At 44.2% G+C, this 212500-nt stretch overlaps 4 protein-coding genes across 7 annotated transcripts; 2 read left to right on the top strand and 2 right to left on the bottom strand.

Annotated features, from left to right (window-relative positions):
• Positions 1-31794: 31794 nt before the first annotated feature.
• On the bottom strand, positions 31795-75709 carry LOC308165766 (serine/threonine-protein kinase DCLK1-like; the record flags this gene model as incomplete). Its single annotated transcript, XM_080539920.1, has 15 exons — positions 31795-32016; positions 32504-32617; positions 34079-34159; positions 34561-34657; positions 36787-36864; positions 37621-37754; positions 43338-43484; positions 44381-44500; positions 44991-45160; positions 45288-45375; positions 56099-56193; positions 56850-56963; positions 57096-57195; positions 73956-74299; positions 75349-75709. 15 exons carry the CDS (start codon positions 75707-75709, stop codon positions 31795-31797), a joined length of 2265 nt encoding a protein of 754 aa, XP_080396046.1.
• A 4823-nt stretch (positions 75710-80532) lies between these two features.
• On the bottom strand, positions 80533-151929 carry heatr5b (HEAT repeat containing 5B). Of its 3 annotated transcripts, none has more exons than XM_080531648.1 (35): positions 151730-151929; positions 151051-151262; positions 150126-150234; positions 149475-149624; positions 148733-148904; positions 148122-148279; positions 147342-147591; positions 145106-145261; positions 140010-140260; positions 139413-139524; positions 137012-137164; positions 133629-133728; positions 118727-118836; positions 118088-118251; positions 117473-117648; positions 116911-117016; positions 116347-116537; positions 115296-115455; positions 114595-114784; positions 113088-113257; positions 112403-112550; positions 111605-111784; positions 110744-111001; positions 109798-109979; positions 108368-108436; positions 107412-107591; positions 106727-106967; positions 98315-98560; positions 94469-94596; positions 93523-93667; positions 92749-93015; positions 92223-92447; positions 91600-91751; positions 88154-88367; positions 80533-82387 (listed from the first exon to the last, which is right to left on the bottom strand). In XM_080531648.1, exons 1-35 carry the CDS (start codon positions 151853-151855, stop codon positions 82083-82085), a joined length of 6156 nt encoding a protein of 2051 aa, XP_080387774.1. In that variant the 5' UTR covers positions 151856-151929; the 3' UTR covers positions 80533-82082. The 3 variants fall into 3 exon arrangements, with proteins under 3 accessions (XP_080387774.1, XP_080387776.1, XP_080387775.1); XM_080531650.1 differs by having other exon boundaries at positions 91600-91741; positions 92219-92447; positions 93526-93667; XM_080531649.1 differs by having other exon boundaries at positions 93526-93667.
• Positions 151930-153411: 1482 nt separating this feature from the next.
• On the top strand, positions 153412-157146 carry gpatch11 (G patch domain containing 11). Of its 2 annotated transcripts, none has more exons than XM_080550593.1 (8): positions 153412-153540; positions 154336-154562; positions 154653-154694; positions 154811-154931; positions 155059-155149; positions 155317-155469; positions 156616-156697; positions 156804-157146. In XM_080550593.1, the coding sequence occupies exons 1-8, from the start codon at positions 153491-153493 to the stop codon at positions 156860-156862; spliced, it is 825 nt and encodes a 274-aa protein (XP_080406719.1). In that variant the 5' UTR covers positions 153412-153490; the 3' UTR covers positions 156863-157146. The 2 variants fall into 2 exon arrangements, with proteins under 2 accessions (XP_080406719.1, XP_080406720.1); XM_080550594.1 differs by having other exon boundaries at positions 153503-153540; positions 154341-154562.
• Positions 157147-159108: 1962 nt separating this feature from the next.
• Positions 159109-175558, top strand: eif2ak2 (eukaryotic translation initiation factor 2-alpha kinase 2). Its single transcript, XM_080526472.1, has 19 exons — positions 159109-159222; positions 160715-160847; positions 161197-161357; positions 161448-161571; positions 161968-162035; positions 162153-162308; positions 162543-162675; positions 163163-163221; positions 163587-163680; positions 163873-163910; positions 164272-164314; positions 164406-164488; positions 164885-165004; positions 172442-172570; positions 172854-173052; positions 173521-173664; positions 173892-173993; positions 174996-175058; positions 175165-175558. The coding sequence occupies exons 1-19, from the start codon at positions 159113-159115 to the stop codon at positions 175264-175266; spliced, it is 2061 nt and encodes a 686-aa protein (XP_080382598.1). The 5' UTR covers positions 159109-159112; the 3' UTR covers positions 175267-175558.
• The last annotated feature ends 36942 nt before the right edge of the window (positions 175559-212500 follow it).

The raw sequence follows: 212500 nt of genomic DNA, 5'->3' as shown, positions 1-212500 counted from the left end.
CTGCGAACCGAAGTGGGAGACCCCTGGCTAGCCCTGGCTAGCACCGAGAGAGCCTTCAGACCAAGACGCTAATGAACACAGCTGCTTTCCTGTCGGACGACGAAAGGGGAAGGGAAGAAAATGTGTTTCCAAAAATAATGACGATAATAAGGTCAGAGTTTTTTCGACCGTGTTTGTTTTCTGCCCACAGGATTGTGGGATTGTGTTTTTTCTGCCCCTGCAGTTGCCCTCTCTAGGGTATAATAGTTCTATTCAGCTTGACAGTAACCGAAAATATATATATCATCGATAGTGTTCGTGGAAATCTGTTTGGTGGACCTCCAGAGCTCTCATCGTACGCTGCAGGTCACGAACCAGCCTTGGCTCTGACTATGGAGCAGGTGTGTGTGTGTGTGTGTGTGTGTGTGTGTGTGTGTGTGTGTGTGTGTATTTCTGAGTGTGTGTGTGTGTGTGTGTGAGTGAGAGAGCGTGTGGGTGTGGGTATTTCTGAGTGTGTGTGTGTCTGTGTGTGTGTGTGTGTGTGTGTGTGTGAGAGAGAGAGAGAGTATGCCTGACAGATCTTCTCAGTGATACGTTGTCTCGTTATGTAACTGTCTGTTGCCAGGTCTCAGAGGAGCTCCTGGGTGCTTCTCCCCAGAGCTGCCCCGTCACCTGCCCAGAGAGACGGACACTCTGATTGGTTAGTGGGAGACAGACCCAGAGACCAGCCTCATTCATAAAGAGAAGGCTTGGCTAGAATCCCAAAGTAATGCCTTGTGATAACACTAGAACAGCCATGGGTGGGGTCATTTGACCATGTGAGTAAAGACAATTTTATCTTTACACTCGACCAAATTTCAGGACCCTCCTTTCATGACTTTTCCTAGATATGTGCGTTCGACCACCCAGTATCCTTACAAAATCACACCAGGATAAGCTGGTTTAAAGCTCTTTTGCAGTTTTTCTGTGTAGGAGTCAGGGTAATTTCCAAGACGCGCCAACTAGGGGTCTTTGTGTGTAAGTAGCAGCTTACCATTCTAAAGACTATGGCCATTTGACCCCCTCTTATAGTAGGTACAATAAACACAGCTGTTCTAGTGTTAAGTGTATGACTAAATCATATAGACTACTTATGTCTCTATGGACGACTTATGTCTCTACTTATGCTTCTGGTCCCTATATGAATTATTTTTGATTGTATGTTTGACAGCCAATAACTCTGGGGAGAACAAGAGACAAATAACAGAGCTTGTTGGACCAGAGCATCCCCCAGATCAACACACACTGTGTTTGTGGTGACGGCAGACAATCGTGTGGTGGGTTCTGGGACAAAAGCTTCCTTGTGTTCTCCACTGAGACAGCTACAGTACACACGCTCTGCACCGCCGTAGAGCCGTTGAATCAGCTCACCATGAAGATTAATGCACCTTTCTCCTCTGGGAGTTTTAGAAATGTAATTGCTCATCTGCCTGTGACAGTTTGCAGTTGTTTTTAGTGTTTTTTCCGCCCACTACTCTGTACTATATATAATGGTAAATGGACTGCACTTATATAGCGCCTTTATCCAAAGCGCTTTACAACGGCCTCTCATTCACCCGTTCACATACACATTCACACACCAATGGCGGCAAGCTACCATGCAAGGCGCCGGCCGGTCCGCTCACTGGGAGCAATTTGGGGTTCAGTGTCTTGCCCAAGGACACCTCGACATGTGGCCAGCCGGGGCTCAAACCGCCGATCTGCCAACCAACCTTGCGATTGTTAGGCGGCAGCTCTACCTCCTGCGCCACAGCCGCCTGCCCCTTATATATGTCTTTTTATTTTGTTACGTGTTATGTTTACTGTTTAAACAGATTCTTTGATTTATCAAGGTTTATTGTTAACTGTTGAATAACTTTGTTGAATAATCTGTACGTCCCGACGACATTGGAAATGAGGGTGACCTCAACTGTCCTTTCAGGAATAAATAACGGTTTGAAGTGAAATTAAATGAAATTAAATGAATAGGAGACTCAGAGCTCGATAGTTGTCCCTGCTCATGCTCTCTCTCATGTAGACCAACACTACCATGACCAAATAGATTAAAGCTTTTTTAAATGTATTGACCTTATACTGTGGGCATTTATCATCATTTCTAGCTCCGTTTGATTTTGCATTATTGTACCATATACTGTACAGCAGGCCACAGAAGTAAGTAAGTAAGTAAAGCTTTATTTATATAGCACCTTTCATACAAGAAATGCAGCTCAAAGTGCTTTACAACAGGACTAAGAACATGAAGTGAATATAATAAAACATAGCATAGAATGAATATAAAAGCAGGGGAAAACAGTAAAAGAAAAGGTAACGATAAAATAAAATAAATAGAAAAAGAGAAACAAAATACAACCTCTGCCTTAACACTTAGTAACCGCTATCCATCTTCTCATCAGCAGAATACCTTTCCCTATCCCTCTCATTTCCCTACCTTACACAGTCTTTCTGTACTTCTCACTGGCTTTCAAGTTCAAACATGGCTGACCTTGCACCAAGATCCAGTATCAACATTGCAGTTTCTTTCTTTTGCACTTACTCAAACCTTCTGACAACGTACAATCACCTCTTTCTCATCGATCCGGCAGTGTCAGATCACAGTATTTTAACCAACTGGATTTGTAGCCTAACTGTCGTCTGTCTCTAGACACAGCAGCGTAAAATCCCAGTCAACTGGATCTGTAGCCCAACTTGGCTTTGTGGTACCAATGTTATCCCCCCACAGTCTGTGGAGTTAAAGACCATGTGCATTACTGTGTAGAAATATAAGAAATAAATAGATAAAACATTTAGAGTGCAGCAGCTGGCAAATGAGCAGTAGGCAGGTGCAGATGAGCTAGTTAAAGGAGTGCAATAGCTGGCAAATGAGCAGTGGGCAGGTGCAGATAAGCTAGTTGAAGGCTATATTGAAGAAGTGCGTTTTTAGCTTTCTTTTAAAAATATTTAGTGAGCTGGCTTCCCTGATCTCTAAAGGTAATGTGTTCCAAAGCTTTGGGGCATAGTTGGCAAAGGCTGCGCTCCCGATCTTCTTCTGACTGTTGCTGGGAACCTCTAATAAACCTGCGATAGATGATCTTAGTGTTCTTGAGCCACAGAAGCGAACTAAATGTATCCATCACATGCTAATCATTTAGCAACAGTCAATCACGGGGACACATGTTGTGATTAGTTTGATTGGGGTTTAGTTGAGGAGGGTCGTCATAGAGACATGTCTGGGCGGCTGTAGAGGCGGCTGCGGCTCAGGAGGTAGAGCCGGCGTCTAATGATCGCAATGTTGGCAGATCAGCGGTTCGAGCCCCGGCTGGCCACATGTCGAGGTGTCCTTGGGCAAGACACTGAACCCCAAATTGCTCCCAGTGAGCCGGCCGGTGCCTTGCATGGTAGCTTGCCTACCTCGCCATTGGTGTGTGAATGTGTGTGTGAACGGGTGAATGAGAGGCCGTTGTAAAGCGCTTTGGAATAAGGCGCTATATAAGTGCAGTCCATTTACCATTTTTGTCTGTGTGCCCCTGCCTCTCTCTCTCCCCCGGCCCCGTAGGCCAGCTGACCCAGATAGCGTCGGGCCACGGGGATGTGGTGGCGTGTCTGGTCCGGTCAGAGTCTTGCTGTTGCATCGTATCTGGATCAGGAGAACCACCAGAGCCACCCTGATGCTGTGGTTCTGGAGCGGACCGCACCATGTCATAGAAGACGACCACAACAACAGTGAGTGACAGTGTACTCATGCACCGCGCGTGTACACACTCGCACGGCACAGACACACACACACACACACTCACACACTTGCAGAGGCACAGAGACACACACACACACACACACTCGCAGAGACACAGAGACACACATACACACCAGTGTTTCCTCTATATGCATTTATTGGTGGCGGGCCGCCACGAATGAATTTCCTCCGCCACCAAATGATTCAGACAGTCCACTTTGATTCAGGCTGCGCAGAAAGGCAGCGAGTTATTATGACCAGAGAACAGAAAAAAAGCATGTGTCCCTGAACGCTCCGCCAATCACTGTGAGTAAACGGACTCTGAGAATGTCCTCACGTCACATTTTACTGTAATACCCTATGGGCCGGTTTCACAGACAAGGCTTAAGCCTAGTCCTGGACTAAATCACACTTTCAATGTAAAATCTCCATTGAAGATGCTTTTTAGTCCAGGATTAGGCTTAAGCCTTGTCTGTGAAACTGGCCCTATATGTTGGTTGAAGTGCAACATCTCAGCTTTCAGGGACAGTTGGATTTTTTTCGATAGCACAAAACGTTTAGAAATTACGGTAATTACAATGTCGGGTGCGGATTTGTGCCGGCGGTACATTCGGCGCAGAAGTGTACCAGATAAATAATAACCATTTGCTTACGTAATTTTTCGTTTGTTTACATAGTCTGAAACTACAGATGGTAAGCTTTCAAATGATGCGTCATACATTGAAATCGGAAAAAAAATGAAGACGACACGAGTATTTGAATGTTTGTTTGTATCATGTTTTGCTCAAGAATGGTGACTGCTAAACGCTGCTAGCGGCTAACGTTTCGTTCTAAAACGAAAGTATTGTAAAGTCCCCACTTGGACAGTGGTTGAAATAATGACAGATAGCTTCTCTCATGTAATCTGTGGGTTAAAAAAACGTATAAATCGTATAAAAAAACGATTCTTATGTGCCGTCACTTTAGCAACGACACAGTATTGTCAAGGGGAAAAGAAGGGGAGACGATTTTTTTATTGACAACGGAATTACATGCTGGAAAAACATGCAGCTAAAATTCAGGGAACATTTGGACAATAAGAGACACACAGGGGAAGTACGGGAAAACAGGGCTCATGTGGGTGTCATCAAAGGTAAGAGTTTGTTTTCTTTAACTCAGCTGATACTCAGCTGTTTACCGAATGCTCCATCTGACTGTGATTTTACTTCTGTAATGTGGTGGGTTGACATAATTCACGCACGGAACTATAGGTTGAGAGTATTGTTCCGTCCGCAGTTGAGTGCGTAGTACCCAAGTTGTTTAGACTGTTCTATTTACTGCTTGAGTGTGTTGTTGACAATCGTTCATGTCCTTCATTAAACATTTAGCTTTGTCATTTGATACGCCGCCTACGACTACCATCTCTCTGCACTACAGTAAACAGTTAATCAGTAACGTTAGCCGCTTTTGTGCTCATGTAGGCCTACTTCGTATTATATTATAGCTGATGATCTTTGTGTGTGTGTATGTGACTGTCAGTCACAAGTTTATATTCTGTATATTCTTTTTTTTTTTTTGGGCCATCCTCTAGTTTTGGCTGAAATTAGGTCGTTGTTTTGAGCTGCGCGCGCGGTCAGGGCTATCCGCCACCAATGTAAAAATTCCTGGAGGAAACACTGCGACACACTTGCACAGTCACACACACACACACACACACACACACACACACACACACACACTCGCAAAGGCACAGAGACACACACACACACACTCGCACAGGCACAGAGACGCACACACATGCTCACACAGGCACAGAGACACACACACACACACACACACACACACACACACACACACACATGCTCGCACAGGCACAGAAACACACACACACACACACACACACACACACACACACACACACACACACTGAACGGTAACAGTAAGGCCTGTGGTACTAACCTATAAAAGACACAGGCAGCCAGTAGCTTTGCCCTCTGTCCAAGGGCATAGAAGGAATCTATTTTTAAGTTCTCAAATTGCACCAATTAATTATAGTCCCTCATCAGTGAAATCCCACCATCTAAAAGGTAGATGAGGTACATATGATTTTTTTCCCCTGGAATTATATTGAAAGCAACTGTCTTTTGATCCACGGTTGAAGAAAACCTAGGTTCCATTCTTGAAATAAAAAAAAATATTTGGAAAGACGGGGTGGATAATTTATCTGCACCGAGGCTGTGATGTATTAGCGGGATGCCGTGTGTTGTTCTGTGTGTTGCTTTCATGTGAAGGCTTCCAGATGTCTCGCCGTTCAATATGGCGAACCTGCAGCGCTGCTCATTTAGTTCCTCATTCTCACTGATTATCTGGGTTCCAAACTATTTATTTCAGGGTACGTTGGGGAGAGAGGGAGGAAGGGAGAGAGGGGGGGGGAGAGAGAGAGTTCCTCATTCTCACTGATTATCTGGGTTCCAAACTATTTATTTCAGGGTACGTAAGGGAGAGAGGGAGGGAGGGAGGGAGAGAGAGAGTTCCTCATTCTCACTGATTATCTGGGTTCCAAACTATTTATTTCAGGGTACGTAAGGGAGAGAGGGAGGGAGGGAGGGAGGGAGAGAGAGAGTTCCTAATTCTCACTTATTATCTGGGTTCCAAACTATTTATTTCAGGGTACGTAGGGGAGAGAGGGAGGGAGGGGGAGAGAGGGGGAGGGAGAGGGGGAGAGAGAGTTCCTCATTCTCACTGATTATCTGGGTTCCAAACTATTTATTTCAGGGTACGTAGGGGAGAGAGGGAGGGAGGGAAGGAGAGAGAGAGGGGGGGGAGACAGACAGAGAGAGAGAGAGAGAGAGAGAGTTCCTCATTCTCACTGATTATCTGGGTTCCAAACTATTTATTTCAGGGTACGTAGGGGAGAGAGGGGGAGGGGGAGAGAGGGGTGGAGATAGAGAGAGAGAGAGTTCCTCATTCTCACTGATTATCTGGGTTCCAAACTATTTATTTCAGGGTACGTGGGGAGAGGGGGAGAGAGAGGGAGGAAGGGAGGGAGGGAGGGAGAGAGAGGGGGGGGAGAGAGAGAGAGAGGGGGAGGGAGGGAAGTAGAGGGGCGGGAGAGAGATAATTTAGTGTATTGAGTGTATTGGATGATCCTGTGTTTCAAACTATTTATTTCAGGGTACGTGGGGGAGGGAGAGAGAGAGAGGGAGAGAGAGAGAGAGAGAGAGAGAGAGAGAGAGAGAGAGAGAGAGAGAGAGAGAGAGAGAGAGTGGAGAGAGAGAGAGAGAGAGAGAGAGAGAGAGAGAGAGAGAGAGAGAGAGAGAGAGAGAGAGAGAGAGAGAGAGAGAGAGAGTGTATTGAGTGTATTGGATGATGCTGTGTTTCAAGTCTCACATTTTAGGAGCACTGGTTTAGGTGTGAGTGTTTTTTCTAATTAACTTCACTGTGTCTCAGACAGTTCATTAATGATTTCAGCTTGGTTGGTTCCAATTAGCACAGGGGGTAGGAGCTCTGTGTGTTTCTGCTGGAGGAGAAAACGCAACTCCTCAGATATTCCCACTGATGATGGTGCTTACAATGCACCACAAACAAAGGGAGGTTACACCCATAGAGATATCGTGACGTTAGAATTATAAGGTTCTATCTCCATTTTTGTCAAAATTCTATCTCCATTTTTGTCAAAATAAATTGACAAAATTGGATAAATTGTTTTAAGTTCTCCCAAGAGGTCATTCTGGCTTAAAACATCTTCTTGATGCAATTATGTATATGGCAAGCTCCCCTGTATGTTTTGGACTGGTTCTAATAACCCTCATAAAACCCAGAGAACAGTATAGCCATTATAATAATAATAATAACTTTTATTTTTATAGGACTTTTCCTGCAAATGTTGCAGCTCAAAGTGCTCCAATCATTACATAATCATAATTTAATTGTTTAGTCATTTAACACTAGGAAAGCCGTGAGGTGTCATCGGGCACCAGTGAGTACAAAAAAAATTCTACCATTGCACTCGATCAAATGTCAAGGCCCTCCTTTCATGACTTTTCCTAGATATGTGCGTTCTACCACCCAGCATCTTTACATTTTCAAAATCGAGTTAAAGCGATTTTGCAGTATTTCTGTGTGTGCCTGTGTATTTGCCTTGGGATTCGGCTGCCATCTTTTTCTCCAAGGCTGCAATTCTCTTTTATATCAGCAGAGGTAGCAAGGGGGCACACACTGTGCTCAACCTTCAGGCTTCAGTGCTGAATTAGATACAGTGGATAAAACTGATATTTGTAACATAATGTGTTTATATATAGGCTATAGTAATATAGCAATAGTGATACATAAGATATGTATATGTACAGACAGTTATGAAAATGATCAACTGTACAGTATGTCTCCCAATCCCTTCAGATTTGTTGGAGCTGAGGGTTTTTTTTCACAGCGGGTTTACCCAAGTTCCATGCAATAGTGATAAGATATTATGATATGTGTAGCCTATGTACAGTTATGAATGATACACTGCACAGTATGTACCTATCAAGTTGTGTGGTGTATGCATAGCTACTGCAGCAAAGTAATTGGAGTAACCTACGTTTGATTATGCCTGTACTCATCAACGAATATTATATAACGAACGGATATTTATAATATTGTATATAATGTTTTTTTTGTATATAATGTTATTGTATAATGTTTTTTTCTGAGTGGGGCAGTCCCACTCATAGTTTTCATGTTATTGGACTGATATAGTGAAGACAGACAGGAAAGTAAGGAGATGAAGGGCCGACATATGTGTGCACGACCACGGTGCTAGACCACTGGACCACGTTAGGCCACCAGTATATTGATAATTGATAATAAGATATTGAGGGTAATCTTATTCTCTAATTGTTTCTTGATCGTTTCCCATCAGCAAACAATAGCTGCCAATTCATGAGGGAGCCAAGCGGGTTTCAAAGCTGCCAAGCAGGTTTCAAAGCTTACAAGCTTACAGCAGTCGATTGTCTGCTGATGTTACGGCCGGCGTGAAGTTCACGACAAATAAACAGACTTTGTGAAGCTCATAACTATGATAACACAATATTGCAATATTTATTACTAAACAATAGACAATTCATGAGGGAGCCAAGCGGGTTTCAAAGCTGCCAAGCAGGTTTCAAAGCTTACAAGCTTACAGCAGTCGATTGTCTGCTGATGTTACGGCCGGCGTGAAGTTCACGACAAATAAACAGACTTTGTGAAGCTCATAACTATGATAACACAATATTGCAATATTTATTACTATTATTTTTGTATAATAATAATCAACCATCATTCGTTAGTAATGAAAACTCCCGCAGTCCCGATCAATCTCCTCTCCACTTTACACATTACATAACCAAGATCTCTTTTGACATCACAACAATGTCAACACAATCACAACAGAATCTTATTTTATCCAACCAGGTTTTATATTTTGATTATGACATCATGTCTTTCAACATTGTCACACTTTTCATTACACACATTAGCGGCATCAAAAATGATGGGCTGGGCGTGCGAGGGAGCGTGCTTATTCTGGCAGATTGTGAAATATTAAAACCAATAACATTCTGAATGATTCATCATTCTGTACTCTTTCTCTCCTTTCTTTCATGTATTTTCTTTCAGCTCTTTTCACTAATATAGGTGAAACTAACTATAACAGGTTGCGGCAGATGCAGGTACGCGCTCCTGTGAGATCATTCAACTTTCAAGTTTATTTGTCATTATACCAAATACAATTATATAATGTAATCAAAATAAAAAGAATGAACATATTCAGCCATTCCATATAATCACATGTAACAACCCCTGTGAGCAGTTGCAGGGGCTGACAGGCTGATGTTACCGGCGAAGTTCACGACAAATAAACAGACTTTATCACTGTGAAGCTCATAACTATGATAACACAATATTGCAATATTTATTACTATTGTTTTTCCCTGCTTCTCTGCGCATAGGAACTTTATGCATTTTTAGAGGTAGTGATCTTGTCATTTTCTCTTCTTGTGCGACATCGCCATCCAGTGATCTTTGTGCGTCAGTACACACTCCCCCATTGTGAAGAGTGGTCGTGTAATTCGACACCTCGTCGCGCTTAAAGTAGGTGAAAAAACGTCACGCCTCTAGTGTTAAAGGCAATATTAAAAAGATGGGTGTTTAGTCTTGACTTGAACATATGTGCTGAGGTTGCATCCCTAATGTAAACTGTCAGTGCATTCCACAATCTGGGTGCATAAAATGAGAATGCAGCCTCACCAAACCTCTTCTTTTGTACATGTGGTACACAGAGAAAACCAGCGTCAGAGGACCTGAGAGCTCTATTGGGCTGATATTCTAGCAAAAGGTCTTTCAGATATTCTGGTGCTGTGCCAGTGAGAGCTTTATAAACAAGTAGAAGGATCTTGAAATGTATTCTGAACTTAACAGGAAGCCAGTGTGGAGTCTCTAAAGTAGGAGTTATATGAGCTTGTCTGCTTGTTTTGGTTAAAACTATCATTATAGTAAAGTATAGTAAGTATAATCATCAGAGGGATCTTTTAAGATAAGCCTCACTCTGGTTATTCCGTGCCTATTCTACCTTCCACAATGACAGCTAAAGGTTGTGTGATTATGCAGCGGCCCTCTACATCCCCTGTCTCCCTGCCAGCAGATAAATTGATTTCACCTGCACCCCCTGTACTATATGTGTCCTAAACGTGTGATAATTAAAGCTCAATCCTGCCCTTGCCGCTCAACCCTGGCTTCTCACCCCAGGGGGGGCTAAGGGGGGCTAGCTCCTAGGGATCCCTGGGGTGTAAGGGGATGGTGGGGATGTTGGGGGGGGGGGGTGGCTCGGTGTGTGGGGCTGATTGAATCTTTTGTGGTGGTGTACTGTAGGTGAGCTACACTAGGCCTCCCCAGGTCCCTCCGGAGGCCTTCTCTCTGACATGTGTCCTATCAAGGCTCGTCACCGCTGGGCCGTGCGACTGACAGGCCTGCCCAGGAGCCTGGTCTCTCTGGTCCCTGACGAGCCCCTGAGCCACCATCGATCACTGAGCCGCCCAGGTCACTGCCTGGGCGGGGAGCAGCCCAGACCCTGGAGAGAGAGCGAGCAGGGAGGAAGAAGAGGGGTAGAGGCAGGGATCTGGCACCTGTCCATAGGACACCCATCAAGGTGTTGTGGGTCGCGGCAGATGTGACAGAGAACCTTGGAAGGTTCTTCCACCACCCCAGGAGGGAGCTGGGTGCTGGGTGTGTGAGCTGGTGACTGGAGGGTTGCTGGCGTCGTGTCTGTCTAAGGTGCTGCCGTTGTGTCCGTGAGCAAGGCACTTAACACTAGAACAGCCGTGGGTGGTGGTCGTTTGACCCTGTGAGTAAAAACATGTTTTATATCTTTGCACTCGATCAAATTTCAGGACCCTCCTTTCATGACTTTTCCTAGATATGTGCGTTCTACCAACCAGTATCCTGACATTTTCCAAATCACATCAGGATAAGCTAGTATAAAGCTATTTTGGCAGTTTTTCTGTGTAGGAGAGGCAGGCTAATTTACCAGACGCGCCAGCTAGTGGTCTTTGCGTGTAAGAAGCAGCTTCCCATTCTAAAGACTATGGTCATTTGACCCCCGAGGCGGCTTATATAGTAGGTACAATAGACACGGCTAGTCTAGTATTAATCCCTAACTGCTCCAGGGGCGCCAAAGATGGCTGACCACCCTCTGTCCAGGGCACTGAGCTGAGCTGGGGTTGGGGGGACTAGCTGTCTGCTCTGTGGAATTACTAGGTAGGCACTCTCTTGAGCTCTGGGTTTGACTGTGTATGCATAGGAAATATCAATTATTTAAAGTTTCCCCCTAGTTAAATGATTAACCCCCCCCTGTGACTGTTTGCATGGTATTGATCTGTCTGTAATGGTGATTCAGCTGGTGTTGATTCTACTGATTACGTTCATTATACTCAAGGGTTTATTCATTCCCTGTTTCTCTGCTTGTGTTATTGTGTGACATTTGTAGAATTGACTCAACAATACCCAATACTGTTAATCCTCATGATCAATTAATTAATATAGTTTTCATTAACACTAGAACAGCCATGGGTGGGGTCATTTGACCAGATGAGTAAAAAGATGTTAATACCTTTGCACTCGATCAAATTTCAGGACCCTCCTTTCATGACTTTTCCTAGGTATGTGCGTTCTACCACCCAGTATCCTTATATTTTCCAAAAAAATCACATCAGAATAAGCTAGTATGAAGCAGATTTGATTGCAGTTTTTCGGTGTAGGAGGCAGGCTAATTTACAAGACGCGCCAACTAGTGGTCTTTGTGTGTAAGTAGCAGCTTCCCATGGTAAAGTCTATAGCCATTTAACCCCCCGAGGCGGCTCTAATAGTAGGTAAAAACGGCACGGCTGTTCTAGTGTTAAACCAAGTGTTTGAATGATACTAGTGTTTTACATGAGTATGTATACATAGGTTTATGTTTTACATTTATAACAACGCACCAGACCCTGACATGGTGCTGCCAGTGTTGTAGTGGTGTGTTTGTCAGCTGGCGGAGCAGAGAGGCTGGTTCCAGGTGCAGCGGACCTCCCTCGCTAACCTCTCCCCCGGCCGTCATCAATCTCACACCACACACTGGAGGGACGCAACTGGCTTTTCTGTCACCGCTGGGAAGCCCAACATTTACATGACAATTAAAAGGGACCTCGCTGCCAGCAGATGTGTGTCACACCCAACAATACGTCTGCATTTCATGTTTTCATCACCAAATTAAGGTTGTGGGACGTGGGCATTTTCAAAAAATGTCTGTGTAGAAATTTGGATAAAAAAAAAAAAAAAGCTAGTTTGTCTACAGTTGAAGTTAACCAGTGAAAAAATATTAACAAATATTTTCTGGCCTTGTTAGTACTGTTTGTAAAAAAAAGACTGTTTGAAAAAAATAACTGTTTGAAAAAAATGACTGTTTAAAAAATGACTGTTTGAAAGAAATTACAGTTTAAAAAAAAAAAACTTTGCTTTGGTTAGATTCCATGTGTCTGGTGTGTGTTTTAGGTGACTAGCCTCTAACCCTGCGCCAGGGGGCTGTGTTGACTGGCCGTGACCGTGAGGTGGTGTGTGTGTGTGTGTGTCCGTCTGTGCTGAGCTGGGCCTGCTCATCAGTGGAGCCAAAGGTCAGTGTTGTTCCTGTCTCGCTGCCCTGCCGCCCTGCCAGACCCCTGAGAGAAGACCACTGTCCTGGGACACTTCTGCCCTCTCTGCCCCTCCTTCACAACGGCTGGACCATAGGCGGACACAAGCCCTGTTCTCCAAACGGGCGGCTGTGGTTCAGGAGGTAGAGTCTGTGGCTCAGGAGGTAGAGGCTGGTGGAGGTAGAGGCAGAGGCTGTGGCTCAGGAGGTAGAGGCTGTGGTTCAGGAGGTAGAGGCATAGGCTGTGGCTCAGGAGGTAGAGGCTGGTGGAGGTAGAGGCTGTGGCTCAGGAGGTAGAGGCTGTGGTTCAGGAGGTAGAGGCAGAGGCTGTGGCTCAGGAGGTAGAGGCTGTGGTTCAGGAGGTAGAGGCTGTGGCTTAGGAGGTAGAGGCTGGTGGAGGTAGAGGCTGTGGTTCAGGAGGTAGAGGCTAGTGGAGGTAGAGGCTGTGGCGCAGGAGGTAGAGGCTGTGGCTGGTGGAGGTAGAGGCTGTGGCGCAGGAGGTAGAGGCGGCGTCTAATGATCGCAAGGTCCGCAGATCGGCGGTTCGATCCCCGGCTGGCCACACGTCGAAGTGTCCGTGGGAAAATTCCTTTACAGTATGTGTTACTTGAAAATCAACATGCCAACATATCTCTTGGACATGTCTATCATATAGTGGTTCTTCTTGAAACAGACCGCTGTCGGTATGATCAGAATGGATGTTATTGCGGTGGTATGTGAGTTGCCTGAGTCACATTCAGTCATCCCACTCCAATTATGTTTCAGTGTGGAAAGGAATGTGATTTGACATTCTTGAAATACTAAGTACATTTTTAAAAAAAGGTTTGAAGAAAAAATCAGTAGTAAAAGTACAGGTCTACTTACTGACTTACTCAGGTGTGTTTACTGTGTCTGCATACTAGTCCAGTCAATCTAACTCAAAAAAAGGCCCAACCCAGGAGAAATTGCAATAGTAATATTTCATAGTTTTTATTGTTCCTAATACCCTCCTGCATCATATACTAAAAGTCTTAATTAATTAATTTATTGGATCATACTTTTTTCAAGGTCAAAAGAGGTTAAACAATGTTTTAGAGTGACGCCATCTGGGTAAAATGGTGTTAATATTGGAGGGCCTATGTATACCTATCCAACATATTTGGTGTCTTTTCCTATGTTTTGGGGGTCAATCTTTCCAATAAAACACTTTTTCAGAGGATATTCTTAAGTCTTATACCTGTATTAGGGGTACAACTACCCCAACACCCACTTATTTGCCAAATGTGACGCCAGACAATGTTTTCATCAATCAGTTGCCAACATACACTTTCAGTTTTTTACATATTCTGAAAATACAGATTGTAAGCTTTCAAATGATGTGTCACACATTGAAATCGGACAGAAATTGAAGACGACACGAGTATTTGAATGTTGGTGCACCTCAAACACAGAATGGGAGAAAAGTCACTGATGAAACCACAACAAACGCTGCTAACAGTGTTACATCGCTACGAACGTCTAACTGCATTTTTATAAGATCCCAACATACTGAGAGAACATCAACATGCTAAAAACACATTACTACATATTTATGAAAATACATTTTAAAACTTAAAGTTGCGTGTTATGAGAAAAAAAAACGAAACCAAATATTGTTGACACTATAAGTTTCACTCTCATTTTCTGCGACTGGTTTAGCGCTAGACTGGCTTTCATCACAAATGTTCCTCATCATGTGTCACGCCCCCCCCCCCCCCCCCCATCCTGTGAATACAATATATAACACACAACTTGATGCATCATTGATTAATGAAGTGAATGACGTAATTTCAATACAATTACACAATGAAAACACCACTCCCAGCCTGTCATTGGTAAGTAGTTCAAACAAAGATGTTAGACATTTCTTTAATTCTACCACTCAATACAATAAAACACATTTATAATTGTCATCAATCGTCATTTTTGCTGCATTGAATTACAGGTTACTCTTCGCTAGCGGTTAGCTGACGTTTGCTAGCTAGCCACAGTGTGTGTACAGCTGTCACTGGTAAGTAGCCTAGTTCAAACAAAGGATTAGACATTTCTTTAATTCTACCACTCAATACAATAAAACACATTAGTAGTAGCTGAGAAACTTGAGGTACGTGGACTCACACCTGGGCACTTCATACAATATGTTGCTGATAATGCTGACCATAATATCCGAACAATTGATGGCCATGGAATGTTCCATGGCATGGGAATTATTGCATGCATCACCCCCAAAATTGAACAAGCTTCCATCATTCCACGTATCAAGGTGACAGCAAAGGACCTAACAGATGTCGGACGCATTAACATTGTTCCATATGTACAGAAGTCTGGGGGCCTCAAGAATCTTACCTACAGGGAATGTGAAGAGCACTCTGAAGACGATAGAGAGACGCCTGCTGATAGACTCTGGAAGCTGTCCTTGCTGCTCGGCAAATGCTCAAGGCCTGGATGGTCCGGGATGATGAAAATGCTCAACACTGGAGATCAGCCTGGTCAGTCGTCAGTCATCTTCCTACCCATGATTGACATGGATCCAGGAGATCTGACTTGCATTCATTCCACTCTGCAGTTCGTTCATGATCACGCAGCTCGCTACCAGGTCACTCCAATTCTAACCTTTGATCAACCACTATGGTGGAAAGCGATGACAATTATTGAAAGTGAAGCACCTGGCAGTCCATTGAAATCTATCGTTCTCCGACTTGGTGGGTTCCATGTGCTCATGAGTTTCCTTGGCGCAGTTGGCCATTTGATGTCAGGCTCTGGCTTGGAAGAAATCCTTGAATTAGTGTACACACCAAATACGGTGCCCAAAATGCTCGAAGGAAAAGCAGTTGCCAGGGCCATACGAGGTCATTTCCTGGTTGATGGAGCACTGAACACCCTACTGGAAGCGAAAACTTTTCATGTCAAACTGCCTGTCCCAATCAAAGCAAACTATGCTGTGGACTCAGAGGATGTGTCAGAGTTGACTCAAGATGGTACTGTTGGTGATGACAGTGAGGAAACAGTTTCTGATCAGCCAGATGGAGAATCCACAGACCATGCCAAAGTACCAGAAGAACTAGCAGAAGCCTCAGATCTGTATGACAGTGTTATGGCTGCCACTGCAACCAGGACAAATGCAAGTGCACTACTCCAGATCATAGCTCAGCGTTTGGAGGCAGAGAAGAGAACCATGGTAGATGACCGGACAGCAGCACTCTGGCTACAGTACATGGAGATGATCGACCTAGTCCGTGCATTCATTGGATCGGAGAGAACTGGAAATTGGGATCAGCACCTTGATACCCTGACAGACATGATGCCATTCATGGCTGCCTCCGGACATAACTTGTATGTAAAATCATTGACCATATACCTCCAGAAAATGCGCCAACTAGAAGACACACATCCCCAAGTTTACAAACGATTTCAGGAAGATGGTCTGCAAGTTGTTCGTAGATCAAATGAATACTGGGCCGGACTATCCCCCGACCTTGTAATAGAGCAAGCCCTCATGCGAAGTATGAAATCAACCGGAGGACTGACACGGGGAAGGGGTGTGTCTGAAACACAACGTTTGGTGTGGGTTCTTTCCAACCCTGCAACATCTGAAATCAACAATGCCATGAAAGAAGTGACAGGGGTAAACTATGAAACTAGTGAACAGCACAAGGACCTTTCTGCATCAAGACAGGCATGAGACAACGCTGACACTATCAAAATACTTCAATTGTTGGAGTCACAAAATCCGTTTGCCGGGTATGAACACCTTCAGCACCTAATCACTGGTGTGACAGCCCATAATGCGGTGAATGTGGACCATTCAAAAGAAGTTGGTAGAAGGGTCTTAAAGGACATGGTAGGGAAAAAGGTGACAGAATATACCTTCAAGAGGAAAGCACATGCAGTCACCATGGATTCCAAATCCACAGTCAAACTGAACAAAGAAGAAGTTGTCCATATTGATTCGCAGCTCTTGTTTCAGAGACTAGTGATTGCTGGGACACAGGCAGACAAGTTAGCTGAAGCCTTCAAGTATGAACTCTGCGGGTATCCACCTGCGCTCTTCGAAACGAAAACAGTGTTTCTCCCAGCGAACAAACCCCAAATTGCAAAAGCAATATGGAACGCAGTCCCTCATGATGATGTGCCAGAAAGAGACATTCTGTACGTTTTAGATGGAGGGGCCCTTCTCCACCGACTACCCTGGGAGATAGGAAAAACATATGGAGCAATAGTGGAAACGTACATAGGTTATGTTCGAAAACATTATGGGCAATCAGTGGTGATTGTGTTTGATGGGTACAGCAACCAGCCATCTACAAAGGATGGTGCCCATAAAAGGAGGAACACAAACACTGGCCGGAAGGTTTAATTCCCGTCAACCATGTCACTGAGGTTGAAAAAACAGGAATTTCTGTCAAACAAGGAGAACAAACAACGTTTCATAAACCTGTTGGGGGAGGGACTAACACTTGCAGGGTTTGACATTCACAATGCTCAGGGAGACGCCGATGTGCTCATAGTTCAAACTGCAGTGACAGCAGCATTGAAACATCGAACTGTCCTTGTTGGAGACAACACCGACCTCCTCATTCTTCTGTTACACCATTATCAGCAAGGAGAACTGTACTTCATGTCTGAGCCCAAGAAGTCGTCTTCATCAAGTTACAGGTTTTTGAACATTGGGCAAGCAAGAGATGTGTTGGGTGAAGATGTTAGCAACAACATCTTATTCGCGCATGCCATGCTTGGCTGTGATACAACATCCAGACTCTTTGGGGTTGGGAAAGGGGTATCTCTGGGTCTGGTTAGAGAAAGCGACTCATTCAGAGTACAGGCCAGCATTTTTCAGAAACAATCTGCTACCAAGGATGACATTGCTGCTGCAGGGGAAAGGGCAATGATACTAATCTACAAAGGAGCAGAAATGGATTCTCTCAATGACCTCAGGCTGAAAAGTTTTTATACTAAAGTGACTGACAGCAAAACGGCTATCCACCCTCGCAACTTGCCGCCAACATCGTCGTCTGCCATGCTTCACAGCTTCAGAGTGTACCATCAGGTTCAGGAATGGATGGGAAACTCGCTACCACCAGAGGAATGGGGCTGGAGGATCCAAGACTCATGCCTCATTCCCATCCATTCTGACCAGGACCCTGCTCCTCAATACTTGTTGGAGCTTGTGCGCTGTAATTGCAAGTCAGGTTGTGGCACTATGCGCTGCAAATGCCGTCGTCAAGGACTTGATTGCTCTGTAGCCTGTTCAGAATGCAGAGGTGTATGCGCGAATATGTCGGCACAACATTGGGATGAGGACATGGAGTGAAGGTTACATGTAGGCCTACAGTAAAGGCATATTTCAAGCTTGGTCTAATTTTTTAAATATTGTATTTATAAAGTTTTAATAGGTTTATAGGTTTATGTGGTTTATTTCTCATTGAAGTGTTTAATCTGTATATGATATGCAACATGGTTTTCATAGAAAAACATTAACATTTCTCTATGTTCCGAAATGTCAATGATAATAAATGTGTTATAAACTAATTTGATTGACTTTGTTTGAATACAATAAAATAAAAATATAATTGTGGGTAATGGCCGTTTTCTCAAAAATTGTTTTTTCTCATACTCTGAGCCAGAAATCTCCACTTCAGTAGCACTTACATACACCAAACTTTCCAGTTGTATTCCTATCTACATTCCGAGTTCTGCTATAGAGGGGTTTGTTAATATATCATTCATAGCCTGATTTATGTAACATTTACTCCTAAAAACATGGCAAAGCTTACTTTTTATGGCTGTTGACAGCATTTTCAGATTTATGGAGTGATAAAAAGAGTTATCCAAATTCCCTGTTATAGAGGACCTTGACTCTAATATGACAACAAGATGAAACAAGAATTTTTTACCTGGCTTTATCCAATGTTCAGATTTCTGATTTTGAATGTTATGCAAATTAGCACATATTTCATTAGATAATGCCTAATTTGCATATTTAAACATAATATTTCAGAAAACTTGTAATACAAAAAATAGTAGTCTTAATGTAAGTGATTAACTGGGGAAGTTTCATGGTGATATCTATTAGTTAAATTTTTTATCCTATTAACTGGCTGTGTTGCGCCTGGCACAAAAACCCACATTTTCGACCCCTGAATTTACCTTGATCCAATAAATATTAAGACTAAGACTTTTAATATGTTATTTGGTTGTCCCTAGGGATCACAAAAAAACTTGAATGATTACTATTGCAATTTCCCCTGGGTTAAACCACAGATTGACTGGACTATACAGAGAGGCCCTGTCTGCTCTGGACGACACCATCACAGGACACCTGCTGAGGGCCTTTGAGGGCCCAGACATTTGTGACACGTTCTAATGCTTTGGTCCTCATATCGGCAACCAATCAAAATGTTCTGACTTTTCTTTCGAAACACAGAACTACGTTTCAACTCGTTCAACACAAACTCGCTAGTCAAGCCAAAATACTGCAACACAACGGATTGGGCTTGGAATGGATTGGATTGGAATTCTTTGGTCCTCATGTAGGGATCAAATGTAATGATAAGACTTTTCTTTCGAAAAAATGTGAATACATTTCCGCGTAGTTGAAAATCAATGACACATCGCTAGTCGACTAACACAGCTTGTTTTGTGAGCCTGCTAACAATGTAAAGTAGTGTTATAGTTAACTGGGTAGCAACTCACCGAATCCATTGCGTTGTTGCAGTATTTTGGGCTTGACAAGTGAGTTTCTGTTGTGATTCTCAAGTTGAAACAGTTCCGTGTTTCGAAAGAAAAGTCTGAACATTTTGATCGGTTGCCGACATGCGGACCGAATGATCAGACTGTGTCACATATCACTGGGTGGTGGTGTGAGCATGTAGGTTATGGTGGAAGAGCCCACTGTCATGGTTGTCAGTGCACATTTTGGGGAAATGGAGCATTCAGTGAGCTTTTGTTTTTCTTTAAATAGAATATGTGGTTGCCATGGAGACAACAATGTTGCAGAGGAAAGGTTCTTGAAAGCACACACACGCCTTGGAGCGATGATACACAACAGCGCTACACAACTGTGGCGTTTCACACACACACACACACACCTAAACACACACACACACACACACGGTGCTTTGCTCTGTAAGTTGTCTGTGCTCGCCTGCAGCCGACAGCAGAAGGGAGAGAGAGAGTAATGGAGGCAGCACAGTGGTAGTGGTTGTCTCACGCTCGACAAGGGCTGATGATGTCATGTGTCATGTGACCCTAAACGCCAGGGGAGGTTAACAGACCTAAACACTCAGGCTCCACTTCACACCCACACACCCTCTCTCTCACCCACACACCCTCTCTCTCACCCACACTCCCTCTCTCTCTCACCCACACACCCTCTCTCTCACCCACACTCCCTCTCTCTCTCACCCACACTCCCTCTCTCTCTCACCCACACACCCTCTCTCTCACCCACACTCCCTCTCTCACTCACCCACACTCCCTCTCTCTCACCCACACACCCTCTCTCTCTCATCCACACACCGTCTCTCTCACCCACACACCGTCTCTCTCCCTCACCCACACTCCCTCTCTCTCTCACTCACTCACCCACCCTCTCTCTCCCTCACCCACACTCCCTCTCTCTCTCACTCACCCACACACCCTCTCTCTCTCTCTCTCCCACCCACACGCCCTCTCTCACCTACATTCCCTCTCTCACTCACCTACACTCCCTCTCTCTCTCACCCACACGCCCTCTCTCACACACCCACACGCCCTCTCTCTCTCACCCACACGCCCTCTCTCACTCACCCACCCTCTCTCTCTCACCCACACGCCCTCTCTCACACACCCTCACTCACTCTCTCACCCACACACCCTCTCTCTCTCACCCACACTCCCTCTCTCACTCACCCACACACCAGCTCTTACTCACCCAAGCAGTGGGTCTATCTCAGCCCCAGCCCCAGCCCCAGTCCCAGTCCCAGTCCCAGTCCCCCCCCACACACCACACATTAGCTCGACTGCTGCCCCATTAAGACACTCATGACTCATATCCACCAGCTCTGCCCAAGACACCCAGGCCCGGCGCAGGGCAGACAAGAGATTCAATTGACAACAATGAGAGCCTTTCACTAAGTTTTCCAGTTAAGTCAGAGAGCATTTCCGTCTTCAGACGGGTCACAGGCATTAAATTACCTCCTGATGATTTCTAACCCTGAAAAATTCTAATAAACTATATTTCGTGCCTTTTTCGCCAAGAATCGAATCGGTTTAATCGCTTTCGAAACGGTAAATCACATAGATACAAACATTTACCCAGAGCCCCTTGATTCAGTTAGGGTTGGGAGATTATTTCTCGTTACGAGTTGAATTGAGGTAACAACACACACACACACACACACACCAGGGCGACCCGTGTTAGCTAGCATCCCTGTAAAGAGGAGTGCGTTGCCCCGGCTCTGTTCATTGTCCCTGAGAGGAGCCCTGCGGGTGTAGTAGTATAGGACGACCCTGTGAAATCAGCTGCTTTTCTTCCCCACCAGCGGGCCCTCGGACACAGGGGCCTGCAGATGGACACAGGGGGACTCAATGGTCCACTTCAGCTGTCAGACGGGCTTCGGCAATTTACTGTCACAGCCACTTATGACCTTCCGTTCTGCTTCCTTCTACACTTAGGCTCCTTTTAATAATCCGCTCTTACGACGCAAGGAAAGTGCTTCACACCAGTACGCACCACACATAGGCCTTCATTCATGGGTTTGGCTAGGGCCATGCAGGCGCACACACACACATAGACGTCGAGACACACTCAGACACACACAGACACACACACACACACACACACACACACAGACACACACAGACACACACACCCTGATTGTTTTAGAGTACGGTATGGGAAATAGTGTAACTCTATAAAAATAGACTCTATAATCGAATTTATAATTTAACTCTCTAATTTAATGAAATTACTAATGAAATACGATGGTAATAATGTGCTTGTACATGTACACTTGTACACTTGACTATGTTCTTTCAGTCAGTGTTCACGTTAGTGTGTGTTCCTCTGTGTTCCTCTGTCTTCCTCTGTTCCCAGGACTGTTCACGGGCGTCTGGGAAATGTGTGGTGGTCGACATGGATCTCAACTGGTAGCACTACGAGACCAGTACCAGAACAGAGTCAGACACTGAGCTGTGGTGGGCCGCTCCAATAGGGACGTTCTCAGCCTATGTGTGACAGCAGCTGGTGAAACCAGGAACAAGTCTGAAAAATGTAAATACATTTCAGCGTTGTTGAAAATCAATGACGAACTCGTTGGTCAAGCCAAAACAATTGCAACACAATGGATTGGGTGAGTAATCCCCCCCACTGCTACCTAGTTAACTATAACACTACTTGACATTGTTAGCAGCTTCACAAAACAAGCTGTGTTAGTCGACTAGCGATGTGTCATTGATTTTTTTTTTTCACAACAATGCTGAAATGTATTTACATTTTTCAAAAATAAAAGTCAGAACCGTATATCGGCTGTCGACTTGTTCCCCCGGTTTCACCAGCTGCTGTCACATACAGTAACATTCATACTACAGGGATTCTACTAGGTCACCAGGGACAGAGGAGGAGAAAGACAAAATGATCAGACCGAGAAGCGACAGAGGAAGGCGGAAGTGAAAAGAGGAGTGGGTGGGCTTGACGTGAGCGTCGGGCCTCTTTGTGGTGAGACGTCCATGTTGTCATGCTACTGCTGATAGCATCGATGTGTCTGACTTCTCCCTGGTCTTACAGTATGTCACGCCTGAGCCCCCCCGCTGGAGCAAGCAGCCGTCCAGGTCAGTCAAGCAGACGCTGTCCTCATCTCCTCAGTAGAGACAGAGTTGACCTCCCCAGGAGAGACAGAGTCGATCTCCCCAGAAGAGACAGAGAAGATCTTAACGTGAGTATCTAAGGCCTGGAGGGAGTCAGAGGGTTAAAGTACAGTTTCGATTCAGTTAAAAGCTGTTCGGAAAAGACGGAATGTAAGGTTTTATCAACTGTTGGTCATATTACAAACTGGAATATGAAACATATAAACAAACACAACCTACCGTTAATAACATTTATACAACATTTGGACGCCGGATACACATCTTAGTTGTGACCCTTTTCTAGGAAAAAAACTATGTAAAAACTGTACATAAAGAAGATGTAGTGTTTCTTTATTGGAAGGGATCATTAATGTTCAGAAGTGACAAAAGAAACTGTTACATAAGCGTAATCTAATCCATTTATTGTTAGAGGTCAGTAAGATGCTTATAGTTCAATGTAGGCAAGGATTTTTAATTACTTTTAACTGTACAGACATTTAAATAAGACTGAGTGAATTAGTGCAACAGATGTCAAACAATAAAATAACATATTTTTGGTAGATTTTGTACTGTTCCACATCAGTGTACATATGAGGACTGGACTATGAGCAGATGATAGGAGTGTCATTTCCAAAGACATAAAATACTTTGACACTTACATTGTCATGGAATGGAATGGAATGGACTTTATTTGTCATTGCTACAGTACAGGTACCAAACAACGAAATTTAGGAACTGTATTCATGTACTGTATTTGGCAGAGCTAAGTCATTGGAAATCTTTGCATAGTAGATCCATGGACCAGAAACATGTAATAGTGATAGTGAAGGAACAATAATACATTATTTAGTTTCTGGTGCATGGTTATACTGTCCAATGTATCTGAGATCGTTTTAGCACTGGATTCATCAGTCATCATTGTTTGTATTTCCAGCCTATGAATATGAGAGGAAACCAGTGTAATACTTATTGTGTATAACCACTCGATGGTACGCAATAGCATGAATTTATAACCTGTGAGGAAACAAGATGAATGGGTCTATAAACGTGTGGGAGAGGCATCTAGCTATTTTAAACAATTAAAAACAAACAAAATCCTAAAGTTAAACAGGTTATTATGGTCATACATAACTGATTGTCAGCTATTTTAGATATTATGGAAATATAATAACCATGTTTTAATGCAAAGATGTATTAAGTGCCACAAATGTGCTTGAGTTGATAGGGAAAAAATAAATGAAATATGCAAAGACTTTGGGAAATATGCAAAGACTTTGGGATAATATCCCAAATATTATTTGCAGACCTCATCCCTCATTGACCAGCTCACAGTAGAACAGTGTCTGTAGCATGCTAGGAGCTAGCGTAGACGTGCTTTGGAGCTTCACATTTGACTCTACTTTTTGATTACCGATTTGAATCAATGCGACTTTGACACGTTCACATTCATATTTTTGAATTGTTGACGGACATTGTTGGCTGAGGACGATTTAGCGAAATAAATGCATTTTCATTATGTTGACATTTGGCCATGCATTTTGATTGAAGGTAATATATTTTGTTGACAAACATAATATGTTTTTTAAGTTAACGTTATTTACTGTTGGTTACAGGTTTGCAACTTCAGAGGCAGGGTTTACTTTAAGTCCTAGTTTGAAGCTTTTTAACATTAGGTTATACCAATATAAAAGCTAATTGCTAAGTGTAAAAGAAATAATATAAAATAAAATAAAAAAACAAGTTGTATTTATAATAGAAATGTACAAATAAGCTTCCCTTTTGGTGAGTCCTTCTATCTAGAAACAATGACAAAAAGCAAAAGTAAATAATATATCGCCTGTAAATATTCATTTTAATGTGCTTGATTATATCCCTTCAAAATAACCCATGTACGTAAACTGTACTTTAACTGGGTAGAACATTTGGAAAATGTGTAAATTAGTCCACTCAGGTCAGGATGGTGGAGTCCTATCTTATGGTCTGTATAAACAAGCTTATACTGCCCTCTACTGGCCCTTTCATTCAGATATTATTTCAGTACTGAAGTAGAAAGAAATTACTCGCTTACAGGAAATACTTTATTCACAGGTTTGGCCTGTGGCTGAGTACAGCACTGTTGGATAATCTCTATAACAACGACAATTCACTGAATAAATGATTCACAAAATCAGATCAGGAAATGTGCTACTGGTAATCAATGCCATTTTTTATTGGTTTCATGTTTCCTTTCTTAAGAGATATTGTGCATCAATAAATATCTAACAGCAACTCACAGGACTTGTGCTTCCACACGACACAGTCTTTGTCATTCTTCCACAACAGAAACGGACCACAGAAGCACCTCAGTGTCTATTCACTCAAGAATTTGGTTAAAATGTATTTTGGACAATCACATTAAATAGAATGATGCTTTTTCCTCTATTTCTATGCAACAAAAAAAAGAAAGGAAGAAAAGCCTATTGTCCCAGAGGAGGCAAACGCATTCCATACAGCAAAGTAGCGACATGCTTTTTTTCTCTTTTTTTTCTTTTTGGTTCACTCACTAAGAACAGCAAACTCAATGAGATATCAGTTCCTTAAGCATGTGTCTGAAAGCCCTCTTAGCGAGTACATGGATAGGGTGGGAAAGTTACACATTTCTAGAATACATATTCACATTATGTGTTCTCGCGTCTGTTGCAGTATGCAAATGATTTACTTGCAGCTACAGGTTTGCATTGACAGGACAGAGCATAAATGCAGTGATAAAATAAAAAACAAATGGCGAAAAATAGTGACATATACAGTATATACATATAATATATATATATACTATATATATATATATATACAGTATATCTCAAAAGTGAGTACACCCTTTAGATTTGTGCAAATATTCTGTTATATCCTTTCAGGGGATAACATTATCCTACTGAAACTTAAAGTAGTCAGTGTGCTGCTTGAATAACAGTATAGATTTATTGTCCTTTGAAAATTACTCAGTACACAGCTGTTAATGTCTAAACAGCTGGCAACAAAAGTGAGTACACCCCATAGTGAACATGTCCTAATTGTGCCCAATGATGTTGTTTTCCCGCCCTGGTGTCATGTGACTCGTTAGTGTTACAAGGATTCAGGTGTAAATGATAAGCAGGGCTGTTAAATTTGGTGTTTTGGGCACAATTCTCTCTGAATGCTGGACAACATGGCACCTCATGGCAAGGAACTCTCTGAGCGGCTGAAAAAAATGATTATTGCGCTTCACAAAGATGGCCTTGGCTATAAGAAGATTGCCAACACCCTGAAAATGAGTTGCAGCACAGTGGCTAAGATCATACAGCGGTTTTCCAGGACAGGTTCCACTCGGAACAGGCCTCGCCAGGGTCGACCAAAGAAGTTGAGTCCACGTGCTCAGCGTCATATCCAGAGGTTGGTTTCCAAAAATAGACGTGCGAGTGCTTCCAGCATTGCTGCAGAGGTTGCAGAAGTGGGATGTCAGCCTGTCAGTGCCCAGACCATACGCCGCACACTGCATCAAATCGGTTTGTATGGCCATCGCCCCAGACAGAAGCCTCTTCTGAAACCGATGCATAAGAAAGCCCGCAAACAGTTTGCTGAAGACAATGAATCCAAGAACATGAGTTACTGGAACCATGTCCTGTGGTCTGATGAGACCAAAATAAACCTGTTTGGGTCAGATGGTGTCCGGCGTGTGTGGCGGCACCCTGGTGAGGAGTACCAAGACAAATGTGTTTTGCCTACAGTCAAGCATGGTGGTGGCAGCATCATGGTCTGGGGCTGCATGAGTTTTGCCGGCACTGGGGAGCTGCATTTCATTGAGGGACACATGAATTCCAATATATACTGTGACATCCTGCAGCAGAGCATGATCCCCTCTCTTCGGAAACTGGGCCGTAGGGCAGTTTTCCAACATGATAATGACCCTAAACACACCTCCAAGATGACAACGGCCTTGCTGAAGAAGCTGAAGGTTAAGGTGATGGACTGGCCAAGTATGTCTCCAGACCTAAACCCAATTGAGCACATGTGGGGCATCCTCAAGAGGAAGGTGGAGGAGTGCAAGGTGTCCAACATCCGTGGGCTCCGTGATGTCGTCATGGAGGAGTGGAAGAAGATTCCAGAAGCAACCTGTGCAGCTCTGGTGAATTCCATGCCCAGGAGGGTTAAAGCAGTGCTAGATAACAATGGTGGTCACACAAAATATTGACACTTTGGGCACAATTTAGACATGTTCACTATGGGGTGTACTCACTTTTGTTGCCAGCTGTTTAGACATTAACAGCTGTGTACTGAGTAATTTTCAATGGACAATAAATCTATACTGTTATTCAAGCAGCACACTGACTACTTTAAGTTATATCAAAGTTTCATTAAGATAGTGTTATCCCGAGCCCCGCGGTGGCGCAGCGGTCTAAGCATTAGCCTCTAGTGCAAGCTGCCCACCGGGGACTGGGATCGAATCCCGGTCTCGCCAGACCCGGATATGGCCGGGGCTCACAGGGAGCGGCATATTGAGCGGCCGCTCCCAAGGGGGGTATAGGACTATTTCCGGACAAGGATCCGTCGCGCAACACCGGTGCCGGAATAACGGTGTCGGGCTCGAGAAGCCAGACAGCTAGTCTGCCTGGCTATCTCCTCTGGGGCTGCCGGCCACGGGGTCGTGCGGCGGATCCTACGCAATAGGCAGGGGATAATTGGATGCTAGGTTGGGTACAATTGGATACTAAATTGGGTGAAAAAAGGGATAAAATCAGATTTTTATTTTATTTTTTTAAAGAAGATAGTGTTATCCCCTGAAAGGATATATGCAGAATAGAATATTTGCAAAAATCTAAAGGGTGTACTCACTTTTGAGATATACTGTATATAGGACAAAGACCAGCACAATTCATTTAGATAGCATACAGTACACATGCAGGTTACAACATCTGATGGAGGGCCTGGAGAACCAGTCATTCAACTGTTGACAGTTGATCAACTGGTCAGAATACAAACTGTTCCAGTAGACCGTACATATTTATATACAGTATATATATATATACAGTATATATATATATATATATACACAGTATATATATATATATATATATATATATATATATATATATATATATATATATATATATATATATATATATATATATATATATATATATATATATATATATATATACACACACACACACACACACACACACACTCACACTCACACTCACACTCACTCACCCACTCACCGGCCACTTAATTAGGCACACCTTGGGTTGGACCCCATCTTCTGCCTTATTTTTTTTTTATTGTAGCACTGAGATTTCCTATGTAAAGTGCTTTTATAAATAAAATGTATTATTATTATTATTAATACTTCATGGCAGAGATTCAACAAGGTTCTGGAAACATTCACAAAAGAAAATAAGTGAAAAAGAAAAAGAAAAATGTTTTTGCTTCATTTTTTCCCCCTTAGAATGATAGTATGATATAGTATGATATATTGCATAACAAAAGGGTTAGGGTTACCCTATCCTAGGTTTCCCTTTATATCCTAGTGTTACGTCCGTCGTGTGTGGTTCTGTGTGTGTTTTGTTTGTTTCCTGTGTTTCACCCAGGTGATTGTCCTTCCTCCTGCCATCGCCATGGTGACGGCCTGATTGGGCACACCTGTGCTCAATCCTCAATCAAGGGTGGAGGATAAAAGGCTGGGAGAGATACTTCTATGGTGCCAGTGGGCCAGATGACAACTCCTGAGTTGATTTTGTGTTGGTTTTGTTTGGATACAGCTGTAGTTTTGTAGGTTGTTGTTTGTTAATCTTATGTTTGTAGCCAGTTAGTCTTATTTGTATTTGATCGGTTAGTTAGGGTTACCACTAGGCCAGTTAATTAATTGACTTTATCCTTTATTATTGTACATCAGATTTTCACTTAAAGGTGTTTGTGTTACTATTTTACAATACATCTTGTTTATTTGATATTCTCCCCCCGCTTTTATCTAATTGTTACACCCCATATCCCTAGGTTTCTCTCCATATCCTAGGTTTCCCCTTTCTATCCTAGGTTTCCCTATCCTAGGTTTCCCTTTATATCCTAGGTTTCTCTCTACATCCTAGGTTTCCCTTTCTATCCTAGGTTTCCCTCTATAGCCCAGGGTTCTCTTTCTATCCTAGGTTTCTCTCTATAGCCTAGGTTTCTAATTTTATCCTAGGTTTCTAATTTTATCCTAGGTTTCCCTTTCTATCGTAGGTTTCCCTTTCTATCCAAGGTTTCTCTCTATATCCTAGGTTTCCCTTTCTATCCTAGGTTTCTCTCTATATCCTAGGTTTCTCTTTCTATCGTAGGTTTCCCTCTATATCCTAGGTATCCCTCTATATCCTAGGTTTCTCTTTCTATCCTAGGTTTCCCTTTATATATATATATATTTTTTTCCCCTTAGAATGATAGTATGGTATAGTATGATATATTATTATCATTCTAAGCAAAAAAAAGAAAAGAAAAAAAAAGTATATAGTATACTATGTTCTTTTTTAAATTTATTTTTGCTTTATGTATATGTATATGATATATAGAAAAAGAAATGAAGCAAAAAAAATGAAAAAAAGAACATCCTTTTTTTCCCCCTTGGAATGATAGTATGGTAGTAAGTAAAAAAAAAATACATGTTCTTTTTTCCCTTTTTTCCTTCCTTTTTTCCCCTTTATATCATACTAAGGGGAAAAATTATAATTTAAGTGAAAAAAAAGAAGAACGATGTAGTCATACTATATACTATGTTGGTTTTTTTGTGACGCTTACTATATTACATCATAATATATCATACTATACTATGTTTGGTTAAACGATAGACAACCCTTAACCGCAAACCATCTTTGTGAACCAGCATGATTGATGCTATGAATTAGGCTCAGCGAAAACCAGCAAATGTTCAGCTTTTGGATAACACACTCAAGACGAGGCCTAACTGGAACATGCTAGGTGACATAGCCGCACTCAGTTGAACGTATCTTGAGCCCTATCTTCGTTGCAAGTGGGATCAATTGTTACCAAGGTAGTGGTTTATACTCTTAATACCATTACTGAAACTTCTTAAACCAGGAATTTACCTAAATATTTAGCTGCTAACATGGTAAGTTCCAAGTGACCTACAGAGACATTGTACAACAACTTCAATGGAAATAGTTGTAGTTATTTGTGCAGGATTTGTCTTTTCATGCCTATTGCCCACCAACACTGAATACATTCGATTTGAGATTTGATTTAGCTGTCTTCTTTCAACAGATTAGCTCACTTAAAAATGTGTCAGTTACATTTTTGAGAGATTAGATCATCAGTTCAAAGTATATTCTACTCATTACTTCGACGTTTATTCTCATGTATCGCATTTTCATCAGTCGACTCCTGATAAGTGCAAACTCCCAATTCAATAAAATTCTTTTGAAGTGCTCCTGATAACAGCATCCTCAAGTTTAGTTCACACAGTCGAGACAATGCAGAGCCATTTAGCAGGGCTTCACTGCGTCAGTCAGTGTCCTGCATTACACTAAATGTCTTCCTAAAATGGGATGGAGAGACATGCAGCAACCTATAAAAGCCTTATAGAAACCTTGTGCCTTTTCTATCACCAGACATAATCAAACTGTCTCAAGTATGTGAGAATCCCTTTGTTACCTCATAAAACAAGTGATCACAATCTACTGACCTACTGTATACATTCTCAATGTAGGTAACAATCATTTTTAAAATATACTTTTCCTATGATTGATGGGTCTTTGTGCTGCTACCAACGTAAGAAGGAGATCTTCACTCACCAGCAACGTGAGGAATGTTAAACGGTGCTCATTGGGCATGTATACCTAATTGCACTTGATCCATCTGTGACCAGACAAGTCTATGTACTTGCAACCTTCAGTGTATCAACCACGGTATTGACATTCAACTAAAAACAATGCCAAATTTTGACAATGACAAAAAAAGGCCATGAACATGACTGTACAGTATCAACAGTAATCATTTCATTAACAATATATATAAATATGTAAAACAGCGTGCAGTTTCACTGGCACAGAATCATAGAACATCTGTTATGGTATAGCAGCGTCATACCTGGACAGCTTTACATTTTCATTCTCTGGTCCTCTGTTAAGTGTTTTGTTCAGTATATCTACACCAGCACCGATAACTGACGAATAGCTAGACCCAATGCAGAACTGTGACCCAAACTCTATTCCAAGACAAGCCTTACATCTGAGGTGGGTTCATATGGGTTGATACTGAATAGTTTATGTTAGAATTAAGGTTGACGTTGATGTCAATACCTTGAAAATGGAAGTATATATTTCCATAGAACGAATTGGATATTACTGAACATAAGTGTGGCTATGTGCAGTTTTGCCAGATGGGATTGTTTTCCAGCCTAACCACAGTCGTCTAAAAGCCGCCCAGTGTGATACTGGCTTATGTGACTTCATACAGACATCCATACAAAAACACATAAAAGGCCCTTTTTCAGGGCACACACGAGGTACCATCATGTTAAATGGAAGAGTTTGATCTGTAGGTCTCTGTCACTGCTATACCTGGCCAGGTATATATGCCAATTCCACTCCAAGGTTTTAGTTTTTGCATGTTGTTTCTCTAAAGAAACCCATAAAGTGACTTGTGTTTGCAGGTCGGCTGATCGGCAGAAAGCTCCTTCCTGCCACACACCAGCAGAGGGCACTAACAGTAACTAACTAACTAAATCTCTTGCTCTGAACACAGCTCGACGGCTGTGGTGAGGTGTCTAGAAAACACTCAGGGATAGAGATTCTCCACATCAGCGTACTCTAACCAAGTATTAACAGGGTCAGAGTAGAACCTTTCTATAACATATTATTGGCTTAAACGACAAAGCTTTGTACTGTACTGTAACCCCACAACCATAATGAAAACTTAAGTGATTAAGTAAGCAGGCATCCTGACTGGCTTGATTACAAGGACCTGTTCTATCGTTCTTCCCCCCCCCCCTTCACTGAGTATAGTACAGTACCTCCCCCAGGACTGTAGGGGGCGCTGCACTGTTGGGCTGTGGTTGGTGCTTTTAGAACGGGGAGGTGGGCGAGCGTACGGTGTCAGCGGAGCAGGGGGAGAGGTCCTCCGACTCGGAGGTGAAGTCAGCGGGGGAGAGGTGGGGGAGGGGGTTGGCGTGGTGGGCGGTGCTGGGGGGGAAGCTGCGTTGCGGGGAGCGGGGGGGCGCGGGCCTCACGTCCGGGTGGCGTTGTCTTCGTCTGAGTACTTGCCTCTCTTTGTCGAGAGCGGTGGTCTGCGAGAGGGGGGCGACACGTGGGAGACAACAGCAACTGGTTAGCTCACCCGCAGGATTTTGGGAAATTGTCAAAAATGTCCAAAAACTGCAACACTAATATACAGTATAAACCTGTTCAAAGAAGTAGAAAAATTCACAGATTTGGGGTTTGAAACAAAGGACAGCAAAGCTAACGGGATCCTCCCTGACAACAGTGCTAACAGTCTGTCTTAAAGAGAGGAAGAGGAGGAGAGAGAGGTAAAGGTCAGAGCACACAGAGAGCACACCTGGCAGGAGGAAGAGGATGGGTGGACTAATGATGATGAAACCTTCAGGGAGGTGGGGGGGGAGTTGACATGAGAGCAGGGCCACCGGGACACGGAGCAGCTCAACTGAAGTAAGAGAAGTCAAGAAAGAAAGAAAGCCAATAGAGCCAAGATTTTGGCTTGACTATGACTTCCCACAAAGTCTCCATAAGAGAGTGTGTATGTGCATAGATCCTTACTGTAATAATAGACACCCCGGCGGTGGTGCTGCTCAGTTTGGGTCCAGTGTTGAAGTGCTTCTTGATCTTCCCCGCCACCGACAGTTGGTGCTCATTCTCTGCCAGGCCGTCATCCTGGAACAACAACAAGGATAGCAGGGCTGTTCAATACTCTTTAGTTTAGTTTAGTTTATTTATCACACATGAAACGGTGCAAGGAGGGAACGAAGCCCAGAAGGCTTGTACATAGTTCCACTCCTGTCAATAGCTAGGTTTCAATATAACATAAAGAACACTTAACACATGTAAATAAGATAAAAGAAACCACAAACAAAATCATATCCATGGGGCAAAATGGTGCACCAAAACATTTTTACGGAAAAGACACAAGGATACATAGTTTGCTCGGAAAACATCAAGAAAAGAAAAACAGAAATAATAAGGAAAAAAAAATCATGGAAAGGAAAAAAAGTTGTGAAGAATTTAGAAGAAAAGAAAGAAAAGAAAACCATTCTATTACTAAGAATATTAACACAGGACCAACATGAAATGAACGGCTGGCTCTCTGAAAAAAACTCACTGGCTCTCTTCCCCTTTACTGTGATAGAAACTGTGTGAACTGTATAATACGTATTGACCGGCCATCGGTCTAGTTTCAAGTATTATGTTAAGTTTTCTCACAGTTCTGTGGAAAACTCTCCCACAAGACAACATTGGAGAGTACAGCTTCACTGGCGGACCAGTATTGAGCAGCTGTTCAGACAGAGAGACGATGTTCTGCTCATTATATCGTAGACTCTCAAGAGTCGTATCGCTCGGGGCTGGGCGGTGTGTTCACGGGAGTAGTACTGAGGAGAGCTGCAACTCTCATTCTTTGTGTGTTCAGCTGATGCATCTTGGGATTAAGTGATTGTAACTTCAGTCAGGGTTTTGGGAACTCAAACGGACGCAGATGTTCTTTTCTTCTAAGAATCTTAGTTTCATCAACTGCAGTACAAGGTGCTTGCAATGCTTTACGTTACATTTTTGGGATTTAGCAGACGCCTTATTCCAAAGAGACTTACAATCGATACATTTGACTTAGCAAGTGAATCATCAATTCCCCAGTCGTAGCAGGGAGAGTAATCTAGCTCAGGCCATTGGCAGTGGTCGTGATGGAACACTTTTTTTTAATAGACTGGAAAAACAGTACAAGGGGGGAAGTAGACATTTTAGGAGACACAGTATAGGGGGAAGAAGGTGTCTCAGGAGACGCAGTATAGGGGGAAGCAGGTGTCTCAGGAGACACAGTATAGGGGGAAGCAGGTGTCTCAGGAGACACAGTATAGAGGGGAGGGAGGTGTCTCAGGAGACACAGTATAGGGGGAGAGGGAGGTGTCTCAGGAGACACAGTCTAGGGGGAAGCAGGTGTCTCAGGAGACACAGTATAGGGGGGAAGCAGGTGTCTCAGGAGACACAGTATAGGGAGAGGCAGGTGTCTCAGGAGACACAGTATAGGGGGAAGCAGGTGTCTCAGGAGACACAGTATAGGGGGGAGGGAGGTGTCTCAGGAGACACAGTATAGGGGGAAGCAGGTGTCTCAGGTGTGTGACTTACGTTGACCCAGGGGTGGTCCAGCACCTGCAGAGCTGCGTACCTCTGATCCACCTCCACCTGCAGCATCCCGGAGATCAGGCCCTGCAGAGACAGAGATTAACACTAGAACAGCCGTGCCTTTTTTACCTACTGTAAGATCCATCTGGGGTCGTCTTTACAATTGGAAGCTGCTACTTACACACAACGACCACTAGTTTGGCCGCCTTGTAAATTAGCCTGCTTCCTACACAGAAAAACTGCTAAATAGCTTTATACTAGCTTATCCTGATGTGATTCTGAAAATGTAAGGATACTGGGTGGTAGAACGCACATATCTAGGAAAAGTCATGAAAGGAGGGTCCTGAAATTTGAGAGTGTAAAGATATGTTTTACTCACATGGTCAAATGACCCCACCCATGACTATTCTAGTGTTAACTGTGATGAGCCTGTCAGAAATAAGTCTTAGTTTAGAGTTTAGAATTAGACAAGCCCTCTCACAAACCTTAGCAGTGTCTGACACATTGTCCCAGTATGGTGAAGGGAAGTCTAGCTGTCCCGTCAGAATCTGGTCAAACAGTACCTCTGGATCTTCACTTCTGCTGTATAAACAGATGAGGAAAAAAGTATTTAATTGACTAGAATTATTGAAAAATGATCTGTATAATGCTATGGTTCAGTAGCACTATAACTGGGCATGTTAACATCTGCCAAAATTGTGTTGAATGTTGAAAAGCTGCTGGCGGAAAAGCTGAACTCCTTCTACGCCCGGTTCGACGAGGGGCGAACGGAGGTAACCACAACACAAACACCACTCTCTCCAGCTCTCAGCAGCCTCACCCTCACAGAGCATGAAGTGAGACGCGTGCTGAAGGCGGTGGACCCCAGGAAAGCCTCGGGGCCGGATGGCGTCCTGGGACGGGTGCTGAGGGACTGCGCCGACCAGCTGGCCGGGGTATTCACCAACATCTTCAACCAGTCCCTGTCCCAGGCCACCATCCCACCCTGCCTGAAAACCTCAACTATCATCCCAGTCCCGAAGAAAAGCACGGTGAGCTGCCTAAACGACTACCGCCCGGTGGCACTCACACCAATCATCATGAAGTGCTTCGAGAAACTAGTCCGGGCCCACATACTCACACGCCTCCCGCCCAACCTGGATCCATACCAGTTCGCCTACAGAGCCCACAGGTCCACAGAGGACGCCATCGCGACGACTCTCCACGCCACTCTATCCCACCTGGAGAGGGGAAACAGCTACGCGAGACTGCTCTTTGTGGACTTCAGCTCCGCCTTCAACACCATCCTTCCAGACAGGCTAGTGACCAAACTACTAGACCTGGGTCTATCACACTCTATATGTGCATGGATCAAGGACTTCCTGACCGACCGCCCCCAGAGGGTGCGGGTGGGCCCCCACACCTCCACAGTCCTCAGACTCAGCACTGGGTCCCCCCAGGGCTGCGTGCTAAGCCCCATCCTCTACAACCTCTACACCTACGACTTCACCCCCGTCCACCCCAGCAACTCCATCGTAAAGTTTGCAGACGACACCACCGTGGTGGGATGCATCTCGGGGGGGGGGGCGAGGCGGCATACAGGGATGAGGTAGAGCAACTGAGCAAGCTGTGCAAGGTTAACAACCTGCTGCTGAACAAGTCAAAGACCCAGGAAATCATCGTAGACTTCAGGAGGAAAAAGTCCGAGATCCAGCCCCTGCTCATCGACGGAGAGAGCGTGGAGAGAGTCTCAACCCTCCGATTCCTGGGGGTGCACATGCAGGATGACCTGACCTGGAAGGACAACACAAAAGCCACCATCAAGAAGGCACAACAGCGGCTATACATCCTGAGAGTCCTCAGGAAGGAACACAGCAAGCAGGAGATACTGGTGACCTTCTACCGCGGCGCAGTGGAGAGCATCCTCACCTACGGCATCTGCAACTGGTTCTCCAGCTGCACAACCGCGGAGAGAAATGCGCTACAGAGAGTCGTGAGAACAGCCCAGAAGATCACCGGCGCCCCCCTCCCCTCTCTGGAAGAGCTGTACAACACACGCTGTCTCAGGAAGGCCTCCAAGACCTCCAGGGACCCAACCCACCCTGGGTACGAACACTTTACCCGGCTGCCCTCGAAAAGGCGGTTCAGGACCATGGCCGCAAGGACAAACAGACTGAAGAACAGCTTCTACCCCAGGGCCGTCCAGGCCCTGAACACAGCAAAGACCTAGGTTCTGGGCCCTGGACAGTCTGGACGGATTGATGGCAGCTGCTGGACTGAAAAAATCAGGTGTAGTGCTGAGGCACAAATATGTACATTTCAAGCCTGCAAACTGCGACACTTTAAATAAATGTGCAATAACACTATGTGCAATATGACAACCCTAGTCGTCTATCTGTACAGTATAGTATAGTGGATAGTGTACATAGCCTTTATTTATGTAAACCAGCTCCTTCCCTTCTTGTGTTTTTTTTTTAAGTGTTTTTTTAAAGTTTTTTTTTCTTTCCTAACACCAGGGGAGCCACCCCTCCTAAATGTCGTTGTTTGGTACCTGTACTGTAGCAATGACAATAAAGACCATTCATTCATTCATTCATTCATTCATTCAAATTCCAGAGAATTTACATTAATTTCAGTGGGACGTAATTACTTTGAGTGACCACAAGAGGGAGATTTTAATAGAGTAAAAACGTGGATATTTTAGGTTAAAATAAGACACACATAATACATACCCACGGAAGGGAGGGAAGCCACACAGCAGTATGTAGGTGATGACGCCCGCCGCCCAGATGTCGACCTTCAGGCCGTAGCTGTCATGGAGGAGGACAAACATAAGGAGGGGAGACAGTGGACCTTAACCCCATCTGGGCTGACGCTCGGTCCAGCTAATGATGTTAGCAGGACATCCATGCAGCAGGCTTTCAAATGAGCTGAATTATCTTATTTTTAACTCCTATTTTTTATGTGAGCATCACAATTGTATTCACTAAATTATTTAATTTTTGGGGACGCTTTTACCGTACTTTCCGGACTATAAGTTGCTCCGGAGTATAAGTCGCACCAGTAAAAAATGTGTCATGAAGAAAAAAAAACATATAAGTTGCACTGGACTACACGCCGCATTTATTTAGAAATGTATTTCAAAAAATCCAAGACCAAGAACAGACATTTAATCTGGAAAAGCAAGTTATTCAACTACACAATAGCACACAGAACAACAGGCTGAATAGGTGTCCGGTATGTTAACATAGCACAACAGTTATTCAGCTACACAATAGCATAAAGAACATACCTGGGCGGCTGAATAGGCTAAATTAACATAACAAGCCAGCTAGTCCAACAAGCAAGTTACCAGTAAACAAGTTCACCAAGCTCCCGTTAATGTTTCAGTTAATTTCTTCAGTGGTACAGGAGCAGCATATAGTTGTCACAAGCCCAGAGCGCCCTCTCGCGGCTGTAGACGGTAATGTAAAACTATGAAAAAAAGTGTGACTTATACCGGTAGTCCGGAAAATACGGTAGTGGTGTTTTTTTCAACTCCCTTAAAGTGAGTGGCTCTGACTCACCCGGTCTCAGCGATGATCTCTGGGGCTACGTAGGTGGGGGTCCCACACACGGTAAAGAGGGGTCCGTCCACCAGCGTGGCCAAGCCGAAGTCCCCCAGCTTCAGGGACTTGCTGCTGTCCTGGTGCTCATAGACCTGAGGTACACAACGCAGAGCAGGACAGGAGAAGTGAAAAGCTAGGCACGGACACATTTCTACACACATTACTGTGTTGTAGTGTTCTTTAAGTAAGCCATGCACAATATAAATTCCACTAGAAGACACAAGAGATGAGTGTTAGGACTAGGGATCCACGATGCACTAGGGATGCACCAACCAATACCGATAACCGATGTTTACCCGCTTCTCGTGGCCGATAACCGATATGAGAACAGATATAATTTCACAGTTGATAACCTGTAGTTCATGCACACCTGAAGGTAAGAAAGGCTATGTAGTGAGCAAAGATTGATGATTTAATATTCCATAGTGATCTCACCAAATCTAACTTACATCACTATTGTTAACACAACAAAGAGAACACTTCTGACTCTTCAAACGTTCATTTATTTCAAAAAAGGAAATACATTTCAACATTGTTGAAAATCACATCACACTCGCTAGTCAAGCCAAACTATTGCAATGCATGGATTGGGTGAGTAGAGTAATCCCCACTGCTACCTAGTTAACTATAACACTACTTTACATTGTTACCTAGTTAACTAGAACACTACTTTACATTGTTAGCACGCTCACAAAACAAGCTGTGTTAGTTGACTAGCGATGTGTCATTCATTTTCAACAACGCTTAGCTCGCGCTTTTATTTTGAAATCGCGAAAACGAAAACAGAAGTCAATGTCGCAATGAGCCTCTCCTTGTTGTTCAGAGAACAGATGCCAAACTACCGACATGTTTGCTGTAATAATATGATTTGGCAGTAGAAAGCCATCAGTCAATAGCTCGTCTCATTCACAGAACATCATGGGTTGCCTGCACTGTTTGATTGCGTATTTTAGAGCAGACTACAGAGATGGTGAACATTAGCACTAGCTAACATTGGCTATCGATTTACCTTAGCTTACCGTTACGGAAATATTTCCGGCTTCATATTATCGGCTCTATATCGGCTAAAATGTAATAAAACCGATAAATATTTAATAACATTAATTTCCCAATATCGGCGCCGATAATATTGTGCATCCCTAGTTAGGACACAATAAGGGTTAAAGCTGCAGCATAGAGACTGAATGTGGAGCAACAACAACAACAACAACAACATGGCTCTTGAGCCTGAGGGAGGGGTTGCATGACATCTGCAGTGTAGTGAAAACTGCCTATTTTTGAGTTCCAGTTCACACAGTGATATATATGATATTGGAAGCACTAGTCAGGTTTGTTATATAATTTCGTGGGAATTTTGGGGGGATTTGCTAATCTATACATTTTTGGAAAGGGCATTGTATGAGGAATCAGAAAATATATGTTTCCATTTGCACAGATGTCTGAAAGGCGGCCATCTTGGCATTTACAAAATGGCCGCCATAATACACACGTTTTGTAATATCTTGGCTTCTAAATAAGCTAGAACATTGATTTTAACTGCTAAACCTACATTTTCAGGGTCAAGGAATCCAATGGTTGTAGTTACAAAGCTTTTTTTTTTTTTTTTTTTTATATCATCACATAAAAATGTGTAACTTATACTTTAAGAAATTGTAGTTTTTCTATTACTTCCATACGTGAGTCCACAGACCACAGTATGATCATGACAACCTCCTGCATTAGATAGTCTCGATGTTATGATTTAAACTTTTGTTGGCTTTTTGGGGGGATTTGCTAATCTATAAATTTTTGGATGTTATGGCAACAGCCAGCAACCAGTAAGGCAGGTAAATCTTTAGCCTAATGGCATATTTAATGATCTTCTTTCGGCGTATGGGTAGTTGTTTTCCTCTCCACTCCACCAGACTCGGGGCCGAGGGGCTACCTTTTACCACCCCAAGACCTGGTTGAGGGGCTCACCCGGGCTATATTTCTGGACACCCCTCCAGAAGCCACGTCATCGTCTCGTCATCTAGTACCGACAGACCATGCATCCCGTTGGGTGGGTGGTACACCGGACAATCCAGGATAACATGGTCTGCGGTTTGGTCCTCTGCGCCACACTCGCACGACGCATTTGGGGCCAAGCCCCATCTGTGCATTGATGAGCGGAAACGCCCGACGCCGGTCCGGAGACGATTGAGCCTCACCCAGGATAGCCTTGGCAAGTCCATGCCGAGGGGCTCAGGGCCGGCGACTGGGATGTGGTCGCGGAGTTTGGAGGTGTTTGCCTCCCACTCCGGGCGCCACATATAATCCGCCCATCCTGCCGCACTGATGTTAAGATCTCTGCATTGCTGCCTGAGATCCTGTGCGGCAGGCACAAATGGGTGTCTCGACTTGAGACGCCGGGAGGGCTCCGCTGTTATAGTGAGCCTATCGTGGAGCAGATGGTTATTAAGCTCCACGGCCCGGCAGGCGAGACGTGCTGTGGCTCCCATGCGGCGGAGGCCTGCGGGCTGGATGCCTGCTAGGATGGGAAGGTTGTCCACGGGGGTAGGATGCAGGCACAAACCGCAAGGCTTCGTTTATAGGCGAGTCGATGAGGCGGGTGTGGGCACTGCGACACCATACTGGGGCGCAGTATTAACTAGTTGAATAAACGAGGCCTAGGCCTGCCGTGCGCAAGGTCTTTACGCCGGCGCCCCAGCCTGAGCCAACCAGTCGCCTCATCAACGCCACACGAGCTGTTAACTTCTTGCGCAGTGACTCGAGGTGCCGGCGAAACGTGAGCGTCCTGTCCAATGTCACGCCGAGATAGATTGGCTCAGCGGAACATGGCAGGGGAGTTCCATCTAGGTATACTCTAAGCTCACATTTAGCCTCCCTGTTGTTAAGGTGGAAGGCAGCCGACACCGTCTTTGCCTCGCTAAGCTTCAATCTCCATTTCCGGAAGTATGCCACTAGTGTCTGCATGTCCTGGCTCAGAATCCCCTCCACAGACTGCCAATTTCCAGCAGAGTACACCACTGCGAGGTCGTCTGCGTAGGCGTACTTCCGCGAGAGTGTGTTGGGCAGGTCATAGGTGTAGATATTATAGAGGAGGGGGGCCAGGACCGATCCCTGAGGGACGCCGTTCTTAAGGCGTCGAAGCCTGCTTAGCTGTCCGCAACCGGTGGTAAGGGTAAAGCTGCGGTTACGGATGAGCTCCATGATCATTCTGACCATGTGCCTGTCCGGCAGCAGGCGGAGCAGCTTGCAGGTGAGGCCGCGATGCCATACAGTATAGTAGGCAGCCGTCAGGTCTATAAAGACGGCCTCGTCTCGAGGATGAAGGGGATGCATAACAGAGAGATGGGACGGTAACTCTTAGGGTCCCCTTCAGGCTTATTCGGTTTAGGGATCGCAAAACTAGGGCTCTTCGCCAGATTTTGGGGATCTTGAGTTGGCACAAACAGGAAGTGAGGAACGCTCTCAGCCAGGACTTCAAGGCGGGTGCGGCATGGAGAATAAGCTCCGTATATCATATTTAATGATAAAAATAGGGAATTAAACAAAATAAATTAATGGGAGGAATGTGGGGAGTGTATGGTGTGCTGGTTGTTCTGTTTGTGGGATGTGTATTTACTCTATGTGTAATGACAGGCGGGTTGTGTCTCTTGACTATGTATAAGCGTTTATGCTATGTGTGATGTGATATGTGAATGGCGAGTCCAATGCGTGCCAATGTGAGCTGGGCTGTTAGATTAGTTCATCATCATCACTTTCGTGCGTCACAGTGTTGGGCATTTGTATTAAAATAACTAGTAGTGATAAATCATGTACTATGTGCTCATTTAAATAATATGTGACTGAGGTCAGTTGAGAACAATAGGAAGGTTACGCAAAGCCAAAAGAGAGGTTCTGTTTTTGAGCGACAAGAAGACAAGCTCCTGACTAAAATAAAGTTTTATGATTCAAACCGCCTGTAAATTACTTATTTTTACCTATGTGCTAACAACCATTTTATACCTGCTGTTATGATATTCAAATTTTCTGTACTGATTTTATACTTTCATAACTAATGATTAATGATAAGTCTATTCTTCTATACTATATTTTAACTTAAATCCTAACATCCTAAAAACATAACTGTGTGCATATGCTTACCTGTTTCTTAAATACATAGCTGTGTGTGCATATGTAATTAACGAGCCCCAGACAGGGGGTGTGACTGCAGAGGGACACAGAGGGAGGCCAGAAGAAGAAGATAACACACAGTACACTCTCGCACCCACACAGAGAGGAGTTGAAGGCCACATAACTAACTAAAACACTTGCTCACAGCTGCAACAGATTTTATGCTGACAATTAAAAAACTACCAGATAGGGGGGGAGGGACAGCCCAGCCCCAAATGTTAAATAAAATGTATAAAGACTATGTACCAAGGCTAAACGGGGTTCTTGTTTGGTGAAGCTTCTGCAGTTAACCTGTTGACGGCTAGCTGATACTGGCCTGCGGGGGTGAAACTAGATGGGACCACTATTCCATGGAAATGAACTATTATTGCTTGCTGATGTGCTTGAATAAATATTATCTTAATGAACAGTTCAGTAGTGGTGCCTAATATTTGATTGGATCATTTTATCTTAAGAAGTGATATCAAGGACGTCTCGTTGAGATTAAACAAACTCGCTTGTAAGTGACGACTCAATTAAATAGATTCTGGAGAAGTTGATCGCCTTACAACGGCTTGGGAATCGTCATCGTTCTGGCACTGGCTGCTGCACTGACACATGTCGGTACAGGCTAAGTTCTTAGCTCTGCATGAACATCTGACAGAAGAACAGTCAGTTTTGCATTTGCATTGTACCATCTCAATGATGGACTTTGGGGCTGGGAGGACGTCTGTGGTTGTTGGTTTAAGCATGCCATCCTCATGTTTGGAGTACCAATTTGGCAGGGGATCCAATTAGCCTATGGATCCTGCAGAGCAATGGCTGCCTGTGCCCATATACTTTTTTTTGGAAGAAGAAGAAGAATACAAAAAAATGCTTTGTAACTACAACCATTGGATTCCTTGACCCTGAAAATGTAGGTTTAGCAGTTAAAATCAATGTTCTAGCTTATTTAGAAGCCAAGATATTACAAAACGTGTGTATTATGGCGGCCATTTCGTAAATTCCAAGATGGCCGCCTTCCAGACATCTGTGCAAATGGAAACATATATTTTCTGATTCCCCATACAATGCCCTTTCCAAAAATGTATAGATTAGCAAATCCCCAAAAAATTCCCACGAAAGTTTAAATTGAAACATAGTGAAACTGACTACACAATCAACTAGCATTTCGTTAGCCTCATAGCATAATTGCCTACGTCATGCTTCACTTGTGGTCAGCCCAGCCATCTTTGTATGTAGTGTGAAAAATGCCAAATTGCCATGTCAAAGAGATGCCACCTATAAAAGAACAGTGTAACAGTAAAACCTATAAACTGAGGTAGATGATGACTTAACAACAGCTGTCCTAACTGTATTCAGACCTCACCCAAAGCCCTGCTCTCCTGTTGAAGCCTCCCCTCATCCATTGGGTGTTTCAATTAGAGGTGAAGGTTGTGGGATTTCTCTTTTATAGCATAACAATATCAGTGATTTTAGAGCACTGCAATATATCAACAAAGGTTAGTGAACATTACTGCACACACACAGCCTCTCACCAGCAGGTTCTCGGGTTTGATGTCCCTGTGGACGATGTTGAGGCCGTGCAGGTACTTGATGGCACAGACCAGGTTGTAGAGCATCCCGCTGGCGTCACGCTCGGTGTATTTACTTGAGGAGGTGATGGCGTCAAAGAGGTCGCCCCCCTGTGGACAAAGACAGACATCACACACACACATCTTAACACTAGAACAGCCGTGTCTATTTTACCTACTATTAGCGCCTTTACAATGGGAAGCTACTTACACAAAAAGACCACTAGTTGGCACGTCTTGTAAATTAGCCTGCCTCCTACAGAGAAAAAATAGCAAAATAGCTTTATACTAGCTTATCCTGATGTGATTTTGAAAATGTAAGGATACTGGGTGGTAGAACGCACATATCTAGGAAAAGTCATGAATGGAGGGTCCTGAAATTTGATCGAGTGCAAAGATATACAAAAAATGTTTTACTCACATGGTCAAATGACCCCAACCATGGCCATTCTAGTGTTAATGACCCCACCCATGGCTGTTCTAGTGTTAATGACCCCACCCATGGCTGTTCTAGTGTTAATGACCCCACCCATGGCCGTTCTAGTGTTAATGACCCCACCCATGGCTGTTCTAGTGTTAATGACCCCACCCATGGCTGTTCTAGTGTTAATGACCCCACCCATGGCCGTTCTAGTTTTAATGACCCCACCCATGGCTGTTCTAGTGTTAATGACCCCACCCATGGCCGTTCTAGTGTTAATGACCCCACCCATGGCTGTTCTAGTGTTAATGACCCCACCCATGGCTGTTCTAGTGTTAATGACCCCACCCATGGCCGTTCTAGTGTTAATGACCCCACCCATGGCTGTTCTAGTGTTAATGACCCCACCCATGGCTGTTCTAGTGTTAAATCTGTCTTATTTGGAATTCATTGCACAGGTTAATGTGCCTGCATAATAAGAGAGCTGCTGCAATCTCAAAAGTTTTAGGTGGGGGTTAAAATGTTAATTTGGAAAAATGGGACTGTTTGGTTGATTGCTTGTCAAGGGATGCTAAGGGGGCGGTACCTTGACTAGCTCCATGACCAGGTACGTGTCAGTGTACGTGTCCATTTCCTCAATCAGCAGAACAATGTTTGGGTGTTTCACACGGCGGAGGATGGACACTTCATTCTGGATCACGTGCTCCTTCAAAAAAGAAAGGACAAGTCAAGTTTAAAGGCCCCCCAAAAAGATAACTGAACAGTCATTTTAGAGCGGCATGAGAGGAATATAAGGAAAGTAATTTCTTTAGCTGTGTAGTTTTGTTGAGTTAATTCCAATGTCTGGTTTTAAAGTTCATGTGAATAGCTGCAATGGAAATATGTTGAATTAAAACATTGTTGATGTGTTGAATACTTGTTTCCGCCACTGTATCCTATTTTATTTTATTTTTTAACTGGCTTATAACATACTTTTCAAGCAACACTAGGGAACTGTAAAGGGATGGGTAGAATTTGTATGTATCGACAAGGTGTTGCTTAATGATTTATGACATACCTCATTCAAATGGCTAGTACTAAGTGAGAGCTTTAACACACACATTAACATTAGTAGGACACAGATATATTTGACCATTACAAAGGCCAGAGATGGAAGCTGTGGGCGTAACAATAGCCCTGTGTCGGAGCGTCCTCACCTTCCCCCTGCATCTGCCTTTGTTGATGACCTTCAGGGCGTACTCCCTCCCGGTCGCCCTCTCCACACACTCTCTGACCACCGCAAAGTGTCCGTCCCCTAAGGTCCTCCCCACTTTGTATCTCTCCGCTATGGATGGAGGGACTGTGGGGTACTCGTCCATCAGCTCAGCTGGAAAATAACCCCCAGAAAAACACAGGACTTAGGACTTGGCAGATAGTTCTCTCTCTCCATTCTCCCAACTATAGGTGTAGAAATAAATCTAGTGTCATGTTTCCTTGTGTGTCTCCTCCCTCACCTTCGCTGCCGGCCCCGTCCTGCTCATCCATGGAGCTGCAGACCTTGGTGGAGGCCAGAGAGAGAGAGGAGCCGTTGTGTTGAGAACCCTGGAAGAAGAAAGAGATGGGGAGAATTTTTTTGCCCATTTTTAGCAGACGCTTTTAATCCAAAGCGATTTACTTACTCAAGGGCACACTAGTGGTGGTGTTTCAGGTGGGATTTGAACTCACAACCTCCGATCACCAGTCCAACTAACTTCCCACTACACCACCACTACCCCTGGAGAGAATTTTACTACGATCCGTTTCCGTCCTATTATATTTGGCAGAGATTTCTGGTTAATGTTTACTTCGTAGCAAAACACATCTAATGTTGATAATCTGACTCTGATTAATTATCGCTGAGTCTGTGCTTATTAGGACAACAAGGTCAGGTTGAATAGAATAAATCATGAGGCTTTATTATAAATGTAGACATATCTAGTACAAGGCAAATACCTAATAGAGAAAAGTTACATTCTAGTATAGAGAATAGAGAGAGAGAGAGAGATTTGATCTTCCAATGTTTTGGTATTTTTCATCTGAAAATGTCTGACAAATGTTGTTTTTCCATTGATGAGATGAAATAAAGATCAAAGCACAGGTGGGTATACCTGCTGGGCATTGCTGCCTGTCGCACCTCCGACGGTGCCAGTGGGCTGACTGCAGGGTCGTCAGCCGGGAGCCACCCTTCACTGATGTTTCGCTCCTTTAATCCCGGAACATCTCAAGGTGGTGGAGCAGTGACAGGGACGTCTCCCTGCCACTCCCTGTAGCCAGCCCTAGGATCCTCCTTTCCCCCACGCCTTGTCCTTTCTTCTGAGCCAGAGCCAGAAGCTCCCTTGTTCAGCCTCCTCCGCCAGGTCTTTGAGCGCCTTTCTCAGCTTGGATCCTGTGATCCCCAGCGACCTCAGGAGCCGCTGTGTAGATGTTCCTGTATAGCCTCTGCACCCAACTTCCACAGGATAGGTGACTGCCCTCCACCCTGCTTGCGAGCACGCAGCTGCCAAGTCTGTGTACTTTTCCTTCTTTCTCTCGAAGGCAGCCTCCATCCCCTCTTCCCATGGAACGGTCAGCTCCGCCATGATGACTGGCCTCATCGGGGTAGACCAGAGTACGACATCTGGCCGAAGGGAGGTTGATGTGATCGCGTGTGGGAACTTCAGCTGTCGATCGAGGTCAGCTCTCATGTTCCACTCTCCTCCAGGAGACAGGAGGGACCACTGCTTCGTGCTGCTGCCCTGACTTTTTCCCCCTTGCCGGACAAACTGGATCCGCTGCTGTGATGTGACTGGGCTGCTCTTGTTTGATTCCAGTCTGCGTGCTTCCAGAATTTCCGCTAGTTTGCGCAGCACCCGGTCGTGCCGCCATCTGTACCGACCCTGCGTCAGTCCCGCCTTGCATCCAGAGAGGATGTGTCGCAAGTTTGGGTTGTTGGCGTTGCAGAGTTGGCAGGTCTCCTCTGTGCCGTACCAGAGGTGCAGGTTCCGGGAACTGGGAAGGGTGTCGTAGGTGGCCCTGATCGAGAAGCTCAACCTTGCTTGGGGCAGCCTCCACATATCCTTCCATGTGATGGCTCTGTTGATCACAGCCTCCCACGTTGTCCACCTTCCTTGCTGTTGTTGGCCCACGGCTCAGATTTTGTAGCACTCCTCTTTGATCTTTACGACTTCGGAGATCACTAGATCTTTCCTTTCCTTCCTCGTTGCCTTGGACCACATCTTGGGTGCTGATCCCCATCCAAACCCAGTCCTGCCTGGCTGCAGCACCCCGACGATCTCCTGGTGTTTCAAGTGATTGATGGCCTGGTCAACTGCCTGCGTGGCATCCCACTTGCGTCCTGTGCGAACCTGGGCCTTGCTGTGTTGGACAAACGGGTCGGGTGAGTCTCTCAGCTCGAACACGAGTCTCACCTTCTCCTGTTTATAGCCCAGGCTGATGGATTTCAGTTGGAGCTTCAGTGTGGTTCTTCCAAACAGCGCTGTATTAGTGAGGCAGCGGGGAAGGCCCAGCCACTTGCGGATGTAGTTGTTGGCTTTTGCGTCCAACTTCAGCACTGTTGTTAAAGTGATGTCACACAACTTCAGGGGCCACATGAGACGTTGGTATAAGGTGAACTGGTAACACCACACCTTGAATTTTCCTGGCAGGAGGCTTTGGTCGATCTTCTTCAGGCCGTCCAAGAGCTGGGAAGTGACAGAAGAAGCCATGTGCTTGTCAGAAAGGTCAGCCGTGTAGAGCCTTCCGAGGCTTCGCACAGGATGGTCCACTAGCAGCGGGATCTTCTCGCCATCCACTGAGAAAGAGATGTTGTCATTCCGGACTCCTTTCCTGATTGAGAGACTGCGGGACTTAGTTGGTTTTATCCTCATCCGGGCCCATGTTAGGAGCTCCTCAAACCTCTTCAGAAGTCTCGCTGTGCACGCTGCTGTCTGAAGGAGTGTGGTGACATCATCCATATAGCTCCGTAGGGCTGGGAGTCGCAGACCTGACTGGGATCTGACTCCTCGGACCATCAGTCTTCCGCCGATTAGGATGATCTCAAACGCTGCTGTGAAAAGGATGGGGGAGATCGAACAACCCATCGCTATCCCTTTCTCCAGCCGGTGCCAACACGTTGAGAACTCCTGGGTTGTGTAGCATACATGGAAGTTGTTAAAGTAGGTTGCTAGTAGGCTCTGGATGCACGGTGGTATGTGGAAGAATTTGAGGGCAAAGTGGATGAGCTGGTGGGGAACAGACCCATATGCATTTGCAAGGTCCAGCCAAACGACGTGCAGGTCTGATTTGCTCCGCTTCGCTGTCTGGATCTGTTCCCAGATCATAGCCGAGTGCTCCACGCAGCCAGGAAATCCTGGGACCAGGGGCGCCGCTAGGGGGTGGTAAATTAGGACGATTCTAAGGGCCCAGCACTGACAGGGGCCCATGAGAATCTTTAAAAAAATATATATATATTATATTTATAAATAATATTATTATTATTATCATAAGGACGTTAATGTAGCCGAATTCAAATTATAATTCTATGTATTAAAAGAAGTCACAAAAGAAACAAACTGGAGTTTTGTTTCTCTATGTTTAACAAAATTAAGCCTTATTATTTACCCCTCTATTTATTCACTGCATGGTTCAGTCCACCGCGCGCGAGCTGCTAGACTATAGGAACGTTACCGCGAATATTCTGACCAGGTTTCCATGACCAACACGTCCTGCTGTAGTATGTGTGTGGGACAGATGGAGGACAGCCAGATTGGAAATGCATCAAATGTGCGTGTGCGTACGTGGACGATGTCGTGAAAGGCAAAGCCAAAGTCAGGGTTTCAAAAGAGAAAAGTAAAAAAAATCACTAAAAACAGTGGTTTAGTGATCTAATCACTGCGTGGATGATCTAGTTAGCTCGCTATAGCTAATTAACATTAACTTCAAGTATAGTTAACTTACAGTGCACTGTCAGTATAATTTCAGTTAAATGTATGAGATGAGTGCAATTTTGGTCCAATAGGTTATTAGAGCTCAGTGAATTTGTATCCAGCAGCTATGCACTCTTGCTATTATAGCTAGCTAGCTAGTATAATGTTACATGCTAATGACATCATGCACAGATGCACCTCCCAGTTGAAGGAGAAGGTGGTAAGCAGTAGGAGTTTGGGGTTAACAAACATATTTTGAATATTTTAATGTATGCCGCATTACCATGCAAGCATTGAATACAACTTTAGCTAATATTCATATTTAGTTAATAGTTCTTCCAGTAATTGCAATAACATTGACCACTGGCATCTTAATAATATTGTTAGCTAGCTAGATAACATTGAAGTTAGCTAATCTGGTGTAATGTATGTATTATTATGTTAATACTATTATAGGACATCTTATGAATGATGTACCTATGGATACTCCATGCCAGGGCCCTCTTAAAGCAATGCAGCCAGAGAGGAGAGCAGAGGTGGGGGGGTAGTGGTGGTCTAGTAGTGGATAGTGAGTTGGACTTGTGATCGGAAGGTTGCGAGTTCAAATCCCGCCTGAAACCTCACCACTACTAGTGTGCCCTTGAGTAAGGCACTTAGCCTTCAGTTACTCCAGGGGGAACGTCCCTGTAATTCGTAATTGTTTGGATTAAAAGCGTCTGCTAAATGGCAAAATTAATTAAAATTAAAAAAGAAGAAGAAGAAGAAGAGCAAGAACAGGACAATGACAGCCGCACAGCAAGTTGGCTTCATCACTAGATTTCAAGGATCTTATTAAAGATTTTGCTACTAAGAAGGCCCAGCGTTTAGCTTTGATTTGATTTGATCTCTTTACTCCTATCTTGAATCGTTGTGCATTAGGCTAGATATAGTTTTTAGCTCTCCAGGTATACTATTCCACAGTACTGCCGCAGTGTAAAAATAAAAATCTTCCCATTTCACTATTCAATTTCGCTGGCACCATGTCTGTGTTGCTCCCTCTTGTATAAGACACTTTTGTCTTTGTGTGAAACAAGCAATGCTGAGTCAGTAAATATCTCTGTGCTGTAATTCTTCATTGATCTAATCCTGACAGTATTATGGCCAACTGATCTTTACAAGATCAACATTTATTTAGACACAATACCACCCCATTAAAATTATATTTTTTACTTTTTGTGTGATTTATACTTTTATAATTGGGTTCCAATCTTCATTTAATTATACTTTTGTCCTTGTGTTGTTCAAGTCTTAATTTAATAAGTTAAAGAATGTTGAGATTTCTTTGCTGAATTGTTGATTCCTGTATTTTTAAATTACATTTACAAAAGATGTCCATCATTGGATTTATTGCAGTGCATCAATAGTTCATCAACTTCAACTGAATGAATGAATGAATGAATGAATGAATGGTCTTTATTGTCATTGATATAGTACAGGTACCAAACAACGAAATTTGGGAGGGGGGGCTCCCCTGGTGATAGGATAAAAAAAAAAAAAAAAAAAAAAGAAGGGAAAAGAGCTGGTTTACATAAATAAAGGCTATGTACACTATCCACTATACTATACTATACAAATAAAACACTGTGCTGTACTCTATGCCAGTGGTTCCCAACCGGGGGTACGCGGACCCCTAGGGGTACGTGAGGGGATTGCAGGGGGTACGTGGAAAGATTTGGAATTATAATTTATTTCCCTTTCCAAAAAAATTATTAAATATAGTCGTTTCATAAACCTGTTGTTAAACTGGTACGATGCAACTTAAGTTCCTCCCCGACAGGTGATGACTGTAACACAAGTGGTAGTCACGTCACATTTAAATCACGTTCACGATAATTTTCGCGCGATAGTCAGCTAGGCCTGTCAGTATACCGCAAAGATGGACAGATGGTTAAAACGACCAGCTACAGTAACGGTCAGATCAGAGGCAGATCAGACGGTTGGATCAGAAAAAAGAAGAAAAAAAAAGGACCCCGCTATTATTTGGAAACATGTTTTGTGGGGATTTACATGTACATCGGCTGATCCACCACAGCCACAGTGCTTTTTCTGCGGCGAAGTCATGGCTAATAATTCAATGAAGCCATCCCATTTACAGCGGCACCAAACACCTAGCAACTGTTGGTAAAACTGACGACTTTTTCAAGCGAAAACTGTCAGAGTTCAAGTCAAGTCAGGCTACACTGAAGAAAGCGGCAAGTGTGTCAAGCAAAGCACTGGAGGCGTCCTATGCTGTTTCATTACTAGTGGCTAAGTAAAAAAAAAAAACATTCAATCGCCGAAGATCTGATTTTGCCTGCCGCTATGATTTTGGCTAAAACTATGCTGGACAACAAAGCAGCTGACGCGCTCAAGTTGGTACCGTCCGTCTCCCGTCGGATTGATGATATGTCCATAAATATTGTCGGACAAGTGGTGGATAAAATGAAGCAAGCAGGTCAGTTCGCTTTGCAATTAGATGAAATGACCGACGTTAGTGGGGAGGCTCAGCTGCTGGCTGTTGTGCGTTATAAAGAAGAGTCGGACATAAATTAGCATATCTTGTTTTGCAAGACGCTGCCAGGAAAGACAACTGGCGAGGGAATATTTCTGATTATTGACAGCTTCTTCAAAGACAACGATCTGGAGTGGAAATGCTGCAGTCACATCTGTATCGATGGAGCGGCAGCAATGACGGGTAAGGTGCGTGGGCTGCTTGGGCGTGTGATGAAGGTGAACCCCCAAATTAAGTGGATATACTGTATTATTCACCGGGAGGCACTCGCCAGCAAAAAGATGAGCCCCGAGTTAAGTGCAGTTATGGACGACGCAGTTAAGGTGATTAACTTCATTCAGTCCCGGCCAATGAACCACAGACTGTTTCAAACTCTTTGTCATGGCAGCGGGTCAGAGCATGAGCAGCTACTGCTTCACACAGACGTTCGCTGGCTGTCTCGTGGCAAAACGCTGCTGCGGCTCTATGAATTGCGCATCGAGGTGTTTGCTTTCCTGACAGAAAACGACCACCCTCTTGCAGCCCTGTTTGAGGATGCAGTGTGGGTTGCGCAGCTGGCATATCTTGCTGATGTCTTCACTAAGCTGAATGAGCTCAACCTTTCACTTCAGGGTAAGTACTCACACATCCTTAACATGTATGACAAAGTGAATGGATTTATAAAGAAGGTTAAATTATGGGAGAGGAAATGTAAGGATGGAGATGTGAGCTGTTTCCCACTGCTTGATGGCCATCTCGCCACCACTGATGCTGACAGAGGTCCTGTGGTGAAAATAGTTAAAGCACATCTGTCCAAACTTGACACTGACTTCAACCAGTACTTTCATGACATTGAAACAAAGTCAGAAAAACTGGACTGGGTGATGAACCCATTCAGAGTGAATGACAGGAGCAGCAGCAGCCTTCCTGCAAGCCTGCAGGAAAATCTGATGGACATGTCCTCTGATCGTGGGTTGAAGATGGCACATGCTGACAAGTCATTGACAGAGTTTTGGTGTGATGTTGAAAAGGAATATCCAGTGCTGGGAAAGTGTGCATTGAATGAACTTTTGCCTTTTGGATCTACATATATGTGTGAAGTGACCTTCTCAGCTTTGACCCACATCAAAACCAAGCCAAGGAACAGACTGAGTGTGGAGAGCAGCCTGGTGACTGCTGTTGCCACACTGCCTCCAGAACTGTCAAAGCTTATGAAAGAGAAGCAACCTCAAGTGTCTCATTAAAGCTCAACTAATGAAAAAAAGAATTGCAACTGCTACTGGGTGAGTCAGAATATTTTTCACAATGGTGTAAATATCTATGTATTAAAGGGGAGTGGTTCAAATGATTTTCATTAATAATCAGTAGAGTTAGATAAGAAGTTTAAGTGTGTGTGTGTGTGTGTGTGTGTGTGTGTGTGTGTGTGTGTGTGTGTGTGTGTGTGTGTGGATGGTTGGGGGTGTGGGTGGCTGTATTGCAAGTGCAACTGACACTTGTGATGATATTCTGGTTCAATTAGCTCTCGTCCCTGAGAGGGAATTTGTGATAATCATAATGTCTTGAATGTGTTCTCTCTCTCTCTATGTGTGTGTGTGTGTGTGTGTGTGTGTGTGTGATAAGTTTTATCCTGTCTCATCTTGTCTGTTTCCTCTCCCCATCAGTCAATACTCTGGGATGAGAAAAGGATGACATCACTGCACCTCAGACAGAAGCCAAAGAGGAGCAGGAGAAAGGGAAAAGAAACAGATATCAAATCAAATTCATTATTATTTATATTCTATTTTCAGTGAGTGTGTGGGCATGTAGGTGTACACTGTTTTTTTTCCTGATTGAAGTGGTAACAATTAACCATTGAGGTGGCCAGGTGGCACATGTATTGGCCAATTAGCTCATGTAGTCTAATTTTGAATGGCAATGTTTTGAAATGGCAAACATGTGACTTTATGTCAGATTGTTGTGTGCAGAAAACTGTGTTCAGTGCATTTAAAAAGTGCCATTTTGAATAGCAAAATGTGTGTAAAGCAGAAAATGTGTTTAGAGTTTTGGAGACATGAGAAGAGGTTTTGCTCTCTGTGTGTCAGTAATAAATGTTATATTTGCAAGTTAGAGTTTAATTGAAATTTTTGGGAAATAATCAACACGCATGAGTGAGGGGGTACTTCTGGCATGGCAAAACAGCTCAAGGGGTACACAAGACAAAAAAGGTTGGGAACCACTGCTCTATGCTATGCTATACCTATTCTAACATTTCCTATTCTCTGAACCTTATGTACCCTAGGGTTGTCATATTGCACATAGTGTTATTGCACATTCATTTAAAGTGTCGCAGTTTGCAGGTTTGAAATGTACACAGTTGTTTCAGTATTACACTTGATTTCAATCTAGTAGCTGCCATCAATTTGTCTAGATTGTCCAGGGCCTAGATAGAACCTAGGTCTTTGCTGTGTTCAGGGCCTGAATGGCCCTGGGGTAGAAGCTGAGCTTCAGTCTGTTTGTCCTTGCGAACATGGTCCTGAACCGCCTGTTCGAGGGCAGCCGAGCAAAGTGTTCGTACCCAGGGTGGGATGGGTCTCTGGAGATCTTGGAGGCCTTCCTGAGGCAGCGTGTGTTGTACAGCTCTTTCGTTCTAAACTGGGTTTAGGTTGATGGGTGGTTTAGGTGGGGGGGCCCAAAATGATATTCTGTCATGGGGCCCAGAATCTCTAGCGGCGCCCCTGCCTGGGACGCCTGCCTTCTGACAGCTGGTGTCGATGTAATTGTTTGCCAGGAGGTAGCTGGTCATGCGCTTTGCCATCACTGAGAAGAAAATCTTCCCCTCCACATTCAACAAGGCTATGCCTCTGAATTGGCTGATGTTATGGGAGTCTTTCTCTTTCGGGATGAAGGTAGTGACTGCTCTGCTCCATGCTGAAGGGATGGATTCTGTTTTCCAGGCAATGCCCATTAGTCTCCACAAAAGCTTCAGGGTCATTGGGCAGTTCTTGTATACCCTATAGGAGACGCCATTTGGTCCGGGTGCAGATGCAGCTCTCGCATGCTCCACCACCTGCTTGACTTCAGACCATCTGGGGGGAGTGGTGTCAAACTGAGAAGAGGGCTCGGGTGGGAGCGGTACGTGCCCTGGGGAACCAAGGGGACTCTCCTTTTGGGTGTCACTGAGCTGGTCCTTGATGTGTTCCTCCAGCTCCTGCTCGGTGGTCTGCAGCTTCCCCGATTTCGTCTCCTCAATCTTCCCTTGCCTTCCTCATAGATGATATGGCCGAAGATGTTTAGCTTGGACGTTGTGCTGCCTCTTAGACTGTTCTGGAGGGTGGTATGTAAGCTTTCGTCGAAGCTTCTCCATGAATCCTTGTCGCTGGCCTTTGGCCACTTGATCTTGGGTTTCCGGTCTGGCTTCTCTGGGGTTTCTTTGGTGGATTCTCTACCTGACGTTCTGCTCTGATGCTCCTGTTGTGGGTCGTGCAGATGTGGTTGCAAATCCTGCTGGGGAGGCTGTTCTTGCTCTCTCTCACTGGATGCAATGGTGGGATCAGTAGCACTGTGGTGCTCAACCTGGCTCTGATTCCTCCTTGTCTTGTCTTGTCTCTTGTCTTGCATCTGGTAGCTGCCGCCGCATTTTGTCCTCCCCTGGTGGATCCGCAGGCCCAAGTAGGTTGTTACTTTGGACCACCCACAGCTGCATTTTCTCAGGATCCTTTGATCGTTAGTCGTTGCCGTTCCAGTCGTTACCGTGTTATCTGTCCTGATTGGTCCATCTTCCATCCCGCCTCTCGGTGGACCGCCGGGTTGTTTTTTCCTTATTCTGCTTGTAGTTAGTTTGGGGAGTCCCTGTAGCAAGGCTACAAGGACGTGTTTAAAGGGTAACTAGCCCCGCCACCCCCGGTGCAGTCTTTCCTGCCGCCAGCCAGACTTCCCTGGCAGCCCACCAGTCTTTCCTGGATGCCAACTGCTCTTTTCTCAGTAGTCACTGGCAAGCCAGATTAGATAGATGAAAGCACAGGTGGGTATACCTGCTGGGCATTGCTGCCTGTCGCACCTCCGACGGTGCCAGTGGGCTGACTGCAGGGTCGTCAGCCGGGAGCCACCCTTCACTGATGTTTCGCTCCTTTAATCCCGGAACATCTCAAGGTGGTGGAGCAGTGACAGGGACGTCTCCCTGCCACTCCCTGCAGCCAGCCCTAGGATCCTCCTTTCCCTCCTTTCCCCCAAATAAACATTCAGTGACAGAGATTGGCGAATACAGAATATAAATAAATGATAAACCCAGTTTTGTTTACATAAAGCCTGCGTTTATGTGTCAGTTATTCGACACCACACCATCTCTCTTTAAACAGACAAGACAGTTTGTCACAGTCAATTAATGTGACTGGCACTGTATTTAGTTACATTACCCACAGCTTAAAGGTGTCCCACTTGAGAAAACAAAAAGTCTGTTTCTATGGTTATGGTTTAAGCAAGAAATACTAATTATAGTTAATAGACACTGGAGAAACAGTGCGGAAAGTGGGGAAGTAGAAATCTTAGGAGACACAGGGGGAAGCAGGTGTCTCAGGAAGCACAGTGCTGGGGGGTAGTAGATGTCTCAGGAGGCACAGTGCTGGGGGGTAGTAGATGTCTCAGGAGGCACAGTGCTGGGGGGTAGTAGATGTCTCAGGAGACACAGTGCTGGGGGGTAGTAGATGTCTCAGGAGGCACAGTGCTGGGGGGTAGTAGATGTCTCAGGAGACACAGTGCTGGGGGGTAGTAGATGTCTCAGTGTTGGGGGGTAGTAGATGACACAGTGCTGGGGGGTAGTAGATTACAATGCTGGGGGGTAGTAGCTGTCTGTGTGCTTACATTCTAACAGGTCTAGAGGCTGTTGTATTGTTCTTACCCTGCGTCGTCTGAGGCTGGCTGGGCTGGTGGGGGAGGGGCTAGGGGACTTCCCTGACCGAGGAGTGGACAGCTGACTGCCTGCAGTCCCATTGGCTGAACAAAACAAGAGACAATAAGCGAGAGAGAGAGAGAGAGAGAGAGAGAGAGAGAGAGAGAGAGAGAGAGAGAGAGAGAGAGAGAGAGAGAGAGAGAGAGAGAGAGAGAGAGAGAGAGAGAGAGAGAGAGAGAGAGAGAGAGAGAGAGAGAGAGAGAGAGAGAGAGAGAGGGGTTCAAATGATATATGGTTTTGTTGTTTTCACTCATTTCATAATACTACGGAAAGGATAATATCCTATAATTACACACTGGCTAATAAGATAAGTTATTCACACTGGATAATAAGGATAATATCATAATAACACACTGTCAACTCTAATAATTTTCTACCATTTTTTCAGTAACACTTTACAGTAAAGCCTTTAATTACATTTGTAAAGGGCTTACATGGTTTATTTAAGCATTTGTGGCACATTCTATTGCTTTGGTCCTCATGTCGGGATCCGATGTAATGATCAGACTGTTCTTTAGAAAGATGTGAATACATTTCCACGTTGTTGAAAATCAATGACACATCGCTAGTCAACTAACACAGCTTGTTTTGTGAGCCTGCTAACAATGTAAAGTAGTGTTGCAGTTAACTAGGTAGCAGTGGGTATGCAGTGCTCATACAGAGGATGTCTACAGACACCTGCACACCCAGGCAGCCTTACCTGAGCCAGTGGAGGCGGGGGACTTGCTCCTGCGGGACGGCCCCCCCCGGGGGGAGCTGAGCCCCTGCATGGGGGAGATGCGACCGTAGGAGGTGGACTTCACCACTCTGCACTCTGGAGGGAATTATTGGTTAATACAAAAATATGTTTTCATAGACCTCCATGTTAAAACTTATCATTATTCATGATCATTTAATTAACCAAAGAATGTCACAGAAAACAGTGAACGTTCATTGAGTCTCTCACCACTTTCATCCAACAGGAAGTCATCCTGGTAGCGGAACTTCTCTGGTCCACAGGCGATGAAGATGTCATCTTCACCAAAGAAGTCCTGCAGGCTTGTCACCTGAAACCAAGATGGAGAGAGACCTGTCAGTCAAACAACACAACCTCAGTATTCAGCTTGTTTTCATGCATCAAACATCCTGTGGAAGAACGTTGACTTCAGCACGTCCAACTCTTGATATTCCAATTATTTAATAATTCCAATAATTTTTTCTTCACTTATTATAAGGGGGGCTTGCTTCAGCATGTCTTACTATTGTCCTTCAACATACACTGAACAGAAATATAATAATAAATATAAATATAACACTTTGTTTTTGCTCCAATTTTGGAGTTGAAAAACCAAAGACCAAAGACCTTTTCTATGTACACAAAAGGCCTATTTCTCTCAAATTGTGTTCACAAAATTGTTTAAATCTGTCTTAGTGTGCACTTCTCCTTTGCCGAGATAATCCATCCACCTGACAGATGTGGCATATCCAGATGCTGATTAGACAGTGTGATTATTGCACAGATGTGCCTTAGGCTGGTCACAATAAAAGGCCACTCTAAAATGTGCAGGTTAATCACACAGCACAATGCCACAGATGTCGCAAGTTTTGAGGGGGTGTGCAATTGGCAGGAATGTCCACCAGAGTTGTTGCCGGTGAATTTAATGTTTCATTTCTCTACCATAAGCCGTCTCCAAAGTCGTTTCCGAGAATTTAAATTGGAAACGACTTTGGAGACAGCTTATGGTAGAGAAATAAACATTCAATTGCAGGCAGCTGGTTTGGTCTGTGCTCTGCATGATACTACTATAAATTAAAGTTGGAGGACAGTTCATGTTAGGACCACACACACTCAAAACAACACAGAATAATGTCCTAGTGGCCTGTCTTGTCTAACTGGATAGAGATTGAGAAATATAGGTAACAGGGACACATTTGCAGAAAGCACTATGCCTATGTCTCATAATTTCTCTGATTGCCAATAGTCATTTAGGCTCAGCTGAAAGGCTGGGCTTGCTGTGGTGTTGTGAGGTTAGAGGGGTGAAAGCACCCAAGTTGAAATGGTAAAGTGAAGTTAAAATACCCCCATTCCACACTGTAGAATTGCTAGCTTTTCCATAGCTGGTTTGCATCAGGTATTTGAGGAGGCTGTCACAAGCTCTACTTGCAACAAGTTGAACACAATGTAATTATCCAGATAATGGTTTCAACACAATTTATTTTAATCTTGCATGGAATTTAATTCTGAAACTTAACATTTTTATAAAATACTTCACTTTGACCTCCCTTGTGAACTCCTATGAGCATACGTTTGAACCACAGTACTTTGTGCTCAACACTAGAACAGCTGTGCCTTTTTACCTACTAAAAGAACCGCCCCTCTTTAAAATGCTAACCTGCTATTTACACAAAACGACCACTAGTTGGCCGCTTGTAAATTAGCCTGCTTCCTACACAGAAAAACTGCAAAATAGCTTTATACTAGCTTATCCTGAAGTGATATTGAAAATGTAAGGATACTGGGTGGTAGAACGCACATATCTAGGAAAAGTCATGAAAGGAGGGTCCTGAAATTTGATCGAGTGCAAAGATATAACATTTTTATACAAACAGGGTCAAATGACCCCACCCATGGCTGTTCTAGTGTTAAATGTAAGGTTAGGCTGGGTTGGTGTAGTTCAGAGGTTCCCAAACTTTTTCAATCAGGCCCCCCTTGGGTAATTGGAAATATTTTCGAGCCCCCCCTAACCCGGTCCCCACCTAGATTGATATAATTAATTGTATAAAGTTGTAAAAACATTACATTTTCTCTTCTAATAATAACAAGACACATAATATCCAACTATAGTTTTATATTTTATTATGGGTTGAAAAGGAACATAAGTGCTTGGCAAATGATCCTGTGCCACTGAAATATTCAACATATCAACATTAACTAATTTCTACTGCATCACTATTCTTACTCCTCACATTCCTATCACAATTACGATCAATGACTTGTGTGTGCTTGCTTTGCCTTGCAAATCTTCTCAAAGCGGTGTTTTGAGACTGCCACTCTCAGTTCATTCTCAATGTTCAACTTCGACCTGTATTTGCTTTTGATAGCAGCAACAGCAGAAAAGCCTCTCACACAGGTACGATGTTGCAAAAGGCAGCAGTATTTCCACAGCTTTCTGTCCAATGAGAGGGTAGTCCTTCACCACTCCAATCCAAAACCCAGCCAAAGTCGTGGATGTGAACTGCAGCCTCATGGTTGACTCTGAAGTCATGTCGATGTACTGTTCCTCTTCCGCAGTGCTGAACATGGCAGGTGGTGGTGCAACAAATGGATCTCTAATCCAGTCGTATTTGGCACTGTCATCCACAGAGAAGTATTTCTGGAAGCTTTGTTTCAGGGCTGAGATGTGCTCTCTCATACATGGAACCACTGTGCTCTGCAGCCCATTGGTCTCGATGAATGCCTTCAGATTCCCAAATGAGTCGATGACCCCCTGTTCAAGTCTCCTGCCCCACATGTCCTGTTTCCGTGTGAAAGATTGTATCCTGTCTGCCAGATGTGGAAGGTGTGTGTTGTTGCCCTGCAACTGTAGATTCAATTCATTGAGCTTCTCAAACATGTCGCTTAGGTAGGCCAATTTCATGAGGAAGTCTTCATCATTAAACTTGCTGGCAAGTTCGTTCCCTTCCTCCTCCAAGAAGATTCGGATCTCATCTTTCAGCGATAGCACCCTGGACAGCACCTTTCCGCGAGAGAGCCAACGCGACTCGCTGTGAAATAGCACGGCTGTGTGCTCGGAGCCCATCTCCTCGCACAAAGCGGAAAAAATGCGAGCTTTCAGTGGTCTTGTTTTTATGTAATTGACGGTGGTGATAACATCAGACAAAACGTCATTCAACTCTGGACTCAGCTGCTTTGACGCGAGTGCCTCCCTGTGTATTACGCAGTGAGTCCACACTGCTTTCGGTGCAACGCGCTTGATGAGCGTCTGGAGCCCTCCCCGTTTTCCTGCCATGGCCTGGGCACCGTCGGTGCATATCCCCACACAGTCCTCCCATTTCAGATCGGCTTCACTCAGGTATTTGTCTATGATTTTGAACAGTTCATCAGCTGTTGCTCTGTTTGGGACATAGTTGCAAAATAGCAAATCCTCGCTCAAACCCTCCGCATCAATGTATCTGACATACGCTATTAACAGACAGTCCTTGTTACTATCTGTGGCCTCGTCTACCTGGAGCGCAAAGCGTTGGTCTTTTATTTTCTCAACAAGCTGCTCTTTCATGTCTTCTGAGATGTCATTGATGCGTCTCGCAATAGTGTTGTTTGACAGGGGGATAGATTTGAGTTTTGGGGCTGTTGCCTCGTCTATCATATGTGAAACCATATCTATCGCAGCAGGGAGTATTAACTCCTCAGCGATGGTGTGTGGTTTTTTAGACTGGGCGATACGATATGCCACTTTGTAGGAGGCAAGTTGAGCATTAGACGTAACAGATGCTGTTTTAACGAAACGGCTCTGCTGACCACGGTATTCTTGGAGTTTTCTCTTGAAGAAATCGAGGGGCTTCTTCACATCAGTCGGGTGTGTGGTCTCCAAGTGACGTTTCAACTTGCTAGGCTTCATGCTATCTGCCGCTAAAGTTTTGAGACAGAGGACACACAGTGGTCGTTCCTCCGCACCGACCACATTAGACGTGAAGCCCAGGGAGAGGTATGTATCATCATACTTTCTTGACTTTGGCTTTGGGACGTTTGTCATGGGCTCCTTCGCTTTTCGTTTAGCTTCTGGCTCTTTCATAAACTTATCCATTGTTGTTGTTGCTGCTAGATAGCTGGAATGATGGGGAGGGAGAGCGCGCGTCAATGACGTGAATGGAGCCCCCCCTGGGCTCGCGCCCCCTCGCTGCCTCTTTGTTACAGTTTATGGCCTGCGCTCCATTCAGGTTCTAATTTTTATTATAAAATCATCCAACACCCCTGATGGTAACCTTAAGCAAGCAGTGTTTGTTTACAGCTCTTGTGTGTGCATTTTTTTCCCCTCCCATATTATTTCTGCGCCCCCCTGCAGTACCCCCGCGCCCCACAGTTTGGGAAACACCGGTGTAGTTGGTTCTGCTGCAGTACCTATCTCTGCCACTGAGTGGCAGTATGGTTTCATTAAACCAAGGATACGATGAAAAGACTTCCTCACAGATAAATCCCTCCCGCCTCTCCTGAGACTGGGAGAGGCCCAGACAGCAGTGGTGCAGCTGAGCGGAGCCGTAACATCCGCAGATCTCCCTGAGACGGCTCATCTCCGCGGAAGCAGGATGATAAATAAATGATGTAGTCCTGACCTTCACTACTTTAAAAAAGGCTTAATTGCTGCGCTTAAGTGTGGCGCGTTGGGAGGGATAATGAAGCTCCTGCCGTGTCATATCCTGTCGAGAGGAAAGGAGGGAGAGAGAGAGGGAGAGAGAGGGAAGGAGGGAGAGAGGGAAGGGCTCAGAGAGGGAGAGAGGGAAGGGAGGGAGAGAGAGAGAGGGAGAGAGAGAGGGAAGGGCTGAGAGAGGGAGAGAGGGAGGGAGGGAAGGGCTCAGAGAGGGAGGGAGGGAAGGGATGGAGAGGGAGAGAGGGAAGGGCTCAGAGAGGGAGGGAGGGAAGGGAGAGGAGAGGAGAGAGGAAAGGGAGGGAGAGAGAGGGAAGGGTTCAGAGAGGGAGAGAGGGAAGGGCAGGGAGGGGAGAGAGGGAAGGACTGAGAGAGGGAAGGGCTGAGAGAGGGAGAGAGGGAAGGGATGGAGAGGGAGAGAGGGACGGGGAGAGAGGGAGAGAGGGAAGGGGGGGAGGGAGAGAGGGAAGGGGGGAGAGAGGGAGAGAGGGAGAGAGGGAGAGAGGGAAGGGAGAGAGGGAAGGGAGAGGAGAGAGGGAGAGAGGGAGAGAGGGAAAGAGTCAGAGAGGGAGAGAGGGAAGGGCTCAGAGAGAGGGAGAAAGGGAAGGGAGAGGAGAGGGAGAGAGAAGGGAGAGGAGAGGAGAGAGGGAGAGAGCTTCAGGAGCACACAGGAACTGACTCTGTTATTGAACAACAGCTAGCGTGGTGGTGTGCAGTGGAGGCTCCTCCATAGAGGTGGAGGAGGCCTGGCCTCCCCAATAATTTGAGAGAAGAGAGAGAGATTTAAAAAAGCAATAATTATATATATATAATAATAATTAATAATTTATAATAATATAAATTATTATTTAACAAAAAACATATATTTTTTAAAAATATTAATATTATTTCCGTTTTGTTCATAAATCTGAATTTTTCCATGGCTAAAACCCATTATTGCTATTGTAAAGCACCTACAGGCCAGAATCCCTATCCGTTTGTATTGAGGGAGGCCAGGCCTCCCCAGGAAAGTGGTTTCTCTTAGAAGTCAATGTAATGCAATTTTTTTCATGGCAATATGTGATTGGCCAAATCACTGAAAATGGGTGGGCAGCATTGAGTCCAGGGCTGAAAGATTTACATTTTGTTCGTCCAATCACATGAAGCCATTTTGAGAATTCGCCAGTCACTTCAGTCAAAGAAACACTTGCCATAGTGGCTACCTGTCAACTTGTCCTTTGCAGGACACGTCTAGAACACCCATGGCTATTATCCCTGAAAATAATAGCTCATTTGGCCAAATACTTTTGCTTAAAATGACCTCGGAAGTCGGCGAGATTCTGGCGCGATTTATACATCGAATAGGTAGACAACATTTAGGATTTATTGAACAGTTTTATTTTTTATGTAGTCGATTTCGAGGAGGCCAATTTTTTCCCGCTTGCTCGCTTCACTCGCGATGGAATGTTCCCTGTTCTTCTTATCTGTCTTTGTGCTGGCCAAAGGCAGCAACACTATTTGGAGTGTAAGCTACAATCAGAAAGTTCTGATTGATGGAATTCATTGTGCAGAGCTTAGCCTATGTGCCTGCCTGAAGAAATGACATTGCTGTAAGTCTATGAGCCTGCCTGATAATTAAGTTGAGAAATGACATTTGGATGTAATATAAATGCCCAGTGAACATGTGTAAAAGGCAGGAATTTGATAATTATGTGGTTAAAAAACAATTTTGTTTAGCCTAAATGTTTCATTCTTCTTCTTCTTCTACAGCTTCAACATGTAATCATCAATTTAATCAAGTTTAGCATATAAAAAAGATAAGTAACAGTTTCTTTATCAAATGTAGTTTTATTCAATATATTTAATATAAATATATTTTAAAAAAAGTTTAGTTAATTATCAGGCAGGCTCATAGACTTACAGCAATGTCATTTCTTCAGAGATAAGAAGAACAGGGAACATTCCATCGCAAGTGAAGCGAGCAAGCGGAAAAAATTGGCCTCCTCAATTCTGGAAGTCACCAGCCTCCACTGGTGGTGTGGTATCACTACAGCAACGCAGACAACATCTAACACCACAGAGATGCACCATTCTGACGTCTACTACATTATTAATGGAGCAATGTCTCTCTCCAATAAAACCTGTGCATAAGATGGAGGTGGATATGAATGGACGGTCCTACCGCCCATCACACCGTATGGCATTCACTATTCCAAAGCGCTTTACAACGGCCTCTCATTCACCCATTCTCACACACATTCACACACCAATGGCGACAAGCTACCATGCAAGGTGCCGGCCGCGCTCATTGGGAGCAATTTGGGGTTCAGTGTCCTGCCCAAGGACACTTCGACATGTGGCCAGCCGGGGGCTCGAACCACCGATCTGCCAACCTTGCGATCATTAGACGCCGGCTCTAACTCCTGAACCACAGCCACCCCGAGTATGGTCATGTATCTAAAAACCTAGGTTTGATAGAGCCTGTGTGTCAGCAACATGTCCCAGAGAGTTGTACACTTCAACTGGTTAGAGCACTAGATTCATATGGGGGCTTTATTGTCTAAGGGCTAGTTTAGAGATTTTGGAATCTAAAACGAATTCATTCCATCAGGTGTCTTCCAACGGCAGCTCTTATGCCTTAGGGCTACTCTAACAAACAAAAGGTTTAACACTAGAACAGCCGTGCCTATTTTACCTACTATAAGAGTCAAATTACCGTAGTCTTTACAATGGGAAGCTGCTACTTACACACAACGACCACTAGTTGGAACGTCTTGTAAATTAGCCTGCCTCCTACACAGAAAAAACTGTGAAATATCTTTCTATTAGCTTATCCTGGTGTGATTTTGAAAATGTAAGGATACTGGGTGGTAGAACGCACATATCTAGGAAAAGTCATGTGCAAAGGTATAGAAAGAAATGTTACTCGTTTGGTCAAATGACCCCATCCATGGCTGTTCTAGTGTTAATCCAGTTGTTAAGTCTGACGTCAAAAGTGACGTTTAGCCATTTCCGGGTCCAAACCAGAAATTCCCCGCACCAGAGTACCAGTGAACTACAGCGGTAGAATGACAGTTTAATCGTTTTTTAGACTCGGATCTATTCATACAACAAGGGACACAGCACTTTCCCGTTTTCTCCATATTGTCAGGGTATTTGAACCTCGGAAAAGCGCTATATAAATATAATTTATTATTATTATTATTTTGGCATTTCGAAGACAGCGCCTCAGCCAACTTTGGACCCGGAAACACGTCACGACTTAACAACCGAATAGGAGGTGACCCAGCACATGAGCTAATCTGGAGGAGTCATCACAGGTCATTGTGATGTCATCTTATTTGCATCATAAGATTCTTAAATAAACAATGGAGATTGGTGGAGGGCTGCAAGTCAGATCCCCCACCCCCCGACACACACACACACACACACACACACACACACACACACACACACACACACACACACACACACACACACACACACACACACACACACACACATACTGAGTGTGAAGGAAAGAGGCCACACAACCATCACCAAGGAGACCAGACAGAATCCCAGCTGTTTTTAGACAATGAAAAGGACAGGAGTGGCTCTGGGATTTAATCCTTTGTTGTAGACACAGGATTCCATTTCTCATTCTATATTAATTTGGTTCAAAGTATGTAATATTTTCAGAAAATAACTTTCTCATATTGTTAGCTTCATAGCATAATTGCCTACGTCATGCTTCACTTGTGGTCAGCCGAGCCATCTTTGTATATAGTGTCAAAAGTGCCTATGTCAAAGAGATGACTTGGGCAGATAGTGATTTTGGAATGTAACAAGCATTCTGATAGGCTAATGTCATAGAGGCAATAATGCCCAGTGAACCAGCAGTGTTAGGAGAGTAGAGTTAGGCAGATATCTAAATTTGGCCAAAATATGACTTCGGCAATTATGCTACGAGGCTAACGATATTTAAAAGGCTGGTCTGAGGTCTCTAATGGTATCATGCAGGTGATCATGATCACGTGATAAGGGACAGACAAGTCCTGGTGAGAGGGCAGGCATGACAGTGAATAGAAGCAGACTCTATCCTACCTGCTCTGTACTGATCTCTTATCTCTGCTAGCTCAGTGACACAGCAGCACTAACAAGTGCCCCCCCACACACCCCCACACACCCCCACCATCCCAGTGGTTCAGGGCAGCCTGGCGCATATATCGATCTATGCAAGGTTTTCTGTGGTTAACGCAGGCATTAAGTATTCCATCTCAAACACAGTCCGGGACACAAGGAATAGGACAACAGAGATATCTGAGACCGTGTCTAGAATTCACACGCTGAGATATATAAAAGGCAACCTTTGGTTTGGAGCCCCGTAGATCTGGATATGGATGAAGTGAGCCGTCTGTGGTGATGAACCTCTGGCTTTATGCGTATGAACAAGCCGCTTGTTCACGAACAATTAAATCGTACTTGCAACATCCTGAAAAGAGAAAGGCCCATTGTCTCTCAGCTTTACTGTCGTTAATTATGGAGAGTTTGGCAAGCTGCCGTCTCACCAGGAAATGTCCATATCACTGACGATGCACTGTTTTTAGGATGTGAGCATACTTCAGCATACTTTACTTTAGAATGAAATTAATTGAAGAAAAGACCAGTAAGCATCCTCAAAGGATGCAGGCCAAATAGCAAAATTACAGTACATAACTTTTTTACATGGGGTGGCTGTGGCGCTGTGGCACAGGAGGTAGAGCCGGCGTCTAATGATCACAAGGTTGACAGATTGGCGGTTCGAGCCCTGGCCCAGGCTCTGAACCCCAAATTGCTCCCAGTGAGCGGGGCCGGCGCCTTGCATGGTAGCTTGCCACCATTGGTGTGTGAATGTGTGTGTGAATGGAGAGGCCATTGGAGAGGCCATTGTAAAACGCTTTGGAATAAGGTGCTATAATATAAGGCACTTATATTATAAGTCAGTCCATTTACATGTGGACGCTCACAAACAGTGTACCACACATGGGGAAAAGCATTTATTTCACTACTAGGCATATAGTCCTATTGAACAAATCACATTTAAATATAATTGTATATAATATAATAATGTTGTAGAACATTGATGCCGGATTTCATAATCATAATCATGCTAACTTAGTAATCATACTCAAACAACTATGGATGTAATATGTTGTAAACGTGTAAAATAAGACAATATAGCATATGTGAATCTCATTAAACCCTGTCATGATGCTGTGTCACAGCAGGCTGTTACATAACTCCAGCTGGATTCTCAGAAATGAATGATGACCGGCTTTAAAAGTGCAAGTCAGCACAGTGCACAGACAGGCAGCTCCATTAAGACACACCTACATCTGAAACACAGCTTTACTGTGGAGTCAGTGACAAGAGCATCTACTCACCACACAGCTCACACTACTCATACCATCCCAGTAGTCTTGCCTGTAAATGTTAATAAAATGGTAAATGGACTGCACTTAGCTCCTTTATCCAAAGAGCTTTACAACGGCCTCTCATTCACCCATTCACACACACATTCACACACCAGTGGCGGCAAGCTACCATGCAAGGCGCCGGCCCACTCACTGGGAGCAATTTGGGGTAGGGCTGCAACTAACGATTATTTTGATAATCGATTAATCTGCAGATTATTTTTTCGATTCATCAATTAATCGGATACAAATGAAAAAGAAAAAAAAACAGATTTCTTTTGCAAATTTTATTTTATGTTTTCTAAATCGGCCAGGCCTATACATATACATGTGCAAAATGAATAAGTATTAATAAAAAATAATAAATAATATAAATAAAAAAGACTTTGCTACATCAAATAGGTTTAACAACAGGCCATGGACTATGGCGGTAGATTGTTTCAATAAAGTAATTGAACTGTAGCTCAATACATGCATTGTTTTAGGTAATAACTTTGCTTAATGTAAAGGTCAGTAACCCAAAGTGCAATATAGGCTACAGACAAGACACTAATGTTTTTATATAACAGATATGCTCCAAAACAATGCAATGTGTCCTCTCACTCCATACAATAGGCTAGGCTACAGTCAGTGCCTCACTGGTAGCTTGGTAGGCTACCACTAGCTAGCCTTTAGCTTATCACCGTGCTCTACCACTGATGTTAGCCAGCTAGCTAAATACACTTGTCATGCAATATTGAATTCATGAATGCGAGCAAACACTCACTGGCTATCGCATTACATTACAGTCATTTAGCTGACGCTTCGCCAGAACTCACAAGTGCATCTCCTTTTAAGGTGTTCTCGCATCACCGTTGTGCTCCCGTGCCATGCAAGATCGGTTTTGCATAGGTTGCACCATTTTTTAGTAGCTTTTAATGTGAAGTGCTCCCATACCGTGGACGATTTTGGTTGAGTCGTTTTCTCCGCCTCCGCCATGATCCAGACTGTATCCAGAGACTATTTTAAGTTAGACAGAGTAATTATGAACTCAGAGGAATATGTATGTTTATGAAAACAAAGATTAGAACAAATGCAAAACAAAGATGTATAACAGTTAAAGGAGTTAATTTATGGAATACTTTTGAAAAGGAAATGAAAATGTGTAGTACACTAAAAGGATTTTGAAAATTATTTAAAAATAAGATGATTAACAAGTATAAAACAGAGGTTTAAATATAGTTTTTGTTTGGTATTTTTTGAACTTTTTGTTGACATGCGTAAGTGAAATTTTGTTTATAAAAGTTTCAATGTTTTGATTATGCATTCATGGGGGGACATGCATACATGTAACAAGGGTAGGCGCAATAAGCCACGGCTTCAGCCTACACCTTTTTGGTCCTGGTGTTATGAATTGTGACTGTGTAAAAAACATTTATATCTGTATTGTAAATTGTATAGGGGACCAAAATAAACATTCTCAATCAATCATTTAAATGTAGCCGCCGCGCCGGTGTAGGTACCGGATTTTCCCACTTTTCCGGTTCCGGTCATAGGTCCTGCCCTTTCCGGCCATAGGCAGCGCTATGATTCGCTATGATTCGCGATGCCTACACCGGCTCAGCAAGACAGCGTGGCGTGCGTCAACAGGAAGTAGGTTTGTTATGGAACAAGACCCGACGAATCGATAATGGAATTCGTCGCCAACGAATTTCATTATCGATTTTTATCGATTTCAACGATTCGTTGTTGCAGCCCTAATTTGGGGTTCAGTGTCTTGCCCAAGGACACTTCGACATGTGGCCAGCCGGGGTTCGAACCGCAGATCTGCCAACCTTGCGATCATTAGACACCGGCTCTACCCCCTGCACTACAGCAATTGTAGACAAATACATTATACTCATAACAATACTAACACCAAATACATAGAGTACAATCTGGGTTATGGCAGTAATGTGTTGAGGTACCCATGGAGAGGTGAAAGAGGAGACTGAGCAGGTCCCCTCAGCAGAAGGGTACAGTGGGAGGCCATTGAGAAGCCATGCTCTCCTCTCCATCCTCTCTCCTCTCTATCCATGCTCTCCTCTCCATCCTCTCCATCCTCTCTCCTCTCTATCCATGCTCTCCTCTCCATCCTCTCTATCCATCCTCTCTATCCATGCTCTCCTCTCTATCCATCCTCTCCTCTCCATCCTCTCTACCCTCTCTCCTCTCTATAGTCTGTTCTCTCTATCATCTCTCCTCTCTCTCCTCTACCCTCTCTACACTCTACCCTCTCTCTCCTCTCTATAGTCTGTTCTTTCTTTTCTTCTCTTTATCTTTATTCTCCCATGTCTCTGGGTTTCACTCTCTTTCTTCTCAAAGATGGCTATCAGAATATCCCATCATACCACAGTGGACAGAGCAGAGGCTCACAGCGCTCTGCATAATGTAATGGGACAGTGAAGCATTTTTTAATCTTTTGGCTCCAAAAAAGTTTGGATTTGAAGTTTTGGATTTTAAATCACATTAGGTTAAAGTAGTGACTCTCAAGAGTATTTGGGGACACATTGCTTTCACCATTTGGAAATGACAGTCCTGCTATTTCAGGGCACCAAAAGTAATGGGACAATTGGCTTGACAGGTGTTTCTGGTAAGTCAGTGTTGGTAAGTGTGTTTCGAAATGGCAAAAGTCACAAAATGATTGGATCTCACAGGTGTAGCTGCTGCTCTCTGACAAAGCACAATGAATCCTACCCAGACACCTCTCTCTGAATGAGACATCTAATATCTAGAAAACTAATGTGTTGTTTACCAGACCCAGCAGTGACAGCGGTATTCAAATGTCACATCTGGAAGTTGTGTAAGGCCCCTGCTATCATGTACTGAAGGATGTCCTGAGTCTTATGTTGATGCTGAATGTTGTCTAGACACATTGACTCATTACACTAGCAGGCAGGGGTTAGCAGTGTGTGTAATACAATTACCCTGCCACATCTGTCACAGTGGGAATGGGATTGCCGCGGGCAAAGTCTCCATTCAGACCTCCTCAATCATGCAGATGCTCTCAGCTCATCGCCTCTGTACCATGCAAGGCCAGAGGATCACAGCCATGTCCACGCCTCCTCTCCTTACAGGACCTGCTGCTGTCTGAATGATGTCTCTCTATCATTCCACATCAGACAGGCCAACACCCTCCCAACATTTAAACAGGCCCTCAAAACCCACCTCTTCAAGCTCGCCTTCACCAGTTAACCCTCTCCCCCTCCCCTTCCCATGTGTCCCCAGAACTACCTTAATTAGGCCCCTTTCTTTTATTTCTATTTTGTTTCTTTTTATTATTACTACTCGATATTTTCAGTTTGTAAAGCGTCTTTGAGTGTCTAGAAAAGCGCTATATAAGTTTATTATTATTATTCTCCGGTGCCATTACTGTATGCTCTATACTGTTACTTACTGTATGCACACACTGGCACGTATGGCAACTACCCTTTGAGATTCCAACGAGATTCTGAAAAGCATCATATTGGTGTTGTGGCACATAATACCCTGAAGCCTACCCTGCAGAAGTCCCTAGATGGGTGCTACACCAGAATGCTGTGTGCAGTACTTAACATCGACAAGAGTGAACATATTACCAACAATATGGCTCAGCATGGATGAGCCACAGACACACCTGCCCACAGCAGAATGGATGAACCACAGACACACCTGCCACTCAGCAGCTGGTGACAGGCCACAGACAGGCCAAAAACTAAATCACTTCAGTCAAATTGCATTGCCAAGCACAGTACATCCTAGCACTTATAGGAAAGTATACTGGGCCACTAAATAACCTACCTTCAAAAACGAGATAAGAATAAGCACCTGTAAGCGCATGACTGACAAATTCCTCTGAGTACTATATGATAGTAATTAAAGGATAATTCATGAATACAATATGGTATTGACACATTATTAATTATAATATTATAATTCAATTATAATATAATTTGACAGTCACTTTTAACATGACTACATTTACTCTCCAAGTGTGTTGAAAGTACTTCAGATAATCTCATTATAAGTATACTTAAATATGAATTAAGAGGTCAATTTTACAAGTATACTTAAGCCTACATAATTACAATTTCAGTATATTAAATACAACTTTAGTACAATTTAAGATGGGTCATTTTAATATCAATTTAGTGTACTAATATACTTTAGTGTGTGTTTCGCTTCTCTGATCTGAGTCCCTAAGTGGCTATAAACACCTAAGTACCCTTACAGCTCCATATGCATAATTCACAAACTAAATTGTATTGTAATCCCAATGTCTGAGTGTGATAGATTATGTAAATGATTCAGTGATGTTTCAATAAACGACTACCTCTTCATTTATTGATTGACAGAAAGTGCCCTGTAACAGTTTACTGCCCTGTCTTAACAGTAATGGGACTGAGACAAGCTGTACTGCAACCAGGGTTGCCAGATGGGGTGGGTTCCCGCCGAATGGGCTACTTTTGATCACACTGGGTCTTTAAAAAAAAGCATTTAGGTTGGATAAATAGCATTTATTATTATTATTATTAGTAGTAGTAGTAGTAGTAGTAGTAGTAGTAGTAGTAGTAGTAGTAGTAGTAGTAGTAGTAGTAGTAGTAGTAGTAGTAGTAGTATTATTATTATTATTATTATTATAGGGTTGGGCTGGATAAATAGCATTTAGGCAGTATCAAAATGTCAGTGCCTGAAAGTTACAAAATGTATTAAGTTAAAACACACACACCCTAGTAGCAACATACAATGTGCAGGTTCTTTTTATTTTACAGTAACAGACAAACAGTTTAAAGGCAGGAGATGGGCACCTGCCCAATAGTAATTTGCGGTTTTCTGACAATACAGGTTTTGGGCTGGTGGTTTTTGGTGTTTTTTTTACTGTGGTTAGGCTGGAAATTGTCAATCCCATCTGGCAACCCTGACTGAAACAATGAGGCTTTACAAATTGTGATGTCACTACCGCACACCTCCGCCGCAGAGGCTGTTGCTAAGCAACCAGCTCAGGCAAGCAGATCACCATAGAAACCGTTGAGGGGGGAAAAAAAAGAAAACAAAAAAAGACAAATAATCGCAAATCCTTGATAATAATTATAATAATAGTACTAAGGAGCGTATATTTTGAAAAAAAATACTATTATTATTATATTCATATATAGAAAATGTTGAAAGCATGAACCCAGTCATTCAACACCCTGTCAGGTTAACCAACAGTGTGTTGTGACTCGTATTCCTGAAGAGACATTTTAAAGTTACGTGTTTGAAATTGTTTTGGGGTTTTATTTCCCCATTTTTGCAGATGTGTACACAGTACTGGATATAACAACAACCCAGGATATTCCTGTCAGCATTAGAATGTAATGCTTTATTCCTACACCCCCCAAATACAGAAAACATTACAACACTGAATTTATAATCCAGACATAAACAAATTAAGGTCTTTAAATAGTCATAGTTCTAGATATAACACTCCTCCCAATTCTACTTTTGGTGTTTTTACTTCTCCTATTTATAGCACCTGCATCTCATTTGAATGTGTTTGTCATACATCATATGATTTCCAATGTATTATTATTTGTTTATTCGTCAGGGACCAGGGATGTAGCCTACAACACGTAATTGAACAAGATGTAGCTAGAAAGCTAAATCAAATAATATTGCCAATGTATTTCCTAAACGTAATAAAATCCGGTACATAATCACCATATCATCTTGATATCCATTAGTCAATTAATAGCCCTGCATCCCATTCCTCTCACCCACCCAGAGCCCCTGACAGAAGACAGTTTTGTCTACAATTAATGCTTTTTCTGATGTGTTGTCAGTCACTCTCACAACCGACTTGTCTCTCAGTCGCTGGGTGAGTGGTGCTGATGTGTGTTGTTGACAAAATAAGAGTGTCTCTGTTTCGGGCTCTGTGGCGCTGGACCTCACAGGGCCATGAGGGCTGAGAGGGTGTGGGTGTGGGCCACAGAGAGGGCTGAGGGGGTGTGGTGATGTCACAGAGAGGGCTGAGGGGGTGTGGTGATGTCATAGAGAGGGCTGAGTGAATGTGGGGGGCTGAGGGGGTGTGGTGATGTCATAGAGAGGGCTGAGTGAATGTGGGGGGCTGAGGGGGTGTGGTGATGTCACAGAGAGGGCTGAGGGGGTGTGGTGATGTCATAGAGAGGGCTGAGTGAATGTGGGGGGCTGAGGGGGTGTGGTGATGTCATAGAGAGGGCTGAGTGAATGTGGGGGGCTGAGGGGGTGTGGTGATGTCACAGAGAGGGCTGAGGGGGTGTGGTGATGTCACAGAGAGGGCTGAGGGGGTGTGGGGGTGGAAGGAGAGGATCTGGAGTAGGCTGGGTGACACTGTTCCAGCGTCCTAAACAGCACATCACTACTGCTGACAGTCTAGGCCTGATGAGAGACGCAAAGGCTGTGCTCCCCTCCTCTCCCCCCTACTGCCATCCATCCATTATAAGTGGTTTGGAACAGATGTCCTGGGTAATAATGCTTTCGTTTGGAATAGGCAGTTGAGTTAGAAGGATACAACACCAGGGGGGGGTGTTCTGTATGTCTCCCAAATATACTAGAAAGGGCAAAAATACATTAAAAAAAATGTTATTGCAGTTATTTTTACTTATGGTAAAGCTTGCAGCTTGCTTGTAGCTCTGTGTACTTTCGTAATGCTGGCCTTGATAACTCAATGGGCAGTGTTACTTCACCGTGGTGTACAGGAACAACAACTAATTAAACTGTCCCATCCATCACCAACATCAATGCATGAAAAAAGCACTGTAGATAAAGGGAAGCGTATGTATGTATCGGGGAGAGATTAAGGGGGAAAATCAAGTAAATAGCTCAACAGAGGGTTGCCACACCTTCTGAAACATCAAATTCAAGCACCTTTCAAGGACTTTCAAGCACCTTTCAAGGACTCTCAAGGACCCATGTCTATTTTCAAAAACGTTTAAGACCTTGATTTCTTTTTCTCAAATTCACAAACTTTCAAGGATTTCAAGGACCCATGGGAACCCTGTCAACAGCACATGGAATGGTCATTTGGCCACCTACCATCTTCCCGTCAACAGTGTAGAGCCTCTTGACTACCCCAGAGTCCAGTTTGATGGCGTCTGTGATGTCAGTCAGGACCTGATCAAAGGAGTGGGCGGTCTTCTTGTTGAGCAAGATGCGTACAGCCTTGCGAGGCTTGACCCCACTGCGAATGATGGTCACCAGTTTAGGCCGGATGAAGTCCTTATCCAGTGTTTCTAGGGAGCCGGCCTGAGCACTGCAGAGGGACGAGGGAGCTCGGGCAGACGCACCGGTCCTCACTCCAACCGACCAGTTAGGGTTTATGTTCTTGGTGTAGTCCAGCTTCTTGTAGGGTTCTATGGACCCGCATACATAGCTTTCTCCTGTAGGTAATGTAGAAGAAACAGATACTTTTGTCAAACCAAAATCGCTGGATACAGCAATTGCATACTTTTCTATGAGTTATGGAACAGTTTTCCAGCAGGATGTATTCAAGTGAGTGTAGTAAGCAAAAATAAGCTGCAGCTGGTCTGCAGAAGACCCATCTCTTCAGGCTACACCTTAACTGCTCCTCCTGAGACATCTACTACCCCCCTGCACTGTCTCCAGAGACGCCTGCTCCCCCCCACCCCCCCCATACTGCTTCTCCTGAAACATCTACTACCTCCCTGCACTGTGTCTCCAGAGACGCTTGCTTCCCCCCCCTATACTGTTTCTCCTGAGATTTCTACTACACCCCTTGCACTGTTTCTCCAGTGTCTACGAATAAAATAAAACCTTTCTTCTTCTCGCATGACGACTGCCAATGGCCGCTGGCCTGAGCTAGATTGCTTTTCCTGCTACGACTGGTGGATTGATGATTCACTTACTTACTTGTAAGTCGCTTTGGAATAAGGCATCTGCTAAACAGCAAAAATGTAAAACGTAAATGTATATATTTAACCGACAGCAAACACTGGACAAACCATGCACAACGGACAGGCCTACAGGAAAAGGCCAACTGTACTCTTGTCTGTTCTAAACAGCTGTCTGTTTGAATTTTCAAGAAGAATGAAATAGAACACGTATTCAATACTTCACCTACGGTAAAGTACTGACTGATCAGCAGGATTCGACCCCTGCTAGGTCTCTCATGTGATAGACCAAAGCATTGGTGACGGAAGCCACAGACATGAACTGTTTTGATGTGTTTCTAATGTGCAGCCCTGTCTCTGTGTCTGTTTGTGTTTTATGTGGTGCTAGTTGACTTCTGGCTTCTTGTGTTGATTGTTCTGTTTGGTGAGTCGAAGATAATTTTCCACCTTGGTGGACAATAAAGTTATATTCAATTCAATTCATCTACCATTACGGCCAGAGGACATCCTCAAATAATCCTGTGTCCAGAAGACCGGTCCATCCAGGTCCATTCTGGCACGACCCATTTGCTGCTTACCTTCCACCAGCTGATCCATGCTGGTGATCTTCTGTGTCCCGTCGATGGAGTAAATGGTCCGGACTCCCTGGGGCAAGTTGACATTGTCGGACAGAGACCTAGTGAGGTCGGCCAGGAGGGCGTCTATGGACCTGAATCTATCCTGGGAGATAGCGTATACGATCCCTTTGAAGTGGCGGTCTCCGTTGCGGTAGAAGCTGACCTTCTTGGCTTTCTTCTCTGAGCTCAGGGCCTGGAGGGTCCGGGTCCGGTAGAGGCTACAGTGGGCGCTGTGAGTGGGACTGGGGAGGCCGTTCGCCCGAGAGCTCCCGCGGTTATACCGCTGAGCCTTGTCCCGCTCGTCGAAGTGTTCGAGTCCCATGACTGTGAAGTGATGCTCCATGGCTGTGGATTGACAAACCCAGACACAGTCAGAGATGGACACAGTCACAGAGAGACACAGTCACAGAGATACAGTCACAGAGATACAGTCACAGAGAGACACAGTCACAGAGAGACACAGTCACAGAGAGATGCAGTCACATAGATACAGTCACAGATAGACAGTCAAACCCAGACACAATCAAAGACACAGTCAAACCTAGACAGTCACAGGTAGACACAGTCACACCTAGACACAGTCACAGAGAGATAGTCACAGAGAGACAGTCACAGATAGAAACAGTCACAGATAGACACAGTCACAGATAGACACAGTCACAGATAGACAGTCAAACCCAGACACAGTCAAAGACACAAAGATAGACACAGTCAAACCTAGACAGTCACAGGTAGACACAGTCACACCTAGACACAGTCAAACACTAGACACAGTCACAGATAGACACAGTCAAAGAGACACAGTCAAACCCAGACACAGTCACAGATAGACACAGTCACAGAGAGATACAGTCACAGAGAGACAGTCACAGATAGACACAGTCACAGATAGACACAGTCACAGATAGACAGTCAAACCCAGACACAGTCAAAGACACAAAGATAGACACAGTCAAACCTAGACAGTCACAGGTAGACACAGTCACACCTAGACACAGTCAAACACTAGACACAGTCACAGATAGACACACAGATAGACACAGTCAAACACTAGACACAGTCACAGTCAAAGATAGATACAGTCACAGTCAAAGATAGATACAGTCATAGATAGACACAGTCACAGATAGATACAGTCATAGATAGACACAGTCACAGATAGACACAGTCACAGATAGATACAGTCACAGATATAGACAGTCACAGATAGACACAGTCACAGATAGACACAGTCAAATATAGACACAGTCACAGATAGACACAGTCAAAGAGACACAGTCAAACCCAGACAGAGTCACAGATAGACACAGTCAAAGACAGACACAGTCACAGTTAGACACAGCCACAGATAGACACAGTCAAACCTAGACACAGTCAAACCCCATAGACACAGTCACAGATAGACACAGTCAAACCTAGACACAGTCAAGGTGCACATTTACAATGAGAACATAATAAATATACAAAATAAACCAGAAAAGCCATTTACGCAGTCTCCCTTTCCTCTGGCATGCTGTCGGACAGAGTATCACACATGTTGAATAATAAACTGGTTCCAAATCTTAATAAAAAATATCGTCTCTTATTTCTGACAGAGTCAACCTGCACCTTTTACAAGACAGCACACACCCTAATTGCATGCTGTCGGAGAAATGAATCACATTCACAACTATAATAAGCTGCCGTTTACCCGTGTCGACACCGATGATTATAGCTTATTAATATATAACAATATAATAGGCATGGGTTTATTATCTAAAGAGAAATATTTACAGATATCATAGAGCATTTAGGCTACACCATATCGAACAACACCTAGGCCTGTCAGAACTATTCAAGTATGTTTAGCGATGGTACAACCGTACCTGTTAATTGATGTCAGATTCAGGGAAACGCGTCAATGTTTTCAAGCAATTGCATAAGCCTCCATCAACGTTTTATATGTCTGTGCTGATGTGTCTCGAGCCTTTGGAGAACCATGCGTCCCTTTGTCGCCAGCGCCTGTGAGCAGCATGCACAGAGGAGGAGGGAGGAGAGGCTGAGATGCAGCTGGTGTCTTCCCCTCGGCAGTGATTTACAGAGAGAGAGAGGGAAGAGGGGGGGGGAGGGGAAGGGGGAGAGAGAGGGAGGGGGGGGAGAGAGAGGGAGGGGGGAGAGAGAGAAAGGGAGAGAGAGGAAGGAAAGGGGAGAGAGGGAGAGAGAGAGAGAAGGGAAGGGAGAGAGAGAGAGAGGAAGGGGGGGGGGAAGAAGAGGGGGGGAGAGAGAGAGAGGAAGGTGGGGGGGAAGGGGGAGAGAGGGGGAGTGGGGGAGGGGAAGGGGGGTGAGAGAGAGAGAAAGGGGGCGTGATAAAGGGGGAGAGAGAGGAAGGAAAGGGGAGAGAGGGAGAGAGATGGGAAGGGAGAGAGGAAGAGAGGGAGAGAGAGAGGAAGGGGGGGAGAGGGAAAGAGAGAGAGGAAGGGAGAGAGAAAGAGAGGAAGGGGGGGAGAGAGAGAGAGAGAGAGAGAGAGAGAGAGAGGGGGGGGGGGAAGGGGGAGAGAGAGGACTATTGTCGTTGTCTTGTGCGTCCCTTATTCACATCAGGACCATCGGAGCACGTTTGAACCCCCTCGGATCCTCAGTTGCGCTCCTCCTTGCAAGACGCACAACGTTGTACAGAAAATCTGCATCCGCACACTCAAATCTGTGCAAAAAACGTAGTTTACTGCGAGCTTTCGGTTATTGACCTTCTTCAGACATAAAGCAGTGACAAGTGAATGCAGTGGTGTAGAGGGTTCAAACAACATCACTTGATTAGCCAATGCACACCTGTGCCAGATATTTCACCTAGTGGCTAGGCATCAAGGGAATTGTAGTCCTAGATTTAGTGGACTACAAAAACACATACACAAGTGTTCATAAGACAAGAAACACCAAAATACATAAAAATATTTACAATATATATATACATAGCAGAACAAAAACGATAGGCCCTACATGCTACAACATGCCGACATCAGGCAGTAGTTATCATATACAAGTCAAAGACCCAGGAATTCATCGTAGACTTCAGGAGGAAAAAGTCAGAGATCCAGCCCCTGCTCATCGACGGAGAGAGCGTGGAGAGAGTCTCAACCCTCCGATTCCTGGGACATCACATGCGGGATGACCTGACCTGGAAGGACAACACAAAAGGCACCATCAAGAGGGCACAACAGCGGCTATACACCCTGAGATGCCTCAGGAAAGAACACAACAAGCAGGAGATACTGGTGGCCTTCTACCGCGGCGCAGTGGAGAGCATCCTCACCTACGGCATCTGCAACTGGTTCTACAGCTGCACAACAGCGGAGAGAAATGCGCTACAGAGAGTCGTGAGAACAGCACAGAAGATCACCGGCGCCCCCCTCCCCTCTCTGGAAGAGCTGTACAACACACGCTGTCTCGGGAAGGCCTCCAAGATCTCCAGGGACCCGACCCACCCTGGGCACGTACACTTTATCAGGCTGCCCTCGAAAAGGAGGTACAGGACCCCGGCCGCTAAGACAAACAGACTGAAGAACTGCTTCTACCACAGGGCCGTCAAGGCCCTGAACACAGCAAAGACCTAAGTTCTGGGCCCAGGACAGTCTGGACGGATTGTATGGCAGCTGCTGGACTGAAAAAATCAGGTGTAGTGCTGAGGCACAAACATGTACATTTCAAGCCTGCAAACTGTGACACTTTAAATAACGTGAAAAAATACTATTGTGCAATATGACAACCCTAGTTGACTATCTGTGCAGTATAGTACAGTGGATTGTGTACATAGCCTTTATTTATGTAAACCAGCTCCTTACCTTCTTGTGATTTTATTCTTTTTCTAAAAGTTTTTTTTTTTTTCCTTTCCTAACACCAGGGGAGCCACCCCTCCTAAATTTCGTTGTTTGGTACCTGTACTGTAGCAATGACAATAAAGTCCATTCATTCATTCATTCATTCATAGCATTGAACATAATAGTGTCTAAGTAATTTATTCATTCATAGCACTCGTGTCGAAATCCTCATTCAAACCTAGGGGTTATAGACTTTGTACTGACACACAACGTTGAAATAAGACTCAAATGTGTGGCTGACAAACACCGACTATCAAACCTTTTTGATAATGACATTTATGCTACAGGTTTGTTTAACAACTTCAAGGTTTAAAATCCGAGTTAATGTTATTGGAGACAACACCTGACAAGCTATATTTTTTTGTTGATAAACGTGTCTACGGTTATTTGGTTATTTAGTAGTTTTTTAATAAAGTGCTACATGACTCCCTCGTGTCTCGCCGACAGTCATTATTTAGTAAATGCAACGTTTTTTGGTAAACATAAAATGCTTTCATGTTTGTTCGAGTGGCACTGCCTTAAATACAAATCAACACTTTGTCAAATAACTTGTCGTTCCAAATGTCTTTATGATTTTACATCTAATCATTATGTTTATCATAATGTTTACACACTCCAATACATGTGTAACTGTAGTTACAGTATATGTATAATGTATGTTAGTTAGTGTGAGCGCTGCCATCGCTAAATCTAAGAGGACTGACCTGAAAAACAAGCGCAGAGCTCCAAATATCTTTCTTTTTTAACTTGATTTCAAGTGAGTTATAAAAAACTTTTGTCTCAAGCTTTTCACACCATTCTATTTGTTAATAATAATAATAATAATAATACATTATTAATATAGCGCTTTTCTAGACACTCAAAGACGCTTTACAAACTGAAAAGATCAAGTAGTAATGATAACAAGAAACAAAAGGTAAATAGAAGAAAGTATAGGGGCCTAATTAAGGTAGTGCTGGGGACACATGGGAAGGGGAGGGGGAGAGGGTTAACTGGTGAAGGCAAGGTTGAAGAGGTGGGTTTTGAGGGCCTGTTTAAATGTTGGGAGGGTGTTGGCCTGTCTGATGTGGTTGGGGAGGGCGTTCCAGAGGGACGGGGCTGCGGCTGAAAATGCCCTATCACATCAGGTCTGGAGCTTGGTGTTCCTGGTGGTCTTGAGGGTGGTTTGGTCGTCAGACCTGAGTCAACGGGAGGGGATGTGGAGGGGGACGAGGTCGGCAAGGTAGGAGGGGGCCAGATTGTTGATGGCTTTGTAAGTGGTGAGTAGGATTTTGAATTGGATAAATTCATTCAAATTCACATTTATTGACATGATATCATCTTCAACATGACAGTGACATTATCCATTACATATGTGACTCAAGTAAATGGTTAAAATCATTACCGTCTCTGAACAGCTCTGATCTCTCATTTGATCTCTGTGCAGATAAGCATGAAAAAGAAAATACATTCTCTAAACTCAGAAACACATGGGGCAGATAAGTGAAAAAGTGACCAACAGATAAGTGAAAAAGTGACCAACAGTACACATCAACAGGTGGAAAAACTAACATTTATTTGTTTTATTTCCTCCTTTGCTAAGATGATTGGATGTCAGGTTCTTGTTATATAGAATGTGAATAACTCTTAACCTGGTGAAAACAAGAGAATAGGTAACCCATGTGAATGCTATAATTTCTTACATTATCTTCCTTTCAAAAGTCAAGTTATCATCAACTACACACTGTGGTGGCATGGAGCAACATGAACTATCAAACTAACCTAGTAGCAGTAAATCAATTCAAACCAGAACCAAAAATTCCATTATCTAAACAAATCACTATCTTACCAAGGTTTTCTCATGCAATAATCAAACTATTAAAGAGTCTGGGAAGTCTACATAATGGTTCCATTTGTTTTGTGTCAAAGTTGAGTATCATGTCGTTAGCCTCATAGCATAATTGCCTAAGTCATGCTTCACTTGTGGTCAGCCGAGCCATCTTTGTATGTGGTGTCAAAAATTCCTAAAGGCCAATGCACACGGCCCCGATTTTGTCGCACCGCCGAATTCAATTCCATTGTTTTGAATGAGACGATGCACACGGCGTGCGATGCGATTTTGTCGGACGACAACATTCGATTCTCCATTCATACCGACTCACTTCGCACGCCGATTTTGTCGCACGACAATCACTATCTGCCAAAGAGATGACTTGGGCAGATAGTGATTTTGGAATGTAAACAAGCATTCTGATAAGCTGATGTCATAGAGGCAATAATGCACAGTGAATCAGCAGTGTTAGGAGAGTAGAGTTAGGCAGATTTGGCCAAAATATGACTTAGGCAATTATGCTATGAGACTAACGATCTTAAACATCCAAACAAATGTTATCCCCCCCAAAAACGTGTGATTGAATCCTGGCAGAGAAGTGGGCAGCCATGCTTGTGTTGATGATGTCATAATAAGGTTGGAATGAGGTTGCACGTTGGAACCTCAGAATGGAATGATGATCAGGGACAAAACAATGAACACAAAGAAATTCATACTTAAAAACCCATCTGAAGTTTGTCCCTTTACATATTAATTGTCTCGAGCTCTAAAACAATACATTCAAATGACATCAACAGTACTCTACAGAGAATCTTGAAAGTCAACATTAAAAAGACTCTCTTGAATGATATTTACATAACTGTTTTCCTTAAGAAAAACTCTGTAGAGAACTCATATCTCAACTGGGAACTCAAGTGGTGAGTCCCCAGAATAAATAACAACATTCGATAGACAGACATAATTGACATCAGGTTAAAAACCACAAACAAATACTGAATCGAGATGAGAAAAAAATATTCATATTTCTGTAGCTTCTAGAAGAAGCTAGTCTTTAGTTTAATGGTGGGCGCTGCTTGTACAGTGGGTTGGGCCTTAGCTGCTGCTTTGGCCTTGTTGCTGGCCTGATTGGCTCGTATGGCCGACTCAAGGCAGGTCTTCAGCTCAGGGGCTGCTCCAATCACAGTCTTGAAGGCCGCTGGGTACAGGGGCCCGATACGCATCAGGTTCTGCAGGGCGAAGTCGTGCAGCCCTTTAGAGGCCGGGGGCGCGAAGGCGAAGGCGTTCTCGTCCAGCAGGTAGGAGATCAGAGTAGGGACCAGGAGAGCCAGCAGCTGCACCCCTGGTTAACATGGAGAAAGAGAGAGGGTGAAAGATGTTTAGGTTGGATATAATGCTTTCCATTTTTGCAGTGCTGGAAGTTTTTTTTGCAAGAGCTAGCTAAAATGGAGGGACAGCAAGAAGCGTGCAAGGTTGCCAGATGGGATTGACAATTTCCAGCCCAACAACAACTAAAAACCGCAGAATCCACCAAAAACCACCCCAACACTTATATACCACCTAAATGCTTTTTTCCCATCCAGTGTGTATACGTGTGAGAAAGCAGTTAGCTGAGCTGAAATCCGACCTCCTGAGATTCAACAGGAGGTTGAAACAGGAGCTAAGCTCTCATATTATGAGGAATTGTGCACTTTTTGAAGAAAGCATGACATTTCTACCATAGTTAGTACATACCATAAGGTTTATTTTCAGATGTGGAGGGAAGTCAGATTTGACCCCAGAGGCCCGGGAGAGGTCAAATATTCAAGATGGCCGCCAGGCCCTGTGTCTAATGTTCAAACACGCTTAATTTTGGAACCAAACAGAGTAGAAAAACACTTTAGGTGTCCTTTCCAACTAAGTTAAGGATGCCTATTCATTTGGTGATACTTTTGAGATTGCCAGAATTCAAGAAAATGCATTTAGTTCAAGGTCAAGGTAAAACTTTACCTCAGAAAACACAATTAGTTCCTAACTGTAACATGCAAAGACATTGAATTTGATTATAGCCGGGAATGAGTTTGCTAGCTAGCTATGGCAGCACTGATCAAAATAATTCTGCTAGATAAACTAGTGTAGGTCTGTTATTAGTCTTTTTATTACTGGTTTCAAAGCAAGTTTCAGAATAAGAGTCATGGTACCGAAATGTTGTAGTAAATACATTTTTTGATTGGACAACACTTGTCACGCAAACACTTCCAAAGAACAAGTTGCCACTGTTCAGTAGGCCACCTGTCAAGATAAGGTCAAAAGACAAGGGACAACTTGCAGTACTGAAGAGTGACTGTGGTCTCTTTTCAAGGCTGTACATCTCCTGTCAAACATGAGATGGAGACATCCAACATTTCTTCTCCCATGAAAACCAGGCAGCCCCACCAGCTCTGTCAACTGGAGGAAAACTTTGGGGTTAAAGCAGATCTACTTCGCTGCCTGGAGTCAGATCTGCTCGAAGACAAGAGTGTGCCTGTGGCTGATGCAGTAATTCTCGATGGTGCAGCTGTGGTTCAAATGCTAAATCCTAGCACATCAAGAACATTTCAAGAGTATGGAGAAACAGTGTTTGCACCATACATCTCTGCTCAACTTCAGAAAAACACCCAAGTCAACCTTGTCTGGGATGTATACCTACCTGCCAGCCTGAAAGCCTCGTCCAGACAGAAGAGGGGAAAGGGCAGCAGGAAAAGGGTGGCTCCTCCTACTGTGATGCCTAAGAACTGGATGGACTTCCTTCGATGCAATGAGAACAAAACCGAGTTGTTTTCTTTCCTGTCACGCAAAGCTGTTCATCTACCTCTAGCACAGGGCAAGGAACTGTATGCAACAGATGGAACTGGAGTCTTCTGCTCTCCTGCGGAGTCATGCTTGGCCTGCCTTGCCCCATGTTCGCTAGACGAGTGTGACACTCGTCTACTTCTGCATGTGGCAGATGCTGTGCAGAAAGGTTGTAAGAAGGTGACCATACGTACCGTTGATACTGATGTGGTGGTACTGGCTGTGGCTTCATTCAGCAAAATAGCTCCTGATGAGCTGTGGTTTGCCTTTGGTGTCGGGTCAAGCTTACGGTACATAGCTGTCAGGCATGAAAACAGGTCGGGGTGAAAAAGGTGAGAAGGATACGAGACCCGGATCCTGCTAGGGCAGTCGGAGACTGAGAGCCAAAAAAGATTATTGGGGTACCAGAAAGAGACACATCATACATGCGGGCTCACAAAAGCACTCCTTCTCACTCTCCCTCACTCACACACACACTCCAATAGGCTACGAGACCAGTGGTGTCATTTCAGCAAAAGCCACGATATGGCATGGTACCAAATGGGGGGGGTAGAGGTGGATTTTTTTTCTCCAAATCAGTTATGCAATAGTTTTAGTGAGTTGTTTCTGTACAAAAACGAAAATATGAATATATATATAATTATTAAATATGTATAATTAAGTGCAAATAAAGTATCTTTACATGTTCACATGTAAACATACACATACAGTATGTTGTATAAGAAACTAGACTGACAACTTCTCATGAAATGCGCAACAGCGCAGCTTTAATATAAGCTAGTACAGTGTTTCCCAAACTGTGGGGCGTGGGGGGTAGTGCAGGGGGGGCGCGAAAAATAATTATATATATATATAATATATATATATAGATTTGATGACGCCCTTAGTCTGTGTACTACGGTAGCAGTCGCACTGTTATTCTGTTCTTGTATGAAGGTACGTGCTAATGTGACGTCACTACGTTGACTGTCGAGTCTGTTGTCAGTCTGTGAATAAACTTACCGGAGACATGCAGAAGAGAATACCGAGTCTGCTTTACTTATTGTTCATACGCGATTCATGTGCACCCAAGCTCAACACATATATACCATATATCTGCCATATATCATACTTCCGTTATATATCAAAAAATATGATGATAAATACATATAAAACGGAGGTATGATATATATGGCAGTCTCACGCGCCTGTCACGTCTCCAGTACAGTAGAACTTCGCATCCTTTGACACATATGACGGGATGTAAGGATCTTGTAACTTCGCAAACAATGGCAAAATTGAAATAGTTTACTCTATGTTCAACTGCCGCGGCGAAGTTACAGATGCTTACATCCCGTCATATGTATCAAAGGATGCGAAGTTCTAATGTACTGGAGACGTGACAGGCGCGTGAGACTGCCATATACAGTATGTGCCGTTTTATATGTATTTATCATCATATTTATATCATCAAGGATCTTGACGGGATGTAAGGATCTTGTAACTTCGCAAACAATGGCAGAATTGAAATAGTTTACTCTATGTTCAACTGCCGCGGCGTTGCCTTTAATATACAAATATTGTATGACCCTCAGCCTGCTCACACGGCGCGGCTCCACGGTTCCTTGGTGGAAAGGCATTTTTAACGAACTCCCAGCGAAATCAAAACACGAAAACCTTCTGTCACTACCTTTTCCAGTTGAACATAGAGTAAACTATTTAAATTTTGCCATTGTTTGCAATGTTACAAGATCCTTATATGTATCAAATGATGCAACGTTCTAATGTAGCTACTGGAGACGTGACAGGCGCCTGAGACTGCCATATATCTGCCATATATCATACCTCAGTTTTATATGTATTCATCATCATATTTTTCGGGCATTTAGCTCATTAAACGGCGAAAATCACTGGCGGACCTGGGTTGCGATTCCATTTAATTTACAGGGAACTATGTGTGAAAGGGGCTAACAGCTTGCAAAATAGGCTGACAACGCTAACGTTAGTAGTTATCTGTACTGTATCTGTACTGCACTAACAGTAATGTTAGTACCAAATGTTAGTAGGCCTACCAAAGTTAGCCATCTATCGTTAGCTAGCAATTTGTATTTTGTTAACGTTACATTCTTATCTCAGTATTTGCGACTTCAGTCCTTGTCTTCTCTCAGCATACAAAAACCGCGGCTGACGTTCTGTCACCAATTTCTTCACCAAGGAGTTTCACGCGCACATTACAGTTTCAGCCCTTCACGCCTGCGCACCTGTTCGCTACGTTGCTTCGCTTTTCTGTAGCCCTGGTAGGGCCATCAACGGCCCATCAAAATCTTATCGTTCGAACGTTCAACGTGCGTTCCAGACTAATGGGCCGCTCCGAATGAGCTGTTCACCAAATGGTTGCCACAATGAATCCTACACAGTGCCAGACTCTAACAGTCTTTCACGATTTCACTGGGTGTGACACTGTCTCTGCATTCGCTGGCCGAGGAAAGAAGACTGCCTGGGAGACTTGGAAGTCTTTCCCAGAGGTCAATGATGCTTTCCATGAACTCCTGTGCATGCCAAGTGAGGTCAGTGAAGAATCAAAGTTACTGCTAAAACGATTTGTGGTGCTGATGACCGAACCAGTGAGAGCACGGAGGTGAATGATGCCAGGAAACAGCTCTTCACACAGAAGTCCAGAACTTTAGAGAACATTCCTCCAACCCAGGCAGCCCTCAAAGAGCACTTCAAGCGCACTTGCTACCAGGCCAACTGTTGGAACCAGGTACTGGTCCTGGATCCAGAGATGCCAGAGCCATCTGACTGGGGCTGGACAAAGGAAAGAACTGGGTGGCAGCCGCTCTGGACCACTCTCCCTGAAGCATCAAAATCGTGCCATGAATTAATCCGCTGTCGCTGTGAGACAGGGTGCACTGGATGGTGCAAGTGTGCCAAAGTTGCACTTAAGTGCACTGATCTGTGCTTTTGTTCCCCTCATGTCTTCCCTTATATCACCTTATGTCTTCCCTTGTCTTTATATCCCCTCGTGTCCTCCCTTATATCCACTCATGTCCTCCCTTATATCCCCTTGTGTCCTCCCTTATATCCCCTCATGTCCTCCCTTATATCCCCTTGTGTCCTCCCTTATATCCCCTCATGTCCTCCCTTATATCCCCTTTTGTCCTCCCTTATATCCCCTCATGTCCTCCCTTATATCCCCTCATGTCCTCCCTTATATCCCCTCGTGTCCTCCCTTATATCCCCTTGTGTCCTCCCTTATATCCCCTCATGTCCTCCCTTATATCCCCTCATGTTCTCCCTTATATCCCCTCATGTCCTCCCTTATATCCCCTTGTGTCCTCCCTTATATCCCCTCATGTCCTCCCTTATATCCCCTCATGTCCTCCCTTATATCCCCTCATGTCCTCCCTTATATCCCCTTGTGTCCTCCCTTATATCCCCTCATGTCCTCCCTTATATCCCCTCATGTCCTCCCTTATATCCCCTCATGTCTTCCCTTATATCCCCTCATGTCTTCCCTTGTCTTTCGTCGGTTTGTCGTTAGTTTGTTAGTTGTGTGTACTTTGAGTTCTGTGTACAATTTTGTTTTGGAAATTAAGCACCTTTTTGCATCCTTTGCCTGCCTATGTCTGCATAGTGTGTACTACTCCTCTACACTAACTAATAGTGTCAAAATGGAAGCAAAGTTTAATGTAATCATGTCATTTCAATGTAATTTGACCTTGACTTTGACCTAATTGCATTTTCTTGAATTCTGGCAATCTCAAAAGTATCACCAAATGAATGGGCATCCCTAACTTAGTTGGAAAGGACACCTAAAGTGTTTTTCTACTCTGTTTGGTTCCAAAATTAAGCGTGTTTTTGACCCCTCCCGGGCCTCTGGGGTCAAATCTGACTTCCCTCCACATCTGAAAATAAACCTTATGGTATGTACTAACTATGGTAGAAATGTCATGCTTTCTTCAAAAAGTGCACAATGATTGTGCTAAGCCGCTCTACTATAAGGTAGAAATGACAGATGTACAATAACAATATATTTTTTGTTGTTGTTGTTGTTTTTTTTGGAGCCATGATGTTTTTTGTAATGAACTTATGTGACTGACAGGTCCCAGTGTGAGTGTGAGTGTGAGTGTGAGTGTGTGTGTGTGTGTGTGTGAGAGTGTGTGAGTGTGTGAGTGTGTGAGTGTGTGAGTGTGTGAGTGTGTGAGTGTGTGTGTGTGTGTGTGTGTGTGTGTGTGTGTGTGTGTGTGTGTGTGTGTGTGTGTGTGTGTGTGTGAGTGTGAGTGTTAGTGTGACTGACAGGTCCCGGTCCACTTACGGTTCTGCTCCTCTCCCATGCCCACCAGGGTCTCCAGAACCCTGATGCCCTCCTGGACCGCCTGCAGCTCGGCAGTGCTGCCCGGGCGGTTGCGCTCCACGGCCTTCAGCTTCTCCACCATGAGCGGGGCCAGGGCGTGGATGTAGGGGGTGGACAGGGCCCGGCTGGAGTGCTGGAACACCGAGAGCAGCAGCTGGTAACACCGGGCCTGGACCTGCAGTGAAGAAACAAACACACCTTATTATTTATTATTTCTTTATGTTCTGAGTGGGGCAGTCCCACTCATATTTATTGGACAGATATAGTGAAGACAGACAGGAAAGTAAGGAGAAGAAGGGAGAGAGAGGAGGGCATGTCAGCAGGGCATGGGGCCGGATTCGAACCCATGCCGACATGGGCATAATGTGTGCACTGTAGACCACGGTGCTAGACCACTGGACCACTCCAGGCCACAACACACCTTGTTACTATGGACGGTTTGTGTTGGTCTAGTGCAGCGGGTCCCAACATTTTTGGACTCAAGGATCCACTTAAAAATCTCAAAAGTATTCATGGGCCCACACAGCCATTTTTACGCACGCGTACACATTTTTTTTGGTGTCTCATCATTATTCTCTTATTCTTATTGGATATTTCATATGCATCATCGTAATCATATATCATATATTAGGGAGTTAGGTCACGTGACAGAATGTGGACGCTAGGAATAATTCTACAAAAATAACATGCTACTACAATATCAAATGCACTTTTGTGGCATTTCTATGACAATATATTGTTACATTTCAACATAAAAATATACCTCTATGTGTTTTTTAAAGTGTTGTATTATTTTGTCAATGTCCGTTTTAATAATCATAAGTTATGAGATCATGTTTGCAGGGACAGACCCGTAGAACGCTCGGTTTCGTGAGATTTCACTTTTTAATGCTCGCCGCAAAACCTAGTGTGGCCAAATATCTTTCTTTCGCAAACTGCAGTAATAAAAACTGGACTGGAGTCAAGTGAGTTTTCCTTGGCAAGACTCATCCCGACCTCCACAAGTGTGTTGTGAAAGCAGACAACGAATATTGACTGAAATACAAGGTAAGAACCATTTTACTTCGATATTATGACAGGATTTCTTACAGATATGTATTCACAACATAGCTAGATAGAAACTGCAAGTTCTAAGCTAAATTTTGATATACAGGTTGTTGGTGGTTGATCCAGATCCGTGATGCGATCCGGGTTTTCTTTTATGGTGATAGCCACCGCAGCGTGAAACAGCAGCGGGCTTTCAGTGGAGCAACGCGGCAGCAGCTGGTGTACCGATGTTTTACCTTTGCCTGCTTGTGGCTCTGTCAGTATGTGAAGCGCATTGAGTCACATCTTGTGAGAAATGAGCTATATAAATAAAACTTGATTTGATTTGATACAATGTCTGGAATCTAATTTCTTTCATTTGACATTGGTTTAGTCATAATATAAAAAAATGTCTATAGTACAGCTAAGGGCTAAGCCTATTGAGTGTTAGCTGTCCTTTGATCATATATCATCTTTGATTATAACTCATTGTTTATTAAATAAATAAATAAATAGTTAGCCTACATGAAAATGGGTTTTTCATAACTCAGCATGGTCACAATACTGATTCGCCTATTATAGAAATAGTTGTCATAATATGGATTTTAAATCACAATTATCACAATCACATATTGTGTCAAGAGACACAAGTCAAAGACAAGTCAAAGACCCAGGAAATCATCGTAGACTTCAGGAGGAAAAAGTCCGAGATCCAGCCCCTGCTCATCGACGGAGAGAGCGTGGAGAGAGTCTCAACCCTCCGATTCCTGGGGGTGCACATGCAGGATGACCTGTCCTGGAAGGACAACACAAAAGCCACCATCAAGAAGGCACAACAGCGGCTATACATGCGGAACACAGCAAGCAGGAGATACTGGTGACCTTCTACCGCGGCGCAGTGGAGAGCATCCTCACCTACGGCATCTGCAACTGGTTCTCCAGCTGCACAACCGCGGAGAGAAATGCGCTACAGAGAGTCGTGAGAACAGCCCAGAAGATCACCGGCGCCCCCCTCCCCTCTCTGGAAGAGCTGTACAACACACGCTGTCTCAGGAAGGCCTCCAAGATCTCCAGGGACCCAACCCACCCTGGGTACGAACACTTTACCCGGCTGCCCTCGAAAAGGCGGTTCAGGACCATGGCCGCAAGGACAAACAGACTGAAGAACAGCTTCTACCCCAGGGCCATCCAGGCCCTGAACACAGCAAAGACCTAGGTTCTGGGCCCTGGACAGTCTGGACGGATTGATGGCAGCTGCTGGACTGAAAAAATCAGGTGTAGTGCTGAGGCACAAATATGTACATTTCAAGCCTGCAAACTGCGACACTTTAAATAAATGTGCAATAACACTATGTGCAATATGACAACCCTAGTTGTCTATCTGTACAGTATAGTATAGTGGATAGTGTACATAGCCTTTATTTATGTAAACCAGCTCCTTCCCTTGTGTTTTTTTAAAGTTTTTTTTTTCTTTCCTAACACCAGGGGAGCCACCCCTCCTAAATTTCGTTGTTTGGTACCTGTACTATAGCAATGACAATAAAGACCATTCATTCATTCATTCATTCATTCATACTAAAAAATCATGTTCAACACAAAGGGAGCAATGTTACTTATACTATAATAGTATACTATAATAAGTTACCACTTTATTTTAAGTGATTGGGGTATATGGAGCTGTTAAAACGGTTTTTAATCAAGATTTCCCCACAGATCTGCGTAAATTAACATGTACATTTGCATATTATTCATTTAATTAGCATACTATTTTCATATTTATTTATTTTAAATGTCATGCATAGTAGTTTCTATCATCCCTGAAAATGTCATTACAGTGTGACCAACCTATCTTAAGCTATGAAGTAAAGTATGTAAAATATAGTGATAAAAAGGTCCATTTGGTGCCATTCCGGAAGACAGGTGTCCATTGTTAGGTGCGCGACCTTTTTGACCCTGTCTCGGTTAGCAAAAATGGGTTGTATCTCAGCAACCGTATGTCCTATCTTCATAAAACAAAGTGCTCTGTGCTTCTGAGAGTATGCTCTAGAACAATGTATATCAATTGTACCAGCAAAAGCAATCTTTAAAATTGGTACCTAACACCCTACATATATTATATGCATCATCATACAACCATCATACATACAGTGGGCCTAGTAGTATCACACTGATGATACATTTGTTAAAGGTTTTAAAGAAAAAAATACAGTACCATGAATGATTCTTTTTTTCCATTAAAACGTTTTTGTAAATTATATATTTTTTGCCCATGATTTGGCAGCCCACTTGCAGTACCCTCACAGCCCACCAGAGGGCAGCAGCCCATAGGTTAGGAATCTCTGGTCTAGAGAGTAGGGTTTTCCAGCTCTTTGCCTGCTTACCCAGGGGTCAGGGGAGTTGAGGGCGTTCCTGAAGCGGTCCAGACAGCCCTTCTGCAGCATGGTGACGCCCGCCACCTCGGCGCTGGCCGACAGCAGGAACAGGGTGACGGCCGTCAGCATGCTGACCTCGTCCAGGTTGGGTCTGGACTCATCTGCAGAGACACAACACACCAGCCCGGTGGTAAACGCTCCCTCAGATAGTCTAATAAAGAAGCCTGTTCTCATGGTGCTTGAACACAGACCAATGAAAAAACATGTTTACATTTGTGTGTGTGCCTGTGAACAGTGTCATTTTGTGTGTGTGTGTGTGTGTGTGTGTGTGTGTGTGTGTGTGTGTGTGTGTGTGTGTGTGTGTGTGTTATTAGGAATAGCTAGAGCACAGGTAAAGCACAGGTGAGGACCTCAGGGAACTGAGGGCTGGAGTGTGTCAAGGTTTAGGGTATTATTTTTTTTTTATATATATATATATATATATATATATATATATATACATAGAAATTAGGATAAAATAAAAAAAAAGGAAAGGTGACATTTCGTTCATTTCGTGAGGAGGGGGGGGTTCACACTGGGTATAACAGGTGTCTGGCTAGAGGAGTGTATACCAGTGTGTACTGTGTACTGACCTGGTTGGGAGTACTCCAACACAGACGCCAGGCTGCTCCTGACCAGGCCCGTCCAGAGTGTGTGTGTCTGCGGGGCGCGGGCCAGTGGGGAGGTTATGAGGGTCTTGATGCCCTGCAGGGCGGCGGAGGCGGGGAGGGGGAGGGCGTTGTCGGGGGTCTTCAGGGCCGTCTCCCTCAGCACGCCTGTGATCAGGAACAGCACGGTGGGCAGGATGGTCATACTGCCTGGGGACGAACACAGAGGGACAACAAAGGACATGTTAGAGAACGTTTTTATCCTTTCATACAAATGGTAAATGGAGTGACTTATATAGCGCCTTATTCCAAAGCGCTTTACAACGGCCTCTCATTCACCCATTCACACACCCATTCACACACCAATGGCGACAAGCTACCATGCAAGGCGCCGGAGCAATTTGGGGTTAAGTGTCTTGCCCAAGGACACCTCGACATGTGGCCAGCCGGGGTTCGAGTGTGTGTGTGTGTGTGTGTGTGTGTGTGTGAGTGTGTGTGTGTGTGTGTGTACCTGCGGGTGAGCAGAGGGAGGGCAGCGAGGCCAGTATAGACACGGTGTGTGCCACCAGGCGGGTGCTCTCCGGGGTCAGGCTGTGGGCCTGGGGGGGCCGGGGGGGCAGTAGGCTGGGGGACTGGTTCACCCGGGTGTTGAGCTGGGGGAGGTGGCGCACCAGGATGAACACCAGCAGCTCCAGGGCAGCGAACACCAGGGACTTCCCTGGGAGGAGCTCCCCCGTGTCCCCCCCCTCTCCCAGGGTCTCTCCTCCCTCCTCTTTACCTGGGGAGGGGGGGGGGGGGGGGGGGTCAGGTGAGGTGGACATGATTAAAAGGGTGAGGATAGGATAATTGAAACAATAACGTACTTTGATGAGGTATCTATGAGCCCGGTAATGTTCGAGGCAAACCACAGTAACAGAATGAAGGTATAACTGTGCAGGGTTCCACATTAACGGTTGCCCGATTGCCGGGGGCAAGTAAAAACATTCGCCGGGTTTGTTTACGCGACAGCGGCGACGCTGCAGGATCCTGGATCTGGGTATCGGTGTGCAGGTAGAACAACGGACGGCGCAGGCGCCAGACCAGCCTCGATGATCGTGGAGTGAAGATATAATTAAAGCGTACGCGCTGATCGACAAGACAGGTGGACAGGCGCGTCGTTGCTGACGAGTAAACAAACCCGGCGAATGTTTTTAGTTGCCCCCGGCAATCTGGCAACCGTTAATGTCGAACCCTGTCTCTCCATCCTAATGAGTGTGAGTGTGATAGAAGTATCTGGTGTTCTGACCACGGCTGCTCTTCTGGTGCTGCAGGTGGTCCTGGGCAGCTCTGATGGTCTCCTGCACCACCGCAGTCACCTGCAGCTGCACCACCGCAGGGTCCCGCGTCAGCAGCAGCCTGTGCAGCACGTTCAGCAGCTCCACACCCAACAACTACAACACATGCACATGCACGCGCGCGCACGCACGCACGCACGCACGCACGCACGCACGCACGCACGCACGCACGCACGCACGCACGCACGCACGCACGCACGCACGCACGCACGCACGCACGCACGCACGCACGCACGCACGCACGCACGCACGCACGCACGCACGCACGCACGCACGCACGCACGCACGCACGCACGCACGCACACACACACACACACACACACACACACACACACACACACACACACACACACACACACACACACACACACACACACACACACACACACACACACACACACACACACACACACACACACACACACACACACACACACACACACACACACACACACACACACACACACACACACACACACACACACACACACACACGCACACACACACACACACACACACCACTGATGAAAGCCTTAAAACAACTACGGTACAACACACCCTCCCCCCTAATAAAACCCTTAAAACAACTACAACACACACACACCCCTGATAAAACCCTTAAAACAACTACAACACACACACACACCTCTGATGAAACCGTTAACACTAGAACAGCCATGAGTGGGGTCATTAACACTAGAACAGCCATGGGTGGGGTCATTTGACCCTGTGAGTAAAAACAAATGTTATATCTTTGCACACAATAACATTTCAGGACCCTCCTTTCATGACCTAGATATGTGCGTTCTACCACCCAGTATCCTTACATTTTCAAAATCACATCAGGATAAGCTAGCATAAAGCTATTTTGCAGTTTTCTGTTCATATCTCCTTTACCTGGTCCTCTGCGATGTGTGTCCTGGCGCAGGGTGAGTCCAGCAGTGTGCACAGAGCCTGCAGGCAGGACATCACGTGTTCAATGGGCTCCTCTGGTCTGGGGAAGCACAGGAACTCAATACTGACACCTAGGAAACACACAGTCACACACAACACATTCAGAAACACTCCTCTCCAAGTAGGGTTGACTCAGAAAATAATAAAATCTCCTTAAAAAGGAAGAATGCATTGTTAATTGTGACATGTTCTAATGCTTTAGTCCTCATGTAATGATCTGACTTTTCTTTCGAAAATAAATTTCTGCGTTGTTGAAAATCAACGACACGTCGCTAGTCAACTAACACAGCTTATTTAGTGACCCTGCTAACAATGTAAAGTAGTGTTCTAGTTAACTAGGTAGCAGTGGGGGGATTACTCACCCAATCCATTGCGTTGCAGCATTTTGGCTTGAGTGATTGTGATTCTCAACAACGTTTCAAAAGAAAAGTCCGAACATTTTGATTGGTTGCAAATATGCGGACCGAAAGACTAGAACGTGTCACGATTATCATTCGGGTTAACTGTAATTAAGGACATGTCGGTCATTTGGTCAAGGGACTGTGTGTGTGTGTGTTTTACTGCTGAATCTCAACAACTGCACCACTCCAACGTCCATTCCAGCCATCCAAAAACTTGGACTTCTACGCCGACCCCGCTACATTCACAGAAGCTCACGCCGAAAGTTTGTCTATTACCAGCCTGGCAACTTCATTACATCTATCTGGTCAACGGAGCGCACTGTCGCACGTCTGCCGTGTCATCGGAACACCGTCGCACCTGAAACTAGTAGCACACCGCTACACACCAAGCAGGACAGAAAACATGGAGTGGATTTCAGTCTGCTTCGGACTCTACAGAGATTTATCACCTCATCCAATGTTAAAATTGAACTCTTTAATGCACAATCTATCAACAATAAATCCTCCTTCATACAAGATCACATCATGGAAAAAGGATTAGACATCATGTGCCTTACCGAAACTTGGCACCAGCCTGAGGTTTATTCCGCTCTAAATGAAGCCTGTCCTCCTGGTTACAGCTATTTGGAGAAAGCTCGCAGTACTGGTCGCGGTGGTGGCCTTGCTGTTATACACCGACAGGAACTGGAGCTGTCCCCCGTCCCTCTGCCCACACAGTCCTCATTCGAGTGCCTTGCATTTAAATGTAAGCCCCCTTTCCCCATGTCCATACTCCTCATTTACCGGCCCCCCAAAGCTAACTCAGCATTCATCTCAGAGATGCACGACCTTCTCTCTACACTTTGCTCAACCTCTACAAACATCATAATCATTGGAGATATGAACATTCATGTTGACACCCCCTCCTGTCACCCTGCAGCTGAGTTCCTTCAACTTTTGGATTGCCTCAACCTCCGACAGCATGTTGATGTCCCCACTCACTCTAGGGGACACACACTCGACCTGGTCATCACAAACTCCGCCCCCATTACCAACCTACAGGTCTACGATCTGGGTGTGTCTGACCACAAGACCATCTCAATAGAACTGTTGTTCCCCTCCCCCCACACCAAGCCTAAGCGGCAAATCCACTTCAGGAACCTTAAAAACATCAATCCAGACGCCCTGACCCTGGACCTCCAACATCTCTCCTCTGGCTCTGATAATCTCCCTTCAGTCACTGAGTCAGTGGACTTCTACAACCAGTCCCTGCGCAGTCTCCTGGACCTCCACGCCCCTCTTAAATCCCGAACAGTGTCCTTCTCGCACTCAGCCCCCTGGTACACCTGCGAACTGCGGAAGATGAAGACGGCTGGGCGTGTCCTTGAGCGGCGTCTCAAGGCCTCGGGACTGACTGTTCATAAACAGGCCTACAGAGAACATCAAAAGGCCTACGCTAAATCCCTCAGAGATGCTCGCTCACAGTTCTACTCTAACATCATCAAGAATAGCCCTGGCAACTCTAAGCAACTCTTCACCACCATAAATCACCTTCTCAAGTCACAAACTCTCTCACACTCAGAAGCCACAGAGGAGAGGTGCAACAACTTCATCACTTTTTTCAGAACAAAAGTTGACAACATCCGCTCTCTCCTCTCCAGCTCTGTCGTCCTAAATGTCCCGACTGCCGACCCACAGCCTGGGATTGCCCAACCTCTCTCCTGTTTTTCGGCCATCACACAGCGAGAGGTTGAGGACATCATTAGGACGATGAAGCCTTCCACCTGCGCCCTGGACCCCTTCCCCACAGCCCTGGTGAAGTCCAATCTCTCCGCAATAAGTCCTCTCATCACCAAGATCATCAACCACTCCCTCCAGACCGGCCATGTCCCATCTGCGCTGAAAACTGCTGTCATCAGACCACTTCTCAAGAAACCCACCTTAGACCCAGAAGTCCTCGCCAACCACAGGCCCATCTCCAACCTCCTTTTATCCAAGGTACTAGAGAGAGTAGTTGCTGCTAAACTTAAGGATCACCTAAATCAAAACCACCTCCTTGAGTTTTTTCAGTCCGGCTTCCGCCCTGGCCACAGCACGGAAACGGCTCTGGTCAGGGTCACCAACGACCTCCTGATGACAGCAGATACTGGCTCCCCATCCCTCCTCATTCTCCTGGATTTAACAGCAGCTTTTGACACCGTGGACCACAACATCCTCCTTCACCGTCTGCACTCCACCATTGGCCTCTCTGACACAGTCCACAACTGGTTCACCTCATACCTCACTGGCAGAACTGAGCACGTCACCCTGGGAAAGGCGAAATCCCACACCCACAATGTCACCTGCGGTGTCCCCCAAGGCTCGGTGCTGGGCCCCACCCTGTTCACACTATACATGCGCCCCCTTGGCTGTGTCATCCGCAGGCATGGAATGTCATTTCATTGCTATGCGGATGACACACAGCTCTACCTCAGAGTCAACCCCACCTCCTCTGCACCCCTGCCACTATCCACACTAACCACCTGCCTGGAGGAGATAGAGGCGTGGATGAAGCTCAACTTCCTACAACTCAACAGCTCCAAGACTGAAGCCATCCTAGTCGGCACACCACACCAGGTCCGGTCATCCACCATCACCAGCATCACCTTCTCTGGCCAGAACATTCCCCTCTCCTCATCTGTTACCAACCTGGGCATAAAATGGACCCTCACCTCACCTACGAGACCCACATCAAACATATATCCAAAACAGCTTTTTTTCACTTAAGGAACATTGCCAAACTCCGTCCTGCACTCATTCTGGCAGATGCAGAGAAGCTCGTCCACGCCTTTGTCTCCTCCAGACTGGACTACTGCAACGCACTCCTCATCGGGATTCCTAGCAGCTGCCTCCAGAAACTTCAATACATCCAGAACAGCGCTGCTAGGATCCTGATGAGGGTGCGCAAATATGATCACATCACCCCCATCCTCAAATCACTTCACTGGCTCCCCGTCTCCCTCAGAATTGAATTCAAGGTCTCCCTCCTCACCCACCAGTGCATCCATGGAACTGCCCCCCCCTACCTCAAGGAACTCCTCCATACCCCTCAGACCTCCTCACGCACCCTCCGTTCTACTGCCACCAACCTCCTCAAGACCCCCAGGACCAAGCTCCGCACGATGGGAGATCGGGCCTTCTGCTCGGCTGCTCCCAGGCTGTGGAATGCTCTCCCTGACCACCTAAGGGCACCACAGTCTGTGGATGCTTTTAAACGAGGCCTTAAAACCCACCTTTTTAATAGAGCCTTTTTTTAGCCTTTTAATTGAATGTTTTTTGCTTTATCTTACTGTGTTGTAGCACTCTGAGATTTTATATGTAAAGTGCTTTTATAAATAAAATGTATTATTATTATTATTATTATTATTACCCAACATCAGGTGCATCCTGTCCTTGCCCAGCTCCTCCAGGTTCTTGGTGGGCCCGGGGGTTCCCTGGGGGTAGACGGTGGCGCCGGGGACCCGGGGGTGGATGGGGAGGGCCTCTTCTGACCCCTCGCTGGCCCCGAACCCCGTGCTGCTGAGCCACAGAGAGACGGCGTGCAGGACGGGAGCCCAGGAGACGCGGTAGTGGAGACGTGCCGTGTCGATGGTCTCTGGGGTGTAGAAGGCCCCTCCTGCAACACACAGAAATGGTAAATGGTAAATGGACTGCACTTATATAGCGCCTTTTTTTCTGCTCCAAAGCGCTTTACAACGGCCTCTCATTCACCCATTCACACACACATTCACACACCAATGGCGGCAAGCTGCCATGCAAGGCATCGGCCCGCTCACTGGGAGCAATTTTGGGGTTCAGTGTCTTGCCCAAGGACACTTCGACATGTGGCCAGCTGGGGCTCGAACCGCCGATCTGCCAACCTTGTGATCATTAGGCGGCGACTCTACGTCCTGCACCACAGGAGGTAGAGCACCACAGCCGAAAACAGTCGTTATTTTGAGACAGCCTAAAGACAGCAGCTAGACATATCTACATGATGTTTTCTACAAGAGAGAAATGGAGTCAAATAGTTATAATAGAACATGCTTTGACTCTCTCTTTCTGCTGTATTTCCCCAAAGCCCAGTTCATTGTTGCATGAATTAAAGCAGAAGTAGATATTGTAGATAATCTAATAATAATAACTTGGATTTATATAGCGCCCAAGACCCAAGGACGCTTTACAATTATATAGCGCCCAAAACCCAAAGGACGCTTTACAATTCTACAGAAAATGGTCAGACAGACAAAACAGAAAACAAACAAAACAAAACAGAAACAGTGACTAGCATTTTCATTACCAAATTCTGGGCAAATTCTAGATGTGATTTTTTTATTCCTATACATCCCTAGATTATGTTTTGATATGATAGACCTTTTGGTTTGGCAGCTTATTAGTGGTTATCACCTCTTAAAGGTATGGAGTGCTTTTCTTAAAAACCGGAGTTTTGACAGAAAAAGTCCCCTGCCATATATTGCTCCCCTTCGTATGATTCGCGCGTAGCTGTGCTGTGGTTGTGATAGAGACATGAGCCCTTTCATGTTCTTTATGCGCCTGAGTCTCCTAAACACGTAGAGACCAACCCCGAGTCGATCAAAGCTTCCTGCGCTGAGCTATGGTAACTTTCCCGCACCTACCCCCTACCGGTGAATGCCTAATCTTTGCGGTTTTCCGGAGGTATTGTGCGGTATGCGGTATTGTGCGGTTCAGGAGACCCAGGCGCATAAAGGACATCTGGCTCATGTCTCTATCACAAGCACAGCCCGAGCTACGTGCGACTCACGCGAAGGGGAGCAGAATAGGGCAGGGGATTTTTTGATGGGTAAAACATTTTACCTAATAGATATCACCATGAAACTTCCCCAGTTGATTACTTACATTGAGACAATATTTTTTTGTATTACAAGTTTTCAGAAATGTTCTGTTTAAATATGCAAATGATGTATTATCTACTTAAAATATGAGTAAATGTGCATATCTTTAAAGAACATTTGGACCACAGATTGGATAAAGACGGTAATTAATTACTATACACCCCTAGATTATTATTTGATGTGATAGACCTTGTTGGACCTTGTTGTTGGTAGTTTAATACCTTATCCCCTCTTAAAGTATGGACTGCTGTCATTTAAAATGTGTGTTAGCCTACGTTCTGTACGGGAGTGGACCCGAATGCAGGACACTGAGGCGGAGGCAGATGAACAGTTACATTTATTTAGCCCACAAGGCAGTGAAAGCTGTAGGTGTATGGAGTCCGGTGGTAGGTGTGGTCCAAAATTGGGAGATGTTTTCTGATTTCTGCCGCCCTCAACAAAGTTCTCCATGAGTCCAGGTTTTGGGGTGACACCAGGTTTGAGTTGGAGTCATGATCAGAGCAGTGGATGATGCTGTCCATGATCAGAGCAGTGGATGATGCTGTCCATGATCAGAGCAGTGGATGATGCTGTCCATGATCGGAGCAGTGGATGATGCTGTCCATGATCAGAGCAGTGGATGATGCTGTCCATCATCAGAGCAGTGGATGATGCTGTCCATCATCAGAGCAGTGGATGATGCTGTCCATGCCGCTTTCTTGGCAGGTTGCTGCTGCATTCACCTGAAGTTGGATCCATCATTAGACTTACACTTACTGCTGATGATGTGGGTCTCTGAAATAGAGCAATACATCTATTTTGACATTAAATTACCAACCTTATTCTAAACAAAAATATTGTCAGGGTGCAGTAATTGGGGCAGATCTCATTACAACTTAGAGGGGCTACAAACAAGGAATCTTCTGTAAATTTAATGTAAATTAAGTTACATTAATATTACTACAATATAAAACCATGTCTCAAGCCTGGGTAGACAACAGGCTACTTTGCTAGTTTAGCTAGCTAACTAAAGTGTTATTAACTATAAATAATAATGCATTTTATTTGTATTGCACTTTTCATTCAAAAGAATCTCAGAGTGCTACAGAGTAAAAAAAACAAAAACATAATAAGTTAAAAACATAGTAAAAAAACACAAAATAAATCACAAGAATGAACACAGTTCAACAGTCAAAGGCCTGTCTTAAAAGAGTCCAGGCTCTGTACTGCCCTTAGCTGGCTAGGAAGGCTGTTCCACAGGCTCTGTACTGCCCTTAGCTGGCTAGGAAGGCTATTCCACAGGCTCTGTACTGCCCGTAGCTGGCTAGGAAGGCTGTTCCACAGGCTCTGTACTGCCCTTAGCTGGCTAGGAAGGCTGTTGCACAGGCTCTGTACTGCCCTTAGCTGGCTAGGAAGGCTGTTCCACAGGCTCTGTACTGCCCTTAGCTGGCTAGGAAGGCTGTTCCACAGGCTCTGTACTGCCCTTAGCTGGCTAGGAAGGCTGTTCCACAGGCTCTGTACTGCCCTTAGCTGGCTAGGAAGGCTGTTCCACAGGCTCTGTACTGCCCTTAGCTGGCTAGGAAGGCTGTTCCACAGGCACGGCGCAGCCGAACAGAAGGCTCGGTCCCCCATGGTGCGGAGCCTGGTAATGGGGACCTGGAGGAGCAAACTGTTTGAAGACCTGAGGGTGCGGGTGGAGGTTTGTGGAGTGATGAGTTATTGTAGATAGGGAGGTGCGTGTCCGTTGATGCATTTGTGGGTGAGAAGAAGGACTTTGTAGTCAACCCTGAATGAGACAGGGAGCCAGTGTAGTGAGTGTAGAACGGGGGTTATGTGCTTGTATTTGTGGACTCTCATCAGGATCCTGGCAGCGCTGTTCTGGATGTATGGCAGCTTCTGTATGCTTTTGCCAGGAATTCCGATGAAGAGCGGATTGCAGTAGTCAAAGGCATGGACAAGTTCTCTGCATCTGACAGGGTTAGAGTGGGACGGAGTTTGGAAATATTTCTGAGATGATAGAAGGAGGTTTTGCACAGGTGTTTTATATGGTCACTGAAGGTCAGGTGAGGGTCAAACCTAACCCCCAGATTTGAGACTGAGGAGGAGAAGGGGATGACTTGACCCTCGAAGGTGAGCTGTGATATGGGCGAAGACTGAACCTGGTGTGGGGTGCCAACAAGAAGAGCTTCGGATTTGTTACTGTTTAACTGAAGGAAGTTGTTGTTCATGTCCATGCCTTTATCTCCTCAAGACAGGTGGTGAGACATGACATGGCTGCAGAGGGGCTTGGGGCAGTTTTAATGTAGAGCTGTGTGGCATCAGCATAACAATGGAAAGACATCCCATATCTGGTGATGACACGACCGAGGGGGAGCATGTAGGTGATGAAGAGGATGGGGCCGAGAACCGACCCCTGTGGAACACCACAGGTAACAGGGAGAAGTCTGGACTTGCATCCTCCCAGTGAGACGTATTCAGTCCTGCCAGAGAGATAGGACTGAAACCACTTCAGTGCAGAGTCTGAGAGTCCAATGGTGGTGTGGAGGCGCTCTAGGAGGATAGTGTGATCCACCATGTCAAATGCTGCTGTCAGGTCCAGGAGGATGTCATCAGCAGTTCATTCGTCACCCTTAGCATAGCCGTTTCTGTACTGTGGGCTGAGCGAAAGCCTGACTGAAATCTTTCAAACAGGTTGTTGTGTTTGAGGTGATCCTGGAGTTGGGAAGCAACTTCCTTCACTAGCACCTTGGACAGGAAGGCAAGGTTGGTGTATGACTTGAGCAGAGCGGTGGGAATGGGGTCCAGGGCGCAAGTGCATGATTTCATTCCTCTAAGGATTTCCATAATGTGGCTCTGTTGAACCTCTGTGAAACAAACTCCCAGGCCAGGGGTTGGTAGCAGAGGGAGACAGAGAGGAAGAGCTGGGCATCAGAGAGCGAATGTTGTTGACCTTGGATCTGAAAAAGTCAATGAAGCTGTTACATCGCTGCTCTGTAGCCTCAGTAGTGGGAGATGGTTGTGGCTTCAGGAGATGATTTATGGTGGAAAAAACTAGCTAGCTAGTTATAATAATAACTTGCATTTATATAGCACCTTTCAGGGAACCCAAGGTCGCTTAGTTATCTAACCAGCTATACATTACCACTAACTCTAAACTAGCTTGCTAGCTAAAGTTACCTGAGGTAACTTACCTCTAAATATGGATCTGGCTGGGGCCAGATTAGTTAATTTAATTGAGGAGGTAAGCACACACTTTATTTGTTTTAAGCACTTTCTTTTAGATTTTTATTCTGGAAAACTATGTAAATTAATGCATATTTTAAGTAGATAATGTATAATTTGTATATTTAAACATACAAATTCAGAAAACAATAAATGTACCCATCCATGGGTTTGACCTTTCATCTGACTCCGCCTCAGTGTCCTGCATTCGGGTCCACAAGTCCCCTGCCATATTTTGCTCCCCTTCGCGTCAGTCGCGCATAGCTCGGGCTGTGGTTGTGATAGAGACATGAGCCAGGTGATCAAAGCGACAACCCCGAGTCGATCAAAGCTTCCTACGCTGAGCTATGGTAACTTTCCCGCACCTACCGCACAATACCTCCGGAAAATTGCAAAAATTAGGCATTCACCGGTAGGGGGTAGGTGCGGTAAAGTTACCATAGCTCAGCGCAGGAAGCTTTGATCGACTCAGGGTTGGTCTCTTGTTAGGGTTGAATGATGTTTTCATAATGTTATAATGTTGTGGATGTTTTGAAGAGGACACTCTTTTGTCCTTTGTCCTGTTCTGTGAATTCCGTAGGTTCAACCTTGTGCTTTTTGCTGTGCACAAACTTACAAGCTCAAAACCTTATCTTCTGTCCCAGCTAGGCCTCCCCTTCCTGACATTGTGTTGTCCGAGGGGCCCGGTCGTAAATCTGATTTTGCTAAAACACTGTTTTGTTCATCAAACGCCTCCCCCTACCCATGTGTGTTCTTAGCAATGTGGGCTTCCTCACGAGGCTGGCTCCCCCTGTACATGTGTGTCTTTCTGTGTTTGAGAATAAAATTACTGGCTCAGGAGAGGAAAAGATCAGTTTGAATGCGGGGTCTCTCCGGGAGACCTCGGGATTCACTCTCCTTGCAAGAAAATAAGAATCATGATGAGTCCGGGCCTCTTTGTTGTTTGAAGTCTACTACGGTCTGTTTGAACTAGCGATGGGTTAGCATGACCTGCTTTACAACCAGGCTGAATATTTAACCCTATTAGAACCGAACATCTCTACGTGTTTAGGAGACTCAGGCGCATAAAGAACATGAAAGGGCTCATGTCTCTATCACAACCACAGCACAGCTGGGCGCGAATCATACGAAGGGGAGCAATATATGGCAGGGGACTTTTTTAGGCAAAACTCCGGTTTTGAAAAAAAGCACTCCGTACCTTTAAGAGGTGATAACCACTAATAAGCTGCCAAACCAAAAGGTCTATCATATCAAAACATAATCTAGGGATGTATAGGAATAAAAAAATCACATCTAGAATTTGGTAATGAAATGTTCAATTTGGGGGTTTGGCCCAAGGACTATATGTGTGGCGGCCTGGGAAAACCCTTCACATGGTGGCATTTTGACATTTTCATTTTTTATATTTCCATAAATTAGAAGTTCTCAGCTATTCATAACTGGTTGAATGACTGAGATAGCCCTTTATTTTAAAAAGTTATGAGCATTTTAATGTATCATGTCAAAAAAAGTGAAAGGTGAGAAATGCTGCCCCCATGCTGCCCCCGACCCCTTTCTCCTCCGGGTCGGGGGAGGAGCCTATGCAGATCGGCCGGTCTCGTTTGTCTGCTTGTGATGCGGTGTTAGTCTGCTCGCCTCGTCGGTATGCGAGGGACAGATCCATTTGTGTGTCTTCTAGTTAAGATTTTATTACTTTATGCTTATTGTGAGCATCAGTAAACTGGCAATAACACAGGTGGAAGTATCGTCTCTCCTTTCGCTCATGTGTGCGTGCGTTGCTTAACTGAGAATGAGACACGTTCAACGTGACGTTGTTTCGCTAGCAAACTACCCACCACAAAAACATAAAAATAAGTACTTTCTCTTTTGTTTTCTTAAAATGTTTATTCACCATAATGTAGTATGGAGTTCAAAGTACTAGAATACCACATAATATCAAAATCGCCGAAATAGGACATTTCCATCTATTTTTGCTCTTTGCCACAAACGAACGCCAGCGACATCCGACGGGTTTTCCCACATATACATATAGTATCTACTAGGGGTGGGCATCAATGATCGACGATCGATAATTGATCGATAAGGATCTTGGTCGATCACAAAATATTTTGCTCGATAATCGTTAATATTTTTTATATTTTTTAATAATAATAATAATGGAAATTAGTTTGTCCACGTGTCACCAGATTGCGTTCGTCTCTCACCCCTGAACATGTTAACATGATCATCTTTCTGAACAAGAACCAGTAGGCCTGCCGCCTACAGTCTCTCGCTGGAGTTTAAATTTAAGTTAAGCTGGACGCTCTTAAGGACACTAACGTTTTCAGTCATCCTCCTATTTGTGAGTAACTGTTTTTTTACTGCTCCTATGGTGAGTTACTTATTTTCTATATTTTTATTTATAACGTAAAATGTGTTTTTAAGTTAAACAATTTAGGCTACTCACTGCCTTGTTTAAGAGGATTGTTATCTGACTGTAGTGTCTAGTTTGAATGTGAATGAATGAATGTGTGCAATAGCAACACAAATAAAGTTTTTCCCGAAGGAAAAAAAAAAACGTACAGATTAAAGCTTATCGATTAATCGATAATTGATCGTTAATTCTTGCGATTACCGAAAAAGAAATTTTGATCGTTTGCCCAGCCCTAGTATCTACTAGGGTGTAACGGATCACCTAACTCACGGATCGGATCGTGTCACGGTTTTTGAGTCACGGATCGGATAATTTTTCAGATCAACACAAAACATTTTAGCTTTTTATAAAAACTGTTTTTTCCTTGAATTCTGTAAAAACACCACTTTTACTATGTGACAAAAACCAACAACATTCAAGATGTCAAAACTGGTAATATATATATAACATATATAATATATATATAATTCTACACTCAAACATTACATAATTATACTGAAATACACTCAATTTAAATGATAGGAGAGAGGGAGGAGGCGCCTGGTTGCAGCAGTGAGTCACTGGGCTCTTTAAAGCAGATGAATAAACATGTTTTATGCCACTTTTAACAAAATAATAAAGTGAACCCTTATTTTGAACATGGTATGAAAAAAATGCATTACATTATCAGAAGTTGTCGAGCTACCTTTTTCGTGCCTCCCGTCATAGTTGACAGAGAAGCCAAAGTGCTCCCATACATGGGATTTAAATGACGAGGGACGCATTTCGAGTTCTTCTCCGCCGAACAACGTAACTAGCACTCGCCATGATACACTTGGGCCGCGTTCGTAAATTCGCTTTGAGAGCGCCGGAGCGCACACTGGGTCCGACGTCATAAAGGGACCAAGTAATTTGATTGGACAAGAGGCGTTCCTTGAACGCTGATCAGATTCCAGAGCGGATTTACGAACGCAGCCTTGTTGTGGATTCCCAGCTTCACGTGTAGTGAGCAAACAACGGATTCTTTTTCTTTCGCATTATCAACCTATCATTGCGCTTTAGAGTAAAACAAAGCCCGCAACTGTCGCGTCTATCTTTTCATGGCAACTCTACATTGTGATTTACAAGAGATATTAACTAATATTAAGTAATATTATTACTTGTTAACATTTTGCAATTGATCCACGGTACACATGTGTGCCGAACCATGGAGGGCGATCCGTACGGATCACGGATTATCCAGCCCTAGTATCTACACACTCATTAGTAGAAAGGCTATGGATCTGGTTAGGTTTAGTGTGGTGTGTGTAGGTTAGGTTTAGTTTAGAGTGTGTACCGTCGGGGGGCAGTTGGCTGGAGAACTCGGGGGGCAGCGTGAGCAGGGCGTAGTCCTGGAGGACCGCCAGCCACAGGCGGCTGAGGGAGGGCAGCTCCGGCTGCACCAGGGTGATCAGGCTGTCTGGAGGGAGGATGTCTGCCCCCACCTCCTCCTCCTCCTCCTCTTCCTCCCCACTCCACACAGGCTGGGGCGGCTTGGACTCCGCCTCTTTCTTTATCTTCATGGCCACGACGTACACCTGAGGGAGAGAGAGAGAGAGAGAGAGAGAGAGAGAGAGAGAGAGAGAGAGAGAGAGAGGGGGGTGGGGGGGGTCCCATGTCAGCTCTGTGTCTCAGTGAAAGATAGAACTGTAAAACAACAACATTCCTGAGACATCTACTATCCCCCCAGCACTGCGTCTCCTGAGACATTTCCCCTATACTGTGTCCCCTAAGACTTCTACTGCCCCCCTTGTACTGTTTCTCTGTTCTCCAGGGTCCCCGAAAAAAAAAAAATATATATATAATTATTTTTTCCTTCTATCACGGAGACTGCCAATGGCCCCTGGCCTGAGCTAGATTACTCTTCCTGCTACGACTGGTGGATTGATGATTCACTTGCTTAGTCAAATGTAAGGCGTCTGCTAAATACCAAAAAATTAAATGTAAAATGGATGATTAGGTGGTGTCTCTCCGACCCTCACCTCAGCCCAGGCCTTGAGCACGGCCAGCTTCTCCATAGTGGTGGCGCTCTCGCTGTACAGCTGGCTGGACGAGCCCTTTCCCGTCTGCAGCTTGTCCAGAGAGGAGACCAGCAGGTTGTGGACGCGACGCAGGTCGTTCAGGTCGCTGACCACACCGCTGCCAATCCACGTGCTGCACACCTGAGAGGTCACAGAGAGGTCAAAGGTCAGGGGGGTACTGCACACCTACACACCGAGAGGCCACAGGTCAGGGTGGAATAAGGTCTTGTCTGTCTGCACAGCCCTAGCACTTCACGATACGACCAAGACCTCAAAGCAGCATTAAGGCCTTAAGGGCATTTTTCTAGCTCGGGGGTTATTTCATCTCCAAACACTATCTTGGAAACGGGGGGAGAGAGAGTCAAAGAGTACCATGGTAAATGGACTGCTATCTTAGTGCCAGGCACAAGGACGACTAGAATGGTTTGCAAAATGACCTATGACCTCCTCCCGAGGTGGATTTGTTGCAGTAGAATATTTGTCAGGGTTCCCACACCTTCTGAAACATCAAATTCAAGCACTTTTCAAGGACTTTCAAGACTCAATTGACTCAAATGTAAGGACCCAACAAGGCATAGTTTGAGACAGATCTAGATGAGAATTTATATAATAGGAACTATCTGCTCACAGACAATAATTAAAAAGAGAGGCTTTTGAATGTAGAGGCTTGAACACTAGCAGAGCAAAACAATATATTGTGAAATATGTGTAAAGTTACTGTGTTAAGTTAAGCAATCCAGAGACTTATCTACTATAATTATGTAAAAAAGAAATGTTATATATAGATTTTTTTAGAGAGAGAGAGAGGGAGGGGGGGGGAATTCAAGCACTTTCAATGACCCATGTCTATTTCCAAAAACTTTTAAGGATTTCAATGACCCGTGGGAACCCTGATTTGTGGTTATGGTGAGCCTTACCTGGCACGCCTTGGCTGTGATGTCAGAAGGCGTGTCTGGTGAGAACGCTGGTCTAAGGGCGGCCCCCACCTGCATATGGATGAAATATTATTTGTTATTAACTGGAAGAATAATAACTGAAAATACTTTTTGTTGTATGTGCCACCGGGATGATTAAATGTCTCTAATTATTGATTGATAGATTGATTGAAAACTTTATTAGAAGATTTGCCGAAGTAGGTACATGAGAGTACATATTACATACAAGGTCAACTAACAGGATAAAAACCCAAGAAAGCCACTGGCTTATTTCAATTGGGGTCCTTGATTCTCAATTCATCGTTACATGTAAGACCGACAAAACAAAATAGTACTATCTACAAGATAATACAGACAAATAACTATTACTATCTACAAGATAAAAATACATCCATCATGGGAAGAACAATACAACAAAACATCAGGTATGTACAGCGGGTAGGACAGGTGGGGACATACACCACGGGTGGGGGCGGGGGACAAAACACAAAGTATGTACAGTGGGTAGTTCGGGTCTTTTAATCTGATTTTTGATTTAGAGGGTCCAGTTACGGACTGCAGCCTCCTGTAAATGTTTTTTGAGAGTGGTTTTGAAGGTGGGCAGTGTTTTGCACTCCTTTAAGATTATAGGAAGGGCGTTCCACATTTTTACTGCATAGTTCGCAAACGAGTTTAACCCCTTGTTTGTGGTGCAACGCGGTTGAACGTGGTTCGTGGAGCTTCCTCTGGTGTTGTATGTGTGGACGTTGTTCACTTTTTGGAAGTATGTTGACAGGTACTTGGGTGTCTTTGTGGTGTAGCGTATCTTGAAGACCAGGCCCAGTGCAAGCTGCTGCACTCTGTCAACTACTCGTAGCCAATCAAGGCTCAAAAAATGAGCAGCGGTTAGATGTGTCCTAGGGTTGAGGCCTAGCAGAAGCCTAACCAGTTTGTTTTGGGCTGTCTGGAGTCTTGTTTTATGGGCCTTTGTGGTTCTATAGTACCATGATGTTACGGCATAGTCGAAGTGACATTGAATGAGAGCTCCTTCTACTGCAGAAGATACAGAGTCAAAGATGGACAGAATGCAAATTGTGTTGCATTCAGGAGAACATTTGTGACACAGTCTGATCATTAAATGAGCTATGTTAACCAGCTATTGTTACCGCCCATTACCTGCCTGTGTGAAGGTGTGAAAAAGTAAGAATACTTTGAAGGGCATTTTTCTCAGGATAGTGATTTCAGGGTTAACAACTTTCAAATACTCATGTCGTCTTAATTTTTTTCCCGATTTCTATGTATGACACATCATTTGAAAGCTTACAATCTGTAGTTTAAGCATATGTAAAAAAACAGAAAAATTACTTTGCCTACTTGTTGATCATTCCACCACATCGTGTCACATTTGTGGTGTTTGTGTTTGACAGACTCACGTTGGCCTGGTACTGTTCCAGGATCACATGACCAGGGAACTCAGGCTCCGGCACGGCGGCGAACTTCTTGATGATGTCCTCCAGGGCCTGCAGGCCGGCCATGCGCAGCTGGTTGCTGTGGTCCGTGGCGGCCATGAAGGCCATGCGGATCAGGTCAGACAGGTGCAGCACCAACAGGTCGCCTGACAGGGACGGGAGGGAGGGAGGGAGGGAGAGAAGAGGATGATGAGGAAATATATAGAAAGGGAAATGCAAGAACAAAAGAGAGTCGGTGGGGGATCGATCAACGTTTAAGTAGGCACTTCCTGTCAATTCGGAATAAATAAAATCAAAGCGAGAGGTTTAGTTTGAATTAAGTTCCAGTTGAAGTATGTGTGTCAAGTGATTGAATGCAGAGCTGCCATCAACTCGTTACTAATTTGGCGGAATCCTGACTCAGCTCTCTGACTCTGTGGCCTGCTGAATGTTGACAAACACACTAGTGTCTCTCTAGCTTCCTCTGTCTCGTTAGGGTGAACAACCCTCAGATTCCCCATGTTCTCTTATTACATAAAAACAGCACAATTAAAAAACACAGCAGAGGTTGTAAACGTACCACTAACTCACAGTAAGAGAAGAAGGAAATACGGTTGACGATGAACAAAAGTTTCCAACATCAAACCAATTCCCAGGTACCTTTGGGGTTCTTGGCTAGGGTAGTTCACGCCGGGTACCTTTGGTGTTCTTGGCTAGGGTAGTTCACACCCAGGTACCTTTGGGGTTCTTGGCTAGGGTAGTTCACACCCAGGTACCTTTGGGGTTCTTGGCTAGGGTAGTTCACACCCAGGTACCTTTGGGGTTCTTGGCTAGGGTAGTTCACACCCAGGTACCTTTGGGGTTCTTGGCTAGGGTAGTTCACACCCAGGTACCTTTGGGGTTCTTGGCTAGGGTAGTTCACGCCGGGTACCTTTGGGGTTCTTGGCCTTGGCGGTGCGGGCGGCCGCCAGGTTGAAGTGCGTCTTGTCGGCGTTCTCACACAGCTGGATGATGCGGCAGAGGCAGTCGGCGGCGAACACCCGGGTCACCCAGCGGGGCGCCACGGAGGGCTTGGCCTTGTCGTCCTCGCCCAGCGCCGTGAACATGATGTCATCGTCCATCTCGTCCTTCTTCTCTGAGTCCTCGTCGTCTTTCCCCACGTTCACCGTCGTCACGGCTCCTCCCACCTCTGGAACCAGGAGAGAGAGAGAACACTGAACACACTGAACACTCCTGAACACTCCTGAACACACCTGAACACACCTGGACACACCCCAAAAAAATCGATTTCCCGAGTCTGAATCGATCTAATGAGCGATTATCGATTCATAAATCCCGAGATCGATCTTTCATGTCTTTTTTTTCTTCTTTTTTTTTTTTTGAACACACCTGTACACACACTGAACACACCTGAACACACCTGAACACACCTGGACACACACTGAACACACACTGAACACACACTGAACTGTTTGGAACATAATACATAGTGTAGTGGATTTCAGTTATTGTGCAACAAGTTATTGGCACTGTCCACAGGCAGACTGAATTGTTAGATACGCCACAGCCATTGGCACATCTCTTACAGGAATGGAAGGCCTTCTTTAGTGCTTGATTTCCCAGAATGTAGAGAGACAGACTTCAATTCTAGACACGCCATGTAGTGGTCTTTGTGTGTAAGTAGTAGCTTCCCATTCTAAAGACTGTGATCATTTGACCCCCGGGTCGGCTCTTATAGTAGGTAAAATAGACACGGCTGTTCTAGTGTTACTGAAGGTGCAGATCAGGTCACCTGTAGTAGCAGCCAGCACATCCTTGCAGAGCTTCAGCCAATGGGAGAGCTTCTCCACGGCCAGGGAGGACAGCATGTGGCCCAGCGTATCGTGGATATCGGAGCAGAGCTTCCTGTCCGTCTCCCGGTCCAGCATGCCGAACAGAACCCCCTCCAGACCCGTCTCTGTGATGTTCAGTTCTGAAGACAGGGGAGGAAAAGTCATCGAAAGGCATCACTTCGTTATCTATCAAATCAAATTTTATTTGTATAGCGCATTTCTCACAAAATGTGACCCAATGCGCTTCACAAAGAGAAAAGAAGATAAAGCAACAACTAAGATGGACATTTAAAAGCCGAGATTGAAGTAGGTTTTGAGGTCTCGCTTAAATGTTTCCAGAGTTTTGGACGATCTCAGGCTCTCAGGTTAGGGTGTTCCATAGTCTGAGAGCATAATATACTGAAAGCTGTCTCTCCATATCTCTTGGTCCTGGCTTCTGGGACCGTCAGGAGATCAGTGCCAGTGGACCTCAGGGGTCTACCTGGTGTGTATCTTACAAGCATGTCCATAATGTATTTGTGAAGCCGTTTGGTACCTGTACTGTACTGTAATGTAATGTTTGGTACCTGTACTGTAGCAATGACAATAAAGACCATTCATTCATTCATTCATTCATTCATTCATTCATTCATTCATTCATTTGGGTGCAAGCAAGGCAGTGGAGTGAGTTATAGACTAGTAAAATAATTTTGTTTATGAGGTCTATGAGGTCTTGACGGTGGCCTGGTCCAGTCTGAGGGTCCAGGGCTGGTACTCACTGATGGTGTTGTGGTCCTTGTGGTCCCCGGCCTTGCGGGCCAGGCTCATGGCCTTCTCACACACCTCGGCAGCCTCCCTCTGGGCCAGCTGCCTCAGACACGCCACCGCAGCACGACGCAGCAGCAGGTGGGAGCTGCACAGGTGCACCTGAGGACCACGCAACACACGTCAGGCAACGCCATAGATACACACACATATATACGGTACATGTGGGAATACGGTACATGTGGGAAAAATAGGGTTAGGGTTAGGTGCTACGTCGACTTAGTACATGCTGGCATGTCTAACCCTAACCCTAAGCCTACCCCTACCCCCTAACCTTAACCGTAGCACCCTAGCACCTAACCCTAACCCTATTTTTCCCACATGTACCGTATTCCCAAATGTACCGTAACATCTATATATAGGGTTCTTACACAGAGGCAGGGCACCAGGCTGGCCAGGTTAACATATGTAGTATAGTATATATGTAGTATGTAGTGTATATATATATATATGTAGTATGTAGTATGTAGTATAAAGCAGTAGTCTTACACAGAGGCAGGGCACCAGGCTGGCCAGGTTGACAGTAGTAGTATGTAGTATATATATATATATATATATATATATATATATATATATATATATATATATATATATATATATATATATATATATATATGTAGTGTGTAGTAGGGTTCTTACACAGAGGCAGGGCACCAGGCTGGCCAGGTTGACGTGTCGGGGGGCGAACATGTGCAGCTGCTGCAGACAGGAGATGGCGGCCGCCTGCACCAGAGAGTCTGAGTGGTCCTGCATGATGGCACAGCCCACCAGACATGACGAGCGGATGGTCGAGATGGTGGCTCCGTTCCCTGTTAACAGACAGACAGACAAAAAATGTACACTGATTTTATGGTTTAAGAACTTTTTAACAGACAGACCACAGCAGGTGGAGGTAAACGGCTTCACATCCAGCAAGATGATTTTAAACACAGGCCTCCCCCAAGGCTGCGTCTCATCCCCCCAATTCTTCGCTGTCTACACCAACCACATCACCTGCAGCACAGAAGGGATGGTGCTGCTGAAATATGCAGACGACATGGCCTTGGTGGCCCACCTGACTGGGGCCGATGCCCTGGCCAAGTACCACCAGGCAGCAGAAGACCTTGCCCTGGTGTTCCAGCAAAGCTCCCTGGAGCTCAACACCAGCAAAACTAAGGAGCTGTGCTTTGGGAACAGGGAAAAGGCAGACTGTCTCCACCTCTTCTAACCCCTCAGCATCAACGGCCAGCTGGTTGAACAGGTACAGTCCTTCAAGTACCTGGGGACAGAGATTGACATCTCTCCGTCCTTCTCCCAGCATACTGACTCAATCTACAAAAAGGCCCAGCAGCGCCTCCACCTGCTGAGGAAGCTCAGGGCTTTTAACGTCAGCAAGGACATTTTAACCCTGGTTTACAAATCACTCATTGAATCCATTCTCACCTTCAATAACACATCCTGGTACAACTCCCTCACTGTCAAATACAAAACCAAACTCTCCCGTATAGTCAATCAGGCAAGTAAAATCATCGGCTCACCTCAATCTCCCCTGTCTGAAATCTACAACAGGCACTAGATTTTATAAACACTGTTATATCTGTTTTTATTGTATGTATGTGACCTATGTGTGTTTTTAATGTGGATACCGTATTCATGAACTGCACAAAGCCTGTCAAAGGAGAATTTCTGTCACTCTGTGACAGACAATAAAGCAATCTTGAATCTTGAATCTTGAATCTTAAATTAAACATTTACACTCGCTGCCACCTGCTGGGGACTGTGTGGACCTGCAGGGTAGAGGTCTGTGTGGGACTGAAATCTCAGTCCCTAGCCTGGCCAAAGCCCGTGGCATTCAGGCCCGGTCCTACTCGATGAGCTAAGCGTTTACCACAGCCCGAGCCCTACCCGGGCCCGAAGACTAAAAGAGCCTCACGCTGTGATGACACACAGTCGCTCGCACGCACGCGCGTGCGTGCGAGCGACTGTGTGTCATCACGCACACACGCACGCGGCCCAAAAACCCTATCTACGGCAAATATAATCGTCCCAAGCCCCGGCCCTAATCTGTTCATGGCGTGGGAGTCTTGCAGACCTCTACTGCACGGTGATGCAGATCAACCGTTATAGAGACGACAGTTTGAAGCCAAAAACACGGTGGTGACATTACCCTGCAGCTCTGGTCCCACGGTGGTGATGAGGGCCCCCAGGCAGCGGCCCAGACACTGGTGCACCTCGGTGTGGGAGGGGGGCACGGTGAGCAGCAGGGTCAGCACCAGGGACAGGGTGGGCTCCACGTAGCCCCGGTACATGGGCCCGCTGGAGTCTACGATCAGGGCTAGGGAGTGCAGGGCCCACGTCTGACAAGAGAGGAGAGTGAGTAAGTAAGTAAAGCTTTATTTATATAGCACCTTTCATACAAGAAATACAGCAACAGGGATAAAAATATAAAGTGAATAAACATATAGAAGCAAAAAATTAATATAAAAGCAGGGGAAGTAGATAAAACTGTAAAAAGAAGGTAAAGATAAAATACAATAAAAGAAGAGAAACAAATGTAAGAAGTAAATAGATAAAACATTTATTAACAGTCTTAGAACCACACTTGTGTGGGGGGATTATCCTCTAAACCAAAATGTAGGTTCCACTGCCTTAATAAAATGCTTAAGGACTTTGTACCACTGAGTCCCTTGCCTTGAAAATATTCAAGACTTGAAGAAAATATTTAAGACTTGACTTTATGAAAACATTTAAGACTTGACTTTATGAAACACACAAACTCAAACACACAAGAGCCTAATATGTACAAACAATTACTGAAGTTTAAGTATTCAACAGTTTGCTGTAGCTGACGGTGAGTGACGGACTAACCTGGACCTCGTGGGAGGTTCCGTCCTGGGCGAGGGCCAGTAGGATGCTGACGCTGGTCTTCAGGTGCTGGCCGGAGCCGATGCCGCCCACGTAGCGGTGCAGACAACCCAGGGCCAGGGAGTGGCCCGTCCTGGACACCACGTCACGGGCCGACTTCAGCCTGGAGGAGACGGAGGGCTGCTTTAACAACCAGACTCAGGCCACTTCTATCAATGTCTTTTTTCCATTACAGGGATGCAAACTGGTGATGGCCCAAAAAGGTGCCACAATTTTATTTTGAGGTAAAAACGGCTAAAAGGTGACAAGTTTGCACCCCCGCATTAACTATTGTCTTATTGAATGTTTATCTATTTACTTCTTATATTTGCTTTTATTCATTGTCATTTTTATTTTCTTACTATGCTCCTCTTGCTGTAGTATTTTAATAATGTATGTAAAGCACTTTGAATTGCCCCTGTTGTATGAAATATGCTATACAAATACACTTGCCTTGCCTTGCCAGAAGAAAAACATTCAGAATTCAGAAGGCCAGAATAATAATGGAAGTTTGACAGATCATGTGAGATAAGTGACAAGAGTGTGAAAATACACAACAATCATAATTGTGACTAAAAATTGTAAGAAAGAAAACAGACAGAGGTGTGTGTGTGTGGCCGTACTTGTCAAAGCTGTGCTGGGCCATAAGGTGAAATGTGTGTGTGTGTGTGTGTGTGTGTGTGCGCGTGTGTGCGTGTGTGTATGTGTGTGTGTGTGTGTGTGTGTGTGTGTGTGTGGTCGTACTTGCCAAAGCTGTACTGGGCCATAAGGTGAAATGTGTGTGTGTGTGTGTGTGTGTGTGTGTGTGTGTGTGTGTGTGTGTGTGTGTGCGTGTGTGTGTATGTGTGTGTGTGTGTGTGAGTGCGTGTGCACGTGTGTGTGGTCGTACTTGTCGAAGCTGTACTGGGCCATAGGGTGAAGTGTGTGTGTGTGTGTGTGTGTGTGTGTGTGGTCGTACTTGTCGAAGCTGTACTGGGCCATAGGGTGAAGTGTGTGTGTGTGTGTGTGGTCGTACTTGTCGAAGCTGTACTGGGCCATCCTGGCGATGAAGGTGGCCTCCCCCACCACCTGGGCCATCCTCCCCAGGGCCTCCCCCGCCGCGCAGCGCAGGATGGGGTTGGGGTTGTCCAGCGCGCCCATCACCAGGGCCAGGGCCGACTTACGCACCTCCTCAGGACCCAGGGTGCTTTTGTTCTCCGCCAGACCCTACGCAGGACACAAAGGTGTCAGGTTCAGGGTTGCCAGAAGGGATGGACAATTTCCAGCCTAACCACAGTCTAAAAACCTCTAAATCCACCAAAAACCCGCCCCATCTGGCAACCCTGGTCAGGCTACTTTCATCCAAATACAATAGTCTCACGTTGATCGAATCGATCGAATCCAGGAGGACCAGTAAGAGAGCAGGAAAGATCATGGCTGATGCCTCCCACCCCGGTCACCACCTCTTCCAAAGTCTCCCGTCTGGAAAAAGGTTCTAGCCAAGACCAAAACCTCACGCCACCTGAACAGTTTCTTCCCCATGGCAGTGGGCCTCACAAACAAGCCCCCCACAGTAGTATCACAAACGTTTGGGTCTCACCTTGAGGGCGCTCAGTACCGCTGTGAAGATGTTCAGCTGGACCGCCTGCTGACGGACCCCCTTGGCCTGCTTTATACACTCAGCAAAGTGGTCCAGCATCTGCAGCCTGGTTACACACAGTCATTAGTCAGTGTCACTGTCAGGTGTAATGGTAAATGGTAAATGGACTGACTTATATAGCGCCTTATTCCAGAGCGCTTTACAACGGCCTCTCATTCACCCATTCACACACACATTCACACACCAGTGGGGGGAAGCTACCATGCAAGGCGCCGGCCCGCTCACTGGGAGCAATTTGCGGTTAAGTGTCTTGCCTAAGGACATCTCGACATGTGGCCAGCCGGGGCTCGAACCACCGATCTGCCAACCTTGCGATCATTAGACGGCAGCTCTACCTCTTGCGCCACAGCCGCCCCCAGGTGTCAAGTGTTGCTCATTTCCCCCACTCCATTCCAAAACATTCACATTCTCTATTTCAAGTATACTGTAACACTATAAAAGCTACGGTTCAACTGAATGGACATTATTCTGACTGACGTAAGTAGATAATTAGACTTCCCACCTGTGTTTGAAGGAGACGTGGGGGAACACCACACCAAACAGAGCCACGGAGGCGTCGATGACGCTCACGCCCAGAGGGAGGGGCCCAGGGATGGCCTCCCCCACCGGGACACGCAGGTAGATGGAGGAGGGGTCGTGCTCCAGAGCCCCACTGCCTGACGCGCTGTTGGGCTGCAGCTGCACAGGAAACATGACGACAATCACACCAAGAGCAGCATCGTCAGCAACAATGGGAGATTTAGGTGATTTTAGATTTGAAAATCATATACAAATTTGTTTTTAATATTTTCAAGACAGTAATAATACACAGTCTCTGTGTATTGATGGGTAGAAACTGTGTCTCCTGAGACACCTGCTTCCCACTATACTGTGTCTCCTAAGAGTTCTACTAGCCCCCTTGTACTGTTTCTCCAGTGTCCCAAAAAAAAATCATTAAAAAAACGTTCTTTCTTCTTCTATCACGGAGACTGCCAATGGCCCCTGGCCTGAGCTGGATTACTCTTCCTGCTACGACTGGTGGACTGATGATTCACTTGCTTAGTCAAATGTAAGTCGCTTTGGAATAAGGCGTCTGCTAAATGCCAAAAATGTAAATGTAAAATGTAAAAATGGTTACCTGGTCCTCTATGGACTTGTGGTCGGTCTCTTGCAGCCAGGAGCCCATGAGCACGCTGTCGTCATAGTGACAGAGGGAGCGCAGCAGGGAGGTGGTGGTGTTGGCAGAGTTGTCTGTCAGAGTGAACTCTGCTACCAGCTCCCTGAGGAGGGCGTTGAAGCTGCCTGGAGGGGAGAGGGCAGGAGAACAGCACTCAGACACCACCCATGGCTACATTATAAGATTGTACTTTATTCAGACAGAACAAACTCTCTTTTTCTTTGTCTGTGATGAGCAGCAAATGACTATAGGGCCATAGTGGGAGAAGGTGAGCGAATGTCAGCAACTGTCCAATTCATATTGCACCGCCCATAACATGTCAAGCTACAGTATTAACTGGTCATTATTACACATTCCCATAATGCAAAGCATCAGGATAACAGATCAACAGCTTGGGGTCTAGTTACATGGCAAGGCAAGTTTATTTGTATAGCACATTTCATACAACAGGGGCAATTCAAAGTGCTTTACATATAGCATGAAAAAATACAGAAAAAGAAGGATAGTAAGGCAAAAAAATAAATAAAAATGGACAGTTTATACATACATGTCATGTCAGTTTAATGAGCGTTGACCTGCTGGGGGTAAACAGGAGCGTACCTTCGTATGTCTTGGGGGGCAGGAGGGCCAGGATGTCATACAGCCTCAGCCTCACCATGGCAGCGCTGGCCTTCAGGTGAGCACCGTGCACCTTGATGACCGCCGGGATGCTGGAGACAAACAACACGGTAACAACACGTTAACAACACGGTAACTGGACTTCCGGTATGACGACGGACTAGGGTAGACGTGTGGAGAGAGGCTCTGAGCGCATTTCATTATATTTTTTTGCAAATATCGCAAGCTGATCGAATTTGGGATAGCATATAGTGTGGTAGATGTCGGGCAAGCAAAGGGCATCACAAATGGGGAAAATTTCCCAGAAAAAAACCATCCCTGAGTGTTGGAGCCAAAAAAGCTTTATATTATTATTTATGAAAAGCCACTTGAATGGTATTTTGAAAGTGGTACTTTGGCCGATAAAGACTTTTATTTTGAAAATGGGTGTCGCCCAATCTAAGGACATAATTGATATAAGGAAGTGATCTCTCCTTGCTTGGGCCTTGCTTGGGCTTGATGAGTCCTGACACGTGAGGGTGCGACACAGTTTTTCAACCATCACGATAAACCACCACCACCACATTAGAAAAGATGTATTGTTTTGTTTGTTACAAGTTTTGTTTGATACAAGTTTTTGTTTGACAACTTTGTTTGATAACTTTGCTTTTGAATTCCGATCGGGGATAGGCCCGACCCAGAAGTGACACACATACAAACAAACATTGACACACGCGTACATACCACACCACACCAACATATATTACTTTTGTTTGTTACATTTATTTGGACTTTGGATTTCAAGACCACTTCAATTCATGGAAAGGTCCAGAGTCTTTGTTGCAAACGGAGGAACTACAAACAGCAGGTGCGTTGGAACCAACACCCACTCATGCCAGGACGATGGCTAATTTGATCAATTTGATAGACATGATAGCCATCACACTGAGCCTACTGAGACCACGGGGCTAGCTGAAGCCGAGGACGCTAATAAGCTAATGGCGGGACAGCTACATGATGGGGTCATGGCGCTCTCCCTCTCAGCGCTGCAGTCCGAACTTGCGAAAAACCGGGAGGCTATTTTGGCGGAGATTCAGACCTCGCTCTCGCCTATAGCCGCATCGCTGGAGGCGGTGCGTAGCAGGCTGGATGCCTATGAACCCCGCATCAACGAAATCGAGGGTTGCCTCTCGGATCACAGCGACAGGCTGGGACACCTCGAGAGGCAGGTGGATGGGATGCAGCGGGTCAACAAGGAGCTGATGGAGAGAGCAGAGGATCTCGAGAACAGATCCCGCCGCAATAATTTGAGGATCATTGGGCTACCAGAGGGGTGTGAGGGGCGAGCAACTACTACCTTCATGTCACGGCTGTTTGTCGATGTGCCACAGGATGGCTCGTTTACCGATCCACCCGAGCTGGACAGAGCCCACAGATCCCTGAGGGCTAAGCCGGCGGAGGGGGAGCGACCCAGACCCGTCATCGTGCGTTTCCTACGCTTCCAACAGAAGGAGCAAGTCCTCGCGATTGCAAGGAAAAAAGGTCAGCTAATGTTTCAGGGGACTAAGATTTTCATTTTTACGGATCTTAGCAGTGCGCTCGCCAAACAATGAGCCACATTTAACTCTGTCAAGTCCAAACTACACCAGAAGGGCATCAAGTTCGCCCTCCGCTATCCCGCTGTGCTTTGTGTCACTCACCAACAAGTGGCCTATAAATTCAACGATGCGAAGGAGGCAGAATGCTTCTTCAATCAACGCCTGACCAGCGATGCCTAACTGTGGCTAAATAACCGAACGAGGTATGGACCCCGACAGTATTGAAACTGTATTTATCTAACCTGTTGCGAACACTCTTTTATCTGGGTTACATCGCACAGTGTTTATGATTTCACGTTGGTTTCATGTTTATCATTTTCAAAAGTCATGCCAGATTCTGGCTCCCATTTCACTGATCTTTACGTGGTTATCATTTGGCACGAAAGTTAACAGATGATCCTGTTTTGATTAATGTGTTGTGCGCTGTCGTAGAGGGACATGCAAATATTATGCTTTTACTAATGTGCCATGCACTTGGCATACATGTTAAAGACACGTTAATGTTTTGTCTTTGACTAACGTACTATATATTGAAGTGACATGCACATGTTTTGTTTTGATTAGTGTACAGCTCAGTGTCCGGCGGTGACACGCACAACTCTTGACAAATGTAGTGTTCTCTTAAAGGGACCTGCACGTATTTTGGTTTGACTAGTGTACACACGCACGCATGCGTATATACTGTACAGGGCTCGACAGTGCGACTGTTTTGGTCGCATTTGCGAGTGAATATATTTCTGTGCGACTTGGAAATACATTCAATCGCACCAGTGCGACTAACTGCTGAACTACTGTCATGCGCAGTCAAACCTATGTGTATAAGCGATGAGGGAATGAAAACAGTGAACAGAAACGCGTGTCGCAGAAATGCTTCACGCGAGTCCTATATGCGCTTAAAATGCGCATAATGGGTATATGGGATACAGCTCTCATAGTTCGTAGCGCTGTGTTTTGTTAGCCGCTAGCTGCTAGCAGCGGTTGCTTCCGGTTTCATTACAAAGAGGTTAACCCTATATGTGCCTGATGTCTAACATTCAAATGACTCTAACTTCATCTTTTTTCGGATTTCAATGTATGACACATCATTTGAAAGTTTATGATCCGTAGTTCCAATCCACAACACGTCACATTTGAAAGTGTTTATGTAATTTTTTTACATTTGAAAGTGTTTTGTTTATATATATTTATATTATACAATTTACCAGTCATATTCTGGAATGTGTCTAAATGTTAAAGTTCCATAAGTATAAGCAAAATAAAGTAACAGTTTGTAAATAAATAGTAGCATTTGAAACAAAAACAAAAACGAACCGTGAACCGTGACCCAAAAACCGAGGTTCATACCGAACCGTGGGCCAACTGAAATTAAGATTCTTACTTCCCCTTTACATTGTGTGAGTCTCCATTTTTATTACGGCCAAGAGCCGGTTATGATAATTTTGATATGTTATGATTATGATAATTTGTTGTCGTTGTTGACGAAAATTGCGCAATTTTCATTGTGCTACTGAAATTCTTGGTGTGCTACTACATTTTTCAACATGGTAGCACAGTGCTACCTGGGGAAAAGGTAAGCGTCAAGCCCTGCTGTATGTCTTAAAGTGACATGCACATATTTGGTTTTGACTAAGGTACACACACACACACGTCTTAAAAGAACTTGCAAATACCCTGGTTTGACTAATCCACAATACATTGTCTTAAAGGGACATGCACATATTTAGTTTTGACTTAGGTACACATACACACACGTCTTAACACGTACGCCACACACACACACACACATGTCTTGAAGGGGCATGCACATACTTTGGTTTGACTACTGTACTGTAATGTGCCATGCACTGTATGTATAGATGTTTCTCTCATTTTAACTTTTTTCTTTTTTTTCTTTTCTTTTTTACATTTTTATTATAATTTTCAAAAGTCATGCCAGATTCTGGCTCCTATTTCATTTATCTTTACGTGGTTATCATTTGGCACGAAAGTTAACAGATGATCCTGTTTTGATTAATGTGTTGTGCGCTGTCGTAGAGGGACATGCAAATATTATGCTTTTACTAATGTGCCATGCACTTGGTATACATGTTAAAGACACGTTAATGTTTTGTTTTTGACTAACGTACTATATATTGAAGTGACATGCACATGTTTTGTTTTGATTAGTGTACAGCTCAGTGTCCGGCGGTAACACGCACAACTCTTGACAAATGTAGTGTTCTCTTAAAGGGACCTGCACGTAATTTGGTTTGACTAGTGTACACACGCACGCATGCGTATATATGTCTTAAAGTGACACGCACATATTTGGTTTTGACTAAGGTACACACACACATACACACACATGTCTTAAAGGAACTTGCAAATACCCTGGTTTGACTAATCCACAATACATTGTCTTAAAGAGATATGAACATATTTAGTTTTGACTTTGGTACACATACACACACGTCTTAACACGTACGCCACACACACTTACACATGTCTTGAAGGGGCATGCACATACTTTGGTTTGACTACTGTACTGTAATGTGCCATGCACTGTATGTATAGATGTTTCTCTCATTTTAACTTTATTTTATTTAATTTATTTGTTTACATTTTTATTATTACTGTAAAGTACAATCGGTATAACTCTGTGGTCTCATGTGAGTACAAATATTTGATAGACCTACTAGTCCGATCCAACCAGTTAAATGTATCCTACTACTTGCTAAATGGTTAGAGCAAGGGTTTGTGTTACTGTAGTTCCCAGTAGTTCATGATTGTAACCTTAAGCTTGTTAATTTGAATGCTCTTAGACTCTCTCCACCGTTAGGAGACAGAAGAGTAGAGCGCCTAGTTATGTTTTTCCTGAAGTCAAGGAGTATACACCTGCAGTTCACTCCGATTGGGGGAGTGGATATAGGGGGGAGGATGGGTGGGGGGGTGGGCAAGGAAGTGGGTGGGGGCCCCATCTTTTTGTTGCTGTTGTTTTTGTTGTGTTCTCTTTATTATTATTTTCTCTCTTTCTTCTTCTTTCTCTCTTTTCCCCCTCTTTTCCTTTTCTCCTCAATTGCTTGGGTACAAGTACGTTGGGGTCTATTCCATATGTCAGGTTTAAACAACTGTTTATCATATGTGTCACAATATGATGTAAACAGTGTAGTGTAATCTAGCAACAAAATAGGCTTGTTTGTCATGCTTGTAGCTCAAATAACACGAGCATCACACTTGGGTGTAGGGCTGGGTTCAAAAAATCGATTTCCCGATTCTGAATCGATCTTCATTAAAATGAGCGATTATCGATTCATAAATCCCGAGATCGACCTTTTTTTTTTTTTTGCTTGCAGCTTCAACCCGCAACGAGATCTCGTGGCCAGATCTCGCGCTACAATAATTTATCATATCTCACGCAACGTGAGGTCTCAACACTAAAATCTAAAAACATGGCGATGGCAGGGACACTCAAGTCACCACCAGGCTTAAAGTCAGATGTCTGGGTGCATTTTGGATTTAAAAAATGTGACGTTAGAGATGAGCTGGACAAAAGCAAAGTCATATGTAAATAAAAAGTACATTCATGTACCGTATTTTCCGGACTATAAGTCGCACCCGAGTATAAGTCGCAGCAGGCCAAAAATGGGTCATGAAGAGGAAAAAACCACATATAAGTCGCACTGGACTATAAGTCGCATGGTTCAAGGGAACGGGCTTGGCGGAATCAGCGGGGAAAGAAGACCCTGTTGAGCTTGACTCTAGTCTGGCACTGTGAAGAGACATGAGAGGATTTGTAAGCCCAGGAAGGACATAATTCACGTTAAAACTTCTGAAAGGTTAGAAATACTTAAATTATCGAGTGTAAAGCCAGGGCTAGCTAGCGCGTTGCTAACGAAGGTTAGCAAAATGGCGTCGCGGGAGCAAGCAAACAGGATGGAACAGCCTCTGAAAGGTAATAAATGACTTTAATATCGTGTATAACGTTCATAATAGCGTGTATAACGTTCATAATATAGTGCTTAATGTCCACATTGTCGAGTGTAACGACTATTTATCGTGTATAAGGCCATGACAAAGATAGCTTGGTGAAAAACGGAAGTAGTTAGGATGAAGGGCGGCCTACAAACAATGCAACATTGAACAGCCTCTGAAAGGTAATAAATGACTTTAATATCGTGTATAACGTTCATAATATCGTGTATAAGGTCCATAATATCATGTTTAATGTCCACATTGTCGTGTTTAATGTCCACATTGTCGAGTATAATGGCTATTCTATCGCGTATGTGGCGCTAGCGGAAGTAGCAAAATAGCCTCGCGGGGGTAACTTAGCAACATAGAACAGTCTCTGGAAGGAATAAATGACTTTAATATCGTTTATAACGTCCATAACATTGTGTATAAGGTCCATAACATCATGTTTAATGTCCACATTGTCGTGTTTAATGTCCACATTGTCAAGTATAATGGCTATTCTATCGTGTATGAGGCGCTAGCGGAAGTTACTCCTTGGTTCATGTCAGTCAGAGATTACCGTATGTCAGTTCATGTCAGTCAGAGATTATGAATTATTGATATATAAGTCGCACCTGACTATAAGTCGCAGGACCAGCCAAAGTATGAAAAAAACCGCGACTTATAGTCCGGAAAATACGGTAACTGCTTTGGAGTCAATTCATTGATGTGTTTAACAATGCTACATGTTATAGGGTTCCTTGAAACATTTATAGCATTAGTTCGGAGAATCTCTTTCATATTCAAGCAAAAAATGTATATTGTAACTAGATGGAATCGGAATCGAATCGAATCGAATCGAATCGTGAATCGAATCGAATCGGGAGCTGTGAATCGGAATCGAATCGTTTTGGGAAATCAGTGGCGATACCCAGCCCTACTTGGGTGTGATTGGCTGTTGAGCTCTCGGGGGAGGGACAAAGGAAGCCGTGTTTGTTTTGAGAATGTGTTCTGCTTAGAATGAACACTGTTTAGAATGAACACTGTTGTGTTTAGCTCATCAATTGTTCAGTAATGACTGAAGGCACAAAGAAAGTCCCCAAGAAATGAAACTTTACTAGGACAACATACGGATTTCACGGGATCAACATACCACATGTAAGTAGCCTACAGTCCTTTGTTTGTTTGTGTTGGGCTAGCCGCGGTAGCTAGCGAACATTAGCTAGTACGTATTGCCTTTTAAAGACTTTCTAAAACAATCGCATAGTTAGTAGCACATTATGCTGTTCTTATAAGTTGTGTTGTTGCTACTGTGTACAGTTAGTTAACTGTTTGTCTTTTGTTACTTGGGTTGGGCTAGCCGTGTTAGCTAGCTAGCATTAGCTAGTAAGTTGTGTGGTATTGCGTAATACTTTCTAAAACAATCGCATAGCACATGTTCTTATAGGTGGTGTTGTTGATACCGTGTACAGCTAGCTAACTGTGTTTATTTTTGTGTTTCAGCTTTGATGTCAAGCCCCCCGGATCTGGCCAGACAGAAGTATCTTTTTGATCAGAGAATTCTGTTCAGATGAGGCAAAAGACACCACATGCCCACCAGACTCCACAGCACATTTACTTTAATTCATTACTTACTTTACTTATTTACTTGTGATTATTGTGATGATGGTATTGTTGTGATTATGTACCTTGCTGCAAAGCTAATGTTGAAGAACCACAGCCAAAGAGTTGTATTATTGTGTACTGTAAAATAAATTCTGATTCTGATTCAATACTTTTTTCTTTCATTAAAAGAATAATAGTTACAACAACCATAAAGCCTCCATAATGATAAGCTGGCTAATTAGCTTAGGTAATACCTTGCTAGGTAATAATGTTAGCTGTAGCTATCTGACCCAGTGAGTAACACTGACATATGTGACGCGATCTGGTGGAATGATCAAGGAGGGGGCAAAGTCATTTTTCTGTTTTTTACATATGCTTAAACTACAGATTGTAAGCTTTCAAATGATGTGTCATACATAGACATCGGGAAAAAATGTAAGACAACATGAGTATTTGAAACTTGTTAACCCTGAAAACTAAATCCTGAGGAAACGGCCTTCAAAGATTTCGTACTTTTTCACACCTTCACACAGGCAGGTAATGGGCGGTAACAATAGCTGGTCAACCCCACCCCCAACCACTCCCCCTCTAGATTGACAGCTATCAGCTGTCAATACTGGTCACTGGGTCAGACAGCTATAGTTATACAGCTATAACATTATTACCTAGCAAGGTATTACCTAAGCTAATTACCCAGCTTATTATTATTTATGGTTGTTGTAACTGTTATTGTTAGTCTTTTAATGATACAAAAAGTCTTCAATCAGAATCTGAATTTATTTTACAGTACACAAGAATACAAATATTTCGCTTTGGTTCTTCAACAAGGTACATAGTCACAATAATAAGTAATAAAGTGATAAGTATAAGTGATGGTAGTCACACTACAGCAGAACAACTACAGATGTTAGTCACTGGGTCAGATAGACTTTTCAAAGAGAACTTTACAGTACTTAGCTAGATATTGCTAACATTATCACCTAGCAATGTTATTACTGTAGCTAATTAGCCAGCTTATTATTATGGAGGCATTAAGAGTAATTTGCTGATGTCTTGTGCTGGAAATAGTGTAGTGCTCAGTAGTCAATGTCCAGCCTTATAGTGCAACATACAACAGACTATACACAGGTAAGCATGCAAGGTCCTCAGGTATAACACACACCATGTCCTCAGGTATAACACACACCATGTCCCTCCTCAGGTATAACACACACCATGTCCTCAGGTATAACATACACCATGTCCTCAGGTATAACACACACCATGGGTCTGTCTGGTTTCACTGCTGCTGTCACATCTTCGACAGAACAGTCAGTGTCTAATCCGTGTGTGTGTGTGTGTGTGTGTGTGTGTGTGTGTGTGTGTGTGTGTGTGTGTGTGTGTGTGTGTGTGTGTGTGTGTGTGTGTGTGTGTGTGTGTGTGTGTGTGTGTGTGTGTGTGTGTGTGTGTGTGTGTGTGTGTGTGTGTGTGTGTGTGTGTGTGTGTGTGTGTGTGTGTGTGTGTGTGTGTGTGTGTGTGTGTGTGTGTGTGTGTGTGTGTGTGTGTGTGTGTGTGTGTGTGTGTGTGTGTGTGTGTGTGTGTGTGTGTGTGTGTGTGTGTGTGTGTGTGTGTGTGTGTGTGTGTGTGTGTGTGTGTGTGTGTGTGTGTGTGTGTGTGTGTGTGTGTGTGTGTGTGTGTGTGTGTGTGTGTGTGTGTGTGTGTGTGTGTGTGTGTGTGTGTGTGTGTGTGTGTGTGTGTGTGTGTGTGTGTGTGTGTGTGTGTGTGTGTGTGTGTGTGTGTGTGTGTGTGTGTGTGTGTGTGTGTGTGTGTGTGTGTGTGTGTGTGTGTGTGTGTGTGTGTGTGTGTGTGTGTGTGTGTGTGTGTGTGTGTGTGTGTGTGTGTGTGTGTGTGTGTGTGTGTGTGTGTGTGTGTGTGTAGCTCCTCTGCCGGAGCGCACCATTCTAAACATCTAAGCGCACACCCGTCGTAACTGCCGCCGTAAATGCAGTAAAGTGCAGAATGATATTGTGGCGATTACTTTGGACAATGTGTCGGGTTTCAACAATCAAAGTTGCCTTCAAACATGCACTCCAAAGTGGAAGAGTCTACCGCCAGCAATGGCGTCCCTCCGACCCAACCCCAGAACACCTGTTGGGCAGCAGGGAGACTCGAGAGGACTTCTCTGACTGGGTGCAGCCCCTGAACGAGCAACAGTGGTCGGACTTCCAAGTCCAGGAGAGAGCTTACCGGAGCAGTTTGGCAGACCGGAGCCGCCATGCTGACACCTACGTTTCATCGGGAGATCCGAGAAGCTGGCTCCGTCTCATTTCCCTCTTGAATGGAATATTCTTCGGGAACGGCGTGTTTGCACCTGAGAACCACTGTGGACACCCGCTCGGCTTCCCCCTCCTGAGTATTGATCAACCCACTTTTGTGCGAATAACATCCTGTGTGTGGCAGAACTGGTTGTTGGCTCAGCATTACGTAACAAACTGTTTCCAGCATGTCAAATGTGTGTGTGTATGTGTGTGTGTGTGTGTGTGTGTGTATATATCTGTGGAGAGAGACAGGTACTCTGTGTTTAAAGAGCTGAGAGGAGAGAGACAGGTAGAGAGACAGGTAGAGACAGGTATTGTAACACTGTGGAGAGAGACAGGTACTATAACACTGTGGAGAGAGACAGGTACTATAACACTGTGGAGAGAGACAGGTCTGGTGGTGTGGAGGGCATCAAAGCTGCAACAAAAGGAAGATAGTACATTAAAATATTGCCTACAGTTACTGGCACTCCATGTTCATAAAATACTACCATACCATGTTCATAAAATAGCTAGCCTAATACATGACAATGATAATTACCTAGTCACTAGGCTAGTATTCAGAGTAGTGTTAGCGGCTAGCGGCTATCTCGTTCATAACAAACAAAGGAACACATGTTTTTAAACTTTTAACATTTCTGTAATCTATTACACTTGACATGTTACAGTATTCCAGTATTACACACTGAACATGAGTCTTACAACTTTTACAACGTAGACATACTAACCGTACTTTCAACTTAGACAGACATTTCCGAGCTACAATGCTAGAATGCTAACAACAATGGAACCAGCCAGGAACAATGTGCTTTCAGTTAGTTGCTAGTGGGTAATAATAAAGAAATGTCTAAATACACGAACACACTGGTTTCAACTAGTAACTACCTTAACTAACAAATTCGCTATGTACATAAATAGATCTGGCTCATAATAGATCTTACCTTACGAGTCTTAGTGGAGTAAACAAACCAGCGCGCTGCTTCTCTGCTCTTCTCAAAGCAGCACTCTACTTCCTGACTCTTCGCGTAACCAAATCGATCGGCCAATGAGAAACAACCTGGATCCAGTTCCTCCCCTCCCACAAGGCAGAATCTCCCGGGAGAAATCCGGTGAAAAATAAGCTTATTTTGTTGACTAAGTACACGTATTTAACTATCGTAAAACTGCTCGAAAAAATAACGAGTGGGTAGTTCAAAACCTTAACTTGTGTCTGGTGAAAAAAAAACGAAATCAGATTATTATTATTTTTTTTTGCAAAAACGCACATTTTAAGCCTTTGCACTTTGCGCCCGTTTCGCAGTTCGATGACGTCATGTCACATATTGACAGCTGAGTGGTTGAGGGTGGGGTTAACCAGACAGTGTTACCGCCCATTACCTGGCTGTGTGAAGGTGAGAAAAAAACAACATCTTTGAAAGGCATTTTCTCTGCTTAGTGATTTCAGGTGTAGCAACTTTCAAATACTCATGTCGTCTTCAATTTGTTTCCAATTTCAATGTATGATGCATCATTTGAAAGCTTACAATCTGTAGTTTAAGCACATGTAAAAAACAGAAAAATGATTTCGCCTACAGGTAGCCCTTTTCATTGGCAGTTGTCTATGGCTAGCAATAATGTAAGTAAGGGCACGGGACGTGCAGTTCAAATGATTTCCTGGAACGTGGGGGGGGTCAATGGGCCTGTAAAAAGAGCAAGGATATTTTCCCACCTAAAAGACCTTAAAGCTGACATTATTTTCCTACAAGAGACTCATTTACGCACTATTGATCATCAACGATTAAGCCGACCTTGGATAAGCTCAATCTTTCACTCAAAGTGTAATACTAGAACAAGAGGAGCAGCGATATTGATTAAGAAAAATATTCCTTTTAAACATGATGAAGTTATCTGTGATAGTAATGGGCGCTATGTAATTGTGGTAGGCATCCTGTGTCAGAAGCCAGTGGTGTTAGTAAATGTATATGCCCCTAACTATGATGATGACGATTTCATGAAGAAACTCCTTTCTTCAATACCCAAATTACACTCTCATTCTTTGATACTTGGTGGTGATATAAATACTGTAATAAACCCCATCTTGGATAAATCAAACCCCAAAACCACAAGCCCCTCTAAAGTGGCTCAGACGTTATCACAATTTATGAACCAATATGGCTATATTGACCTTTGGCGATCTCTACACCCAACAGATAAACATTTTTCCTTTTTCTCGCATGTCCATAAGTCTTATTCTCGCATAGATTATTTTTTTTTTATAGATAAAGCGCTTCTCCCTTCGGTAGCCTCTACTGAATACCTGGCAAGGGTGAACTCAGATCACTCTCCTTTAACCTTGGAATTTGATATCAAGTCCCAACCCAAAGAATTCCGTCCTTGGAGATTTGACTCCACACTTTTATCAGACTCAAATTTTTGCACCTGTATTACTCAATCTATAGAGGTGTTCCTAGAAACCAACCAAACCGACGATGTTAGCCCCAGTTTGCTCTGGGAGACTCTTAAGGCAGTCCTTAGAGGCAGGATCATTTCTTACTCAGCACATACTAACAAGACAAGGAAAGAACGAAAACAAGAGCTGCTCTTCTGATCTTGATGAACGTTATGCATTGGCTCCGACTGCAGAATTGTACAAAGAAAAAATTGACATGTTTTATCAACAAAAGAAGCAGAGAAACTATTACTCAGAACACGTGCCACACTATATGAACACAGAGAGAAGGCAGGGCGTCTCCTTGCACATCAACTGAAGGGTAGGTTAACCTCGCAGCAAATTCCTCAAATAGAAAACGCCTTAGGTCAAATAACTACTGACCCTTCTGGGATCAATGACACCATCAAGTCCTTTTACTCCCAACTCTATGAATCAGAATCACCAAGTAACGACACTGTAGTGCAACATTTCTTTTCAAATAAACATTTACCAAACCTATCAACTGAGAATAGAAACGACCTGGAGTCTCCACTAAGTATATCTGAGATAACCAAAGCCATTACACTAATGCACAGCGGAAAGTCTCCAGGGCCCGATGGCTTCTCTGTAGAATTTTTCAAAAAATGTTCAAAGCTACTCGCTCCTCTCTTGTTGGAGATGTTTAAGGAATCTCTGCAACAAGGCACATTGCCACTCTCAAACAAGCTTCCATATCTCTAATACCTAAAGCAGGAAAAAACCCAGATATATGCTCATCATACCGCCCCATATCCCTCCTGAATGTGGATCTTAAAATACTTGCCAAAGCTTTAGCATGCAGACTTGAAACTGTTCTACCCAGTGTCATATCAGAGGACCAAACAGGGTTCATCAAAAATCGTCACTCTTTTACAAATGTGCGACGGCTTCTTAATATAATCTTTTCTCCAACCTCAATGACTGTTCCAGAAGGTGTCATCTCCTTAGATGCCGAAAAGGCCTTTGATCGGGTAGAATGGGACTATTTATTCTTTACCCTAAAATAAATTGGCTTCGGAGAACACTTTATTTAAATATTTAGGAATCAACATCTCTCAAAGTATATCATTACTAGTCAAAAACAATTTCTCTGCACTAACAACAAAAGTCAAAGAAGATCTGCAAAAGTGGAATAGCTTACAGCTAACACTCGTAGGGAGAACGCAGTGTATCAAAATGAATATTGTTCCACGATATTTGTACCTATTTCAATGTTTGCCTCTTTTCCTCCCCAAATCCTTCTTCCGTAACATTGATGGTGTATTGTCATCCTTTATATGGGGCAATAAAACTCCAAGGCTTCAAAAACCCTTATTACAGAGGAGCAGATCGGAGGGCGGGTTGGGTTTACCAAATTTGCAATGTTACTATTGGGCAGCCAATATGCACAAAATTATACACTGGGCCTTCTAGCCCGAAACTCAGTGGTGCCAAATGGAATCACATTCATGCTATTCTTCCTCCCTAAAAGCTTTGGTATGCCATGCCAAAAGACTGAAGCCCAAGCAACACACAAATAATCCGATAGTCATATCTACTTTGAGGATCTGGCAACAAATCAAACAGCACCTTGGCTGGAATACGCTTCCCCTTAATACCCCAATATGCAATAATGAGCTGTTCAAACCTGCTAGGATCGATGGCAGATTCTCTCTTTGGGACAGACAAGGTCTTAGCACGATCAGCAATCTCTACAAGGATGGCATATTCTCCAGCTTCGCTCAGCTGTGTACTGCCTTCAACCTACAGCAATCGGACCTATTCAGGTACTTTCAAATTCGGCACTTCGTTAAGTCAAATACATCCTCATTTCCGGATGCTCCTCCCTCTTCGGGAATTGACAAACTCTCACCTGTGGCAAAAATGACACGGCAACACATTTCACTCTTATATGACCTCCTAGCCCCGGATACACCCCCGGCTCTGATGAGGATTAAGACAGAATGGGAATCAGAACTTGGCATTACCATATCTGATGACCAGTGGACTGAGGCATTGAGGGAAATAAAATCTTGTTCATCCTGTGCACAATTCCAACTAATACAATTCAAAATAGTTCATAGAGCACACTACAGTAAATCTAGACTCGCCAAGATATACCCGAATGTAGTAGACACATGTGATAGGTGCTCCCAGTCTCCTTGTAACCTCACTCATACTGTATGTTCTGGTCGTGCCCGAAGCTGGAGGAGTACTGGAAATCTTATTTCAAAGTAATTTCGGAAGTGCTGGGACATGTAATAGAACCGTCCCCACAGATTGCTATATTTGGTATACCTGAAGAAGGCAAAAGAATGTCAGTAAAGCAAGCAAATGTGATCTCATTTACCTCTCTGATAGCCCGTCGGAGAATACTTCTACTATGGAAGAGCACGCCACCCCCATCACCAACTTCATGGCTACGCGATACAATGTCTCTTTTGGAATTAGAAAAAATCAAGTTCTCTATACGGGGTTCGACAGACAGGTTTTATAGTCACTGGCGGCCCCTTCTCACTTATGTTAAGAATCTGACCTCCCTTTCCCCAGAATGATTATTTCCATATTGCATTGCAGTGAAAAAACCACACTTGCTGTTGAATAGCCAGGTTGTTATGCAGAGCAATGATCTATAAGACCCTAAAGTAATACTTCCCCTTGCTTCTATCTCTTTCCTTTCTGCATCTACCATTCTCTCTCTCTTTCTTTTCTTTCTTTTCATTATTTTATTTTATTTTTATTTTTATTTTTATTTTATTTTGTTGTTGGCTGTGAATTTGATATTCAATATTTGTGAATATTGATTTGTGAGGACTGCCAAAATGCCAATAAAATATGTTTACAAAAAAATAAAATAAAAAAAACACGGTAACTATCCTTGTCTGTTACCGTACTTCACAAAATGTAGTCATTTTTTTTATCATCGTCGTGCCTAACCACCCCGCTAGCTGTGCCGATATCCACGATATACCACGGCTTCTCCTTCCATAACGCTTAATTAATTACCAGTAACGTTATCTCCTTAATTTCTAACTCATACTCACTGAGACATCATAGTCATGGCACACTCGATAGGGGTCATCAGCCTCCGGATCACGTCCTCTGTCAGCAGCTCAGGACAGTGGGCCACGAAGCTACGCATCGCTGGGAGAGAGGGGAGATTATCACGTGATCAGGGGTCGTAGTAACAAAAAGTAGTATCTTGTGAGTGTGAGTGTGTGAGTGTGTGTGTGTGTGCGTGTGTGTGTGCGTGTGTGCGTGTGTGAGTGAGAGTGAGCGTGATTGTGCGTCAGGGTTTCCGTTAGAAAAAAAGTGTCCGGGAAGATTTCGATTTACCGGACAAACGTGAGATATTCCGGTCATCATATTAAAATATAATATAGCTGTTTGTCGCGGTGATTACTGTTGTGTAGCCTATATATGCCATTTAATGTCTATTTCTCATCCGATACGATTAGATGCGAGTAGGGGTGTAACGGATCACGGAAATTCCGTGATCCGTTCGGATCGCCCTCCACGGTTCGGAACGCATGTGTACCGCGGATCAATTGCAAAATGTTAACAAGTAATAATATTACTTAATATCTTACTTAATATCTCTTGTAAATCACAATGTAGAGTTGCCATGAAAAGATAGACGCGACAGTTGCGGGCTTTGTTGTACTCTAAAGCGCAATGATAGGTTGATAATGCGAAAGAAAAAGAATCCGTTGTTTGCTCACTACACGTGAAGCTGGAAATCCACAACAACAAGGCTGCGTTCGTAAATCCGCTCTGGAATCTGATCAGCGTTCAAGGAACGCCTCTTGTCCAATCAAAGTACTTGGTCCCTTTATGACGTCGGACCCAGTGTGCGCTCCGGCGCTCTCAAAGCGAATTTACGAACGCGGCCCAAGTGTGTCATGTTACGTTGTTCGGCGGAGAAGAACTCGAAATGCCTCCTCGTCATTTAAATCCCATGTATTGGAGCACTTTGGCTTCTCTGTCAACTATGACGGGAGGCACGAAAAAGGTAGCTCGACAACTTCTGATAATGTAGGCATTTTTTTCATACCATGTTCAAAATAAGGGTTCACTTTATTATTTAGTTAAAAGTGGCATAAAACATGTTTATTCATCTGCTTTAAAGAGCCCAGTGACTCACTGCTGCAACCAGGCGCCTCCTCCCTCTCTCCTATCATTTAAATTGAGTGTATTTCAGTATAATTATGTAATGTTTGAGTGTAGAATATGTTATATATATATATTATATATGTATATATATGTATATATATATATATATATATATATTACCAGTTTTGACATCTTGAATGTTGTTGGTTTTTGTCACATAGTAAAAGTGGTGTTTTTACAGAATTCAAGGAAAAAGCAGTTTTTATAAAAACAAAAATGTTTTGTGTTGATCCGAAAAATGATCCGATCCGTGACTCAAAAACCGTGACACGATCCGATCCGTGAGTTAGGTGATCCGTTACACCCCTAGATGCGAGCTATATAATATATAATAATATAACATGATTCGCATGCGCGCTATGCCCAGCTGAACGCTGCTGGCTGAGTGCTTGTAAAAGGAGTACACAGAAGCAGTTGTGCGCTTGTAGGCTCCTACCTGGTCAACAGCCTTTGCAGCATCTAGCGCGGCCAGCGCAACTCGGTGGGCACCACAGTGCAACTGAATGGAAAACGCACTCTGTTTCTTCAGAAGAGCACCAACTCCAGCACGCTTCCCCATCATTACACTGGCCCCATCCGAGCCCAGGCCAATGACGCGGGACAGCTCCACACCTCCACCACTTTGTCAAATATACACTGTGCGGTCCCGGAGTGCACATCATAATTGCCCAGAAAACATGTCTCAACTCTTCCTTTTATTTCCAACTTCACGTATATAATCAGCTTCTTGTCCACGGTGATATTTACTGTCTCATCAATGATAATTCCAATGAAGTCACTCCCCTTTAGCTTTTCATCCAGCTGATCCATCACAACGTCTTCCAGTGCCCTTTCCATGTCATCAACGGAGTCGCTGTGGCGGTAAATGCCCTCACTCAAGACAAAATCTGGAGCCTTAACTGCTTTCAGTAGCTCAGTCAGTCCCACATACTGATGACATGCGATGCCATTTTTTGCCATGTGAAATGCAACTTGTAGCTGAGAGTGCAGCTTATTGTTAGCCGTTGCATTAGCCTGCTCACAGTGGCCTTTCATAGCGGTTTGCTGTTGCCTCAAACTGACCGCCGATATGTGCTCACTGCACCGACTGTGATCAGTGAGAGCCGACATTCTCATATTTGTTGCTCCTCTCGTGAATCTGTTATTCCTCCCCGATTTTTCGCACGGTGAGCAGAAAAATGTTCCTTCCTCATCTAAACGCAGCCAGGGGAAATGTTCTTTCCATTCAACTCTGAACCCTCGAGACTTCTTGACTGGAGGAGCCACTACCTCCATCTCTTCAGTCAGACTTCTCCTCAGACTCATTGTTGCTTGGTTTCATGAAGTCATTGTTAAGCTTACTTTGTCTTGCCATGTTTACATTAATTTAATCGCTCGCTATGGTGCACTTTGAGCTGCAACGTTTGCGTATTATTATGGTGGCCGGGTTGGCAGGGTTGCCAGATGGGCCGGGTTATCGCCGAATGGGCTACTGGGTTTAGCGGTAATAGACTGGTTAGGCTGTAATCCCATCTGGCATTAATCCCATGTGGCATCTGACTATTACCGCTGTTTCGCATAGGCTAGCCTACACATTAGGAGTCATCATCATGCCGGCGTCAAATCATATCATAATAAAAGAAATATATAGCCTATATATTCGTCTTTTTTAAAATAGAAGGAATCAGAATGTGAACTTTAGCGAATTGTATTCAAATTGTGCTTAGAGGGAATTATTTTCACCGGACATTATGACCGACGAGTTTTAAATTTGTCGGACTTCAACAAATTTTACCGGACAAAGACTGGTAATTACCGGTTAACGGAAACCCTGGTGTGAATGAATGAATGGTCTTTATTGTCATTGCAACAGTACAGGTACCAAACAACGAAATTTAGGAGGGGTGGCTCCCCTGGTGTTAGGAAAAAAAAAAAAAAAAACTTTTAAAAAAAACACAAGAAGGGAAGGAGCTGGTTTACATAAATAAAGGCTATGTACACTATCCACTATACTATACTGTACAGATAGACGACTGGGTGTGCGTGTGAGTGTGAGTGAGCGTGATTGTGAGTGAGTGTGTGTGAGTGTGCGTGAGTGTGTATGAGTGAGTGTGCGTGTGTATGAGTGAGTGTGCGTGTGCGTGAGTGTGCGTGTGAGTGTGCGTGCGTGTGTGTGAGAATGTGCATGTGAATGAGTGTGAGTGAGTGTGAGTGTGAGTGTGAGTGAGTGTGTGTGTGTGAGTGTGTGTGCGTGTGTGTGTGTGTGAGTCTTTACCACAGAGCGCCCCAGCGCGTCCCTCCAGGGTGACCTGCCAGGTGAAGGAGTCTCCCCGGGCCTTCTCTGCCTCCAGCTCCTTCTGGGACCGCGGGAACACGTTCCTCCACAGCAGCAGCATCTTAGGCAGGTGGTACCTCACCAGGGACGGGCCTGGGCCCAAACACAACAGGACACAATGACAGTCCAGTCATTTTTAGAGCAGAGTATTCTTTTTTTTTGGGGGGGGGGGGTATTTTTCTGAGTGGGGCAATCCCACTCATATTTTTCATTTTATTGGACAGGCATAGTGAAGACAGACAGGAAAGTAAGGAGAGGAAGGGAGAGAGAGAGAGGGCATGTCAGCAGGGCATGGGCCGGACTCCAGTGTTTCCTCTACATGCATTTATTGGTGGCGGGCCGCCACGATGGAATTTCCTCCGCCACGAATTGATTCAGTCACACAAAAAAAATAATAAAAAAAAAATAAATATACATTTTAGCTGATTAAAATATATCTGATCCTAGATCAGCGCTATAATGGATGTTGACTAAAAGTGCACCTAAATCCACGCCCATCTCTCTCTAACCGCTGATCCAAAATCAGATTAATGACATTCAGTTGACGACGTGACACAAGGGCTCCTGATTGGTCTAAATGTGAACTGTGGTATTATTGTTATTGTGTACAGGCCACCGTAGTGACATCCGGGGGGTATTCCATCAACATCGCTAAAGGGAAAATCCAGGTTTAGTCTGATAAATCTCGCGAGAGTTCTTACAAATATCCAGGCATATTCTGATAGGTCTCGCGAGAGTTATCAAAAATAAGCCAGGATTTTCCTTTAGCGACGTTGATGGAATACCCCCCAGGTCAGGTGGGCAGGTTACGACGAGACAACAAGAGACCGGTATTGTAGAGCTTACAGAGCGAGTTAAAATAAAGACACTTACATTGAAATACAGAAGGACTCACGTGTATGTTTAATAGAATAACACGACATGGTGTCAGAAGTCCTGTAAGTGAGTGTTAAGAGTTAGATCGGCCGACAAGTGTCATTTGAGCTCGTGACGGTGAGAAGGGAGAAGAAAAGATGGATGCTAATGCTAACGCGGGAGCAGCTGCAGTCCAGAGAACGGCGCCAGTTTCAAGTGCTACGTTAGCAGACATTTGCAAGTCAAAAAACGATTCTTATGTGCCGTCACTTTAGCAACGACACAGTATTGTCAAGGGAAAAGAAGGGGAGACGATTTTTTTATTGACAACGGAATTACATGCTGGAAAAACATGCAGCTAAAATTCAGGGAACATTTGGACAATAAGAGACACACGGGAGAAGTACGGGAAAACAGGGCTCATGTGGGTCTCATCAAAGGTAAGAGTTTGTTTTCTTTAACTCAGCTGATACTCAGCTGTTTACCGAATGCTCCATCTGACTGTGATTTTACTTCTGTAATGTGGTGGGTTGACATAATTCACGCACGGAACTATAGGTTGAGACTATTGTTCCGTCCGTAGTACCCAAGTTGTTTAGACTGTTCTATTTACTGCTTGAGTGTGTTGTTGACAATCGTTCATGTCCTTCATTAAACGTTTAGCTTTGTCATTTGATACGCCGCCTACGACTACCATCTCTCTGCACTACAGTAAACAGTTAATCAGTAACGTTAGCCGCTTTTGTGCTCATGTAGGCCTACTTCGTATTATATTATAGCTGATGATCTTTGTGTGTGTATGTGACTGTCAGTCACAAGTTTATATTCTGTATATTCATTTTTTCTTTTTTTTGGCCATCCTCTAGTTTTGGCTGTGATTAGAAAAAAAAAAAGAAAAAAAAACGTTGTTTTGAGCGCGCGGTCACGCCCACCTGCCACCATTGTAACAATTCCTGGAGGAAACACTGGACTCCATTAAAGGTTTAATCAAACCATTTCGATACATCATCAATGTATTTGGCTAATTTCAGTCTCTGAATCTCATGGATAGTCCATGATTCGAACCCATGCCGACATGGGCATATGTGTGCACTGTTGACCGCGGTGCTAGACCACTGGACCACCAGAGCAGAGTATTCTATAGGGAAGTACTGACAAATGTAGACCGGAGGTAAATAGTGAAAATACCATAGAAATTATAATCCCTTTTATATATATTATAATAGTTAAAACAGCACCGCACATCCGTGATCAGACTTAGCTGAGGTGCTGGAACTGAAGAGTATCAATAGAGTGCAAAATAACAGCATCCGCACACTCAAACACTGTGCAAAAAAACGTTGTTTATTGCGAGCTTTCGGTCAGACCTTCTTCAGGCACCTGTCTATGACCTAAAGCTCGCAATAAACAATGTTTTTTTGAGTGTGCGGCTGCTGTTATTTTGCACAGGACGGAGGTAAATGAAAGGCCTGCGGGGGTGACTCACCCAGAGTCATCAGAGCTCCCAGTAGCAGCCAGCCAGCCTGGGTGCGCTGGAGGGACAGACGGCTGTTCTGGGCGGCGGTGCGGAGGAGGTCCTCGGCTATGCTCACCACCAGCTACGGCAGAGGAACCAGAGACATGATTAATTGAAAGTGATTAATCAAAAGTGATGAATCGAAAGTGATCCCATAAGGGTGCAGTCGTGTTCCTTTTTTCAACAAGCTCCATCTCTCTACCATGTAGGCTACTGTGTCTTGCCGAATCCGGTGTGGACTTTTACCGCTCGAAAGCTGACTTGATGTAGGCTACTGTACTTGGTCAACTGTAAATCAATGTGTGCGGGGTGTCCTCTGATAGGATAGCTACTGTTCTATCTCGCTGCATGCACATACATCCATTGGAAATGTGTTTGATGGATGCAAACAATAGGAGGAACATGAAAATTAACTGAAACATACATTTTAAAAACATGGTTAAGAGAAAAAAACGGGATCAAATAATTGCCATTAGACGATTATTTCATAATGCGGACTAAAGCATTAGTACGTGTCACAAACGACAGTTGACTTCTCGTAACCATGCCGACCCTTCGGGTACAGACCTTGCCCTTGGAGTGTGGGATGCCCAGGGGGCACTGGTGCACCCCCCCCAGCAGGGCGGCCATGGCGAAGCTGTACCCGCTGACGGCCTCAGGGGAGCTCTTCAGGCTGTTGATGCGCTCGGCGCAGCGCTCCAGCAGGGGGGTCAGCTGATAGGGCAGCGCCACGGCAACGCAGCGCAGGCACCAGGCGGCCGCCAGGCGCGCAGCCATGCTGGGGTGCAGCAGCACCGACGTCACCGTCTCCAGGAGGCCTGAGGAGTCAGGGGCGGGACAGAGAGACAGTTACACACTCCAGTTACCCTATTGTTAGCCTCATAGTTACACCGAGGGTGTGTGTGTGTGTGTGGGGGGGGGGGGGGGGGGGGGGGGGGGCTGGCGTAACAGAGTAACAGTTACACACTTGAGTTACCGTATGATGTGTATTTGAAGAGGGTGGGTGTGTGTCCATCTCTTCAGGCTACACCTTAATTGCTCCTCCTGAGACATCTACTACCCCCCAGCACTGCGTCTCCTGAGACATCTACTACCCCCCAGCACTGCGTCTCCTGAGACACCTGCTTCCCCCTATACTGTGACTCCTAAGACTTCTACTGTTTCTCCAGTGTCTATAAAAAAAGAAATATATAATATACAGTACAGGCCAAAAGTTTGGACACACCTTCTCATTCAATGCGTTTCCTTTATTTTCATGACTATTTGGTACATTGTAGATTCTCACTGAAGGCATCAAAACTATGAATGAACACATAGGAATTATGTATTTAACAATAAAGTGTGAAATAACTCTAAATATGTCTTATATTTTAGATTCCTCAAAGTAGCCACCCTTTGCTTTTTTGTTGTTAATAAAATATATAATAATATTTAATATAATGTGTTAATAATAATAATATGTTTTCAGTTATTTCACACTTTTTTGTTAAGTACATAATTCCTATGTGTTCATTCATAGTTTTGGGGCCCTATTATGCACTTCTTAACTTGCCGTATTAAGTTTTAATTAAGACGCACCGCCAGGTTAAGACCTACCTACCCTTATTATGCGCTTCATACGCGCTACTGCTATTATGCAGGTGTCGATAGGCGCCCACACATAAGACGTAAAACTCCCGTGCATATATTGCTCATTGTGGGAGTGTTCATATGTTAATGAAGTGCACTAGGCGCCCCTGCTATTATGCGATCTGACTTTGCTCCTATCGCTAAGAAGTGGTTTGAAAAGTTCTTACGTTTAGACTTCATGCACGTTTTGAAACACGAGCGCGCCTCCGCGGTTTGCGCATGCATGTGGGCACACATGAACACGCACGTGGCTCCACGGCAAGACGTCAATTACGGTCACAGTATAAATGCTTTATTTCAGAAGGGAGAGGCAGAGAAGCGCGCTGACCTCCTTCTTAGGACTTCCATAATAGCATAGCGCTAATGACTCAACGCAGCCGGTTCTTAAAGGGAATGGCACCTGGCACGCTGATTGGGTTGATTGAGAAGACGCCCAAAACACACCCATGACTAATTTCTTTGCTTAGCGCCGGCTTTTAGGCGCCCACTGCAGCACGCATAATAGCAAAGTGGCCTTGACCACGCCTCCACGTCTTAAGTTTAGATCTACCGCCTCGTCTTATTGATGAAGTGCATAATAGGGCCCTTGATGCCTTCAGTGAGAATCTACAATGTAAATAGTCATGTGACTAAAGTGTGAAATAACTCTAAATATGTCTTATATTTTAGATTCCTCAAAGTAGCCACCCTTTGCTTTTTTGTTGTTAATAAAATATATAATAATAATAATATTAAATATAATATGTGTTAATAATAATATGTTATTATATATATATATATGTAATATTATTCTTATATATTTGGAGGGATCTAAAATATAAGACATATTTAGAGTTATTTCACACTTTTTTGTTAAGTACATCATTCCACATGTGTTCATTCATAGTTTTGATGCCTTCAGTGAGAATCTACAATGTAAATAGTCATGAAAATAAAGGAAACACATTGAATGAGAAGGTGTGTCCAAACTTTTGGCCTGTACTGTATATATTATTTTTTTATCACGAAGACTGCCAATGGCCCCCGGCCTGAGCTAGATTACTCTTCCTGCTACGACTGGTGAACTGATGATTCACTTGCTTAGTCAAATGTATCGATTGTAAGTCGCTTTGGAATAAGGCATCTGCTAAATGCCAAAAATGTAAATGTAAATGTGTGTGTGTGTGTGTGTGTGTGTGTGTTACCTATGGAGGGCTCCGGGATGAGTGTGTGTGTGAGTGTGTATGTGTGTGTGGTACCTATGGAGGGCTCCTGTATGAGTGTGTGTGTGTGTGTGTGTGTGTGTGTGTGTGTATATATATGTGTGTATGTGTGTGTGGTACCTATAGAGGGCTCCTGGACGAGTGTGTGTGTGTGTGTGTGTGTCTGTGTGTGTGTGTGTGTGGTACCTATGGAGGGCTCCTGGATGAGTGTGTGTGTGTGTGTGTGTGTGTGTGTGTGTGTGTGTGTGTATATATATATATATACGTATATATGTGTGTGTGTGTGTGTGTGCAGTGTTTCCTCTACATGCATTTATTGGTGGCGGGCCGCCACAAATGAATTTCCTCCGCCACGAATTGATTCAGTCCACAAAAAAAAAAAAAAAAAAAAAACATTTTAGCTGATTAAAATATATCTGATCATAGATCAGCGCTATAATGGATGTTGACTAAAAGTGCACCTAAATCCACGCCCATCTCTCTCTAACCGCTGATCCAAAATCAGATTAATGACATTCAGTTGACGACGTGACACAAGGGCTCCTGATTGGTCTAAATGTGAACTGTGGTATTATTGTTATTGTGTACAGGCCACCGTAGTGACATCAGGGGGGTATTCCATCAACATCGCTAAAGGGAAAATCCAGGTTTAGTCTGATAAATCTCGCGAGAGTTCTTAAAAATATCCAGGCATATTCTGATAGGTCTCGCGAGAGTTATCAAAAATAAGCCAGGATTTTCCTTTAGCGACGTTGATGGAATACCCCCCAGGTCAGGTGGGCAGGTTACGACGAGACAACAAGAGACCGGTATTGTAGAGCTTACAGAGCGAGTTAAAATAAAGACACTTACATTGAAATACAGAAGGACTCACGTGTATGTTTAATAGAATAACACGACATGGTGTCAGAAGTCCTGTAAGTGAGTGTTAAGAGTTAGATCGGCCGACAAGTGTCATTTGAGCTCGTGACGGTGAGAAGGGAGAAGAAAAGATGGATGCTAACGTGGGAGCAGCTGCAGTCCAGAGAACGGCGCCAGTTTCAAGTGCTACGTTAGCAGACATTAGCAAGTCAAAAAACGATTCTTATGTGCCGTCACTTTAGCAACGACACAGTATTGTCAAGGGGAAAAGAAGGGGAGACGATTTTTTTATTGACAACGGAATATTACATGCTGGAAAAACATGCAGCTAAAATTCAGGGAACATTTGGACAATAAGAGACACACGGGAGAAGTACGGGAAAACAGGGCTCATGTGGGTCTCATCAAAGGTAAGAGTTTGTTTTCTTTAACTCAGCTGATACTCAGCTGTTTACCGAATGCTCCATCTGACTGTGATTTTACTTCTGTAATGTGGTGGGTTGACATAATTCACGCACGGAACTATAGGTTGAGAGTATTGTTCCGTCCGCAGTTGATTGCGTAGTACCCAAGTTGTTTAGACTGTTCTATTTACTGCTTGAGTGTGTTGTTGACAATCGTTCATGTCCTTCATTAAACGTTTAGCTTTGTCATTTGATACGCCGCCTACGACTACCATCTCTCTGCACTACAGTAAACAGTTAATCAGTAACGTTAGCCGCTTTTGTGCTCATGTAGGCCTACTTCGTATTATATTATAGCTGATGATCTTTGTGTGTGTGTATGTGACTGTCAGTCACAAGTTTATATTCTGTATATTCATATAATTTTTTTGGGCCATCCTCTAGTTTTGGCTGTGTTTTGAGCGCGCGTTTCATGCGCGTGCACGCGAAAAAAATCGCGCGCCCTTCGACTCCCCTCACGAAAACAATCGGAAAGTATCGGAACTCGTACTTTCATTCCGCGTATCGCGTATCGCATGGTTATCACGCCGCCACGTGAAAATTCAGTCCCGAACGACTCGTCGCTAAAAGGGACACGTTTCTTTTCTCTGAAGCTTTCAAACGTTCAGACGTTTGTTTTACAGCTTCATTATCGCACCTAGACCCCTGACCCAGGGAATATGGTTGGGAATTCTATTAGAAAAAAAAGACTTTGTTGCACAATCAAAATAATGAGCTATTTAAAGTGATAGCCTACAACATCCTCTACCATGGTTGAAATTGAGGACAGTGATAACAGCAGTCAAGAGAGCAGTGATGATGATGATTAAGCTTGTAGCATAAATAAATGCTTAGGCTGTAACTTTTTGTTGAAAAGTTGATTTCAGTGTTTACAGAACAGAGCAGTGCTTAAAGAGATGTCAGTTGATTTCATTGTGTTTAAAGAACAGACATTCAGTTAGTGCTTAAAGAGATGTCAGTTGATTTCATTGTGTTTAAAGAACATACATTCAGTTAGTGCTAAAGAGATGTCAGTTGATTTCATTGTGTTTAAAGAACATACATTCAGTTAGTGCTAAAGAGATGTCAGTTGATTTCATTGTGTTTAAAGAACAGACATTCAGTTAGTGCTTAAAGAGATGTCAGTTGATTTCATTGTGTTTAAAGGAGTCTGACAGACTTTCATGCTTAAAGAGCAGTCATTTGATTTTGCATTTGTTTCTTTTGTTCTGCACACAATACTTTGTTCGTTCATCTTTATTTATGAATAAATGTCGTTTTGCTAATATAAGTTATCCATGTATCTGTTTAATGTAAATGTAAATGTAAAATGTATCCCTTTTTTATCCATCCAGTGGGACGGGTCGTGACTCGCGAGCTCGGGGAGCACCAAGCAGCATCCCTAGGTGCTCCTCTGAGCACTGGCCCCAAAAAGTTATGTGCACCCCTGTATATATATATATATGTGTGTGTGTGTGTATATATATATATATGTGTGTGTGTGTGTGTGTGTGTGTGTGTGTGGTACCTATGGAGGGCTCCTGGATGAGTGGTGATGCCGTGGCGCTGAGGCTCTGCACCAGGCTGCCCAGCTCCTTCAGGGCGCAGACCATCACATGCTGGCTGGCCGACACGTCTGCTGCCCCCGCCTTGTTCTCCCCGCTGGTGTCGTTCACCACCGCCTCTGTGGAGGGGGGGGGGGGGGGGGGGGGGGTGGAGGGAGGGAGAGGGGAGAGGGAGGGGGAGGGAGAGAGAGAGAGAGGGAGGGAGAGGGAGGGAGGGGGAGGAAGAGAGAGGGAGGGGGGGAGAGAGAGAGAGAGGGAGAGAGAGAAAGGGAGAGAGAGGGAGGGGGGGAGAGAGAGAGAGAGAGAGAAAGAGAGATGGGAGGGTTTTCTTTTAGTCAAAAGAAAACTGACCCGAGTAGGTATTACCACACCACAGACAAATGAAACGTTTTTTTTTTGTGTGTGTGTGTATTTGGCCGTTTTTATTCGGGGTACTAGGCTATACTAGACCACTGGTAAACATTGTAACCACTCTACTGCGTGCGCAGGATATTAGCGGCATTATGTCTTTGTTTTTTTATGAATTTAAGTGTTCAGAAGTAGAAATTCATGAGGATTAATACCAGAATTAATTGGATTTTTCATTGTTAAAGGTTGGGGGTTTTTGCGTTTAAGATATTAAGTGATTTCTTGCCGATGATCCATGGCTGTCTTTGTGAAAAATCGATTAATCGTTCATACCGCCCACTGATTAATCGACCATGAAAACTATGCACATCCCTAATAGGATGGTTACATGAAACTTTGGCTCACATTGACCCAGGACTATGATTGTTTACCCCTGTCAAATGTGCTGTTGTCCAAACACACAGGAGTGGTCAGTAAACCTGGACCTGCGCCCCAGACAGTGACAGAGCCGCAGTGCTCTCAGCCTCACACCCAGAGCTCTGAGGGTTTATTTACAGCAAAACCAATAACATTTACACAGCCCTCATCAATCACTGGCTGTACAACAGCTACAGGACGTAATCTATAACAGCATTGGATAAATATGAAAGTGTCGAGTGAGCGAACTCTTTCTAGAGTGCAAAAGAGGCTAATCAGAGGACATTTTGACAGCGCTACAAAACTACTTTCTCTGATGACCTGAGAGACTCATTTAGAACTGAACTGGACACTAGGGAAAGGTATAGAGGGTTATATAGTTGGCCATTGGTAAACTAAAAATCCTCAGAGCTCAACAGGAAGCAATGATTTCAAAGGTTTGTTTAAACAGAAAGAGAGCAGAAAAGTAGTGCGGACCCACAGTTTCCCCGTTACGACTTCAGAGGTTTCAAAGCAAATGACAGAGTAAGAATCTTAGAAAAAGTTATTTTAAAGAAAATGTACTGATGAAAGTTACAAAACGTAACTGATGAGGTATAATGGGATGGGGAAATCAAGGAGTAAATGAATACAAATTACGGTGCAGAAGCGAGGATGCAAATTCAATGAATTAAAGGAAAGGTTTGGTACAAAATGACGCCTTTAGCATTCTTTAGCAACCTCACAGAGGTACAAAAAAACGGCTTCTGCTGAGAGTGAGTTAACTAAGCAAGCAAACCATCTCAGCCATCATAGAGCAGATGTTAACAGTGTTATCTGGTAAGTATCTGGTAAACAGTAAGCGTTTTTAAGAGTATAGGGTACATGCAATGGTTACTGTACAGCACAGCATATCTGAACCAATGTAATATCTGCAGAACAGTGTGTTTATTAATACTGTGCCTCCCATTAATAAATAAAAGCTGATGATCAAACAGTGACCAAATAGTTGAGCATGCTCGGAGCGTTAGTGTTAGTGACAGTTGAGCGAGCAAAGCAAAAATCCACACAAGCAGCAAGCAAACCACTCCAAAATAGAAAAAAACACAAAAAAACACAAGGGAGGGAGGGAGGGGGAGAGAGGGAGAGGGAGGGAGGGAGGAGAGAGAGAGAGGTAGAGGGGAGGGAGGGAAGGAGGGAGGGGGAGAGAGAGAGAGAGGTAGAGGGGAGGGAGGGAAGGAGGGAGGGGGAGAGAGAGAGAGGTAGAGGGGAGGGAGGGAAGGAGAGGGAGAGGGAGAGGGCGGGAAGGAGAGGGGAGGGAGAGAGAGAGAGAGAGGGAAATAAAAAAAATAAAAAATAAAAATACAAAATAATGAGGGAAATAATAAGGTGGTGAGTACTTACTCTGCAACGCTCTGAACCGTGATATTTCCCCCCCATCTACTTGCTCCTTACCCACAGCCCTCATCTGCTTGCTGATGGCCTGGCAGATCTCCTTGCCGGCGGCTATCTGGGCCTTCTCCCCCAGCAGCCCCCCCAGCGTGGCCCGCAGCATGAAGGACACGCAGCGCCGGGAGTACACGGCCTCCACGTGGGTCTGCGTGGCCCGCGGGTGGGACACCAGGTCCAGGACGTGAGACAGGAACGTGGCGAAGTTGCGCTCCAGCCACTGGCCGCCCAGCGTGGTCACAAACACCACGTACGCCTGAGGGAAGGGAGGGGAGAGAGAGAGAGAGAGAGAGAGAGAGAGAGAGAGAGAGAGAGAGAGAGAGAGAGAGAGAGAGAGAGAGAGACAGAGACAGAGAAAGAGACAGAGACAGAGAGAGACAGAGAGAGACAGAGAGAGACAGAGACAGAGACAGAGACAGAGAGACAGAGAGAGAGAGAGGGGGGCATCGACAGGGTTACTACATCATCACTGGTACGCCCTTAGAAACCGTTATCAATGGTAAATGGACTGACTTATATAGTCGCCTTATTCCAAAGCTCTTTACAACGGCCTCTCATTCACACATTCACACACCAATGGCGTCAAGCTACCATGCAAGGCACCGGCCCGCTTACTGGGAGCAATTTGGGGTTCAGTGTCTTGCCCAAGGACACTTCGACATGTGGCCAGCCGGAGTTTTTAACCGCCGATCTGCCGACCTTGCGATTATTTGACGCGGGCTCTACCTCCTGCGCCACAGCCGCCCCCATTATCACGTATTAAACATTCCAACATGGTTCCCTCACCTGTGTGACGCCCACCCGCACCTCCCTGCTGACGGAGCCGCCCCCCTTCAGCATCTCGCCCCCGCTCTTCAGGAAGCCGGACCCCCCGCGGAGGAACCCTGTGGCCATCAGCTCCAGAACCTCCTCCAGGGTGGCCCGCTTCACGTTCTGACGCATCACTGCAGCACAGCACACAGGCAGGGTTAAGACAGGGGGAAGGGGGCTTCAGATCCCCCACAGACACACGCACGATGAGAGACAATGACAGAATACAGTAGAGTGTGTTAGGCACGAAATGAAAAAGCAGAGTCGATACTAACGCGTCGCTCATTATTATTATTATGATTATTATGATTATTATTATTAATCCTTTATTTAACCAGGGTAGTCATATTGAGACAGTAGCCTCTTTTTCAAATGAGCCCTGGCCAAGAAAAGCAGCACATACAGTATAAAAACATACAATAACAACAAACAAGCAACAGAAGCAGTGAGCAGACACAGGCTATAAAAAGATAACCTAAGCACATTCGCATGTATAATTCAAAGTCTCCTGTAACACACAGTTTCAAATCATATAGACAAACGATATAACACACGAAAACACAACAATCTGACCCCTGACCCCTGACCTGCTGCTTGTTTGGGCATCAGGGCCGTGGCCATGACGGTGCCCAGCAGCTTGGACACGGCCACGCGCACCCCGTAGTTGGAGCCCTCCAGGGCCTTGAAGCACAGCGTGGCCAGGCTCTCCAGCTCCGTGGTCCACATGAACACCGCCTCGTTCTGCAGCTCCAGCAGACACTGGTCACACAGAGAGAGAGAGAGAGAGAGAGAGAGAGAGAGAGAGAGAGAGAGAGAGAGAGAGAGAGAGAGAGAGAGAGAGAGAGAGAGAGAGACACAGACAGAACAGTGTACCTTACTAGTGGTGCTATTAACACTAGAACAGCCATAACAGTGTGCCTTACTAATAAATGGACTGACTTGTATAGCGCCTTATTCCAAAGCGCTTTACAACGGCCTCTCATTCACCAATTCACACACACACACACACACACACACATTCACACACACATTCACACACCAATGGCGGCAAGCTACCATGCAAGGCGCCGGCCCTGCAATTGGGGTTAAGTGTCTTGCCCAAGGACACCTCGACATGTGGCCAGCCGGGGCTCAAACCGCCGATCTGCCGACCTTGCGATCATTAGACACCGGCTCTACCTCCTGCACCACCCCCCCATATTAGTGAGCCTATTAAAATACAACTATACAGTATGAGATCGTAACATTGTCGTAAAACAAACAACATACTCGTACAGAGTTGATTGTCGGTTCCTCACAATAGACTCCCACACACACACGGTCACTAACCTTGGCCACGGCACAGCGCACCGCCATGGACCTGTCTGTGAGGAGGGAGCGGGCGTTCTTGTAGATGTCCCTGTGGCAGGAGGCGGCGGCCCCCCCCAGCCCACCCAGCACCTTCTGCAGGCTGAGGAGGATCTCCCCGCGGCCCTGGGACTGGAACCACAAACACAGGGGGATCAGTGTGTCATCCACAAGCTCAGAAGTCTGTATGGATCACTACAATAACTATTGCCTCTACCACTACCATTTAAACATGTGCAACCAGTCAAAAGTTTATGTTTTGACCAACAGTGGCTATGCATTCATCTTGGATACCGGTGCACTCCCTTGGTAGGATAACATGATGAAATGCTCCTTGGTAGGAGTAGAACATGATGAAATGCTCCTTGGTAGGAGTGTAACATGATGAAATGCTCCTTGGTAGGAGTGTAACATGATGAAATGCTCCTTGGTAGGAGTAGAACATGATGAAATGCTCCTTGGTAGGAGTAGAACATGATGAAATGCTCCTTGGTAGGAGTGTAACATGAGGAAATGCTCCTTGGTAGGAGTGTAACATGATGAAATGCTCCTTGGTAGGAGGATAACATGATGAAATACTCCTTGGTAGGAGTAGAACATGATGAAGTGCTGCTGAAGACACCAGGCCCGTACCTCTGCGCTCTTCAAGGCCTTCAGGAGGTTGTTAATGGTGTCGGGGAAGGAGCTGCCCAGCATCCTGCCCATCTTCTCATAGAATGCCCCGACACAGGCGACTGCAGCCCTGCAACCAGAGAGCCATGGGTGTGAGAGCAGCTCAGAACAAACATTACATATCGTTATGCCTCATAGCATAATTGCCTAAGTCATATTTTGGCCAAATTGAGATATCTGCCTAACTCTACTCTCCTAACACTGCTGATTCACTGTGCATTATTGCCTCTATGCAGTCAACCTATCAGAATGCTTGTTACATTCCAAAATCACTATCTGCCCAAGTCATCTCTTTGACAGAGGCATTCTTGACAACACATACAAAGATGGCTCGGCTGACCACAAGTGAAGCTTGACGATATACAGTATGGCAGAACATAAACATGAATCACTCTGTTATTAAATGTTTTTGTTATTTTCTTCTAATAATTCTCTCTAACATGTAGGTTATGTTTCAGGTCATTTGAGCAGTAATGGTGAAATCCATCAGGCATAATGAAATATCCTCATCTACTGTATATACCGTAGTCAATCATCTGAAATATATTTTTTTAAACCGTAAAGGTTTAAATGATGTGTCAGATGCATTCTGCATGCACAGATGTGATTGTATCTACCAGGGACAAAGTTAGGAGGTAGAGCTGCCATAAAACAAACACATTAGGCCAAATCCACCCACACAAACCTCTTAATCCCTCTTTTAAACTACAAATTGTATTCTGCACAAACAAAGAGGATACAATGTATCTCAAATATGTGCATGTGAATTCGATTTCCATGTTCAATCAATTAATACATATTATGTGTGTGTATATACTGTATATATATATATATATATACACACACATATTATACACGCATACATATATTTTGATTTAGAGCTCACAGTTTTGTGGGTAGGTAAGCAGGTGTGTCATCCTTGCTTTTGATGATGTCGTTGCACTTGTCCAGAGTCTGGAAGACAGTGAAGGTGTCGCCGATGCTGTAGAGGGTGGCCAGGTTCTTAGCCAGCAGCTTCCTGGTGGGGGGGCCGGGGGCGCTGCTGATCAGCCCTGTCAGCTGCTCCACCAACTTCTTCTGCTTCTCCTTCACATCAATCTGTCACACAAACAACAACAAGTCACCAACCCAACATTCTAACCCAACACTCTAACCCAACACTCTTCACCAACCTGAAGAAGACATGTTAAATACAGACATTTAGGACAGACTAAGATGAAGAAAAACAAAATGGTACCCTAAATGGACTGACTTATATAGCACCTTATTATTCCAAAGCGCTTTACAACGGCCTCTCATTCACCCATTCACACACACATTCACACACCGATGGCGGCAAGCTGCCATGCAAGGCGCCGGCCCCGCTCATTCGGAGCAATTTGGGGTTCAGTGTCTTGCCCAAGGACACTTTCACATGTAGCCAGCCGGAGCTCGAACCGCCGATCTGCCAACCTCGCGATCATTAGACGCCGGCTCTACCTCCTGCTCCACAGCCTCCCCAAGATAGCAATAAATGTGTTTGTGTGTGTGTGTGTCAATTAATAGTGTGCCTTCAAGAGAGTCACCTTATTGGCTGCCACAAGAACTTTGTCCAGGAAGCGGAGCCACTCGAAGATGAAGACGGGCCGCTTGGCCTCAGTGATCTGGGCCAGGGCTTCCTCGTTGAGCAGCAGACTGTGAGCCAGCTCCATGGTGGGAAGGAGACTCAACCAGCAGCCAACACCAGTCTTGAATCTGGGGGTTCCTCTTAACACAGCTTCACCAGTCTAACAGCTAAAGGACATGGAACATACATACATGTCATACACGGATTCAGTTTCTTCTCATCCATGCATTTATATGAAATCTATGCCACCATCATGATTTAAGTTGATAGGCGGCCACATATTCTTCATGTCAATAGCAGCAGAATCATTTTGTTCCACAGACACTTCCGCAGGACAGCAGATGAATCAAATGACATGCCCTACTATGCATGTGCCCTAACTAATTACAGTTTTCGTCGCCACATTGAATGCCAAGTACCCAACACATAGGCCTGTAGTAGCTGTCTCATACTCATAACCCGGTGTGTACCCTCATATATTCATGCAAACGCCTAGCTAGGCGGCTAGTAGCTCAATGATATACATAGGGTGCGTTCGTAAATTCGCTCTGAGAGCGCCGGTGCGCACACTGGGTTCAACGTCACAAAGGGACCAAGTAATTTGATTGGACAAGAGGCATTCCATGAGTGCTGATCAGATTGAAAGAGCATGTTTACGAACGCTCCCATAAAGAAGATTGGAAGAGCATAGCTAACGTTAGCTTGGCACCAGTATCGTATAACGTCTAAAATAATAAACGATACAAACGTCTTACATTGAACCATAACTACCTCAAACATTTAATTACAACTTCCAACCTATGTTGTAAGGTAATATGATCAACAAATAATAAAATGTTGACCCGTCCTACCTGTCTGTGCCGCTTGGATGAATGACGTTTCATTTACAACGACTACATACGGACCTGTGTTCAGGGTTGCCAGATGGGATTGATATTCTCCAGCCTAACCAAAGTCTAAAAACCACTAAATCCACCAAAAACCACCAGCCCAAAACCTATACACCGCTAATTACTATTGGGCAGGTGCCCATATATTGCCTTTAAATTACTAAAAAATAATTAAATTATGATTATATAATGATTAAAGCACGTTGAGCTGCAACGTTTGCAGGAAAAGCGCTATACAAATAAAAGTTGTTATTATTATCTCCTGCCCCTAAACGGTATGTCTGTTGACAATGATGTTTGTAAAACATAAAACATAAAATAATAAAACCTGCACATTGTATGTAGCTACTAGGGTGTGTGTTTTAACTTCAGGCACTGACATTTTAATACCGCCTAAATGCTATTTATCCAGCCCAACCACCCAAATGCTTTTTTTCCAGCCCACCAGTGTGATCAAACCTGTGATCAAACCCATTCGGTGGGAACCCGCCCCATCTGGCAACCCTGAACGTCACCACCTGTCATCACAACGGCCGCGCCCCATTAAATTAATGATATGTAATGTGTTAATATATTATCAAACATTTGCATTTGATTAAAAATATGATCGTACTATATATTTTATTCTTATTATATTATTGCTTTTTTAAATCTAAGAACTACCTTTTTAGAAACATTAATCAGTTCGTGCCAGGAACTAACGCGATCGGAAGAGGTGACTACCCGAGACATATAGCAAACGGACCAAAACATTAGAAAGGTTCCGTCGTATTGTTTTTAACAGGCGCACTAGCAGTCATTTGTCTTCTGTTTAGTTGTACACGTCCAGAATGTCTGGTGATGAAGAGGACTACATGTCTGATGCCTTTCTTAATAAAATGTAAGCTTTTACAGTTACCTAGTAGATGATAGCAGAGCAGCAGCGTTGTTTTGACTGATGAATGATGCATGCCAGTCTGTCCACAGTGTTACAAGACCGCAGCCAACACATTGTTTTGCCTAGAAAATGGCCTTTACTTCTCACACATGCGATTGTGATGTCAATACAAGACCAAACAATGTTTTTGTTATTTTTGTATAATCAGCCAAGAATAGGCGATGTACGATCACGATGTAATGCGTTTGTAAATACTAAGACCACTGTAATGACAAAAAGAATGTTTGGCACACACATCGATTCGCAGGTTGTCTCTGAAGTTCGTTGTCTCTTAAGTTCGTTGGCCAAATCATGTGCTAGTGCCACCAATTGAAAAAGTGGGGAAAAGCTTAGTCTGGAGCCCTGAAGCTGGCTACTGTCAATGGTACCAACATGGTTTTAAGGCTTTTTCCCAGCCCAATAGGAACACCTTATTCCACTAATCAGTTACTTCAGTGTGTTGATACTGGGCTAGGACAAAAGGCTGCACACTCCATGGATCTCTCCCCCCCACATAGCCTACTTGAATAACACAGGGCTAGTACTAGTGGAGTATTGTTGACAGCCTCTGTCACATTTAGGTAGCTGTGTAACTAAAGTGCGATAACGTGACATTCAGATTCCACATTTCTATCTGCCTCCTCCTAAACATCTCGTCACATAATAAATAGTACAGTAATTGTGAGATTTATCTTAATTGCAGTTGTGTAGTTGTGTTCCATAAACCGTTGTACAACTCTTTTTTAATGTCTCTGGCAGACCAGACGTGAAGCCTGGTATAAGGATGGTGAAACGGGTGAAAGAAGCCATGAGAAAGGAGGTACTACACAAGGAGAAAAATCTTAAGAATCGCCAGAAGACCCTCAAGGAGCAAGAGCAGGAGAGCCGAGAAGCAGTTATGCATAACTCCATCAGCCATGAGAACAAGGGATTTGCACTTTTACAGAAGATGGGTTACAAGGCTGGACAAGGCCTTGGAAAGGCGGGTGAGTCGTCTCAAGAGACGGAGTTGATATGATGTGCTGGTCTTTTTATATTTCATAGGTATTTATTGTCATCTTCATTACCTTATACAGGTGCAGGAAGAGTTGAACCTATTCCACTGAATATCAAAACAGGTGGGTGTGTGTGTGCATCTCAAGTATCTCTTTGAAGAAACATGCTATTATTACCTTATCTCTCAAACGGTTATTCCCATGGTTGTTAACAGTCTGGTATTGTATGTGTTATTCAGATCGAGGGGGCATCGGAATGGAAGAAGTCAAGAAAAGGAAAGCGGTCGAGGAACTTGAACATCGTCGCCTGAAGGTCCGGGCCAAACAACAGAACGAGAAACAGTCGCTAGAGAATTTTAGGTAAAGTGTAGCAGCAAAACAATAGATCTCACAAAGTGAGTTTTTTTTGTGTAGTAGTTCAATATATAAACAAGTTGTGTATTTTATTTGTGTTTCATTTGATGCATTTATGTGTTGTTTATTTCAGGACCAGGGTGAGGACAGAAAGGGAGGAGAGGAAGACTGAGGGAGACCTGAGGAGGAGTGAGAGAGCCTGTGAGCAGCTCGACAGTCAGAAGGTTAGAGAACAGACATACTAACTGTGTGGCCTTAAAACACATTCATTTAATCATTAAAATCATAAAGTCATTTAATCGATCTTTATCATCCAACATCAACCCGAAAGACACACAGAATTGTATTACGTCATATATTCCAATACTGAATCTCATTATTTCAACTACAGGGCATCACTGTTCCCAGGGAGGACTGGTACTGGCCTAAAGCGGATGCTGATGAGGAGGAGGATATTAACAAAGAGGAGAATAATGATGATGATAAGGAGGAGGAGGAGGAAGAGGAGGAGGATGAGGAGGAGGATGAGACAGTCAAATTAACTGTTAGTATGTTTCATTTAAATGTTGGAAAAGAGAAGTTAGATTTGTATGAACCAGTTGAATCAGTGTTTCCTCTATATGCAGAATGAATTTTCTCCGCCACTAATTAATTCAGTTATTATGACCGGAGAACAGAAAAAATGCAGATTGAAGCTAGATTTAGGCCGCCTCCAGACCTACATTTCGTTACGATTTAGTGTGTAGTAAGTTACAAAATGTTACAATGTTGCAATTAACCTCGTCCTTTGTGACTGAGACTGAATCGCTCTCAACAGGCGCGCGGCGCGAGGCGACGCGCTTGCAAAACAGTTTTGTGATTGGTCCGAATTTCGTGGGACATTTGGATTTCAGGAAATCCCTCTCCTCACTCTCTCTCTTAGCCCGTCGCCCGTCCCTTTAATCCCGTATCCTAATCGAAAATGCAACATCATCAGCGACGACTGTGGGTTATTGCATTTACTGCTGTTCTCTGGTTCATGTTCTTATACCAGGGCTCAGTATAGAGTATTTTAGATGAACATTCGTAATATAGTCTGATGTTCATGGTCAACTAAATCAGCCTATTTTGTGAAACAAATAATGTTCCCGCTAATGGGCTAACCGAGCAGCCTCGCACCTAACGCTAGCTTCGAACTATTCATAGCAATATGCGCGGGGCAAAAATAATCTATTGCCTCTAAAATCATCACGAACAGAACGGCGGAGGTACGGGTAAGCAGGGCTCATGTTCTGTCATCAAAGGTAAGAGTTTGTTTTCTTTAACTCAGCTGATGCATTACCTTGCTGTTGGTTGTTTACCGAATGCTCCATCTGACTGTCACACTAATTTTACTTGTGTAAACAGTAACGTTAGCCGGTTTTTACGTCTTTGTTTAGAGCGCCAGTGCGCGTTTTATGCGCGTGCACGCGGGAAAAAATGTACGCGGGTTCCGCGCGCATAAACTGAACACACCGCCACTAATGTGAAAAATCCTAGAGGAAACACTGGTTGAATCTAATCTCAGATTCATCTTAATTTGTGATACAGAGCAGGTATCATTACGAATTTCTTTGATATTCAGATTAATACACGGTGCTTGAGTTTATCTTTAGAATTGGAACATGTTTATAATACAGATTACTTCACCTTGTTTTGTTTTGATCTCTAGTCATTGGACAAGCTGCAAATTCTGACATCATATTTAAGAGGCGTGCATTTTTACTGCATATGGTGCGGAACCACTTACAATGGTAAGAATGTTAACCACTTTTAACATTGATGCTACTCAATGGACTACTTGTTCCAGTTGTAATTGTCTCTGTTACTCTTTGTATCCACTGTCTTTGTCTCCTACAGATGAGGAGGACTTGTGTTCAAATTGCCCAGGGGATACAGCAGTCGACCATGACGACTGAGCATTGCAAAATAATCATTAGAGAAGACTGCCATCATGCAAGCTGACATGATGAAAACATGGAAGCATTTATAACTAGTCATGTAATAATTAGAATGGAAACCATGTTGTATGCACAGTATTTTGTTTGGTGCGTGTATTATTTATCGTTTTGACAAGATAAAAGAGTTTCTCTTTCTTACCAATTATGCTACACATTTTTATGTTGAAAAAATACTGCCTCTTTCATAATTGGAAAGCAATTAATTAAAGTGTTCTTTTTAAAATCTGGACATGTTTTTGTATGGATGATATAAACATGTCAGTGATCTGTTATGTTTTTTTTCTTATTATTTGCTTATTAATAAAAAGGATGGTCACTTACAGTTTGGTAAAAGGTCACCAGAGGTCTGGGAAAAGGTCTTCTGGACAGATAAGATGCATATTGTCTTGTGGAAAGTTTGGAGAAAAAATGATCTGCCCAAGATTTACAGCATACCCCTTCTGTGAAACATGATGGTTGGGGTGTTAATGATAGGACATGTATAGCTAACTTAACTTAATTGATAATGAAACTGCTAATGGCAGAAGTCACATTATTAATTGCATTGTATTCTGAAGTGTACAGAAACATATTGTCTGTCATCTTGTCAAGTACAAGCAAATGCCTCCACTCCAAATTCATTGGATGGTGCTTCCTCATACAGTAAGACAATGGCCCAAAACATACTGCCATAGCAACTAGGGAGTTTTTCAGGGCCAAAAGTGTTCACCTAAAAGGCTGACTTGTTCCTATAGCAACACAGCTCTTAAGGCTGACTCGTTCCCATAGCAACACAAGTCACATTAACACTCTTAAGTCAAGCCAGGCAGGGGGGAAGGTGGCTAACTTTCTAACCTCAAAATAAGTGTCTTAATTTGTATGCAACAGGCAGTCTTAATTGGTACCTATATTCACTGGTCTATCCTGAGAATATAAAACTAGTCTAAGGTTTAGACCAGTCTTAATCTATGTTTATTCAACTGGCCTCTGGTCAGATTGTCCCTTTAAGAAAGGGTGGGAGGGACGCTTGCTTATTGCGTGAGCTATGACATATCCTGAGAGTCCTCAGGAAAGTCCACATCGGACAGGAGATGCTGGTGACCTTCTACCGCTGCGCAGTGGAGAGCATCCTCACCTACTGCATCTGCATCTGGTTCTCCAGCTGCACAGCCGCAGAGAGGAATGCGCTACAGAGAGTCGTGAGATCGGCCCAGAAGATCACCGGCGCCCCCCTCCCCTCTCTGGAAGAGCTGTACAACACACGCTGCCTCAGGAAGGCCTCCAAGATCTCCAGAGACCCATCCCACCCTGGGTACGAACACTTTGCTCGGCTGCCCTCGAACAGGCGGTTCAAGACCATGTTCGCAAGGACAAACAGACTGAAGCTCAGCTTCTACCCAGGGCCATTGAACACAGCAAAGACCTAGGTTCTAGGCCCTGGACAATCTAGACAAATTGATGGCAGCTACTAGATTGAAATCAAGTGTAATACTGAAACACAACTGTGTACATTTCAAACCTGCAAACTGCGACACTTTAAATGAATGTACACTATATGCAATATGACAACCCTAGGGTACATAAGGTTCAGAGAATAGGAAATGTTAGAATAGGTATAGCATAGCATAGAGTACAGCACAGTGTTTTATTTGTATAGTATAGTATAGTGGATAGTGTACATAGCCTTTATGTATGTAAACCAGCTCTTTTCCCTTCTTGTTTTTAGTTGGGTTTTTTCTAGCACCAGGGGAGCCCCCCCTCCCAAATTTCGTTGTTTGGTACCTGTACTATATCAATGACAATAAAGACCATTCATTCATTCATTCATATCACAGTGGTTGGGGAAACTGAAACTTATCAACGGGTGCGTTCGTAAATTCGCTGTGGAATCTGATCAGCACTCATGGAATGCCTCTTGTCCAATCAAATTACTTGGTTCCTTTATGACGTTGAACCCGGTGTGCGCTCCGGCGCTCTCAGAGCGAATTTATGAACGCAACCAACATGTGACAGAAACAGGAAAACGAAAGTAGCTTCTTCGGCATGACTTGACCACCGAATCGTAAGTATTCACGCTGCTCCCTCACCGACATTTTCCTGCGTACATACTGTAAGAATGTATTGATGGAATGCCACATTTTCCTGCGTACATACTGTAAGAATGTATTGATGGAATGGCGTTTTAATTCCCTGTTTTTATCTACAGATTTGGCCGTTTATTTATTTCCAATGGAGTCTTCTGTTAACTACATCGCAAAACTATACGAATATGCACAAAGTTCACGTTCAGAAGTCAAGTTCGAGGACGTTTGTACAGATGGTCCGGATCATATTAAAACGTATAACTGAGGCGGTGTGTGTGTGTGTGTGTGTGTGTGTGTGTGTGTGTGTGTGTGTGTGTGTGTGTGTGTGTGTGTGTGTGTGTGTGTGTGTGTGTGTGTGTGTGTGTGTCTGTGTCTGTGTCTGTGTCTGTGTGTATCAGTGGCGGCTGGCCTTATAGCATATAAAGTCATCTATAGCCAATTTATCCGCTTGTTAAGTCGTGACGTGTTTCCGGGTCCAACGTTGGCTGAGGCGCTGTCTTCGAAATGCAGAAATAATAATAATAATTAATTATATTTATATAGCGCTTTTCCGAGGCTCAAATACCCTGACAATATGGAGAAAACGGGAAAGTGCTGTGTCCCTTGTTGTATGAATAGATCCGAGTCTAAAAAATGATTAAACTGTCATTCTACCGCTGTAGTTCACAGGTATTCTGGTGCGGGGAATTTCTGGTTTGGACTCGGAAATGGCTAAACATCACTTTTGACGTCAGACTTAACAAGCGGATAGAGGGCGCCGCCCCCACCTTCCAACGCAGCCCCACTTCCTAGTTGCTACTTGTAAAATATTTTTTTTAAATAAACATTGTTTATTCATAAAATGCGGCTGATATTCTGTCGGCGCCTATCAGCATTCATTAAAAAATCCTCCAATACAATAAACATTTTATCTGTGTGTGTGTAAAATTCACTGTGAAAATACATAGGGGAGGACTCCGGGACGCCGGCCGAATGGCAGTCTATGGCAGTCCAAATACTTTTGGCTTACACGTGAGCTGTAGCAGCGCTCCAATTGGCTGTCTCCTATTTCTCGGTCCGAGCATGCGCAGATTATAGGCTTACCTAGGCTGCAGCCTAGGGCCACTACCACTAGGGGTAGTAAAAAATAAAAAAATGCGTGAGACTTGAGAGCCCTGAATATCCGGTTGTTAAGTCAGACGTCAAACATGACGTTTTGCAATTTCCGGGTCTAAACCAGAAATTCTCCCCACCAGAATACCAGTGTACTACAGCGGTAGAATGACAGTTTAATCGTTTTTTAGACTCGGATCTATCAACAAGGGACACAGCACTTTCCCGTTTTCCCCATATTGTCAGGGTATTTGAGCCTCGGAAAAGCGCTATATAAATATTATTAATTATTATTATTATTGCGGCATTTCGAATTATATATTAAAATAATTAAGTTATATATATATTCTCATGCTAAAATCGACTGTAAATCCAGATTTTAAAGTTAATTAATTTAATTAATTAATTTAATTTTTTAATTTAATTTTGCCATTTAGCAGACGCTTTTATCCAAAGCGACTTACAATTACGAATTAATTGATACGTAATTGTAATTGATCAATTACGACTATAAAGTTGATATTCTTCCCCGTGGAGCATGCCCCCATAACCTGTGCCCCACCCAAAAATGTTATCACCAGCCGCCACTGGTGTGTATGTGTGTCCACATTTGATCTATAAAGTGTTCAGCATGTATTTACCGTTTTATTCCCAGCTTCACCCTCAGAGCTGTGGTGAATGGCCAGGCACACCCCAATGGAATTGGCAAGAACAAAAAGGAAGCCAAACAAAACGCCGCAAAACATGCTGTGAATGGCATAATGAATATTAAAGAGCGAAAGGATTTGGTAAGCAAGGCTGATTTCTTTATTTGATGGCTGTTTGTCTAATACACTGATGGTAGCCTAGAATACTAACTACTTTATGTTCAAGGCATCAGAGTGTGTGATGTGTATTATAGAAGAGTAGAGAAATACATCATATGATTTGATGATAATAATAATAATAATAATAATAATAATAATAACAGTTATCTGTATAGCACTTTTCCTGCAAATGTTACAGCTCAAAGTGCTTTAAACATTATATAATCATCATTTAATTATTACCGGTAAGTCATTTAAAGACACTATTAAAAAGATGGGTTTTTAGTCTTGACTTTAACATATTTTGATGACCTGGATAATGTTTCAACAGACAATTTTGACAAGTGAACATGTCAATCGTCCTCCACCTCCATCACCGCCGAGATTCACTCAAGCTAACTTTGTGTGTTGGCTCAACGAACACAGTCATAAGAACAGGGTGACGATAACGGCTTCTGAGAATACACAAATGGGACCGAACAATACTACCCAGTGAGCCTCCAAATGATACTCACTTCATTTCTGTTGTAAAGTTACAAATGGCTCACAATCACAAACAACTGTTTTTGAATTCTCTGTTAGGTGCTGTAGGTATGTTGTGAATGATGTAGCATACCCAGAGGCCTACGGGAAAAATAAAAAAGAGGCAAAGGAGGAAGCGGCAAAGCTTGTCTATCTAGAGCTTCATCAAGGTCAAACTACAGAGGTAAGGGATACTGCATTATATTTATTTGTATCATTATTTATATCCTCATATCATACTTCCCCGCTATCTATATACCCCCCTGTGAATAGGCCATATAGTGTATATAGCCTAAGCATATAAGTTTACATAGATAGATACATTCTCAGATTCCTACCGATCACTTATCCCCCTATTTATATCCCCCCTATTTATGTCTCATTCTTGTTTTTTATTATCTTAGGACTGTGTTTGTTTGTTAGCACCTAGGGCTTGCATTTTAAATTCCGTTGTACCTGTTACAATGACAATAAAGATTGTTCATTCATTCATATCCATGATGGTACACACACTATATAAAACAGATGAACGGATGATGTCAGAGAACTTGTAAAATCATTGTGTCATGTAATTTTCAAGCCTGGAGATGAAATCCGCAATGGTGCTGCAGCTAAGGAAGAGTTGAGTCAAAATGTCACAGCCCTCTGGTATGTCAAACATATTCATTTTTATTATTATTTCATCATGACATCTGCAGTGTAACCAAGTTAGTAGCTGCCTGTATTTACAGTAGTCGATAGTGATTTTATATTTTTCCCTCCTAGTGAGAAAGTTGAACACTTGAACATGAACACCAAACCAGAACAACACAGATTTACAGAGGCAAACTTTATAGGCATCCTCAACCATTACTGTCAAAAAACCAGACAGTTCCTTGACTTCAAACTAGTGGAACGGCATGGGCCATCACACAACCCTCAGTAAGTGTGTTACTACACTTTATGTGATGAGAAACAATAATAATAATAATAATAATAATAATAATAATAATAATAATACATTAGACTCACTCTAACACTTCACAAACTGAAAAGATCGAGTAGTAATAAAATAAAGTTTAAAAAGTAACGAAATAAATAAATAAAAGAAAGTACAATTAGAGGGAATCCATATTGTAATGTAAGTTAGCAAGAACATGGTCATTTTGTCCACAGATTTCTGTATAAAGTCGTTGTTGGTAACAGAGAATACCCAGGAAGTGAGGGTAAAACAGCTAAGGAGGGCAAGCAGATTGCAGCCCAGCTGGCCTGGTCTGCTCTTCAAGAACAGTCAGACTGGAACAGTCAGGTATTAACTATTATCTACCCCAGTCTTTTCTAACAAGCATATGATATGATATGATATGATATGTCCATACCTGACGTTAGAATTATAAGGTTCTATCTCCATTTTTTTTTACATAATCTGATCCATTAGGTGTTTATTAATGCCTGTCTGGTGTTATTTTTAAAACGTTTACATTTTTTTGTTAGTAATTAATAAAATACAAAGGTTCCATCTCACAAAACATAATGGAATGTAAAAGCTTTGACGCTCAATATCTCTGAACTACCCTAAACGGAGATAGAACCGTATAATTCTAAGCTCACGCATAATGACTTATAAGACTTATATCTTTATAAACATTCGTACATTCATTCACACATTCATTGTGCAAGAAAAATCATGTTTTTACACTGTTCTTACTATATCTACTTGATTGAATTGAGGCCATAGTTTCTAATGTTTCTTTTCCACCTAAACTCAGAGATTAAGCAGATAATGTGGTCTGCAGGTGTCTTGCAGGTCAACGGTTTCTGAAGATGGAGCCTCCTCCCTACCCTCAAGTTCATGGTAGGGTATGATACAACACTGCTGTAGTACAGAGTCAGGTTCATGGTAGGGTATGATACAACACTGCTGTAGTATGAGTCAGGTTCATGGTAGGGTATGATACAACACTGCTGTAGTATGAGTCAGGTTCATGGTAGGGTATGATACAACACTGCTGTAGTATGAGTCAGGTTCATGGTAGGGTATGATACAACACTGCTGTAGTATGAGTCAGGTTCATGGTAGGGTATGATACAACACCGCTGTAGTATGAGTCAGGTTCATGGTAGGGTATGATACAACACTGCTATAGCTATAGTAAAGCCAGGGTGAAAACTTTGAAAGCTCTGAACTGATTGACTTCCTCCCTCTTAACTCTTTCTCAGCGAGTCCCATGTTACAACATGGTCACAAAGTACCGTTCCAACTACAAGTGACTCTGTTATGTTAACTGATTCATCTAATGTGAGCTTCCCTAAGGTAATTATTATTCTATCTTTGTAATCTTATCATCTTTGTAACAGCAGTTGTGTTATATGAACTCTGAATTAGTAGTTGATTGATTAACATGTTTGTTAACATGAAAACATTTAAGTTATGTGAGATATTCTTCCAAAAGAATACTGTATGGGCCCAAACGACGGTTGTATGTTTTGTTGTTGTTCCTATAAGCCCGAGCCCAGTCCTGGGGACGTGAAGCCTAGAAGGAAGTAAGTACTCAAGGTTCTTGCAATTTACATTTTACATTAACCTGTTAAAGATGCTGTATAATTAGCCTAAAACGCCTATCCAAGGTATACCCAAAGTAAATAGTTATAGTGAAACTTTGGCTATAGTGAAACTGTGAACTGAAACTGAAAAGGATTTGTGGAAGATGATGCATGTTCGACACGTAATTTTAAATCCAGTCCAGGAATCCGTGTAACGCATGACTACCTACGTAAACATAAGAAGCGTGTACAGGGCAAGACAATTTGCATGAGCGCAATAGTGCTAGGATCCTTAACAGGCTACACATGTACCGGTATATTTAAATAAACTATGTTAATATCTATAAATTTCTGTCTTAAGAATTGCAGCTAATTTCCAAATGGCGCCAAACAACAGCAAAGAGGTAATGGTAATAATGCTTTATTAATCTCTGAGAAGTATTTGGATGAGAATATCCTTGTAATTCATTCCATTTTCTTTTGTTTTTCTCTAAGGATGGTGTCATTCCTGATTTAAAAAACAAGAATTTAGGAGGGTTGTCGATTGAAAGGGTATCCAATCCATCTGTCGTTTCAAGGTATGTTATCACTAGGTGTAAATCATCTAGGTGTAATTGCAGTATACAGAGTGGATTGTCCGACAAAGACACCTAGACTTAGATTTAGTAATCTAAAAATTAATTAGACCCCTATACTTTATTTTATTTATTTTTAGTTTCTTTTTATTATTACTACTCAATCTGTTCAGTTTGTAAAGCGTCTTTGAGTGTCTAGAAAAGCGCTATATAAGTCTAATGTATTATTATTATTATTATTATTATTATTATTATTATTATTATGAACACTTTCGTTTAACAATGACAACCAGGATGATGCCATTTAATTGTCAATGCTGATACAATATCAAAGAAAATATCATTGCTTGTGGTAAAGTTTGGCAATGTTGGTGGATATGACTTATGTTTTTTCCTTAGATTTTCATCAGAATTTCACTCAATAGTGCCTATTGGCAAAGGAGGATTTGGCCATGTTTACAAGGCAATACGAAAACTTGAGCAAAAGTATTTTGCTGTGAAGATAGTGCGAAGCAAAGAGTAAGTAACTGATGTTTTATTGAGTACAGAGCTACACATTATGTTAAGTTATGCACGTTGTGTAATGAAGTAATAATTTACCTTGTATTGTGTAGTGTATTGCAGTGTTTTTCAACCTTTTTTGTGCCACGGCACATTTCTTACCTTGAAAAAATCCTCATCTCAATCTCAAATGTTACAAAATGATACATAGTAGCCTATCATATACTTAACATTATAAGAACTTGTCGTTATACTCACTCAGTGCGAAGCCTGGCCCTGTATGTTGGCCATGTATGCGAGCCTTGCGCACAATTTGTCACTTGCAAGCAGCTTTGCGTCATCACACTTCTCATCAGTTAAAAGGTTTTCAGCTCCTCCCGTAACTCAAATACGCGGGCCGGCACTTTTCCGCGGGACAATCATCGGACCGCCGTATGGAGCAATAACGTCTTATGCTCCACTCCCATCTCTTCACATAATGCTGCAAATAAGCGGCTTTTCAGAGGTCTTGTATTTACAAAGTTTACCATACGAACAACAGCATTCAACACATCAGATATCTCCGCTGGGAAGTCTCGGCAACATAGCTGCTGCTCCATCAGTGCAGACACTTACGCTCCGTGCACACCAGGGACCGTGACCCACCGTTCTGGCGCAACCTGGTAGGATGGGCTTGACGTACTTCAACGTGCGATGCAGATGCAAAGCTCTACTTGTGTTGCTAGCGAAGTTTCCCACAGAAGTGGGGAAAAAAACGTCAGATAAGACTTGATACATAACTATGAGGTGAAGAAGCACTACATGGTGCTGTCACGGGGGCAATAGGAAAGATAGACACTGATTGATCTAGCTCAGGGGTCGGCAACCTATGGCACGCGTGCCAGCAGTGGCACGCGACAGCTTAAACAGTGGCACGCGACAGGTAATCAATACGTTTTTTTTAAAATGTTGGCCGCGTTCGTAAATTCGCGCACACTGGGTTCAATGTCACAATGGGACCAAGTAGGATCAGGCCCGTGAATGAGTTCTCTCTTGCCCGCGGGATGATATTTAATTACTATTAAAACCGGCCCGCAGTATTATGTGCCCGCAGCACCATAATACTACAAGTCCCAAGATGCATTGGCACGTACCGAGTGCCCGCGAGCGAGCGCGACCCCGCGTCTTCTCTTCACTTCAGTACTCGTCATGAGCAGCAGCAGCACAGTCACAGTGGAGGCCGAAACATCGCCGTCAATTCCCGAGTGTTCCCGAGTGTTCCCGAGTACAGTTTGCTGACAAACTCGGCATACTTGCTGCCGAATTCAGGCGGAGATTTTCCGACTTTGAAGCCCAAAAAAGCAGGCTTCAACTGCTCAGCAATCCATTTGCAGTTGACGTGGAAAGTGCACCAGCAAATCTCCAAATGGCGCTGATTGAGCTCCAGTGTAATGACACATTGAAGGCAAAATATGAGTCCGTGGCGCTGCTGAGTTTGCTCGTTTCATCCCCGACACAATGCCTGAGCTGCGCACCCAAGTTGCTCGCACGCCGTCTATGTTTGGCAGCACATACGTGTGTGAACTACTGTTTTCGTTGATGAAACTAAACAAAACATCACATAGGAGTCGTCTTAGTGATGAACATCTGAACTCAATCCTGAGGATTTCCTCAGCTCAGAGCCTGACCCCAAACATTAATGAACTTGTACTCAAGATGAGACACCAAGTATCGGGCTCAGCCTCAGACAAGTGAGCAGAAAGGACTTGGACTTGATATTTCTTTGAAGGGAATTATTATTATTTTCTCCAGTTGAATGGACCCAGGGACATGTTGCCTAAGAAATTAATGCAACTGTTTTGCACTTTTGCAAGTTTGCACTAACTTTTCTAATTTTATTATAGAAGACAGTCATTGGTGAGGATCGGAGCAGCACACTGATTTGTTTTTAATGCATGCTGTTTCATTTTTGCATTTATCTTGCCATTGAGCTTTGAATGAAAATTACATTTAGCTGTTTACCTGTAAAAAAAAAAAAAAAAAAAACGTTTTCAATTTATTACTGAAAGAGTCTTGAGAAAATATTGCAACTGATTTTATTTATGTTTTACTTAATTTAATGTAATGATTAATGTTAAGTGCAATATAGGCTGTGTTATTGGTATTGGTTCAATATGTGCAATAATTGCGAGTTTTAATAAACATTGAACCAGCCCGGCCCTCCACTTGTACCATTTTAAAATGTTGGCCCTATGTGTATTTGACTTTGACATGACTGGACTAGAGGCAGTCTCGGGGACGCTCCGGCGCTCTCAGGGCGAATTTACGAATGCAGCCCTAGTCTCATCCACTCCACGAGAGCCGTATTCTGGCGCCAATTTTCAAAGTAAAATTCTGAATTCGATTCGATACGAGTATCAATATAACTCAAGTCGTTCAAGGATGAAGCAGACAAGGCCGAATCAATAAGACGTGCTGTGTCAAGGTATGGGAAGCAGGCCAGCACCTTTAAAGCATTTGCCACTGCTAAAAATCACGCAACTGAAGCAAGCTTTCGCATTGCTCATTGCATTGCGAAATGTGGAAAGCCATTCACTGATGGAGAATATATTAAGGAGGCTTTCCTCTGTAGCTCAGATGTTTTGTTTGAAGGCTTATCAAACAAAGACACAATAAAATCAAGAATAAAAGACATCCCAGTGTCAGACAGAAGTGTGGAACGAAGAATAGGAGAAATGGCAGAAAACGTGAAAGCGCAGCAGACCGCTGGTTTGAAAGATGCGACGGTGTTTAGCCTCGCACTTGATGAGAGCGTAGATGTGAATGACATGCCACGTCTGGCTGTCATAGCAAGATACTGTGATTCTGCTGTAAGGGAGGAGCTCTGCTGCCTAAAACCAATGCCAGAAACAACAAAAGGTGAGGACATCGCTAAAGTTCTTATCGAGCATTTTGTGGAGCGAGGGATTGACATTAGCAGGATTTTTGTAGTGACAACAGATGGTGCCCCTGCCATGGTCGGGAAACAGAGGGGAGCGGTTGCATTAATTGTGTGCAACTTAAAGTGACCAAGTACCACCCCCAGATAATGGAGTTGAGCAAAGGAAAACAGGGCCAGGGATCACGACATTGATTGTTAGGACTGTTTACATGGCTTTGCATACATAGCTCTTTGCAACCCAAAAAATATATATGTTTGTTGTGGTTGGAATAAAAGAATAAAATGTAAGTAACAACCAAATAATTATATAAATATAAATTATAATTCATACAAGTAAGACCCTTGTATAATCACCCTCCAGTTAGGCCTACTTATTAAAATGATAACCATAGGGAGCGCAGTTAGCAACTTTGGTAGAAATTGAGCGCTCCAATTTGCTTAAAGTTGTGCTACGCATCACAAAGTTTAGTTGTCTTAGATGTTATGTTGGTAATTTTGTTCAAGTTTCAGTTAGTTGACTGTTAGGCCTGTTTATTTAGCATACATGGCTTTGCATACATAGCTCTTTGCTGAAAATTGTTGTTCATGTTGTGGAATAAAATTGCAGATCTGTTGGTCTGTTTGGTTTGGTTTGATGTCGAGTCATAATTAATGTTGATATTGTGGTTGGCACACTGACTAACAAGAAAATTAAAAAATGGCACTTCATATCAAAAAGGTTGCCTACCCCTGATCTAGCTTTTCAAAATCTTTGGAATAACTAACCCAGTCGCTCAGAACAGCAATGGCTAAAGTAGGCTAACTAACTTACAACAACAGACTACAGTGTTGGGCTGGCAGCACCTCCTCTCTCCCTAGAAGGCTAGGGTTAGGCTAGGCTAAAAGAAGCTACTTGTTATAATACAGATACAGATCTATTCTAGTATAGTACATGATAGTAGCCTTTAGCTACGGCGCTAGTTGTTGTGCTAAGTTGATTGATTGACTGTGTTCGCGAATGCTATGCTATGGTATGCTATCATGTGCTGTACTCGTTTTCACTGAATACATCGCGATTTCTTTCAAAGAAGGTAGCAGGTGTGTATGTCCATGTCAAGGAGAAGGTACGATTTGTATGACAGTAGTGTGATTAGGACATAAGTTAAGGATATGAGTGTAGTTGTACTTTAGCCTGTGGAGATGATAGCATTAGCTCCACACGGATTTAACATGAACAGTAGTACATCACAAGATACTTTATGCATATATAAACGGGTTATTTTGATAAACTGGACACATTTTGTGAATATATATGGTTACTTTCTCGCCTGAAAACATATAAAAACGTCATAAAATGACATATTAACACTTGTAGAGCCAAATTACAGATTGTAGCCAATGGCGGCCAAAATTGAGGATTTTACATCTGAGGCGAAAGCTCTGGGCAAGAAACTACTTCCGGTTTACTTCCGGTTGTTTTAACGGATCCAACGCAACGCAAAAGCTGAAGTTTTTTGACTGATTAGCGCACCCTGACGCTTCATGCACACCAGGGACCGTGACCCACCGTTCTGGCGCAACCTGGTGGGATGGGCTTGACGTACGTCACGTGCGATGCAGACGCAACAACACAGCGGTAATATGTCCGGAGGAGATAGCAAAGATGGCGCCGTTAGCATCACAAACACTATGCCATACAAGTTAGCATCAGAGGTAGACTAATATCCTCAACTTATGTCCTAATCACACTACTGTCATACAAGTCGTACCTTCTCCTTGACATGGACATAAACACCTGCTACCTTCTTTGAAAGAAATCGCGATTTATTCAGTGAAAACTAGTACACCATTCAGATAGCATAACAATAGCATAGCATTCGCGGACACAGTCAGTATGTTAACATCAGATATATAAACGGGTTATTCTGATAAACTGGACACATTTTGTGAATATATATGGTTACTTTCTCGCCTGAAAACATATAAAAACTTCATAAAATGACATATTAACACTTGTAGAGCCAAATTAAAGATTTTCGTCAATGGCGGATTTTACATCTGAGGCGAAAGCTCTGGTCAAGAAACTACTTCCGGTTTACTTCTGGTTGTTTTGACGGATCCAACGCAACGCAAAAGCTGAAATATTTTGACTGATTACCGCACCCTGACGGACAAGAAACGCAATGCAGAGCAACGCAACGGATCAACGCAACTGCCCCATTGAGATGAATGACTTCCGGTGCAACGCAATGACCTGGTGTGCATGCAGCTATACTCTGATGTGATCTGAAATATTTCCTCCCCTGTTGTTTTTTTTATGCAATGTCTTGCAAAAAATACATTTTGTGTGATTGTGTCTCCATCCACAAAGCGTGCATTGGCCAAGAGTTGAGCCAAGACTCAAGTTGCAAAGCAAACTGCCCACTGCCACGTATCTTCTTCAAAACAACACTTTCGATGTCTGCAGACATGTCAGCAATGCGTCTGGCAATCGTCTTAATCGAGAGGGGAACTTTGGCAATTTCTTTAATGACATCAGAGCTAAGCATCGTGTTCACATTGGCTTTGCAGTCCAGTAATATGAATGTCTCTTAGGGTGTGTTCTCACTAGAACATTTGCTTCACTTGGAATCAGAGTTTTTGATAAAATTTGCTTTGCTCTGCGTCGTTTAGAGCTGTGAGAACGTGCATTCGCAAGTTGCCTGTTTCTGTAGTCTGTGTCCTTGTTTTGGAGTGACGGGTGTTTTGTTTGCAGATTGTGTTTAAGCTTGCTAGGGACCATGGCATCGTTTGATAGCTGTCCACCACAAAGCACAATGGAGTCGGTGCAGCAGGATCTTTCTTCAAATATTTATCCATCTTTGTTGTTAGCAGTGTCACATAAAAATCAACAACGTCAGATTAAGCTATTAATCGCGCTACCGCCACCTACAGGCCTACCACCTATGCGCAACCATACGAGAGCTGTATGATTTTTTTTTTTTTTTTTGCGCCTTCATTTTTCTGGACCAATTAAGTGGAATTTGATCATTTCACACGGCACATCTGATGATCTCTCACGGCAGCACACTGGTTGAAAAACACTGGTGTATTGAGTGTAAGCGCATTGAGTCACATTTTGTGAGAAATTCGCTATACAAATAAAACTTGATTTGATTTGATTTGTATTAGGGCTGGGACGACGCGTCAACGTAATCGACTACGTCAATACGTAGACTTGCGTAATGTGCGTCGGTGCGTCGCAAATAAACAACATGGCTGCGACCAGTGGAAACATGGAGGAGGCTACTAGCTAATGTTACACAAGCAATGTAGCTCCCCACAGTTTGTATGTCTTGTCTTCTGGTGTTAGTAACGTTAGCTATGTAGCTGGCTAGCTACGGTAGCCTATTGTCATTGTGGTGATCGCACCTACGTTATCTAGCTCGTAGCTCGCATGCTACGTTAGCATCAATTTAGCTAATCATAACATAGCAGCATTTCTAACTGCAATAGCGGCACTGCGCCGACGTGGTGGCGGGGGCGCTGTTTTGCAAATAAGTAAGCTTTCGTTTTTGCTAGTGAAATAGCTGATTGTATGTTGACTGCTCAAGGAGAATACATATTTGAAAGTACAGAATGCCTGAGAGCCTTATATTGCATTATATGATATTACATTTTGAATGGTCATCCGGTGCCTGAATATTGTGTTTTCCTTTACATAAATAATGACATTTCCACCATAAATTGATGCAGAAAGGGCACAAATTGGTGCATATCAATTCACCAGAATGCAAGAAATTAAGTGTTTGATGTTTAAGGACCCCCAGACAGCCCTGCTTCATGGGCCCCCCCGATGTCAAACACCACTGGTACCACCTCCGCCTCATTTTGAGCCAGGAAAAACCCTGATGGCCATGTTGGCATTCAAGTTGGCTAAACATAGCAGTGAGTCTGCCCTGTGTCTGGGGCTGTTTGACAGAGGCAGTTACAGTAGTAGTAGTAGTAGTAGTAGTAGTAGTAGTAGTAGTAGTAGTAGTAGTAGTAGTAGTAGTAGTAGTAGTAGTAGTAGTAGTAGCAGGTCGCCGAATTAAAGGTGTCTGTGTTTAATTGCAGGCCCACAGACAGCCCCCATACATCAGCTGATCATTTAAAGGGGCGGCCGTCTGAGTAATGTGCATGTCACACGCTGCTTTGTTTTATAAGAGCAGCAGCTATTACCCAGAGTGCTTTATAAAGACACTGTTAAACAGAGAGAGACAATACAGACATTATTTTGGTGAAAATTAAGTGATACATTAATCGAACAGTAAAAAAAATAATCGTTAGACTAATCGTTAAATTAGCCGTTAGACTAATCGACTAATAGAAAAAATAATCGCTAGATTAATCGTTAGAAAAATAGTCGTTCGGGACAGCCCTAATTTGTATTAAGCGAAAACTTAAAATAAAACCTAACTTGACTTGACTTTACTCATGGCACAGCAAAGATGATGCTGCAAGTATCAAACAGTAGATCAGACAATAATTAAATCATATTTTTGTTTGTGATTGTTATTTTCTTTTCTTTTTATCAGAAAAGCTCGACGAGAGGTTGGTGCTTTGGCAGACCTTCAGCACCGTAACATTGTGCGTTACTACACGTGCTGGATTGAAGACACAGAGTACAAGTGTGACTCTGCCTCAGACAGTTACAGCGCCTCTCAGTAAACATCACTTTTACTCATTTTGTCGTTCTTATATTCTCAAAAGAGGCAGCTAGCAACACCCAGGGATGACAACTAACAAGAATGTAATGCTCTAAAAATCCATGATTTATCAACAAACGTGTGTGGTTGTGCTGTATAATGCAATGAAAATGTACATACTAGAATTTATAATACATACTATTAGCATAATTTATTTTCCCTTCATTTTGCGTTTGATTATTATAATAATTTGACCCATCAAAACGTTCTGCTGTAAACTGACTGACCGATATGCTGCTAGGTCGAGCAGTGATTCGTCCACCCAGTTCCTCTACATTCAGATGGAGCTGTGTGACAAGAGAACATTGAAGGTGTGGATAGATGAGAGGAATGCCCATCGGGATCCCAAAAGAAGGCAGGAGAGCCTGCACATCACCAAGCAGATGGTTCATGGAGTAGAGTACATCCACTCAAAGAAACTCATCCACAGAGACCTAAAGGTAAACCGGATTGCTTTCGGAATGTACCACAGTCACAGTGATTGAATTTACCCTCAAAGTTTAAAAAGTGGTCTTTAAAGTGGTTTTAAGAAAATGTGACACATTCTAATGCTTTGGTCCTCATGTCGGGATCCGATGTAAGGATCGGACTTTTCTTTAGAAAAGTGTGAATACATTTCCGCGTTGTTGAAAATCAATAACACATCGCTAATCAACCAACACAGCTTGTTGTGTGAGCCTGCTAACAATGTAAAGTAGTGTTATAGTTAACTAGGTAGCAGTGGGGATTACTCACCCAATCCATCTCGTTGCAGTATTTTTGCTTGACTAGCGAGTTTGTGTTGTGATTCTCAACAACGTTGAAACGTAGTTCCGTGTTTCAAAAGAAAAGTCTGAACATTTTGATTGGTTGCCGACATGCGGACCAAATGATCAGACTGTGTCACAAATGTGTCGTGTTTTCATTAGCCTGCTAACATTATGTTTGGGAGTGACGGAGAGGTGAAGATTGGGGACTTCGGGCTGGTGACGACAGAGGATGATGACAACGACGAAAGCCGCCTTGAGAGAACCAAACGCACAGGAACCAATTCTTACATGGCTCCTGAACAGGTAACGTTGTCATAACAAACACTAATCTCTTTCTGTTCACAGTATTATTATTAGCACATAATTTAGCACCATTCTCGATTTTTGCTGCCTGGATACTGTATGTTTTTCAATTCCAACCCCGAAGTCAACAATTGATCAAATTGGTGAATCTATTTGTTTGTGTTCCATTGTGTCACTTTAATCTGCAGCATTTATGTTTCTAAATGTATTTTAATGTGTTTTATCAGAGGAACCAGAGCTCATACGACAGGAAGGTGGATATATTTGCTTTGGGTTTGATCTACTTTGAGCTCCTTTGGAGTCTTTCAACTGGCATGGAAAGAGCAGAGGTGAGTCTGACAAAAGCAGATTTTGATTGAATGTAATAATAATGATAATAATAATAATAATAATAATAATAATAACTTTATTTGTATAGCACTTAACATCAAAGTGCTTTACAATAGGTAAGCAGCAGTTTAAAACAATTTAAAACAACTATTTCAATTTAAAACACACAATTTCGCAGCACAAATACAATAGGTAAAAACAACCGTTTTAAACAATTTAAAAACAACTATTTCAATTTAAAAACACACATAATTACACAGCACAAATACACAGCACAAATACACAGCCTAAAAACAACAATTTTAAACAATTTAAAACAACTATTTCAATTTAAAACACACAATTTCGCAGCACAAATACAATAGGTAAAAACAACCGTTTTAAACAATTTAAAAACAACTATTTCAATTTAAAAACACACATAATTACACAGCACAAATACACAGCCTATGACATGTAGACAACAGAAAACAGGTGGGTCTTTTACTTAGTTTTGAACACTTTCACTGATTCTGTACCCTTTCACCTCATATGAACCTCTCACATATTCATTCATAATCCGAATCAGTAAGTAAGCAATGAATAAGTAGTCATCATTTTTATTTCATAATGATTATCAAATCATCAACATTGACACTTTGCTGTGCATTGATATTTTGTATGTCAAATGGCCCAAATAATGCTCTATACAGTGGGGGAAATAAGTATTGATTTGTACTTTTTTCCTGTTCCATTCCACTTCATAACACTTAACTCTATTTACATATGGACTTTAATGTTTCGATTTTTTGTCTGGATTGTTTGAGTTAATACCAAAGTCTGGTGCAAATTTCACTGAATAGGCTCATTGGAAATACATTTGCTGGACAAAATATTGTTGTGTTCAACTGCAATACGTATTTCCCCCACTGTATATGTGTTGCATGTTGATTGATTGTAAGTCGCTTTGGAATAAGCGTCTGCTAAATGCCAAAAATGTAAATGTAAATGTAATGTTGCAGGTGTGGAAAGACTTAAGAGGGCAGAAGTTCCCCCAGCGGTTTAGTGTGCAGTTCGTCCCGGAGGTACGGCTATTCAGCTCACAGTTTTTCCTCAGATAATAAAACGGAGCACTTGTTTCATGTACTACTGGAGGAAGTTGTATTACCATCTGGTGCTGTTGTGTTTCAGCACAAGCTGATAGAGCTGATGCTGTGTGTGGAGCCAGGGGACCGACCGGAGGCTAAGGACCTGAGGACAGAGCTGGATACTCTACATATGGATCAGGACTAGCTGACTAGCACTGTAAATAACTCTGTTCACAGACTGACAAGCATATTATTTCCAAATGTCAATAATGTGGTCCTCTGTGGCTCAGTTGGTAGAGCATGGCGCTAACAACGCTTAGGTTGTGGGTTCGATTCCCGCTGGGACCATATATACTGAAATGTATGCACTCACTGGGGTTGAACAAGTCGCTTTGGATAGAAGCGTCAGCTAAATGGCATATATATATAAATGTAGGGAATACTGTGTGATGATTATCAGTCATGAGGTACAGTGATTTCCAGATTGTTGATACTGTAAAGAGATTTTGTAGGATGGGGTTTAACTGTCATTATGTGTTTCATAGATGAGAAAATCTGATGTACCCTAAGTGGTTTTGGGTTTGTGTATGTGAATCATGCTGTAATTCACTTCTGTCTTGTCCTGCATAGCTCATTGATGTTATTGCAATGTAATTGTACATCTTAAATGTGTTGCACTTGTATTGTCTGTTCTGTACAGATATCTCTACTTAGATTATTGTTATGGGTAGTGTTAGGTCCATATATATTTGGACTCTGACAGATTTATGGTTATATAATGAATATGGGTTTAAAGTGAGGGTTTAAATTTTTAATTTAAATCACCTGTACCAGAATGATGGGAAGAAAAAAATATTATTGTCTGATCTACTCTTGTTTTGTACTTACTGGGGCGGCTGTGGTGCAGGAGGTAGAGCCGGCGTCTACTGATCGCAAGGTTGGCAGATCGGCAGTTCGAGCCCCGACTGGCCACATGTCGAGGTGTCCTTGGGCATGACACTGAACCCCAAATTGCTCCCAATGAGCGGCTGGCACCTTGCATGGTAGCTTGCCGCCATTGGTGTGTGAATGGGTGAATGAGTGAACGAGAGGCCATTGTTAAGCGTCTTGGAATAAGGCGCTATATAAGTCAGTCCATTTACCATTTTAATGGTATGGAGAAGGCTTGGAGCGGCTCATGATCCTAAACATTTCATGCAATATTTGTTGTTCAACCCCTTGAATAAAAGCTGAAAGTATGCACTTCAATTGCATCTCGATTGTTTCATTTCAAATCCATTGTGGTGGTGTACAGAGCCAAAATTATAGAAATTGTGTCACTGTCCAAATATTTCAGGACCTAAGTGTATATTTTATAGCAATGCTTGTGATACGACTTATTTTGCTCCTAACAATAAAATATACGCTATGATCGATAAAAGGGTATCTGTTCTTTTGAGTGGCCGTTTAAATGCCAACCGTCCCTGGATTTGTTAAACGGAGCTGGTGTATATAGGTATATGTATATGTATATTTTTCTAAACGCAAAAAAAATTGCGTTTAGAAAAATATCCATATACCGGTAGGCCTACTGTAGTCCAGGCCTTAGCCCTCACCAGACGCATGTTTGCTACTTCCGCGGCGCGTGTCTCAAATATCGGGTTTTCTGTTCTACAGGTTTTCGGAGGTGTGCTTATCGAGAAGGTTCTGTACTCGTGTACACACTGATAGATATAACGACCGTTAATGTAGTCTAATTAACGGTCATTTAATAGAACACCTGTGCAGCGGAGTGATATATATATACATGTATATAGTTAAAAGTCCCAGTGCTGTTATACTGTATATCGGCACTCATGGAATGCCTCTTGTCCAATCAAATTACTTGGTCGGAACTAACCAGAATGGGGACATCACATATAAGGCGCAAGATCAGTCAGTGGTGAATCAGAAGTGCTGTGAGTTTGCCCTTCCACAATATCTTCAACGAGATCAACTTCGAGATGTTACGAAGTAACACAAAACAAAGTAAGTAGGCTGCTCCGTCATTTGTTTAATAATAAAATTCATGTAGATCATGAAGAAATTTCATGTAGATCATTTTCATGATGCATGTAGATCATGAAGAAAATAGATACATTTTTTCTTATGTAACGTAACTTTAAATAGTTTAGAGATCGAGGTCGAGCGATAGAAATAGGGGGAGTTGTGGGTCACCTATGCATTTCGGTAATGAAGGTGAAAAAATAAACAAGTATATTTTAAATATCTCAAAGTACGCTACAGTAAGAAATAACATGTATAGCCTCTCTGTATACATACGAAGCAGCTATTTATTCGCTCGAACATTAGATACATTAGTTTCTCTACTTGTCTCTACTTGTTTACACAGTTCTAATCAGTGATGTGAATAATGGCGTTAAAATAAACGGCGTTACTAACGCCGTTATTTTTCCCAGTAACGGGTAATCAAAATAATTACTATTTCCAACAACGCCGTTACCGTTACCGGTAATTCAATGCGGCGCGTTACTACTGAAGCTTCTCATTGTCATCCGACCTCAGTCGCAGCTGCAAAGGTGTTTTTTGTTTGTTTGTTGGTGAGGGGGGAGGGGAGGGGAGGGGCGAGACAACCGCTTAAGTGATCATGATTGGCTATGGTAGAGAACATTTCATGGTAAGCCAACCATAGTTATGGAGGGTGGATGTTACATATAGGCATATGTTAGTAGCCTGTGTTACAGGGACACCTAGGGGTGACCTGATAATGTTGCATGTAAGACCCGGATGTTGTATGTGGGCGTGAGCGGAAGGAACCGCAGTTTAATAAAAGTCATACTGAAACATGGAGTCAGAAGCGGGATCTAAGTAAAAATAAAAATAAAATAAAGACGCTTAAAGAAATAAAACGCCATGGCAAGCAACAGCATCCCCGCGCCCGATGGTATGCGCATGACTGGTGATCTGGTGAAAAACTGGGAAGTCTTCCGTGCAGAGTTTGAGGACTTTTTGCTCGCTACCGGACTGAGCGAGAAGTCGAAGCTGATCAAGGCAGCCACGCTGAGACGGCTGATGGGAGTGAGTGCCGTCATGTGTACACACATAGCCTCACGTTGACGGAGGATGAACAGAAGGACCCAAAAGCGATTATGGACGCTTTGGGGGTTTACTTCAAACCGGCGAGAAACGTCATTTATGAGAGGTACATGTTTGGAAGCTGCAAACAAGATGCTGATGAGCCAATAGACAGTTTTCTGACAAAGCTTAAGGAGAGAGCATCGTCATGCGAATACCGTGCGCTGAAGGACGAGCTGGTTCGTGACAGGCTCGTGCTGGGTGTTGCGAGTGAGGGCACCAGGAGGCGTCTGCTACGCGAACGTGAGTTGACGTTACACACAGCGACTGAAATCTGTAGGCTCGCTGAGCTAACCGAGAGACACATGAGAGTGATGGCCCCGCTAGCACAGACGGACAATGTGAATGCCGCGGACAGGCAGAGTGAGAGGCGCGCACATCAAAGGAAAACAGCGCCAGCGGAGAGAGAGCCACAGTGGAGCTGCAAATACTGTGGAGGCAGCCACAAACGGGGCAGGGAGCAGTGCCCAGCCTACGGTAAGACATGCCGGATATGTGGCATAGCAAATCACTTTGCCAAGGTATGCCAGGCTGGCAGCAAGGCTGACAAAATAAAAAAAGTGAATGTGCTTGAAAATGATGAGCAAAGAGAAGATGACTCAGATACTGATGATAGACTGTTTCTAGTAACTGAATGTGTCAATACTGCAAAGGCCCAGCAGGGGCGCAAGTGGTTTGTGAATCTATGCCTGAATGAGAAAAGGCAACAGTGTCAGCTGGATACAGGCTCCACCTGCAATGTCATGGGCCGCAAGATTAAAGAGAAGCTGTCACCCAGAGCGGCGCTAGGCCCGAGCGCAGCCAAGTTAAAGTTATACTCTGGGGAAATCATGCCATCACTGGGGAAATTCCACACTGAATGTGTCATCCGGGGAGAAAAGCACAACCTCACATTTGAAATAGTCGACACAGAGCAAAAGCCTCTTCTCGCACATGCGAACGTCTGGGCCTCGTATCCTTCACCGTTCCAGATGAACTCCACACAGTTGATGCAAGCCAATCTGTGCCCCTCACCAAAGATCAGCTGCTGAGAGACTATCATGACGTCTTCAATGACCCAATCGAGTCAGTCCCGGGCGAGATACACTTCGAGCTGGATCCTGATGTGACGCCGGTGCAGTGCGCGCCGAGGAATGTTCCAGTGGCTCTGAAGGCGAGAGTCAAGGAGGAACTTGACAGACATGTCAAGGTCGGCAACATTGCGCCGGTGACTGAGCCGACAGCATGGATAAGTAACATGGTGACTGTCGCAAAGCCAGAGAAAATAAGAATCTGTATCGATCCAAAGCCTCTCAACCGAGCGCTGCTGAGGTCTCACTACCATATGCCTACGCTGGAAGATGTGTTGTACAAGTTGCCCAAGGCTCGCCTCTTCACGTTGGAAGACGCTCGTGATGCCTTTTTACAGTGCAAGCTTGACGACACGAGCAGCCGTCTGACGACCTTCTGGACACCGTGGGGTCGGATGAGATGGCTCAAGCTCCCTTTCGGAGTCTTAGTAGCGCCTGAGATCTACCAGCGCAAGCAACACGAGCTGCTATCGGGCCTGGCCGGCATCGAACCGATCGCGGATGACATCCTGGTGGTCGGGTGTGGCGATACGGATGCCGAAGCCGAACTGGACCATGATAGAAACTTGAGTGCTCTCATGGAACGATGCAGAGCAGTGGGACTCAGGCTGAGTGAACGCAAGCTACAGTTCAAGCTCAAAGCCGTACACTTCCACGGCCACATTCTGTCCTCGGAGGGACTGAAAATCGACCCAGAGAAGACACGGGCCGTGCTGGAAATGCCGACACCCACCGACGTGAAAGCAGTGCAGCGCTTTATTGGGTTCGTGACATACCTTGCAAAGTTTCTGCCAAAGCTCTCGGAGGTCTGTGAGCCGCTCCGCAGGCTCTTGGATAAGGACGTCATGTGGCACTGGTTGCCCAAACACGAAGATGCAGTGCGCGGAGTGAAGCGTATGGTCACCTGCACGCCCGTCCTCAAGTACTATGATATCACAAAGCCTGTCACGGTCCAGAGCGACGCCAGCATGACCGGGCTGGGGGGCTGTTTGTTACAAGGGGGACAGCCGGTGGCTTTTGCATCGAGGGCACTAACGCCGACAGAGCAAAACTACGCTCAGATTGAGAAGGAGTGTTTGAGCATAGTCTTTGCCTGCCAGAGATTCCACCAGTACCTGTATGGCAGGGAGGCTATCACTGCAGAAACAGACCACAAGCCGCTTATCACAATATTCAAGAAGCCCCTCCTGAGCGCACCGAAACGTCTCCAAGGCATGTTGCTGCAGCTGCAAAGCTACAATCTGGATGTTGTGTACAAGCCGGGCCCCGAGATGTATGTCAGCGACACTCTGAGCAGGGCCACGCCCCCGTGCCGTGGGTCTGACACCCCGTACGTGCAGCATGCTGTGTGCGCGGTGAACAGCACCCAGGCCGGGTATTCACAGCTGGACCAGGCGCAGCACCTGGACGTTACGGCTTTCAGATTCCACCAGATTGTGCAGCACACAGAGACGGATGATGTGCTTCAGGAGCTGGCATCTGTGATCCTCAGTGGCTGGCCAGACTTTAAAGAGGACACTCCGCTGGCAGTGCGGGAATACTGGCCCTTCAGAGACGAGCTGAATGTTCAAGACGGAGCGTTGTACAGGGGACAGTGCGTCGTCATACCAAAAGCCATGAGATCTGAGCTGCTCAAACGCATACACGCTAGCCACATTGGTGGGGAGGCGTGTTACAGACGGGCCAGGGATACGCTCTTCTGGCCGAACATGAGAGCGGAGATAAAGGACTTTGTGGCGAACTGCTCCGCATGCAATGAGTACGCACGGGTCCAGCAGAAGGAACCGATGATGTCGCATGACATACCGGTGCGCCCGTGGCAGGCAGTGAGTATGGACGTCTACTCCTATGCGGGCAAGGACTTTCTCATCATTGTGGACCAGTATTCGGATTTCTGGGAAATCGACCAGCTGCCCGATCTGTCTGCTGACACGCTCATCACGCGCTGCAAAGCTCAGTTTGCACGTTATGGGCAGCCAGAGAGGGTGGTCTTGGACAACGGGCCACAGTTTGCATGCGAACGGTTCAGGAAGTTTGCAGCGAGCTGGGGGTTTGCCCATGTCCCATCCTCACCCCGACATCCTCGATGTCAACGGCAAGGCTGAGTCGGCCGTTAAGATTGTCAAGTCACTCTACAAGCGGGCGAAATTGGATGGCACGGATGCGTGGATGGCCATCCTTCACTGGCGCAACACACCCACAGAGGGGTTGGACAGCAGCCCGGCCCAGCGCTTAATGGCACGCAGGCTCAAAACTTCACTGCCCGTCGCGGACAGCCTGCTTCTACCACGTGTGGTGGACGGAGTGGCAGAGAAGCTGCGGTGGAAACGGCGGGTCGCCAAGTCATTCTATGACACGTCTGCCAGAGACCTTCCAGAGCTGGATGTTGGAGATCACATTAGGATGAGGCCTCTGCCAGGTGATCGCACAGGGCGGTGGCGACGAGGCCAGTGCCTCCAGAGAGTCGCTCCCCGCTCGTTCGTGGTGGATGTGGACGGCACACTGTACAGACGCAACTGAGTGGATCTGCGTGTTGCAGAGCGCTCAGCTCAAGCGCAACAGACAGACATTCTACGGCCTGAGCGGAGCAGTCCTGACCAGACCCAGGTCGCTGGGGAGACTGCCTCAGCCGAGACACGGATTGTCTCAAGTCGGGGGGAGACAGGCGGCGAGGTACATCCTCGTACACCAAGGGCACCAGCGACGCCGGGGGGTCCTGCCACGGCAGGCCAGGGTGTCTACTCACGGAGTGGTCGCCTGTCACGGCCGCCACAACGACTGGACTTATGACTTTAAAAAAATAAAAATAATTTAAAAAAGGAAATAATGCAATGTTGTAATGCTATTGTTAATGTTTGGGATTGTTATTGTCAATGGAATTGCAGACGGAGATGCAAGCATGTCATTTGCAAACAGCTAAAGGAAAGGAGATGTTACATATAGGCATATGTTAGTAGCCTGTGTTACAGGGACACCTAGGGGTGACCTGATAATGTTGCATGTAAGACCCGGATGTTGTATGTGGGCGTGAGCGGAAGGAACCGCAGTTTAATAAAAGTCATACTGAAACAGTGGATCGTGCCACATTGAAATGCAATACACACATCAGAATGCAATACACACATCGGAATGCAATACACGTGTAACACTAAATACAATGCAAAAATACGGCATATTTGTGCCAAAATAAAATCAATGTGTATTACATTTGAGCGCAGCGTATTACATTTGGTCATGAGTGTATTCCATTGAGCATGTGTATTACATTTGAGCGCAGCGTATTACATTTGGTCATGAGTGTATTCCATTGTGTGTGTGTGTGTGTTTCGCGCGCCCGCGCGTGTGACCAATGTGTCACAGTTACATGTGAGGCTACATTGTCTATCAATTTTACCAGGGAACGTTATGCGCCTGTTGCACAAAACCAGCCACCACGAGTTCCTCCTTTATAAAAAGGCAGAAGGGACACGGCTGTCCTTTCTGCCACTTAGGCAGAAAAAGTTGTGGGTGTAAGGTGAGGAATTCTCTCTTTAAAACCAAACAGATAAAATAATGTATTGTGCAACGTACTATGGACAGTTTTTTTGTATATGTAAGCTATACATTGCCAAACTCGTAAGCCCCTCAAGCCCCGTTCTATTCATCAGCTTCTATTTATTATTGTAGTTGTTATAGTAATATTCTTGCAGTTCTATTTCAAGTATTCAAAAATATGTGTGATATTGTTACAAATGGCAAATAGGTGTCAGATATGGCAAAAAGCACGTTTTGTGCTTATTCATAAAAAACTATTGTGGATGATAAATGAAACTTGTTCTCATCTCACTCCATTTTCCAGGTGGACCAGGGAAGACCCTTTTATTTGAAGGGGAGGAAAATCATTTTGTGCCATCCACTTCCAAAGTCCTGCTTGACAGTGGGCTTTTTGTGGTTGTGGGCAGAATGATTGGCCATTCTTTTATCCACGGGGGTCCCAGGTTGACTGGACTGAGCCAGGCACTGTTTGACAACACTCAGCTGTCCTGTCTGGACTGCCCAGACATGGACATACGGGAAATGGTTGAGATTGTGAGTTCCATGTTTATTAAAAGATTTTCCCTCCATATCCTTGCTTATCATTTGCATTTGACGACAATGCTGTAATGGTGAACAACATTAATGTAGTTCGGGATAATAAATAACTGATTGTGTAACAACATGATAATATTTACATGTAACCTTTTAACAGGATTCGTGCTGCTTTGTTTGTTTTGTAATTCACAGCTTGATGGCCAGAGAAACCTCAGGGAGGACGAACAGCAAACCCTGCATGACCTGTGCCTGAACTGGGACCTGCCCCAACTCACTTCTGACAATAGGAAATGGCTGGCTGAGAAGATTCTCATCCATGCAGTAGGTTTCAGTATTTGCTGTTGAATCAATTGCCCTTTGGAGATTGCTGTTGTAATCAGGTTAGGCTCATGCCTTAACCAAGGCATTGGCCATAGAAGTGGATTCTTCTTCTAATAACTATTATAAATATTTTTCTTCTAATAACTATTATTGTAGGTCCTTGGCCGGAGAAGGGAGCAGGTGAAACAGCTGAGGAAGGGGCTGAAGGAGTGTCAGGTCCTTCACCTTTTAAAGGAAAGACCGGAGGCAGTGGAGGTTCTTCTTCCAAGATCGTCAAGCGTAAATGTGGTCCCAGAGGTATTAAAATTCATTCAAGGCATCAAATGGATCAGTGTGTAAGTTTTAGTGACCATCTAGTGGTAATGTTGAAGTTGCAACCAACTGATTATTTGGCAAAAATGTAATATAATATTCAGAAGTATGTTTTAATTAAATTAAATCATAATTACACACTGTGATCAAATATGAATGGTCAATTATTTATCCAAACAAAATTAGTACTACACAATACAGTGCATACTGGCAACTCACTTACAAATACAGTGAGCACTCGATGCCTCACACCAGTCAATACCTGGCCTTGTCACTCCTTGCATGTCCAAGAGTACAGTATACTCACTATGTCCCATGTTATGGAAGTGTACATGACAGTTTTAACTGGTCCTATAATCCAAATATTTTGAGTAAAATTGTCTTATTTTCATAGATGATTCTAGGGCGAATTGTGTGGCCAACAGCAGAGAGCGAAGACTCGGACGACGACTACTCCACCAATATCTCGCTACTTGAATGCCGGTGTCGTGTGACAGGGTTCTTGAGGGAATATATTGAGAAAGGTAAGTAATCGATTTGTATTGCTATTTATTCTAGACCGTTGTGTACGTGAATGTTCTGTTGTCTGACTTGCAGGTAAATTGAAATGTCCCATTGTATTCAACAGAACATTTCAGGGAATGTAGTTACATTTTACAGCACTGTGGATGTCCAGTTGTCAAATAGTCAGTTTGTTAAACGCGTGTGACTTATTGTGAGTGAAGTGTCTTTTTTTCTGCAGCCACATCAGAAGAACTGAACCAGCTTTTGAAGTTCTGGGTAGGGTGGAGTGTTCTGCCAGAAGTACTTCATGTTGAAGTTTGCTTGGTCCAGATGCCCACTTCAGCCACATGCTCAGAACTGTTAAAGCTACCTGGTCGCTACACATCCTTCCAGGATTTTTCAAATGATCTTGTGGCTTCTGTGTCCACAACTGACACTGGATTTGGACTTCTCTAGTCACTCCGCCTGCCTGACCCCCAGCCTGTCTGCCGACCACTCCTACTGCTTGACCCCCTGCCTGTCTGCCGACCACTCCGCCTGCCTGACCCCCAGCCTGTCTGCCGACCACTCCACCTGCTTGACCCCCTGCCTGTCTGCCGACCACTCCGCCTGCCTGACCCCCAGCCTGTCTGCTGACCACTCCGCCTGCCTGACCCCCAGCCTGTCTGCCGACCACTCCGCCTGCCTGACACCATGCCTGTCTGCCGACCACTCCGCCTGCCTGACCCCAGCCTGTCTGCCGACCACTCCGCCTGCCTGACCCCAGCCTGTCTGCCGACCACTCCGCCTGCCTGACCCCAGCCTGTCTGCTGACCACTCCGCCTGCCTGACCCCCTGCCTGTCTGACTACCTGCCTGCCTGACCCCCTGCCTGTTCTACCTACCTCCAGCCTGCTTCCCCTGACACCCCAACCCTTACAATAAATCAGTATTATTGTTGTACTACCTGTTCTCCGTTGTCTGCTTCTGGGTTCCGCCCTCTGGTCCTGACAGGTCTGAATACACTTACGAATGTACTGTATGTAATATTAACTGTATTAGTGTATACTACTTTAGATGTGGCATTAGTGATTACTGTTTAGTTTCACATTGCCACTGTGTAGATGTTAATAGAACTGTCTGTAACATTGCCACTGTTTAGATTCAAATGGCAGCTTGCCATTTGACAGCTTCTACCCCAGGGCCATCCAGGCCCTGAACACAGCAAAGACCTAGGTTCTGGGCCCTGGACAGTCTGGACGGATTGATGGCAGCTGCTGGACTGAAAAAAAAATCAGGTGTAGTGCTGAGGCACAAATATGTACATTTCAAGCCTGCAAACTAACGACACTTTAAATAAATGTGCAATAACACTATGTGCAATATGACAACCCTAGTCGTCTATCTGTACAGTATAGTATAGTGGATAGTGTACATAGCCTTTATTTATGTAAACCAGCTCCTTCCCTTCTTGTGTTTAAAAAAATAAATAAAATATCTTTCCTAACACCAGGGGAGCCACCCCTCCTAAATTTCGTTGTTTGGTACCTGTACTATAGCAATGACAATAAAGACCATTCATTCATTCATTGCCCTGATGTACCCTCATGTATGCTGTCCAAATGCACTCACATGCACAACGATGTTTACTGCTTGAAGGATTAACGAGGGGGCACAGAAACCACAGTACTTTTCTGACCAAGTAGTGTGTATAAAATAACTATCTGACCAGACAGGCCATTTCAGGACAATGGTAGGGACAGGGGAGGTGGTTAGGGGTAGGGGAGGCTGTATGCATATCAGGGGGGTGGCAGGGTTAGGGGAGATGGGTAGGGGAGGTTGTATGCATGTCCAGTGGGGGGCGGGGGTGGCCGGGATGGGGGAGATGGCATATGGTAAGAAGAGGGGTGTGGCCATAGTAATTAATACATCTCTACCATTCTCTGAAGAGAAAGTGATAAAAGATAATAGGAGAAGATATGTAATGGTTGACCCTATTACATTAACCATAGCTAAAGGTAATGAATCTTTTTTTCATTTCATACCTATTAGTTTACTTTAACGAATTAAAATGATTAACAAGCATAATGGCACAGAGAATGCAGAGATGTGTAGAAATGTATACCTTGTCATGATTACAAAGATACCACTTGAACACACACACTGTGACACATTGGTCACACGCGCGGGCGCGCGAAACACACACACACAGTTTCAGATCTACTAACGGGTCTTCGTCGTCATCGTTGGCATCGCGAATCATAGCGAATCATAGCGCTACCTATGGCCGGAAAGGGCAGAACCTATGGCCGGAACCGGAAGGAAAATATGGTACCTACATCGGAATGCAATACAATGCAAATTACATCGGATATCGAAAAGCAATTCAAATTAGTACCCAACACTCGAATGCAATACAATGCAAATTACACCGGATATCGAAAAGCAATGCAAATGAGTACACCGACACTCGAATGGAATACACTCATGACCAAATGTAATACGCTGCGCTCAAATGTAATACACATGCTCAAGGGAATACACTCGTGACCAAATGTAATACACATGCTCAATGGAATACACTCATGACCAAATGTAATACGCTGCGCTCAAATGTAATACACATTGATTTTATTTTGGCACAAATATGCCGTATTTTTGCATTGTATTTAGTGTTACACGTATATTGCATTCCGATGTGTGTATTGCATTCCGATGTGTGTATTGCATTTCAATGTGGCACGATCCACTCTCCATACATAGTTCAGTGTTGTGCGGATGTTTCTACACACAAACCACACGCGCGCACAGCATCACACACACACTCAAACTATCAGAGAGATACACGCAGCAATGGCGAGTCCCGAGTGTTCTGAGGTGAACAGAAAGACCTGAGCAGTCAACATGAGCAGTCGCATCTCTCAACGCTCCTGCCGCTGCTTCGACAATAATGCAACGGCGAGGATTATTCCACACTTTCTCCTGTTCCTTCTGTGGATTACGGATTTATACATTAAATCACCACAGAACTTACATCTTATGGAGAAGGAGACAAACTTTATTGGAAAAAATGAGACCCATAGCGACTTTTATCTCCACGCCGCAAAGAAGTATTTAAACTTCGGAGCGGTAACTATTCACACAACGCTGACTGCTGACCTGACGCGGAAGAACAAGCCCCCGGCAGGTAGAATGGACCGAAGGACCATGATCTGTCTCTATCTACTTCTCTCGGGAGACATTCAGCTGAATCCCGGTCCAGTTTCAACCAGGCAGGCTACACGTTTGGCCAGAGAGCAGCTGTGCCTTTCCCAGGCAAATGTTGCTAGCGACGCCATTGTCGTCAAACCGGCTCCAGCAGCGGACTTCCTGGATTCAGACGAGGCTATCAAAACAAAGGGTAGCTATGCTAACAACATTAGCCCCCCACCTAGCTTCCCCCCTCCTCCACCCGGAGACTCTCTACCGAAACCGTTGAACAATGGGCGACCCCCCCCATCCCCCAATCCTCAACTTGACGATGACCTGAATGGAGACTATTTCCAAGTCAAGGACATGAACACTCTTTTTGGACACAGCAGTAAGGGCCTGCATATTGTTCACCTTAATGTGAACAGTCTTGTGCCTAAACTGGACCAAATCAGAGAAATGTTCCATGACAGCAAGGTTCACATTTTGAGCTTCTCTGAGACCAAGTTTGATGAATCAATCAAAGACCCAGAGATTGAAATAGTAAACTATTCAGTCATCAGAAACGACAGGAACAGGTATGGGGGTGGTGTCTGCATGTACATTCACAACGATATTATCTTTAACACCCGGCATGACCTGAATCGTGACAAATTAGAATCTGTTTGGGTTGAAATTATCTTTAACAAAGCAAAACCGGTGCTGGTTGGTACTATCTACAGACCTCCCGATCAGAATGATTTCTATGATATTCTTGAGGGGTGCTTGGATGACGTTGACTGTGTGGAAAAGATTCTTATTGGGGATTGGAACACGGACATGCTCAGAAATGAAGCATCCGGCTTCAAATCCTTCACTAGGTTTTCTGAATTACACGGTCTCCGCCAACAAATTACCAAACCCACTAGGGTGTGTATTTCTACTCAAACCACCATAGATCTCATTCTAACATCGGATGAGTCCAAAATCTCCAAGAGTGGGGTTATTGTATGTGGGCTAAGTGATCATTACATGATCTTTTGCACTCGTAAAAAGCATAAACCCAAGGCTGGCGGTCATAAAACTGTAACCACTAGATCCCTTAAATCCTATTCTAGTGAGGCCTTAAACCATAAACTGGAGAATCAAGACTGGTTAGATGAACTAAAAAGCACACAGGTTGAGGAGGCATGGCTAGGTTTCAAAACCAAATTCCTAAGGATTCTTAATAGGACTGGTTGTTAAAATCCCTAAATATTCAGCACAACAATTGAGTGGAGTTGGAGATGTCCTCTTGGGTGGAGTGGAATTTGGCAATGATCACGTGGTGCCACCAGTACGACACATCTTCAGTTGTGGTCCCCGACCTCATTGGGTGTTTCGGCCAGTTATCACAAGACACCCTCTGCCGAGGTTGGCCCACCACAGGCTGATCAGGCCTGGGTGTGTGTCGCACGGTGGCACCACGTGGTCATTTGGGAGCCCATGTTGGGTCCCTACGTTTCAGCCACAGCCAGTGACTGCTCCGTTCTGCTGCAGTGGACAGTTCTCTGATTGCCTTCCGTTGGGCCTGTCCTCTGATCCCTACTGCCCTCAGGAGCCTTGTGGTGGAGCTGGCTACAAAGCCTCTGCAGCCCACCTCCACTGGCCACACCTTGACGTTCCAGCCCCGCCCCTCTGCTTCGACTGCTAAGTTGGCATACCGCAGCCTCTTCCGTTCGAATGCCTCATCGATGGCCTCCTCCCATGGGACCGTCAGTTCTACGATGAAGACACGCCGGCAGGACTTGGACCAGAGGACTAGGTCTGGGCGCAGGTTGGTCGCTGCAATTTCGGGTGGGAAGGTGAGCCTCTGGCTGAGGTCTACCCGCATTTCCCAATCCCGGGCTGTGTTCAGTGGGCCTGAGTCTGGAGGTGATGGCTTGGTCCGCTGTTTCTCCCCTTCCCGGATGAAGGTTGTTTTCCGTGGAAAGGTAGTCTGGGCATTTAGAGGCATGGCGTTGGTGGTTACCCTCTTGTGCTCAAGTTCGGCAGCCAAGCACTTTAGCACTTGGTTGTGGCGCCAGGTGTATCTTCCTTGAGTTAGACTGGTCTTGCAACCCACCAAGATGTGTTTGAGGGTTGCTGGGGCTGCACACTGGAGACAGGCTGGGTCCTCTCCATACCAGAGATGTAGGTTGGTAGGAGAGGGCAGGACATCATATGTGGCTCTGATGATGAAACTTAGCCTATTAGACTCCATGCTCCACAGCTCGTTCCACGTGATTTTCCTCCTCTCCACGCTCTCCCACTTCATCCAGCGGCCTTGCTGGGCTTGGAGGAGGAGAGGTGGAGGAGAGGTGGAGGAGAGGTGGAGGAGAGGTGGAGGAGAGGTAGAGGAGAGGTGGAGGAGAGGTGGAGGAGAGGTGGAGGAGAGGTAGAGGAGAGGTGGAGGAGAGGTAGAGGAGAGGTAAAGGAGAGGCGGAGGAGAGGTGGAGGAGAGGTGGAGGAGAGGTAGAGGAGAGGTGGAGGAGAGGTGGAGGAGAGGTAGAGGAGAGGTGGAGGAGAGGTGGAGGAGAGGCTGCCTTGGCGCACCTGGCTGCTTCCTCCTGGTGGCGCACCTCCTCAACCACCATCTTCCGCCGTTCGGTTGGAGTAGCCTTTTGCCATGTGGGTGTTGTTGTTTCCAAGCCAAGGCCCCCTCTGCCATGTTGGACATGCCCCACTATATCCCGGTGTCTGAGGGCGGTCTTTGCCACCGCAACTGCTGCAGATGGCTTCCATTTCCTCCCCGTTGCTAGGATTGGAGCAGCACCTCTGACGAATGGATCCCGGGATTCTGTTAGAGTCATTTCCAGCCTTGATTTGGCACATTTGTACTCCTCCACCAGGCTTGAGATTGGTAGGGAGAGGGCTCCGTTGCCATACAGGCCTATGCTGCTAAGGCCTCTCGGTAGTCCAAGCCACTTCCTCACTTGTGCATTCACCAGTCTCTCCAGCCGGTTGGCATGGGATAGTGTGACCTCGTAGATGGAAATTGGCCACATGAGACGGGGCAGCAGTCCAAACTGAAAGCACCACAGCTTCAGCTTCCCAGGGAGAGCAGTGTTGTTGATCTGCTTGAGGCCACTGATTGTATCCTGCTTGAGTTGTTCCACCTGCTTCGAGTCTTTGAGTTCTGCGCTATACCAGCGGCCAAGGCTTTTGATGGGCTTCTCCAGAACTGTTGGTATTGGCTCGTTGTTGACGTGGAACCTCTCATTGGCAAGCTTGCCTTTGACAATGGAGATACTGCGGGACTTACTGGGTTTAATCTCCATTCGTGCCCATTTGATGTTTCCCTGGAGTTTATCCAGCAGGCGTTTGGTGCATGCGTTTGTTGTTGTTATTGTCGTCATGTCATCCATGTACGCCCTGATTGGTGGAAGACGCAGCCCGCTCTTCAACCGTTCCCCTCCAACAACCCATCGGGATGCTCGAATAATGAGCTCCATTGCCATGGTAAACGCCAGTGGAGAGATGGTGCAGCCCGCCATTATGCCTATCTCGAGGTGCTGCCAAGCAGTTGTACTGGCTTGTGCTGTAACACAGAACTGGAGGTCCTGGAAGTAGGCTTTGACCAGCCTTGTGATGCCCTCTGGGACTTGGAAGAAGTTGAACGCTGTCCACAAAATCTCATGAGGCACTGACCCGAAGGCATTGGCAAGATCTAAGAAAACCACATGCAGGTCTTTCTTCTCCTTCTTGGCCGTTTGTATCTGGTGCCAGATGACATTTGTGTGTTCCAGGCATCCTGAGAATCCACTTATCCCTGCCTTCTGCACTGAGGTGTCGACAAAGTTGTTCTTCTGCAAGAATACTGAGAGCCTCTGGGCCACAACAGTGAAGAAAATCTTTCCTTCCACATTCAGTAGACTGATCTGGCGGAACTGGTCGATGGTTGAGGAATTCTTCTCTTTGGGAATCAGGATCCCTCCTGCCCTTCGCCATGCCTTTGGTATGATTCTCTTTTCCCATGCCACTTTCATTAGCTTCCAGAGGTACTTCAAGACGCCTGGACTGTTCTTATATAGCCTGTATGGAACGCCGTTGGGCCCAGGGGCTGAGGCTGTTCTTGCCCGTTTTACTGTGCTCTCAACTTCGCTCCATGTAGGGGGCCTTGTTTCCATCTGGTGCTCAGGTGGTTGGATTGGTGGCATGTCATCCGGAATGCTGGCTGGCACATGCCTCTGGTTGTCAGAGTAGGTCTTCCTCAGGTGCTCCTCTAGTTCCCTTATGGGTACTTTGAGGGTCCCCGTTTTCTCCTTGACAAAGAGATCTTTGACGAACTTGTAGGGATCTCTGTAGAAGGCAGTCCTCGTTCGCTCTTTCTTCTTGTGTTGCTTTCTCAAGCATTCTGCTCTTCGCAGTGTTGCAAGACGCTGCTTGATGTCGGCCTGTAGTGCCTCAAGTCCTTTCCTTTCCACTTCTGTGGCCTTCTTCCACTGTTTTCTCAGGCACCTTCTTTCTTTCACAAGTCTTTCAATCTCTTGTTGTCTCCTGGACTTGAGATGGGCTGATGGTTCCTTCTGTGTCCCATGGTTCTTACTTTTCACCCCAAATCTCTCTGCTCCATAGCTGTAAATGATATCTCCAATCTTGTCCAGTTTTCTTTCCACGCCCCCTTTCAGACCTTCTAGAAGATGGACAAGGTCTGTGTCTGTGTTTTCCCACTCCTTTTTCTGGCAGGCTTTAGGCCACAAGATTTGAGGCTTTCATCCATTCATCTTCCTCTCTACTGCTGTCTGTGGCTGGATAGGCTCTGGACTCATGTCCATTGATGGATCTGTGCTTGGTTGAGCTTCGTCTGGGGTTCTGATACCCTGTGAACTGTGGTGAATATCCTGCCACTGGGCTTCACTCGACTGATTTGCCCTACCTCTGAGAAGGTAGCGGTCAATGCGAGGCACCTCGCTAAGCTCTCTTAGGCACTTTTTCCTGCCCTGGTGGATCTTGAGACCCTTCTCTGATGTTATCTTTTTCCAGCCACAGATGCAGCTTTGTAGCTTGTGTCCTGCCAGTGTTGTTACTCCGTCAACTACCGTGCTGATCATTTGCTTCGTTGTCATTTCCGTTCCAGGGTCTGTTACCGTGTGATCCGCCGATGAGTCATCTTCCGCCCCCGCTCTCGCAGACTCTAGGGGTGTTTTTCCTTTTGCATTTTTCGTAGCCATGGTTGGGTGGAACCAAGTCACTGTGTAGTGAAAGGCTCCTGCCAACACGGGTAGCTAACCCATGCCAGCCCCGTTGGGGTCTGTTCCCTCCTGTCAGCTGTCTCTTCAGGTCTTTCCCAGGTTGTCAGCTGCCCTTTCGCAGCGGTCACTGGTTTTGACACCAGACATCAGGATTCTTAATAGGACTGGTTGTTAAAATCCCTAAATATTCAACACAACAATTGAGTGGAGTTGGAGATGTCCTCTTGGGTGGAGTGGAATTTGGCAATGATCACGTGGTGCCACCAGTACGACACATCTTCAGTTGTGGTCCCCGACCTCATTGGGTGTTTCGGCCAGTTATCACAAGACACCCTCTGCCGAGGTTGGCCCACCACAGGCTGATCAGGCCTGGGTGTGTGTCGCACGGTGGCACCACGTGGTCATTTGGGAGCCCATGTTGGGTCCCTACGTTTCAGCCACAGCCAGTGACTGCTCCGTTCTGCTGCAGTGGACAGTTCTCTGATTGCCTTCCGTTGGGCCTGTCCTCTGATCCCTACTGCCCTCAGGAGCCTTGTGGTGGAGCTGGCTACAAAGCCTCTGCAGCCCACCTCCACTGGCCACACCTTCACGTTCCAGCCCCGCCCCTCTGCTTCGACTGCTAAATTGGCATACCGCAGCCTCTTCCGTTCGAATGCCTCATCGATGGCCTCCTCCCATGGGACCGTCAGTTCTACGATGAAGACACGCCGGCAGGACTAAATATTATTGACAGTATAGCCCCCATGAGAACCACCAGGGTTAAAGCCCGATCGGAACCATGGATGAATTCGGACATTCTAAATGCTATGAAAGTCAGAGACCTAAAATGCTCTGAAGTTCAAAAATGCAAATCAAAATTAGTGAAACACTTAAACGAAGATCTCAAAACCCACTTTGAGAAAATTAAAAAACAATGCAACAAACTATGCAATCAGGTAATTACCATGACAAAATCTGCTAAGAAAAAATACCTCGATAACAAAATCGAAGAAAACTTAAACAAACCACGTGACCTTTGGAAGCTACTTAATAGCCAACTAGGTTGCAGTCAAAAACTCAAAACCAGGTCTACAAACATCAGCATAAAATCTGGAGATTCTCTCTTTACAGACAAGCTGGATGTGGCTAAGTGCTTAAACACTTTCTTTACAACCATAGCCACTAAATTAGTTAACAATCTACCACCCCACTCAGGGCGTTATGGTGTAGAGCACATCCGTGCGTTCTACAATAAACTGGGTGTACGCAAAGATGATTTTAAACTCTCCATGGTGTCAAACGATGAGGTGTTTAAAAAACTGGGCGCTCTACACTCAGAAAAGGCCACGGGCCATGACAATATTCCAGCCAGATTTCTAAAAGACTCAGCTGCCTCCATTACCCCAATCATCACCCACATAATAAACCTCTCCATCAAACAGGGACACGTCCCCCTTGACTTTAAAATAGCAAGGGTAACCCCACTGTATAAAAAAGGAAGCAAATTAGACCCAGGCAACTACCAACCTGTTTCTATTCTTAATTCCATCTCGAAACTTATGGAAAAAATAGTTTATGAACAGGTTGATAGGTACCTTACCGAAAAAAATCTGATGTATGAATTTCAATCAGGATTCAGAACATCCCATTCCACTGACACATGCCTTCTCTATTTGAACGACCACATCAACCATGAGGTGGACTCGGGCAAGTACTGCGGCATGGTCATGCTGGACCTCCAGAAGGCCTTCGACACAGTAGATCACCACATATTGTTAGATAAACTGAAAGCAATTGGGTTCGATAGAACATCGGTGAGCTGGATGCAATCCTACTTAGAGGGGAGGGAACAGGTGGTTAGTGTGAACGGAACACTGTCCCCCCCCCTCCCAGTGACCTGCGGCGTTCCACAAGGAAGCATATTGGGACCTTTACTGTTCCTATGTGAATGACATGTCATCAGCATGTGATTGCAATTTGTTCCTGTTCGCGGATGACTCGGCTCTGCTGGTCTCTGACAGGGACATATTGCAGGTGGAAAAAGCGCTAAGCACTGAACTGAGTAGAATCTGCATCTGGCTAGCTGACAATAAACTATCAATACACCTAGGTAAAACTGAAACCATCCTATACGGATCCCCATCTAAACTCAGAAAGGCTGTAAATTTCAAAATAAAAGTGGGTAACATTAATATCACAAGAAAAGAGGATATTACATACCTGGGCTCCATCTTAGAGGCAAATCTTTCCGGAGATAAAATGGCAGCAAAAGTAATCCAAAAAGTGAACCATAGAACTAGATTCTTGTACAGGATATCCTCACTTGTCAGTAAAAACACACTGAGGACCCTATCAGGAGCTCTCATTCAATGTCACTTCGACTATGCCGTAACATCATGGTACTATAGAACCACAAAGGCCCAAAAAACAAGACTCCAGACAGCCCAAAATAAACTGGTTAGGCTTCTGCTAGGCCTCAACCCTAGGACACATCTAACCGCTGCTCATTTTTTGAGCCTTGATTGGCTACGAGTAGTTGACAGAGTGCAGCAGCTTGCACTGGGCCTGGTCTTCAAGATACGCTACACCACAAAGACACCCAAGTACCTGTCAACATACTTCAAAAAAGTGAACAACGTCCACACATACAATACCAGAGGAAGCTCCACGAACCACGTTCAACCGCGTTGCACCACAAACAAGGGGTTAAACTCGTTTGCAAACTATGCAGTAAAAATGTGGAACGCCCTTCCTATAATCTTAAAGGAGTGCAAAACACTGCCCACCTTCAAAACCACTCTCAAAAAACATTTACAGGAGGCTGCAATCCGTAACTGGACCCTCTAAATCAAAAATCAGATTAAAAGACCCGAACTACCCACTGTACATACTTTGTGTTTTGTCCCCCGCCCCCACCTGTGGTGTATGTCCCCACCTGTCCTACCCGCTGTACATACCTTATGCTTTGTTGTATTGTTCTTCCCATGATGGATGTATGTTTATCTTGTAGATAGTACTAGTTATTTGTCTGTATTATCTTGTAGATAGTACTAGTTTTTTTGTCTGTCTTACATGTAACGATGAATTGAGAATCAAGGACCCCAATTGAAATAAGCCAGTGGCTTTCTTGGGTTTTTATCCTGTTAGTTGACCTTGTATGTATGTACTTTCATGTACCTACTTCTGCAAATCTTCTAATAAAGTTTTCAATCAATCAATCAATCAAAACATGGCGTTTTCACGGTGGAAGTACAGGCACTATTTCAGTACTACTTTAAAAGCACTTCATATTGTTTAACTGTTTACTTTTGTTGTGTTGAAAATACTTGAAGTTACAGTATGTCTACCAGTTGTCTGAAGTTGTGTGACAGTTTGATTTATTTAATTTACACTACAAAGATTTAAAAGCACTTCATATTGTTAAATGTTTACTTTTGTAATGAAGAAAATACTTGAAGTACAGTATGTCTACCAGTTGTGGTCTGTTGAAGTGCAATAAATATGAAAAGTTCCCTGCTGAAACCTGCTCAGAAAAAAAAAAAATCCAAATTATTTTCTTCCTATTTTACCCGCTAGCCCGCTGCACCGTGGTAAAAAGTAACGCAATAGTTACTTTCCCTAGTAACTAGTTACTTTTATAATGAAGTAATTCAGTTACTAACTGAAAACACTGCTATGCCCCACTCACTGTCTTGGTGCAGGAGGAAGTGGTCTCTGCCCCATGTCTCAGCCCATGGACCGTCGATCCTTACATCATCAACGGTAGCTGGGATGGGAGGGATTACAGCAGCTCATAACAGACCTAACTGACAGAAATCTTTGAGGAGGACCTACGCGCTCAGCATTGTAAATGCGTTTGATTGGTACTGTGGGTTCTCTCACCACCTCTCCAGTAATCACTTGGCGAAATTGCGCATTGTTCACCATTTGTGTATCGGGGGCATGTACATGTTCGTAGACCTACCGAACTTCGATGTTGGGATTGACTACCTCTACATCAAAGATGTTGGTAACCAGAACTGTCCGGCAGTCTTCTCTCCAACACCGCCACCGAATATTCTGTAAGTTTGTGCGGTGTTTGTGGTACTTAAAATTATCCAGAACTAATATTTTACCCCCTCGGTCTCCAGTCATTATTTGAGCCATTGTCACTACGCATGTCTTACGAACATACCGGTATGTGAGGAAGTCTTGTAACTCAAGCTCAATTACAATTGAGCTTAAAACAATTGATAGGGGGTGTTACGCCCCCTGGTGACTCGGAGTAGAAGGGCGCAACATAGAGCAACAGAAAGGACAAGTAAGGGTGCAGTCACACAAAAACCAGGAAACTAAAGGTTGCAATTATGCATGCTGTTTTATTTCTTAGGCTTGGAAAAGGGGAAAGCCTGTCATCCAAAATATTGACAACCCTCTTGCTGGGCAAGCAGCACAGAGACACACTAAATATCAGAGTGCAACATTGTCCCCTGAAACATACAAGTATATTATATCAATGTGTTTCTATGCAGTATCAATAGCATCTAATTTAGATTTTTTTATTTTAGTTGTTTATCTAAAGAAAATAATATTTTAAAATAATGAATTATCTAAAATAATAAATAAAAAACAATCTAAATGATATGCTATTATCAATAGCATACCCCTTTTATAATTAGCATACTGAATTTCATTCTCAGATTTGATATAAAGACTATCAGAGTTGGGTCATTTGTGGAGACAACCCCAACCCAACTCAACCCAACCCTACTTGGTGAAGACAGGAACCACAGGCAACCGGTGAAAATCACAGGCATATGGGCTACCATGTCAGGTAAAATAGTCTTACTGAAAGACCTTGCATAAAAAATATTGATGGGAATCTATAGCCTACCTTAATACTTGATGTCTTTTATTTTCAGAGAATCCACAGCTCCTGTTTGAAGGGACCGTGTTCCTGCCACTCCACAGAGAAGATCCCCTGACAGGCTGTGAAGAGTACAAGGAGGGAGCAAAGCTTCTCTTCCCACCCTCAGCCATCACTGACACCCTCCTGTTCCTACATCATAAATGTTTTTGGGAACCAGGCCAACTTGTTGGGATAGGTATGAATTCAACTGCCACCAATGGGCAATACTGTGAAATTGTTGATAAAAGAGTAGTCCACAACATCAGGAACACATGCTACCTGAAGAATAGGTTTCTCCACTCTCATATGGAGTAACTCTCCCATGTCACACTGTGATGGTGGTCATTGTAGTCTGTCTGGGATGGAGGATGTCAGTGTAGTCTCTTTCAGAAGGACAGTTTAGTCTCTCTGTGGTGGAGGGGAATGTTGGGGGAGTTGTTACACAACACATTCTTGTTTATTTATTTATTTGTATTTTAAATAATTAGAGCAACCTGGTCTCACACGGCAGACGTCAGAATTCGACGTTTATGGACAAACGTCGAATTCTGACGTGAGATCGCATCCAAACGTCGAATTCCGACGTGACATTTGCATCCAAACGTCGAATTCCGACGTGACATTGGGGTATCTCGTTCTGATAGCGCAGGGGTGCGCCTGTTATGTGCGCCTGTCTGGGCTTCTCTTGGGATTATTCCATTTTGAATTGCACTTGCATTAATTAGTTAGGCCACATTTAGGGTTAGGGTTAAGGTTAGGGTTAGGGTTAGGGTTAGGGTTAGGGTAACCATAGGGTTTCCAATTCAAAATGGAATAATGGGATTTTTCGTGAAATTAACACCCCGACCACACCTGTTTGCTCGACCGTAAGTTTGTCCCATAGGGTCCCATTCATAATTTTTGCGATTTGGTTAAGCATTTCCCACTTTTGCTTAACGGATTACTGTAATAAAACGGAAAGTCGTAGAAACTCACAAATGAGGGCAAAAGGTAAACCCTTTTACTGTAAATAGTTATTTTAAAAAGTTATTAAACATCAAAACCCGGGTCCCCCCCCCCCCGTTAGTGATTTCTAGAAAAATCTCAAAAATCAATGAAAACCGTTAAGGATTTCCCAAAATCATATTCATAAGCATTATGAATTTATAACTCTGTAACGGTATAACCTACAGACTCAATTTAAAGATTAGTATGTTGTCCTTATGATTTTGATCACTTCACCCCGCTGCTGCTCAGAGAACCGCTTCCTGGATTAAGCTGTGTCGACCGTGATAGGAGTGTAGGATCGACACCATTCAAATGGTTTTGAATTCCCTGTCCTCTCCCCTATCCGGACACGTTTGAATTGTTATCCTAACCCACGGTAAATCACAGTTATTAATTATTCCATTTTGAATTGCACTTGCATTAATTAGTTAGGCCACATTTAGGGTTAGGGTTAGGGTTAAGGTTAGGGTTAGGGTTAGGGTTAGGGTTAGGGTTATTAATAATATAATTCAAAATGGAATAATCCCGAGAGAAGCCCCGACAGGCGCACATAACAGGCGCACCCCTGCGCTATCAGAACGACCTACCCCAATGTCACGTCGGAATTCGACGTTTGGATGCAATCTCACATCAGAATTCGACGTTTGTCCATAAACGTCGAATTCTGACGTCTGCCGTGTGAGACCAGGCTGATTAGAGTTAGTAGATTTGTGACAGCCCCCCAGTGTGTCTGAATTGGAGTCCTAGTATACTGTACTTCCAAATGGTTTAGCATGGGGGGTCAGGTTCAGTACTAGATTTGGGCCGAGGTCCAATAGTGTCCTACCTACAAAAGGTTTTGTACATATAATCATTTTGTTCATATAATAATGTTGTACACATAATAATTGTGTTCCTATGTATAATAGTTCCTGCAATTTCCTGTAAATGTCTTTATCAATTAGTAAATGTCTTTATCAATTAGTAATCCACAGTATGATTATGTATTTGTGTATGTTGTTTTTTAAATTAAAAATAAAATAAAAAAACTGTATGATTATGTATTTGTGTATGTTGTTTTTTAAATAATAATAAATAATAAAAAAAAACTCATGCAGTACTACATAACGACACCTGGGGTCGCTTGACACAACGGCAGGCGGGGAACATACGGAAGCGGGGAACAGAACCCTTTTTCGGAAGCGGGGAACATAGAACCCTTTTTCGGAAGCGGGGAACATAGAATCCTTTTTTTTTTTTTTGCTAAGAAATCGGGGAACATAGGACCCGGGGAACATAGGACCCGGGGAACATAGGGATGACCCCGCCTCGACCACCGTTGCCTGTTGTAAACAAAGTAGTTACTGATGCCAGGATATGACGTTGGAGGGAACAGCAAACAGCTGCAGTGCGCATGATCATAGAAATCTACGCGCGTGATGACGTGACGAATACAAAAAGCTCCGTCTATCTCGTCCACACGTCAAAAATATACGGTGAATATACAGCGTTTTCAAACATCTTCACAGCAGGCAGGCGTTTTTAAACATCTTCGTTTTCAGAGGGCAAAAACTCGTTTGCGTCTGGACGAACCCCCCAAAACGAATATAAAAATCCACGTTCATCAAAAAAACGTATAGGTGTGGACAGGGCCTAAATAACATGTATATGATTATGGATAAGAATCAGTAGTGTAGGCCATGAGTGAATGGTTGTATAATGTATGTTGTATGTGTAAGAGGTGTATGGATGTATGTAGTGTAAAACTGTATGTATGTATATATGCATGTATATATGTATGTATATATGTATGTATGTATGTATGTACGTATGTACGTATGTATGTGTTACGCCCCCTGGTGACTCGGGGTAGAAGGGCGCAACATAGAGCAACAAGATGGACAAGTGAGGGTGCAGTCACACAAAAACCAGGAAACTAAGGGTTGCAATTAACTTGATTTTTATTAATACAGCAACACAGGGAACAGAGAGGACTAACAGTGGCACCAAATAAAAGTAATCAAAATAATAACCCCACCCCCCCTTTACAGGTGCTAGGCACCTCAAAAGTACAGTGGGTGGCAGTGGCGGCTGGTGATAAACATTTTGGGTGGGGCACAGGTTATGGGGGCATGCTCCACGGGGAAGAATATCAACTTTAAAATCTGGATTTTAGCATGAGAATATATATATATAACATATAATAATAATAATATATATATTAAAGGGCAAACTGCAAACACAACAAAAATATAATGTACGTACATTATGATGTATCGGACAGGTTGCTAAGTATGTGGCTGGCAAATAAGGAACAAATATTTACAAATCTTATGTATATATATTAGCTTTCAATATTGTTTATATTAGCTTTCTAAACGAAGACTTGACATGAGGTTTCCCCAACAAGTGACAGGAAATACCTTTGTGATTAACTCACAAAAACTCTATTACACTCCGTAAGTCTTAGAGTGCTATTCAATTACCACACCTCTCTGACACCACCTCACCTCTCTGACACCACCTCACCTCTCTGACACCACCTCACCTCTCTGACACCACCTCACCTCTCTGACACCATAGCGTCAGAACACTTCTCGAACACGGTGCGGAGGTGGAAGTACGGCGGGTGTTTTAGAAACAGGGTGAAAGCGCGGTCGAGAAAAAGGTGTGACTGTAAGTTGATTACATTTTTGGCACAGTGACAACCTACATTGTCGTCGCCGTGTGACAGCATGTCATTTCGAGCAGAAAACCAGAAAAATGAGGGGGATAAGATCTGGTGTTAACAGCCATCATAATATAGACTAGTAGAGCCTAACCCTAGACTAGACTAGACTAGTAGAGCCTAACCCTAGACTAGACTAGTAGAGCCTAACCCGTGCCTTTGATAGATATAGTAAATATAGTACATTTTGATTAAAAAATACAAAAAAGTTAATAAAAAGTAATATACCAACATGGAAATAGCAATGAAACATTGAAACATAGACACAAACACACAGAGAAAGAAAACCATGGAGGAGGGAGACTACTCTACTATATTACCATGAGAGAGAGAGAGAGAGAGAGAGAGAGAGAGAGGCTGAGAGAGAGAGAGAGAGAGAAAGAGAAAGGCAGAGAGAGAGAGAGAGAGAAAGGTAAAGAGAGAAGGAAAACCATGCACATATCTCTTCTAGTCGTGACGTGACGTGATCATAAAGGCATTGGACTACAGGCCCATTATCCTGCTGTGAGAGGAACAGGTCGAGCAGGCGCCACAGGTATGGGCTATTACTATAAACACACACACACACGCACTCTCTCATATAGTGTACTGTAGGACACACCTGGTCCTAGCATAGATTAGTATTTCTTATGATGATTGATGGATAGACGATTCCCTTCCTTTTACTTCCCTTAAATGTATTAGTTGTAAGTCGCTTTGGATAAAGGTGTCTGCTAAATGTCAAAAATGTAAATGTAACACACACACACACACACTACTGTAGGACACGCACGCACTGACGCACGCGTGCACACACACACACACACACACACACACACACACACCGACTACTGAAGGACACACACACACAGATACAGATTACTGTAGGACACACACACGCACGCACGCACACACACACACACACACACACACACACACACACGCGCGCACACACACACACACACACGCACACACACACGCACACACACACACACACACACACACACACACACACACACACACACACACACACACACACACACACACATTTAGACTAACAAACAAAAAAGAAAAGAAAAACAACACTGTCCAACTCCACCAAACCAGGTCAGAAACAAGGCTTCCAGAGTTGTTAAGGCTTTTGACGATTAATCAAAATCCATCTAAAAAATAAAAAATTAAAATCATTGAAAAATAAAATTGCTTCTCATATCTTTATCGGGCTACACTACACGCCGGTGTACTTTAGGAGATAAGCTCCAACATGATATATAGATGTGAACTTTTGTAGCATATTTTGATCATCACATGTTAGGAAAATGTAATCAACATCTCTCTGGTATTTACTGTACAGAAGCAAACTATTAAAAGAAGAATAGAAATGTTGCTTTGTGATGTCAAAGGCAGCGGCACTAACAATGTACATTAACAATTGTATAAATATCAAATATTCTGATATCAAGTCCAACAAAAACATGTAGACATGAGTGTACTTATATATGCACTTACTCAGACAGAAGGAGGATTACACCGACGCTAATGCTAATGCTAGCTTGCGAACTCGTAGTGAATATTCACACTTTTTAAAAAGCTGGGACCGGCGTGTACATCGTGGACCTCGTGGACCATGGTGCCGTTCAGCATCTGCTTGGACCCAACCGAATTGTCTTTTAGTTCAGAAGCACTTCTCCCAGTAGAACATGCAGCAGACTCCATTGTTTCACTCTCAAAGTGAGGCGCCAAAGTCACGTAACAGTAATGAGGTCTACAATTGGCTATGGGGAGTTGCCTCCCGCTCCTCCATCTGGACGATCAATTGGCTATGGCGGAGATCCCTCCCCCTCCATCCGGATATGATGTAATCTAGCTAGTAATCTTGCTCTCCGGGGCGCATTTTTTGCGCCCCGGCCGGGAAATAGGAGACAGCCAATTGGAGCGCTGCTACAGCTCACGTGTAAGCCAAAAGTATTTGGCCTGCCATAGACTTGCATTCGGACGGCGCCCCGACTCCTCCCCTATGCATTTTAACAGTGAATTTTACACACACACAGATAAAATGTTTATTGTATTGGAGGATTTTTAATGAATGCTGATAGGCGCCAACAGAATATCAGCCGCATTTTGTGAATAAACAATGTATATTTAAAAAAAACGTTTACAAATCGCAACTAGGAAGTGAAGGTGGGGGCGGCGCCCCCAGCGCCCTCTATCGGCCAGCCGCCACTGGTGGGTGGTGCTCACACTAAACTGGGGTGCTAGACAGCAGGTATGTCCTACGTGTATGCAGATGTAAACCCAGGGTATCTCAACTAGTCATCTGTCCCTGTGTGCACAAATAAACATAAATGATTAACAAACAAAATACATAAACAAGGTAATATAATAAATGGAAACTTACATAAATCATCTAAATCATCTAAATGAACAAAACAAATAACACAAACAAAACCAAACAAGGCTCAACCCACCAGGGGGCCATTCCATTAAAGGTGGATCAGTATAGCGGCGCTATAAATAAATGCGGCGCTCAGGGAACTCGAGATTGGATTTCAAGCCTCAGGTGATTCCTCGAATGAGGATCAGCCTTGTGTCATCAGTGTTCACAGAAGACAGGCTTACAAATCTTCGATATGGGCGCGTGCACGCAGACATACGCAGCCCAGAAGAGTCGATCTGTCGAAATGAAGATACTCCACTCTGCAGGGGTACTACATTTGCGCAGCATTCCGAATTATTGATTTTTTATGAAGACGGAAAAATAAGATGTAAAATAGTGCAATACTGCCGCAATTAACAAGGCGAGGGAAATGGTTTGGCAAGAAATTGCTGACCGATTAAATGCGTAGGTCATACTAGCCCCAGTTATTGTTATATGTTCATATTTTAATAAATGAATATTTACTACTGTGGTGATATCAGCAGCAGGCTACAAACCGTCATATCGCCACAATGGCCTAGTGGTATCGACCGCTGCCGTACGATTTATTCGTCATTTTATATCGGTGGTTCAAATCCCTCTTCAGGCGCACTTTTTACTGCATTTCGTTGTCTGAATCTAATCTAAAATCTCATCTAAAAAAGTATGTAAGCTATAAAATTATGGTGCAGGCTAATTTACAAGAACTGACACGATTACAATGGTGTTTGAAACCTTTGCATGAAATCTTCGGTTAAATGTAAAAAAAAAAAAATGAATGACTTAGTCAAGTCTCGAACTCGCAACCTTTGGAACTCGAGTCCACAGCCTTAACCACTACGCCAGCCAGACCGCTGTGATGACGGCAATGCAAGTTGAGAGAATTACTTTTTTTTTTACACTCTTTTCTTTATTGATATATCGATCTATCTATCACACTTTCAAAATATCAAGTTATCTATCACACAATCAAACTATCTATCGATCGATCACACTTTCAAAATATCAAATTATCTATCTATCACACAGTCAAACTATCTAATCTATCTATCTCGTGTGAAGTGGGAACTAATATTTCCTAGGGAGGAACTGTCGTTCGGGATGTAGTTTCCGCCTGTGAGCCTTTTTCGACGCGCGTCTCACTATAGCCTGTGTTTTAGCCTGGTCGCGACCAGGCTAGTTATATCTGACTCAGAAGGAGCTCAACCAAGCAGCGAATTATTTGAGCCACATTGATGGCACCGAACGCAAGCTAACATTTTCGAGGCTTAAAACTTTATCGAGGCTTAGAACTTTATCGAGCTTCGTGGAATAGGGCCCAGAGCCCTGCCACAGCTCAAAACAGGAGAGAGAGAGAGAGAGAGAACACTGAGGACACAGAACATTTATAGTGGAAAGACCAGGTTGATTGATGATCAGGAACAGGTGTGTGGAATGATGGGACTCCCTGTCCACACCTATACGTTTTTTTTTACAAACGTGGATTTTTCTATTCGTTTTGGGGGGTTCGTCCAGACGCAAACAAGTTTTTGCCCTCTGAAAACGAAGATGTTTAAAAACGCCTGCCAGAGTGAAGATCCTTAAAAAACGCTGTATATTTGTTGACGTGTGGACGAGATAGACGAGTTTTTTGTATTCGTCACGTCATCATGCGCGTAGATGATGCGCAGTGCAGCTGTTTTCTGTAACCCGCATGCGCTAACCCAGCCAACAACAACAACAACAATGGCGCCTTACGCCGCGTGCACACAGGGCCATTGCGTTGCACCGGAAGTCATTCATCTCAATGGGGCCGTTGCGTTGATCAGTTGCCTTGCTCTGTTGATCAGTTGCCTTGCTCTGTTGATCAGTTGCCTTGCTCTGCATTGCGTTTCTTGACCATCAGGGTGCGGCAATCAGTAAAAAAAAATCAGCTTTTTGCGTTGCGTTGGATCCGGAAGTAAACCGGAAGTAGTTTCTTGCCCGGAGCTCTCGCCTCAGATTTTAAATCCTCAATTTTGGCCGCCATTGGCTAAAATCTGTAATTTGGCTCTACAAGTGTTAATATGTCATTTTATGAAGTTTTTATATGTTTTCAGGCGAGAAAGTAACCATATATATTCACAAAATGTGTCCAGTTTATCAAAATAACCCGTTTATATATCTGATCTGATGTTTTTTTCCCCACTTCTGTGGGAAACTTCGCTAGCAACACGAGTAGAGTTGTTGCGTCTGCATCGCACGTTGAAGTACGTCAAGTCCATCCCAACAGGTTGCGCCAGAACGACGCAACCCAATGGCCCTGTGTGCACCCAGCTTTACAGGGTTGTTGCGTTTTTGCTGCAGAAGCTATTGAGCTTGATTGGGCTTTTACAACAAAATGTACTGTTGCTCCTCTACTACCACCGACAGCAACAAATGGACATGGAGAACATCTACAATATGTTCTTCAATACACCGCGGAGGACAACCAGAAGGGCAACCAGGCGAAAGTTTTGGGTGAGACCGGGCAGAACCAGCAGTTGGTGGGATAACTTTGGGAATGGCGTTGTCGTGGACGATGAATGGAAGGAGAACTTTCGCATGTCCAGAGCCTCTGTCATCGCGCTGAGCGAAGAACTGTGCCCATATATCGAAGGGCAAACAACAAACATCAGGGCACCAATTGATCCACTGAAAAGAGTTGCGGTAACACTTTATTACCTGAGCGACGAGGGAAGGCTACGGAAGACTGCTAACGCCTTTGGCGTGTCGCGACAGTCTGTGTCCGTCATTGTTAGGCAGACATGCACAGCGATCGCCACCCACCTGGGTCCAAAATACATCAAGCTGCCTTTTACGGAGCCTGCGGCTGAGGATCTAGTTGTGGCCTTCCATCGTGCTCATGGCATGCCACAATGTTTTGGAGCAGTCGACGGCACCCACATCGAAATCAAGCAGCCATCTAGCAACTCCATGGACTACATCAACAGGAAAGGCAAATATTCCCTTAATGTACTGTCTGTGATTACAAGTACAGATTCTTGGATGTTGTGATAATGTGGCCTGGGAGTGTGCATGATGCACGGGTCTTTGCTAATTCAAAGCTAAACATGTTCTTGAAGACGGGCAAGATCCCTGCTCTGAAAAAACAGATTGTGGATGACGAGAAGGCCATACCAATCTTTCTTCTTGGTGACCCTGCCTACCCGCTGCTGCCTTACCTGATGAAGGAATATTCAAACGGTGGCTCCACACCTCAGGAGCAGTACTTTGGGCTATGTTTGTGTAGGGCACGTATGGTCATTGAGTGTGCTTTTGGTCGCCTCAAGGCCAGATTTGCTGCACTTAGAAGGCCTATGGACATAAACATGGATGACCTGCCCTATGTAATTTACTCCTGCTTTGTCCTCCACAATTTTTGTGAGGCCAGTATGAATGAATGAATGAATGAATGAATGGACTTTATTGTCATTGCTACAGTACAGGTACCAAACAACGACATTTAGGAGGGGTGGCTCCCCTGGTGTTAGGAAAGGAAAAAAAAAAAAATTTAGAAAAAGAAAAAAAATCACAAGAAGGTAAGGAGCTGGTTTACATAAATAAAGGCTTTGTACACAATCCACTGTACTATACTGCACAGATAGTCAACTAGGGTTGTCATATTGCACAATAGTATTTTTTCACGTTATTTAAAGTGTCACAGTTTGCAGGCTTGAAATGTACATGTTTGTGCCTCAGCACTACACCTGATTTTTTCAGTCCAGCAGCTGCCATACAATCCGTCCAGACTGTCCAGGGCCCAGAACTTAGGTCTTTGCTGTGTTCAGGGCCTGGACGGCCCTGTGGTAGAAGCAGTTCTTCAGTCTGTTTGTCTTAGCGGCCAGGGTCCTGAACCTCCTTTTCGAGGGCAGCCTGGTAAAGTGTACGTGCCCAGGGTGGGTCGGGTCCCTGGAGATCTTTGAGGCCTTCCTGAGACAGTGTGTGTTGTACAGCTCTTCCAGAGAGGGGAGGGGGGCGCCGGTGATCTTCTGTGCTGTTCTCACTACTCTCTGTAGCGCATTTCTCTCCGCTGTTGTGCAGCTGGAGAACCAGTTGCAGATGCCGTAGGTGAGGATGCTCTCCACTGCGCCGCGGTAGAAGGCCACCAGTATCTCCTGCTTGTTGTGTTCCTTCCTGAGGCATCTCAGGGTGTATAGCCGCTGTTGTGCCCTCTTGATGGTGCCTTTTGTGTTGTCCTTCCAGGTCAGGTCATCCCGCATGTGATGTCCCAGGAATCGGAGGGTTGAGACTCTCTCCACGCTCTCTCCGTCGATGAGCAGGGGCTGGATCTCGGACTTTTTCCTCCTGAAGTCTACGATGAATTCCTGGGTCTTTGACTTGTTCAGCAGCAGGTTGTTAACCTTGCACAGTTTGCTCAGTTGCTCTACCTCATCCCTGTACGCCGCCTCGTCTCCCCCCGAGATACATCCCACCACGGTGGTGTCGTCTGCAAACTTTACGTTGTAGTTGCTGGGGTGGACGGGGGTGAAGTCGTGGGTGTAGAGGTTGTAGAGGATGGGGCTTAGCACGCAGCCCTGGGGGGACCCAGTGCTGAGGCTGAGGGCTGTGGAGGTGTGGGGGCCCACCCGCACCCTCTGGGGGCGGTCGGTCAGGAAGTCCTTGATCCACGCACATATAGAGTGTGATAGACCCAGGTCTAGTAGTTTGGTCACTAGCCTGTCTGGAAGGATGGTGTTGAAGGCGGAGCTGAAGTCCACGAAGAGCAGTCTCGCGTAGCTGTTTCCCCTCTCCAGGTGGGATAGAGTGGCGTGGAGAGTCGTCGCGATGGCGTCCTCTGTGGACCTGTGGGCTCTGTAGGCGGCTAAGGAGTAAGTAAGTAAGGAGGCTGTGGATGATCACTCTGTGTTGGGAACAATACAAGGTGAAAGGGACTCACAGCCTCCTACACAGTGCAATAGATATCTCACTGACTGTAATGAAGGGGAGGGAAAGAGAGTGAGGAGAGTGCTCACGGAGTACCTTGACCCTTAAGGACTGACTGAAAGACAGACTGATATTTTTGGGTAAGATTTTTTTTTCTTTGCCCCCCCTTGAGGCCCTGTTTAAAAGTAGGGCTTTGGGAGGGCCAGGAAGATCATGGCTGACCCCGCACACCCAGGACACGGTCTCTTCGCCCCGCTCCCCTCAGGCAGGAGGGTGCGGTCCATAAATACTGTGAAGGTCCGACATACAAACAGCTTTTTCCCCACAGCCATCCGGCTCCTAAATGCCGCTGCCCCCCCCCCCCCCCCTATCTACCCTCCCTCCACCCCCACCCAGAGAGCTTTGCACTGTCTGGATATGAACACTTGAACACTTGAACACTTGATCTCTGCACTTTATATTTATATTAATTATGACTCTTGCACTTTGATGTTGGTTTGCACTGTCTTGTCCTGTCTTGCACCTGTCCTTCTGTAAACCGTGCTCCATGGTACCAAACCAAATTCCTAACATGTTTACATGTCATGGCAATAAAAGTCTTCTGATTCTGATTCTGATTCTGATTCAATTAACATCTGATAAATATTATTTGTCACTTAGGAGCTACAGGGTGCATTTTGGGTGCTTATGTGCAGCATCATTTACTGTATATGTTTGGTTGTTGAAGAGCGGAAGAGGGTCAGGAGGGTCCTCACTAAATACCTTGATAGATAAAGGGACAGCTTATCTGCAAGACCAGGTATGTCACAGCATCACAACAACTGACCTGACTAACTGTGTCACGCACACACACACACACACACACACGCAGGCACACACATGCAGGCACACATGCAGGCACACACACGCATGCACACACGCACACACACAGATATACATACCTCATAACATAACCAAATCTAATTTCCCTTATTGTCGCCTTTGTCCTGTGTGTGTGTGTGACCCTCCAGGGATACAGGATGTGAAGGATTTAGAGCACAGAAGACCCAAGACATTCTCCAGGCCCTGGACCAGCATGGCTGTCTGTGGCTGCCATCAGTTAATTCATAATTTGATTAAATAATAATTTCAGTTAAAAGATATAACCTAATTATATAGCCTAATAACGCGGCCAATGAGGTATGCAAGTTTATCTGTAGCCTCCGTTATTATTTGTATGCTAATAATAGTGTTAAGGCTAGCAATGTATAGTCAACATATTTTCAACGTATGACAAATGACTGACTGCCTCCATCTCCAACTCCTCCACCCCCGCCCTCCCCGCTGTCATCTTCCCCCCAGCTGACTACACCCCCCTTACTCCTCTCACTACTTTTTCCCCCATTGACTCCTCCCTCATCACTACCATCAGTACAAAATCCACCCAGAACCCACCCCTCAGTCACATTGATCCACAAATCCCACTGGACATGCATACAACCTCCCCTACCCCTAACCCTACCACCCCCCCTCCCCGTTCTTTAACTCTGTGTTCTATGTGCCCATGTTATCTGTTGCTTGTTGTTTCTGTGTTTTCTGTTTTTCCCATATTGTCAGCATCTTTGAGCCTCGGAAAAGCGCTATATAAATACAATTTATTATTATTATGATTATTATTATTATTAAATGTTAGCGTTTGTTGTGTATCGTATTGTGTGTGTAATGAATGATTGTTATGTTAATTTGTATTTCTATTATTGTCTAGTTCTCACGGCATAAAAGGATGCAAGAAATAAATGCCTGTATGCAAAGGACACCTTGTGCTCGTAATTCTTAACCGGGGGAGCTACACACACCATGACCTCCCAGCACACACACACCTCACTCCTGACTTCACATTAGAACCTCCTACTGCACATAGTGCCAGACCTACACTAGACAGATGCACTGTCAATCAGTACATCACTTCACTACATTACAATACAATACAACACTACACAACATTACACTGCAACGCTACATTACAACACTACATTACACCAGTACTACACTACAACACTATGACACTTACTAGGACAGTTGCATAGGAGAAAGACACTTAAGAGAACATTAGATTAGTATTTTCTGTAAGTGAAGATATTAAACAGAAGTCCTGTTCTGTGTTTATGTAAATTGTTCATTGCTATTCTTTTTTGGGGCTTTTGCCATTACTTACTAGGAGAGGTGCATAAGAGAAAGACAATGTAGAGAGCCACAGTAGATTATTACACACTCTTATTTCTGTAAGTGAAGACATTTTTGTTTATTATTTGCGACATAATAATTACGACATACAATTCAAAGGTACAATAAAGAATGTTTATTTTGTTTTTTCACTGGGTAATGTTGCAGTGCATACAAAATATTGTAAGAAAATAAATAAAATGTCATCTTGACGGATTTACAAACATAGGAGCTGTCCAACAAAAAGTTTCAAACACTGCGAAAATCTAGAAGTTTAAATCTATCTGTACATGTCCTAGTGCTACTGTGCTGTCACTCGGTAGCTTGGAGCTAACCTCGCCAGTATAGGGCTCACCTGTATTGGACTACTAGGGCTCCTCTGCACTTTCTCTGACTGGACCACCTGTTCTGATGCGCCCTGTCCGAATCTGTCCGCTGCCTTTCTGCCAGCTCTCCTGGGTGCAAACCTCCACCTGCGGATTGCTGCCAACATGGAAGCACATATCAAGTAACAGTGTGAAGGAAAAAAGCCCTAACCCTAACCCCATAACACAAACTTTCTTAAACGTACAAACTTCCAGCTGCTTAGCAGCTAACTAAACAAGTGCTTAACAAAACACTCATAGCACTTTCTTTGAATATTAAGATGTAGGCCTAAAAAAAAAGAAAAGAAAAAAGATGTAGGCCTCAAAACTCTGTATTTAGCCAAGAATTTCAAATAGGTCATCAATGTAGGAAAGCTGCCTTGATCCCTGCACAGCTGAGGTGGAGCCAGATGGATGTGTGTACATGGATGTGGTAGTGTTTGATGTATGTGCGTTGGGTGCTATATTTGGTGTGAATGTGACTGGTGCTGGGTGTGGTGGTGGTGGTGGTGGTGTTGCAGATGGATAGTTGTGTGCGTTGGGTGCTATATTTGGTGTGAATGTGACTGGTGCTGGGTGTGGTGGTGGTGGTGGTGTTGCAGATGGATAGTTGTGTACATATGGACCCGTGGTTTGGTATGGTGGTGGGATGTTGATTTGTGGTTGTGGTTGCATAACCTGTCTAAGCAATGCAAAACCATCTGCAATAGAGCTTGTCAGTCTATCCATATTAGTGGATAACTGACAGAAATTTTCAGCAGATCGCCTCTGAGATGCTTCCATCATATCCAGCATTCTCCTCTTCAGCTTGATGTCTTCTTCCGCTGCCATAAGCAACTGTGCATCAGCAGAAAGCCTTTTGTTGAGTCTACTCGACCTGTGCCCATCAAGTTTTGCCTTGAGAACATAATATACAAGTATGTTAGCTATTAAATATAGTTTAACATGGATAAACTACATACATACCCATGGTCATGATATAAATAGCCTAATCAATGATTATCGCCTATAGCTACACATACCTGAAGAAGATTTCGTCTCTCCTTGACCACTGAGGGGCCCACAGTGCTGTCATCAGAATCTAGACGTGAGGCCCTGTCCACACCTATACGTTTTTTTGATAAACGTGGATTTTTATATTCGTTTTGGGGGGTTCGTCCAGACGCAAACGAGTTTTTGCCCTCTGAAAACGAAGATGTTTAAAAACGCCTGCCAGAGTGAAGATGTTTAAAAACGCTGTATATTCGCCGTATATTTTTGACGTGTGGACGAGATAGACAG

Source organism: Nansenia antarctica (genome assembly GCF_963989245.1).
Source record: "Nansenia antarctica genome assembly, chromosome: 1".
Lineage (NCBI taxonomy): Eukaryota > Metazoa > Chordata > Actinopteri > Argentiniformes > Microstomatidae > Nansenia > Nansenia antarctica.
Note: the sequence above shows the minus strand (reverse complement) of the source record. Positions and strands in the feature narration are given on the sequence as shown.

What these genes read in the sequence shown, in the direction of transcription:
- eif2ak2 (XM_080526472.1), top strand. Translation starts at nt 159,113, where the DNA reads ATGGAGTCTTCTGTTAACTACATCGCAAAACTATACGAATATGCACAA. An exon ending in TTAAAGAGCGAAAGGATTTG is followed by an intron (nt 160,848 to 161,196) that starts GTAAGCAAGGCT and finishes ATGTTTCAACAG; the next exon opens with ACAATTTTGACAAGTGAACA. An exon ending in CTGGCATGGAAAGAGCAGAG is followed by an intron (nt 173,994 to 174,995) that starts GTGAGTCTGACA and finishes GTAATGTTGCAG; the next exon opens with GTGTGGAAAGACTTAAGAGG.
- heatr5b (XM_080531648.1), bottom strand. Translation starts at nt 151,855, where the DNA reads ATGGAGCTGGCTCACAGTCTGCTGCTCAACGAGGAAGCCCTGGCCCAG. An exon ending in CGTGGGACCAGAGCTGCAGG is followed by an intron (nt 113,258 to 114,594) that starts GTAATGTCACCA and finishes GTCTGTTAACAG; the next exon opens with GGAACGGAGCCACCATCTCG. An exon ending in TCACAGCCAAGGCGTGCCAG is followed by an intron (nt 107,592 to 108,367) that starts GTAAGGCTCACC and finishes GTGACCTCTCAG; the next exon opens with GTGTGCAGCACGTGGATTGG.
- gpatch11 (XM_080550593.1), top strand. Translation starts at nt 153,491, where the DNA reads ATGTCTGGTGATGAAGAGGACTACATGTCTGATGCCTTTCTTAATAAA. An exon ending in ACAAGGCCTTGGAAAGGCGG is followed by an intron (nt 154,563 to 154,652) that starts GTGAGTCGTCTC and finishes TACCTTATACAG; the next exon opens with GTGCAGGAAGAGTTGAACCT. An exon ending in TCCACTGAATATCAAAACAG is followed by an intron (nt 154,695 to 154,810) that starts GTGGGTGTGTGT and finishes TGTGTTATTCAG; the next exon opens with ATCGAGGGGGCATCGGAATG.